The sequence below is a fragment of the Callospermophilus lateralis genome, unplaced genomic scaffold (genome assembly GCF_048772815.1).
Source record: "Callospermophilus lateralis isolate mCalLat2 unplaced genomic scaffold, mCalLat2.hap1 Scaffold_63, whole genome shotgun sequence".
NCBI classification, from domain to species: domain Eukaryota; kingdom Metazoa; phylum Chordata; class Mammalia; order Rodentia; family Sciuridae; genus Callospermophilus; species Callospermophilus lateralis.
Window position 1 is genome coordinate 18032039 of NW_027514713.1, and position 288358 is coordinate 18320396.

Genomic DNA, 288358 nt, shown 5'->3' on the forward strand with positions numbered 1-288358 from the left:
TCACAGGAGAACAAATCTAAGCTTTATAAAACAATGCTGAAGTTAAATAGTTATGACAGAAAGAAATAATTTTAGTACATAAATTACAATTTAATTTAATAGCTGATATATGTTTTTTTCAGTTTCTTAGATTACATGAATATCTTTCTAAAAAATGAGAGAATCGGTTTTGAAGTGCTTCAGAGTCATGAAATTGGATGACTATATACAAAAAGAGAATGAAAGTTAGTTGTTATGTAGACACAGTGCAAAGGGGATTTGGGAGGCAACTGTTTTTCCAATGTATTTCTGGGAGAAAGTGGTGTTTCTTTTTTACTTATGCATAATCTAGTTTATTTAAAACTTAATGTAACGGTTCTACATTTCCTAGTGGAACATTAGTTTGCCATATCATGCTAGCCTGAATAGAAGAGTGTTTTTTAAACTCTCTCATCACGATACAAAGATATGTCTCCATAATCACTGTAGAATGCCTTCAAAGGTGAAGGGAGAAGAAGAGGAAAAAACTACTAGAGAGGAAGAGTGATCAAATTATTTTATGTGCATCTGTGAATATGTCATAACTGCTTCCTCTATTATATATAGTCTAATGCACCAGTAAAAATTTTTGTTTAGAATAATTTTCTTTAAAAATAGAACATAAAGACAGCAATGGGAATTCTGTCAGTCAAAATCATTTGTTTTCACATCAAATGTGTAAAGGCATTAGACACCACCTTATTGTTATCACTACAACATACTTACTATGTTCAGTAATATATTTTAGATCCTATTTGGGGAATTAGTAAGAGAAGAGTTTTATAAAAAGACCTTAAGTGTGAAACTGCTTTTTCCCCACTTCTGCCCCACTATGAAACTCTCACCCTATACACTGACATTCTTTGGTGGGAAAAAAATGGCATCACCCATTTTCTGTGGTTTACGGCCAAAAGCCCAGACTGACTTAGTAACAGTCACACATTTAAAATACCCTGTGATGACTCTGTCATTAGTTTACATTTGCCTCAAGAAAAGTATGAAATTTCTTAGCCAAAAATTAAAATATCCAAATCAACTGGATTTTTGTCAGGTTACTCAGCCTATCTCATCTCACTTGCTTTACTGCCACTTTGCTCTAGATTCTAGTGACACTGGACCACTGTGATTCCACAAGTGTTCTTTCTCATCTCGGTGTCTGCATGCACCTCTTCCCTTTCTCTCACGATTTCTCCTTTTACTTCAGGTGTTAACTCATGTATCACTTCCTTTGAAGGACCTCGAACACTGACACAAATTTGGGACAGAAGTCCCTTCTAAGTGTTCCAGTAGTATCCTGTTTTATCCTTGTCCTAATGCCAATGACTCTGTATGGAAATTTCCTGGTTGTCTGCTTTTGAAGCTATGATATATGACTGTTGAGAGGTGTCCATTATCATCTCCATGTTGTCATCCCAGTTCTTGCCAGAATACCCTAGCATATGGTTGTCAAATTTATGCATAAGGGGTGGAAAACCCAAAGCTCTGATACTCAGTCATAATGACAACTGTGTATGAAAATATGGCAGACTGCATTCCATAGTGATTTTGTATTGTGGAGATATCTATTTTTCTTCTTATAAACAATGAAAAGTTCTAAACTTCTTCACTGATTTATACTTATAAAATGTTTGAGAAAAAATATAATTCTTTTTCTCTTCACTTGCTGCAGAATTTGAATCCTGACCATGGGAGCTTCTGCCTTAAGAATTATTAATAAGACAAGACAAGATCTACTTTTGAAACATCATAAGGATATACAGAGATTTTAAGAAAAAAAATAATGAAAGCTAATATTGTGTTTTTCAGACTGTTAATATAATATTTAAATTATTTATGAAATGTGATGTAAATACTTTATTGAAATGGATGTGTGTAACATATATGATGAAATTATCAAAATATGAAAATTATTTATATCTATAAGAAAATTTGAATTGCAAGTGCAAATCAGTTTTTATGGAGATGTGTTTTTCAGACTATCTATATTAGCATTTAAGCTCAATTCAGCAACCAAGTCAACACTAATTTGGTAGATCTAAATATCACATTAATGATGGATTATTTATATTATATCACTGAATATGGGTCCAGAGAATTAGGCAACATTATTTTTACATGCTGGTTACTATATTCACTAATGGATTAATGTATTGCAATTATTATACTGCCATCTTTAAATTTATATTTGAGGCACTGACTTAATAATTTTTCTAATAAAAATATTTGCTTAGTGCTCTATCTATATATTTTTTTTCTTTTCTGTTTGTTTATACAATCTTGGGAAATAATAGTAAACTTACAGGTTCTAATATAAAGTACTTTTGTCTGCTGAAGCATTTTAAATTGAATTGCTTACATATGCTATCATTTATGATATTTTTAGTATTTTGTACAAGTCAGAACATGCTAGATAACTACAATTCAACATTCATTCATTATGAATATATTTTTCAAATATTAACAGGTAACAGCATAGTTGTTAATTATATCAGTTTCATTATGAAGGTTATATTGTTATCTAGCATGTCCTGACTTTTAGGAAATACTAAACCTATCATGAAAGATGGCATATGTTAACAATTCATTTTAAAGTGCTTCAGTGGGAAAAAGTACTTTGCATTAGAACCTGCAACTTCACTAGTATTTTCCAAGATTGTATAGAGAAAAAAAGCAAAAAAAAAAAAAAAAACACATTAAGCAAATGCTGTTTCTCAAATCAACACTTATACATTCTATCATTATGCCTTCGACCACTTAATTCTCAGATTATTTTCATGTTTTTCTAGTAGCCTAATATTGTTCTTTATAAAAAAAATTCATTCATAGGCATGAAATGAACTTAATTGTTTTATTTTATAGATGCCTTCTGATTTAAATATTCCTTAGTCTTTTTTTAACCTTCACGACCTTGAATTTTTCAGGGGGAAAGCTTGTAGAATGTGCTTAAAATGGATTCTCTTGTTTCTTTATGATTGGAGATAGATTACATGTTTTTGGCAAGAGTACCACAGAAATCAATTCTATGATTTTCACTTTGAATCACATCATGTGACCTATAATATCCTCATTACTGCTGATGTTAATATTGGTCATTAATGTGGTATTTGCAGGATTTTACTTTGTAATTATTATTTGTGTGAAGATAGTTTGAGACTATAAATATAATTGTGTATTATTCACCACTAAATTTGTTCATTTATTATACCTATACAGATTCATGGTTTATTGTATTGTTTTTGCTGTTACTTGTTAATGTTTAAAAAATTTATTTTTCTTTCATAAATGTTCTATTTTGATAATCTCAGATTTATAGAAGATTTAAAACAGTAGTGAAAGGAATTCATAAGAAACATTCCCCAAATGTTATTCTTCATTTCTAGATAAGTCTAGGTACATAACAGTTTTTATCTCTGAACCATTTGCAAGATGCACACAATGTCTTTTTATTTGTAAATCAAAAAACTCACATTTTCTAAAAATGAGAAATTATCTCTGTAACTATGGTGCAATGATCAAAATAGGTAAACTATATTGTGAATATCTACTCTACAAATCTTATTCAAAAATTGACAGTTATTTTAACTATTGTCTTTGAACCAAAATAAATCCAATTTGGGGAAATTTTAATATCAATTATTCACTGTGTCCAGTGGTCTTGTTTCTTCTTCTTTTTTTTTTGTTGTTGTTTGTTATGTTTTTTTTTAATCTGGGATGATTTCTGGGCATTTCTGGGCTATTCATGATATCTTTGATTTTGATTTTTGAATGGTGTATTTCAGTAGTAGTTCTATAGATGTTTCTTCATTTATAATTAAATGTTAATTTTTATAACCAGTGGATAAATGCTCAAAATATTTGACTCTCAAATTAACCTGAATGCTGCTGGTAGATTGCACACAGGGATCCCTGTTCCACCAATATGTCAATATATTTGGTGATATTAAAATTAATACCAATGGAATTTGCAAAATATTTCTTTAGAGGAGCACATGATGAAGACTTTAGGCTTTGTGGACCAGAAGTTCTCTGGTCATAGCCTAAAATCTGCAATATATAATAATTGAATGCCTGATGGCATTCCAATAAAACTATATTTTCAGGGTAAGTGGGTGAGGCTCAGTGGTAGAGTACGTGTATAGCACATATGAAGCCTGAGGACAAATCTCAGCATGGCAAAAGAAAACAACAACAGAAACACTTTATTTGCCAAGCTACATTCTGGATTTAGTCTTGATTTGGTGGCCCAATGTTCCTCTAATGCTGTGAAACTTCAGTGGTGACCTGCGTGCATGTCTTTTCTTTTGTATGCAGGACACACTTCATATGCACCACATCATTCTTCTACAGACTTTCTGTACAATTCAGTTTATGAAATAAGAATATTTTCTGAATTTGCTCTCAGGTTTTGTTATTGAATTCACCATTTCAATATTAATAAGTTCTTTGCATATCTGCCCTTGAAACTTATTCTGTTATCTTTTTAAAAATATTATTAATTGTTGATAAACTTTTATTTTATTTATTTATTTATATGTGGTGTTGAGTATCAAAAACAGTGCCTCAACCATGCTAGAAAAATTCTCTTAACACTGAAAAACAACCCCAGTCCTGTGTTATCATTAAAAATAAGAAAATTAATACTCAGTTTATCTAATAAATCAGGAAGAAATTTTCAAGGTGACTGTAGATTAAATTTTTATGAATTTATTATTTAATACATTTTTAGCATTTTTCGTGTTACATATGTAATTTTTAAAATGTTCAGAGTTTTACATATGATCATTATGAATTGAAAAATACAGTTAAAGAACAAAGATTGGTTCTTCTCGTGGTTCCAGTGGGGAGAGAAGGAGGAAGCAGGGAGCGGGGCGGCTGGGGGGGGACCCGCCACGGCTGCTGCCACCGCCGCCACCACCGCCTCTGTGCTCGTGGCGTGGGAAAGGAGGTGTGAGTCCCGGGCGCGAGCCGGCGGCGGCGCCGCTGCGGGAGGGTCGGCGGCGGGAAGGCGATGGCGGATATAGATAAACTCAACATCGACAGCATCATCCAACGGCTGCTGGAAGTGAGAGGGTCCAAGCCAGGTAAGAATGTCCAGCTACAGGAGAATGAAGTCAGAGAACTGTGCTTGAAGTCTCGTGAGATCTTTCTCAGTCAGCCTATCCTACTAGAACTTGAAGCACCACTCAAGATATGTGGTGATATCCATGGGCAGTACTATGATCTGCTTCGACTTTTTGAATACGGTGGTTTCCCGCCAGAAAGCAACTATCTGTTCCTTGGGGACTATGTGGACAGGGGGAAGCAGTCACTGGAGACTATCTGCCTCTTACTGGCCTACAAAATCAAATATCCTGAGAATTTTTTTCTTCTCAGAGGAAACCATGAATGTGCCAGCATCAATAGAATTTACGGATTTTATGATGAGTGTAAAAGAAGATACAACATTAAACTATAGAAAACTTTCACAGACTGTTTTAACTGTTTACCGATAGCAGCCATCGTGGATGAGAAAATATTCTGCTGTCATGGAGGTTTATCACCAGATCTTCAATCTGTGGAGCAGATTCGGCGAATTATGCGACCAACTGATGTACCAGATCAAGGTCTTCTTTGTGATCTTTTGTGGTCTGACCCCGATAAAGATGTCTTAGGCTGGGGTGAAAATGACAGAGGAGTGTCCTTCACATTTGGTGCAGAAGTGGTTGCAAAATTTCTCCATAAGCATGATTTGGATCTTATTTGTAGAGCCCATCAGGTGGTTGAAGATGGATATGAATTTTTTGCAAAGAGGCAGTTGGTCACTCTGTTTTCTGCACCCAATTATTGTGGAGAGTTTGACAATGCAGGTGCCATGATGAGTGTGGATGAAACACTAATGTGTTCCTTTCAGATTTTAAAGCCTGCAGAGAAAAAGAAGCCGAATGCCACAAGACCTGTAACACCTCCAAGGGGTATGATCACAAAGCAAGCAAAGAAATAGATGTCATTTTGACACTGCCTAGTTGGGACTTGTAACATAGAGTATATAACCTTCATTTTTAAAGCTGTAATGTGTACTGGTCAGCCTGCTCAGATAGATCTGTGTTTGTGGGGGCCCTTCCTTCCATTTTTGAGTTAATGAATGGCATTTGCTGGTTATAACAGCAAATGAAAGACACTCCACTCCCAAGAAAAGGTGTTTAGTTTTTTTGTTTTTTTTTTAATATTCCTTTTGCAAACAACTTTAATGATGGTGTTAAAGCTGTACACCCCAGGACAGTTATCCTGTCTACGGGGTAAGTGTACAATTGATCTTTTTTAAATTCAGTACAACCCATGAATAATGTAAATGCTCATTTTCCTTAGGATATAAAGAGAGCCCTAGGGTGCTCTGAATCTGTACATGTTATTGTCATAAAATGCATACAAAACCACTGTGTTGATACAAACCACTGTGAACATTTTTTTATTTTAAAATTTTGTTTCAAAGGGATTGCTTTTTCCTCTCATTGTCTTATCATGTACAAACTAGTTTTTATAGCTATCAACAGTAGGAGTAACTATCTCAACCTTGCCAGCATCACTGGTATGATGTATATTTAATTAAAGCACACTTCCCCTACCGTATACTTAAAATGATGATTAAAGCCATTCTTTTTTTAAAAAAAAAAAAGAACAAAGATTATTCTCCATTATTCCACTTAGATACAATGTCTTTCAAAAGGAGGGTCTGCAAACACTAAAATCAGTTTTTAATTATTTTATTTTATTTGATTGATTGATTGATTGATTGAAGATATTCCAATCTAATCCAGAATATGCTCTACCTTGAGCCATATCCCAAGTCTTCCATTCATTTGTGAATCTCACTCTTGTGTTTTTCTCTTCCTGCATAACTAAGAATTACTTTTACCAAAGTTACCATTGAATTTTACTTTTAACACATCTATACTTAATTTCATGCACTTAATTTTACAATTACTCATTCATCAATGGAACATTTCCATTTCTAATAACAAGAACTCCCAAGTGGCTGAAGGGAGTTTAGACTCCACAAAAACAGCTATACAAGTGATTCCTCTTTCCCACAACCACACTTTACTCTTTACATGTGGAGTGCCCTTATTGACTTGCTCCCAGCAAAAAGGATAGGGCAGAAGTGTTGGTAAGTGTTGGTACATGAGCTGAAGACTGTGCCACAAATGTAGCCTCCCCACTTTCGTCACTTAGTGTGTTAGTCATCTTTCTGTTGCTATGACAAAATACATGAAAAAAAGAACAAACTTAAAAGGGAGAAAGGTTTATTTTGGCTCATGGTTTCAGAGATTTCAGTCCATGTTTGCTGACCCATTGATTTTGGGCCTATGGCAAGGCAGTACATCATGGTGAAAGTGTGTAGTAGAGGAAATGGCTCATGTTATGGCAAGGGGGAAGCAAAAAGAGAGAGAAAGGGGGTGGGGTCCTGCAAGGACACACCCTCAATGATCTAACTTCCTTCCACTAGACCCCACCTACTAAAGGTTCTACCAACCCCCAATAACACAATAGGCTGGGGACCAAGCATTTAACATATAGGTCTTTGGGGGACATTTAAGATTTAAAACATAACACTCTGCCTTTGAGAAGCCACACTGTGAATAGCCCTGAATAGGGGCCCAAATAGCAAGAAATTGAAATGTCCTGCCAACAGTCAGGCAAATGAGCTTGGAAGAAAATCCTCTGCTCAATCCAGAGGCTACAGCTCCAGATGCCAGGTTCACTGAAACCTCAGCAGAGACCTTGAGCCAAAACTACCCCGCTAAGTGGTCCGTATATTCCTAACCCTCAGAAACTTTGTAAGATCATTTAAACTGAATTTGGGAGTAATTTGTTAATACAGTAATTAATAATAGGCACACATTCTGTGATTCCATCTAAACAAGCTCTCAGGAAGACAAATCTTATCTAGCTGTCACCCGGAATGCTGACCGGGGGTGGAACATGACTGGGCAGGGGCCAATGAAACTTCTGGAGTTCACAGAGGTATTCTCCATCTTGTTTGTGCAGGTAGTTATACATTTGTCACACATTGAATTGTGCACTAAAAATGAATGTATTAGTGTACATTTTACCTTTGTAAATTGGTTTTAGGAAAAGTGGGTAAATGATGAAGAAGTGGGGGTCATTGGGCTAAAAAGCGAGATGGTAAAGGCAAGAAGAGAAATGGGACAGTGTCTTAAGAATGTATCTGGGTCAGGAATTTTATTTGTTCATTTCTTAGGATAAAAGGGGCTTGAATATGTTTGAAGGCAGTGGATGAGGAGTTTACGTCTTTTAAAGATGTAAAAGAGAATGTTCAAATTATAAAGTAAAATTCTGGAGGAACTGAAATGACATGAGACTGGAGGGTAAGATAGTGTAATACTTCCTGGAGAAGATGGCTAAAGCGATTTAAGGCACTTAGATATTTCCAATGTTCTCTGTTCAGTAGAAGATCTGTTTACACACCAAGTGCTAGAGGCTATTTGAGTTGAGGTAGTTTTTGTGCAAATTGACACTGCAAAGTCAATTACTTTTGGATTTTCTGTGAAGGTGTTTAGTGATTATTCTATCAATATTAAGACAGTGACTCCCTGGAAGTGCTTTGAACAAGCAAGGACCCCTGTCAGGGTTGTACTTTAAGAAAATCATTAAGTTTCAGAGGGAAATACAGACAGTTGGGAGATATTAGAAGCAAAGAAGCTGGCTTTACCATAATCATTTAGTCAAAACTGGATGAATGGACCCAAGAACTGCAGGAAAGGGAAACTGGACTCAATCTGTGGTGAAATTAAAAGGCAAAATGCTAGAGATGACTGAGTGGAATTGAGAGAAGGGGAAAGCCAGAAATGGAGCAGGTGGGGGAAAAAGAACTCACTTTTGGAACTGAGGCTGTGGTTTAGCAGGCTGTACAAGTCAAGAGGTGGGAACATAGGTTGACACTTCCTAGGAGTGATCTGATCTGGTTGGTGTGGGATTTGGGAAGTATATATTTTCTATTCTTTGTTTAAAATTTTTTTAGTTGTGGATGGACACAATACCTTTATTTTACTTGTTTATTGAACCCAGTGCCTCACACATGCTAGGCAAGTGCTCTGCCACTGAGCCACAACCCCAGTCCCTACATTTCTATTCTTGACTAAGGAATTAAAACCTTTTGAAATGAATAGCGGTGTGAGTGTTCTATTCCTAAATGTCATAGACTCGGTTTCTCAAACAATAGACATTTATTTATTAATTACAGAAGATTGGGAAGTCCAAAATCAAGGTGCTGTAGGTTTGTTTCTTGGCCTGGGTCTTCTCCTTGCTTGCAGACAGTTACATTTTTGCTGTACCCTCTCATGACAGAGAAAAAAACTCTTGTGTCTCTTCTTCTTCTTATCAAGTCACCAATCCCATCATATATGGGGGTCCACCATAATAATCTCATCTAAATCAAATCACCTACCCAAGGCCCCAACTCAATACCATCACATTGGGGATTAGTGTTTGGACACATGATTTTTGAGGGGATACAAACATTCAGTTCATTACAGTGGGGTGAATGTTAAATGATGCTTCAGAATATCTGTCCTATTATTGCTGAAAAATTAGTTGAAGAGACTTGGGCAGTGTTTCTTAAATTGTATCCCTTGTGCAATATGATGAATTAATGCATTTTCTGAGAGCAATTGATTTCATGGTCAAAGAAATTTGAGAAATATAGGATTAAACAAAGCTAAATAGCTTTATTCTTTATATTCTCCAAACCCTAATATATAATGCTACTGTGCACGGTGAAGCCTCAAGAGGAAAGGAATATACAGTAAAGTATTTCTTCTACTTATTACAACATGCAAAGCTTTTTCTAATGAAAAGTTTCAGGAACAAATGTTCCAAAGAAAGTACCTTAGGAAAAGTCTGGGTTAAACTGTGAAGAAAGTGCAGTTGCCTGCAGATATGGATTTATCTTCTTTAATAATTAAAATTCTATACTTTTAGGAAAAACATAATGTATTAAAGGTGAAAACAAATTTTTAAAAAATTTGCCCAGGAAAACCTGAGTTTAGGCCTCACATTATTTATTGGAGTTCATTTCCATTAAATGGTGTTTAGGGCTTAAAAAACATGGTGTTTCTCTAACTCAATCTTCAGAAACCTACCATTATAAATAATTGGGGATAAGTATGAGAGCAGCTGAATAAACTGGAAAAGGCTGTGTATAAAGAGAAGAGCAATAGGAGGAAATGTGCAGTACTTCAGCCAGCCCATAAATCTCTGCAGAGGCCGAGAAACAGTCCCCATCTTCTTTAAACTGTTACTTATATTTAGAGTAAATCCCAAACCAAAACCCAACCAAATCAAAATAATGTCACCCCAAAAAATGATTCTGACTTTTGTTTATTTTTATTTTGGGGGGTTATTAAGAGGGAATCTCTAGATCCTTTTCTTACCCTAAAATTAAATTCCTTGGACTCCAGACTGAGAAGTACAGCAATAACTTTGTCTGAGGTCAGGGTGGTCCATTAATCCCAAGGCTTTTGTGATTCTCTTCCTTCCATCAACCCTTCAGCCCTAACCCTTCTACCACTGGAAATATAATGGCTTTAGAAGGTTAATGTGGTCCCATGGGCAGATTTAAATAAACCTATTGCTGGAAGGATTGTTATAGAGAAAAGCAAGGGTTTCAGAAATTAAATAAATTGTTCAATCAATAAATGGTACATCTGGAGTACATTAATTGAAGGATGGGGAGCCTCTGGGGGCAAAAGGCTGGGTGGCTGCCATTTCTATTGAGGAGGTTAACACAAGACCATATGCACTCTTTATTGGAGATTCTCTATTATAATCGCGGCAAGGTGCATGGTTCCCTGAATTTCTCTAACACTGACTTTTTCTGCAAATAATATCCTAGATTGTTTCATTGTCTTTAAAAGGGGAAATGGAGGAAGGAGTTAATGTAGGCAGAGCACTTGTACTGTGACAGACAACACACTGAAGGGTATGCCCAGGTTGTTTTATGTATTTGTTGTAGGGTGACTATCCTACAACTGATCCCTTCAAACGAAGAATTTTGAATATCCAAGATTCAGGAATAACCCTGATTGCTTCTAATACCCAGGTCTTTCTGTTTCATATGGAAAGAACTTCAATCAGAGAGGTTAGGCACTCATAAATCAGTACAACTGTTCTGGGATTCTACTTGTAACTGAGATCCCTATTTGTAACTTAAATTCCCTAAAAATGTTTATTATTGCCTGATCTGGTGCTACACTTTGGATCTTAAATTTTCCCCAAAGCCTCATGTGTTCAAGGCTTAGACCTCAGCTTGGTGCTGTTGGGAGGTGGTAGAAACTTTAAGAGGTCTTAGGGCATTGGGTTAGTCAGCTTTTTGTCACCGAGCCCAAAATACCTGACAAGAACAACTTAAAAGAAGGAAAAGTTTATTTTGGATTTATGGTTTTAGAGATCTGAGTTCATGGTTAGCTGGCTCAATTGTTCTAGGCCTGAGGTGAGGCAGAATGTGATAGTGGAAGGGCATGACAGAGGAAAACTGTTTAGCTCATGGCAGCTGGGAAGGGGGGGGGAAGAGAGAGAGAGAGAGAGAGAGAGAGAAGGGTACACCCTATATGATCTATTTCCTTCAGCCATACCCCACCTGCTGATAGTTACTATCCAGTAGTCCATTCAAATTATTAATCCATCAAATGGATTAATCCACTGATGAGGTCACAGCTCTCATAATCCAATATTTTCACCTCTGAACAATGTATGTTGCCTAACACATGAGTTCTACAGAGGAAATTTTTAGATCCAAGCCATAACACTCATTGAGGGCCTGCCTTTGTGGAACCTTGGTCTCTTTCTCTCTTTTGTGTCCTGACTGTGAGGTGAGCTGATCTCCACAGGCCTGAAAGCAATGGGGCTAACAGATCATGGACTGAAACTTCTAAAACTATGAGTCAAAATAACTTTATCTCTATATAAGTTGATTATCTTGGGTATTTGTTACAGTGACAGAAAGCTGACTAATGTGGCTGGTTAATAATGATAAATGTCATTCACTGTACATATTCCCTGTCAATCAGTATATAATTCTAACCTACTTTTTAAATTTTGTGCCTGCAGAGTTTCTGAAATGCATTATAGGAATGTATTCTGGACATGGATCTGTTGATTAAGTGGCTCTTTATCAAGCACCCACTTTGTAGGTAGTCTAAGTGCTCACAGTTCTAAGTAGAGTGAGAGGGTATGTGAGAGGGCCAGAGTAAGGGAAGATCTAGTGCATGCACTATTCTAAATTAGATTTGGTGACTTTGCCTTAGTTTTCTATTCTTGGGAGATAAACTGCACCAATCAGTAGCTATGAGATTTGGAGCGAGTTATTAATCTCTCTAAGCCTATGTTATATTAAAGGGGGATAATAGTGCCAGCCTAAGGGGTATTGTAAAGAATAAATGAGATAAAAATCCATCAACTACTGGGTATGTAGCTCAAGTGGTAGAGCCTGTGCTTAGTGAGTGCAATGCCCTGGATTTGTCCCTGGTACCATTTAAAAAAGAAAGAAAATTAAACAACCTGACTTTTGTTGTCAGGTACAGTAGCCACTACCCTTTTAAGCACTTGAAATGTGGCTAGGGATGGAGATGTGTCAGTGGTAGAGCACTTGCTGCCTGCCAACATGAAAGCTTGCTAGTCTGAATTGAGAAGAGATGTAAATATAGTACATACTCTGGATTATTTTAAAAACTTAGTGTAATAAAAAGAAAGCAAAATACCTCATTAATGAATTTTTATTTTATTTTTTTTTAAAGAGAGAGTGAGAGAGGAGAGAGAGAGAGAATTTTTTTTAAATATTTATTTTTTAGTTATCGGCGGATACAACATCTTTGTTTGTATGTGGTGCTGAGGCTCGAACCTGGGCCACACGCATGCCAGGCGAGCGCGCTACCGCTTGAGCCACATCCCCAGCCCATTTAATGAATTTTTATATTGAGTATACATCAAAATTATAACATTTGGGATACATATCCATATATAAAAATATATGTGGATACATATATGTACATATATCCATATACACATATACATGGTTAAGTAGGATATTATTGAACATAATTTCACCTGTTTTTGTGCTGAAATGTGGTTGTATTTAAAGGCACTTACACATTTCAACACTTTTAAAAATAAAATTTTGCCTATCTGTTTCCCTCGATATTGTAAGCTACTTTAGGACAGGAACCTTGTTTTTCACATGTAACCCCAGGACCAAACCTAATTCCTGGCACACAGTAAAGTTGTTTTTTTTTTTTTTTTTTTTTTTTGAGTACCAGGGATTGAACTCTCAAGCGCACTTGACCACCGGGCCACACCCCCAGCCCTATTTTGTATTTTATTTAGAGACAGGATCTCACTGAGTTACTTAGTGCCTCACTTTTTGCTGAGTCTGGCTTTGAACTCGCAATCCTCCTGTCTCTGCCTCCCAAGCCACTGTGGTGTGTGCCACCGTGTCCAGCCACAGTAAACTTTTGACAGCTATTTGCTAATTGAAAAAAGAGGCAGATGCTCATGGATGGTGTATCAGTTAAAATTCTTGTGAATGTGAGTAACAATAACTTTTGCTATTGGCTTTATTGGCTTATATAATTGAAATATCTACATTTTGTTCCATCTTTAGGAAGTACTGGACTCAACAGTTCAAGAAGAGTCACTAAGACATTGTTTTCTTCATGTTTCCTACTTTTCCACTGTGCTGGCTCTATCCTAAGAAGTTCTTTCCTCATGGTGATAAGATGGCTATCAGACATATCCTTCTTAATCCTGTCAAGGCAAAGACTCCAGTCAATGAAAACATTGATAATTCAAAGAAAGGGTAAAATTTGCTCCCATTGCCCCTGGTTGACATATTTAGGATCATGTGACCAACCCTGAACTAATTTCTATTGCCTGTGGATAGGATGCATTGATTGGCTCAAATTTGGGTCCTATGGTAAGACCATGGACTGTGGTAGAGCTGGCTTCACACCAAACAAGGGGCTCAGAGAATTTCCCAAAGCAACATCAGGATACTATTTCTATCACAAAGCAATAAAATGTCCACTGCTGCACAAGAAGAACCCTGGGACAAGTTTGTTCCAGTGCTTCCTTTGCAAAACTAGACATATTAGGAACCATGGGTCTCCACAGAAGTTTCTGTTCTTCTAATCATGCTTCCAATTTTTTTTCTTTCCTTTGTTATTTCCAGGGTCTCTATAAAATGGGATTTATCCTTGTTATATTAAATCAATTAGAAAGATACTGGAGAGACACAAAATCCTATGATAGCTTGATAAGGCCTTGACCTCTTTTCTGGCTTGTAAGCTTAAGGGAAGTGAGAAAATTATTAAACCTGAAATCTCTTTCTGTGAAATGGGACATTCTCTGAAGAGATTTGGTGCACCTTAGAAAAACAAATCTTCAGTATCAGGGACATTCAGTTTGAGGGCACCTCATGGGAGTTCTTTTTGTACAAATTCATTCATGTGAAACTTATTATTGAGTCCTCACTGTGTACTAGGTGCAGAAGATGGAGGAGTAAACAAAATAACAGGGAGATTACATTATAATGGGGGACAGAACCAAAATACACATACAAAATAAATAAGATACTTTTAGATTGGAAAAAATGCTATGAAAAAAATTGAGTAATATTAAAGAGAACTAGGTGACAGTGGACCTCTTTATTATTGATTTCATTATTTTCTTCTTGCTTAGCATGCAATATTAACATGTAATAATTAACACATAATAATTGTATACCTTTGTGGTGTGCTGTGTGATAATTTTTAATACATGTATATAATATGTAATGATCAACACAGAATAATGAGCATTTCCATTTCCTTACCATTTCCTTTATGTTTGGCACATTTGATCTCCTCTCTTCTTGTTTTTCTCAAATATATAACAAACTATTGTGAACTACAATTACCCTACTGTGCTACAGAACATTATGACTTATTGTTCCTATCTTTCTATATTTTGGGACAGAAATAACCACCCTTTATTTTCTTGCCCTTCCCAGCCTCCAGTAATCATTCGTCTACTTTATTCTACTTGAGGTCACATATGAAAGAGAACATGCAGTATTTGTTTTTCTGTGTTTGGCTTATTTCACTTACTATAGTGACTCCCATTTCCATCCATTTTGCAAAAAATGACAGGATTTTATTCTTCTTATGGCTGAATTATATTCCATTGTTTTTTTTCTAATCATCTATTAGTTAACATCTCAGTTTATTCTATATCTTGACTATTATGAATAGTGCTACAATAAACATGGGTATACAGGTATCTCTTTGACATGTTAATCTCATTTCCTTTGAATACATACCCATAAGTGGGACAGTTAGATCATATGGGATTCTATTTTTTAAATATATTTTTAATATCTTTATTTTGTTGTTTATTTTTATGTGGTGCTGAGGATCGAACCCAGCGCCTTACATGTGTGAGATAAGCACTCTGCCACTGAGCCACAACCCCAGCCCTGGGATTCTATTTTTAGTTTTAGCTTTTTTTCAATATGGGTGCTTGAACCCCAGCAGTGCTTTACAATTGAGCTATATTCCCAGCCCTTTTAATTTTTTTATATTATGTCAAAGTCTTGCTAAGTTGCTCAGGCTGGCCTTGAACTTGCAATTCTCTTACCTTTAACTCCTGAGTGGCTGGGATTGCAGGTGTGTGCCAAACATCCTACTGCTTTTTAGTTTTTTGGGGGAGCCTCCATACTCTTTTCCATAATTGCGGTACAATTACATGTGAGAGTGGGTTACTCTAGATAGGTTGGTCAGGCAAGTGGAGTCGTAGCAGGATCTAGTTGCTACAAGGAAGACATGTTTTAGACAATAGTCACGTGTATTGGAAAGAATTTCGAGGACTGTACTTATGACTCATTGTTATGTAAAATGTTTATTGTGATGTTGGTTTCTGTTCTATGGACAGTATAAAGCATTCCAACAAAGGATTTCAATATAGATTTTAATTTTTTTTAAACCCATGTAGTTAATTACTAAATATAATAGTCTTGTCATGACACTGATTCAATGTCTTTCTAAAAGCGTACTGCATAAAGTTCTTCTATTTAAAATAATCTTGGTGAAGTTCCCCAACACGGGAAATTAAAATTTCTTGAGGGTGATTCCAGGTTCCATTGGAAATTTATGTGTAACCAGTTTAGGTGGAAAAGCTGTTGTCTTCAGAAACTTCGGTATAGTTGACCATTGAAAGGGTCATCCAAGCAAAGTTATGGAATTACTTGGTTATAAAAATGATTGCTGGGGGCTGGGATTGTGGCTCAGCGATAGAGCCTAGCACAGGCGGGTCCCAGGTTTGATTCTCAGCACCACATAAAAATAAAAGCATTGTGTTGTGTCCATCTACAAAAAATAATAAAAAAGATTCTCTCTCTCTCTCTCTCTCTCTCTCTCTCTCTCTCTCTCTCTCTCAAAAATATTTAAAAAATGATTGCTGGGCTGAGGATGTAGCTCAATGTTACAGCTCACACTTCCCATGTGAGTGGCCCTGGATTTGATGCCCAGCACTGTCAAAAAGATACACACACACACACACAAAGAAGATTATTGGCACATTCTATGTGATATACTATGCAATATATCTAAATTGAATAATAGTACAAGATAAAATTTTTTATTGGACTAAAACTTGTGAATCATCCACTATTATGTGCAATCAACACATAACTTTTCATGGAAAAATGAGAAAAGATAGCCAATATTCAGAGGAATATCTGAATGATAGCCATGCAGATAACTATTTAGGACTTCCCAGAGGATAGAAGGGCTCAGCTGTCTGGAAAATTTAGAGTAGACTCTGTCTCTCAGATTGGGATCCCAAATGAGCAGTTTCAGTACCAGTTGGGAACTTTTTAGAAATAGAGAATCCCACAACCTTAGACCTATTGAGTCTGAATCTACTTTTAACTAAATTTCCAGATATTTCATAGGTACAGTAAATTTGGAAAGTGCTGAACTTTCAATCCTTTCTGCAGCTCCTGAGAAAGGTATAAATATCCCACTAAGAGTGGGGAGTAGGGAATGGAATTTTCAGACAGTCACTAGAAAAATGACATGGTAACATTTACTGCTGCCTCAGCTAACATTAAGGTCCAAATGACTTTCTGGGTGAGCCCCCTTGTGAGGTTCTTCATGGAAGAGCAACCTGCTCATGGTGAACTCTTTTGTGGCAGGGTCAGGACTAGAATGCAGGAGGATTTTCTCTTTGTGCCAACTATTGAATATTTTCAAGGAGGGTTTTTAAAAAATTTTTTTTAGTCATACATGACAGCAGAATGTATTTTGACATATAATACATACATGGAATGTACATACATCAATCATAATGTCTATTCTATTCTGCTGCCCATCCTATCCCCCCTACTCCTCCCCTACTCTCCCATCCTTTCTCTCTATCCAATCTAATGTGCCACTTTCTTTTTCTCATTACAACATCATATATGTATTCTGTATAACAATGAGGTTCTCCTTCCATCTTCTGTGCAACTCCCCTTCTCCCTCTTTTCCCCTCCCACCTCTCTTCCCTATTTGGTGGTAGTCTTCTTCTCATGCTCTTCCTCCCTATCCCTTTTTGAGTCACCCCCCCTTATATCAGAGAAGACATTCGACATTTGTTTTTTAGGGATTGGCTTACTTCACTTAGCATAATCTGCTCTAATGCCATCCATTTGCCTGCAAATGCCATGATCTTTTTATTTTTTAGTGCTGAGTAATATTCCATTGTGTATAAATGGCACATTTTTTAATCCATTCATCTATTGAAGGGCATCAAGGAGGGTTTTGAGTGAATATAGAAGAAGTTAAGCAGCATGATAAGGTGATTTGGAAAAAATTTTTTACATGAAGAACCAGGGTTAGCCTTGGTTTTTATCATTTTTGTGAAGGTGAACTGAGAAAATAACACATAAGAATCAGGTTTACTGACAGAAAAGCAAATTTAAGCTCAATAGTAGAAGCAGTTCTAAGATTTAGAACCCTTTAAAGATGGGAGTGCCTGATACAAGTATTAGGTTTTCATAATATTCTCTCAGAAGTTTGGTTGCTGATAGTGAGCTTATCTGGATAGAGGTTTCCCAAATGACAGTCATTTGCATCTTTGCAAAATTTTTTTCCATGTCCTGTAGGATTTTTAAAAGCTGACGTTAAAAATACTTGTTTAAAATATGTAAATTGCACTAATCTTAAGCTGCTTTTGAATTTTTCATATGTATATACTTTTTTTTTTTACCACTCAGATCAAAATGCAGAACCACCACCCCAAGGGGTCCTTTGTTGCTCCTTTCCAGCCAATAGCCTTCTTCCCCTAGGTAACCATGGTTTTTTCATCAATCTCTACAAATTGGTCTTGCACGTTCTTGAACTGCATATAGTCTCCGTTTTTCACTTAACATTTTTAAGTACTTTTTTTTTTTAAACTAGGGATTGAACCCAGGGGCTCTGTACCGTTGAGCTACAAACCCAGATATTTTATTTTATTTTTTTGAGACAGGGTCTCCCTAAGTTGCTTAGGGCTTTGCTAAATTGCTGAGGTTGACCTCGAATTTATGGCCCCCTGCCTTAGTCTCTGAAGTCGCTGGGATTATTAGGAGTGCGCCATTGCACCGGGGTAGGGTCCTTTTTTTTCTTTCTCTCTTTCTTTCTTCTTCTTCTTCTTTTTTTTTTTTTAAAAAACAACTTTCTATTGACCTAAGAAATGACAAAGGGTAAACAGTGGTTGGACATGACAGTCATTCCCACCCTCCTCTGCAATACTTATTAAAACACACACAGAGTGAAAACGTTTCTTCGTATTCCAATATAATATCCTGGACCACCATTGGAACTTGGACCATATTTTGCTTCTCAGAAGCCACCAGATGATTTCTGAGGTCCTTTGCATTTGTAAGCCTAAAATTTTGTGGTGATCGAGTAGCCAAAAATTCACAATGCATAGTGACAGTCCTGATCTCTCCATTGCGCCGTCTATCCAAGTTAACACTTGTTGAGTACCTAGCATGAGTCTCTTACACGGGACAACTGGAAGACCCCACTTCCTCAATGGAGTTAGGGGGAGAATAGAAGAAAAAATCGTTTGAGTGTGTGTGGTAAGTGCTACAGCTCAAGTAAGCGCCAAGCACACTGTGGAAGGGCGGTTTCCGGAGATGGGGTGGAGAGAAGGTGAGTGGGCATTTTAACCAGAGGCAGCTGCTGGCTACCCGACTTTGATCACTTTGCTTCGGAGCAGAAGCGGCGGTCAACCTCAGCCTCCCTTAGCAACCAGAGCACACTGCCCAGAAAGACTTCTATTGGCCTCACGGAGTTTGATGGGCAGCTCTACCATGCAATCCCAGCTCTTGGCCCTGGTTTCCGCGCTTACTCACAGGAGGGCTCCTAGGTTTTATGGCCCTCCTCTAGTGCCCCGCCCAAAGCCCGGTGGCTTGCGGCGCATGCGTGGGTAGCTGGTTGTGTGCTGGGCCAGCGCGGAGCCGAAGCGGCCGTGGTGAAGTGCCTGGGCTCCGTCGAAACCGCTGTGTCGGCTCCTCGCCTAGTAGCCGTCGCCGCAGAGCGGCCTTCTGTTGTCTTTCTCCGCGGGGAAGGTGCAGAGCTGCTCCGGCTCGGCCCGGGAGCCGCACGGTGAGAGGGCAATTTAGTTGATGGAGTTGGGGGAAGTTTTGTGGTTTGAGGAGGGGTCGGGGCGAGGAGCGCGGAGCGCAGGCCCCTCCCCCTGCGGCAGCTCCTCGGGGCGGGGGCAGGGGCCCGGGCCGGAGGCGCCGGGCGGGGATGAATGGGCGGCGGGCACTTCCGCGGCCCCGCTCTGTGAACCCCTCCTCCGGTATTGTCTGTGTTCGGGCTGAGGCGCGCCTCCGGCTCCCGCTGTTCCCCTCTGGGCTGCCGCTGCGCCTGGGTGGGGGGCGCGGCACCTCTCCCTACCGCGGTTGTCTGGTGGCGCCTGCGCCCCCCGCGAGGCTTTGGACCCTCGCCCGGGGCTCCGCGCCACGGGGGCGTCCTTCTCCTCCCGGGCGGGCAACCGCTCCTTGGGTCTCGCCTGTCGGGCGGAGTGCGCTGCCTTGAACAAGTGCTGCGAGCGCTAGGGAGCGGCTCCCCCGGGCCGGTGCTGTCTCTAAATAAACACTTCAGCCGCGACCGCCTGGGGGGGCTTTTCTGCGCCTTCTCCGGGGGCGTGGCCCTACTGACCCGTGCGTCTTCTCCGGACACCAGAGGTCAGGGGGGACCGGTGCGGTCCACACGCGCTCCGGGAACCGTGCATTCAGCTAGCCTTGCCACAGAGCTCAAGTGCAGCTACACTTTGAGACCAAAAGAAACAGTTTTTTTTTTTTTTGGTAAATATGGCTCAGGGACAGTTAAAAAATTTTTTTTGTTGTTTGCTAAGCCAACCAGTAAGGAGTTTTAAAAACTCATGGGGAATTTTTTTTTTCCATTAAGAAAGAGTAGACACTTTTTTAAAAAAATAATTAACAGAATAGTTCCGACGTATTGTTTCTAGATCCTACTGTGTACTCAGAAATGCACAAAGTTGGATTGTGCAATATTTTGGTGTTCGTTCTTTGCTCTTGTACTCAGTAATGAAGTTATTTTGAGAGTTTATTGCCTCAGGCAAATATGAAGTGCTTAGCATTGGACCTTCTTTGGTTACTACCCCCACTCCGTTTTATTTTCAGAAGAAGCAGTTTATTCAGTTTTTATAAGCCATTGGACTGTCCAGATCAGGATAAATAATGCAGTGCTTGAAAGGTCATTATTTGCAAATTTGTGAAGGAGTTATGATCATTTGAGATAAATCAGTGTTACTGTTCAGTATTGTGTGAGTTTAAAGGGGCTCTTACATGCATTCACAGATGAATGAATATGATGAGAGCATGTTAGAAAAGCTTGCTTATATTTTTCAGGATAAAGGAAGTTTTAAGGTTTTCCATGGAGACTCTCTAAGACTGCAAAGAACTGAAGTTGGGAATCCTGTCTCTGCCTTCTCATCTTTCTAGCCCCGTCTGCAGTTTGTATTACATGTTTTGATTAGCTGAAACATATACTTTTACAACCAGTGTCACTTTAAAGCTGGTTAAATTCACAGCCCTTTTAGAGATATATTGTGATTTGAAAATCACACTCTGTTATGATGACTCTTCTGGATTTAGTAGTTGTCTTTACACAAGTTTGGACTATTTTAATCTCTAGTAGCAGATGAGAGATTATCTTTGGAAAGAGGCTATGAAATGAAATTTAACTTTTGGTAAAACAGATAGTGATTTTTATGTTGGAAGAATAAGCATAGTAGCATTTTAACAGTATAGTCATGTTCTGCTTAATGTTGAGGATATTGAAGAGTTATAACACAATAGTGGTTGTACTATGAAGCCTTGGTGTGTAGCAGACTGTTTTATGTAGTTTTGTGTAAATGCACTCTGTGATATTTCCAGGATGACAAGAGAGCCAGCATATTTCCAGTGTTAAACAAAACATGACCACAATTGTTATTTTAAAGAATACAAGGATATTGAATAGATGTCTTGGTCATCTCAGATGATTTCCATTTGTATCACTTTCAGAAGTTTTGTTATTGTGTGGAAAAACAGGAGAACAAGTAAAGAGCTTAGGATATGGGTATGATTTGTAGAATATTGTATACAGTTTTAAAACATAAATAAGTTCATATTTGGGGGAGTAGTTTTGCCTTTATTGATTTTTTTTTTCTTTTTTCATCAGTGAGCACTCATTTGGTTGAGTTTGCCCTCTTCTAGCCTTTATACTTTTTTGCAAATTTGTTAAGATCTTCTTCAGGTTTTTTAAAAGCAGCTTTTGTATTTTCAGTATACAGATCTTACACATATTTTATTAAATATATCCTTAAATATTTGGATGATATTATATCATGTTTTTTGATGATATTATAAACATCTGAAATTTCAAGTTTCTTTTGTTTGTTTTAGCAACTAGGAGAAATACAATTATTTGTTTATTGACCTTGTAGTCTGCCATCTTGCTTTATAAAACACTTTCTCTGTTAGCCTTTTGGAAGATTCCTATTGTCTGCAGATGAGAGGCAGCATTAATTCTCTCTATCCCCACACCATCTGTATACCTTTATTTCTTTTTCTTACCTAACTGTACTTGCTAGGACTGCCAGGACTGTGTTGATTAGCATGGGTGAGAACTCACATTCTGGTTAAGTTGCCTGTCTTAATGGTAAGCATTCAGATTTTTTACCTTTTTGTATGATTTTAATGGATTCTGTTTATCAGGTTGAGAAATTTTCTATTCCTAGTTTGCTGAGAGGTTTTATCATGGATTAATGGTGTTTTATAAATGAGTTTTCTGCAATAATGTAGTTGTATGCTTTTTCTTTCAAATTTTTTTCTCAGGTGAATTATATACTATTATATTCAGAATTGTATTATTTTCAGAAGTTAAATCATCATTGCATTTCTGGAGTAAATTTCATTTGGCCAATTTGTATTATTATTTTTTTATATTCCTGGATATGAATTGGTAATATTATTAAGGATTTTTGTGTCTATTTTTGTGAGTGATTTGGCTTGTATTTTTCTTAATGTTTTTATGTAGTTTTGATGTCAGGATAAGTTGGTTTCATAAGATGAACTGGAAAATGCAGCTCTCCCACCCCCATTTTTTGATAGTGTAAGTATGGTATCATTTTCCCCCTTGAAATTTTTGGTGCATGCCATTATAATGCTATCTGGGACTTGAGTTTCTTTGTGAGAAAACAAAAAATTCAAGTTTTAAGTAGATAAGAGGGTGATTTTGTTTGATGTATAGAGGCATCTTATAATAATAATTTTGACTGTTCCCTAAATAGGATGTTGAGCAACTTTCACATGCCTTTAGTCATTCATTTATCTTCTTCAAATGTTTGCCCATTTTTAATTGGGATGTCTTCTTTTTAAGTTGGAAGTGTTCTTTATAAATTCTAGATATATATTCATTATCAGATACATGCAGATATTATTTGCAGCTTGTCAAAGGTAAAATAACTCTTATGCAAATACAAAGTAACCTCATGTTAAAATTCTAAAACATATCTGGTAATTTTTTATTGTGTGCTGCACATTGTAGATGATGAGACCACTATTTTTTTCCCTCCCCTCTTCTGGATAATGTTAAACTTTGTTCCGAGTTATTTTTACTTTTGTTCATTTTGGACACAATTTAGTTCCATCTTGCTTAGTTCTTTCAGGCTTCCATATTGACTTTTTCCTGGAAATTTTATGAATTCTCTCCCTCAAGTACAAGTTGGGAATCTGTTAAAGATTTGGGCAAAGTTTATACACGATCATAAGAATGATATCTTTTTACTTGAATTCTAACTATTGCATCATGTGATCTGGGGAATGCCCTTAGTTGAAAAACAATATAAAAGTGGGACACTGAGGCAGTAGAATTGCAAGTTCACAGCCACCCTCAGCAACAGCAAGGCACTAAAAAACTCAGTGAGACTCTGTCTCTAAATAAAACACAAAATAGAGCTGAGTATGTGGCTTCGTGGTTGAGTGCCCCTGAGTTCAGTCCCTGGCTTTAAAAAAAAAGTGTTTTATCAGTAACATTCAGCTTTCTGTCAGCTTTTGTCTTTTTTTAGTGCTTTCAAATAGTCACTTTTGTATATTGTCCAGAGTTTACAATCTGTATTCTGCTTTTACTTCCTTGTTGACTTTTTAAAATAGTGGAAGTCTTTTTTTTTTTAAGTCTTAAAATCATTACTTACCCATTCTCCTGGATTTGATATTCATATTGGTTTTCTTTCTTTTTTTTTCCTTTGCTCAGTATTTGTGAGCTATCTCTGGTCCCTCTTAGAAATACATATCAATTAGAGAATATTTTCCAAACCTTTAAGCTTTTTCATTGTTACCACCAGTTAGCTTTTTATAGTACATATCTTAGGAAGCCTAACTCAAAAGTTTCACATTTTTAAAAATGAAAGGTTGATTTGTTTAGTAAGATTTAAAATGTTATCTTTGCTTATAGTTATGATTTGATTATAGCTATTGAAAGGCAGATCTTGCCTTAGGGGTTATTAAGTACAGCTAATACAGATTACTTACTAGGGGAGATTTTGGTTGCTTTTAAGTTGCAGGCCTGCCTGAGAGTGTTAGCCCACATCTGAATGCCGAAAAGATTATCTTGAAGATTTCATAACTAAGTTTTTAAGATTCTCAATTCTGTGGTATTTTTTCTTTTGGACCAAGTGGGGCAGCATTCATTGGGTGAGTGCATTCTTTTTTTTCTTACTCTGACTTAGTTTAGCCATCAAAGTCTATAATGGAAGGACATGTCATATTGGTCTTTAGTCTACCCATCTTGTTTCTTTAAAAAATATTTAAAAAAAATATTTTTTGTACTTATCGATGGACCTTTATTTTGTTTGTATGCATTGCTGAGAATCGAACTCATTGCCTCACACATGCTAGGCAAGTACACCACTGAGCTACAACCCCAGCCCTGCTTTATTTTTTAGTTGTCTTTTCACCTTAATGGCAGATTTCCAGGCTGATACTTATCTGTTTGAAAAGCCAGTGTGTTTTTTAAGTATTGAAATGGTAGGATAGTATAATACTTATTTGTACCTAAAGTTTATAAAATTCAATGCAGTACTGACAGAAACATCACAATTAGAATGGAAAAGACTGCCTATTTATTTTCTTGAGTTTGGGCATTGGTTTTGAAGCTTGACTATTTTTTAAAATAATATTTTTATAGAATTTAGGGAAAACATTCTCAGAAATTTCTGTTGCTTATAACAGCAGTTAAATTTTGGGGATAACAGATTTCACATGGTTGATGTAAATTTATTTTGTGTAGGAGAAATTCCATTTCTAGCTAATTCTGAGGCTTATAAACATTTCCATTTGAATATAGATAAGAACATGTTGGCCTATTGAGTTGCTTTATTTGTTGGGTAATTAGCAGCTGACTCTTTCTATAGTTCATTACCTACCACTGTTGCAAAACAGAATACAACACATCTATAAATTGGTCCACAGTGATGTGCTTTGAAGAGATAAAATAGATGAGTTAGTCTGCAAAGAAGCTTTAAACAGGCATATGTTACTGCCTTCCTCTTCTCACGTTATTCTTTTACTTAGTGAAATTTTCCTTCCTCCAACATGCATTTTCTATTTGAGTGAATAATTATTATACTGGGAATTGAACTCAAGGGTGCTCTACCACTGAACTACACCCCCAGCTCTGTTTTTTTTTTATTTTTTTTTTAGTGAGACCCTGTCTCATTAAGTTTTCTAGGCTGACCTATAACTTTGAATCCTCCTGCCTCACCCTCCCCAATCACTGGAATTCCAGGCATGTACCATCACACCCAGAAAATTTCTTTGTTTTCATCTTTTCTATATTTAGTTCCCAGCTCACAAAAATTACCTTGCCTCATTTGTTTATATACCTGTGGCACTGGGTTAAGAGCATGGATTTTGGTGTCAGATCTGGGTTCACACTCTAGCTGTCACTGTTACCACCTGTGTGACCTCACATGGGTTAGTGTTTTAATCATGAATCCCTTTATTTGTAAAATGGATTAATGTCAGGATTAGTATGGTACCTGGAATTATAGAGTAAGTAAACTTTATAGGTTTCAGCAATAATGATGATGTGGTATTTCTTCCTAATTTATAAGATATAAGCTGTTAAAACTACAGAATTAATACTCTTTAGAAGAACAAATGAGAAGACTATCAGAATGAAATCAGATGAAGTGAAATTTATCTGTCAGTGAGGTCCATTTTAAATGAGTATGAATTCTACAAGCCAATAAGCACATGTGTTTACCACCAGGTATATTTTGGTTATATTTGAGAGAGAAAGATGAGAGACGGAGGAATATTTTAAAAAATGCTCCTGCTTGAGTTTAAGAAATAGACTTCAGATGCCAGAAGAAGCATGTAACATGATGATTAGATCAGTTGGTATAATTGAAGCTAGTTGATAATCCTTTCATTCTGTTCTCCAAACATTTACAGTGTTTCTATTTCCGTACAAACATGTGAACTTAAAAATGCCAGGTCCTTCCATAGAAACTTCATGTGTCAAATTGGGGAGGGAGAAGCCACAGAGTAAGGAGAATGTGGAATAGAATCAGTAGTCAATCTTCACCTTTCATCTTTGTTTAGGTTCTTCCTGTGATGGGTAATTGGGGTGCTTTTGTTTTAGAAAGTGGCTCTGCCCACATTTGGGGAATAATGGAGCATAGAGAAGGAAAAGGGAATCAAGAATATAATTTTTAAACTGAAAAAAATTGACTTTTGAGCTTTTACTTCATCGGGCAGGGACTGAAAATCTGCTGAATTGTGGTTTGTAATCATTGCTACTCCCTGCTGATGGAGAGCCAGCCACAAAGACAACTGTTCCTAACTCTGTTTGATAGTTAAAAACAATTTTTTTCATCTTAAATTGCCTAAAGACAGAATTGATTTTACCGAGGTTCTAACCTTAAGCTCTCAAACTAGTGTTGAGTAGGCTGTATTTCTTAAAAGATTCTGCTGTGACAACCAATAAGAAGTAAGGATTTAATTTGTTTACCATGACCATCTTTTTCTTGTTGGTTATCCTGTGTCAGGTTTGCTTGGTGTCAGTGAAAGACAGTCTACAGAACACCTGTTCTGGGTCACCACTATACTAAACTGCTGCACCAATGGCATCTAATTTGACCTACAGCAGGCTCTCTGAGGCAAGTGATTATTAAACCTGCTTAATACAGAAGAAGAGAGGGGCTGGGATTGTGGCTCAGTGATAGAGCGCTTGTCTAGCCCATGTGAGGCTCTGGGTTTGATCCTCAGCACCACATTAAAAATAAACAAACAAACAAATAAAATAAAGTTACTTAAAAAAAAAAATACAGAGGAAGAGAGCCTTCAGTTAGCACAGGGTTATGCTTCAGCTTCTTCCTCTTCCGTGCAGTGCCCTCTTACTATGACCAAAGCAGTCTGTCAGTTCTTTACTTGGCGTGGGATGTTTTGTTAATTCTGTTTTGCATGTGTCCAGGTTTTTGGAGCAGCTTAAGTTCTTTGGTCTTTTAGATCTATCTGAATTTTGTTTGCATCTGACCATGACTTGTCTAGTACAGAAACAACTGTTTGTTCTAATTAGTTGTATATGACAGTGGAATGCACTTTGACACATCATACATAAATGGAGTCTAATTTCTCATTCTTCTGTTTTTGCATGATTTAGAATCACACTGGTCGTATATATATATATATATATATATATATATATATATATATATATATACACATTATATGTAATAATGTCTAATTTATTCTGCTATTCTTCCTACTCCCTCACCTTCCTTCACTCCCCTCTATCCAATCCAAAGTACCTCTTTTCTTCCCTAGTCCCATCCACCCCAATTGTGAATTAGCATCTGCATATTAGAGAGAACATTTGGCCTTTTTTTTTTTTTTGGATTGGCTTATTTCTCTTAGCATGATATTCTCCTGCTTCATCCATTTACCAGTAAATGCTGTGATTTCTTTTTTCTTTAAGGCAGAGTGATATTTCATTGTGTATATAATATATATCACATTTTCTTTATCTGTTCATCTGTTGGAGAACACCTAGTTTGGTTCCATAGTTTAACTATTCGGAGTTAATTGATCTGTTATAAACATGGATGTGGCTACATCACTGTAGTATGCTGATTTGCATTCTTTATATCTTTCTTACCCCTTCTAGACTGAGCTGCTTTGCTGATGGCCTGGGTTCTTTGAACACATACATAATCCATCTACTTTTCACTCTCTCATTTCTGGACCCAGTTAGAGAAACCTACAAAAACATTGGTTTTATATTTAGGACAGTACATTCTAAAATCTATACTCTTTTTTTCCCTAATTAATTTACTTTTTGATTGGAAAGGTTTTTAGGTGAGGTAGCCAGTTGTGCTCCTTGTGTGCTCATTATGATCAAATTGTTATCACTTGGGACCAATAATTAACACTATTATAGCATTGATTTTTATGGAACAACAATATTTTTTCAGTTTGTATTTTTTTTTTAAATGAAAGGGTATTGTACAGTAGATGCCTGGCTGTTTCTCTTGTGATATTTTTGTGTATTTACCACATATATTAAATATTTGAAGTTTCATGTGCATACTAATAGATCCTGTTTCCACACTTATTAGAAATAACAATTTATGATTTTGTGTTTCTACTATACAAGGCACATTTGTTTCCACACACAGCTAGAATTGCTAAAATATTTTAAAGGACTAGATTTGCATTTTTTATGACAACTTTTAATTAATTTTAGTTCAGTGGGGAGATTAATTTTCTGTTCATGCACTGTATGGTAAATCATTAACATGTCTAGTCCATTAAGAGTTTCTTTTTTTTAATATTTATTTTTTAGTTTTAGGTGGATACAATATCTTTATTTTATTTTTATGTGGTGCTGAAGATTGAACTCAGTGCCTCATGCATGCTACATGAGCACTCTACCACTGAGCCAAGGACCCCAGCCCCCATTAGAAGTTTCTTTTAAGAGGAGTTCAGGACCGGAAGGGCTCTTGACGGACGCCGTCCCTCCTCCGCTCGGCCTGAGCGCCCGGCCCGACCCCGGCCATGGGGTGCTGCTACAGCAGCGAAAACGAGGATTCGGACCAGGACCGAGAGGAGCGGAAGCTGCTATTGGACCCTAGTAGCCCCCCTACCAAAGCCCTCAATGGAGCTGAGCCCAACTACCACAGCCTGCCTTCTGCTCGCACAGATGAGCAGGCCCTGCTCTCTTCCATCCTTGCAAAAACAGCTAGCAACATCATCGATGTGTCTGCTGCAGACTCCCAGGGCATGGAGCAGCATGAGTACATGGACCGGGCAAGGCAGTACAGCACACGCTTGGCTGTGCTGAGCAGCAGCCTGACCCATTGGAAGAAGCTGCCACCGCTGCCGTCTCTTACCGGCCAGCCCCACCAAGTGCTGGCCAGCGAGCCTATCCCCTTCTCTGACTTGCAGCAGGTCTCCAGGATAGCTGCTTATGCCTACAGTGCACTTTCTCAGATCCGTGTGGACGCAAAAGAGGAGCTGGTTGTACAGTTTGGGATCCCATGAAGAGAGGGGTCTTTGGACAGCTCTTCTCTCTTCACCTGTCTCCATCCCACCTCCCATGGCCCCCAGCCTCACTTCGGCTTATACAGTACCCTAACCTGCTACTAATCACTGAGAAGAACGTGGAGGAGGAGAAGAGCGAGGCTAGAAGCCTGAGCAAGTGAGGATGGAGCAAGGGAGGGTAGAACCATTCAGGACTGGCCTTCAAAGCCCTGGCTGGGGTGGAAGCCAAGAGGACAGGGACTGGAAGGTCTTCACAGTCATTGGAAGGTGGAGATACCACTGTGGGAGTGAACACCAAGGGACCTAGGGGGAGGTCCTTCCCACCCTTTCTCTTGGCCTCAGATTCACTCCTGTCCCCCTTTCTCTGACTTGGTGCTCCCATGCACCTCACTAGGGTTTGTGCCCAGGGTCTGGATGAGCTTGAATTTGAATGAATTGAGTTTGTATTTCCAGCACCCTGGGTTTTTACATGTTTGGTCTTTTTTTCTTTTTGTTTGTCACCCTCGATAAAGGAAGTGTATTCAAAAAAAAAAAAAAAAAGAGGAGTTCAGAAAATTTGAAATTCAGAAATAACTACTGAAATTTCTCTTAAATCTGTTATTACTAAATTCAGCACTGTAATATTATCTGAGTTAAACCTGATAACTTTTTAATAATTTGATGAAAATCATGCCTTAAATCATTCTTAAATAATTTTCTGTGAATTAATGAATTTATGAGAATTTGCAAAGCATGCTTTGCTTTTTTAGCCTAGAAAATGACTTTGAACTCAGAGATAAACTAATCTTCCACTTCTTTATCTTAGCATTGTCAAACAGTTATGTTTGTTTTATGAAGGCATTGAAAGTGAATTGTCTTTATTAATATCCTAACAGGATTAACCTCAGTTTTTTAAATTACCGTGTTAAAAATACATAGGCGCTGGCCATGGTTGGGACATGCCTATGAACCAGGAGGCTGAAGTGGGAGGATTGACGTTTTCTTCTCCATATAGATCTTTGCAAAACACTAGAAACCATTTTTGCAGGAAACCACAGGCCTGTGTTAGCACTTAACTCAAACTTAGTGAGGCCCTAAGAAAGTTAATAAGACCCTGTCTCCAAATAAAAAATATAAAGGGCTGTGGGTGTGGTTCAGTGGCAAATACCCCTGGGTTCAGTCCCTTAGTACCAAAACAAACAAAAAATGCATAGGTATTTCTACTTCTACTGTGGACTGTTATGAATGCAGATTCAGGTTCATTTATTACTCCCCTACATGTTACTTGGAGGAGAGATTTGTGAGGAATACCTTTCTACCATGTAGTTAGAGGTTGGGAACACTTCTGTGTGGATGAGGCTGTAGCTCAGTGGCAGAGTGCTTGCACTAAGTGAGGCACTAAGTTTGATCCTTAGCACCACATAAAAATAAACAAAACAAGGGCCAGGCACAGTGGTGCGTGCCTGTTATCCCAGCAACTCGGGAGGCTGAGGTAGGAGGATTTCAAGTTCAAAGTCTGTCCCAGAATCTTATTGAGGCCATAGGCAACTCAGCGAAACCCTGTCTATAAATAAAATATAAAAAAGGGCTGGAGATGTGACTCAGTAGTTTAGTGCTCCAGGGTTCAGTTTTCGGTATCCCCCCTCAAAAAAAAAAAAAAAAAAGGAACAAACAAACAAAAGGCATGCTGTCCATCTACAAATACAAAAAAAATTCAAACAAAATGCATCAAATATTAATAAAAAAACCCATTTTGGTTATTTCAGAATACTCATAAATTTTTTGTATTTAAGTAGTCAAAATTTCTATTAAAAAATATTAATGTTGTCACAAGTTCTATACTGACATGGCATCTTGATTTTTAGAAGTGGAGATGATGATTTTCTTGTGCATTTACATGGCTTATCCTAGTTCATTAAAAGTCTTTAACAGGGGACTTTTCTTTTTCTGTGTAGCATTTTCACCTAATTAGGACATTTATAATTCTATTTTAAGTTTTTATTAAAACTTTGCAACTTTGAGATGTTCCCTTCTCAAAATGCCATTCCTCTTGTTTTTCAGCATTGTGTTCTCAAAAAACTTATTATTGTATAACATTGAAGGCAGTATTTATCCTTAAGACCTGAGTACCATTTTCATAATTTAAAGACCTACCTTGACCACTTGCAGCATTTTGTTTCTAAGCTCTTCTGTTAGCTACTTGTGGAATTCATTTGATATTTCTTTTGTCATATAATTTGTTCAAGAAGGTGGGCTATGTGTCCCTGTGAAATCACTTCTAATAGAATAGCCACAGCAGGCCCTGGGATTTGTCCAGGTAAGCTCATCCAGCTCAGTAATGTCTGTTGCATTTGTATGTGTGCCCACTTGCCTATATTTAGTCTTTCCAGGTGGTTTATAATTGGTTTAGCCCATTGGGCTGCTTGCTTTTTCGATTAGAGAGGATGGAGGAAGAATAAAGGCTTGAATTTGGCAGTCTTTTTACCGGATATCTATTTTAACCCCTGTAGAAGTTAATTTACATACAGCCCAGCTGGTATGAATTTTTCTAAATTTAAAGTTTATTCTTATTGCCATAGGGATAAGAGTGTCAGCACTTTTTGAATTTATGGTTTTGCTCTTCCTTGTCTGGACCTCCAGGCAGCTTGTAGTTCCGTTTCCTTTGGATAACAGGATAAAGCTGGCGGCAAAATTCTCACCTGTGGAATGCCACTGGGAGTTTTCTTCTCCATATAGATCTTTGCAAAACACTAGAAACCATTTTTTTTCAGGAAACCACAGGCCTGTGTTAGCACCAAAGGAGAATTGAAATAACATGTGCATGTTCCTCTTCCCAGAGGTAGCAACCATCATGTGAGAACCCAAGTATAGTATTAAATAACCCTTTGCCCCCCTCTTTGCTTCGAGGTTGTCCTCTGAATCTGCTCCCTGTTACCTCTCTGGCAGATTAAACAAATTGCTTAAGGCTGGATTTCTTAACACTTGGCAGGATCCATACTGTCTTTAATGAGCTATTAGATGAACCTTTTGGGACTAGATTAACCTTAGATATTTTGGTTTTGGTAGGTTGATTTTTATAGCTGTATGTATTGATCCCTTTCCATAAACTATGGCACAGAAATCTAATTAATTTCTGTCTCTGATGTTCATACCAAACATGTTTTTCTTTAGTATTTTTTTTTGTGTGTGTGGGAGGGTCCAGCGTGGTGCCAGATATTGTGGCATGAATGGTATTGGTGCAAAGAGAAAAAACCAGACGGTATGTCACTGCTGATTGTGTGGGTTAAAATATTAGCAGTAATAGGTAGGAGGCCTTCACATGTGCAAAGGTAGGACTGGACTGAGAGCATGATGCTCACAGATGGTGTGTACAGAGTCTGAAGGAAAAGGAATGCAAAGAAGACCACAGAGATAATTGCGAGGGCCAGGGGACGGGAGGGCGGGGCGGGGCTTGAACATAGTTCAGACATACCAGAGGGAAGCAAGAAAAGTGTGGGTGGCTTCTGAGAGCTCAGCAATGATAAAAATCGTGTTTAATAGAACACCAGATATGTTGGGGTCTCTTTTTCCCTCAGCAATATCTTTTGTTTAGAATTCAAGATCAGCACAGGTGATTAAGAGGGTCTACAAGATGTGGGAGTTGATTGTGGTGTGAAGTTAGTGTTGAAATGGTTTTCAGTGATTCACATTAATTATTAGGAACAGGAACTTAATTTTATGATTTTATTGCCTACAATTGTGTTAGACATTTACACATATCTTTTATTCTTATTTATCCCCATTTAGGAGATAAGGAAAGTAAAGCTTGGCAATTAAGCCACTTGTCCAAGATAACAATAGTCAGTAAGTACCAGTACCAGAGTTATAATTCAAATCCAACTCTGTTTGTCTCCATCTCTGAATTATATTGGTAGTCTCATTTTAATCTTTACATTCTTCTTTCAGGGCTTGTTTAAAAAATTCTTAAACAATAAAAGGTTGTTTCCAATCTAGATGAGGACTTTGCAGTTTTTTTCTTCTTTTAATATCTTCATCAAAGTGGCTTATTGGTGCTTGGTGTAAAATAAATTTATTTAGTCGTTTTAATAGAGGCAATGTAGTGTGCTTATTAGTTGCTGTGCTGGCCATGTGTGTCTGTGGTTGCAGTATTTAAGCTTATGCAATGCTCCAGCTGTTGGAAGTTCTAAGAAAACTAAAGGTGGATCAGATATGTCCCCCAAGCCAATTACATTTTAGTTTTATACTTTTCCCTTCTTGAGTCATGGCAGGTTATAATTTTAGTACCATGCCATAGAAATCCCTAAAGAAAAGGATTGGTACCTCAGAAGAACACTTTTAAAAGATTGCTTACTTCAGTGTAGGCAGAGAGGGTGCTATAGAAAACAAGAATAACATTTGGGGAAGGTTGAGTCAGAGGTGCCTAGGGAGCATGGAGAGATTTTCTCAGGGTGATAAGGCTCTGGCACCCAGTCTACAAGCAGAGGCAAGTAAGCTGGCAGTGATTCTTCCCTGGGGAAGCAAGATGATCAGGACTGATGCTGAGACAGACCCCTCTTGATTATAAGTTTTGTGGCTGATGGGATTTGGTTAGGGACTGGGACGAAGACTCTAATGCAGATTCATCTGGAAGCCAGCTGTTGGTTTGCTGTACCTCAGGGGAGCCATGGTAGGGTTCTGGATTGGTTGTGACCAACAACAGATTCTGGGCTGTGTCTGGGCTTGAGTGTAGGTTATGTGATTATAAACATCCAATGCTACTTTTTGTGAATCTTTCAACAAGCAATTGTAAATAACAGAAATTTGAACTGAGCTTAAAAAGGGTGGTGATGGTGGTGGGAGAGGGGCAGAAATTTTTTGATGCCATTTCTCTTGAATGGCTATAATTTCTTTACTGTAGAGACATGTCATGGTAATGGTTTTATTTTCTTCCCTCTCTCTTCCTTGGTTTCTAAGGCCATGCAGCTTTGAGGTATATAAATTGACATAAGTTCCTCTCTTGACTCCATACCTATCATCTTCTGCTTGCACTTTTCACTAGTCTGTATTGTTGTGAAGAACTCATTGTGCGGGCTGGGGATGTGGCTCAAGCACAAAGATTTTGTGTCCATCGAGAACTAAAAAATAAATATTAAAAAAAATTCTCTCTCTCTCTCTAAAAAAAAAAAAAAAAGAACTCATTGTGCTATCATGTGTTGTGCTTGCTGTTCCTTTGACTCTATGCTCCTCCTAATTCTACCTGGTGAAACTCCTTCACAGTTGCCTCCTCCAGTAATTTCTGCCTGGGCTCCCACCTTACTGATCTTTTATTATTGTTCTAATTATACTTTTTTTTTTTAGATAGGGAGAGAGAGAGAGAGAGAGAGAGAGAGAGAGAGAGAGAGAGAGAGAGAGAGAATCTTAATATTTTATTTTTTAGTTATCGGCGGACACAACATCTTTGTATGTGGTGCTGAGGATCGAACCCGGGCCGCACGCATGCCAGGCGAGTGTGCTACCACTTGAGCCACATCCCCAGCCCCTAATTATACTCTTAATTTAAATCTGTTTACATATATAAGTCCTGTATTAAATCAGCAGGAGCCATATATGATTTCTCTCTGAAACTGCATAACTAGTTTCTAGGGGCTCAGAAAAATGAAAAAATTATCAACCATTATTGAGTCTTTGTGTTCCAGACATTGAGTTTTATAAACATAAGAAAAGGAGGCAGTACCCACTGCAAACACTATGCTATATTTTTTGGGCTTTTTAAATTAATTTTTAAAAAATTTATATATGACAGCAGAATGTATTACAATTCTTATTACACTTATAGAGCACATTTTTTATATCCCCCATTGTATACAAAGTATATTCACACCAATTCATGTCTTCATACATGTACTTATGGTAATGATTACCATCACATTCCACCATCATTTCTAGCCCCATGTCCTTTTCCCTTTCCCTTACACTCCTCTGCCCTATCTAGAGTTCATCTATCCCTCCTGTGTTCCCCTTCCCTACCCCACTATGAATCAGCCTCCTTATATCAGAGAAAACATTCAGCATTTGTTTTTTTGGGATTAGCCAACTTCACTTAGCATTATCTCCTCCAACTCCATCCATGTACTTGCAAATGCCACGATTTTATTCTCTTTTATTGCTGAGTAATATTCCATTGTGTATAAATCCACATTTTTTTATCCATTTGTCTACTGAAAGACATCTAGGTTGATTCCACAGTTTAGCTATTGTGAATTGTGGTGCTATAAACATTGATATGGCTGTGTCCCTGTAGTATGCTGTTTTTAGGTCCTTTGGGTATAGACAGAGGAGAGGGATAACTGGGTCAAATGGGGTTTCATTCTCAGTTTTCCAAGGAATCTCTATTCTGCTTTCCATATTGGCTGCACCAATTTGCAGTCCCACCAGCAATGTATGAGTGTACCTTTTTCCACACATCCTCGCCAACACTTATTGTTGTTTGTATTCATATGCTATATTCTTCCATGTGAATTTCAAAGTAAACTCTAAAAAACTCTGAGTTTTGATTCTTTTAAATTTAATTTTTAAAATCATTTTTATATTGAAAGAATTCTAACTTTTTAAAATTTCATAATATTTACTTTGGGTGTATGTGTGTTTGCCCTAAATTCATTATCGTTTTGCCTATTGTATAATTTAGCATTGATTAAAGAATAAATTAGATGAGTTAATGTGGGAGTTAGTGTTTTTGTTTGCTGTTTTGATTTTTGTTTTAATTTGCTATGTTCATTTGTTTTCCAGTGGAGTAGTATTACCCTATTGAACCCTATTTCCTTTCTGTCCTCTCTATCTGCTATGGCTCCCCCATTTGTCTTTGCTTTTTTTTTTTTTTTTTTTTTTTGGTGGTAGTAAGTCTTGTATCATGTGATAGTTGGGCAGAGCAACGCTATCTGCCAAATGAAAATAAGACACATGTTGTGGGCCTCAATATCATAAGTTTCCCAAAGTGTAGGCCAGAGTAGAAACATCATCAGATCTAGTCTGATTTGGTCTCTATGGTGGTGGGGGCAAGAATCTGCATTACTTAACAAGGCCTTCAACTTATACTCAAGTACACTAAGGTTCAAGAATCACTGTTTAAGGCTAACTTCACAATTATTAATTAGCATAGCTACAGCAGAAGAAAAGCATTCATGAGTGCTGTCAGACTTCTTCAGTATCTCATTCAGGAAATATATTTGATACATGTGGTATTTATATTTTTTATGTAGAACCTGGCATCTTCAACAGGAAAAGTCTGTTTACTCTGTGTGCCCTGCTTCTTTCTTCTTTGTTCAGAATGCCTCTCTCCTTCTCCAGCCTCCCTAACTTCCTCAACCAGTATATAACAAGCTTATAGCCTCCAGCACCTATTCCTTAGAATTGAAGGAAAGACTCTTTGGATCCTGTTATTTTCCTCAAGAACTGAAAATTGACTCTTGTTACAAGAATCTAGAGCATACTGTGTCATTGACTGTTAACCCAGTCTTAGCAAGGTTCCTGGCCAGGAAGATTTATTTGAAACATATTCTGCCATGGAAATACTTGGAAGGTAAAAATCTTCTGTGTACACTTGGGTGAGACTCAAACAGCTATACCCTTCCTGTTGGGACTGGGGCAGATGTGAGGGGTGATTTGCACACACCCCTCTTTGTGTGTGTATGTGTTATGAAGCTTCTCTATTGTGAATGATAAAAACCATGTCAATTGAGTTGACAAGTTTATCAGACTGGGACAGCTGGTCCTTAAGAAATGAGATATCACTCAGCTAAACAGGCACTAGAAAGTTAATAGTTTAATTACCTGATATGATATTGGCCCCCCTGCCCAGCTTTTAAGAGACATTTCATTATAGGTGAAGCACCTGTTAAAGGATTCTGTAGTCTATTTGATTTCAGTTTTGCACTTTTAGGAAACTATGTCTTTTTAATCATATCCATATTAGTTGTGGTATGTTGAATGACAGGGAACTTAAAACAGATGCTCTGTGTATGTTTCTTACTGTTTTGCAAAAGTAATATCTGTTTGTTGTTTGAATAGTTACAGTTAAGAAACTGATAATTTAGGAATGAAATTTCCCTGCACTGCCCAGAGATACATACACTTAAGAATTCAGTATTTGTTACCCCACATTCTTTTTTTGTGGTTGTGTCAAAAAGATATCTCTGAGTACCTGAAGGGTTTCATTTAGTCATTTATGGTTTTTAGGTGTCTTTCATGGTTTATCTCTGTTGACATTCAAAAACTACAAGAAAAAGAAATGGTGGCTTCTCTGTGCTTGGCAGTGTGTTTTAAGTGCTGGACTTGGATTGTGTTTTTGATTCTTCCACCAACACTGTAGTGTAGGCAGGAATAATTAGGCTGTTTCTGTAAATAAGGAGGCTGAGTTTTAGACAAGTCAAGTGACTTGCTCAAAGTCACACCATGAATCTGGATTAATCTGATTCTTGTCTAGAGAATGTTGTGCAGCACCCTATAATTTTCCTGTATTGAGGAGTGTTTTTTAGCTGACAGCATCATTGAGACATAACAAAGCTGTTGAATATGGATGTAATCCTTCTTGAGCTTAAGAGCTATTTTGTTAGTTTTTAACTAAGGGTTGGTATACTGTCACTGGCTGGCTGACTTCAGCATGTTGCCTCTTTTTGTAAGTAGTTTTATCAGAATGCAGCTATATCCATTTTTTTAAAAAAATATGTTGAAACAGAGACAACCTGCAAAGCCTAAAATATTTGTTCATCCTGCCTTTTACAGTGATGGCTGACTACTGCCATAGACACCAAATTTAATTTAGGTGTAGCTTCCTTTGTAACTTTTAAGATTTTGCATTCATTTGCTTAGGCACATTGGTTGGAGGTGCTTTCTGTCTCCCTTTCTCTCTGAATCAGGTCATACTGCCATATCACTTCATGCCTGAGTTTCTGTGTAGTCTTGTGGTGATTGAGTTTCTGCATACTCCTTTGTGAACAGCATGAATTTCAAAAATTCTAAAACTTGTGCTATTGTTTATCTTTTAAGCATTGTATGCCCATCTTTGGTTCATTCTGATGAAGGTGTCCTCACTGTACTCTATGAAGAAAAGACTGACCATAGTTTATATCAAAATGCAGGAACACTTGTACCCACAACCTTTGCTTCTCTAAAGTACCTTAAGAGATTTATGTGTGAGTGTTAGGGGACAACATCAATTTATATAATTGAGACAGTTGCATTAAAATTGGGAGAGTATTATTTTGACATAAAGTGATTTTGTCACTTTTATATGACACTGAACTATGAAATTTTGTTTTTCAACATTTTAAAGTGAAAAATGTGGAAACAATAAAAACAGAGGCTGGGGCTATAGCTCAGTGGTAGACTGCTTGCCTTCCACATGTGAGGAACTGAGTTCAATCTTTAGCACCACATAAAAGTAAATAAATATATTGTGTGTATCTACAACTTATTTTTTTAAAGAATAAAAACAATTATTATGCTTCTGTTTATTTCACACTCCTTACATTTATGACTGCTCAAAACTCTAGCTGATTTTACTGTTCAGTGGTAGGTTTGTTGATCGTACTTAACACCATGTCGTGTAGTCTTTTAATTTTGATATTTCTTCTTAGTCTTTCAAATGCTAGGCAATCTTTATTGTCAGTATTTCTCATATATTGGTTGTAACATGAAAACAGTCCTATTGGACTTGTGAATTTGCTTCAAGTCATTCATTGCTTTCTAGGTAAGAAAGAAATTGTAGGTTTTTTTTCCTAACATTCTGTCTTAAAACCATTGAATGGACAGAGTACATTTCTTTAGTTTTCTTTTTGGGAAGGCTTGATCAGAACTGGCAATGTGGAGAAAAAAATGTATTGGTATCACACAGTGTTTGAATTTAGGCTCTCCTGTTTACTTTTTGCTCTTTGTGTTAAATATGTTTAATTTTTGAAAAGACTCCCCCACCAGTGAAATGAGAAAAGTGATCTTTTTTTTTATGGAGAATGAATACAATATCATATATAAAACACAATGAAGTTTAGTTCTCTCTTTCCCCTCATGTGTCATCATTGAAGAAGTCTAAAAACCAATCTGTTCCTGGAGCCTTCTGGTCATTACTTTTATTACTTTTGACAGATATATTCTTTTCAGTAGCCTGTGTTGCCAACAACACAATGACCTGGCTCTTTGACCAGTCGGAGAGGACAGACACTTTGTCATCCCTCTTTAATCCTCTTATCAGAGCAACTTGTTATGGGTTATGGCTTTGAAATACATTTGAATAAACACATAGTTCAAGCAGTTCAGATGGCATCAGCTCTTCATTAGAGCCCTCTGAGCTCTCTCATCTCTCAGTTCACATCTGTATGCAGTGGGAGCCCCTCAGATAGTTGATGTTGTGGTCCTTACACAGTATTATAAGTTTCCTTATCAAATTATGACGCATAAGAGGGCTGAAAAGTCATTAGTTTGTACCCAAAGATTTCTATAATTCTTGTGGGTTACCAATGTGTTAATTTTCATATCAGTTTCTTCTGCTTGCGATGGCAGGAACACTTCTTAAGTTATTCAAGACCCATTAATTTATAAATTTATAGGTTCTTTAAATCCCATATCTCAGCGAGTCTGAACAGGACCGGGAAATCTGATTAAAGGCCAAAGAGCACAGTGAGTTAATTTTAAATTAAATGGATATTTAATACATTGAGCAATTACTCAAGCCTGCCATTTTTTCATCAGTGTTTGTTATTTGAATCTGAAATACACTTTAAATTTTCCACTAAAAGAGTTAGTTACTATTACATTTCTTAAAGTTGGTTTTTAGTGTAGATTTCTTTAGGCGTACTGAAAGGAAAGAGTGCCCTCAAGATCAGCTTATAGTCACATTCAGGATGTTTATCATTCTGAAATCCTACATGCTATTCTTAATATTCAGAAATGTGTTATACAATATTGGGAATCTTCTGTAAAGTTCTTCAAGATTTTTGTGAGCATTCATTTAATGACAAATAATTAAGGAATTCAGCTATTAATTTTGAGGAAGCTGAGTTTTTAGGTTAAAGGCAAGCTGCATCTTCTCTGAGAAGATGTCAGTGAGCAAAAGAGCTCTTTTGCTGCTTCCTTTCCCTTTCCCCAAACTCCTTAGTGGGACTAGGGGGATATCTTGGGTAGAGCAGCATTTTGTGAGTTTGGTGGGTTATACAGAAGCACAAGTGAACATTTAATGGTTTTGCTTTGATAAATGCTTTAAATATCTGATCAATGGTTTTCTGTGACAATGAAGCCTTTGTCTTTCTTCTTCAATTAGAAAATCATTCTCCCCACTTGAAAAGTGGCTGGAATACAAGGAATTCTGTAATCCTTGAGCCTCCTTTTTCCCAAATCTCTAAGGAAAGCTGAACACACACAATGCACGCGCGCACACACACACACACTCACACACACACACAGTAACCTCAGACATAGGATTGTACTCTTAGAGCTGTGGGTGATTTTTATATTTTTGGTGACCATTTCCAATTTGATTCTCATTAATTTCTTCAATTTCTGTTTCAGTGTCCTGGGTCATGAAACTTAATCCACAACAAGCTCCATTATATGTGAGTAAATGTGATTTCTTTTCATTTTGTACTTATCTATGTTGTTCATTATTTGTAATAAACTCATACTCTTGTGATAGAGATTACAAAACAATTTTTTATGCATCAGGAATTGAGTTTGATTTAGTAAATACTAAATTGACTAGTACACGATGAAACTGAGCTGAGAACAAATAATACCTATAAGACTTGTGAGGTAATCTAGTCAGGGTGATAAGATGTACCTATGAAACAAATTGCCCTGCAAATGGTACTGTACTGTGGCTTCTTTCTTTTATTGCTGTGCATTTCTGTAAAATTTAAATGGAGATTTTTCCCATTCCCATTGTGAGTTACCTTGTGTTGCAGCTAGGTGGCACCCTGTCATTGGCAAGAGTGTTGTTTACCTTAAGATTGGGTGAAAGCTGACACACCATTCTTCTTGAAGAGAGTGAATTATAGGATGAAATGGATAAATTAACAGATTGAGGCTGGACAAGGAGTGGAAGTGCATTGACTTCATTGGGGGGCTGGAAAGGTGCTTGTTAGGGAGGAGCCATCTAGAGCTACTGACAGAGTTGTGAGAGGCCAGAGGATGTTGGGTTGCTATGTTCTGGAGAGGGTGAGAAAAGTTTGTGATTTGAGTCAGGCCTTGAGTCAGGACCAATTAGTTGATTGAAACATCTCCTTAATTTGTTTAGGACAAAAGGGAGATGGGCAATAAGGGTGGTGTTAGTTGAGTGGTGGTAGGGTAAACAGTAGAAACTCTTGTCCAGCTGAATTTCTGTTGGGGAATCATGTGGGATAACTATAGAGTGTTGAAGCTTAGTTCCAAAGGAAGACAAAGGTGAGGGAATTTTGTTTTTTGACCACCAAGGAGTCATTGATGATGTATATTTTAAAACTCTGTTCATTATGTATTTAATTATTTTTAACCATTGCTGTTTACAGTAGTTATTTTTTTCCAACATGAGTCATTCATATAATTCTTATGCATAGTTGATTTTGTTAATTTTAACATATAAAGAAAAATACATGATCTTAGAAAATATTTTATGTATTTATTTCCTGATTACTTGGGAATGATATATGTTCATCAGTTAGTTTTCGTGTGAATTGAATGCCTTAGATTTTTCTAGAGCATCTTCGTTGATTCACATATCATATATTCTCCCTTTCAAAAGTATGATTAATTGGTTTTTTATATACAGGTAGAGAATCCCTTGTCTGAAATACTTGGGACCAGAAGTGTTTCATGTTTTGAATTTTTTCTGATTTTGAAATATCTGTGTATATATAATGAGCTATCTTAGGACCAAAGTCTAAACATGAAATCTATTTGTTTTATGTACATATTCGACACACAACCCCAAATTAATTTTAAATAATTTTGTGTGACATTTTCAGGTGTGGAGTTTTCTACTGTGGCATCATATTGGTGCTCAAAAAGTTTTGTGTTTTGGAAAAGCATTTTGGATTTTATTAGATTAGGGATGCTCAGTCTACATTTCCGTTTGTGCCATTATGATAATTATGTAACTTTAGGACATTTTTATCATCCCTAAAGAAATGTCATACTCATTAGCAGTTCACTTCCCACTCCTCCCAGTGCTTGGCAACCACTTATTTACTTATCTTTATTGATTTATCTATTCTACAAACTTCATGTAGTTGGAGTCAACTATATGTGACCTTTTGTGACTGTCTTTTTAACAGCATGCTTTCAAGTTTTAACTATTTTAGAGCTTGTGTTGATATTTTTTATTGATGAAAAATCTGATGTGTATCTATCTATACCACATTTTGTTTATCCATTCTAGTTATTGTTCAATCAAGTCCTTTCCACTTTTTATTGTTATGAATAGTGTTGTTGTATAGGAATACGTTTTTATTTTTCTTGGGTATACACACTAAGAGTAAAATTGTTTAGTTATATGATAACTCTGTTTAGTATATTGAGAAATTGCCGAACTGTTTTCCATGGTGGCTATTGTATTTTACATTCTCATCAGCAGTGCATGAGACTTTCCATTTCTATCTTTGCCAATGTTTTCATTGTCTGACTTTTGGATTGTAGCCCTGTTGGTGGGTGTGGAGTGATATCTTATTGTAGTTTTGATTTGCATTACCCAAATGGCTAATGATTTTGATCACTTTTTTCATGTGCTTGCTGGTCATTTATATATCTTTAAAGAAATATGTATTCAGATTCCTTGCCCATTTAAAAATTGGATTGTCTTTTATTATTGAGTTGTAAGGATTCTTTGTATAGTCTGGGCTCAAGTTCCTTATCTGGTTTGTGATTTGCAAAATGTGCTGTTCTATGGGCTGAATTTTATTTTCTTAGTGATGTTCTTTGAAGTTCAAAAAGTTTCCATTTTGCCTAGGGCTGTAGCTCAGTGGTAGAGCACCGGCCTTGCACATGTGAGGCACTGGGTTCGATCCTCAGCACCACATAAATAAATATATTGTGTCCATCTAGAACTAAAAAAACAATGTAAAAAAATTTCATTTTGATAATGCCCAGATTATTTTTTTATTTATCACTTATACTTTTGGTATCCTATCTAAGAGTTCTTTGCAGAAACCAAGTTCACAGAGATTGACTCCTGTGTCTTCATCTAGGAATTTTATAGTCTGCATCTTAATTCCTAGAAACTGAATGTATTTACCTTGTGCTGTAAAAGGATCTTCTAATTGATTAAATTATGGATCTTAAGATGGAAGATTATCCTGATGATTCATTGTAATCATTGGGATTCTTATAAGTAAAAGAGGGTGTGAAGAGAATTGGGGTCAGTTTCAGAGATTTGAAGATGTCACACTGCTGAATTTGAAGGTGAAGAAAGGAACCATGAGCCCAGGAATTACAGCCTCTAGAAACTGGAAAAAGCAGACAACACTTTTTCTCTCTAGAAACTTCAGAAGGAACATAGCCCTGCTAATAGTCCAGTAAAAGTCATTTTAGCCATCTGACTTTCAGAATTGTACAATATCTATGTGAGTTCTTTAAAGCTACTGAGTTGGTGGTGTGGTGTTTTTTGTAACAGTAACAGAAAACTATTCTGTAGTAGTTTGGGAAAAATTATTGGTGGGAAGCAACCTTGCTTCCCTAGCAGAATAAAATTTGTATAAGCTTAACAAGGTTTACATTGGTTTCTATGACTAATTTTAGAAAACACAGACTCAAATCACAATTTTACCACCAGTGAGCTATGCCTTTTATCACAACACATTCAGACCTCATCTCCTCATCTCTAAGATGGAATGGGGCTGAAGCAGATAATATCGAAGGTTTTTATTAACTCTGTGTGTTGAAGTGAACTGAACAGACTTTACTGAAGAATCGCTTAAACTTCAGGTTTCAAATACATTTATTATTAGTAATAAGTAGGGTAGTTTGTTATCCTTCTTTTAAAAAGGGAAGTGACAGTGTATTGTGAAGAAAAATACTAGTTAAAGGTGAGTTTGTTGAACTGGAGGTACAGTTCTCTGCACCTGTAAAACCAGACAATGATCAAAGGAATGGCAAGATTATGTTGAAGTTTTTCTTTTAGTTCATATTTGGGATCAACTAGGGATGAGCATCATTGGTAGGAGAGAGAAAACTGCTACTAAATATGAAAAACACATAATCCTGAGAACTTATTTCTACAAGTTAAGAAAAAAATAGGCTGGATTCCAAATAAATATTTTAATCAGTCTTTAAATAAAGATGCATCCGGAATAAGTTGCAGTTGTAAGAAAGTTTCTATACTGTGCAGGTGGAAGTATGTACTGTTGAATTTAAATGAAATTCCTTTAATGACTTTTTTTTTAGTGAAATGTTCACAGTGGGATGGCTTAGAACTTTTTTTCTGGGTTGGGGGATGTACTAGGAATTGAACCCAGGGACATTTAACCACTGAGTCATATCCCCAGCCCCTTTAAAAACTATTTTATTAGATACAGGGTCTCACTGAGTTGCTAAGTGCCTCATTAAGTTGCTGGGACTGGCTTTGAACTTGCAAACTAGCATGTGTGCCACCATGCCTGGCTGGCTTAGAACGTTTGACAACCAGGAGTGCAAACATGACTATGCCTTTGTTTCTTGTCTTATCAGTTCTTATTCCTTGAGTACAGCCTTTGTGTTAGGCAGTGTATAGTTACATTACTAGGTCAGGTATTTCTAACAGCCTCCACAGAAATATTGATTATTGCCAGGTGGATTTATAAGGTTCCATTGGGTGGTGGTGGTAAAACCTCTGAAAAGCTTAGTAATACCCCTTTTTGTGTGATGGTGTCCATAGGTTAATGAGTTGAAAATGGAAAGACAGTGGCAGATGAAAGAAATATTTTTAAAAAAGGACTGAACACTTCATTAGAAATGGGGAGTGAAAGAGAAGACAGATTGAATGACAGTTGACAGAAAATTTTGAATGAGTGACAGCTGATGCCATTATCAGGCATAGGGAGGCAGTGATGAACTTGTTCTTTAAACAAAGAACACATGAGTATCCTCTTGATAGCAAGAGATTTGGGCTTGGAATTGTGGGGCAAGGATGTTGGGTTTAAAGTAGGGATAGTACACATCATCTCTAAAAATTGGTACTTCTTACTGTGAGAATAAATAAGCTCTTTAAGATAAAAGAGTAGATGGAATTATAATTAGTGAAGAATGGGAAAGAAGGAAAAGTTAAGTCAGGAGAAGAGGAATTCCAGAAACTTTAGTTGCGTTTGAGCCTTTAATATTTTATTCCTAAGAGTCAATTAATCTCACTCACGTGTAAGGATTAGATGTGAATTTTGGGCTGGAGCTGGGGAATTCTGACATTCAGATGTCCTCTTTATACCAAGTCCTGTTCTGGATGGATGGATTTACCCATGAACAAAACATACAGTCCCTTCTCTTATGGTACTTGCATTACAGTGTGCAGGGGCAGATGACTTAGAAAACCTAACAGGAATAAAAGGTCTATGAAAATAAATAAAACCAGAGGATGTGATGGTGGCTAGAACTATTTTGTTTTAGGTGGATGGTGAGGGGAGGCTTCTGAGGGGAGGGACATGCCGTATAAGGTGAAACCTGAGTGACTGGGAGGAGCTATCATTGTGAAAAAGTTGGCATTATTCTGCCTCAAGGGAATAAAATGCAAAAGCTCTAAAGTGAGTACCAACTTGATGTGTTTGAAGGACAGAAAGAATAGTGTCTGGGTCTTAGTGAGGACAAAGGCGGGCTGGGCCTGTTTTCTCCTCCAGAATGAAGTTGGAGACTTAGGAGATAAGGGAAAAGTTATGTCTTATAGAATTTCACAGACGGTTGACTCTAACTTGGGTCCTCCTTTTTTTTACATTTGGTGTATGCTTCGAAAGCTTTAGTGGCCCTAGCGGCTTGGGGTTAAGTCAGACCTCTTAGAGATATCATTTATCCTAATGTGTATCTGCTGGGCTGTCTGGATTCTTGAGGAACAATAGTTTTAGATCTCTTTAGTAATTTTTAAGCTCCATGTTTCAGATATAAGTAGACATCGTTTAAATGAGAAATATCTTTTAGTGGAGATGGCTTTCACTTACCTGAGTTTGATTTTAAAAAAAAGTCGACTTTGTTTTTATATTCTTCCTTTGCTAAAAGTATATTTTTGGGGAGGAAAACTCCGCCATATTTTTATAATTTTCTATTGGTCCATTTCACTAATTTGCTCTTGGTTTTCCCTGAATACTTTACCTAATGGTATGTAAACTTTTTTTGCATCTCTATAATCTTTCAGGAGACAACCTGTAATAACAAGAGCTCATATTTGAATAGTATCTAATAGTTTAAAAAGCTCATTTTCATGCTTTATGTCATTTGGGTTTCACAGTAAAGTTGTGAAGGTAGAGGAAGCTGTGTTGTGTTTTGAGGAAACATAAGCTCAAGATGGCTCAGTTAATAAATGACAAGGGGGGCGGGTCTAACCAAAATTGGACCTCTCAAATCTATTTTCCAAACTGTCTTACTGTAAGTTCACAGCAGTTCCATAAAAAATGAAAATGTTAATATCATTTTAGACTTTTTTCTTGTAAGTACCTCAGATTTAATCTTCCATGTTACCTGTTTTTAAAAATCTTAAAAACTTACTTGAAATAAGTTTAGGCTTACAGATAAATGGTAAGAAGAACATAATTTTATCTCTAATCATCCCAGTAACATTTATTGATATTTGCTTATCATTATCTATATTATGTATTTTTATGTTTTTGAGTCATTTGAAAGTTGTATACATTATACACCATTCCCTGTGTTTCAACTTTTATTTTCTAAGAACTAGGGCCTCTTTCACAATCCGTACAGTTAACAAAAACTGGAATTGTAATACTGATGTCATACTCTTGTGGAAGCCTATCTCTGAATTTCTGTATCCCAGTAATATCCTTTATAAAACATCTTTTACATCCAACCCAATCCAGAATTTAATCCAGAATTACACATTGTATTTATATCTCTATAGTTTCTTAATCAGTAACAATTCCTCTCTTTAGACTCTTAATCCATAATAATTTCTGTTTTTCTTTGTCTTTCATGATATAGACACTTGTGAAGAATATAAGCAAGTTATTCTGTAGGAGTTTGGGTTTGCGTGATTTTTTTTCCCTGGTTTTGGCAAAAGTACTGCATAAATTATGTCCTCATTGGTGTATAACCTGAGGACACTTAACATTCTTTTTAAAAATACCTTTATTTTACTCATTTATTTTTATGAGGTTCTAAGGGTTGAATCTAGTGCCTCATGTGCTAGGCAAGTGCTTGACCACTGACCTACAACCCCTGCTCCAACACTTAACATATTCTTGTCTAATTATTGGAGATGTTGACTTTGGTCAATTGGTTGAGTACATAAATTTATCTGTTTGAGAGGAATTGGATATTTTAAGGAGATGGTGTGAGTGCTCATTTTGCCCCTCTAATGTTTTCTCTAGTTTGGAAGCACCTTTTACATACTGGATTATCCTAAAATGGGACACTCTGGTTCTCTGTAAGTTATGTCTTTGAAAATAGGTAAAAGGGCTAACTTCAGCAGAGAGCTCATAATGAGTAATGAATTGCTTGAGATTTGAGCAAAACATTGTCTCTACCTTTGTAGCTATACATGGTTTATAAACAAATGTAATTCCCATCTGAACTATCACAACTGTATTTAATATAGATGTAGTGAGCATTCAGTAAGCATTGATATGGTGAGTGAATGAAAAGCAGGATAGATAAAGCTAATATTTTAGTCAATTCACTTTTGGTTAGAACAGTTCCCTTTCAAATTGCTCACTTGTTCTTGGCTTTTATTTATTAATTTACCCTGTGTATGCCCAGAATTTCAGTGATGTCACCGTTGTGATTGAAGATGTTGCTAACAAGGAAAAGTGATTGAAGATGTTGCTAATAAGGAAACACTTAGTTGAAAAACATGCTAGAAACTGTGCCTGTATCTTGACTCCTGAGTCATTATTAACATTAGTCCTTATGGGACTTGGGATCTGAACTACTTGTTTGCAGTAAACCATGTGACTGCTAATATATTTTATGAACAGTATATATATCCTTTGGCTCTAAAATGTTAGGATAGTGTTTTCCCCAAGGAGAGAAGGGATGAGGAGTGCTGTCTGATAAAAGAAAAATTCAGGTACATGAAGGAAAGGTTGGTAGTTAGAAAACAAACTAAATAGGACCTGCCACTACTCCCACACACTAAGCACTTCCGGACCTAGTAACCACACTAGCAGCAGTAAATATATCCTCCCCTAGACTAACAGCTGAAAAGGAAGGAAGATTTTTAGACTTCCAAAGGAGGAGGAAAGGGATTTGATGTCTCTTATGATAGGTTAAAGGTACAAGGAGACAGTAGTTCTCAAGAATTAGAGAAGATTTGGATGAATCCCATACTTTCTATACTAGTGAGTCACTTCTGTCCTACCACCACTTTGCACCCAAGTGAATGTCCTACAGTCAACTCTACAAGTGGGAATGGACTTTCTGAGAGAGGTCAGCCTGGGTGAAAAATTTGATGAGTCATAGGTGTCACTTTGTTTTGGAGATGGGTGAGCCTAATTTTCTGGAAGATTGGGGAAAGTGAGCAACAAGGAGATTGAAGGATTGGTTTATAGTTCCAAAGGGGCTATGATTATAAGGTTAGGTGGCAGAACTTGCGGATAATTAGTCTGCCCAATGTGCAGGAGTTAGGCCAAGACAACTAAAGAATTGGTCTGAATTTAAGATTCAGACTATATGCACAGAGTAGTTACAGTGTAAGTTATGGAATAAATGGCCCAAGAGGAAAAAGTGTAGCATGGTGAAGAAGGGAGTAATGTTTGAAAAGAGAGCTCCTTGTTGTACTGGACAGGTAAGGATTAGAATGTCTTTGTAAGCTGTAGACAGACACATAGAATAGTTTGTGATTATTATTTGAAATTACTCTTAAGTGGGAGAAATAGAATAAAATATGTATTGTAATTTTTGACTTAGGGAAGTCAGTAATAGTTATAAAATATATGATTGGATATTTCATATTTATACTTAGAACTTCCTCAAGAGGATGGTGAATTGTTAGCTCTGGACCAGTGAGAATCATGTCAAGATCATGGAACAGGAAGGCATTTCTCATATGAAATGCAACTTCTGCACAGGTTCTTTGATGCCTTTTCTGTATTAGAATAATATTCTTTACTGGTTTTCAAAGTGTTGCAGTGGTCTACAGATACCTTGTGGTTAATGTCACATGCAACTTTGAGCACTCTAGAGGAGATTACTGGGCCTAACACTGACCCTAATGGTTTATATTAGACATCTATGATCCCCTAACCAAAATGACTATAAGAACACATTGAAAGAGGAAACATTTGGGGTGCATTTCTCAGATTCTTCAATTAGAAACTTGCTTTTTTATGTCTATAAAGAATATTTTTTCTACATTAACTTATGTCTATGCCTCCCTCAGGAAAACCAAAGGCATTTTCCCCCTGCAAAGTCATCTTTTAAAAGTACTTTAATTTGATAAGACATGCAGATGCAAGATATAAATTTTGTTCTGAGACATGTTCCAATGTAATATATGGACTAATAGTCATTACCTGCCATATGTTTGGGATAAAACCCATGTTTATTAGATTTTCAAGGGGAAGAGCCATTTCAATTACAAAACAAATTTCCAGAACCTCAACAGAGCTGGCTTATTATGTTCCTCTTCCTTTCTTCTTTTTTCTCTTAGTACTGAATATTTTTGCATGTTACAGCTTTTGGAAGGAGGCAAAAATTTCCTGACAATAGAGGAACATCGTAAGAAAAAAAATTCTGGCACTAGATTTATTTAAAAAGCACAAAACAAAACCATTTCTAATGAATGATTTTAACTGTAGCTGTTAGAATATGGATCAATCTTTATGGTGTTATTGTTCTCTGTTTTCTAAGGGAATGAAAAAGTATAATAAGATACTTGTATTTCCTGGGAACCTATTTTTGGCAATGTACTATAGCCAGCAACTTAATACACATTGCTTGTTTTAATCTAACAGCAAACAAAGGGCTTGGTTAATATTTCCACTTTACATCCAGAGAAATGAAGATTGAGAGGGTGCCACTAGCAGCTGCAGTGGTGGTAGGATTCAGATGTTGTGAATGGCTAAAAATCCCATTTAAAAAGGAAAATCAGAAAGGCATATCTCTTACACTTGCATTTAGATCTTGGAAAACAGTTTTTTTTTTATTTTATTTTTTTTATTTCTTGATACCACACTGGATTCTTGTCCACTCTGGACTTAAGGTTTCCAGCCTCAGGTAAGACTTAGACTTTGTGTGGTAGATTAATGTGGTCTGCTCATGCTAATTAAAGCAAACCTCAGAACTCAGATGATACTAGAAGATAAGTGTGCCAGTGCAGATATTTGCTCAGAGGGAGGAGGCTGTAAAACTTTAATCAGTTAAAGAAAAAAAATGTTCCTCAGTAAGTACAGTTTGCATTAGTTAGTGTTTTAAAAGAACTGTAGAACTTAGGTTGCCTGAGCTTAATGTTCTCAGTTTCCTGATTGTAGAGAAGAGGACCAGTTTAGTCATCTCACAGTTTTATCATTGTTCTTGGGAAATGTATTTTTTCTGTAGCTGTAGTTGAAATAATCTGTGATTCTCATTTGGCTGTTTGTTTGCATTGTGGGACTACAAAGTGCATTATCAGCCTTCTGATCTCTTAAATGGATTACCAACCTGGGTTAACAATACATTTCTCATGGGTCTACTCCAATATTTTGTGGACTGGTGGCCCTGTCCAGCCAAATCTAAGACCTGTATTTAAACAACGACACTTTGTCACTAGTGCCAGCAGAAATAAGGAAGTCAAGTGTTCCTCAATCTGGCTTTTGATAGTTTCACAGAGCAAGAATTGCAGAAGGAATTTTGTTGGATGTCTTAATCAGTTTCGGAAACTTGCTTTCAAGTTAATGTGCTTTACATTTGTAAATAGTATTTTCTTTTCTTTTTGATACAGGGGATTGAACCCAAGGGCTATTAACCAGAGTCACAACCCTAATGCCTTTTTATGTTTCATTTTGAGAGGGTCTTGCTAAGTTACATAGGGCCTCACCACATTACTGAGGCTGGCTCTAAACTAGTGATTCTTTTGCTTTAGCCTCCTGAGCCACTGGGATTATAAGGTGTGTGCCATCATGTCCAGCTGTAAGTAGTATTTTCTTACTTTTCCTTGTCACTTGCAGAACAGACAAAGTATGTAGGTCAGAGACTTTTCAGAGCATGTTTACAGCATAATTTTTATAATAATTTGATGTTTTCTAAGCTTTTTAGTGAAAAAAAAGACTTGCTGTCTAATGAAGATTGAAATGTAATGTTCTGTACCTTTAGTTTATTCAGAACAAGTCTTTATGAAGTACCAATTAGGTGAATTAGAGAAAATTGAAGAAATTAAGAAGATACTAAAGAAAAATATTTTTTCATTGGGGAGGCAGGGGCTCTGATGAGTAGTTAATGACAGTGCCAGCAATACTTGTTCAAGTGCTACACAAACTATGCAGGTAGTGAAGCTCATAGAAGGCAGAGGAATGATATATTGACAGAATTGATTGGGAAGCCTTTGGGAAGGATGGTGCTCTGCCAGCCTAGCCAGATAGGCTGTAGAGAGATGGAAGAGCAGAGCCAGAAAAGGAAACACAGTCTTTTGAGTTAGATGTAGACATAGTGTTATAGGGTTGCTTAGGGACCTGGCTTTACTGGAGGATACCTGGTGATGAGATTATGTTGAGCTGCTACATTCAATATGGTGGTCACTAGCTACACATGGCTGTTTAATTAAAATGAAGTAAAATTAAAAATTCAGTCCCTTAATTGCAAAGGGCTCAGTTGCCACATGTGGCTCTGTTGTGTGCATCTTGAGGGCAGGGACTTTCTTATGGTTTAGATGTGAGTCCCCTGCTCCCAATCTCTTTGTGAGTCAATGTAAAAAGTTTAGAGGTGAAATGATTGGATTATGAGAGGATTCATCTAATCAGTGCATTAATCTCCTGGTAGGGATTAATTTGGTGGTAATTATAGTAGGTAGGGTGTGGCTGGAGGAGATGGGTCCCTGGAGGCATGCCTTTGGGTTGAGCAGAGGTCTGTCTCACTTCCTGGTATGACGTCCTGAGCTGCTTTCCTCTATTATACCCTTCTGCCATAATTTTCTGCCTCACCTCAAACCCAGAGAAATAGAGCCAGCTGTCTATGGAATGAGACCTCTGAAACCATGAGTCCCAAAATAAATTTTTTCTCCTTTAAAACTGTTCTTGTCAGGTCTTTTGGTCATAGCAATGAAAAAATTGATTAAAACAGACTTCAGGATTGAATTATTTTTATTGCTTTTTTTTCATTTAAGTTTGTATCACAGTACCTTGTAGGTACTTAACTATTTTTAATAGGCACTTAACTATTTTTAATTAAGCAGTCCCAATTAGAACTAAATTTCATCTTCAGTAAGTGGTTTGCCCCATGTGTGGATGCTTATAAATTTCTGATTAGCCAAAGATGAGGTCTTTCTTTGTTTGTGGGCTTTTGACCCCCAAAGGGAAGACTTTTTTGGCTCATCACTCCAGAAATGAAAGGACAGTACGTTGTGACCAGAAACCAGCGACAGAGTGCCACTTTGCTTTGACATCTGCTCTGACGTTTTAGGAGACTGTGCTAGTGAAACAGACTGACATTCCATTAAAAAATTTGAATTTTAGTCAAAATAGTCTAATTCTTTTGTATTATGTGTGGGTTATTTACTTGGAATTCTCTGTGTGTGCTTCTTATGATACTAATCTTGTTTTACTGGTTTGATAAATCTATAAATTAGAAATTAGTTTCTTATTTTACTCAAAGGGAAATTGAAATGGTGAGACTTAATAGTTTAACGTTCTAGTATGCTTATTATAAGGTTAAAGATTTTCTTTGCCCTCTTTGAAATTTTGCTCTACCACATAAGATCAGCCTGTTAGCTTAGACTCATGAAGTTATACTTCAGAAGTATAAGTTACCGAAGTTATACTTTGGAAGTCCAAAATTAGCTCCATTCATATAGAATGTGGAGAATGCATTTACATCATCAGGGGCATAGAAATTAATATTTTCTGAAAGGTGTACAAATTTACTTATTGATGAGTGGGCTGGTGATGCACATTTTTAGTACTTTTTCTCATTTGTACACATTTCTGCTCCAGAGATTATTGTTTCCTTTGTATCCTTTTATGTGAGAACATAACTTAGGGTACTTACCCTTAAGTATAAAAGGTATCCACTTAATACTCTCAGAATTTTGTTTGTTTGTTTACTCTTTTAAGCTGTAGGCTCTTGTGCATCCTTGGAGCCCATCACAAAACTCTGGATTAACAGCTGACCCCATGTGATGTACAAAGCATCTGGCAGCTAGGGTGGCATTTTCAGCTCTCTCTCTCTTTGTTTTGTCCACAGAAGGAAATGTGAGTTTTATCTTACTGCTCAGGTGATGGTACATTCCTTTTTTGGTTCATAAGACCCACCAATCTGGTTGTAGGCTTATTTCCTACCATTTCTGTCATCATCTTGAATTTGTTAAAGACAATCTCCAACTACTGTTAGGAACACAGAATTGAGATCAATCTCAACTTACTGTAGGAACACAGAATCCTTAGTCACCTCTGGCATTCGTAATTTCTACTTTGAGTAGAACTTACTAGGTTTTGCTGACTGCCTAGTTTGTTCTATTCTGTATGGTTAAGGATCCCAGGCAGCGTTATATTAAGAACCTATTACCACAGATATTTTTATAGCAAATGTCTTTTCTCCACAAATCCCCATTTTCCAGATCTCTGTGAAATATAATTTATTTTTGCCACATCTGGTATATTCATATGTTGTCCATGTCTTAATAAATCTCAGAATTAAAAATGGTTTCTTTCCTTGACTATAGGAAAAAAATGGGTATTTTGAGAAATGATATTCTGAGATTTCAGCCCCAGTTCTTATGTTGAGTATTGATTATGGTTGTATTGATTTTTCAGTTGCCATAATGTATGTATGTGCCTGTGTATGTAATAGAAGGTGGCAGAAATATATTTTGTATTAAAATGATAATCATAAGTGTCTCCATATATTTAATACATGATAATACTTATCCACTATGCCATATGTTCTTCCATGTTCTCATTTAATCATACTCACAACCTCATGACATAACTTTTTCCTATATTTTCAAGATGGACAATTTTAGAGAACTTACATCATCTGCTGAGGTCTTGCAACCTACTAAGAGACAGAGCTAGAATTTAAACCAGAAGCCTAGGTTCCTAATGATGTAGTGCTATTATGTGTCTTTTTTTTTTAAATAAGAGGAAAGATTTATTTTGGCTCATGGTTTCAGAGATTTCAGTCTCTGATCAGCTCTATTTCTTTGGGCCTGTGGCGAGGCAGAGTATCATGGAAGAATAGTGTTGTAGAGGAAATCGGCTCAGCTCAAGGAAGTCAGAATTAGGGAAAGAAATAGAGTGTGTGTGCGCCTAAGCACTGTCTTATTCTTAACCCTGATGGTGTGAGAAGGAAGTGGGCTATTGCTCAGGATTTGTAAAATAAGGACTTTGATGGTATTATTTAGGCAGAACAAGGTGTTGAAAAGTGGAATCAGTTGGGAGGAAGAGCAACCATTTAGGCCAGATGCTAGACCTTTGTGATAACTGGCACATGGATTGTACTGCTGTAGGATCACTGGTTCTCAAACTGGAGCATGCATTGGAATCATGTGGAGGGTTATTAAAACACAGTTTGTTGGGCTGCACCCCCAGAATTTATGATTTACTATGTTTAAGGCAGAGCTAAGAATTTATATTTCTAGTAAGTTCCCAGGAGACACTACTGGTTCGGGACCACACTTAGAGAAATCATGCAGAGAAAAGTGCAAGGACCTAGGCTTTAAATTTCTGCAGTACTTCTAAAACCAGTTGTAGGAGCCTTGATTCTTCATCTGAAAAGTTTTAACAGAGTAGTACCCATACTGCAGGGTTTTTGTGAGGATTAAACTGGATGTTAAAAAGAAGAACAATGCTCATCTTTATTATATACTTACTACGTATCAGGTACTTTGGGCAGTGCTTCACAGGTATCATTCGATTTTCAGCAGTTACTCACACATAAAGATCCTAGTACATTGCAGTTGCTTGGTTAATATTCCTGTCCTTAAGAAAGCCTGGAAATGTATAATGTACCTTATATAGATTTTCACAAAGCTTAAAAAATTTCAACTTTCAAAGGGAAACTTCAAAAAACTGCATTATTTATTTAAAACATTTTTTCTTATCATCTTAGATAAGAAAATTGTTATTATCTGAAATGATAGAATTGCCTTCTTTACTACCTTTTTTAAGTACTATGTATTGCTTAATGCCCATATTGTTATAAAGTAGAAAGAGTAACCAGTTTTAAGAAAACACTATACATTTTCTTTTTTTTTAATATATATTTTTTAGAAGTAGTTGGACATAATACCTTTATTTTGTTTATTATGTGGTGCTGAGGATTGAACCCAGGGCCTCTCACATGCTAGATGAGCGCTCTACTGCTGAGCCATAATCCCAGGCCCTATACATTTTCTTTTAAAACTAATGTGATAAGTTATTTACTGTTCCTGTATTCTCTTTTGAGTATAGGGTATAGTTTTTTTTCAGAAGATTTTCATAAAGCCAGTTTGCCATCCATTTAAAAATTCTTTTACCCATAATTAAGTAAAACCGAAATATATTAAAATTTGTCATTCCTTATTTGGCTGTATTTGAAAAATGGTACATTTTATTAAAAGAGATTATAAAGAGAGGTATAAAGAAGGAGCTTCTGAAATATAGGTTAATCTAGGATGGAAGGGAATATACTGTATACTGGGTACTCGCCATACCTTGTTACAATGCTAATAACTTTATATAGGTGTTAGGGGATTAAATGCTGTGTAAAACAAACATTTTATTGTTTTGTTAGTTTTTAATTTACTTATTTTTGCAGTAGTACTTGTTAAATCAAGGGCCTCATGCTAGGCAAGCTCTCTACCACTGAGCCAGACCCCATCTCTGTGTAAAACATTTAAAACAGTGTTGGCACATTGTAACCATGTGATGAGTAAGTCATTTTGTTTTATGCATTTCAAATATGACTGTCTGTAATAGATAAAATTTTTACCCTCATAGAATTTATAGTCTAGCAGGTTCCCAAAAGAATTTGAAGTACTTGCTTAAAAATTCAGATTCATGTTATTTCAAAGCCTGTGGTTTTCTTCCAGTATTAGACCAATCCCACCAAGCAATGCCTCCTTGTTCTGTATTTGTAATTCCTTCCATAATTTTGATGTAGTTGGCTGTTTCCCACTTTCCAACTTTGAGTGTCTTTTTTTCCCATACTAATAATAGTATGTTGTATCCTAATGTAGAAATGATATCTGAAGAGAGGTGATTATATATGGCCTGCTTGGTTCCTACTTAAGCATTTTCCATTGCCCAAATCTGATAGGCTCAAAGAATTGGAGGAACCTTGATCTACATGCAGTGGGTCAGGCATAGTATATGTTAAGTCGGGTAAGTAGACTTTTCACCTGAGGAAGGAACCCAGATTTCTACTCAAGATAGAGAGAATTGTGTTGTTTCATGCTTTGCTATCTTGTTCTAACAGGTAGGGGGAAGCATGGCCAACCAATGAGACAAGTAATAAAAGTGAGGCTTAAATATATGTCCTTGCTGGGTGCAGTGGTGCTGACCTGTAATTCCAGTAGCTTGAGAGGGTGAGGCAGGAAGATTGCAAGTTTGAGGCCAGCCTGGGTAACTTACCAAGACTCTATCTCAAAATAAAAAGGGTTGGAAATATAGTTTGGTGGTAAAGCACTGGCAGCAGCATTCAATCCCCAGTATGTGGATTGAAACCTACCTCTCTCAAATCCCCCAAAACAAAAATGTATGACCTTGAACTGTCAGCTGCTTGATATGATTGTAGCACAGGGTTTGGGTTTTATGAGGGAGATGAAGCTGGAGAGGTAAGCAGGGACTAGGCTAGATTATGGAATATCCTTGTACACTACAAATAGAAGGAGCAGGCTTAGGAGTTAGGATTTTATCCTCTTGACCACCCAAGAGTTTCAGGGGAGTGACTTGATAAAGGTTTTGGAGACTCTTCTGTGCTTTGTAGCACATACATTTTATACCAAATATCCTAGAAGCTGCAGCCCACCCAACTTTATTGATGACTTTAGAGGAAAACCAAGAGAACCAAGAATGATACATAATCAAGGAAGCTGGTAAGTAACTATGAGAGATGGGTGAGAACAGATGTCAGAGCGATATAGTGTGTAATGACAGAATATGTCTCCTTTTCAGTCAGTGAACAAATATCAGAGAATAAGCTTCTAACATCTGCTTTCTGGGAGGGGAGACAAGGAAGAAGGTAGGAATGGGGAGCCAAGAGAGGTTAATGTTATCTAATAATTTCCAGCCTTTCACTAAAAATTTTAGCAAAAATTAATAAAAATCCTATGTTGTCTGCATTTCAACCAAATATCTGGTCCTGTCACAAAAGGTTGAGTGTCTCTTTTTTAATGCTGACTTAATTATTCTAACAGTTCCACGGAGTTGTGAAACAGTGGTGAGGGGGAGAGACTGGAGTTTTTTTTTTTTTTTTTTTTTTTTTTTTTTTTTTTTTTTAAAGCCACCAGGAAAACCAGCATTCTCCAAAGCTAATTTAGCTTTGCTAAACTGAGGCAGAGTTGTATATTGAAACTAAAAGACCTTACATATTCTATACTCTTAGAACTTTAAACAAATCTCTTCTTTTAAAGAAGCATTTTTAATTGAGGGACCATACATTACATGATTTTTAAACTTTTTGAATTTGATTTCTTTTCCATCTGAAAAAGTTGTTCCTTGTTAGGGAGAAAATTTTCTTACTAAATAGAGACTTCAACAGAAATCTGTTGAGCACCATCTGCTGGCTTTGTCATAATGGACCAAATATATGCTTCCTGGAAATGTTAGAATTTGCCTATATATTAGTGATGCAAAGTTATGATCCTGGAAGTATATGAATTGTGTTTTTTATTATTTTCATTTAAAATAATACCATTATGTGTTAGTACTGAGCAGAGGGATGCTCTGGGCTTTTATTTTCAATCCTGTATATATATTATATTTTATAGGGATTTCATTGGCCAGTATCTTTTACTGGCAAAAGATTAGCTTGTTTGAAATAAAAAGTAACTTTAAACATCAAGTAAATTTGTTTAATATTGTCTAACAGTGAAATCAACCTAAGTCTGTATCTGGAATGACTTTAGTTTGTGGTAAAAGTCAGTAAGTTTCCAAGTCAATTCCTATTTATGCAGCATGAGGTACTTTGAGACATTTTCTAAGAAAAGCTGTGTAAAAGGGCTTTGCCTGCCAGTTTAGAGTGGGCAGGGAGTGTATCTGAAAAAAAAAAAAAAAATATATATATATATATATATATATATATATATATATATATATATATATATATATATATATTAATCTCTAAGAGATGGGTAAAGCCCATAGGTTAAATAAAAGGGGTGATTCTATTATGTTCTCTTCTTGTCTGTAGTCCTTTTGACTCTTAGTTATGTTTTAAGTGACCTTTTTTGTTTCTTTTGTACCAGGGATTGAACTCAGAGGCACTAACCACTGAGCAATATCCCCAGCCCTGTTTTGTATTTTATTTAGAGACAGGATCTTACTGAGTTACTAAGTGCTTTGCTAAATTGCTGAGGCTGGCTTTGAACTGACGATCCTCCTGCCTCAGCCTGCTGAGCCACTGGGATTACAGATGCACTGCTTAAGTGACCTTTTAAAGGACTGAGCTACAAATTTGTTACACTTAGCATTAGATTATACATCTTTTGATTTTTCGTCCAGTCATCTTATCTAAGATTCATTGAAGAGAGAGAAGCAGATTGTTTACAGAAAGACTGTAGTTAATAATTCATTCAGCCAGAGTTTATTGAGTCTTAAAACAACCAGACACTTTTTTAGGCACTGATATAGCACTGAATGAAACAAATATGGTCGCTGCCCTCAGGAAGTTTACAGAATAGAAAGAGCTGGGTGAGTTCATATATGCTCATGTATGTATAATATATTAAATACATTTATACACATGAATAAATCTGTGTGCCAGATAGTAAAAGATGCTATGGGAAAAAGTAAAGCTTAGCAAGATAAAAGTTAAGAGTTCTTACTTCATTTGGTATAATCAAGGAAGACCTCATTGATAAGGAGATTTTTGAAAAATAGTGAAGATTAATGTTAAATAAACAACAGTCGTTTATTTTATTTGATCTTCACCAACTATGTATAGAAGTTCACAGGACAGATAATGTTAATCCTTTCGTGGCTCCCCTTGATCTAGAGCATCAAGGCAGAAGTCCTTGTTCTGGTCCTGTCTTTTGCTTATGTGTTCCCTTTGGTCAAGCCATGGCACATAACTCCTCGAATATGCTGTATTTATTCACTTCTATGCCCTTTCATATTTTTTCACCTCCTTTCCGTAACTTATCCTTTATTTCCCTAGTCAGCTTCTATATGGTTTTTTTTGAAATTCACCTTAAGTTTTAACCTCTCTGGGTAACCTTTTTAATCTTACCCTGGCTGATTTTATTTTGTCTTGTTCTTTCTTTTGTTATGCCTTAGCACTATAAAAAAATTATATATATATATTTTATATTCTTTTAGTTATACATGGACACAATATCTTTATTTTATTTATTTATTTTTATGTGGTGCTGAGAATCAAACCCAAGGTCTCACACATGTGAGGCGAGCACTCTACCGCTGAGCCACAACCCCACCCCTTAATATTTATTTTTTAGTTATAGGTGAGCTCAATATATTTTTATGTGGTGCTGAGGATCGAACTCAGTGCCTCAAACATGGTAGGTGAGTGCTTTACCTTTGAGCCACAACCTCAGCCCTGCCATAGCACTTTTGAAATGCTGTTGTTTGTAGCATTTCTTATGTGACTGTACCTGTGAATTTGCACGAGTTTCTCTTACTTGAATCTTGGGTCATAATCTGTTTTTTTTTGTTGATGTCTTTTGTGGGTTAGGCTAGTGTGTGAATCTCTGGAATATACCTGCAAATTTATTTTTCTTTTGGTCTGTGTTTCTTTCAAGGAAGAAGGATTAGAGTTTTTATCTGATCCAAGCAATACAGTATATTGAAACTTTGGGCTGGGAGTGTAGCTTAGTTGCACAGCATTTGCCTAGCATTCGTAAGGCCCTAAGATCAATCCCCAGTAATGTCCCCTGTCCTCCCCTCAGATAAGTTTATTATTAGGACAGAGGCTTGTATACTACAACTTGTGAGCCACTGGCCCACTGCCTATTTTTGGAAATAAGGTTTTATTGTAACATAGCTATACTTATTTCTCTATGTATGTCTACGGCTGGCTTTTGGACTATGAAAAGCAGAATAGAGTAATTGCAACAGTGATCACATATTTGACAGAAACTAAAATATTTACCATTTGTGTCTTTACAGATGAAATTTGGCAGCTGCTGTATTAAATACATGGAGGAGACCTTACTCTCACTTTTTTTTTTTTGGTAGCCTTTGTGTAGGTAAAACAATACAGTATGTCTTAGTGAGTCCTTAGGATTAAAAAGTAAACGTGATGCCATATGACACACAAAACAACTATTTACTCCTTCCTTGGGCCCAGAAACTACAGTGAAGGCAGGACAAGTCACCTAACTTCTGACTTTCCCTTTACCCTAGCACAAAGGACCTGGTATTCTTCTGGTGAATCGGTTTGGATTTCACCAAAGCCTAATGACAGGTGATGGTCTTGTGGCCAAGAATGCAAGCTCTGGAAACAGGTGTCATCAGCCTGCTTCCTCTAGAACTCGGGTCCCCCAAACAGCAGCAAGTTGGAACAGGGTGTGGTAGTAGTCTACTTCCATTCACTGAGAGTTTCAGACTCCTTATATTTTTGGGGTATAAATGGGCATTTGCTATCAGAGAGACTTTGAGTATACATCTAAGACTCGTCCAGGAGGAAATGGCAGGAGAATAAGTGGTCAGGGAACCTGGGATTGGGACTTAGTTATCTTGGAGGTGGAGGCACTTCCTTTATTAGTCTGTAGGGTTTTGCTTTGTCCAGTTGGTATCTTATTATCTTTAGAAATGGATTATATCATTACTCCAAGCATTTCAAGCAGGAACAAGCTGGGAGAAATAGAGATTGATCCTTTCTGTTCATCAGACACTTGATGAAGACTTAGGTAAGGGTTGGAGAGGTGATTTTCCAAGCCTTCTAAGAGAGATGTTGGCACTGCATCACCTCTCAATTCTGTCTACTTTTTGTGTTTTGTCTGAACCACTTTGGCTAGCTTCCTCAATCATCTTCCTGTTTCTGTGATTTCCCTACTGTGGTCAATTCCGTACAGAGGAACCATACTAATTTTTAAAATTTCTCATTTTAAGTTTTTAAAAAATGTCACTCTTTTTTTCCCTCCAACCCACCAGTGTTTTAGCATCACACTTAAAACACACACACACACACACACACACACACAGACACACACACACACACACACCCCAGTGGTTTAACATCACACTAAAAATCCACACTTGATCCTCACACCCCATATCAGTTATTCACATTATTTACTTGCTCCTGCTGACCTACCTTCTTTTTTATTCCTTGAACATGCTGAATCTGTACTTGCCTTCCCTTGAACACTTTTTTCCTCAAGCTCAAATATGATTCCCTGAGAGGAGTCCTTTATTGAAAATTACCATCTGCCGTAGCTGCTTTCTTTTTTATCAGTCATTTAATTCTTTAGTAAGGTATTGAGGTAAGCATGCTTGCTGTTCTGCCTTATGGCACAGAGAACTTAAATAAGTTGAACAAAAAAATGATGTGTCATACTGTGATTCAAGCCCAGGCAGGCTTGTATCAGAGCCTATCTTCTTAACACCATGGTATGTTAACAAGTTATAAACCAAATTTTAAAAGGTAGAAAACACATTGACTTAAGGTGCTATTATTGACTTAAGGTGCTATTACTGGACTGCTCCAAGCACAACTGTGGCAGCATTGTTACCCATAAACTGAGGTACTTTGTTCTTGCCTAGGGTCTTCTCTTACAGCAAGGCCTCCACTCTTACAAGTGGTGAACTCTCTTATATTGGTCTGCGATCGTATCCCTTTGTCTTTCCTATGGAAATTCTCCCCTTTCCCCTCCCTGTCTTCTGCTGGTCTGTTCTTAGCAGTGTTCTGGTTAAAAGCACTGATTCCTAGTGTTTGCCAATTTCATCTGTGCAAATACTCCCAGATGATTGATTTCAAGGCTGGCAGTCTCGTGTTACTAAAGATTGAATTGGCAAGAGATGTTTGCTTGGGAAGACATGTGTAGTAGCACACCATTATACAGAATTTCTATCAGAGTTTCTATCACAAACTTCAACACAGATAAAAGGAAGATATAGATTAAAAAGTGATGATTTTTAGTATTTGTGAAATTTTATTCTTAATATAATTAACTTAATTGTAAACTTATATATTTAAATTTTATTAATGGCTGTGTTTAACAGTTGGCTTGTAGAATTCCTGAAAGTTTAACAGCTTTCATGCATCTGTACATGTCAGCTCCATATACCACTATAGGCATCTTTTTGCTGACTAGGCCTACCTTCAAAACCTGATGATTGGCACTGTTTTACTATCCAAGATGACAGTGCTAGCCCTTCTTTTACCATTCTCCCACAACACTTCCTTTCCTATTCTCCTGACCTTATTTATCATATTTCCTGTTTCAAATCCCCATCTCTTCCCCTCCCATTGTTTTCTTAAGAAGTTAATTTCCCCAATTATAGGTAGTATCCTGGGGAATAGAGTCATCCAGCAAGATCTTATGTGGAGAGGAAATCTTTAATCAAGAAAAGGAAGATATTTTGTTAGAATTGCTGGTTAGAAATCTAAGTGAAAAAAATTAAACTTAATAATCACATAAAGGTAATTACAGTGCTATTAATGCAGTAGATATACTATATAAATGAATTTAGGATGGGGAAACAGACCAGTGATTACCATTTGGAATAATTTTTATAGTCCTTTTATAAAAAGCTATTTGTTATTGATTTTAGTTATACATAACATTGAGTCCATTTTGATAATTCTTATACAAGCATGGAATATATCTTATTTTAATTAGATATAATTAATTAGATATAATCAGTCTTTTGGATGTATATGATTTTAAGAGTCACTGAGGTATATTCATATATGAACATAGGAAAGTTTTGTCAGATTCATTCTACTGTCTTTCCTTTTCCTATTACCCCCTTCCTTTCACTCCCCTTTAATCCAGTGAACTTCTATTCTCTCTCCTCCCTTTATTGTGGGTTAGCTTCTGCATATCAGAGAAAACATTGGAATGTTCAGACCTTTGGTTTTTGGGGATTGGCTTACTTCACTTAGCATGATTGTCTTCAGCCACATCCATTTATCAGCAAATATAATAAAGTCATTCTTCTTTATGGCTGAGTAACATTCCAGTGTGTGTGTGTGTGTGTGTGTGTGTGTGTGTGTGTGTGTGAATGAGAGAGAGAGAGAATATGAAAAAGGTGTAGGGCTTCTACAATGAAAACCACAGAATAATAAAAGAATTAAAAGAAGACCATACAAGATGGCAACATCTCCCATGTTCTTGGATAGGCAGAATTAATATTGTCAAAATGCCCTGTACAGATTTAATGTAATTCCTATTAAAATTTCAATGACATCTTTCACAAAAATAGAAAAGGCAATCATACAATTCATTTGGAAAAATAAGAGGTCCAGAATAACCAAGGCAGTCTTTAGTGAGAAAGTGAAGCAGGAGGCATCACAATACTACAGAGTTACACTAACAAAAATGGCATGGTATTGGCATAAAAACAGGCAGGAAGACCAATGGAACAGAAGAAAAGACACAGAGACAAACCCATATAAATACAGTTATCTCAAATAGACAAAGGCAACATATGTTGGAGAAAAGATAGCCTCTTCAACAAATGGTGCTGGGAAAACTGGAAATACATATGTAGTAGAATGAAACTGAACCCTATCTCTCACCTTGCACAAAACTCAATTCAAAGTAGATCAAACACCTAGGCATTAGACCAGAAACTCTACAACTACTAGAAGAAAACATAGGCCCAAGATTCCAACATGTCACTGTCAGTTTGTGAATTCTTAAATAGACTTCTAACAAACAAAAATTAAAATTAAAAGTCAATAAATGGGATGGCATCAAAAATAAACAGCCTCTTCACAGCAAAGGAAAGAATCAAGAGCATGAACAGAGAGCCTACAGAATGAGAAAAAAAAAATCTCTGCCATCTGTACCTTAGCTAGGGTGTTAATTTCTTTTTTTAAATTTTTTTTAATTTTTATTTTATTATTTATTTATTTATTTATTTATTTTTATTGGTTGTTCAAAACCCTACAAAGCTCTTGACATATCATATTTCATACATTAGCATTCATTAGCTTCAAGTGAGTTATGAACTCCCTTTTTTACCCCAAGTACAGATTGCAGAATCACATGCAGAATCACATCCACATTTTTACATAATACCATAATAGTAACTGTAGTATTCTGCTACCTTTCCTATCCTCTACTATCCCCCCTCCCCTCCCCTCCCATCTTCTCTCTCTACCCCTTCTACTGTAATTCATTTCTCACCTTGTTTATTTTCCCAATCCACTTACAACCTCTTATATGTAATTTAGTATAACAATGAGGGTCTCCCTCCGTTTCCATGCAATTCCCCTTTTCTCTCCCTTTCCCTCCCACCTCATGTCTCTGTTTAATGTTAATCTTTTCTTCCGGCTCTTCCTCCCTGCTTTATTCTTAGTTGCTCTCATTATATCAAAGATGACATTTGGTATTTGTTTTTTAGGGATTGGCTAGCTTCACTAAGCATAATCTGCTCTAGTGCCATCCATTTCCCTGCAAATTCCAAGATTTTGTCATTTTTTAGTGCTGCGTAATACTCCATGGTGTATAGATGCCACATTTTTTTAATCCATTCATCCATTGAAGGGCATCTGGGTTGGTTCCACAATCTAGCTATTGTAAATTGTGCTGCTATGAACATCAATGTGGCAGTATCCCTGTAATACGCTCTTTTAAGGTCTTCAGGGAATAGTCCGAGAAGGGCAATAGCTGGGTCAAATGGTGGTTCCATTCCCAGTTTTCCCAGGAATCTCCATACTGCTTTCCAAATTGGCCGCACCAATTTGCAGCCCCACCAGCAATGTACAAGAGAACCCTTTTCCCCACATCCTCGCCAGCACTTGTTGTTTGATTTCATAATGGCTGCCAATCTTACTGGAGTGAGATGGTATCTTAGGGTGGTTTTGATTTGCATTTCTCTGACTGCTAGAGATGATGAGCATTTTTTCATGTACTTGTTGATTGATTGTTTGTCCTCCTCTGAGAAGTTTCTGTTCAGGTCCTTGGCCCATTTGTTGATTGGGTTATTTGTTATCTTATTGTCTAATTTTTTGAGTTCTTTGTATATTCTGGATATTAGGGCTCTATCTGACATGTGAGGAGTAAATATTTGTTCCCATGATGTAGGCTCCCTATTTACTTCTCTTATTGTTTCTCTTGCTGTGAAAAAACTTTTTAGTTTAAGTAAGTCCCATTTGTTGATTCTTGCTATTAACTCTTGTGCTATGGGTGTCCTATTAAGGAATTTGGAGCCCGACCCCACTATATGTAGATCGTAGCCAACTTTTTCTTCTATCAGACGCAGAGTCTCTGATTTGATATCAAGGTCTTTGATCCATTTTGAGTTAACTTTTGTGCATGGTGAGAGGAGGGGGTTCAGTTTCATTTTGTTGCATATGGATTTCTAGTTTTCCCAACACCATTTGTTGAAGATGCTATCCTTCCTCCATTGCATGTTTTTAGCCCCTTTATCAAATATAAGATAGTTGTAACTTTGTGGATTTGTCTGTGTCCTCTATTCTGTACCATTGGTCCACCTGCCTGTTTTGGTACCAGTACCATGCTGTCTTTGTTACTATTGCTCTGTAATATAGTTTGAAATCCGGTATCGCTATACCGCCTGATTCGCACTTCCTGCTTAGAATTGCTTTTGCTATTCTGGGTCTTTTATTTTTCCATATGAATTTCATGATTGCTTTATCTATTTCTACAAGCAATGCCTTTGGGATTTTGATTGGCATTGCAGTAAACCTATATAGAACTTTTGGTAATATCGCCATTTTGATGATGTTAGTTCTGCCTATCCATGAACAGGGTATATTTTTCCATCTTCTAAGATCTTCTTCTACTTCTCTCTTTAGGGTTCTGTAGTTTTCATTGTATAAATCTTTCACCTCTTTTATTAGGTTGATTCCCAAGTATTTTATTTTCTTTGAGGATATTGTGAATGGAGTGGTTTTCCTCATTTCCATTTCAGAAGTTTTGTTGCTGATATACAGGAATGCCTTTGATTTATGCATGTTGATTTTATATCCTGCTACTTTGCTGAATTTATTTATTAGTTCTAGTAGTTTTTTTGTAGACCCTTTTGGGTCCTCTAGGTATAAAATCATGTCATCCGCAAATAATGATAATTTAAGTTCCTCTTTTCCAATTTTTATGCCTTTAATTTCTTTCGTCTGTCTAATTGCTCTGGCCAGTGTTTCGAGAACTATATTGAATAGAAGTGGTGATAGAGGGCATCCCTGTCTTGTTCCAGATTTTAGAGGGAATGCCTTCAATTTTTCTCCATTCAGAATGATGCTAGCCTGAGGCTTAGCATAGATAGGTTTTACAATGTCAAGGTAATTTCCTGTTATCCCTAGTTTTTCTAATGTTTTGAACATGAAGGGATGCTGTACTTTGTCGAATGCTTTTTCTGCGTCTATCGAGATGATCATATGGTTCTTATCTTTAAGTCTATTGATGTGGTGAATAACATTTATTGATTTCCGTATATTGAACCATCCTTGCATCCCAGGGATGAATCCTACTTGATCATGGTGCACAATTTTTTTGATGTGCCTTCGTATCCGATTCGCCAGAATTTTATTGAGGATTTTTGCATCTAGGTTCATCAGGGATATTGGTCTGTAGTTTTCTTTCTTTGAGGTGTCTTTGTCTGGTTTCAGAATCAACGTGATATTGGCCTCATAGAATGAATTTGGAAGAGCTCCCTCTTTTTCTATTTCCTGAAATAACTTGAAAAGTATTGGTATTAATTCTTCTTTAAAAGTTTTGTAAAACTCTGCTGTATACCCATCCAGTCCTGGGCTTTTCTTGGTGGGTAGTCTCTTGATTGCTTCTTCAATTTCAACCATTGATATTGGTCTGTTCAAATTGTGTGTATCCTCCTGACTCAGTCTGGGCAAATCATATGTCTTAAGAAATTTATCGATGTCTTCACTATCTTCTATTTTATTGGAATATATGTTTTCAAAATAATTTCTAATTGTCTTCTGTATTTCTGTAGCATCTGTTGTGATATTGCCTTTTTCATCCCGTATGTTAGTAATTTGAGTTCTCTCTCTTCTTCTCTTCGTTAGCATGGCTAAGGGTCTGTCAATCTTGTTTATTTTTTCGAAGAACCAACTTTTAGTTTTGTTGATTTTTTCAATAGTTTCTTTTGTTTCAATTTCGTTGATTTCCGCTCTGATTTTAATTATTTCTTGCCTTCTGCTGCATTTGCTGTTGTTTTGTTCTTCCTTTTCTAGGGCTTTGAGATGAAGTGTGAGCTCATTTATTTGTTGGTTTTTCTTTTTTTTTTGAGGAATGACCTCCAGGCGATGAATTTCCCTCTTAAAACTGCTTTCATTGTGTCCCATAGATTCCGATAAGTTGTGTCTGTATTTTCATTTATCTCTAAGAATTTTTTTATTTCCTCCTTTATGTCTTCTGTGACCCCTTGATCATTCAGTAACATATTGATAATTTTCCATGTGATATAGGATTTTCCCATCCTTCTTTTATCATTGATTTCCAGTTTCATTCCATTATGATCAGATAAAATGCATGGTATTATCTCCACCCCTTTATATTTACTGAGGTTTGCCCTATGGCATAATATATGGTCTATTTTTGAGAAGGATCCATGTGCTGCTGAGAAAAAAGTATATCCACTTGATGATGGTTGATATATTCTATATATGTCAGTTAAGTCTAGGTTATTGATTGTGTTATTTAGATCTATAGTTTCTTTATTCAACTTTTGTTTGGAGGATCTGTCCAATGGTGAGAGAAGTGTGTTGAAGTCACCCATAATTATTGTGTTGTGGTCTATTTGATTCTTGAACTTGAGGAGAATTTGTTTTATGAACGTCGCAGCACCATTATTTGGTGCATAAATATTGATAATTGTTATGTCTTGTTGGTGAATGGTTCCTTTTAACAGTATATAATGCCCTTCCTTATCCCTTTGGATTAACTTAGTCTTGAAGTCGATTTTGTTCGATATGAGGATGGCCACACCTGCTTGTTTGCGAGGACCGTGTGCGTGGTATATTTTTTCCCCAACCTTTCACCTTCAGCCTGTGTATGCCTTTTCCAGTCAGCTGTGTCTCCTGGAGGCAGCATATTGTTGGATTTGTTTTTTTAATCCATGTTACCAGTCTATGTCGCTTTATTGGAGAGTTTAAACCATTAATGTTTAGAGTTACTATTGCTATATGGTTTGTACTTCCATCCATGTTTGATTATTTGTCTCTCTCTCTTTTTTTTTTAAATTTAGTTTATTTCTCCATGATTAGCTTTCCCCCCTCCGTCAGTCTTTACTGGGGCACTTCCCACTGTTGGCTTTGGTTATTGTTTCTCATTTCTTCCTCGTGTAGTGTTTTGCTCAAGATGCTTTGCAATGCTGGTTTTCTGGCTGCAAATTCTTTTAGCTTTTGTTTATCATGAAAGATTTTTATTTCGTTGTCGTACCTGAAGCTTAATTTTGCTGGATACAGAATTCTTGGTTGGCATCCATTGTCTTTCAGTGTTTGAAATACGTTGTTCCAGGATCTTCTCGCTTTCAGTGTCTGTGATGAAAAATCCGTTGTTAACCTTATTGGTTTACCCCTGAATGTAATCTGCCTCCTTTCTCTTGTAGCTTTTAATATTTTCTCTTTGTTCTGTATATTGGATATCTTCATAACAATTTGTCTTGGCGTTGGTCTACTTTGATTTTGTATGCTCGGTGTTCTGTATGCATCTACAATTTGTATATCTGTTTCCTTTTTTATTTCTGGAAAGTTTTCTGTAATTATTTCATGTAGTAGATTACACATTCCCTTGGTTTGAATCTCTGTGCCTTCCTCTATCCCGATGACTCTTAAATTTGGTTTTTTAATGTTATCACATATCTCTTGGATGCTTCTCTCGTGATTTTTAACCAGCCTATCAGAGTTGGCTAGACTCTTTTCAAGATGATATATTTTGTCTTCATTATCTGATGTTCTGGCTTCTACTTGCTCCACTCTATTAGTGGTGCTCTCGTTTGAGTTTCTAATTTGGCTTATAAGTTTCTTCATTTCTAAGATTATTGTCTGATTCTTTTTTATAATCTCTATCTCCTGATAAAGATGCTTAACTTCTTCTTTTATCTGTTTTTGTAATTCGTTCTCAATGTGTTCTTTCGCTGCTTGAATTTGCTGTCTCATATCCTCTTTAAGGTTCCATTCCATCTGTCTAAGTTATTCCTTGAGTTCTTTGTATGACCATTTTTCTGATGAATCTATATCCTCCTGGATATTTAGGCCTTCCTGCATTGTTTGTACTCCTTTCCTTCCTTGCTTTTTCATATTGCTTCTTGTTCTGTTTGACTACTGAGTTGCTGATTACTCCTATAAATTTATTTGCTGCTTGGGAGGAAAGGTATTATAGGTGGAGGGAATAAGTCACCAAAGAGAATGAGAGTAAGCACGCAGAATTCAAGGAAGGGGGAATATGAGAATTGAAAAGAAATGCAAAGACAGAAGAAAAGAAGAGAGAGAGAAAGGAAACAGAAAATTAAAAAGAATTAAAAAGAAATCATAATCGCAATAATAAAAATGAAAATTAGTATTAAAAATAAAATAAAATGAATTAAAAAAATTTGGGGAAAACAACAACAACAAAAACAAAACAAAACCAATAAAAAAAAAAAAGAAAAAATTTTTAATACATGCAGTCTTAGAGTTCGATTCACTATTCTTCCAGTAGGTGGAGCTGTGCCCACCGGGCCACGCTTGTTCACAGCGCCGAGCCGGCAGGGGGGAGGGGGTGGTCGTTTGCAGTGCCGAACCGCCTCTGCGCTAGTCTGGCTGGGGCCCAAGCAGGCTGTGGCCGTTTGTAAGTACGCTGCAAAGTGTGGGCAGCGGGAGTTCGGCGTTGGCCGGCGGGATCCTCGCTGCTGAGATTCACTGGCTGAGATTCACTCGTCTGGGACAAAGTGACCCCTCTAATAGACTTACTAATTCCCGGCAGGTCTCCTTTCAGCGGAATTTTGCTAGAAGTCCCTCAGCAGGACGCATGCAGGTGAATTAATGGGCCTCTCTGCTACCGTAACTGCGGAGGCATTGAAAATGCTGCCTCCTTGCCAGCAGCCATGTTGGGTCCCCCTGGGGTGTTAATTTCTAAACAAACAATTCATAAAAAACTTAACACCAAAAACAGCAACTACAACAAAACACAAAACTACCCATCAATAAATCGGCAAACTAAAAAGACACTTCCAAAAAGAATATGAACAGTCAACAAATGTATTATAAAAGTGTTCAACATTTCTAGCAGGTGTTGAATTAGAGAACTGCAAATTAAAGCAATGCTGAAATTATCAAGAATATAAGCAAAAATAAACATTGGCGAGGAAGTTGGGAAAAGGGTACACTCACTCAGACATTGCTGGTGGGACAGAAATTGGTGCAACCATTGTGGTAAACAGTATAGAGATTCCTCAAAACACAGAATGGAATCATCTTTTGATCCAGATATCCCACTCCTCAGTATATATCCAAAGAATTTAAAATCAGCATTCTATAGTGATGCAGCCACATCAATGTTTATGTATAGAAGTACAATTCACAATAGCTAAACTATGGGGCCAACCTAGGTGCCCTTCAACAGATGAATGGATGAAGAAAATCTCTCTCTCTGACATTTCCTCTGCTCTGCTGTTAATGGAGACAGTTCTTGAAGCATTTTGGGTTGTTTGGGATTGTTTGTTCCCTTTTTTATATTTTTTTGTGTGTCTACCCATTTATCAGTATGAATCTGAAGTGGCAGAGTTTTCTACCCCATGAATTTACAGTGTCTCTCTAGGTTTTCAGTACCTCACAGATTAGGGGAAGGAAAATAATGTCAACAACCTATGCAAACAACATACAGCATTAAACTAAATACTTAGTTTCTACTGTGACTTCTACAATGTTAATTAGCACAAGAAACAAATAGTATGGTGAGCAGTTGCCACCAGGAAGAACAGCAAGTTATGTATTATGTGTGGCATAAAAACCAAAGAAGTGACTATGACTATGACTTCCGTAGCATTAATAATTGCTACATCATTAGTGATGGGAGCAGGCATTATATGAACCAATTAGTGCTAAAAGATGTTAAGAATAGAGTTCAGTGCGAGGGAAGAATTTTAGGTAGGTATAAAAGAATTTGAAGTTTCAAAAGGTGAACAGGGAAAATGCAAAAGAGATATAGGATGTGATGGTTATGAGGGAGGAGGAGAGAAAATAGAAGTAAAACCTTAAAGGAAAAGTGAAAGAGCATGATCAAATTTGGCTATTTGCAAGAGCAGTAGAAACAAGGGAAACAGACAAGTGAAAAATAATACAAAATGAAACCAAAATATACTAATCAAAACCCCTAACCCTCAAAAGACAGAGCAAGGAAAATGGCTACCTTCAAGAAATGATAGATAGGAGAAAAAAGAAACAGGTCCCAGACATCACCAGTAAGGTCACAGAAAGTCTCTCAGAAAGATGTGAAAAGGAAATCCTCCAATTAGAAAAGGAATATAAAGTCTTAGAATTCAAGGTGAGAAATCTAAGTTAAAAAAAATTACAATTAGAAATTTAAGTAATCCCTCCCCTTTGAAGATCCAGTTGGTTAAATACACTCAATTGCTGTGGCCCATTGTAGTGCAAAAGTAGCCATGTGCAAATGAATAAGCACTTAATAAATAAAATTTAATAAAATAGGCATATAAACAAAACTATGAACACTGAAATTCAAATTTATATAATTTTTATATTAAAGGTTTCATTTGATTTTTGTTTTTTGTGGGCCATTTAAAATGTGAAAACCTTCCTTGTGAGCCCTACAAAACAAGTGGGAGGCAATATATGGCCCATGGATCATTTTTTTCCAACTTGTGTGGAAAAGGAATGAAACTTTTGAACTTTGGTTTGCATTTTTTCAGGATATAATGATATTTCAATGCCTTGAGAAATTGATTCTTCTTTTGTGCTGTAAACATTTTAATTTGTTGTGTCATGCAAATGATATTAAACATTTTACAAGCTTGAGCTTTTCACAACTGTTTCCAAGAGGAGAACTTACATGTAAGAGAGTATAATTCTGTCAACTGATCTAAGTTAGTGATAATTCTGTTTTACTATACTCCTTGTGTTAGGATACTTTTGGAACTCTTCAGTAATCATGTCAATAACTAAATTTGAGGCATCATAAGTTACAGCTTATTTATGATTGTGGTTTATTCTGACTTCTTACATGTTGTGTTTTTACAAATTTGAACTCTTAAGAGATCCCAGCACTTTGGGAAATAGTTTGAACTCTGTTTTCTGAATTGACCTACTGGAGCACATCTATTAATAGACTCAGTCCTGTGTTTGACTTTATAGATTTCTCTGAGGCTTAATGAGATCTGACCACAGGGTGGCATGTTTCTCTTACAAACTTCATTGTTAAAATGGAAAGGAAAGGGGTTTTAATTAATGAAAAGTCTTTCCTCTAATTTTGGTGTTTAAATGACCGGGTTTTCTCTAAATTGTTTTTTCCCCCTGTAGTTCATTATGAAGATTTGCATAATATTAAATTACAGTGCCTTAAACCTTGATGCTTTAAAATCTCCTTACCTTGTGGTTACAACACAAATTATGTAATGTTTATAATTGAGAGAATAGTGATTAGAACTGTTTTTCATAGAATATATTGGATTTAGCCATTGACCCCAGGTTTAAAAATCAGTCTATAAAAACTGCTAAAAGAATATAACGAAAGTATCTTGCCTTTTAGTTGTGAAGGCATGGGCATAAGTTATTGGCATAAGATTTTTATCTGATTACAGAGTCTTCATGGAGGGATGAATGAAAAAGAGCTTGGATGCCAGATGGTCAGGAGACACAAAATAGTTAGAAAAGTGACCTTTTATTCTGTTAGATTAAGGTGAGAGCTGAATCTCTTCCAAAAGTTTTCATACATGAGCTATAAGGAGAGAAGGATCATCTCTGTGTAGTTTTTAAGGGAAGTGAGTTTAGTGGAGCTAATTAAAGTCTTTGTAGGTGGGACTTCAGTGCAGATTTATCTGGAGTCTAGGCACATGCTCTTTGTATGCTGGTATTTCCAGTTGGGTTCATTATTCGTTGGAGAATGTGTGGACCTGGTGATGATCCTTGAGGTGTAGAGTTTAGAGAATTATTTCTGAAACTAGAAAATGGGCCAAAAGTATTCTGTGAGGGTATCACTATTTAATATACCACTCCATCTTCTTTGTCTAATTTTTTTAAATCTCATTGCGAACCTACATACCAAGTAAATACACTGCTAATAATTTACATGTTTATCTAATCACCTCCACCAAAATGTAAGCTCAAAGAAGTTAGAGATCTTATTTTCAGGCTCATTTTGTATTCCAATGCCTAAATATTGCCTGGCAGGTAAGTGCTTAGTATGTGTTTGTTGTTATAACCTACCAGAATTGGGGTATAGTTTCACAGTTGAGATGATATATGTAATTTTCCTTAACTACAATATTTTATGAAGATAGGCTTCCAAGAGGAGCTTTGCTAACGCAAATTTGCTATATCTTTTCCTTTCCTAGGGTGATTGTGTTGTTACAGTACTGCTTGCTGAAGAGGACAAAGTTGAAGATGATGTAGTTTTTTACCTGGTATTTTCGGGTTCTACCCTCCATCACTGTACAAGTACCCGGAAGGTCAGTTCTGATACTTTGGAGACCATTGCTCCTGGTAAATATTTGGGATCTTTTTTAGCCTTTACTAGTTCTTGAATATTTTTGTTCTATGTTCTTTACTATAGAATAATATTAAGAGTGAACCAGAGTGATTCAGATTTTTAAATACATAGGTGCTCTATTTTGTTAATCTTGTTTGTTCCAAAGAAGTGTGAACCTAATTAGAAATAAATGAAATAAAGTGTTATTATTTGAAAAATAAAAATCAGGATCAGCAAAAATATTAATTTATTGTAATGTTGAAATTTTGGAAATACTAAAACGTGGTAGAAGATATGAATTCTCATGGGCATACAGATTTTATTCTGAATTTCATGGTGGTAAAACTAAAAAATAAAACACAAGCAGTTATGCATTTCTCATATCTAGGATGAAAAAACCTGCAAAACTTTTATGAAGCCAAATTTGCCCCAAATTCATAAGTTATGGTTCATTGTGGAATGAAAGCTTAATCACTATTGTATTTTTAAATTTAATAGAATTAAAAGATGTTTACTTAATAAAAATTTTTATGAAGTTATGAGGACAATGCTACTTCTAACAGAAAGGGGTGATCCGGTAATGCTTATCTCTTGGCCTGTTCTAGCCTTTGAAGATATATTGATTTGTATTTGGAGATGAGCTTCTATCCTCAGTTGACCTTGCTTTAAAGTTAACAATAAACCAGTTTTCATCAGAATTCAGAAGAGTGTATAGTTAGAGGGAACCTCTAAAAATGCCAACAGCTTAACTATTACCATCTAGAGAATGATTAGACTGTCAATCTTTTTTATGAGTTCCACTTTGTTGGTGTAGGTGTTGTAAGGTTAATTTGTTTGTGAAGCACTTTGAATATCTGTTTTTTGCCAGTATTGGATCAGGTTGCCCATTTTCATTCCAGTGACATTTCATATAAATTATCTTTATGTCTGATACCTACCAAATTCTGAAAATTATGCCACAATTAAGAACTAAGATTATGACTACTGAAAGTTTTATTTACCTTCTTGCATTGCAAAAGTTATTTTGAAAAATATGGGATATAAGATTTGAGACAGGAATTTTTCTCCCAAACTGTTAGGGATAAGAAATAAAAAATAGTGGTCAGCATAGATACTGATTCCCCGCCCCCCAGGAGTATTAGGTATTTTTTATAATTTAGACTGCCAGTCATCTTGTTTGCTGCGATGTGCATTATATTGGAAAAGGTATATCTGGAACTTGAGGTCTGCTGTCTAGCAGGTACCATTCATTACCATTGCTAAAAATGTATTATATGTTGGTGATAGGGAGAAACTGGGTAGAATCAGTCTGTGACTGGGCTCTTAGAAAGGAATGGAGGTAATTTTTATTAACTAATTATTTCTGAATTAGAAAAACTTTAAAGTTAAAGGTGTGTGTCTTTATATGTATATATGTGTACGTATGTACCTAGAAAGGAGCATCTTAATTAGATAGTAGAATAATATGAGTAGTTAGGGAAGGGCAAGTAGGACAGGGATACAATCCTGGGTTTTAGCCATGATAATAATAAACCTCAGCAGAGTCCAGTACTTTGATGGAGAGGGATGTGCTTGGAATCTTCCTTAGAAGGGTCCTTAAATTAGGAAGGTAGCAGGCGATTACTTTTCTTGGAAACATAAACCAACTGAACTTATAATGACAGCTGGGGTTCTAAATTTATTCTATATCCTTGTAGCATTTTTTCCAGGATAACTTTCTGAACTTTAGTTTCCATTTCTTCCCTTGACTTTGGTTCTGATACCTCTTTATATGTCTCAGTACCCCCCTTTCCAAACCACACTCCTCTTGAGTGTCCATTTGTACCTGCTGACTGTGGGTGCCCTGCACTGCCATCCCAAGCCAATCAAAATGAGTATTGTGTACTCTCCTCTGCAGAATAGAGTTTTTGTCTGAATCAACAGAAATTATTCCTGACCCATTCACTTCTTCAGGCCTGTAGTAATGCCATCTCTTTCATTTTCTACTTATCAGCGTTCTTCTTATCCCCTTCCCACATTCTCTATCATTCTTGCCAGCCATGCCCCCCCATTCCCCTGAATATTCTGCTACCTACCCACATTCAGTCAGGTAGCTTAATCACAACAGATGTGAAGAAAAGATTAGAGTCCTTGAAGACTCTACTTGTGGAAGGCCAGGGAACTCTTTAGCATGTGAGCCTCTGCTGATTAATATTTGATATTTGATTTGTAAGGATATCAGCGAGACCCCTAGTTGGTGCACTAGAAGCCAACTATTTAAGCAAAGGAGATTGACAACTGAATCTTTCTGCTCTAGTCATCATGTATAAGTTTTCTGTGTTCTTTTCAGCTACTGACATTTGGAATAATTTGGTAATTTGTTGTGAAAGGATAGAGATAAGTGTGTTTTGGGGGTTAACTTAGTTTTCCCTCCCTTTTGTCTCTTTGCTTCTTCCCACTTGTTTGGTTTTCCTTTTCTTTCTTTCTTTTTCTGTGGATTAAACCCAGGAGCTCATACCCAGCCCTTTTTATTTTGAGACAGGGTCTAAGTTACCCTTCTAGGCTTGCAGGCCTCCTGCATCAACTTCTGAGTAGCTGAGATTTACAGGTGTGCATCTCCATGGATGGCTTCAGTTTTTAATTTCTTGTTTAATCATGGAATTAATTTTTTAGGCTAGAATTAAACTGCCTTAAGTCTGCTTTTGTACTTCTTAAACTTGTGCCTTCCCTTGCTCCATGTTCTTGCTCATCACGTCTCATTGAGGCTTCTTGTCTACCTTATAACAATATACAACTGCCTTCTCTCAGAATTCCATGTTCCCCTTTCCTGCTTTATGTTTTTTCATTGTACTTATCAACTTCTAACACATAATATATTTCGCTTATTTATTTTATTTTCTGCCTGCTTCTACTAAGGTTTAGTTAGGTTTATGAGGGGAATAATTTTCTTTCTTTCAGTGGTACGCGCTAAGAAGGCTTCTTCTAGGAATTCCTGCCACTTGATGGGATAACGTTTCTGCTGTGTTGTAATCATTCTAGTTCTCAGAAGCTGATCCTTTGGAAAGGTGAATGTACATATATATATCCCCCTTCTCCCTAATTTTGGGGAGAGGGGCAGAAATGATTCTCAAATTAAACACTTAGCTTGGAGCAGAAGTCTGTGTCCTCTTTCTGAAGCTAACTGATAATTTCTTTGCATCAGTTAAGCTGTATTGATAGCCTCAGGTTTTCTGTATACTGAGGGCAGTGTCAGTGTCAGATTAATCAAGATTCTTCATGGAAAGTCTACACAATAGTGTGTGCATTGTAGTTACTGGATAAATGTACGATGTCTTTTTGCTGCAGCTGCTTCTAATCAGGATGTCTCTCTCTATCCTTCTGCAAGGATTAGACTTGCAATTCCTAATTATTTGGGCTGATTGTGTATGAAAAGAAAAAGAACTTTGTGCCTTATTCTTGTTTTTTTACATCATGCTTCATCCACATTGCTGGCTCTAATTTTTTAGTTCTCTGGTATGTTTTACTGAAGTGTTTACTGTTAGTGTTTTGAAATGTTTTAGTTTCTAAAACCCGGTGATTGATTGACCTTCAAAAGACAGCTACTTCTTGATTTTCATCTGTAAACTTTTATCAAATATTGTCTGAAAATAGGTTGAAATACTAGACATTCTAAGTTTTCTTCTAAAACAAAACTTTGAATCCAGATATTACAATTATATCCCCAATGTATGTTTTCTAACTTTTTTATGTTTTCTAATAAGAACTTTCCATTTGAATAGAGACTGTAGAGAAGTGGTAAAGGTTTTTTTTTTTTTGTAATTCTTATTTTTTTTTATAGTTGTAGATGGACAGAATGTCTTCATTTTGTTTATTTTTATGTGGTGCTAAAGATCAAGCCCAGTGCCTCAAACATGCTAGGCAGACACTCTGCCACTGAGCTACAGCCCCAACCCCGGTAAAAGCATTTTTAAAGTAACCCTTTCTTGCTTGCCTACCATAGATGGCTCTAGATGTGATTCAGTCCCCCCCCTAAAAAAGTATGGTAAAAGTAGTAACATATTTAGGGACAGGTGAGTAGAGACATGAACTTCCTACTTTTTTTGCGTTTGAATTGTTTGAATTGAAGCATACTACTTATATAATATATAGTGATTTTTAATAAATTTTGAACACTGAAAAGAATACTTTCTTTTTTTGAAAATAAATGCTTCATTGCATTAATTAACACTAGACACAGACTGAATTTTATAATAAAATATTATTTCCAAAATACTTGTGAGATGGCTGGTTCAAGAATATAATTTGCTATGAAATACAGCTTAAAATGGAAAAACATTTCTAATAATAAAAGACGTTAATTTTGTAATTAAAGAAAACATAAAACACCTGTTATTGTCTCCAAATAGTAAACGGATCCAACCTTAAATCACACTTTATTTAATTAATGATTTTCCTCTCAAGATGAAGCTAAGGTAGTTTTTTTTGAAGCCAGTATAGGATTGGTAAATAGTGTAAAGAAATCTGAGTATCCTTAGAAGGTAATTCTTAGGGGGAATATAGAGTACTATTTTATTATATTCACTTTTATCCATGAAACTGAATTTAGACAAAGCATTGTTTTCAAATGCAAAATGGAGCAGGATTTTTAGTTGATTCTCCACACTGTTTTGTCAAACATGCTGGTATAGAATGTTTTATAAAATGAAATCTTTTTTCACCTTGTCAATTACTTTTAGAATTCACAGCAAGCATTCTTGTTTGACAGAAAAACTTCAAACCTTCATTGACCCCAAAATTAGACTCAACACTTCCATATTTTTCTTTCTCTTTCAAAAGGGAAGGTACTATACAAAGAAATTTGTCATGAAAAGGAAAAACAAAAACATTTATCACAATCAGAAGTCTTCTGGATTTAATGAAAAATTGCAGCCTAGATCTCAACAACTGGACCTATAGTTAGTTATAGCATGATGTGTTTTTTATTTCATGTGAACCAAGATTCTTTTTCTAGCAGCGGATGTGCAGAGATAACCAAATTAGATAACATATTTAAAAATAAGTTGTAAGTTTTTAATTGGCCCAATCAGAGAATTCTGATTTCTTCTCCACTATCAAAGCAATCATTTATTTTTTGCTGGACATTTTATAAGAGTCTCCCTATTCTGAACTACTGCTGTAAGGCTACTGGACAGCTCTGAGTTTATATTTTAAAATACTTAAATTGTTATCTTTAAGTTTGTCAATACATGTAGTGCTTGTACTGCAAAAACAACAACAAACCTGAGAACTACTCAGGAAAGATATCTGTTTTCTACTGTTCTAGTTATAATGTTATGAAGAAGTTATACATTTTATCACTTTGGAACTGTGAACATGGAACTGGAATATTGGGGCATGCATTACAACAGGATTGATATCCCCCAGGGAGTATAAATTGAATCTTGGGGCTACAAAAATATAATCTTACTCTTTACATATAAAATAAAGATAGACATAATACAAATATGTGTATATCAATGGTATTAAAATTTCATGAGGTGTGAAGTGGAGAAAAATGTCTAAAAAGGCTACTTGGAGGGATAATAATGAAAAAAAAATGGTTGAGAAGTCTGCCTTAGAGGTATGTAGGATGGAATATAGAAGATCACATTTTTACCATTAATTAGCTCCTTCCTTTTCCAAAATGCACATGATGCAATTCCTTCCCATGCTTGCTTCCCCCAACCCCCCACTCCCTGCTCAAATACTCCTCTGCATACAGAGATGTTTTGAAAATATACCAAATTTGTACATCTGCAAATAGAACACCAAAAACTAGCAGTGGGTACATACTTTTTCATGCAATCCCAGTTTCTGAAAGAGTGTGGCTCTGAAGAATGAACATTTTCTTTAACTCTGTTATATCTACTTGAAAGATAGAAAAGACTAGATTTTTAAATACTTTGATGCCAAACTGAGTAGTAAAGACATTATTTTATATTTTCCACCTCTGACTACTAATTTCTTAGAAGATGACATCTGTGTGAGACTGGGCTTGTCTGGCCGAGCAAACACTTTCAGGGTTCTTCTTTGGATAACTGGTAAAACAAAGTCCCAATTGTTTCATTCTGAAAAGAGAGGGCCCGGATGGGATATGTTCCACTTTTAGCTTAATAGGAAATGAAGTAATTCTTGGGCCGTGCTTTAGTTTTGTGTATCTGTAGCAGTGTTTTGTTTCCATGGATGCAGATGCTCCTTATAGTGATAAGAAGCCTGCAGGACAGCTCTCTCCTGAACACACACCTCTGACTTAGGAATTTAGGAAAGAAGTGGATTAAATTATTCTAAGAGGACCTTTGCTTTACATTGCTGCTCCTCACCTACGTGCTTCTTGTATTTTTGTTTATTTTTCTCCTTTCCTTTATTTTTTCAGTTCTACTGTTGTGCCAAAGGCATCAATTGGCTCCAAAGCTTTGTTGGGCCACGGTGATTGAGAAGCTCTTCTTAAAGTTTTAGGGATCCGTTTTTCTTGAGTTCCCCGAACAGGAACATTTTAATAGCTAATAGTAACACCAGTTTTAGATGCCTGCTTTATATCCAGTGCTTTGTGCATGGCTGCTTTTCATATTTGTAACAATCCTTGGGTTGGTGGTATTCTCATTTTAGGTATAAAGGAACAGGCTTCAGGGTTGAACAGCTTTCTCATGATAACCAAAGCAGTTTGGGGTTCAAACCTAATATTGTTTGACTCTTCAGTCAATAGTCAGTATTCTTCAGGATCCCTTTCAGTTCACTCATCTGGGAACAGGTCTCTTCTACCTCAGAAATCTGTGAACAGGCTTGATAGTAGGATAAATTTAGAAAGGATTTTAAAAGATGAAAATATTAGGTGGTCTGGGGATTGAATGTGTGTGTGTACTTAGTAGTACATGTATGCTCATCTCTTACTGCTGTTTTGGCAGAATTTGTTAGCAGGTGGTCCATCAAATTTAAATTATGATCATTAATGTTTGGGTCTTTAACAATTTATCTTTCTTCGTCAACTCTCTTAATTCCTTTAGGGCTACTTCCTTCATGAGTTCAATAAAAATTTCCAAACTTCCTTTAAAAAAAAAGTACTGTGGTTTTTTTTTCCTTATTAACAGGAAATTGAGTGGAAGGAAAAACACCATGGAACTAGCAAAAATCTTGCTACTACTCTTTAGTGTTTTTATAAAAGAAGTTAAATTGTATTTATTATATCAAATTAGATATGAGTTTTCCATTGGATGTCTTTATAGTGTAGCTGTAGAGATTGTTAATACCCTGTATTCATCATGTAAAAAGGCAGCCATAAGACTAATAGTCACCAATAAATAGTCATGCCTCTAGAGCTAATTTACAGTAGTAAAAAGTTTTATGTATGCTTATGTAGTGACTTTAGTTTTCTTAGGTTTACATTATAAAACTTTTAATGTAAAAAATTCTGATTTCTTTCCCTATATGCTTTATCCAAAAGTTTATACAAATTAAAAACTAATCTTTAGATCCTCTTGAGCCTAATAGAAAATATCAGTATGAGACAGTAGCACGTCAACCTTGTGTAACATTAGGTTGAGAAAGTTTGTTCTTGATCAGTAGTAACTCTTCCAGTTACTCTTCAATGAAGAGTTGTCCATCAAACCCTCAGTTCTCTGCTCTTCTGTTAACCCACAGTTTTTTTTTTTTTAAATAAGCCTGTAATAGACCAAACAAACTTCAGATTTATGGCATGTTTAACTTACAGTGATTTAAGTTCTCCTTCAGATTGTTAAGTTCATCTGACAGGAAAATATTAGGCTAACAATTGGATGACATCTGTTTCATGGTCTTTTAGTGGCCTAAAAGACCATGAAACAACTCAGCTTAATTGAGTTTACAGAGAAATTGTCTCTTTCTCATTTGGTGTAGCTGATTTATTTATTTATTTATTTATTTTTTGAGCCATTCCATTGAACTTTTAAGGATCTAACTTATAGGTAGGTACTTTTTATTAGAGGTCATTTTACCCAAAGTAGAGTAGCTTGACAAATTCATAAATATATAAAATACATAAATAAATACATAAAACATTCAGCACAGTATATGCCAGTCTTATTTTAAGCAACTATTAGGTACCCTGTTTTGGGAGATGGGAGAACTAGGCACAGGGGTGCTTTACCACTGTGGTACATTCGCAGCCCTTTCTTATGTTTTATTTAGAGACAGGGTCTCCTATGTTGCATAGGACTCTGCTAAATTGCTGAGGCTGGCTATGAACTCTCACTCTTCTTCTGCCTCAGCCTCCAGATCTGCTGGAATTACAGGCATGTGCCACTGCACCTGGTTTAGGCAGTCATTCTAAAGTATGGAAATTGCAGTAGTGTTCTTTGCAATAGCCTTCATTGTTACCCTGAAGGGCATGCTTTTATACTTTTTAAAAAGGCATTTCACTCCACCACACTTTTAAAATTTCACTTGTTCTCAAGTTGAGTTATTAATGACAGGTATGATTTATGAGGTAAAATAGTTTCTGGAGAGACAATTGAATTACTTGTGTCTCTGTCTTGAATTTTTAATTTCTTTCATTTCAAAACATGACATTGATGTCAAATATAACCTTTCTTTTCCCCCATAATCTCTTAAGATACTTTACCAGTGTGTACTGTTTGCTTAGGTGAAATATGAGGAACCCCAAAACACCAGTGTTATAAGAAAAGAAAAAATAAAGAACATTTCAGATAAGGAGGGAAGGATTAATAGCATAATCTGATTGTTGTACCTAATATTTGAGCTACTAGGTATCTACTCAAAATGATGTTTGAGAACTGTTTTCAGTATTTTTAAAGCTTTAAGAAGAAACAGGATTTTCTGATAAATACAGAAAACAAGATGAACAAGGAAGGAAGGCATACTAGGAACTATTTTTAAATGGATGAAAGCAGGAGGAGTAATAGGCAACATCATTTTTTTATTTCTCCATGCCAAATAGTAAAGTCATAGTTCTTTGTATTCTAATTCTTGAAAATCCCTTTGTGTGCATTATGTAGTGAAGACCCAAAGAAATTAAGAGACTTGTATAACATCCTGTAGCTAGGAAATAACAACCCTGAAGTTTGAATACAGAAATCTCCAACTCTGTCATTACACCTTATATCAAACTAACAAAAATGGACAGTGACACCAAGGATCAGAACTTTAGAAATTTTTATACTTCTGTTGAACATTGAAAAGGCTGCTTAACACTTGAAATGTGTGCCAAAATACTGTAATTGGGAATATGAGGTTGTATGGTGTACCATTGTCTGCTTTCATTGCTGGTTTATCTTGTGCCCTGAAATTCCTTCTTCTGCTGTGAAAAACACAATAGACATTTTGGTTTGTATTTCATGCAAGCATTATGAGTGTGTCTTATAGAAGCAAGGGTAGAATTAGAGGTACTGTTGCCCTTACAAAACAAATTCACTTGCCTTGATCCAAACAACTGACTTTTAATAGTGGAACTATATAGAGACTTCATGCTTTGAGGCCCGTGCCAGAAATGCTTTGTTATATGCCTGTACCCTTGTCAATTTTATTTGTATATATGTTTGTAATGAAATGAATTCAGCACAGTTGTTTGTTTATTGTTGTTTATTTTTAGTGGTGCTGTGAATTGAACCCAGGGCCTTATACATACTAGGCAAGCAATCTACCAATGAGCTACACCCCAGCCCTGTTTCTTCTTTAAATTAAAAATAAATTAATGATTCAAAACAGAATCTTATAATTATATTAATAAGGATAGTATAAGGCATTTTATAGTTTTCTCTGTGGAATTGACTTCAAGAAGTTTGAGGGTGTTTCCTCCACTCATTACAAACGTTAAAGTACCATTAAAGGGGTTGTAGCAACTGGGTATTTCTTCCCACATAATCTGTAATTAGTGTAAGGTATAATCTATTAAAGAGCAATTTTTAATAAATCTTGCTACTATTGGAAACCAGGCTAAAGCCATCTTTCTTAACACATTCTTATTATTTGGTTGTTAGCATAATATTAACTATTTTAAGATCCTAAACTTCTCTTTAAGAATATCTTTAGGGAGGAATCCTGTGGTTTCCATTTGCCCAATTTGTAACCTCTTATGAGAAGGAAAGAGAAATTTGTTATATTCCTGTATTATTGGGGAGCTGTATAAACCAAAATTTTGCTATAGAGCCTTCCTTAATAACAGTCAGGTTAGAAATATGATGTGATATTTGCCAGGTTAAACCTACACCTGCGAGATTGTGTTTATATATTAACCAGAGTTTACTTGCTTGCAGGGAGAATGCTAGAGAGCCAGACTCCTGGAGCAGTTTATCCTATGAAATCCCTTATGGAGATTGTTCTGTGAGGCATCATCGAGAATTGGACATCTATACATTGACCTCTGAGTCTGAATCACATCATGAACCTCCGTTTCCTGGAGAGACTTGCTCTGGACATATTTTTAAACTTATGAACATCCAACAGCAACTGATGGTAAGGAAGGTTTTCATTTGCAGGTTTATGTATGCTCCTGTGTGTGTCCCTGCCTATCCCAGTGAAGCTTGCTGTTAAAACATAAAATGCTTCCACCAAAGCCATGAAACCTGTAAAGCAACGTTTGTGGCATTAGATGATATCACTTAAGATACAGAATTAGCATTAGGGTTGTAGCAGTAAGGGGCTGAGTGTTTTAAATTGACTTCTGCCAGATTTATAAACACACATTGTAGATGTAGAAGTAAACAACAACTAGAACTAAATTTTCCTGGCATAAAAGGAAATTTGTCTGTGTTTGGTTTAATTTTATAGAACTAAATGAGGGAAAACAGTTTCTGAGATTGTCGCTAAAGAACACGAACCCAGTTTGCTCATCAGTGAAGCCTTTTCCCAGCTGTTTTAGTGAGTAATTGTAGTATTGCTATATTTAAATTGATAGTTACATGGTTAAAAAGATCACTAAAAAAATTTTTAAATTTTATAATCCATTCAGTCCTTCAAGATAAAGTTGTTACCAGACATAAAAACATTACAGACTCCCTGGTAGCATTTATTATGAGTAGTATAGGCGTCATATGGGTACATTTCTCTTGACCACAACATTTGAAAGACTAAGTTTAATTTTCCATGTTGTTTATTTTAGAGCTGATTGGATTTGGATACAGTTTGTTAATAATTTCATTTAAGGTCATTTGGGTTCAGTTCAATGGCAGAAGCTTCTTTGAGAGCAGACATGATTTCTGAGACCAGCAGGCTAAAAGATTCCATAGTAGGGTTGAATAATGTGCCTGCCTCTGTCTTTTTGAATTGTTTGTTCCAAAGCACTAATTTTATTTTCCTTTGAAGAGACTATTAGAAAATCAGTTTTTTCCCCCTTAGAACTCTTCTTACTAGGTGAATGATTGTCCACTTGAAAATAGCAACTAATAGATGTCAAAGCTACCAGAAAGGTATGGTTGGCAGAAAATATGAGCAGTTAAAATTGTGGAGAATGCATGTATTAGGAGCTTCCAAAATTCTTCAGGTAACATTACTTATTTCTGCAGATCTCTATTTTGTAATGTTTATTAAATGTTGTGACCTGCTTTCATAGATTTTAGGAGACTGTTGCTTTCAGTCTGAATGTTATCAAGTTAATTTTGAATACTCTTAAATGTAGCCTGCAAGCTTTTAGTGAAAATCCTTTTTTTTTCTTTTGTGGTGTTTTCTAATAGAGATACTTTAATGAGGATGACACATTTTACTCTTTTATATGTAAATTTTTACAGTAGACTCAGGAATTAGGAAGAGTCTCATGATATAGTGTGCAGCATATTTACTGAATGACTAGATGATTGAGAGGACATATGACAGTAGGTATGCATGAGATCATTGTAGTTGTTCAAATAATAACAAATGATAACAAATCACATATTTTAAAATTATTTTAATGTATCATGCAAATAGTATTCCTATAACAATTGCTGAAGTCAGGATATAAATTTACTAAAGACTCCTGTGTAATTTTTTCCCCTCCATTTTTCCTAAGACTGGTCTGTATACACATGGGAGTTTTACATAATTATAACAGATTAAGGTATATAATTTTTCCCCACATTGTATTGTAAATGTTATTTTCTGCTTATACTGTGGTCTTCATAGTTAACATTTATATAATTGTGTAGTATTCCTTCCATCAGGGTGATGAACCATGATTATCTTAACCATTCCTTTGTGGGTTCTACTGCTTACATTAAAAAAATACTTTAAAGTTGCAAAAAATAGTTTTGAGATTACTTGTAATATCTCAAGTCCTAGTACCCTCTGAGAGTAATTAAGTTAGACATTAGTGCTGTATGTTCTCATATAAGTCAGTATTGACATCAAAATGTCAAAGAATACCTACCATGCCACTTTTTTGTTTTCTTAATTCTCCTGGAATTTGAACCCAGGGCCCCATGCATGCTAGGCAGTCGTTCTTCCCCTGAGCTGTATCCTCAGTCATGTCACTGCTCTTGACATTATGAACCAATATGTAAAAAAGTTAAACTAGATTGGTTGGGCTTCTTTGGGAGATTAAAGGATTCTTTGTAACTCATCAGTGAGTGTTTAGGATACATAGGCATCTGATTGCATCTTGTGGTTAAAAACAGTTTATGAAACTGGTTAGGATTTATTTATACTTGAATATATGAGACAGGATTAAAGTAGACACTTCCCCTTTAATGAATATATTAAAAAGCATCTTTTGAAGGTGCTCACAGTGCTTTTTAAAACTCTTTTATTTGTTCTAATTAGTTATATATAACAGTAGAATGCATTTTGACACATTGTACACAAATGGAGCACAAATTCTCATTCCTCTGGCTATACATGTACTGATACAGAGTCACGTCAGTAGTATAGGCCAGTAGTATAGTCATGCGTGTATATAGGGTAATAATGTTGTCTCTTTCCACCATCTGTCCCACCCTCATACCCCTCCCTTTTCCTCCCTCACTCCCCTCTGCCCAATCCAAAGTTCCCTCATTCTTTTCTTATCCCCCCCCACCAATTGTGGATCAGTATCTGCTTATGAGAGAAAACATTTGCCCTTTGCTTTTTTTGGGTTTGGCTTATTTCATTTAGCATGATATTCTCCAGCTCCATCTATTTACCTGCAAATGCTATAATTTCATTCTTCTTTAAGGCTGTGTAATATTCCATATCACATATTCTTTATCCATTCATCCCATGAAGGGCATCTATGTTGGTTCCATAGCTTAGCTATTGTGAATTGAGCTGCTACATTGATGTGGCTGTGTCACTGCAGTATGCTAATTTAAAGTTCTTTGATTATATGCCAACGAATGGGATAACTGGGTCAAATGGTGGTTTCATTCCAAGTTTTCTGAGGCATCTCCATACTGCTTTCTATAGTGGTGCACCAATTTGCAGTCCCACCAGTAATATATGAGTGTACCTTTCCCCCCATATCCTCATTAACACTGTTGATTGTATTCTTAATAATTTCCATTCTGACTGGAGTGAGATGAAATCTTAGAGTAGTTTTGATTTGCATTTCTCTAATTGCTAGAGATGGTGAACATTTTTCCATGTTTGTTGGTAGATTGTATTTCTTCTTGGCTCACAGTGCTTTTTTAAAACAAGATTTTTGAGCCTTAGTTTTAATCGACTTTCTAGCATATTTTTCTATATAGAAAAGAATCAGTGAGTATTTCCTAAGTCATTTTTTACACACCAGTGGAGAGAGGAAAATAATAGCTAAAATGAGAGATAATTAGGGCTGGGGTTGTGGCTCAGCGATAGAGCACTCGCCTGGCACGTGGGAGGCCCTGGGTTCGATCCTCAGCACAACATAAAAAAAATAAAGATATTAAAAAAAAGAGAGAGAGATAATTAATTTGTATTTGCTTAGATCACCGTATCATGTGACCTTGGAAGGGCCAAGAGGGCAGTGAGTTATGTTTAGTAGAGTTGGGCTTATAAGTATCAGTGACATCTTCTCTCGAACAGCTTTTTTAAAAAGTTATCTTTGATTTCCTCCTAGAAAACAAACCTCAAGCAGATGGACAATCTTACGCCCTTAATGATGACAGCACAGGATCCTTCCAGTGTGCCCAGTGTCCCAGAGACAGATGGCCAGTTCCTTCTCAGTCCACCTGAGCCAGCAGCTTTCTCCTCCTCCTAAAGAGACTGTGAGCACTGTATGCTGCCAGGGGAGCCCTGTTGGACCGATTGAGAATTCCTGTGATTTTTCAAGTGTAGTTGAGGGAGAGAAGACAGACCAATCTTACAGTAAAAAAAATAAAGGCGTGGCGAGAAAAGGGGAAGAGGTGGAACCGGCACCTATTATGGACTCTGGGACTGTGTCCAATCAAGACAGCTACATTCAGAGCATGCCTGACTGTAGAGTAAAGGGCACAGCTGGCCTGCTATCCTGTGGAAACCAAAATGAAGAAACTGGAACAAAGTCTTGTAGAATGGGCACAGACGAGGAGTCTTTGAGCATTGGAGGCAGTGTGCTGCAGGGTGATGTGGTCACAGAGTTAGGCACAGCCCAGCATTTCTCAGGGGGTGAACTAGCAGACAGTTCAACAACAGAAAGCAGCGCCTCACAAGGTGCAGGGGAAGTGGAACATAGCCTCATGAACATAGCTCCTGCCACACAGAATAATATGCCTCAAGCAGTAGAAAGTATACAGGAAAGATTTGAGAAGTCGAATATCAACACAACTGGAGCCACTGACGTACCAGTCATAAGTGAGCCTGTGGATAAAATCAGTGTTCCAAACTGTGTCTTTGCCACAAGTGCCCCGAGTAGTGACAGACCTGAGTCTTCATTTGGATTTAGTCTTGGAGAAACCCCCATTGAAAAAACAGCAGAAACTGAAACTTCTGGAAATTGTGAGGAAAGTGCTGATGCTCTAGATCAGAATTCTCTGATAATCCCAACTGCTACAAATAACAAGATTTTAGATGAATTAGAGCCGAGCACTTCCTTAGCAGACAGATGTGAAGCAGTGTTACCTTTGGATTTAATCTTTTCTGAGATAGAAAAAGATGTAATGCCAAACCAGGGATCAGAAATGAATTCATCTCATACTCAAAGCCAAAACAGAAAACTACTGGCTTATTGTGCCACTGGAGATGATAAACTCTGCTCTGACTCAGAATGTCAACAGAACACAGTGACTTCTAGTGGTGAATTGATTGCAAAACATTGCAGTGACTTGGTTAGACCTGAAAACACCATGAAAGGGCAACCCAAAACACAAGACCCATCCACTGCCATCTGCCTTGAAGACCAACAAGTAAATACAATCACTTCAGAATGTGTAGATTTGTGTCCTCTCAAAGTTTTGAATAAAAAAGGTCAGGGAAAAGATTCAAAACTAGATACGCTTTTAACAAATGTTCTTGAGGTAGTTTCACCTCTGTATCCAATTGTGCCTAAAACTGAGAAAGAACTGGTTCCAGACCAGGCGGTGCCATCTGACAGCACTTTCTCTCTGGCAGCCAGTCCAGGCAGTGAATCAGTAACCAAAGATGACGCACTTTCTCTTGTCCCCTCCCAGAAAGAAAATGGAACAGCAACTCCTGAACCACACAGGGCTTCAGCTTGTAGAGATGGCCTGGCTGGAGGAGATTTGAATGATCCTGATGAACAGTTGCCAGGAGACAGGGCAGTAGGCCTGTTCTTGCCCTCTGCTGCTGTGGAGCTTCAGCTAAGCATGGGGAATACCAGCCCTGGAAGACATGATGGGGAGCCTGAAGGTCCTGGCCCCTCATCAGCTCCTGAAGTTCTGACTAACTCTTCTCTACTGAGTGTGGGTAAGGCCACTTTGACTTCTGATTCAGTTTTTATTGAAGAAGGCAAAAATCTGGTGGTTCCAGAAAGTTCTATAGTGCAGAGACAAGATGACAAGGACAAAGCAGTGCCTTGTTCCTCCATTAAGGGAGACAAGCTTTCTTCAGGAACATTTCAGGAAGAGCAGAGAACACTACCTCCCAGACAAGAGACTCCAGAATTCTGTGAAAAACCTACGTTGGTGGCCTGTGCTGAGGACAAAGCACTTCTGCCCAGCAGTTCACTGGGCACACCCTCTGCTTGTCTTAAGACAGAAACTAAACATAACAAGGAAGTGGCCCTACAAGTCTCCCTGGTGACTGAAGGTGGGGCTGCACAGAGCCTGGTGCCACCAGGAGCAAATCTGGCTACAGACTCAAGGCAGGAAGCCTTGAATGCAGAACAGAACAGCTCACCTCTGTTGTCTGGTTTTCTGCCAGATGAATCTGAGGCTCTTGACTGCACTCCACCTTTTGCTCTGGATGTGGGAGTTGATAATACTGAATCCCAGGGAAAAACCAGTGTTCATGAGTTGAGTGGAAATGTGATGGTGGATGTTGCAATGGTTAATGCTCTCCGAGGTACTGCTGGGCCCAGAAGAAAGGACAGATCACCCAACATGCAAAACATCCCAATTTCAGAAGTTTTATTGAGCCAGGAGAAGAATGTGATCCAGAGTTTGCCAGGAGATTTACTAAACAAAGGTATGACTGGACTACAGGGAGCTACAAACCTGGGAATGGTACCTCCTGATTGGAAGACAGGGAAGCAGGAGAGACCAGACCATGGCTATTCTATGGGTGACTCCAAAGAGTCACAAATGGATGATGGAGCACTACAGCTTATTGCTAAGGAGCTCCCCACACAGACAGGGCTCTCAGATCTCGATGACAAGGCTCCCACTGGCATGAGAGAAGTCACACAAATCTTGGCTCCAGGCAGGGAAAGGAGTGATCGCATGGTCTCTGTTGAAGCTGCACATGTCCCTGAGGGAGCAGACTTGCTAGAGGCGACTGCCTGCCGTATAGTGGAAGCTGTCATTGAAGGAGTCAAAGCCTCAGGAGTGCTGATTCCTGAGGGGGAAATCAGTCAGTTATCACCATCTGGTCCTGATCTGGGCCCTAGGACAGAACAGCTGACTGGGAACCCTGCAGGATGTTTTGCTGGAAGGGAGGAGCCAGAGATTGGTCAGCCTGAGCTAGCAACAGGTAAGCAAAGCAAAATACAAAATTAATATTTCAAGAAGCAGATTTCCTTAGAGTCTCTTGGACATGCTGTTTGAAGGTCTTTCTTGCTCATTGAGTAGATTGCCAAGTGAATAGACACCACCATCAAGAGACGCATGTCGTCTTGGGGTTGGACAGATTTTGCTTCCTGTATTATAGACTCACAGCTTGATTACTTAAGCCTGTAAGTGCTCTGTCACACTGGAGCAGTTGCAACTTTCCAAACTGGAAGATGGTGCCTAGATCACAAGTACTGTAAAAAGATGAAGGAATTTAGCAGATGTTTTTATTCACACGGCCTAGTTCTTTTCTTTGGAACCATAGAAAACAGTGCTGTAAAGGATGTGTTTTATTTACAAGCCTGAAACTCTTCCTCTTTATCATTCTGTCTGTATTCTGAGAAAATTTAGAGTCAGGGTAGTTTTATGAACAGCTGTAAATAAGTATCATTTTAAACCCAGCACCCAAAATGGTGGTATGAGGTCAGTGGTTTGACTGAGGAGACTCCCTCCTTTTCCTGCCTGAGGAGTAAAACTCCAGTTCCATTGCTTATTACTTCTGAGCAGAGTCTGAGAATTCAGGACCCTGCACAGCGCAGAGGATAGGATGCAGGATTTCCGCCCAAGCCCAGTCTGCTGAGCTGCTGTCACCAGGCAGACCTTGTGTCTGCTTATCTTGGTGAAGCAGCTGCACCGAGCAGATTGCTCATACAGCAGCCTGTTCCATCTATGGGTAACCACGTCCAGAGACAGCAAAGAGAAATCACTGTTGCTCAGTGGAAATAAACTATCTGAATAAAACTTCTTATTGGGGGTTGAGACTGAAGCTGAAACTGGAGTCTGTCTTGGTCTTGACTTCTGAAGTCTTTAAAGGTCAGTTGGATGCACATTCTTATACTACCATCTGCTACCATCGATAGACAGAAGACCTATCTCCATGCCTGCCCCTATGCTTTTGTAGGTAAGAGATAGCTTGTTTATCTTTATTATTTGATTGTTTTTGTTCTGTTTTTTCCCCTTTTTCAATTTTGACAAGCTTTTATAGTATAGTTCGTGTTAGGAGTATGGGGTGTGGTGTGGTGAGAAACGGAGCAAAAACAGTTGATTAAGAAGAAGTGCAATTTAAACACAATTGTTAATTTCCCTGGTAAAGAACTTTTAGCCATTTTGCACCCTCCACCCTGTCCCAGCTGGGGGATTTAAGTAATCGGAAGTAGAATTTTTGGTGACTAAAGGTTTTTAGATTTATTAATGCTTTAAATTATTAGTGATAGAAATTTGTTGATTGCTGTCTCAGAATTTAAATGAGAAGGTCTCTACTGTTTTAAATAAGGCACAACAACAAGTCTATTTTGGGGCTCCTGGCAGGTTGGCATTTCAGAAGAATGGGAGTGGCTGTAATTTGATGCCTGGCTATGTTCATTTAATTTGGGTGCTGTGTCCTTGGCCACATGGGTGGAATTATTTCTTCTTCTGACTCCATGGTCAGAATTTAACCTGAACAACTTTGTACTATGTAGGGTTTGTGTCTGTAGTGCTCTACGAGAAAAGGTGAAAATGGAGAATTTCAAACTTTAATAGTACATAAGTGTAGTGAATACACTAGGAAGTGTTTTAAGATTGTAAACTCTTTAAGAAGGAAGAAAGCACAAATCAAAATTTAATAAATAAATAAAAGGAAATTAAAAAGGAAAGAAAATAGGAAATTTCAACAGTGTATGTGGTCTTGGGGTTGGTGTATTTTATGTATGTGAATTATTTGTCCTGTTTCCAAAAGGTGTCTTCATAGGTTTACTGTTCTCATGATCTCAAACTACAGGGAAAAGTATCCAGTGATAAAGAAATCAGTGACTTCTTCAGAAACCAGGGCTGGGAAAAGTCCCTGGTCACAATACCCTTAGAAAAAGCACCTGAGTCTGATCTCAGAGCCAAAGGGTATTTCCTAGGAAATTTTCATTTCACTTGTAAATTTAACTATGTAGTTTTACCAGAGAGGAAACATTGGTTTAGCTGCCGATTTGGAAAGAGCCAGATAGAATAAAGGGGATGTGATCTCTCACCCATCCAAAGCATTGATTGCAGTGCTTAGGAAGTTGGTGATGCATGACTGAACCATGCCAGTCCCACAGAGTTACCAATACCCCACATCTCTGTAATCACTGTTTACCATTGGAACTGGTTGCTATGTGCCAAGATACATATTTTCTGTTTTGGGGTATAGGAAAGTAAGGTTGTGCCAAGAATACCATCCCCAGATGAATAAAAAAAAATCAACACCTATTCCTCCAATTACTCTCACTTAGAAATATTTTGATAAAGGGGTATTTCTAAGGGCATTGCTCAGTGAGATTTTTTTTAACTTTATAGTTTATAAAACTTAGATTTTGATACTCTGGGCAAAGAAACTTCTTAATCCATTTTTAAGTTGGTAGTAAGATTATATAATTATAAAGGCAAGGACAGAAAAAAGGAGATTTATAAATGTTCATTTATAGGAATCTAACCTTCCCAAATCAAAAGAGAACTTTGGACATGTTGCATGTACTTCTAGAATAAAATCCTAATTAGTATAATTTATTCTTTGGCAAAAGAAACAAGCTTTGTGTTTTTTGGTATTTGTAGGGAGCATTTTTATTTGTCAGAGTACTGGTATCATGAGATCAATGAAGACCACAGCACATTTTTCACGTGAAAATGAGATGACAGTTCTGTTTGCATTTAGAATACTGAGACAAATTTGTTCAGTCATTTTTCCCTTTATACAAGTGTCAGAAGCCCAGATTTACCTCCAGCATCATTTTTATCACTTCCTTCCTGTATTTGTTTGGCCAAGTAACAAAAGCATTACTGTTCAGTCTGTTGGTGTGACCAGCAAGAAGACAACTACATAATACTAGAGAAAACATGTATAAAGGTTTTTTCTTAATAAAATGAATTGCTGGTCTTTTTTTTTTAAATATTTTGATTTTGGAGAAAATAAAGAGTTAAAATTAAAAGTAATTTTCTGGATTAGTTCAGTTTTAGTTATTACAGTGATAGGGTGGATCGGGAGTGTGTGTAGTACAGGTTTAGAATAAGTCAGACTTGTTCCAGAGGGTTTGTCTCATTCTCAGTACAAATCCCTCTTACTATTTTAAAAAAATATATTTTTGGTATGGTCAGAATGGACTATTTATAGCTGTTAATCTGTTCCCTTACGGTTTATGAATTGACTTTTCCACATGGAAGTCAGCACCATACTCACAGATTTGTCATGAAAAGTCAGGGGTGAAATGGACATTCAGTAGACACTGAACCAGCTCTTGCCTTAGCTCCAAACCCATACAAAGGCTAGAGAAAACCACACAACCATGTGATAAGAGTAGCTCACTCAGCATGGGGTCAGAGTGACACCAGCTCCTGACAGCAAAAGAATACTTTTCCATTTAAGGCAAAACAAACAAAACATGAAACCTGGAGCTTGTTGTGTAAATAGTAAGTCCCAAGAATGATTTTTTTCAAATGCACTCACTTTGTAACCCTCCTTTTCTCTTCAGAAATGCCAGACAGGAAAGCTGAAGATGAAGTGGATTTTCTAAGTAAGACCAGAGCTAGTTCAGTGTCTGAAGAGGTGGCTGTAGGGAATGGAGCTACCACACCTAGGATGAAACAAGGCCCAAAGACCCAGGTGGTAAGTGGCATCAGTAAGTGTATAAGCACAGTGTATGTTTATTAGTTTGGTCTTCTGTGTCTGATTTATGGCTGTGGTTTTTGTTTGGGGCATAGGGGCACAACAGTATCCCTGCCCCCTTTTTCTCTAATTCTGATATAGAAATTTGGTTGTTGTTGCAGCTAAGCTTTCATAAAAACTGTGTACCACACAACAAAGGTTCAGATGGGCCTGCCTACATGAATATCTTGGAGAGTACAGTGAAATACATTTCCTCCATGAACACAAGACTAACTTTTGTCATAACGCTTAAAGTGGTCAGACAATAAGAATTACCACAAAAGGGGAATCTGTAAACCTGTCTTAAACCTGACTCCTCTTTTAGTAGCAGCAAAAGTGAGGTTTTTGTTTTATAGCTGTCTAAAATATGAAGTGTTATCATTTTTAGCAAAGAAAAAAGTGTAGTTTTTTTTTTCCATAACACTTTTATTGAGATACCATAAAAACCCACCCAGTCAAATAAAGGGCATATTCAAATAAACTGCACAGTTAAGTAGCTTTTAATATAGACTTATGCAGCTGCCACCACTAATGTTCTAACTTGACAATATTATCCTCACTCCATAAAGAAAGTCCATGCCCGTTAGCAGTCCACCCTTGCTGCTCTTCCCTCCCATCATCTTCTGGCAGTCACTTATCCACTTTCTGTTTCTACAGATATACCCATTCTGGAACTTCATATAAAAGAATTACCCAATATGTGGTCTTTTGTGACTTACTTTGTTCATTCAGTGTGGTATTCTCAAGGTTCATCCATGTTGCAGCATCAATCATTATTTCAGTTCTTTTTAATTGTCAGTCTGTTGTATGAATTACCACATCTTATTGTGTATTTGAATTGTTTCCACTTTCTGGCTATTAGAAATGTCACTGTGAATATTTTTAGTACAAATTTATGTGGACATATGTTTTCATGTACCTAATAGTGGAATTGCTAGGTCATATAGTAATTCTATACTTAATATTCATTAGATTTTTAAAAACATTTTTCCTTCAAAATCTTGAGATAATTTTTCTCTGGTTTAAGGCTACTAACTTTTAAAATGAGATCTTAAATTTGTTAGGGGAAAATAGTACTCTTTACTTTTAAGATTCCATGCTGGTCAAAGAAAAACCTATAGAAAGTTGTAAACCAAGCTAATGGGCTAAATTATACTGCCCCTTGGAAAGTTAGTATTCCTCTGCTAGATTTAACAGTGCGCTGTTTTTGCTCTTCAGGGAGCTAACTTGAGTTTTGTTTCTTTAAAGTTACCCCAGTAAGTAAACAGAACTTTACTATAAAAACTTTCATTTGTATAACCTGATAAATAAGCCTAATTTTATTGGAGTACAGTGGTAGGAGGGTGCTGACTGTTCTAACTGGCCCCTAATTTTTCCAGATAATATTCATGACTAATGCCTGGGTGGCTACTTGTATAGCAGGCATTTTTCAGATAAATGTTGCTTTTGCTCCTGGGGAAAAAAAGAACACACCCAGCATGGGTACATATGTCTTTTGTTACTGAAACCCCTCAGAATGGGAAGGAACAAACCCACATCCTCAAATTCAAATGCCTCTGTTTCTTAGTTCTCCATCCTGATGTAGTGGTTAGTGTCATCTAGCGCCATCTGATGCTTGGCTATAAAGCCACTGCTCTCAGATGAGGGACAGCTCTTTCCTAAGTGTGTATTGTCTATTTTAAAGAAGAAGCTTTATTATTTAAAACTGATAACTTTTAAAACAAAGGAACTTTTAAAAAGTTCTTAAGATATTCTTCTTCTTTTAAAGTCCTTTCTCTCCCAGTCCCTTTCCTCTTTTGGTTTTTCCTCTAGTTTAGAAGATGAGAGAGAATTCCTCTGGTAGGTCAGCATGCTACATTACAGATAAAAGAGTAGACCCTAGGAGAGTCATCTGACTAGTTCAAAGTCAGACCCAGCTGGAAGGAGAATTTGGGGTTTAATTTCTAACCTAGAACTTACATAACAAGGCACATTCCTCCCTAACTCTTTACCCTGGGCTCTGTCATTGTTGGACACATGTTAAGGAGCCTTGGAATCCTCTTATTTTTTTCTTGCTAAGAGATCTTTCTTTCCCTTATGCTTTGTGTCTGCTTCCACTTGGTGTAGCTGGAGAAAGCAAATGCCAATAGGATTTTCAAGTCTAAATGCTGCAGTTTTTTTTTGTTCCATCAGCATTGTTACAGTAATGTGAAATCTGCCTCACTTCTCGTCATTGCCTCACTCCCTGTCAGTCTGCCAAACTTTCCCTATTAGCTATGAATTGAAGGATAAAGTTTGGATACAAACTTTAATTTTTCCATTGCCTTATTTTCTCTCTTTTCTGATGAAACTCTTCATATATTTATTATGTAGTTTTCACTGAGTCAGAAAAGAGCAGAGGTCTGTAGTCCTTCTTTGTTAAGGGCAGAAAGTAAATAGGACATTCAGTCTACATCATCACTAGTCACCTTTGCTTTTACAAAAGGAGCCATCACAGTATATAAATGAATGAGCCTGACTATGCTTCAGTAAAACCTTATTTGTGGATGCTGCAGTGAGACTCTGTTCTTACAATGTTTAAATGTCATGGAAGAGTTTTCTTCTGAATTTTTTCCAGTCACTTAAAAATGTCGAATCTACTTAGTTTTTTTTTTTTTTTAAATGGACAGGCAGTGGGCCTTTTACTTGCAGTAGTAGCATGTGAGTTCCTGACCCGCAAAATACTTGTATATACATGGATGAAAAAAGAAAGCAAGCAGATTTCTTCTATTCCTGTTCTTTTTAAAAATATATTTTTGTGGTGAAACTTCTAGTTACTAAGCTGTAAGTTTGGAGCGAGGGTTCCAGTTCTGTCTTTTCTCAACCAGCTTTTTGACATAAAGTCTGTAGAGCTTAATTTCTGTTATTAATTTCTGTTATTAATTTCTGTTATTTGCTCTTCTATAAGACAAATACTCTTGTCAACCTTTATTTAGCTCTGTATAGTGATCTAAGAAAAACTTCTTAAATCTTGCTAGAACTCATAAATGTTTGGGCATATGAATCCTGAAGCATTGGTTATCTATGGTGGTGTGAGCATGTATATAGTGAAGTTGGCAGAAAGGGCAAAGGATAAAATATTCCAAAAGTAAATTTAATATTGGTGTCTGAGACGCAGTTTCCAAAGACAAAATTTTAAAATAATATACATTGTTTTACACAGAATTTTAGAATAAATACATGAGTTCGATGTGCATTTTTGAAGATTGCCTTAACAAAAATCAGCATAATTTTACATGTTACTCTGTGTATATTATTTTCTGCCTAACCCTTTGAAAATAAATAAACCAGCATAATTTCCAAAATTTTTATTGTTAAAATAAAAGGGACAGAACAAAGTAAGATTTCCCCCCTCTATGTAACATGAGAGAGATATCAGTAACTTCTCCATCCTGTGTTCTGTGCAAACCTCTTCATCTAGAATATTCACTATTTTCTCCACTAAATTCTCTAATCTGTTTAGACAGAGTTCAGTAATATTTGTCAGCAATTGCACATTCACTCACTTTATACTTCAGAGAACAGAACATTGAATTGTAACTATCCTACAGTCTTATTATGGATACTTTAACTCATTTATATATTCGTATGTTTACATTTATACTGTCCAGCTTCATTGTTTAAGGTACTTAATTCATACCCGGCATTACCTACTGTGGGTTTGTGTAATTTGGGCTTTTCTTTGTTGACTGTACTTCGTTGCTGATTTGCAACCAGAATTTCTATTTCATTTGTTCTGTAGCATTTTCACTTGCCATTTCCAAGATTTTTCTTTGCTCTTCATGCCTCTCTGAACTGCAAAGGAGCTTTGTTCTTGCTCTTTTGATTAATTCTTCTAACATTTCATTTCACAGTTTTTCAAGTCCTTGTGGTTAATACAAAGAATTTTAGAAATCTTAAGCAATCTAAAACATAGTTTATTATGAAATTCTTAGAAATACTTAAATTTTCATAACTCCTCTTAACAACTATGTTAATACCTATCATAATATTTATAAGTTCAGTAATGCAAGCAATTCATCCCAATATCTTCCAAAGGAGAGTGACTAAAATGCTTTTAAAAGACAAAGTCAATAGTAGAAGAGGAATTCAATAATAAGATATCCTAAATTAAACATAGAGAGGACACAAACTGAGGAAAATTCTGAAAATTCAACAAAAATGAAGTAAACATTCCATTTTATTTCAACTGTCTTTATTTTAAAAGTGAATGTCTAAACATACAGTAAAATGTAAGAGTTGTCAGACTGGATAAAATAACACCTTATCGTATGCTACCCAGGAGAAATGTATTATAAGACAGGTTTAAAAAAAAGGATGGACAGATATTGTCAACTGATTTTTTACAAAGGTACAAGAAATATTCAATAGAGAAAGGATAGTCTTTCTCTACAAAATTTGTTCAAACAATTGAATTTCCACAGGGGAAAATATGAACCTTGAAACATTTCAAAACTTAAAAAAAATGACTCAAAATAAAAGACCTAAATGTAAATGATAAAAATCATAAGATTTCTTGAAAAGTCAAAGGGGAAACTGTGCACAACCTAGGATTTTCACACCGATTTCTTTTTTTAGATACAACATGAAAGGGGCATCATACAAAACAGAAATAAATTAGAAGTCAGACTATCTAAATTCCAATATTTGCTCTGTGGAAGATGCTAAGAAAAGACAAAACTCACTGTGAGATTAAATATGTATAAATTACAGATGCAATAAACAATGCTAAAATTTAACAATAAGAAAACTCCAGTGATATGAGTCATATTGACATCAGATTGATATTCTGTGCCTCCAGATATGATGTGCTGAGAAGGATAAGTGACATATTTTATTGTGGTATTCTTCCAAAAATAAACCAACAGCCCCAGTCTAATCATAAAGATAACATCAGACAATTCTAAACTGAAAGATATTTATTCAAATTAATTCTCACATAGTCCATGTTATGGTCACCAAGGGAAAAAAAAAACAACAGAAATCCTCACACACCCCAGGAGACTAAAGTGCACAGGATGACAAACTGCAATGTGGTATTTTATGTTGGATTCTGGAATGAGGTGCTGACTTTATAGAAAGTTCTGCATTCTGTTTAATAGATTACAAATGTCCGTTGCTCCATTCTGACAAATGTACTATGGTCTTTGAGGTTAGAACCCTCTTCTCCATGCCTATAACTTTTCTGTAAAGCTATTACAATTTTAAAATATTATTTACTCAAAAAACCCCCACAATTTCATTTGTTTTCCCTATAAGCAAGAGCCATTAAGCACATATGCTAGTGTGACAGTTTAAATGTAAAGTCAAGGATAATATATGAAAGAAAATAAATATAAGAGCAATGAGGATGTTGGGCGGGGGCAAACAAACTGATATATTGAGAAAAGATATGAAATAAAACAAATAGAAATTGCTAAAGTTTTAGTCTTTTCCATTTTGGAAGAATGGAGGCACTGTTGTCAGAAATGTTTTGGGGTTTTTTTTTGTGTTGTTGTTTTTTTTTTTCCAAAGGATGAGGTAGAAATTTGAAAAGAAAACTGCTTTCTTCCGTTTTGTAGGTGGAAAGTGAGCTGAAGTGCAGGAGGGCATCTGAGTCTAAAGGTCAGTGAAGTGGTTATGGAGGTGTAACTGTCAGAAGATAGATTCAGACAAGAGAAGGTAATATGGTAAAAGCACATAGAAAGAGTCACTGGCATCCAAAGAGCAAACTGCCAATAGAGAGAATTTTGGGGGAAAAAAGTTAATGAAAGCATGAGTGAGAGAGGGAAGAAAGGAAGTTCTAAAGACAGAACTTTTAGAAAAATCTACAGTAAGAATTCAGGAAGAAGAGGAAAAATAACAGGAAGAGTAAAGGAGTAGGAAGCTAGGGGAAAAACAAGGAGAGGTACAAGCACATGAAGAGCAGAGAAGGTAGCTGGAATTAGAAGTGTTGGGTATTGTCAAGTACTAAAGAAAAAAGCATCTATGTTCAGTGAGTGAGCACCGATAGATCCATACATTAAGAGGTCATTGATTACTAAAGGTGATACATGTCAATAGATCAGTGAGGGGAACACAAGTAGAGAAAGTAGAAAATATAGCTCATTCTATTATTTTTTTCCCTTCCAACACTTTAAATATGTCATCTGACTGAATGTCATCCGTGTTTCCTCCTGAGAAGTAAGTTGTTAATCATATGGAGGATGTCTTGTATGGGACATTCAAATCTTTTTATCTTTGGCTTTTACGGTTTGATCACAGTATGTATCCATGTATTTCTCTCTTGAGTTTATCTTATTTGGAGTATTTTGAGCTTTGTGGATGAGTAGATGCACATATTTCTTCTACTTTGGCATGCTTGAAATATTTAATTCTTAAATATGCCTCTTTATTCTCATTCTGGAACTCCCATAATATACTGGTTGGTATGCTTGACATGGTTATTTAGGCTTGATGGTTACTTAGGCTAGGGAGGCTCTATTAGTTTGCTTCATTCTTTATTTCTTTCTTCTTCTCAGTCTGGATGATTTTAATTCAGACATCTTCTTCACTTGGTTGATTCTTTCTTCTGCCTACTCAGATCTGTTATTGAGTTCCTCTAGAGACCTTTTTATTTCAGTTATTATATTTTTCTGCTGTAGAATTTTTATTTGGTTCTTTTTTGAAATTTCTATTTCTTTATTGTCTATTTGTTTGGAAATCATTTTTTAAATTTACCTTTAGCTTTTTGAGTATATATTAAATAGTTGCTTGAAAATCTTCTAGAAAGTTCAGTGTTTGAGGAGCTGGGGTTGTGGCTCAATGGTAGAGCGCTTGTCTAGCGCATGTGAGGCCCTGGTTTGATCCTCAGCACCACATAAAAATAAATAAATAATACAAATACAATGTGTCCCACTACAACTAAACAAACATAAATATTAAAAAAAAAAGGAAAGTCTAGGTTTAAAATTCCTTAAGTGCACCCTCAGTATGAGGCAGTATTTATTTATTTATCAGTCTTCTCTGTTTGCATGGCTCGGTTCATCCATATGTTCTGTTTTGATTGAACTGAGTATTCTGATTATTTCAATATGGCACCTTTGGAAAGGAGATGCTCACTCTTCCTGAGAGCTTGATTTAAAAAAAAAAATGAAGCAGAGGGTTCTAATCTCCGAGAGCTTAAAGTTTGTCAGAATGGAACAATGAACATTTGTGATATATTATTAACCACTCTGTTGAGTGACTTTTCTAAACTATTTTTGTTGTCACATGTGGCCATTAAAATGTCCATTCCATTAGGGAAGTAATAAGACAGTAACTTGGCAGAGATTTCCTTATATGCCAAATTTTAACATCTTCTTTCTTCATTAACATAGAATTTGCTGTGATTTTTTTTTTAAAAAATGAGATTCAGGAATTCTGAAATATTGATTCTGAAGATGTTTGCCAGTTTCATGATTGATGCAGCTGAGGGATGGATCTTGGAGCTCCCTGCTTTATTAGTGACCCCATTACTTATTTCCTAAGAAACAATGAAGATATGGTCTTCTTTCCTCCTCTGAGGATTTATTTGGTAAAGTACCTCACCCTTTGAAGAACTCAACAGCAAACATTGGTCTAGGGTCTATACTTTTTTTTATGCTGTGAAAATCTAATTGTATAAAACAGGAAGGTATGTAATTCAATTTCCTCCAAAACTGGAGAGCTAAAAATAAACTGTGGACCTCATGAAATAATTATATTTACACATTGTATTTATTAAATGAGCAGTTTATGAACAAATAGTGTATGTACTCTGCACTAAGCAACTGGAGAGATACAACTACCCTAGACTTCTCAAAGATGTAAAACTCTAATTAGTATGATATACATAATATATTTAGATGCCATTTCTAAGACATCCATTTCTAACCGAGCACCTTTAAAATTGAAACTGGCGTTCATGATCTGGGTTCCAGAAGCAGAAGGCAGCACTCAAGTATTCTTTCCTGCTTGTGCTTGCCCATCATGTTTATTTGCTGTTCTTTTGCTTTCCATTAGTTAGATGGGAACTCTTGGTTGAAACATATACTCTCTCTGTCATCATAGCAATATTTATATAGATCTTACATCCTATTTACATGTTTATTGTTCTTTCATGGCCCTTGATAGCAAATGTAGCTCAATTTGTGACCCTTGTTTTATACATTATATGCTATATTTGTATACATAGCAACACAGCAGCCTAGCTCTTATTTTTAGGAGACCCAACATTAAGGCTTTTTTAAGTGGATTTTTTAACATTGATTTATTTTGTATCTGTCATTTTTCTTTTGCTGAATTGGTATGTCAAATTTCACTTTAGAAATTCCAGTCATGCTTTTTGCCTTCTCTGGATATAGAAAGGAGCAGACAGAAATGCAATATAAATTCATTATGCTGGAATCTATGTGCATGGATAATAGTTCTAACAGCTTGAATAAAAACTCCATGAAATTTATACTTGGATTTATAAATATAGAGAGGTTGAAGCAATACCATAGATTTACAATTGTCAAAGTTTATCTCTGGACCAATTATCTATACACATGTATATATCTCACACAAATAAAAGCAATGGAGGAAATTCAGATATCAATTGATCAATCTGTATTGAATTCATTTCTTGTTTCTTTGTTATGCACACAGCTTATAGCTGTAACTTTATTTACTGATGTGGATCACTGTACAATCAGTATGGCTGGGGCAATGTTTATCTGTCATAAAATCTACCTGGAACACACAAATAGATGTTGGTGTTTATCCTCTTCTTCCCGCCCTTGCCAGCTGCTTTACTCGCCTTTCCTCAGGCTGCTCCCTCTTTTTCTTTACCCAGCTCTTCCTCCACCTCCCACAGCCGGTTTCTTTCCAACGCCCCCACCCCTTTGGTCGGATGTTTTGTTAACACTCAGGACCACCAGTGCCAGTGTGTGTCTGTCCACCGTTCCCCTGGAAAAGTGAATTCTCATTCCCGCTTTTGTTATCTGATGAGTACCCCACCAAAACCCAGTGCCTACTCCCCTAGCTTGGGAGGCCGAATGCCACGATGGTAGACAGAATTCAGGGAGACAACAGGACACTGGATCGGAGGACCCCAGTAAAGTTTTGGACGTTCAGGACTTGCCATCTCAAGCCCCCAAACTTGGTCAGCCTGGCAACTGACCCAAGTCCCCAAGGAGTGCACAGTAACAGGGGCGATCTCTCTCTCTCTCTCTCTCTCTCTCTCCCTCTCTGATTCCGAGCGTCCCTAATCTTCCAGAGCCGCTCCACTGAGGATGCAGATCCTTCTTCTGGACCAGGCCTGAGCCTCTTCTCAGGCTCCACCAGGGCACACAGCCTGAGCCCCACCCAAACCCGGGCTGGAGAGGGGCGCACTTGCTTCTAGATGCGCGATGGTGATACTAGATCAAAGGATGGAGCCGCCCAGGTTCCTAAGTGTCTGCCGGGGGACGAGGGGTGGGTAAAACTGATAGCTCTCCTCAAACCCGGGCCCTTCTCACAGGATGGATACCCCCAAGGCGCCATCCAGTAGCCGGGAAGCCTTTATGAGCCGTCTCCTTTAAGAAGCGCTAGTACGTGTGATTCGGGCTGTGTATGCCTTGTGTTCGTGTGTGTGTGTGTGTGTGTGTGTGTGTGTGTGTGTGTGTGTGTAAGCGCACGCGCCTGGGGCCCTGAGAGCCGGGCAGACCCCGGGAAGGAGGAGTTATGTAGATTACGGATGAACATTCTGGAGGGGAGCGAGGAGAGGAGGGAAGGAGAACCAGAGGCTAGATAGCGAGGAGCGGCGGAGGCCCTTCCCGCAGGAGCTGGGGGCGGCGGCGGCGGCGGTGGAGAAGGAGGAGGAGGTGGAGGACGCATGGACTGGAGGCGGAGGCGGCGGCTGCTGCTGTGGCTGCGACTGGGAGCTTTGAGTCGGAACCGCCGGTGAACTTGGGCGCCAGGATCCGGGTGACGGACCCCCGAGGATGGTGAACGCGAGCTGCTGCTGACCCTGCCTCTGCCGCTCCTTCTTCCGGCTGCTGAGCGCCTGGACCCCCTTTCTCCTCCCCTTGCCCGGCTGTGGGTGAACCTGCAGGCTCCTAACCCACCCGGAGGACTTTTTTTTGAAAGGAAACGAGGGAGGGAGGGAGAGGGAAAGAGGGAGAAAAAGAAGGGGAGCTCGTCCATCCATTGAAGCACAGTTCACTATGATCTTACTCACAATCAGCACTGGAAGACGGTCGGATTTCGTGCATCTTTCGGGGGTGTTTTTCTTGCAAACCTTGATTTGGATTTTATGTGCTACATTCTGCGGAACGGAGCAGTATTTCAATGTGGAGGTAAGAGTACAAGGGCTTCTTCCTCTTCCCCTGCCTGGACTGATCCTAGAAACATTTCCTTCACTCTTTGGATCCTTGTAGCTCAGAGCAGCCAGGTCTCAACACATTGTTTCCCTTGTAGCCGCTGAAACACTTGTTGAGTTTCCCTGTGCCTTAGGTGATGGATGCATGTGAGACCTAGAATCCGTTATCCCCAGCAGCACAAAGCACCATGCTGCGCGCTCAAAGACACAATTGTATCTGGTCCATGCTTCTTACCCGGGGAAGAGGTGAAGCCCTACTTATAGCAAACGTGTGGCTTAACCAGGAAGCTTGAGTTTATGATGGATAAACAGCTCGGGAAACAAAATTGATTGCTTGGCATCCTGTGCTGCCTTGGTATTGTTCCTGAAACCTTCCTCCCCGTGGTTGGTGCCTAACAAAGGAGGTTAAAAATAAAAGAATCTAAAGGAGAACGTGGGAATACTTGATATGTTTAATAACATTACTTTGTGATAAAACACTTGAGTAGACAGAGTCTTTTTCTCATTTAGACAAAACTTAATACACTGTTACTAGATCTGGCTGCACAGAGGACGTGAAATCCATCTCTTTTGAAGTGTCTTCTCTCCCCCTCCCCCGCCGATTGAAAATAAACGTGGCCCCATGTAATAGTTCTGAGGTGTGTTTTAAATTTTATTTCACACTCTCATGGCAAAAACGGAGAGGTCTTAGACTGTCATCTGTTTTACTGTGATAGCTTTGGGAACAGAAGGCACAAAGCAAAAGGGAACTTAAGGATAAGGACTTGTCAGACCTCTGCCAAAGTACTCTTCCTGTCATCAACTCAGCACTAAAGCCAGCCAGCAACGTGCAATAAATCATTGGGAACGTGAACACACCTGGGCTGTGACACAAATTTATTACATGTTCGGTAGGATGCAAAGCCAGCAAGGGGGTTTTAGTAAAATTTCCTCCTTTTGATTAGATCTGATACCTTCTGACTTTCCAAAGAATTATGGTTAAATCTACAAGAAATAATGTGATTTTCCCTTATATTGTTGATATAATAAAGCTTCCTGTCATTTTGTTGGAAGCATGTGTTTACACAATAGCAGGACCTGTTGCACAGTATTTGAACATGCTTTATGTAACCGATTTATACACAAAGTGTGCATAATAAATGCCAGGTGTGGAGGCACATTCTGAATATAACTATGTTTATATAAACTGTTCTTGGGACTCCACATAATAAGTGATAGTACAGAAACAAACTATTTTAAAGAGTAATAGTCATTATACATTAGTTAAATTTGCAGATGTTAAACATCAGTATATTCCACAAAAATACAAATTTGAAAACTAAGATTTTAACCCTTTGAGAAACTGTGTTTTTGTTTTGTTTTGTATAAAAAAGAGAGAGAGAGAAAGAGAAATGGAAAAGGGCTGAAAGTCTAAACTTTTCTTGATGACACATTTGAACTTTTGGAGTTGTGTGATACAAATGGATTTTTGTACCTAATATTTAAACCAAGAGTTTAATGTTGAAGTGAAATAATTAGTTCATAGAATGGAGGAATGAGAATGGTGATTTGTTATTTATAATTTATAAACAGAAGGGCCTATTGTCAGATTGGTGGTGCTGGAGATGGTGGTGAGGTGGGGCGTGGGAGAGGTGGTTACAACTTAAGTGCTAGGTTGTGTCTTGCTCACTATGGGAATGAAAGGAGAGATGGATGTCTACCTGCCCTGGCAAAGTCTTTGATTTGCTTTTGAGATTGGAATAACATCATTGTCTTAATTATTATTAAGTTTCCTTAGTGAGGCTAAACATATATTGAGTTTCTTTGTATTGTAATCCTCAATCAGATATTATTATACAAAAAAGTTATGTTACTAAAAATGATGATTTTTAATTCCAGCTATATCTTCCTTTTCAAGGTGCATGTGAAAAAAAAATGGTCCATGGAGAAGAGTTATTTTTCCATTTTAAAGTATTTCTGTTATTTCACCCATGCTTTTTACAAACCAAAGATTTAAGGAATGACAGATAAGATTCATGTGCCCTCTGGGACCTTAAAAAGCTTACTTGACACAAAGGGAGTATTCTAATGATTTATGGGTGATTATGTTGCATAGTTTGTATTATTCCCAAGTAGTTTTTTAAGCTCTTGGGCCCTTCCTTGGTTGGATTGATAAGCTTTTGTGTGTATTTTGATAACTTTTTTTTCCATTATTAAAATAGCTACTAGAAATATCCAAATATTATAAAGAACATAGGATGACAGGAAGTTTTCTGATATGAGTTTCTGCCTGATTCACTTTTATTAGATGTTTCTTTTTTACAAGAATGGTATCTTTCTCCAGTTGGGTTATATGAGTAACATTTGTCTGTGGGGTATCTGATTCTGTAAACCATGAAGAGGTAGAATTTGGAATGACAGTCTCAAATCGAACCACCTGGTTGAAGTCTCGCCCTCTACTGACACCAACACAGACTAACGGGTACTCCTGCTCAGGGACTACCAGCATCTCAAACATCCTGAGTGGGCATGGGATAGGGAAATCGATATGCTTAATTAACATAAATTTCTGCATTGGTTCAACCCATTCTAATAGAACAATGCTAGTCTGAAGTGCCCCGCATAGGTATTTATGGCCGGTGTAAGGATTTCTCACAACACAACACTTCTGACACCACTTGGTTTCAGGGATTTTTGCTGATACAGCAAATTTCCTTGGCAGTATTCTATGAGGGAGTTTGTGTGCTGGAATAGCAACAGGTAACTTTTGCATTTGTCTTGCATAATCAAAAAGCCCTGGTAAATTATGGGAATAAAGCTGAGAAGCTTTACCAGATATTGATAGCAAGCAATTGTTCATCACATACAACCATGTACACCTTCGAGGGAATAGCTGCTCCATTGATGTCTCATGAAGCTCATTAAGATTAAGGGTGTAAGTCCCTTCTTTGGCACCAAATATCAAATATTGATCTCGTGTATCTGGGTTTATCCAGGATGTTGCACAGTGAATTTTCAAGGGACACCCATTAAAAACCTTTGAAAAACATGCACCCATATGTACTTTAGGTGTTGGCGGAAGACCATTGCTAATAGGCTTTGGCACATCTTTCTTCTCTTTCCTGGAAAGGTTTGTGCCTCGATGTTCATTCTGTTGCTGATATAAAGATCCATCTCGTTCACCATTTAACTGGAAGGAGCCCACTCCATTTCCTAAAGCAACAGGCTTTTGTGGCGGTAATCGGGGAGGTGGTGGTCTTGGTGGAACATGGGATGGTTTTGCTGGGCTCCCTGACATGGGACATCTCTTGATTGTTCCTTGATTATCTTCCTCAATAGAATGGGTTTCCTGTGGTATGAAGATGGACTTAGGCTTTGGTGGCAGAGGTGGTGGAACTTTTGCTTTCATGGTTGAATGTTTGGATTCATCATCATCCCCCTCATCATCTTCTAAGTGTGCCACATGTCCTCGCTGATGCAATTCTTCTTCAACAGACTTCAGAAGACTCTTGTTTCCACCTAAAAAGTAACTACCTTGGTGTCTGTGTCCATATTCTAATTGTAGATCAAGTTCATGATGTGGTTCTGTCTCCTTCCTTAAGGGTGGATCAAATTTCACTTGGCCAAAGTGTATCTCTGAACGTGTTTTTTCTTCTCTTACATTTCTACTAGTTGATTTCTATGTGGTACAGCAACAAGAGGCTCAGGATCATCATCATCAAAATCATGGTAAGTGGACTGATCTGGATTATTTACTTTATCCAATAGCTCTATTGCTAAAGATTGTATCAAAGGCTGTGTGACAAAAGGGTGCTGCAGTAACTTTTCAGCAGTTGGTCTTTTTTTTGGATTTTTTGGTAAGTGCCATTTTCACAAAATGATGGAAACTATTTGACCACTTCAATTTATCCTTTAATTTAGGGGGCTGAAAATTGCTTTTTGTCATTAGAAATAATGCTCTCATTGGGTGCAGGTCGAACATAGGAGGCTGAAGCTCAGCGAGTTCTATGGCAGTGATCCCTACGGCCCAGAGGTCACAGAGCTGATTATATCCCCCTTTCCTCTCCACAGCTGCAACTTCTGGAGCCATCCAATATGGTGTACCAATGAAAGACTTCCGTTTGGCATTGTAGCTGTTATCCGTGCAGATACTCCAAAATCAGCCAGTTTCACATGACCATTATCCGTTAATAGAATGTTAGCTCCCTTAATATCTCTGTGCATTTTTCCTTTACTGTGAAGATAATATAATCTCTGTAGTGTTTCTCTGATTACATATGCAATCTGCAGTTCTGTGAGAGGGCCAGTTACATGATAAATATCCTGTAAAGAACCACCTCCACAAAATTCCATGCAAATCCATAGTTTATCTCGCCTGAGATAGCTTCCAAAATAAGCAACAATATTTGGGTGTTTACAGTCTTTCATCATAATAATTTCTTGCTGCACAACTGCAAAATCTTCTCCTGGTTCCAATTTTATTACTTTAATTACTGCTAATTCACCGGTGTTAACATTCCGCGCCTTGTAGAAGTTGCCATAGGTGCCGCTGCCAATGCGCTGAATCAGCTCGAAGTCTTCCTGTGGCTTCCGGCGGGACAGATGGAAGCCCGGGTTCATGGCAGGCCCCAGGTGCCCCCCGCCTCCCTCCCGGGCAAGGGAGGGGGGGCGCTCAGGGGGCCACACGGAGAGTGGTCGCCGCAGCTGGCCCCCTGCTCCCCTGGCGGTCACAATCGCCCGGCTCCACGCTGCGGCTGCCCCTGACATATTATTGTCAGCTATAATATTATTATATATTATATAATATTATATTAATATAATAATATTATTATATAATATTATTGTATAGTATTATTATATATTATTATATCATATTATTGTCATATATAATCAGACTAGGGGCGCAGGCTGTCGGCCTGTGCTCCGAGCGCGGGAAGGAGGGCCCGCGGTGGCCCGGCGGCGCGACCAGCTCGGGAGCGGGCGTGCAGCGGGCATGCGGCCCACTCCGCAGCTCCGCGCCGGGCCCTGCTTCGCCCGCGAGCCCGGAGCTCGCGCCCTGCGCACTCCCCGGCTGGCTCGCGCAGGGCCCTCCCGCGCCCTCCCGTGGCCGGGGGCGGGGGAGGCGCGCAGCCGGCTTCCCAAGCTCCGCGGGCGCACCCGGGAGTGCGTGCGCGGGTCTCGGCCCCTTCCTCGGCTGGCGGCTGGGGGCGGCGCGGTGGGGCCCGCGGCTCCGAGGGGCGGCGCTGGGCGGGCTGCACTTGGCGCCAGGCTAGGGCCATCCCCACCCCCACAGCGGTGCCGGCGGGGCGGGGCCGCGGGCGCACCTGCCAGGCAACGCGGAGTTCGAGGCGCCTGTGCGCTGTGACGTGTCTTGACTCCCGCCTCATTCTGTGTTTAGGTGTTTAGGTGCTGTACTCGTGTGGACGAGGACGATTTGCCAGTGATTGCAGCATCTGACTGGTTTTGTTTGGGTGGGGAGGCAGCTCCCGGCTGGGCCCCGCGGCCTGGGTCGCGGAGCTAGCCATCCCACCTCGGTCTGAACCAATTTTTCCTTTCTACCCCTGTCCCCCTCCATGTTCTTTCCCTGCCTACCCCGCAGAAGCCATGGAGGACGAAGAAAGAAGGAGAAAGATAGAAGCTGGTAAAGCGAAGGTAGGAGAGCCGGGAACGCCAGGCCAGAGGTGGGAGGCGGTGGCTGGGAAAGGGTGGGAGGAGGCCTGGGGAAAGAGTTTGCGGCAGCCAGGTGCGCTGCCCTCAGAGGGAGGTACTGCAGGGTCTGGGTTTCCTCCCCTCCCTCCTGTCCCTTTTCCTAGGACGTGTAAAGCCCGGTGCTGCTACCTAGCTGATGAGACTTCGATGGTGACTGAATGGTGTGGCTCTTTTCTCACAACTGCCCCAATAAAACACCTCTCTCTCTCTCTTTTCTTTAAACCGTATTGATAATTAGGTGGTAATTAATAGCCTTTAAACCTTCAGCCCTTCACTTTTAAAGGGAGTTTTATGGGTGGTGCAGGCATTGTGTTTTCCAGGGCAGGGATTTAGAGCTTTCCTTTTATTCAGTGGGGAATTTGTGCGCTGATCATCAGCTTGTCTTCTTTAGGTGGCACCCTGGCACTCGAGGACGTGTGTGAGATTGGCCTGTGACAGCTGCCTCAGCAGTGGCCTGAGTGTGCCACAAGTGCCAGCTGTGAACTTGGCTTTAGGGACGTTTTTAAAAGTGTGTCTTTGTACGTTCCTGTTTGGAGGTCTTTGTCATGGCAGTTGGTTTTGTATCCTGTGGATTGGACATTCTGAAGACGGAAAGATTCCACAGAACAAAGCTTTAAAATTCCTGCTTTAAATAATTTGTTTTACGTGTGTGTGTGTAGTGAAGTTCTGATTTTATGTGTGTGTGCGTGTGTATATGTATGGAAATTGTAACGCAAACATTTGAAAATTGTATTATGCATAGATATCCTTCTTGGGGCATCATGAAAAATTTAATGTAGACAACCTATAAATTGAATAGCATTTTTTTTTAAAATTACATATTTGAGCAGCTCTTTAGGCTTGCCTGAAAGGCCCCCTTCCTCCCTACAATGAGTTACTTTTTATAGGTGATATTCTTTTTAGAGCTAATGGATAACAATCATACTTGAAACACAATTAACTATTTTTCCTCTCTTCCTTTCTTTCTTCATTCTTCCACATAAACAAAGGAAACCAGGTCAATAATTTCAGTAATCAATGAAAGAAAGGCCTTACTGCAGAGATGCAGTAGTAGATGTTCATCAGAAGTGTGTTAAAGGAATGTGTAGGTTAACCAGCTTTGCATTTCTAAAATATAATTGACTTTTTTATAATCCCCCCCTTTTAATGTTAAGACTTAAATGCTTGTATGTAAACAGGTAGATTTTGTTTTTTACTTTAGGATATATAAATGAAGGAACATTGGCATTTTCAGAAGCCCAAAATTGCTTACAGTTGTGCAACCCAAGGGACTAAGCAAGGGACTAAGCAAACACTCTGCATCTAAGGAATTGAAAGTAATTTTGTGTACCTTTTCAAAAGCATGGAAGTTCTGGTTAGATATCTTATTTGTTACCTAAGAATGTTTACTGCCTTCTGCCAAATGTATCTTTCTTAAATGTATGTAAAGCAGTTCTACTAAACATAGTTAATTTTGAACAGTCACATTTCATAATAATTAAATTTCTTGCTCTAAGTAGATTTGGCAAAGTAGAATTTTGATTTCTTTATGTATATATTTCTTTATTTTTCAAAAGTCTACATATGGGGTAAAAATCTTTTTAATTTTTATTGTAGTTTATTTTCCCCTAGAAATGAACCCAGTTTCCAGTAAGAGATCCTTGAGGCCTTTAAGGCAACATATGTTTGCTGTAACATTAGCTATCTGGTAAAAAATACTTTACTGAGGTCATGATTCCTCAGCCATGTAAGTGCAATGGAATATTATACAATCATTAAAAGAATTAAGGCTGAGAGGGACATGGTAAATAGAGTGAAAACAAAATTATCAGAAATAGTTTAGATGTTGCAGTGGTTTACACCTGTAATCCCAGCTACTCAGGAGGCTGAGGCAAGATCCTGTCTGAGGGGAAAAAAAAGGGGGGAGCTTACATTATAGCTCAAAGGTAGAGCACTACTGCCCTTTATCTCCACTACTGCAAGAACAAAACTAAACAAAGTATGTACGTTATTTCATTTGTATAAACATGTGCTTTTAGAATGGGATTGAAAAACTATTATAAATATAGTTATTCTTGGGCTAGGATATAGCTTAATGGTAGAGCACAAGTTCCTAGGTTTAGTCCCCAACACCAAACAAACTTTATAAAGCAGTTCTACTAAACATAGTTAACTTTGAACAGACACATAATCAGCAAACTTAGATCAAGAGGTGGAAATAGAGAAATGGCAACAGTCTCTGCTTTCCAAAGTAGGAGAGACAGATGCTCCTGGGTAATAAGTACAGTGAGAGGTTGGATTTTGGATCTTACCCCCCCAACAACATTTTGTTAAAATATTTAAAATGCTACTGACTCATTTTCTAGAATATTTTATAAGGAAAACTCTCAATATCAATTAAATGCAACCTAGCATAGTGCTTTTCAAATAGCAGGTATTCAATAAGTGTTTGCTTCTCTCCAGCTGTGCATGCTGGCAAGATGAGCTGGTCAAAAGAGCTGGCGGCAACATTAAAGTAAGGAAACAGCTAAGAATCATGCAACCCATGGACACCAGTTTCTCAGGTGGAGGGTGGGCCTGCTCTGCCACCTCAAGGGTCCTCTTCCACGCTGGAAGGCAAGAGGGCAAGAGAGCGAGTGCACTTGGAACCCATCTGTTTATTAGGGAAAAGACATTTGATAGAATGTTCCACCCCAATAAGGCAGGGGATAGTGTTTCAGCAGGGGTTGCCCAATCCTGTTGGGTACTGCTCAAGCCCAGAGCGGAGGCTCTTCCTTGATGAGTGGGGGTAAAGGCCACTTGCTTGGTATAACACATGGTGTGGCGTATGTTGCCAGTCCAATATCCCCTTTACTCAAGGCTTTTGGAGAGGCTTAGCTCATGCACAGGGCAGTCCCTGACATTTGCTTCTTGAATGAATGAGCAGAATGACAGAATAAGTTCTTAATGAGTGTAGTGTTACCAGCTAGGTTGGAATTTAATAAGAGTAATCCAAAATTTTCTTAATTAGAAGTCTCTTATTGCTGGTATCAGAAACCACCTAAAATGATCATTTCCCAAAATTTATTCAGAGACTTGGTTCTCCAAGTATCTCATTTATTCATAAGACTTAAGTGTTAACATTTGATAATAGTTTTACAACATACAACTTTTTAATCTTTTTCTAGGTAATTGGTCTTCTGTTTCTTTCTCTCTAGATTTCTCTAAATTTCCTTTTTCAAGACCTTTTAATAAATGATCATTTTAAAATTCTCATGTATACAGTATAGTATAATTTAAAATTTTTTTTTAGTTGTAAATGGACACAGTACCTTTATTTTATTTATTTATTTTTATGTGGTGCTGAGGATTGAAACCAGAGCCGCACATGTTGCTAGACAAGTGCTCCACCATTGAGCCACAACCTCAACCCCTACAGTATAGAAGTGTACTTTGTAAAGTATTTTATATTAACCCAAATCTGCAGTAATAGGAGAATGAGTTATTTTATGTAGCCATTAAAATAATTCTACAAACACTTTTCAAGTTGGGAAAATGCCCACAGAAAATGTCAGGTTAAAAAAAAAAAGGTACGTGTAAGTATTTATATATGAAGACATCTGAAAAAACATGCACCAAGATGTCAGTTGTGGTTATCTCTGGGTAGTGGGTTATAGGTATTTTAATTTTTTTATACTTTATTTTACAAATTCTCTACAACATTATTCTTTTATGATCAGGCACAATGTTCAGGTATCATTTTTTTTTTCTTTTTTCTTTTTTTATTTGGTGGGGTTCTTTTTTTTTTTTTTGTCTTTTTTGGAACTGGGGGTCGAACCCAGGGCTTTGCAAATGCAAGGCAGACCCTTTGCCACTGAGCTACATCCCAGCCCCAGGTATCATTTTTAAGAAAAAGGTATTACATGCAGTATGATAAACAGGTTAATGTTGTATGACTCTCATACAGAACAAGAATATGAAATGCAAAATAACTAGGTCTCCTACATTAGGAGGTCTTTGTCATGGCAGTTGGTTTTGTATCCTGTGGATTGGACGTTCTGAAGACGGAAAGATTCCACAGAACAAAGCTTTAGAATTCCTGCTTTAAATAATTTGTTTTACGTGTGTGTGTGTGTGTGTGTGTGTGTGTGTAGTGAAGTTCTGATTTTATGTGTGTGTGCGTGTGTATATGTATGGAAATTGTAACTGTAATTCTTACTCCAGTACCACTTGTATTATGTAGTCAGAATTCTATATTATTGGACATTTATGGATCGCCTTTTTGTTTTTGTCATTCTTATCCATTTTCCTTGCTGTCAGTTTTTTGGTTTTTCCTATGAACTTGCTTGTCCAACTTTGTATTTTCTCATTTGCCTTTTTCCCTAACTTGCTGCTTTAGATTTGTTGTAACAAAAGAACCCAGAAACTGAGGTTAATGGAATGATTTGTAAGAATGAAGGGCTAATGGAACTTAGTAGAAAGGATTTTGCAGCAATTTAGTTTTTCTGATGCTAGGTAGTTCTTTGGTTTGCTGTTGGGTCCTCAACTATCTCCTCAGTATTGATGTTGCAAGAAGCCCAATACTTGGAGATGTTAACTACATTATTAAATATTTTCAGAGCTGGGCTTGACCTCATTTACAAGTTCCTGACAGAGATGGTCCCACATAGGCTATCCTTATAGTGAATCAACCAAACTATTTCAACTCCATTTTAAATGACTTCATTTTTTCCAAGTAAAATTATTTATGATTATATAAATAAAGTAGTTAATTATTAGTGAACAAAATTAAAGGACAGTTGTGTATTTAGAATGAAATTAGTCCTATAAATCACTTTTGCTATATTTTTAAAAAGTTCTTCAAATGTATTAGAATTCAGCAAAACCAAAATATTATACTTCTATAGCATTTTATATAATTGTCATTATTTATTGAATAATTAAAATTTTTACTACATTCAGTAACTTGGAATTATATGAGTTTTTTTTTTTTTGTTGTTGTTGTTTAACAAGCATTTTTAGTTTGTAGAGTAATGCCAGTGTTGTGTACAATGTTCTGTGTAAGCTCTCTTATTAGGTGATTGATAGGATTTTTCAATTACTGTGCTGCTCTGATAGGCAAGCTAGTTATGGTATAAAATTGTTCCTTGCATTTTCAGATATTCTGCTCCACAGTGAAGAAAGCTATTCTCCTTCTCTGATTTCTTTTAAACTTTCTAGTTTTTTATACTTGTGACAGATCTTACTTAATTTTCAAAGTTACATTTGATAACAGTTTTACAACGTACAATTTTTTAAGCTTTTTCTGGATATAGCAATTTGATGCATCCATCAGAGACTGGTGCGTTCCTGTGATTTAAAACTAATTCATGACTTTTGGGCTTTGCTGAAATAAAAGAAATCATGGTGTTGAGAGGAAAGAATAGACATAACAGGCTTCTTGAAATGTATGACAAAGAAATTTCTCTAAGGCAGGAAAACAGAGCATCAATAAAATCCAATGAAGAGATAATTTTGTTTGAGAACAATTTTTATCCCACTCCTGTTCTCATCTAGTCCCTTGGATGTGTCTTTTATTTTACTTTCTCTTTTCACTTTTCAGTTTTATTGACAGAACACCACAGACATCCTTACTGAATGATAACCCACAGCAATGAGGAAACAAAAAAGATAGAATTCATCCAAAGGATTGGACTATTACAAGAGTGGGACAAAAATTTTTCAAACAAAAACATTTCTTATTTTTGTTAAATAAAAAGGTTTGTAGAAAGAGCTAAACTATGACTATTAAACATTTAATTTAGGCTGCTGATGATTGAAATGTGAATTAATTTCTTCTAATATGACAAATAGAAAAAAGTTCTGGTAAATTGTGAAACATTAGTGATAAGGGACATTATTTTTATTTCTTAGTAAGATTTTTATAAAATTAAAATTAGGCATTCTATTTAATTGGTTAGCATCCGTTTAATTGGGATCCAGGCATGGTGATGCATGCCTGTAATCCAGTGATTCAGGAGACTGAGGAAGGAAGATCACAAGTTCTAGGCCAATCTCAGCAATTTAGTGAGACCCTAGGCCACGTAGTGAGACCCTGTCTCAAAATAATAAATAAAAAGGGCCACGTGCAGTGGTGTTTACATGTTTGGCTGTTTTCACTTAGTGTAATGTTTTGAGGTTCAGCCATGGTGTAGCATGTGTCCATGCCTCATTCCCTTTTATGACTGAATAATATTCCAGTGTGTGTATATACAGCAATGTGTTCACACTTTAATCCATTGATCGGCATTTAGATTGTTTCTATGTATTGTCTATTGTGAATAGTGCTGCTTTGAACATTTGTATACAAGCATTTGAATACCTGTTTTCATTTCTCTTGGGCATATATTTAGGATTAAGAATTCTGGGTCTTATAGTAATTCCATTTAACATTTTGAAGAATCTCCAAATTGCTTACCATAGTGGCTTTACCATTTTACTGTACCATTTCATTTTACATACCCACTGATAATGCATGATAATTCTAGTTTCTCTGTATCTCAACAAATTTGTTTTCTTTTTTTAAAATCATAGCCATTCTAGTGGGCAAAAAGGGATTTCCCACTGTGGTTTTAATTCTTGTTTTCTTGATGACTAATGACACTGAGTGTCTTTTTTGTATGCTTTTTGGCCATTTGTAGATCTTCAGACTATTCAAGTCCTTTACCTATCTTGTAATTTGGTTGTTAGGAATTTGTTTTACATATTATATATATATATATATATATATATATATATATATATATATATATATATATATATATATATATGCATCAAGCAAGAGAGCATGTATGATCATGTACAAGAGAGGAGCAGACAGAAATACACATTTCCAGTGGGATATCTTCCATCTCTTTTTTTTTTTTCTTTTAAGCTTGTTTGGCTCACCAAAATTTAAACTGGAACTTCCTTTGAATAAGCTGTTGGTGAGTTGATTACAGCGTGATGGTGAAGTTTGAGTTTCTTTGTGGTGCAGTGAGTCATTCCATTCTTTGTCCAGCTGGTCAAATGGGCACCTGTTGGCCTTTTGGCTTGATCATTACCAATACATATCAGTTTTTTTGGGAAAAATGACTTAGTCTTCCATAACAAAAAGCCGTGTCATTTTTCTGTGTGAACACAATAGACATGTGTATGTACTCTACCTAGTAGAAAGGATTTCTATTGTCATATTGACTTCCCTTTTACTTTTTGTGGTAGTTTTCACCAAAATAGAACTTAGGATATTTAATGCCCATTTAGGTACACCTCCTAAAGCTTGGTTAATTTGTTCATGGGTTTTACACTGTTCAAAAGTGCTAAACGTTAAGACTGTTCATAAATTTAGCATTGTTCCAGGAGTAGTTTTTCCTAGGTTATTTATTTAAATCTATATTCTTTTGTTCTATGTAAAATTCCTTTATCTTACACGAACAATGTAATGCTTGTTTGCAGTTGCTTTCCTCTTTTGGGTTACTGTTTGCTCTGATTTTTATGTAATCTAAATTTTTTGTGTAATTATAAGATTTTTTTGTGTGTGTTGATGTGTTTCCCCTTTTAGAGATCATTTTTTAGAGCCTCAAGTTATTTTGATGATTTAGAACTACTCTATATATTATACAAAGTCCTATTTAAAAATTTGACTTTATAAATTGTATTGATTGATTAGATGTTCTGACTTACAGATTTCTGAAAAACTAACAAGATCTACAGTTTCTTTCTCTAGCCACTCCCTAACCCCTCAGCAACCCTGGGATTGAGCCCAGAGGCTCATGCATGCTAGGTCTTCTATTTCTTGATATTGCATATACTATAAAATTCCTTGTTGTTTTCTAAGGATTGTTCATTGTGGGGGCTCAGTAATTAGGTTTTATTTATTCCTCAGAGGTCTCAGTTTTATTCAAGTCGGTCTTTCTTTACTAGTTGTTTTCCCCAGGGAAGATAGAAAAAGGAACCAATTATAAATAAAATACTAGTTCAAGAATCAAATTTAATGTGTGAAAAGTGTGTGAGGGAGATGTGGGGGTTGTTGCCATAGGTGTGGTCAATGATCTCAGTTAACTTCCCGCATCATTGATATTTTATTGAGTGCATGTGTATATGTTGATTCCTTGAAAGTTGAATAAATTAGTAGATGCTCTAAAGATCAAGGTATTAGAAAAGTTGTAAAAACTGCATTAACAAATGTGCACTAGGAGGACATTTTTTAAATGAAATAATGGGTTTTAGCTAAAAGTCACAGAAATTCTATTTTCTACTAATAGATAAATATTTTTGGTGTGAAATCTTTTATATTTTTCAAACTAATGTTTACTTTTGACTTGCATAAATTCCTTTTTAGTGAACTACATGTCTGAGTATTTCTAATGACTTTCATTTTTCTGCTTCAAACAACCAATACCAATTTTTAAAATAAAATTTGACAGAAAAAGTTTAATTTGAGATTTATTTTTGTATATGATATTTATTTTTTTGTAAATTAAAAGGATGAAATAATATTTTATATAGGCCTCAAGATTTTAATTTTATGAAAGAAGAGTCTATACTTATTTTTTTCCTAGGATATGAACTTAAATTGTTTTAATGTTTTAGTTTTCTCTGTCTCACACACCATCATATTTTCTATGCACAGTAGTATCTATTTTGGGATGCATCTTGGGTGAAAAATCCTTTGAACATTATGGGATTATTTTTTTATACTCATAGCCAAATTCCAAACCTAATTTTTTTTTTTAAATTCAAAATCTGCTTCATTCTATTCCTATCTCACACTCTAAAAAAATCAGGCCTAACTCTCCTTTAATGTGCTTTTTTTTTTTTTTGACTCTGTTAATTTTCTCAAGTTGATTCTGTACATTGTCACTGTCTTGATCTTAAAATGTTCCTTTCATTTTGTTACTCAGGTATTTTCAGTCTTATTAATCTATTTAATGTTTATTTGACCTCCATGCAAGTCGGTGTAGATTCAGAGATAAAAAACCCACAGGCCTGCGCCTAATATTTTCACATTCTAATAGAGTAGAAAGTCAATCACAATACAGTAAGTGAAGTGCAGATAATCATTTATTTACTCATTTGATAAATACATTTGTGCACTTATTGCTTGTTATATCTTGTGCTAGACTGTAGAATGTGAAAGACATGGAATCTGCTAAATACAAGCTTCATTTAGTTAGTAGTAGGCAGAAACAAAAACAGATATTTATAAATTTAGGAGTGTAATATTATTCTGGCTCTATGAAAAACACAAGGGAGGAATATCTGATTCCATTTGGCAGTTAGAGAAGGCTTCTTGCATGGATAAACTCTGAATGAAGCCTTGAAGTTTTGAGAAAAACTTGGTGAAAAAGGAGAGAGGTGTGGGTAGAAACTTCAGGAAAATGAGACAGGAAGAGTAAAGCACTGAGGTGTGGAACAGTTTGACTTCCTTGGGGGAAGTTGTACAAGAGCTTGGTATTATTGGAGTATAAAGGTATAAGCAAGATAGGGCAAGAGATGAAGCTAAAGAAGGTAGGTCTGGGCTCTATCCTGAGGGTCTTGAATTTCATGTTAAGGAGATTTTTATCCTGAAGGTTGTGGGATATGTTGATGGGTTTTAAGACAATGAGTAATATGGTTACATATACATTCATTCATTTAAATTTTTGCATTTAAAAATTATTTTTAACTGATACTTAAAAAGATTGAGTTTCAGATTGATCCATTTTGCAGCTGTATCTAGGATAGACTTGATGGTAAAACTATTTAGAGGCTGTTGAACTACAATTGAGACAGTGAAATAGGAGTGAAAGTGTGGGGATAATCAAGAAATATAGAGAGGATAAAATCAGAATGTGATTGGTTGGTAAAAGAGAGAACATGGATAGAAGGTTGGTGTTATCACTAAGAGAAAAAGAAGAACAGTCTCAGTTGTTGACTTCAGGAAAGATTGGGAAATCAGTTTGGGATATTTTGTATTAGAAGTTCCTTATGAGACATCTGAGTGGAATTTTTCAAAAATTTTGTGGAGAAAAGTATAACCTATAGTGGCTAACCCAGATTGTTTGGGATCAAGTGTGACTTTGTCATTTAGTGGCTATATACTTAACCTCTCTGTAACTCAGTAACTCATCTGTAAATGTTGGTACTGGGGTTGATGTGAAGATTTAGCCTTTTAGTATAAAATACTTTAGAATTTTGTCAGGCTGTAAAAAGTCTTAAAGAATTATTAGCCATTCTTAAAATCATTGTCATGTTGGAATTTAGAAGATTAAAGCTATATAGCAGAAAACTAGAGTAGAGAAATATGCTGGGATCAGATAATGAGGGGCTGTATGTATCACTTAAAAGTAGTATGAATTTTAACCTAAATATAGCAGAAAACTTTTTTTTTTTTAAGTGTGATATATCTTAACCTCTGAAAGGGTTCTTTCCAAATAATTTATTATTTTTAGGTAGGTATGCTGCCACCAGGTGGTAGGTATGTGTTACTGTTGTACAAATGAAGCAATAAAACTATCATTTCTTTTAAATGAAGTATTGATTTGATTAAGATTGCTGAATATAAACAGTCTAATTCTGGTAGGACTTCTTTGTTTCAAAACAAAAACTAAGATTAGTTAAGATGAGGTAAGAGAGGGTTGTTGTAAAAATGCAGAGATTTCAGAGGAAGGACGGAGAAGTGTAGTAGGGCCTCAGAGAATCTGAAAAGCCATGGGAAATTGATGCCATTCTTGCCACCATTTCTTATCTCATTTCCATAGTTTTGTATATTAACTTCCTTTATTTACACATCAGTTTGTGTATGAACAAAAATTATAGGATGAATTTTCAAACCTATGCTATATAGTGGAATGGTTTCCCATTAAATACATTTTTTAAAATTTTTTTAAAAGGCAAAAAAAAACCTAATATATAAACAGTGGAAGCAAATCTCATAAAATAAACCACTATCCGGTGGTTCCCAAATTTTGCTGTACACTTGAAGCTCCTGGTAAGCTTTTTAAAAGTTCTTTTTACTGTTTAGAACACACCCCATGCCAAAATCAGAAAGTCTCACTATTTTAAAAAGATTTTCAAAGAGCAGAAAAGTTTAAAACCCATTGATAGAGCCACTTTGCATGATTTTGCAATACTTGAGTGATTATATATTATGATTTCTTATAAGCCAGGTACTTTACTTGGTGTGCTTCTATAAGGATTATTTAATGCCAGAAGGAAAACTGGCTGTATTGGATATAGAGAAAAGTGTCTTGGGCTGCAATTTATCTTGTAGGATGATCATGTGTACTGTAATTTAGAGGTCATTTTAGTGGTGTGGCTGTAATTACATGAGGATCAAATTATGCACTAATTTTAGAATCCTTCATACAAGATATCTCTTCTCTATAACCTTTCTGGACAGCTCTGCTACTTCCTTGTTCCCTACTTTCAAGAGAAGGATCTAATTGATTCACTCCTCTTATCAAAAGAGGGTGAAAACAGATGTCATGGATGGTAGAAGTTGTAAGTACTGGCCAGTTCCCTCAGAAGGAAGTTCTACATACTTTAAAAGTACTTCAGTATTTCACCTACAGAAGAATGCATGGTAAATATATATATAATATTAAAACAAGTGAAAAAAAGACCTCTACACCTATCACTTAGATTAAAAACATTCATGTACCAATGCATTAAAATCTTTATCTAATTCCACCCCTAGCACCTGAGCTAACTATAGTTCTGAATTTATCATCACCTTGCTTTTTATACCACATATGTGTACATAAACTATACTTAGTTTTCTGTTTTTGAACTTAGTGGTGTCATTATGTGAAGTCTTCAGTGATTTTCCTTTTGTTCAATATCATTAGAGCATTTTCACTCCTGTGATAGTATTCCCTTATAGAAATTTATCTCAGTGTCCATTCTCATCAGTGAGCATTTAGGTCATTTCCAGTTTTGTTACTGTTACAAATACTTCTACTGTGTTAGGTTTTGTCTGCAAGTGCCAAGGGTTTAGAGTTGGATAGAAATCATGAATCCTGTGTTCCCTTAGTCCTTGAGTACTAGAGAGTGTCTTTGAAAATGAGGTAGAAAGAGGGAGTGAAATCAAAAGCAACCTGGTGAGGCTGGGGTTGTAGCTCATTAGTACAGCAATTGGCTAGCAGGTATGAGGCACTGGGTTTATAAAAATAACTTAATAAAATGGGAATTGTGTTTATCTACAACTAAAAAATAAAAAAATGAAAAAAGCAAAACTTGTATTTGTTAATATTATCTACATGGTTTCATTATTTAAATCATCAAACAGACATCCCTGGGAACTATTGATGAACACTGGATACCCATTGACCATTAACATGGATCACTGAACTGAACAGAGGTAGCAGTTCCTTTATTTTTTTTCTATTTTTTTTTAGTTGTAGATGAACATAATATCTTTATTTATTTCCTGTGGTGCTGAGGATTAAACCCAGTGCCTCACAACGTGCAAGGCAAGTGCTCTACCACTGAGCCAACCCCAGCCCAGTTCTTATATTTTTGAGTTGATATTTCCTGCCAAAACTATATGCTTACCAGAAGGAATCACTTATAACCTAGACTTAAAAATTAATAAATAATAAAATAACCTGCATGACAGTGACAGTAGGTGGTATCTGATACCACCTACCTCTGCTTCATTTCACTGTCATGCAGGTTATTTTATTATTCTTTTGGATGTGATTTTTAGTAAGTATATAGTTTTATTATTCTTTAAGAAAATAGTTATTATTGGTGGTGGAATGGCAGTGGCGGGAGAAGACAGCCTGAGACATAAGCATACAAAGACTGAGTACACTATCCCAAGCAGCAATTGTAAATGATTTTCTTGCTAGACATTTTCTATCAAGCATCTGAAATGAAACTCTCACATTGATTTGGATTGCTCTAGAGCCAGGAGTACTGGATTCAGTTGACTTCAGGCTAAAAAGAAAACACTCTTGGTTTTCATCATAAACATAGGAACCAATGTGATAGTAAAATGAAATGAGACTCCAATATGAAACTGTAGCCACTGCTTTAGCATTTATCACTTTGTTCCTCACTCTGTCTTGGTATTCTAGTGCTAATATCATTGTATTGATTCATGGAAGAAACTAAAAAGATTGTTTCATGACCTAAGTTTTTTGTTGTATATGTTTATATGTGCATATTAGATACAGAGATCTCTCTGTACATGCATATATACTTACATGCATCTATATGTATAAAATAAGCAGATGTAAATGGAAAACATAGGCACCATAAAAAATAGTTATAGTAACATATGGAGCCATGATAATATTATCAGTGAATATTCCTTAAAGATATGTAGGGGTAGAAGGCAGTAAAGATCTTTCAAAGAAGAAAAAAATTACCTGTAGTCTCATAATCTACAAGTAATTATTTTTAATAATTTGTTTTAATTTTTAATAGTTTGTTTATATGCACAAATATATTTAAAAACTCCACTTAATTCATTTTATGCAGTTTTGTGCTCTTATTTTACCCAGTTTTATACTGAGAACATTTTCCCACATTAGAATTTTTTGAAAATATTTTTTGACAGCTGCATAACATTACATTGCATTAAGTAATTATAGCCATGTGTAGCCATGGACGTGAATATATCATCTTAGGGGTTTTTTGTTTGTTTGTTTTTGGTTAAAGAAACTATGTAGGAGTTCTGAAGTTCTGAGAAATAATGCCTATAATTAATGCCTAGAGGTGCCTCTTTCACAAAAAATCAGTTTTTAAAAATTTAGCAATTATTCAGAGCTTATATGCAGTCACTGTTCTAGACCTGGAGTGTATAATGATTGATTTTTATTAAAAATCCCCTCCTTTATGGAACTTTCTAGTAATTTGTTCTGAATGATACTTAATAACATGAGAATAAAATAATGTTTTGGTAATTTTATGTACTTAGATGTGATTTGTTCTGAACACTGAATCATTCCACTTTCTCTGTATCCTATACCATTTTTCAGTTGGGATTATTTAGTAATAGCTATATACTTTTTGTTGACTTGTATTTTCAAGCAACAGTTTAGAAATTTTCATAAGTAAAATGCTGGTTTCCTTAGAATTGCAGGTAAAGAAAGGAGAAAGGAAAGGAAATAATTGAAAAATTTTCTCAAAAAACCTCAAGACCTGGAGGAAATTTTAAATGATCCTTCTAATGCATCTCTTCATTATACAGTTGAAGAAACTGAATTCTCCTGATGTAAAGTGGCTTGTCCACTGTCACATAGCTAGTACTATATGACAGCTCAGCACTATATTATATGTAGTCCATATTGTTTTGAAATTCAAGAAATATTTGGGTTGTCTGTATACCCAGGCCATGAAGTACACAAAATTAAGATGATTCCTTAAGCTAAAGAATCTGTTTTCTTTTTAAACATGAAGGTGATCGAATTGAATGAGATTATAGGCTATAAATAGGTTTGGTTGCTCAATGATTTAAAGTCTTATGGTCTTTTCCATTCTTGATTTCCTTAGTTTTATTTAACACTATTTTTTTCTTACAGTTTTTTTTTTGTTTGTTTGTTTTTTTGAACGGGGGGTGTGTCTTGCTAATTCTGAGGCTGACCACAAACTCTTACATTCAAGAGGTCCTTCTGCATCATCCTCTCAAATAGCTGGGACTACAGGCATTCTCCTAGGCCTGGTTTGTACCTTTTTGTTATTTTGGAAAATATGATTCAGAGCATCCTAAAATGTTGCTTTTATCTTTGCTCTCATTTGCCCTTCTTCAGCTGGTTTTTAGGTTAGTCGTTATAATCTTTTTGTTTCCAAGGTTAGGCCACCAAAGTTTTTCTGTGGTAGTGTATATAGCTTCTTGTTTATCATCCATAAAGAAATATTAAAAAGGCTTAATGACAGCCCTGCAAAGAACAAATAGTCACCATAATTAGAATTATTTGGGATTTCTTCCATTTTCTACAGGAAAAACATAAAAATCACTTTTTATAGTTATTTTTAAATACTATAGAGATTACCAGATTACATATTTTTGTAACATTCTCTTTGAGGTATGTGCATTTTCACGTTTGTTTTTCCTCTCATCAAAAAACACTTGTCAGTTTGGCAATTTCATTTGTTCATGCTTTAAAATTAATGTTCTAGGATTGTGAAATACAATGAAAAAGAACCTAAAAATACATAGAAAGCAAATTAGTATAACGAAAGGTTGGATTTGGAGTCAGATACTCTAGTTCTGTTTTGTTTTGCCACTGATTATAATATTGATCAGGTAACATTGATTTTTTTTAAATATTTTTTTATTTCTACACAATACATTTATTTTGTTTATTTACTTTTATGGGTGCTGAGGGCCTCGCATGTGCTAGGTGAGCGCTCTACCGCTGAACCACAACCCAAGCCCCTAACAAATTGATTTTTATATATCAGCTTCTACATTTTTGTCGCAGTAAGATATTTTCTGACCTATCCCCACAGTCCCACAAATTGAATTTCCATTGTATGCTGTCTTTAATGCATATACTTTCTCTTCAAAGCACTTTTTATAACTTGAATGTACATATTTCTTTTTTGTTTAATATTATCTTTCTTACTGGATTGCAATTCATGAGAGTTCATATGTGTTATTTATCACTACATGCCCTGTCATAGCTCATGATAGGCAGTCAATAATTATTTGTTAAATAACTGAACTATATACTTACAACCAGACATAAATCCAATTTTTATGCTTTCCAGGCATAAAACTACAACACATCTCTTTCGGAAGTCCTTTTTAAAGAAAATCAGGACAATACAGTTTCCTATAACACAATACACCTCTTCTCTCTCTTCTTGCTGTCCATATATGTATATATGAACGATTGCCAGGCTTAAGAAATTGCTGTAACCCTTATTTCTCACTCCATTTAATAATAGAGTTTGGCATTATACTGTGAAGTTCTACGTTTGGGGCCATGTGTTTCACTGATGTCTAGCACAGTGCCTGGCATGTAGTAAATAGTCAATGTACACACAAAAACCTAAACAGACTTCAATTAGTCATTTATTTTTGAAGGAACATTATAAAAACTTGGCATGTTTTTATATGTAACATTTTGAAAATGTATTGTTTTATTGAGAATGATCATTTATAAAATTATAAATATTGAATTTAAGGAACTCAATATATTTATATTCAGTTGTTTATTCATGTTCTGGTCAAGATAAGACATTTACTTGTGATCTGGTCTACTTTTGAAAGATAAATATGTGAACATAATATCTTTCCAGTACATCTTGCAACTATTTCTGTGACTACATATGTTAACACTTTTATAATTGGCTTCCAAATGACAAACACAGATGGCTGTAGTCTGAATTTTCAGCATGTTTTAGAATAAATGTTTTCTCAGTAATTTAAAGTGCATCATTTCAGTATCAGATGGTTATCTAATTGATTCAGATTTTTTTGCTTATCTGCTAGCTTGCCATTTTTCAAATTTAAAATAAAACTAAATAGCTATAAATAATTGAATACATGATACAATCTTATCCCTTTCACATTTTTATAAAACAGTAGTCTTTCCAGAAAGCTATTATGGATATTATTTTTTATGAGAAACTTTTTGTTCTGTTTTGGTTTTCTTGGTGGAGGAGGGAGGTTATAGTGAGAAGGATTGTTTTTATGTTCTTATTCATTTATTAGCCATTTTTGTAGTTGGTCTATTTAATAGTTACAGTAATTCCAATCATATATTTCCTTTTTTTAAGGAACAAAGAAATTCACTTAGTCTCATTCTTTTATCTTTCACTTCTTAAGAGTGATTCAAGTAATTTGAAAATTGTTCATTTTAATTTTGAAACCATGGAACATTTTAATAAAGTAGAATTAGGTATGCCTTTTATATGATCTTGCTTAGTGTGGTGACTTTTCAATAAAAGATAAATTATCCTTTTAAAAAATTCAACATAGGGGCTGGGGATGTGGCTCAAGTGGTAGCACACTCGCCTGGCATGCACGTGGCCCGGGTTCAATCCTCAACACCACATACAAACAAAGATGTTGTGTCTGCTGATAACTAAAAATAAATATTAAAATTCTCTCTCTCTCTCTCTCTCTCTCTCTCTCTCTCTCTCTCTCTCTCTTTCTCTCTCTTTCTCTCTGTCTCTCTTTCTTTTTGCCACAGTCCGGCTACAGCAAACTAGCTGGGGGATGACGAACAACTTGTGTACGTTGATACAGCAGGAATGGGAGCCGTTTATTGTAGGACAGGAGCGGTATTTATACATTCCACACAGCTTATCTAATTAACATAAACTAGATATGGCAGTCAACCAATCAGGAATCTCCACATTTAATGGCTCACTGGTGTTATTTCACAAACTACTCCCTCTGGCAAAATGCCAGGCGCCCATCCAGACTTGTTTACAGACTCTAACATCTTTTTAAAAAATAGATAAAAAATTCAACATATATTTATTTAATATTGCTCTAGGTTTTTAATATATAGAAGTAGGGAGGAAAAAAAGTCCTTGCTCTCATGGGGTTTACCTTCTGGTTAATTTTTCTGAAAAAATAATATGACTCACATAATGAGTAGTATAGGCCTAGAACAGTATCTTTAATTATGTTTGTAGAAGTGATTCATTCTAAATACTATAATGGAACTATTTCTACTTTTTATTCCATATCTGTGTGCTTCTTTTTGCATTTAGTAACAGATATTCGTATTTTGAAGTTTTTTTTTGTTGTTGTTGTTATTTTGTTGTTGTTGTTGTTTAAATCAAACTTTCCATTCTTTATTTATCTATCTTTCATTTTGTGCTGATGGTTGAACCTGGGCCCTGTGTGCTTGCTAGGCAAGCACTCTACCACTGAGCCACATCCCCAGATCTAAGTCATTCTTTCTATAATGCAAAGATAATATTTTTTTCCTTTGTTATATATTTGACATTTGAATAAATATTAGATATAAATTATTGATATAATCTAACACTTGGAATTTTAAGCAAAATCTTCATCTTTGCCTTGATGAATTTTGATGACTAAATATATTCTGATGCAGAAACGTGATATTTCAAGAAGTTTCTGAAATTGAGTATAAATATTATAAATGTCATTATTAGTATTTATTTTTTGGCAATGCATTCTCTCTAAGGGATGCTTTTAAATAATGCTCCTGGATTTCTGATTCTATTTATAGATAAAGTATTTGCCAATATTCTAGTTAGTTTATTTTTAAGAATGATCTGCTATGCTCTAAGTAGTTCAAGTACATTCCAGCAGCTTAATAATGTGAAAATAGAGGCAACTGGTCGTGCACCTGTTCCTCAACACACTGCGTAGTTACTAAATAACTGGGAAAAATGTTAAATGTGATATATTTTTATACTCTGTAAGTATAATCATGAGCTATTTCTGACTTATGAATTAAATATCTTTATTAAGGGAATAGAACTTGTTTATATGCTTTTCTTCATCTACAGCAGATAATTTAAGTATAAAATGTTATTTATAAATAATGTATTTGCCACATATTTGATAGTAACATTAGCAAGATTGCTTTAGTACTTTAGATAATAAGAAATTTATTTGCTGTCTTTGTAAGTGGTCTGGTTAATAGTTTGGGTAATTCTAGGCATATATTTCCTCTTTTTAAGGCAGAAAGGAACTTACATGTGGTCTTCTTTTTTCTCCTCTTAAGAGTGATTCCGGAGCTCAAATTAACTTTAAGTCTTTGTCAGTAGTTGCTTTATATAAAAATCAGAAAACTTACTGTATTTAAAAAAATACAGTAATAGCTCAGCAATACATCCTTTGCCTAGCATATACAAGGCTGTGGGTTTGATCCTCAGTACTACATAAAAAATAAATAAAATAAAGGTATAGTGTCCATCAAAAAAAATTCTTAAGAATAAATAAATAAAATGTAAGTGAGCAATAGGAAAAATACCTGTAATCTGAACTCCAAATGTAAACAAAAGTTGTTAAGGTTGTAGTTTTCCAGAATTTACCTATGTCTATGAATATAATGATGTTTAAATTCATACTGGATATAATCATTGAAAGCTATGAGCCTGAGACTTGCCTTATCTTTTAAAAAATGAAGTGTAATTTTCCTTTCATGAAAAGAAATAGATATGCTACAATACTACTTTATACTTGCTATTATATCACAAAGTCTTTAATAGCAAATGCTTGCATTGGCATTTTTAATATAAGTTCACCATAATTAGTTCTAGTGTTACCTGGTATATAATGTGTACTTCTGATTTTAGGTGGTAAGAAAATATTTTAGGGCTTAAAAAACTTTGGATAGTATAGTAAGAAAGTTTTTACCTTTTTCAGTTTTCTTTCTACTTATGATAATGAAAATCTGTTTGATGCTTGTCTCTCTTTAACAGTCTTTTACTTTGTCCATTTTTTTTCATAGCCTTCAGCAACCTCTTACTAAAATTTCAATAATAGATTTATCATTTCTTTTATTTTCAACTTATCTCTTAAAAGAAATAACAAGTGATATTAACTTTCAATTAATGCCAGAGATTACATCTCCTTTTAAAATAAATTTAAAGAAAATACACTGTTTAAAATATGTTAAGTAAATGATAATGTATCGTTGACTAGGGTTTGGTACAAATTCTGATGATGACAGACAAATGATAAAAGGTAGAAAACACTGCTGTTTAAAATTTTAAGTTACTTGTAAGTTTTTCCCACTATAAATATGGTTGCAGTGAGCATTTGTATAGCTAATAGGCTAATTATCTTTTTTGTATAAAAGATAATTTTAGACAATATCTTTTGTATAAATAGTAGAACAGAACAAGTATGTTTGGAGCTCCTTGTTTTTGTGTGTATTTTCATATAATCTTAAATCTAGAGATTATACTGTGAATCCTCTATTCCCCTATTCTAGTTATAGAATAGTTATTCCCCTAACTCAGCTAATTTCCTCTTCTTTAGACTTGACATGTTCATTTCTTACCCCTCAATATTTAATAAGTTCATTCACAAAGTACCTAGTTTTACAATCTTTACAACCTGAATATTCAATCCAATAGTTATTCTGAAACTGTGAAGTCATCTATATTATTATCATCGTTTTACTTTGGTGATAGTTTAATTTTTTAAAGAAAGTGATCCCAAAGAAAAATTATCATTGATGTTAATGATACTTTTTTCCTGTAGCTTGCCCAGTTTCGACAAAGAAGAGCTCGATTGGATGGACAAAACCCTCATAAGAAGCCAAAAAAGAAGAAAACCTCAAGCAGTAAAAATGATGTTCATGGCTTGAATATTGATCAATCAAAGAGTGAGGAGATGTTCATAAATAGTTCTCAGGGTGTTGGATCAGCCGCAATGCCTGAATCCACAATAATGAGAACTCTAAACAATGAAGAAATGCTTAAGCATGAGCAGGTCTTTTGTGTTGATGTAAGTATTCATCCAGATTTTAAAACATTCTACCTCTAACTAGAAAGTAGTGGCAGTGAAAAGTCATTAACATCCACCTGAGGGAAGCTTGACAAAGTCATTGACTTTTTAGCATCAAAAACTGATGATTCTTTTAAAGAACTTGAACTTTTCTGATGGCATGTTAAGGATTTACTTTTATTTAAAAGAGTTACATCAATTAGAGGAATGGTGTCTTTGATGCTTTTGGCTTACAGATGACATCTACTATATATGTAAAAGTTCTTGGTACTTTTGTATTTATAACAATGCCTTGTGATAAATTTTATATGCATTATTATAAGTCATTATAATTCATAATGAAATGAAATTTTTAAAGATTTGGATAATTTTTACTCGTTTTTTAATAGTATTTTTGTGAATTTTCTATCATTGTTACTAACAGCAATGTCTTAGTAAAGCAGATTTTTTTTTTTTGTAAAGTATGATATTTAGCAGGGGAAAAATGTCATAATTGTAATCATGTTTTACTTTTGTTGTAGCCAGAAAGTGAGATTTCAACCACACCAGATGATTGCACTTCGGAGGTAAGACTAACATATCCCAATTAAAAATGTCATAAATAAAATTGATATTTTTTTGAAATTATTGATTGTTTGTGCTTTATTTCTTATAAATTTATATGCTTCTGTATATATTTAATATAATTTAAGGTAACATAATATAATATAAATAGATTGAAAAACTGAAAATTATATTTTACTGCTGTATCTTTTTCCAGTGGTTAGCTAAAGTCTTAACTGTTTGAATTGCTTAATCCTTAATTATATAGCAGCCCTAATTTGGTTTTTAGAAAAGTGAGTCTGCATTTCTAGGATCCATGACCATTTTAAGATAGCCATTTAGCACAGTAAAAATTTTATAATTTGTATGATTTTTATAGTAATGCTTTTTACAAATGTTTGAATACTAGTGTGTGTGTGTGTGTGTGTGTGTGTGTGTGTGTATACACACACACATACATTTATATATATAAATGTTTATTGGAATTAATGTTGCTGTAGTGTTGTGCGTGTGTGTGTGTGTGCATGTGTGTTACTGGGCATTGAACTCAGGGCCTTGTACATGCTAGGAAAGCACTTTGTCACCAAGCTACATTCCCAGCCATTTTTAAGTTTTTTTTAAGATAGATTCTCACTAAGTTGCCCAGGCTGTCTTTGAACTTGTGATCCTCCTGTCTCAGCTTCCTGAGAAGATGGGATTAACGGTGTGCATCACCATGCCTGACAATGATGATTTTTATTTTAGGTGATAAACTATAAAATAGGCATTGGTCTCTTAAGAAATACCTGCCTTCTTTATATGTTTGCAATAAGTATCACTTTGTTATCTTATTCTTTTTAGATATGATTGTCATTTCTTTGCTCCCAGATTTAGAGTACATGGAAAATTATTCTTTACTCTGAATGTTTAAGCAACTTAGTATATTTCATAAGTTTGAATTTATTGTAGGCTTCTAATAGAAAAACTATGTCCTTTTTTTAAGAGAGAGAGAGAGAGAGAGAGAGAGAGAGAGAGAGAGAGAGAGAGAATGAATATGATTTTTTTTTGTAGATGGACACAACATGATGCCTTTATTTTATTATTATTTTTTAATGTGGTGCTGAAAATCAAACCCAGGTCCTACCCATGCTAGGCAAGCACTCTACCGCTGAGCCACAATCCCAGCTCGAAAAACTATGTTCTTAAATTAACATATTACAGTTTTTATTTTTGTTGTTTGAGTGTGGGTGTGTGTTTGTTACTGGGGATTGAACCCAGGGGCGCTCTACCACTGAGCTACATTCCCAGCTGTTTTTATTTGAAACTGACTTGCTAAGTTGCTCAGGCTAGCCTTGTACTTGCAAACCAGAATTATCTCAACTTTATCCATGGTGTGGTTCTCTGAGGACCTGCCTCTGAACATCTGCCAAGAAAATGCTCCAGCAGAGCAAAATCTTGAAAGTCATTCACAAAGACATTTTTAAAATTTGCCTTGAGCTTTTTTCTGAGCTGGCACAAAATAAAGAAAACTACAGGGAAAAAAGTCAGAGGCATTCTCTTAAAATCTCTAAAACCTGGAAGCTCTGAGGACTCCCAATAACTACTGATGCCTTTCTGAGCTGTTTGACTATCATACCTCCCAGTCTGGAGGTAAGATCACTTTTCTGTCAAAAATGTCTTTTGCCTGAAGGAGACTCAGGTCTCATCACTGATGAGAGCAAAGATCAGATATCAACTCTGCTTTTGTGGAGTGGAGAAACAGGGCTTTCAGGTTGTATATTGATGAGTATTGTATGCTGTAGCTTGGGGAATTTGGTGGGAAGGCCTGCAACTAACTAAAGATGAGGATGAGAAGAATGAAATGGAGGAGAGTGAGGTGAAGTTTGAGAACTCTTCTGCAAACTTATGAAAAAAATCTTAGATAAGAAGTTGAGAATCTTAGTTATGAAGGTTTTGACAATCCTCCAGTAGGCTGTCTTCAACCTGCTGCATTGTGACTAGCACTCAGGGCTGAACAGCGAACTCAGAGCAGATCATAACAGTCCAGGCACTTCAAGACAACTACAATCGGCAACATGATGGCCAGAAAGTACTTGGAGATAGATCCTAACCAACTCATTGTGGGGCATTATAAATATGTTTAAACTGAATTAGAGGAGAACTAACTGAATATTTGCTATAGAGGTATTAGATATAACTATTATACTGGATAAATAATTTATGTAATACTGATAACATGATATTTGACATGATCTTTGATGATATTTACAAATATTCATTTTATTACACTGTTACTTCAAAATAGAAATTTTAGTGTGTACTACAATCAGAATGTGTCATTTCTGAGTCATGAAAAAGTAATTGAAATTTACAAGTATTATAATTTGAAAATTATCACAAGTGACTTTATATCTAGAATTAGTATTCCTACATTCTTGTGGTTTTTCACCAATTACAATAATGTGTTAACAAAAGTTGTTTTTTTGCCTTCCATTTAGCTTTATTTCTCAGAGATTATTCTTAGAATAAAAGTAGAGCAATCAAACTGATTTTTTAAAAGTCTCTTAGTTAGGACCCTCCCCCCCCTTTTTTTTATTTGGCAGTTGTGGGTATTGGGCCTTGCACATGCTAGGCAGATGCTCTACAACTGGGCTACATCTTCAGTCCTAGGATTTTTACTTTTTAATGTGTCATGCCTCATACAGACTTAATCCTAACATTCTGACTAGACATTCTGACTAGTCTGTCCTACATATTTCAATGTTAACAATTTCATTCTCCTGGGTTCTATTAACATAGAATTGTGAAGGCTTAAGATATGGGCAGGAATGTGGGCAGGAATGAAGTTGGTTTTTGTACTCTTAGTGGTAAAAAGGCAACTAAATGATTAATTGATAAGAAATTAATTTCCCACTCCTTAAACCCTATGTACATATTCTATCATCCTCCTTTCTCTTACTACAAAATATCTGTTCTACAGACAAGTGGTGATATGTTAAAGAAAGCCCCCACATCTGTCTGGATTGGCATGACTAGCAGTAGTACTATCCCCAGAGGAAAGTTCTTAGGGGAGTGTTCTTTACCTCTTTATTTCCCTTTGCTTGCTTACTAGCCTTTAATTAAATTTATACCAGTAAATGGTTTTATTTGAAAATAAATAAGGCTTAATTTAAAAAATATTTTTAGCTAATTTTAAGGAAGCATTTTGTAAAAGAAGATCTAGTAACTTGAAGCTTTTAGTTATCTTTCTAAAGACTAAATAGGAACTGCACTTAGAACTTCAGTTAACTTAAATGAAAGTGTCTTTTGCATTGTAAGAACTTAGATGTTTGAGGAATGATTGACATTTGATATGCCTCTTAGATACTTCAGTTAAATATAATTACCATATTTGTTTTGCTATTAAGGCATTTTTCCTAGATGTAAAAGATACACAGTTAGTAGAAATATTATTGTTAGGTAAATAAAATTTGGTCTATCATAATATATCAGGAAATTGTTTTTATACAGGTAAATGATTGCTGTAATGTGGTGAAAACAGGAAAGCCTACCAATTTATTAATGGTACAGTTTTCTTTGTACTTCTTCAGTGTGTCTATTTAAAAATTCTACAAAGTCTTATCATGTGTATTTTTGCAGAAATTTAACCTGCAGTTACACCCTACTTTTTTTTAACCCTGGTATGGTTTTATGTTAATTAGATTCTCAATTATAACTAGACTGACAACTGGATACATTCCATTTATCTTTAGTTGGAACTATAATCTAATTGCATTAAACAAAAGGGAGGAATTTAAGGTATGAATACAGGCTTGTTTATAGAACTTAAGGGCAGAAATAGAATCAGAACTCTGAGAGAAATTGAAACTAGAGTTTGAAAAGTCATCAAGAATCCAGGAAGAACTTTCAGTCCACATTTTTCTCTGCCTGTCTGCCTGTCTTATTTCTCCTATTTTCTCAGCTTTATAATGTGAAAGGTAAATTCTTTGGCTCTTTACCCAAAGTGCACATGACCTATCAGCATGTTGACAGCATGGAAACATGTTGACTGAGATTGTAAGCCTATGAAGTGAGCATAGTTTCCAGAGAACCCCTGTGGGCTGAGGGTACAATAAAGTGTCACTTCAAAATTTAATATTTTAAATATTTTCTTTCTATTTTCAAGTTACAGGCTAGTGAAACTCTACGAAACAGCACTCACAGTAACACAGCTGCAGATTTACTGCAAGCCAAACAACAGATTCTCACTCATCAACAACAGGTTGAAGAACAAGACCATCTATTAGAAGATTATCAAAAAAAGAAAGAAGACTTCAAAATGCAAATTAATTTCTTACAGGAGAAAATTAAAGTATATGAAATGGTATGTGTATCTTAAGGAAGTCAACCTACTTGTAGCAGCTTTGTAATTAACTTTAAAGTTTTTAATGAAGGTGTTTATCTTTTTTTATGCATATGCACCCAAAATTTCATAATTCAGACAAACTCTTTGAGTATATAAAATAATATATTTCAAAAACATTGAGAATTTCGTAGTAATAGTTTTAAAGATGATACTACTCATTACTCTGCTCCTTAAAAGTGATCTGCCTATGCTAAACTAAAGTCTCAGGTGAATCTATTTTTATAACTAGGATCTTTATCCTTTTTCCTCCAACTAAATGTATTTCTTCTTATTTTAGCCATGATTATAAAATTCTGAACAAGAAATTTTGTAAATTTAAATTAGAAAAAAATGTGGTTGATTCTTTTTATTCACTTGAGTTATATTCCAGTTTGGGGGAATTATTTAGTCAATAAGTGCTCCTGGTAGGAAATGTATCACATGGATTGTAATCTTTAATCTTAAAAGCAATTCATGCTAGCAGATTCCATTTTTTTGTTTGTTTTTTTGAGAAGTTAAAGTTTAGATGTGATTATCCTGAAGCTGCCCCATTAACAGGTGCCAGAGTTGAAATTCTGAGCTCCTTGCACTACATTGCACTCTGATCCTTGCCATCTCTGTCCTCTTTTTTGCTCTGTGAGAGCTGAAACAAGGCAGTGTGATCACCGTGTTTGAATGTAGCTGAACATGATTTTACAGTAACTCAAAATTTCTTGCCATCACTCTGTGTGTGTCTACAAATGTCTATGAAAGCACCATTGGTATGGATTTGTGGGTTTCAAATAAATTTGAGCAAGTAGGCAAATACAGAATCTGGGAATAATGAAGATGGAGAATACATATAATACAGCATATTTTATAAATTTAGCAGATTCTACAGGAAGTTGAGAAATTACCAAGACAAGAATATTGTTTGGATAACAAAAGCATTAACTAGCACTTATTAAGTACTTACTCTATAACAGGCAGTATTCAAAGCCTCTTACACATATTAATGCATTGAATCATCATTACAACCCCATGAGATAAGGGTACTTTTATCATTTACAAATGATGGTACCAAGACAATGCAAGATGAAGGAAATAATCCAGGTGCAGAAGTGATGTATTGATAGAGCCAAATTTCAAAGCTCAGTTATCTGACTCCAGAGACTCCTCTTTGAAAAATAGGAAATGTACAAATTAAAATTATGAGAAGGGCATGCTTTTCAACTAAGGTAATTTAAAGATTATGCAAGTGTTTACAGAATACCTATTCTGTAGTAACCCTTGCAAAAGATATATGACGGACCTTAAGATGTCCCCTTTCTTCACTGAACCCATGGAGAGGTGTGGCATGTACACAAGTTACCACAAAATAAAAAGTAAGTGCAGGTAACAAGTGTTATGAATGTTTTGACGAGGTCTGATTTATGAGGAAAAGATTCAGGGTAGACATCAGCAGGGAGGTAATATTTGAGATAGATCTATAAATTGGAATAATGTGTTATTTATATTTTGTTTACCCATAAATTGGCATAATATATGGAACATAATATATGGAACAGCTATTCAATACCTATTTGGTAATAATTGTTTATGAATTCATGACAAATAGAGATAGGCAGGATATTCTTTGCGGGGTGTGGAGTGGGCATAAAGACCCAGGCTGAAATGTTGAAAATGTATAGGGAGCAAAAAGTAATTTACTTAGAAAGCAATAGGCTTTGGAAGTGTCTTTCTGGAGGGTAAGAGTAGAAAGACAATCGAGGCCTAAGTTGAAAGTGCCCGGATCTAGGATTTTATTATTTCTTATTGTCACTAGGCAGTATAATTTCAGATAATCTAAAATTTCTGTAATTCATTTTAGTAATGAAAATAAACTGTTTATTTGAATGTTAGCAATAATACTTTTATTGTTCTTATTATTATATTTTAATTTCTCAGTTTTCAAAAAATTTAATCCCTTTGAGAAGTAGTTCTGTCAGAGCAGCTGAAGTAATTATATTGATAGTCAAAGGATCATTATCCTAATCCTCCAAACCTCCTGTGTTATAGTAGTCACAAACAGGAAGTATATTATTCCCCACTCTTTCAGGTGTAGTTCTAAAAATAGAGGTTTCCTTGACTGAAGGGCTCTCAGTTTTGTAACATAGAACAAGTGATTTAAAACCATGTAATTTGAAAAAAGCTAAACAAAGAAAACTGTGAATTTGTGGTGTTTAATAGTTGAATGAAGAATTATGGTTATCATATTAGGTGTTGGACAGTATTGAATTAAGTTATTTTCTTTTATGAGGAGTGTTCCTTTCATCTTATAGAAAATCAGGAAATAAAATTATAACAGATTTTTATATCAATGTTAACATTTTTCAAAACTAGTTATTATTTAACAGTTTAGCTAAAATTGACCATCATGAACTGATTTTACTTTTTTAAAAAATTTGTTAGTTGTAGATGGACAAGATATCTTTATGTATTCATTTATTTTTATGTGGTGCTGAGAATTGAACCCAGTGCCTCATGTGTGTGAGGCAAACACTCTACCTCTGAGACCCAGCCTCAGTCCTGATTTTACATTTTATATAGGTTCCAAATGATTTATAAATTTCTTTCTAGTATATGAATATATTTGTATAAAGCTCAGTAAAAATAAAATGCCTTAATTATTTTATTTTAACCTCAAACACATTCTGGGAGATAGAGGAAATTTATCTTTATTGTACAGATAGAAATACCAGGATTAATAGATTACACTAATTTACTAATGTTGCATTCTAGTGTAGAAATTAAGAAGGCTCAGCACTTGATAATAGCATATGATGTAATTGGAAAAGGAATATGTGACACTCAGACAACAGCTCATAGTCTCACTCAAGAGGCTGCACAAGATAACCTTGGTTTATGTAGTGCAAAATTTGGCCTTTATTTGTTAGGCTCAGAAGTCATATTTTTTTTTTCTTGAGCTATATCAGAGGTTAATTAGTTCAAGAGGTTAATGTTTAAGTCTAAATATAAGACTGTGAATTTACAATGAGAAATAATTATCACAAACTTCAGATTTTAAGCTCATTGGATTTTATATTCTTTCTATGGACAGATGAATTTTAAAAGCCAGGTAATAATTTAAAAAGTTGTTTATTAAGTATTAGATGAAAGGGTGTTGGAGGAATCAGATGTTCAGTGGCATGAGGTTGAGATAACTTGTTACATCCATCTCAGAGTAGTAATGTTCATGTCTGTACACTAAACTTCTTAAATGCTCCTTGCTGTAACTCCCAATATTGTTTTCTGCATTCAGTATGGTTTTTCGAAAGGGATCAGACTTCTCAAAGGTTGATGGTGTGTTGGTCTTCTTCCAAGAACTATACTCAATTGATCAATGCCTACATTTTCTTTGTACATTCATTCAAGGCACCCAGAAGTCCTTGTTTGGCAAGGACTCGTGTCTCCTTAACATAACTTTACTTCCTTACCTATATTTTCATCAGTTATATGGATTTCGCTTATTTCCTTGGCTTTGGGACTATAGCTCTTCACTGTTTAATGAATATGCGTTAATATGTCTTGTCTTAGCCTAATCTCCAGTTCCAAAGATAGGAACTGGGGAAAATTATCTGATGGTCTTTTATCTTTCTGTTTGAACTGTGGGTCTAAGCCCAAGTTGGTATGCTGTAAATATACAGTAGTGGTCTTAGGTGTCACTTGATGTTCAGTCACTTAAGCATTGCATATCCCTAAATTTCTGATTCACTTAAAACCCCAGGAATGAAGTTAAGGAAGACTTAAAGGAATCCACTTTAGTTCTTGTTGTTGTTCTCATTTTATAGCACTTGTCCATGAAATACCTTCAAATCACTAGAATCCAGGGGAGGACCGGTATTTATTTATTTTTTGTTTCTTATGAGAATCCAGGGGAGGACCGGTTTTTATATTTTTGTGTCTTCTGAGAGTGTCTAGATAGTATGTAGTACTATAACTAGCCATCAGAAATACTTATATTTAGAATATTGACCAGTTAATAAGAAAAATGAAAATGTGATAGTTTATATAGATATTTTAATCAGACTGGATTTTGTTTTGTTTTGCTTTTTTGGTGGTGCTAGAGATCAAACCCAAGGCCTCACACATGCTAGGCAAATTAGATTGCATTTTTAAATTTAAATATTTAATCACAGCACAATGTAAGATAAATTTCTTCCCAAGAAGGGTAAAACTGTTATATTGTTTGCTCATATGTACTGTCAGGTAGATAAGTCCTAGGTCTTCTTGTACTGGGAAAAATTGGGGGGGGGGGCAGGCCCAACAGTTGTTTTTTATAGAATTTTATAAAAAGGAGACACCCATAAGAAGTTGCCAGAAGCTAAAAATGTCATTCTTATATTTTCATTTTCTTTTCTTTCTAAAGGAACAAGATGAAGTAGAAAAGTCAAATAAAAAAGAATTACAAGAAAAGGAGGCGATCATCCAGGCATTAAATATAAGAATAATAGAAGAAGAAAAAAAGAATCTTGAGCTAAAGGATCAAGTCACAGCCACTGAAAAATTAATGAGAGAATTACAAGAACAAATTGCAAGTATGAAATTAGAGCTGGCTAATTCTAAGCAAAAAGAAAGACAATGTTCTGAAGAAATAAAACAATTAATGGGTACAGTTGAAGACCTTCAGAAAAGACGTCATTACACAGATAGCCAGTTTGAATCTGATGTGGTACAGAAAATGGTGGAAAAAGAAATGCAGAAAAGATTAGAACAACTCCGAGCAGAGATGGATGAAATGTATGGGCAGCAGATAGTACAGATGAAACAAGAGTTAATAAAGCAACACATGTCACAAATAGAGGAACTTAAAGCACAACATAAGGAAGAAATTGAGAGTGTCTTAAAATCACATTTAAATATTACAATTAATGAAGATCAAATAAAGTTAATGAACGTGGCAATAAATGAACTGAATATGAAATTACAAGATGCTAATGCGCAAAAGGAAAAACTCCAAGAAGAACTAGGAATAATTTCAGGAGAAAAATCTACTCTGCAGAGACAACTTGATGACCTTTTTGAAGAATTGAACTTTTTAAGGGACCAAATTCAGAGAGCTAGAATGATAATAGCTGAACAAGAAAGTCAACTGAATGAAGCACATAAGTCCCTTAGTACAGTGGAAGCTTTAAAAGCTGAGATAGTTCTGGCATCTGAATCTAGGAAAGAACTAGAGTTAAAACATGAAGCAGAAGTTACAGATTACAAGATAAAACTTGAAATGTTGGAAAAAGGAAAAAATGCTGCATTAGACAGAATGGCTGAATCACAAGAAGCTGAATTAGAGAGGCTGAGAACACAGCTCCTATTTAGTCATGAAGAAGAACTTTCGAAACTAAAAGATGATTTCGAAGTTGAACATCGAATAAATATTGAAAAACTTAAAGATAGCTTAGGCATTCACTATAAACAGAAGTTAGATGGCTTACAAAACGAAATGAGTCAAAAGATGGAAACAATGCAATTTGAAAAAGATAATTTGATAACTAAGCAGAATCAGTTGGTTTTGGAAATTTCAAAACTAAAAGATTTACAGAAGTCCATCATGGATTCAAAATCAGAAGAAATGACCCTTCAGATGCATGAACTCCAAAAGGAAATTGAAATATTAAGACAAGAAAAAAAAGAAAAAGGTACGCTTGAACAAGAAGTTCAGGAATTACAACTTAAAATTGAATTATTGGAGAAACAAATAAAGGAAAAAGAGGATGACCTTAAAGAAAAATTTTCACAACTTGAAGCAGAAAATAACATTCTTAAAAATGAGAATAAAGCTTTTGAGGACATGTTGAAAATTTATGTTCCTGCTGAACAAGAAGAAAAATTGATTTTCATTGACTCCAGCAAGTCCATATCCAAAGATTGCAGCTGGCAAAAACAAATGGAAATGCTTACAAAAGAGAATGAGGCCCTCAAGCAACAGTGTATTCAGCTAAATGAAGAAATTGAAAAGCAAAGAAGTACATTTTCATTTGCTGAAAAAAATTTTGAAGCTAACTATCAAGAGTTACAGGAGGAGTATACTTGCCTTCTCAAGGTAAAAGATGATTTAGAAGACAGTAAAAACAAACAAGAATTAGAGTATAAAAGTAAACTTAAAGCACTTAATGGAGAGCTTCATTTACAAAGAATAAATCCAGCTATAATCAAAGTGAAAAGTGCCATGCTTGATACTGACAAAGCTTTTGTTGCAGAGCCATTAGAAATCTGTGAAGTTGTTGAGAAAGATACAACAGAACTTATGGAAAAACTTGAGGTAACCAAGCGAGAAAAGCTAGAATTGTCAGAGAAACTGTCTGATCTCTCTGAACAATTAAAACAGAAACATGGTGAGGTTAATTTTCTCAGTGAAGAAGTCAAATCTTTAAAGCAAGAAAAAGAGAAAATTCTATTGAGGTTTCAAGAGCTAGAACTCCTAATTAACCATCATAGAGCAGAAAATATAAACATATGTGATGTTCATTTAAGTTCTTTACAAGATGAAATAGTAACTATTATAAACAAGGATTCTCAAGGATCATTATCTAATGTAGGTGAAGATTTTGGAGAAGAATCAAAAACAGTAGTGGAAGAGAAAATTTCTTTTGAAAATGTGGCTATTAGAAGAGAAAGCAAGCAAGAACAGTTATTTTCACCATCAGTAACAAATGAGTCCTCACCTGGGACAGATCAATCAAGTGAAAACGATAAACTCCATCAGGAACTTTATGTACTTAAATCAGAACAGGTATATTTACTTATTTACATATGGTATAACACAGTGAAAATGTATATTTCATGCTAAAAAGAGTTTTCACCTTCTTAAAACAAATTTATAAAAGAAAATGAAAGTGAATCATGTAATTCTCATTTGGATCTATCATTTATCATTTAATTTTCCTATTTTTTTTCTTAAACTGCTTTTCTTTTAGCTAATCTACTATATATTCTGCTCAGGAAATAAAGCACTATTTTCTTTGTAAAGACAATAATTTAAATAATATTGTTTAGAATCTCAACTTTACAAAAGTTATTGATTTTATAACTTAGTATTTTGTTGCAATTTCAAAGACTTTTAGAGTTTTTATTTCATACTGGTCTTTTTCAAGGTTCCACAATTGTAAACAAACTCTTGAGTGTTTTAGAACCTTATGCAGTTGTTCAATAGTTATAAATTCTTTTTCCTTTTTGCAAGAAAAACACTTAAGCCCTAGAGTTTTTTGAGTCTTATACCTGAGGAGGAAAAAAAATAGTATTAATTCTCTGTACAGCTAAAGAAATAAAACACATAAAATAATAGGTTATTTCCTTTTATGTCAGCTATTCATATTAGAAATAACAGAAAAGTCTGATGTGTATCTTCAGTATGATAATGCTAAATAAACTTTTTATAATTAAAAACATCTTTTAGCTGTAGATGGACATTTTACCTTTATTTTATTTATTTATAATATGGTGCTGAGAATTTAACCCAGTGCTTCACACATGCTAGTCAAGCTCTCTACCACTGAGCCACAACTGTAGCCTGCTAAATAAACTTATGTGTTTCTAAAACTTAGGTAATAAATATCTTTTGCAGATATAAGAGTTTAGTGTTGAAAGAGAGAAGAAGTTAAGGAGTATATATTTCAGTGAGGAAAGACAGGTAATAAATGTGAAAATAAGACAGAAATATTTTTAACAGTCTATGAAGAAATAAAACATGGTATTGTGATAAAATAAAACAGGGAAGCTCACAAAAGAAATTGAGAATGATGGGTGGAGGTGGGTGGTGGTCTGGAGCTTGGAGGAATTAACACTTGAACTGAGATTCGAATGAGAGGGAAGAGGCTACATTATAAAAATTAGAGCAGTTGTACCATGAGTAAATTTGAGGAACCGAATTGAAGGCCTATGTAGTTGAGTTTGAGAAGAATTTGAAGAAGAAGAAACTCAATCATAGGGAGCCCCTTATAGACTTTGTAAGTTTAGATTTTTATCCCTAAGTACAATAGGAAGTCATCCGAAAGTTTTCTGTTTTTATTTCTAATGACATGTTCATGTTGATGATCTTATCAAATGTGGTCATACTTTAAGTTTTTAATAACTTGAATAGACCCAAGAAATTCAAATTGCTTAACTACTATTGCTATGTTAAATATTGCAAATTGTTTTTAAAACTATAAATGGTGGTGATTACTCCTAAAAAATGTCAGACATAATTTAAATTTTATTAAAAAGCATTATTCGAAGAAGACCTGAATTTGAAGTACATTTGTCAAATTGGTGAAATTTTCTTAATAGGAATTTTGTTTCTGTATTGAAGATACTTGCAATGGTGTTTACTCTCTCCTTGAAATTAACTAAACAAAGTGAAGAAAAGCAAGTCTGTAAATTGCTCCCATTTATCATTACTAAAATAAACCCCATCATTGATACAGAGGGGGGAGTAAGGTATGTATGCAGGTGGAGGGAAGCTCACAGAAGAAATTGAGCGGTGACTTACATAGTGATCCTGTTTACTTGTCTGAAATACTGCAGAGGCAACAAAATACTCCTACTCTCAGTATTAAACTTAGTAATTAGAGCAGATATATCTCACTGAAACCAAAATAAATGTGGCTGTTAAGAATTTTTAACTGGCCAGCTGCAGTGGCAAACGCCTATAATCCCAGCTGAGGGAGGCTGAGGCAGGAGGCTAGTGAGTTCAAAGCCATCCTCAGCAACAGTGAGGCTGTAAGCAACTCAGTGAGACCGTCTCTCTAAATAAACTACAAAATAAGGATGAGATGTGGTTCAGTGGTCGAGTGCCCTGAGTTCAATCCCCAGTACCAAAAAAGAAAAAAGAAAAAGAAAAAAAATAATTTTTTAACTGAAAAGAAAGAAATGAATAGTTTTGGAGTATAATTCCAGATTATCAAAGAGTCTTTTCAACATTGGGGTGCAAGAAATAAGGAGTGGCAGGAACATTATAGATATTGGCTAGTTATTGATGCTGAGAGAAGCCATAAATTCAAGTGTGTGTGTTTACAATTGGAGGTAATTATTGGTATTGGAGGAGATACTGAGCTTAGAAACATCTACTGGAGCTTAGAAACCTCAAGAGGAACCATAATATCAGTTCTGTGAGTGAAGAGACACTACTGTATAGGCTATATAGACAGCTACTATATCCCTAGTACCTAGAATAATGTTTTGCACATGATCAGCAGTTAATAATGTTTTATGAATGGATGAATGAGGGGTGAATAGGGGAAATAAACAAAGCTGCTTTATCAAGAATCAGCTGTGAATCAGGATAGGCCTTCATGTTAGAATGAAAATCAGAATAGCTTTTGTCGCTTGCTATTTAGCATTGTTCTATAAGCCCTAACCATTCCAAAGATAAAAAGATACATGGCATAAATAGAAGTAGATAATTCACAGGTGTAATTAAGAAATTGAGAAAAATAATCTAAGCAAAAAATCCAAAAAACCTAATGTAAAATAAATGTCAAAATTAGCCAAAAATATGTAAGACCAATATAAATAAAATTAGAATACTTTAATGAAAAATATTTGAATAAATGAAAGTCTCATTTCTGAGTGGGCAATTTTTTATATTATAGAATGTCAGTTATCTCTAGATTTATCCAACTTAAAAAGTTACAGAAATTTGACTTAATTGGTTTATAGTTCATCTGGAAGAGTAAATGCACAAGGAGAGACATGAATATTTTTTTAAAAAAAGTAGAATGTATGTAACATGATGTGTAAAAAATAATTTTTAGGTTTAAATATTATCAATTTAATAAATGAGATATTGAAATGAGTTAAGTATTCAACAGCATAGAAAAGTGTCAAGAATATCTACATTCAAAGGAAGTAGAAGGAAGGAAATAAAGAGCAAAAAATAAGAGAACTTGTAATAAACAAGTGGGGAAATTTTTAAGAACTTTGGAGGTTTATTATTTGAAAAGTTTATTTACAGGTATTAGATCTCCAAAAATATGACCAAGGGGGGAAAAACACATAAGCAAAATTAAGAATGAAATAAGGACATAAGTACAGGTACCACAAGAAATTTTAAAAGTCATAAATAATGCTACAAATAATCTCTGCCAATAGATTTGAAAATATAAGCAAACTCTAAATGGTGTTCTGGAAGAATATAAACTACCAGAACTAATGCAAATAGAAATGAATAAGTTCAAATAACCATTAAATAGAAATGAAAAAGTCAATAATCATTAAAGAGTTGAAGTAGTGGTCAGAAGTTTTCCCTTTTGCCTCATCTCAAACCAAAATGCTAGACTTAAGACCATTTTACAAGTAATTCTTATTAACTCTCCAAGAACAAAAGTGTAATTGTCCACTAAAGTAGGATTAAAGAGAGAATGGAAGAAGAAAGGAAAGAAGAAAAACCACTTAGTTCACCTTAGAAGGCCAATATTAATATGAAGTCCTGATAAGAATTGTAAAGAAAATAAAATTGTAGAGTAATCTAACTTGTAAGTGTAGTTGCAGAAATTCCAAATAAAATATTAGCAAGTTATACCAAGAGTGGACAAATAGTTAAACATTTGAAAAAAAAAATCTGTGACTGTAATCTCTACATTTTTATGTAGCAAGACAAAATCCATGATTATTTTAGTGCATATCAGAAAAAAATACATAAAAAATTTGACAACCCATTTATAAGTTAAAAAAAAGCTTTAGGAAATCAGGAATAGCAGGGAAATTTTCTAGTCATGATGCTGATTTTCATCAAAATGTTGACAGATTATATTTCTGATGGTGAAATTTAGAAGCATTTCCATTAGAATCAAGTATAGGACTAGGATACATACCCATTGTCAACATTACTATTGCAACATGGTTTTGTAGTTCTTAGTGAATGCTTCTCCAGTTCTTGCAATATGACAAGAATAGGAAATGAGAAAAAATATGAACAGATCAGGCAAAACTTTAAAACCAAGATAATAAGATGTTTTGAGTTTTTGTTAAGAAAATTATAAAATATTGAAGGACACAAAGACCTGACTGTGTGCTAATACATATCATATCCATAATGGAAAGATACAAAGAAAAATATCAGTTCTCTCCTAATTAATAATTCTAGTCAAAATTACAATAAGGTTTCTTAATGAATGTGGAATACTGATTCTAAAATTGATATAGAAGAGTAAATAGCCAAGAATACTCAAGACAATCTTAAAAGTATGTATTTGTTATCAAAACTTATTACAAAATCATTATAAACAATATGGTTTAATGTCAGGATGGTTAAGTAGATCAGTAGAATATAATGAAAAGCCCAGAACAGATCTGTATCTTGTAAAAATTTAGCAAGAAGGCCCTACAAATCAATGAATCACTTAGTGAATCTCTACTACATTCCAGGCACTGTTCAAGTCATTCATAATTTAACAGTGAATAAAAATGATCAAGGAAGAATAAAGTTTACTTTTTAGGGTTTAAATGAACATTAGAAAATACAGACAAATATTTCTGGTGGTCTTAAGTGCTATGAATAAAATTACAGTATGATAAGAAGAATAAGATCTCCCTAAGTGTAGGGCTTTTTTTGCATAGGGTAGGTCAAGGAAGACTACTTTGATGAGATGATATTTGAGCAGAGACAGAGGAAATAAAAAAATAAACCAAATTAGCAGAAGAAGCTTAGAGTATTCAAAATTGTTTGGGAGGAAAAAAAAACAAAATTGTTTTGAGCACAATTGACTTTTGATACTAGAGGTTAGAAGTTAGGGAATTAGATCATTGTCCCTTTAGGGAAAAAAATCAGGTTGGTTAAAAATGTACACATAAGAAGAAAATAGAATCTTAAGATAGGGAAAACTTTTAATAAAGACAAAGCATGGGAAAAGATTTAAAAATTTTATTGTATCTTTTAAAAACAATAATGTAAAATAGATTTGAGGACTGGGACTAGATATTTGCCATGAATGTAAGTTGCAAACAAAAGCTATCAAGAATATAGAAAGAACAATTAATGTAACAAGAGGTCCAAAAACAAAATAATAATGGGAAAAAGATGTGAAAGACATGTGCCTGAATAGGAAATCAAAGTATCTAATAAACATGAAAATATTCTTTCAACCTTACTATTCAGTGTAAAAATAAAATACCATTTTATACCCATTAGGTTGGTGAAGTTAGTCTGATATAAAGAATGGTGAGGATGTGAGTATATAAGTACTCAACCTTCTGGTAGCATTGTAAATTAGTACTGTTATATAAAAATAATTTGATCAAATCTAGCACAGTTAAAAATGCACTATCTGTGACCTAGCAGTTATATTTCTAAGTAGTTCTCAAAGTGGGGTTCCTGACCAGAAGCACAGCATTACTTGGTAATGGGTTAGAATTCATAGCTCTTTGACCTCTCCTGAAACAGAAACTGTGGAGATGGGGTTAGGTTTCTAAAGTAACCTGTTTTAATAAGCATTCCAAGTGATTCTGATGCATGTTACATTTAAGAACCACTAATTAGAAAGAAATTAGCACATTTATCCAAAAATTAGGAATAAACCAATTTATCTCCTGAAAGGAAATGGAAAAATTTTGGTATAGTCATAATACCACAGTTAAAATGAATTAACCTGTTGCCTACATGCTGTTAATTTTTTGTTTGTTTGTGGTACTGGACATTAAACCCCCCGTTACCTACATGGAATAATACCAGAGTCATATTGAATGAGAAAATAAACTTGTAAAATTAATATCATTTGTGTAAGTCCATAAAAATACAAAATATACAGTGCATTGAGAATGCAAAATGTATTGTAATGAAAAGTGATAATGTAAGAATTGGACTGGATTTGTACCAAACTATGATAATGGTTGCCTGTGAGAAAGGAGTGATGAGAACATAGAAGTGTATGGGGAATACAGGGAATGAAAAAAATAGAGAAAATGTTATAGTACTTGTTAATTTGGGTTTTGAGTTTATTGCTTGCATTTTTCCATATTTAAAATAGTATTTTAAATCCAGGCATGGTGGTGCGTGCCTGTAATTCCAGCTATTTGGGAGGCTAAGGCAGAGGAGGGTTCTAAGTTCAAGACCAACCTTGGCAACTTGTTGAGACCTTGCCTCAAAAAGGGCTGGGGTTGGGATTGTGGGTCAGTGGCAGAGCGTTTGTCTCACATATGTGAAGCACTGGGTTCAATCCTCAGCACCACATAAAAATGAAAATATTGAAAAAAAGGGGCTGGAAATGTCGCTCACAGGTAGAGAGAACCCCTGGGTTCAATTCCCAGTGCCATGAAAATAAAATATTATTTGAAAATAAAAATGAAAGATAAGGAAGAGCCAAGACAACATGAGAGAAATTGGTATGAAAATTTGTTCTGGTCTCCTTGGCTAACTACTCTTACACAGCTGTAGCCGATCTATTGCTGTTAGTCCTCTTAGGGTTTTTAATTGGACCCTGAATCTTTAACTGTTTATTTAATAAGATATATAAAACAAAAAATACATTCTGTAAAACTGATGGTCCTCCATACTCACTACAGTAGCTGTAAACCAATGATGATTAATTAATGATTTGATTAGTTCCATAAAACCAGTGGAGAATGTTATAGGACAGGCTATATAAGCAATGACCAAACAGACTTCATTTTACCCTGAGACTCCATATTACGTAAGAAGAGCTTCTCCCATAGGAAAGCCCCATCACTCTACCACATTACTAATTGCCTAGCATAGCCTACTTACAATACAAAATAGCAATTCTTACACAATGTAAAATTGTTCTCTTTGGTTCCCATTTTCCTTGGGCAGTGTACCTTTCTGGGGAATAATTGATTAGATGTTAGTAGCCATTCTTTAATTTATATTCAACTAGGGTCACTTTGATCCATTTCTCTTTTGATTATGATTATGAAAAAATCCCAGGAGAAATGAATGAGATGAAAATTTGATTAAGACATTGCACTGTTTCGCTTATGGCTTTATTCTGCTTCTGTACTACTTCTTGCTTGCTTGCTTGCTGGTTGCCAAGTCAATCTGGATGTGGTTTTCGCCTTTAAACATCCTAAAATGTTGAGGCTCTAGGCTGTTTCCTGCAGAGGCAACTTGTTTCTGTAGGGAGCAGTCCCGTACAGTCAGAATAAAGACTCTCCAATATGGACAAATCATAAGCTATACCAAATATCAAAATTTGCTCTAAAATTGAGGTAATGATACTACTCTCCTTGAAAAAAGAAGTAGCTCAGTATAACTGAACGAAGAATGAAGAAAAAAATGTCATTTGTTCTCTTATGAAGTTTTAAACTATAATTTATTTCTCCTCTTATTTTAGTATATGCAAAAAGCAAATTATTTTATAGTAAATTATTTTAAATTTTTCTAATATACACTTTCAGAATGATTTAAGGCTACAGATGGAAGCTCAGTGCATATCCCTTTCACTGGTTTATTCAGCTCACGTGGATCAGGTTTGTGAATATATGGAAAATGAAAAAGATAAAGCTCTTTGCAATATTAAAGAGGAGCTTATTTCTGCTCAAGAGGAAAAGATCAAGGAACTTCAGAAAATGTACCAGTTAGAACTACAGAATGTAAAAACACAAGAAATAGGTAAATAGTTTCTGACTTATAATTACCATGAAGCATCACTTAGAGTCCACCATTTCATAATTCTGTCCTTAGAACTCACAGGGGAAGGTGACTTGTGTATCTAAGCCCTAGTCTTATTTGTTCATATAATCATTGGATATTCATTTAAGTGCTAGAGAAAACTAAAATTACTGAGTCATTTTCCCATAGGAAATTGTAATCCATTGGGAAAGCATATATAAAATACACTGAAAATTTCTGAAATGTAAAGAATGGAGGGAGAAAAAAGAGTCTTGTCTTTCCTGGGGAGATGAGTAGCGTGGGGGTATGGGTAGGAGTAACTGGGTTGGAAATTTGGGGAAGGCTATGGAGTCTTAAGCATTGAGCTCTATCTAAGATTGCATCCATTTGGGAGAACTGGGAGTTCAGGTTGTGTTAGCTAGATAAAACTGGAGAGATTGGAAGGAGCTTGATTAGGAAAGGTTTTATGTACTCTGATGAAACATGCTTATGTTTTATGCTATTGGTGATAAGACCTACAGCAGGATTTTAAATAGTGGGAGTAACAATAAGATTTTTATTTTAAGTTGATACCATTAGGATCAGTTGGAAGGGATGAAATTATTGATGGGAAGACCAGCCAGATTGAATTGAGTATGAGAGAAAGTTAAGTTCAACACTTAGAGTTAGGTTCTAGTTTGTTGTTAATGTTAGCAGAAATTAAGAATGATACCCAAGTTTCTAGCTTAAGAAACTAGAGTATGGTTCTAGTCATAGAAAGGAACCAATTTGTGAAAAAAACAATAATTCAGTTTTAAATATATTGAGTTAAGAATAGAATACTTATTGACTTTGAAAAAATATATAGGAGTTAGTTGAAAATAGAAGTCTGAAACCCGGGACAAAAATTTAATTATGAGGTAAAGATTTATAATCAGCATGAATGTCAAGGACAAGAGGTCAAGGACAAGAATGAGTTATCAGGGGAAACTAGAGAATGAGTTAAAAGACCAAGATGGAATAATGGGAAGTAACAATGTTAAGGGACCATACAATGAACCATAAACAATTAGTCACAGTTAATGTTTTTATTTCATGATTATTTGGCCAGTTAACTAGACTTTTTGTGTTCAAGGTATCTCTAGGCCTTCACTTTTGCTTTTAGGAATGAGTTTTATTATTGGAATTGCTTTGGTGAACAGAATAGAATTTCAAGCATATCAGATAATACCATGCTTTTTCACTTCAGGGGTTCTTTGAATATAGTAATATTTTAAGTTTGTATTTTTTTAAATTGATATCTTCTTGAGGTAGTCTGTCCACTATTTCCCAAATTGCATGTTAACTAATGGCTCATTTAATTGGCAAAAAAGTTAGTTTAGTGATTAATTATCAGCATTTTTTAAGAAATAAAAATAAAAGAGGAAAGTGAAAGGTGTTAACTACTCTCCTCTGGTCCCTTTTCAACCCTTCTTTTGTTTCATGTTTCTGAATTGTTTTAAAGATATAAAATTGTTGAATTTAGAGATACTATACCATAAAAATAGGAGAAATGATCTTGAATCACACTGTTTTCATCAGTCAGAATGAGTCAAATTAAAACCTGAGTTTCACTCAAAACATTTTTCAAAGAATAAATATTTTTATACATTGAAATAAAATGATTGTTATTTCACTGAGAAGTTTGTATTGAAATGTGTATTGTCTTCTCTTCCTGTTATCTTCTCTGAAAGATACCAAAAAAATTAAACAACTTGAAGAACAAATTCAAGAATTAGAAAACTTCATATGCTTTTTGCGCAAACAATTGAAAGAAACTGAAGAAAATCATAGGGCAGAAATTTATTCTCTACAGGAGAAGCTTCAAGCCATTAGTGAGGCCATGGTGGACCCAAGGTATCTATTTACTTAAAACTTCATTCAGCAGTATTTGTAGCTTAGTAACAATGATAGTATCATCTGGAATGGTTATTTTAAGAATAAAATATAACTTTAACAAAGAGATAGGATGTAACATTTTTAAGAAATAAGAGCAGGATATAATTCTGTATCTTTGAAATGTGTGAAATAAATGTTGGTATAAACCAAAGACATTTTATTATAGGAATTTTACTTATACTTTTATGAAGATGTTATTATTAATCTATTTTCTGAATTAAAATAAGTCAGGTAGTAGATATTTACTTGTTTATTCTATGCCTAGGCTTTGATATGTTGATGTGGTGAATACTTAAATAATCTAAGTATGATCATTCCACTATGACTTGAATATACTCCATTTGATTGTCTAATGCTCAAATTCATCATGTCCCAAATAGAACCCTGATCTATGAGGAGAGAAGAAATGATCTTCATTTACCACTATGTATGTTTTCTTGGATCAGGATCTTCTAAAATTTTCTCCTTCTGTAGCCATCTTCATCCATCCTGACTCCTTTCTGTCATAACTCTCTGCCATTCTATGAAAAAATCTTGGTTTTTTTTAACCTTCAAAGTACATCAAAATTGTGCCACTCCTTACTGCTCCACTGGTCCCTGCCATTGTTGTGTGTTTCACCTGGATTACTTAACTTCTGTTTACAGTCTGTTCTCTATATAGTCAACACAAGTGCCAGAACCTTTGCTTTTATATTTTCAGTTACATCATGTTACTCTAATCCTCTTCTGCTCTTTACAGTCTCACTAGACCTGAGGACCATGACATCTTTGACTTTCATTTCCTACTGACTTTCTTATCACTTACTGTTCTCAAACCATATAATCCCATGGGGTTGGGGTTGGAGCTCAGCGGTAAAGCGCTTGCCTGGCTTGTGTGAGGTCCTGGGTTTGATTCTCAGCACCACATATAAATAAATTAAGTAAAGGTCCATTGACAACTAAAAACAATTTTAAAAGATTAAAAAAAAAAAACCTCATACATCCCCACTGTGATCCTCAAATATATCACATATCAGTACGCTTCTGCTTTAGGGATTCATTGGCTTTTTCTTCTACCTAGAATGATTATTCTCCAGGTATTTGTATGCCCACACCCTCATCTCTTTTGGATCTTTACTTAGATGTCATGTTCTTACATAAATTAAAATCGTCCCCAAAGAGTCTGTTGCTTACTTTTCTACTTCATTTTTTCTTAAAATTATTTGTTTTATATGTACGCATACATTATAATCATTGTGTGTGTGCATGTATATGTGTATATAAATAATGTATGTATGTAATTTATGTATCCAAATGTATATAAATTTAGAGGAAGTATTGTTTCATTTTGTTTGTCTTCAATTAAGGAATTTAAGCCTTTTTAAAAAACATTTTTATTAGATGTTATTTTATTTATTTATTTATTTACATGCAGTGCTAAGAATTGAACCCAGTGCCTCATACACACTAGGCAAGTACTTTACCACTGAGCCACAACCCCAGCCTAGGAATTTAAGCTTATCTTTGTCTATTTAAGTCACTGATATATTCTAAATCCACATGATTTCTAAATACTAATCTTACCTTATTGTTATAAGATTAGACATTTTAAGAAAACATTGTTACAAAGTAGTGAATGCTTATATGACAATACAGAATTTAGACATACATACCAAAAGATATGTGGGTAGATAAAATTAAAATTAAACTGATTGTAAGTTAAAATTAAACTAACTGTAAGTTAAGAACCTTCTCTTTACTGTTGCCACACTTCATTTCCAATATAAGCAATCATTGTTACTTTTGATATGTATTCTTTCAGACATTTTCCTATTTATATAGACATATATGTTAAAACAGGTTTTTAATGCAAGTGAGAATTTACAAGCTTTTTTAACTCAGTAATATATCTTAGATATATATTTATATACATACATACATACACACACACACACACACACATATATATATATATATATATATATATATATATATATATATATATATATATATATATTTGTATCAGGATTGAATTCAGGGGCTCTTTACCACCAAGCCACATCCTCACCCCTCTTCTTTTTTTTCAGAACTACTGTTTTTATTTAAAATAACTCATGTTCAGATCTACCACATACCAGTTGGGTAATGTTAGACAAATCAAATTTAATGAACTATTATTTCTATATATGTAGTTTCAATAACTAATTATTTTTTTTTTAGTTCTAACAATTTTTTTTTCTTCTAACTAGTTATCTAAGACAGTAGGATGCATTTTGACATATTATACATAAATGAATTATAACTTCTCATTCTTTGGTTGTGCATGATGTAGAATATGTGATGTAATCATATATGTACCTAGGGTAATAATATCTGATTCATTCTACTATCCTTTCTTCCCTCATAACCCTCCCCTCCCCTCATTGCCCTTTGTCTAATCCAAAATATGTTTATTCTTCCCTACCCCCCACCCCATTGTGAATTAGTATCTGCATATCAGACAAAATATTCAGTCTTTGGTTCTTTGGGATTGGCTTATTTAGCTTAGCATGATATTCTCCAGGTCCATCCATTTGCCACCAAATGCCATAATTTCATTCTTATTTAAGGCTGAGTAATACTCCATTGGGAAGATATATATCACACTTTCTTTATCCATTCATCTGTTGAAGGACACCTGGGTTGGTTCTGTAGTTTAGCTATTGTGAATTTAGCTGCTATAAACATGATGTGGCTGCATCACTGTATTATGCTGATTTAAAGCCCTTTGAGTATAAACCTAGGAGTGGGATAACTGGGTCAAATCGTGGTTCCATTCCACGTTTTCTTCGGAATCTCCATGCTGCTTTCTATAGTAGTTGCATCAATTTGCAGTCCCACCAGCAATGTATGAGTGTACTTTTACCCCCACATGCTTGCCAACATTTATTGTTGCATATTTTTTCTTTTTCTTTTTTTTGTGGTGCTGAGTATTGAACTAGGGCCTTGGGCATGTGAGGCAAGCAGTCTACCAACTGAGCTATGTCCCTAGGCCTGTTGCTCATATTCTTGATAGTTGCCATTCTAACTGGAGTGAGATAGAATCTCATTGTAGTTTTGATTTGCATTTCTCTAATTGCTAGAGATGTTGAATGCATTTTCACATATTTGTTGATCGATTGTATGTCTTGTGAAGTGTCTGTTCAGTTCCTTAGCCCATTTATTGATTGGTTTGTTTTTCTGGTGTTTTTATTGTTTTTTATTTATTTTTTTTTTAGTTGTTGATGAATCTTTATTTTTAAAATTTATTTATATGTGGTGCTGAGAATCAAACCCTAGGTCCCTCACACATGCCAGGCAAGCACTCTACCACTGAGCCACAACCCCAGCACCTGGTGTTAAGTTTCTTGAGTTTTTTATATATCCTGGGGGTTAATGCTCTGAGGTGTATGTGTGGTAAAGGTTTTCTCCCATTCTGTAGGCACTCTCTTCATATTATTGATTGTTTGATGTGAAGAACCATTTTAGTTTGAATCTTTTTATTGATTCTTGCTTATAGTTCTCGTGCTCTAGAAATCTTGTTAAGGAGGTCAGTTCCTAAGCTGAGATGGTAGAGTTAGGACCTACTTTTTCTTCTGTTAAATGCATGGTCTCTGTTCTAGTGCCTAAATCCTTGATGCACTTTGAATTGAATTTTGTGCAAGATTAGAGATAGAGGTTTAATTTCATTTTGCTTCATGTGGATTTTCAGTTTTCCCAGCACCATTTGTTGAATAGGCTATCTTTTCTCCAGTGAGTATTTTTGTCACCTTTGTCTAGTATGAGATAACTGTATTTATATGGGTTTGTCTCTATGTCTTCTATTCTGTATCATTGGTCTATGTGTCTGTTTTGGTGCCAGTGTCATCCCATTGTTTTTTGTTGTTGCTGTTATGGCTCTGTAGTATAATTTAAGTTCTGGTATTATGATGCCTCTTGCTTCACTTTTCTTCCTAAGGATTGCTTTGGCTATTCTGGGTCTCTTTTTTCCAAATGAATTTCATGATTGCTTTTTCTAGTTCTACAAAGAATGTCATTGGAATTTTAATAGGAATTGCATTAAATCTATATAATGCTTTTGGTAGTATGGCCATTTTGACAATGTTAATTCTGCCTATCCAAGAACATGGGAGATATTTCCATCTTCTAAGGTCTTCAATTTTTTTCTTTAATGTTCTGTAGTTTTCACTGTAGAGGTCTTTCACCTCTTTTGTTAGATTGATTCCAAATATTCTATTTTATTTTTTGACGCTATTGTGAATGGGGTAGTTTTTCTAATTTCTTTTTCAGTGGCTTTATCACTGATATATAGGAATGCATTTGATGTATGGTTGTTAATTTTATATCCTGCTACTTTGCTGAATTTCATTCATTAATTCTAGAAGTTTTCTGGTGGATTTTTTAGGTCTTCTAAATATAGAATCATATTGTCAGCAAATAGTAATAATTTGAGTTCTTTTTCTATTTGTATCCCTTTAATTTCTTTCTTCTGTCTACTTGCCCTGGCTACTTTCCAGGATTATATCGAATACAAGTGGTAAAAAAAAAAAAAAAAAAAAAAAAAAAGGTATTCTTGTCTTTCTACAGTTCGTAGATGGAATGCCTTCAGTTTTTCTCCATTTAGAATGATTTTGGTCTTGGGTTTAGCATGTATAGCTTTTACAGTGTTGAGATTTGTTTCTACTATCCCTAGTTTTTCTAGTGTTTTAAACATGAAAGGGTGCTTTATTTTGTCAAATGCTTTTTGTGCTCCAATTGAAATGATCATATGATTCTTCTTGAAGTCTATTGATGTGATGAATTACATTTATTTATTTCTGTATGTTGAACCAACCTTGAATCCCACTTGAATATGATGCACTATTGTTTTAGTCAGCTTTTTTGTTTCTGTTACTAAAAGATCTGACCAGAACAATTTTAAGAGAGGAAAAGGGCTCATGGTGTTATTTGAGGGCTCATGGTGTTTAGACATCTTAGTCCATAGAAGGCCAGCTCCATCCCTTGGGCTTTGAGGTAAGGCAGAACATCTGGAAGAAGAGTGTAACAGAGGGAAGGAGTTCACATAGTGATCAGGAAACAGAGAAAGAGACTTCACTCTCCAGATTCAAAATATATACCCCATATAGAGACTCCACTCTCCAGATAAAAAATGTATACTCCATAGCCATCCCCCCAATCCCCATCTCCTCCAGCCATACCCTGCCACTTCATTTAATTCCTATCAGGGGATTAATTCACTGATTAGGTTAGTCATTTCTCTTCTGAATATTCTTGCATTGTCTTATGTGAACTTTTGGGGGATACCTCACAACCAAACCATAACAACTATATTTTTAATGTTTTTATATATGAGTTGCCAGAATTGTATACAGAATTTTTGCATCTATGTTCATTAGGGATATTGGTCTGAAGTTATCTTTCCTTGATGTGTCTTTGTCTGATTTTGATATCAGGTGATACTAGCTTCATAGAATGAGTTTGGAAGAGTTTCCTCCTTTTCTGTTTCATGAAATAGTTTGAGGCTTATTGGTGTTAATTCGTCAAAGGTGTTGTAGAACTGGGTAAGAATCTGTTTTGTCCTGAGCGTTACTTAAATGGTTGGCTTTTGATGACTTCTATTTTATTGCTTGAAATTGATATGTTTAAATTGTGTATGTCCTCCTAATTCCATTTGCTTAGCTCATTTGTCTCTAGAAATTTGTTGATGTCCTTAAATTTTTCATTTGTATTGGAGTATAAATTTTCAAAATAGCTTCTGATTCTCTACTGTATTTCAACAGTATTTGTTGTAATATTTTTTGTGATTATGAATTTTAGTGATTTGAGTTTTCTGTCTTCATTAGCACGATTGAGTTTATCAATTTTATTTATTTTTTCAAAGACACAACTTTTTGTTTTGTTAATTTTTTAATTGTTCCAATTATTTCAATTTCATTTATTTCAGCTCTGATTTTAATTATTTCCTGTCTTCTATTACTTTTGGTGTTGATTTGTTTTTCTTTTTCTAGGGCTTTGAGATCTTATGTTAGGTCATATACTCATTGACTTTCCATTCTTTTAATGAATTTAGCTTAATAGTGTCCCAGAGATTTTGACAAGTTGTATCAGTTCTCATTTATCTCTGGTAAGTATTTTAAAAATTTCATCCCTGACTTCTTCTTCTTATATCCATTGGTTAGTCAATAGCATATTATTTAGTCTCTAGGTGTTGGAGTTTTTATTTTTGATTGTATCAATGATTTCTAATTTCATTCCATTATGATCTGATAGAATGCAGGGTATAATCTCTTTTTTTATTTCATAATTGTTGCTTTGTGGCATATTTTAGAGAAGAGTCTGTGTGCTGCTGAGAAGAACATGTATTCGTTGATGGATATAATACTCTTTATATGTCTCTAAAGTACAAATTATTGACTATATTATTAAGTTCTATAGTTTTTTTGTTTAGTTTTTTTTTTTGACGATCTATCCAGTAGTGAGAAAGGTTTGTTAAAGTCACTCAGTATTATTGTATTATGGTCTATTTAATTCTTGAAATTGAGGCAGGGTTTGTTTGATATATGTAGATGCTCCATTGTTTGGGGCATAAATCTTTAACGTATTATGTCTTGTTGATGTATAATTCCCTTAAGCAGTATGAGATGTCTTCTTTGTCCCTTCTGATTAACTTTTGGCTTGAAGTACATTTTATCTGACATGGGGATAGAAACCCGTTTGTTTACTCAATCCATGTGAGTGAGATGTTTTTTCCCATCCTTTCATTTTTACTCTGTGGATGTCTTTGCTTATGAGGTGAGTCTCTTGGAGACAACAGATTTTTGGGTTTTGTTTTTTAATCCAATCTGCCAATCTATGTCTTTTGGGTTTATTAGTTTAGACCATTAACATTATTTTTGAGATATGATTTGTGTTCCCAGTCATTTTAGTTTATTTCTACTTTTTACTTTGAATTAATTTCTCCTTTGATTGATTATTCCTTTTGTATGGCTCCTCCCTTTGTTGATTTTGACTTTTTTTTCCATCTTCATGGAATATTTTGTTGAAAATGTTTTATACCACAGATTTTCTAGTTATGAATTCTTTTAACTTTTGTTTATTATGGAAGGTTTTTATTTCATCTTTAAATCTGAAGTTTTATTTTATTAGATATAAAATTCTTGGTTGGCATCCATATTCTTCAGAACTAGGTATATATTATTCCAGGACCTCCTGGCTTTGAGGGTCTGGGTTGAAAAATCACCTGAGATCCTAATTAGTTTCCCTCTATATATAATTTGATATTTTTTCTCTCATAGCCTTTAAAATTCAATCCTTATTTTCTATATTTGACCTTTTTCTTTATGATGTGTCTTGATGTGGGTCTGTTGTGATCTTGTACATTTGAGGTCCTCTTGTATTTGATTTTCCATTTCATTCTTCAGATTTTGGAAACTTTTTCATATTATTTCATTGAAAAACTGGGCATTCCTTTGGTTTGTATCTCTATGCCTTCACCTATCCCGATAAATCTTAATTTGGTCTTTTCTTGTTATTTCATTATTCTTGGAAGTTCTGTTCATGGTTTCTTACCATCTTCCCTGTGTAGTCAACTTTATTTTCAAAATTATATATTTTGTCTTCATTGCCCAAGGTTCTATCTTCCATTGAATTTTTAATTGGTTTATTGATTGTTTCATTTTGAGGATTTCTGGGGTTGTTGTTGTTGTTGTTGTTGTCATTTTCTGAGAATCTCTGCCTCTGCAATGATCTTTTACATCCTCAAATTTATCTCTGATTTTATTCCCTATATCATTCTTTATGTACCAGGTCAGTCTAATATGTACTTTCTAAATTCCTTTTCTACATTTCTTTTACTGTGTTGTCTATGGGTTTAATTATTAGATCATCTTGGTTTGTTTGGGCCACTTTGTTCCATTGTTTTCTCATGTTGTTCTTATGTCTGTCCTTCTAGCAGTGTGGATTTCAGGCAGTACAGTTTCTACCCTGTAGATTCATAGTGTCCCTGAAGATTTCTAGTACCTCACCTTTAAGGAAGAGACAAATAATAACTGCACCAAATACAAACAATATACAGCCTTAAACCAAATAGCTCCTATTAAGGCATCCACAGTTTTGTTCCATTAAACTGAAATGATGTGTTCAATTATTATCTACAATATAAACAGTAAGTTTGCAAAAAAAGTTTACAGTTTCCATTGGTGGACAAAGAGAGAACAAAAGTCATGTAGGGTGTGATGTTTATGAGAAAGGATCAGAAAAGATAGAAGTTAAAAAATTATAGGAAGAATGAAGGGAGGACTTAATAGAGGTTGGGTGTTAGCAAGAGAAAAGTGAGAAAGAGAATCCAATGAAACAGACAAATGAGAGGGGAAAATGTATATATATATATATATATATATATATATATATATATATATATATATATAATTTTTAAAAGAAAAAATAAACAACAAAACTGTAATGTACTATTCAGATATCCCAGTCCTCAATAAAATGATCCATGAAAAATACTTGCTTTCAAAAATGGTAGACAAGTGAGAAAAGAAAAAAAAAAAGGAATCTGGATGAAAAATTGAACACTTTTTTCCATTGCAGTTCAAGTTTCTCAGCTTCTCTTCTGAGCAGTTAGGTATGTTGTCTGCAATTTGATGCTAGCTCTACCCTCAGGGTAATTAGGGTTGCTAGGGTGAGAGTGTTAGTCCTGGAAGCGGAACTACTAGAGCCAAGGTGTAGGCTTAGGTACGTTCCAATCTCTTCACTGTGTGCCTATTGGTCTGAAGATTTTAAGTCATCACACCTCCAAGGCTCAGCAATTGTCTGTCCACATTGGAAGACCGTTCCTCGGGAATCTCCTTTAGGTTCTACACATGTGATGTAGGAATCTGTTCTTATCCCACTACTTTGCCTGCAGACCCCATGAACCCTGGTCATCATTTGGTCTCCAAACTTGATCTCTTCCTTTGCCTGTTCTTTCAAATTCACAGTCAGGCACTTCTCTTCCAGCCAGTACTGCAAGCAGCTGATTGGATGGGGAGGGGAAAGCCAGGTGGGTTTCCTTGATCAGTATTCTCCTGTGTAAATGTCCCTCCATGCTTGATTTTCTCCTGGTCACTTTGGAACACTCTCTATCACACAGCATGGGTTTGCCTTGCACATTTTTGGGGCCAGATTTCGATCTGCCAATAATTGACTCACCTTGCTACAGGCCCCCCAGCCATTGCTTCACAAGGGTTCTTTCTGCTGCCCTCCATGCATGCCGCCAAGAAAGCTGGTGGCTTCCCTCCTGTACACAGATGCTGTGCAGCACAGCTTACTGGGTTTTTTTGTTTGTTTGTTTGTTGTTTTTTGAGCAGTATCTCTGAGCTCTTAAGCTCTCCATACCGCAAAACACCTCTGTTTTCCTAGGAATGGGGGTTCCTTTATTGCTTTACTACATTCACATAGGGATTATTCTGGTTTGTATTTCCAGCTATTTTACAACTCTGGAGCCTGGGGATCTTTCCCCCTTATTTTATTATACAAGATCTCTTGAGTCCATGATATGTTTTAAGTATCCAGTATTAAATTCCAGTTAAGTCCTTCCTAGTTCTGGACCATTCACCCATCTTGTTGAAAAAAGTGACCTTTTTGCTTTTCTTGGTTCACTCCACAGATCTGTCAGGGAAGCAAATACTTTATTCAGCCATCTTCCTGCATTTCCAACCCCCCCCCCCTTTTTTTTGAAAGAGAGTCTCACTAAATTGCTAAGGCTCATCCTGAATTTTTGATCCTCCTGCCTCAACCTCCCAAATTTCTGGAGTTGCAAGCACGCACCACTGTACCTGGCTCTTTTAATATATTTAATCCAATATAATCTATTCTATATTATTATATGTTTTGTGTCTGTGTAATTTAGATATCCATGTAATATGAATAATATGTATCATATATCTTAGGTATATAAGTAGTGTGTATTATCAGTGTATATAGCATGTTATATTATGTACACTGTTGCTATATAAGCATATCTAAGATGTTATTTTTAAAAGACTTACTAAAAATGTTTTTTTACATAATAAATTTTTTATCATACATTTATACTGACATAATATTCATTGTTACTTTTAAATGGAAAACTTAGTCAAAAATGTTTTAAGTTACAATACTTGTAACCCTGGGGGAACTATCATTTTTGTCTCCCCACTGCCTCAGTACACGTTATGCATGGTAGAAACTTTGAATAAAACACACAACACTAATTTTTTATACTTTTTTTATTTATATTTAGCTTCTCTGTTGATTCAGTGGTAATTAAAGAATCTGATGTACAGAAATCAGTAGTACATCCTGGAAGTTGTCTACAAGAGAATATTGATCATGCAATAGAGGTATGTTTTTTTAATCTTCATTTTTAAACAGTTATGTACACTGATACTTTTTCTTACTATCAATTTTATGTCTTCAGTTTTGTAATTATGTAGTAAATATTGGCTAAGATTAAGCATAAAGCATGAGGATAATACCTTATGTAAAAGATCCAGAATGTCTATAGAAATATTTTTATAGCATAGGAAAAACACAGAGAAAGTTAAATTTGAGAATTTTCCTCCCCTGTTACAGTTTAAATTTTTTCTTTGTAACATTTCTTTATGAACTGTGTAACAAATCAGCTTCAGTACCATGGCCAACATAGTCTTCTCTTCCCCTTATGGAAGCAGAGGGTATCTTCAGAATGGTGTATAGGATTCCCTAAAATCCAAGGTGCTAGGGCTGGAATAATGGATCAGGCCATCTTCCAACAGAAGTAATGATAGAAAAATGCTTTTTTTTACTGTGCTTGCCACTGAACCACTCTTTGCCTGTCCTCAACATTGTATTATTCAAAACTTTTTTCAAACCCCCAACTGCATCTTCATCTTCACTCAATAATTCTAAATTCTAGTAAAAATTAAAATCACTGACTATTGCCCTTTCTCATTCTGGATATTAAGAAGAGATATGAGGCACACTCATCCCTTATTAAATGTCTGTTGGATGAAATTCAAATAATTGGTAAAAAAACAAATACTTTCATGTTGACAGTATATCTACATTTCTAAAAGAAGATTTATTTTTTTAATTGATAAAAATAATTTTTATGTGGAAAATTGTGTTCTTTTAATAAATACCAAGAAGAAAATTTGCTCATGATTTCATTATCAAACATAGCCACTTGTTAACATTTTACTTAAAATAAATATACATTTATACATATGTCTTATTAATTATATTTAAGTATCCTTAACCCACCCTAGAATTTATGCTAATAATTACAGATATGTATTTACATTTCTTTCTTTGCATCTTTAAGTTTATAGTAAGTGTAATTATTTCGTAGGATTATTAGATTAAATGTTTTTAGTTAAAAGATAACTGAAATTTTTTTTTATTTGAAAGTGTCCAAAAATAGTGATATTTTTGGAATATTGAGTACATCCTTAAAATTAATGGTATAAAATCAGTGTAAATTGTCATATTTCACCCTTTAATTTAGTTTTCTAATGAATGTGGAATGAAACAAGAAACAAATATGGTTAAATTGTTGGAAAAACAATACCAAGAAAGATTAGAAGAAGAAATAGCTAAGGTAAGTTTATAGTTTATCTGCAAGATTTTCTTGGTTTGTAGATTTTCTTGATCTTTGAACTGTCAAAAAAAAAGCATGGATTTTGTTGATGGTATGTACTTTTTTTTATTTGTAAGTTTCATATATAGTCCATCAAACAGTTGTGTAACAGCATCAACTATAATTGCTGCTTCATAGAATGTTTTGTGGTGCTTTTCATTGAAAAGAACATTTTTTTCTTGATATAGAATAGCAATTACAATTTTTCAGAATGCCACAAGTTTTTATGTATGTGTTACAATGTAAATACTTACCTTGTGAAGGAGTTTGGTATTCTAAAAATGAGGGAAAAGTTATGAAGAGAAAAAGTAGTTGTATTACCCTGATAAATTATTGTAATGTTAGATAATAACTACAGATACTGATGGAAGATTGTCACAGAACATTATCACTCATGGCCAAGTGAATTTTCTTGGAAGGAAGAAATATAAAGACTTTTATTTTTTTTATTTTTGTACTGAGTATTTATTGGTGTTATAGTTAGAAAAGTTTTGCTTGTTTTATTTTAAAAGGCAGGCAGTAAAACACTTTGATGTTAAATTTATTGAAAAATAGCCTATCTCTGTATCACTTTATCAGAGGATTTATTTTTATTTTTAAAAGTATGACGCCAGGCTTTTTTCTAATTCATATAATTTTGAGTAATGACCCACTTTTTAAATCCAGCTGGTATTTATAAATCTAATCCTTTTTTGTTTGTTTGATTCATTTCTTTAGGTCATTGTGTCAATGAGCGTTGCATTTGCTCAACAAACTGAACTATCTAGACTATCAAAGGGAAAAGAAAATATTATGTCATCAAAACAAGCACTTACTTTCTGTCAGCAAAATGAAAAACATTATTTTAATGAAATGAAATTATCTCAGGATCAAATTGATCTTCAGACCTCTGATGCATTGGACATGAAATTTAAAGAAGAATTTAAGTCACTTAGTAAAGAGTTAGGAGAAGATGGAGAAGTTCTATTACCAAACAGTGATCATCTTGATGATATAGTAGAATCAGAGGTCCACCAAATAATTATTTCAGAAGAAATTTTCTCCAAAGACAAAACATTTATAGCTAGCGAATCTGTAAGTATGCTTCTTTGAATACAAAAGAGAAAAACTTATAATAATGTCTTCAGTTTAAAACAGTAGCAATATGCTGATTAATAGAGAATGAAAGTATGAAGTCCAGTCTTGACTTTAATGTATTTTATTAATTATAAGGTATTTGATTAAGTGAAACAATATTGGTGTGAAGTATAAAATAAGTCAGGTCATAGTATTCTTGGTTGTCTTATGGACACAGTACATGTTAAGTTCTCATTGTAAATTATACCTGTGTTAATTTTATTTAAACTAATTGAAGACTAATTATATTATAACTAGGTAATACCTGTGGCCAAATGATTTGCTCAATTAAATGTAAGAACATAAAAGGAAATTGCTATGAATTCAAGAAGACAATTCAAATTATCTTATTATCTATATACTAATTCTTTTTTTTTTTTTTGTTAGTTGAGGATCTGTTACCCCAATGAATTGCAGCCTTTATTAGAAAACAATAAATTCTACTTCTTTTAAAATTATCTGAATTTCAAATTTATTTTATATGTTCACAATAGATATATCTTGTTCAGAGGAGTATTCAAATAAAACTGTCAGCTTTTTATGTAATGCAAAACTTGTGAAATGTTTATGAATACTAATTTAGCTGTTGCTGTTCAAGGCAGACTGATTTTAATTAGTATTTTAAGGGATTGAAGTATTCATAGAACCTATTGACTTGTCATGAGTGTGAGAAACTCATAAATGTAAAGCATTTATTTCCAAATAAAATTTATTATAGTTTTTCTTTGAATAAGCAGTTTTCTATAATACTGTGATGACCAATGAATAAAAATTAAATAGGCAGAATTCCTTCTATTTTGTGAACTTAATTTTTAAAAATATTTTTCTAGTTGTATATGGACATAATACCTTTATTTTATTTGTTTATTTTTATGTGGTTCCCAGGATTGAACCCAGTGCCTCATGCATGCTAGGCAAGCGCTTTACTACTGAGGCATGACCCTGGCCCTATAAACTTTGTGTGTGTGTGTGTGTGTGTGTGTGTGTATTGTTGTTGTTTATATTATTTCCCCATTATAAAATATCAAGAGATATAAAGGAGTTATAACTTCATTAAGAGAAGGGGCTGGAGATGTAGCTTGGTGGTAGAGCACTTGCCCAGCCTGTGTGAGGCCCTGGGATCAATCTCTAGTATGGGTGGGAAAAAAAGTGGATGGGGTGGAGGTTGGAGGGGGTGGATAAAGAATCTTGAGTATTTTGTTTTTCTCTGTTAGAATTAGATTTTAGCTAAACTATCTGGTAAGTAGCTGTTTCCTTTTGGAAAATAACATATATGGTGGTAATAAAGTAACTTCATGTTGTTTTGGAATTATAAATAAGAAAAATACTTTTTTAAAAAAAGTGATTTATGGGCTGGGGTTGTGGCTCAGTGGTAGAGTGCTTGCCTTGAATGGGTGAGGCACTAGGTTTGATCCTCAGCATCACATAAAATAAATGAAAAAAGGTATTATGTTCATCTACAACTAAAAAATTTTTTTTTAAAAAAGTGATTTATGCTTTTGTTTAATAATAAAACTAAAACTCATATGCTTTATGTTGTTAATAGAATTGTTTTCATATACAGTTCAAGTATCAATGCTGACTAATTGCCACAAAATATGTTATGATTGAGTTTTTTGCTTGTGTTTTTTCCCATCAAAGATTCATGGTAAGATGTTGACATCAAGCATGGATGCTTCTAGACAAATGATGTCAAATGAAGAACAGTTGGAAGATATGAGGCAAGAACTTGTACGACAGTATGAAGAACATCAACAGGCCACAGAACTGTTGAGGCAGGCACACATGAGACACATGGAGCAGCTACAAGAAGAGATTAAGATACTTAATAGACAGTTAGCCCAGGTATGGAACTTTAGAGTCTCTTTTCTCCTCAATTGAAATAATGGTATTTTTTATGTGGCTTTTTTTTTAAGTCAAAATTATGTTTCCTAGATACAAATAAATTACAAATACTTAACATCAGGAAGTTCCTGGGATCAACTTTAGACCTTATTAGGCACACCTAACTCAGCTGATATAATGTGCATTATCATTTTATTTAACTGCCTTTCAGGCACTGGAAATGTGACTACAATATAAATTTAAAAATTCTGTTGACCATACATAGCTAAAGCACTTTGAGAGTTTTGGAAATATTATACTGAGGTACTTGAGTATACAGTTGCTGTCATTCACTTTTTCTATGTTCATTTATAGTTCTGTGAGTCTACCAATTACCATCTCCAAGGTTTATCTATATCTATCTTTAATCCATCTTTTTAATCATGAATGGAAATTTTCTGAAGTAATCTGTTTCTAGAACTCTCTCCAAGGACACATCTCTTGTTGATTAGAGAAATTCAAATTTATATAACATTCTTTTCTAAATTTAAATATCTCATGGTATTTGGGAGCTATATTCTTGTCAACTGCTATATAAAATATACTCACAAAATTATTGCAGAAAAGCAAGACATATTTACATGAAAGTTCTTATGAAAACAAATTTATTGAATTTAATTTTGAAAACTAAAACATGTATTTTTTAAATATAAAATAATAGGGAAATTGATATTTGAGAATAAAATATATCATTTGAAAAATCAGTTTTGCTTTTCTTCATTGCATTTTGTGAATTTATTCTTCTAAAATTTCAATGCAAAAATTGACAGAGAAAATATTACTCGAACTATACAAATTCTTGAATATTAAAGTTTAAATAACTTTTTTTCTAAAGTTGGAAATTTTGCATTGAACTTCATATGTGCCTTTTAATCCCTAATAATGAAATATGAATCATAAGGTAAAATCAAGGTCTCTTGGTCCCAAGGGGTTAAAAGAAATCTGCTTGATGTTTCTGCTTTTTACCTCTATCGCAATCAATATTCTTCCATGACTTTTTTTCTTATTTAGAGATCCTCATTAAATAACGAAAACCTGGTTTCAGAAAGAGAAAGGGTGCTTTTAAAAGAGTTGGAAGCACTAAAGCAGCTGTCTTTAGCTGGAAGAGAGAAGCTGTGTTATGAGCTGCGCAGCAGCAGTATGCAAACACACATAGTATTGACTTTGGTGCATTTAAGAACAGTAGATCAACAATGAAGTAGGATTTGTTTGTCTTTATTGTTGGTGGGAGACGTATTTTTATAGTTACTAAGCTTAACATATTGGTGATCACTTAGATGTAAGGTAGGTGGAGTCAAAATGCCTTGCTTTCTGTTTAAGATAATTTGAATCTGGCATTGCTGTAGGAGAAACTGTTGTACCAAGGAGCAACCTTTATTGACAACCCTTATTGTCACACTATATAGAGTATATTAGTTTGAAGCCATTAAAACATTTTTCATCTCTACACTTGAATGTTTTATCCTTTTTTTTGATACTGCTGATCTCTTGATAAATTGTAGTTAAATATTATTTCAAGCACTTTCTGTTTCACATCATACCAGTATAGAAGAATGATATGCTGTTTTTAAGATGACAGGTTTTCTTTCTGTCTTGTCCTCTCTGCCGTTGCACAAACTTAAACAGAATGAAAATGAAAACCAAAGGGAAATTGAGGAAGAGACATTGAAAGAAAAGGAAATGGACAGAAAACCTGAAGATGTACCTCCTGATAGTCTGTCCAGTGAAAGGTATACAAAATGTGTATTTTTTTCAGTGCAAAGTCAATTAAAATGGTTGTTCAAATGTAATAAACTTTATTCATCCTTATTTTTATCTTGTACATGTGTATTTTCTTAAAAATACTATCTTGTGTATGAAACGTGTCATATATTTCTATGTGTGAAACATGTCCATATATGTGTAATATATAAAAGATTATCAATTTTTAGACATTAAATTACAAATTTTTAAATCTTTTTATGTAATAAAAATTTTAATTGGCTATTGATCATAAACTTGACTTTAAATGTTTAGAATTGTTTTAACATCAAACCTTTCTTGATTAATTTTATTCTTCTTAATGCTGTTTTGTAACCTAAAAAACTAAAAACAGTTCTACCTGTGAGCTTTATTTCTTTTTTTCCTCCTTCAGTGTAAGGGCATGGATTCAGTGTAAGCTATTCTCTGATTTGTTTATGTTGAGAAAAAAAATTACTGCATTTGTAAATATTCAACATTTAGTTTCTTTCATGCTTTCATGGCATAACAGGTGAGAACTTTTAATACATATCCTAGTTTTATAAAGTAATAAATTAATGGCCCAATGTTAACAAAACGTTCCGTACTTTCATTTTGTAGATGTTAATATTAAAATGTACAAAACTATACTATAATTATCCCACATTAATATTAAGCACAGTATCTAAAATTTATTTTGTTCAAATGGAAATAATTTTTTAAATTTTAATTAGAACTAATATCTACTAACTTTTTCCTCCTTTTCCAATTTCTATGACTGTCAACCCTTTTGTGTCCTCCTAACCTAGTTCCTCATCTTGCATGGAGGAATTTGGCCCCTAAGATTTTGGCTTCCCCATTGGATCATCAATATGGAACATAGTCAGTATGGAACTCAAATAAAAAAGACAGTGTATGAAAATTAGAGTTACCATGCCAATATAAAATAAACATCTTGCTCATCTTTATTTCTTTTAACCATTATATCAGTTTTAATCACATTATCCAACTCCTGGGATTTAGGACTTGAACAAAACTTCTATAAATAAAAGTTAAGGAATTAAAACCCTTACTTCCCACTAACTAAATTATTTGGGGTTTTATGTTTAAACATTCTTGATTATGTAAGCAGAGAATTTGATCTAGGTACAAAAATAGAACTCTCTTTTTCACTTGACAAATACTAAAGGAAAACTTCTCCATTTATTACCTGATCTTAAAATAGGTCTGTCATGTGCATGTGAAACAGATACCCTTTCAACCAGATTGTCGGTAATGTGTCAAACAACATGTGAGGTTGAGAAAGAAGTCTCTTAGGCCAGGGGACCTTACTATGAAAGTTTCTTATTATATCTTACATGTATTAAATATAAAGCTTATAACCATAGTATCTCTGTTGAATTAAACTGTTGAGTGAGTTGTTTAGTTATTCATAAAATTAATCATATAATCTTTTGAATCACCATTTATGGAAGCACATTTTTTTCACATGGTAAAATGTTCATGTTAAGCTAAAAAGAAAGCTTTCTAATCACATTGTCCAGTATGATCAGTTTTTGTTTTTAAAATGTATATATTTTAGAGTGAAGCAGAGGAGGAAAAAAGTCTAGAAATATAGGCATTAACATGTTCATAGTGCTAAGATATTTTGAAGGCTGATTAACAATATTTTCTCATTTTAAAATTAGGATGTATTTCTTATCTCTATAAAGGCAAGCTATTATTTCTACTTAGTTGAAAATATGTTTTTTTTCCTACTGGTTGAGTGCAATGTGTGTAACTAGAGATATTTTTGTCTTTGGAGCAGGTATAATAACAGCCTATGATATTTCCTGTGGTGTTGACTGAGTAGTTTCACTGAAAGCCTTTTTTAAAGCAGGTCTTTGCCAGTTCTTGTAATTTAAACATCTAGTTTATCACCAAGAAATTATACAAATACTACCACTTTTTTTCTAGTTGGATTCTTAATTATTAAAATATTGTTGTCTGACACATAAAAAGATAAACCTTATATGTATATAAACATGATCCGTATAACCAATGCAATAATGTAGATATTGGTATTACCACACTTTTTGAAACTCAAGTTTTATGTCTTCTTAAAGTTTTCTTCCAATTTATTACTATCTTAAAAATATTATTATTTGATTTCTTTCAGGTCAATAAAATGCACCTTTAAAAATGTTATAAATTTGTGTTCTAAACAAATCACTTTAAAAAAATAAATTAAGAGTAAGAAGCACTTCATTGTAGGTGTTATTGTGTAATTTTAATAGAGCATATCTATATGATATTTTTCACCAAACACATATTTTGCATTGTATTTTTGGTGAGATAGTAGTAAAGGCTTTATACGGTAAAAAGATTAAATATTTTAATAAATAAATATTTTAAGATTAAATGTTTTATAAAGAGATTAAATATTTTAATAAATTTTTTTTTTATCTGTATAGGTTTGCATTCCAGAAAACTAACAACAGACTTCTGAAGATCCTCTTAGAAGTTGTAAAGACTACTATTGTTGTTGAAGAAACTATTGGCCACCATGTTCTTGGGATTTTAGATAGATCTAGTAAAGGCGAGGCATCTGTAAAGTCAGGTATCCATGAGGAACACATAAGAGGTAATACTAGTTTCATATGCTTGTGAAATAATCATATTCAAATCATCTTGCTGAGTTCAAGGCACTTTTTCTGTGTGTAGAAAATATAGGAGAGAGAATATTCAAGTATTTTTCAACAAATGCACCTCCAAACACAAAGCCCCTCTGTTCAAAGCACTATATGTATTATTGTATAGCATTTGCAAGTGAATGTTTTAGAGTTGCCATTATATACCTTGGTATGCCTACACAAACCAGAAGACTCTTTCATTTCTCCACTTATAAAGGAAAAGTTCCACATCACCACCCTGTAAATCAGGAAAGCTTAAAATAAAGAACTTGTAGGAATCCAGCACCAGTTTTCATTGAGATAGTTAGAAGAATGTGATAATAAGAAACCAAAGACTATCCTCTGTTAGGTCCTTTCTTACTTTTGGAAAAGTGGTTTGACAGTTTTTGTCCTGTTATGAGATGGCTTTTTTCCTAATTTTGTCATTTTCCTGTAGCTGTGTGGTTTGGGCTCTTCTTTTAATTTCTTTTTTTTATTTTTTTAAAATTTTAATTTGTTATATATGACAGCAGAATGTTTTACTATTTATATTACACATATAGAACACAATTTTTTTATATCTGTGATTGTACACTCTTATTTTAAATTTTTACCATCCCATTGCTGACCTCCAATCTGTCTTGTTTTCTCTGTTTCTTTTTCCTTGCTGGAGAAGATATCAGGAAATCAAAGAGGGGAAAGGTTAGGTGCTTCCAGAGAAATAGGCCCTGGATTCTTAAATTAGAAGGTCAAGCCTATAGTTCACTATCATTTCACATCCAACCACTTCTGCCCAGGTAGAAGGAAATATTCTGAAATGCCAGAGCTTTACAATTTTTGGAACACTCTAGTTTTTAAGCTTCAAGGGGGAAAATGTAAAGTATTCTAATTACAGAAGGTTTGCTTAAGTTCTAGTTAGCCAGCAGTACATTTTAACTATAGAGAAAAGATTGATTTGGAATTTAAAATAAATTTGAATTAAAGACACTTCAGGTGAGTTCAAAAATAATATTCAATGCCATTTTTAGTAAAATACAAGATGAAATAATCCTGACTTTTAAACCCTTCCTTCCACTCTTTTCAAACTAGGTAGATATATTTTTCAAATTAACTTACTTTTGGTTAAGTTCTCAATGAAGACTATTATGTCTATATATGGATCTTGATGTATTAAGAAGAATTAGGTAATGTTTGAAAATACCTAAAACTTATAAAAGTGACTACCAAAAAATTTTTAAGGTAATTAACTGGTTTCACTTAATCATCTAGGGAGGAATTTTGCTGTTCTGTTGGTAAGAACTGTACTAGATTGACTTCCATATTCAAAAGACACTAAGGAATGTTCTGTACATTGCAAACATATTTTTTTGCCTTTTTGTTAGCATTTTTCATAGATACTTCTTAAAATGGCTACTGAATATTCAGCAAACAACAGCAACTACTTAAGGAGCAGTATGCTGAGTTATAAAGACAAATTGATAATTGAGATCAAGCAAACACAGAGGATAATGTTCATGTTCATTTTCTTGGAGAAAGCAAATCCTCTATCCACTGTCTATATCCATAGATAGTGTCTATTTTAACATACCTAGCAATAGTTTGTTAATTATAAGCAACTTTGTTCAATTCTATAAACACTTATTCAGTAATTTCTGTATCCTCTGTTTTATAGTAGTTCATAGTCTAGGAAACACTGAGATTACTGTTCAAGGGAAGATTATATCATACTTAATATTTTACTTACAACCATTTTGTACATATATGAATTGATTATGATTATTATTATTGATTTTTATTATTATTGATCTTTAAAAATGTTAACTGTTGAAATCAACTGTTGATTCAGAAAACATTAGAAGAAAAATTCAAAGTTAAGAAATACATTGTGTAAAATATTGTGGCACAGATAATTTTGCGGGTTCATTTAATTAACTCAATCTTTTTTTTTTAATTTTTATTGTTGGTTGTTCAAAACATTACATAGTTCTTGATATATCATATTTCACACTTTGATTCAAGTGGGATATGAACTCCCATTTTTACCCCATATACAGATTGCAGAATCACATCAGTTGCACAACCATTGATTTACATATTGCCATTCTGGTGTCTGTTGTATTCTGCTGCCTTTCCTATCCTCTACTATTCCCCCTCCCCCCTCCCCTCCCCTCTTCTCTCTCTACTCCCTCTACTGTAATTCATTTCTCCCCCTTATATTTTTCCCCCTTTCCCTTCACTTCCTCTTGTGTGTAATTTTGTATACCCCTGAGGGTCTCCTTCCATTTACATGCAATTTCCCTTCTCTCTCCCTTTCCCTCCCACCTCTCATCCCTGTTTAATGTTAATCTTCTTCTCATGCTCTTCGTCTAATTAACTCAATCTTAATTTTTGTATTTACAAATCATTCTTTGGTTTGATTTGGTACCAAGAATTGAACCCAGAGACACTTAACCACTAATGTGTAACTCAGTCCTTTTTATCTTAAGTTGTGTAGAGCCTGGTTTAAGTTGCTAAGGCTGCTCTTAAACTTCCCATACTTCTCCTGTCCAAGTTGCTGGTATTATAGGCATGTACCACCATTCCTGGCTATGTTACTTTTACTAATAAAATTAAGTATCATTGGGGTATACTTACCTAGTTTGCATCTTTAAGGATATAGTGAATTAATAGAGTTTATGATTAGAAACATTTATTTTATGAAAATACTGGCTTTAAATATTGACAATATGCCCCATATGTAAGAAGTTCTTTTGACATTTCTTCACATTCTTAATGGAAGCATTTCTGTAAAAACTAAAATGCACCATTGAAAGATTTATGTTATTTACCATAACAAAAAAAAATTAAAGCTTAATCTGATTGTGAATCAACTTTTGCTTTTTTTTTTTTTTTTTTTAAGTATCACTTGTGATGTAGTTTCAGCCTTCAAGCCTGAACTTGTTTAGGCTTTAAACATGTATGAACTTGTTAACACTTGAAAATAATAAATGATTGTGCTAATATTCACTTCCTTGTAAAAGCAAACTAGTTTATGAAATTGAAAGGAAATTTTGGCCAAATGTCAAATCACTTGAACCTGAGTGGATATTAGATCAGTTCATAAAAATGAGTTCCCTAGGTTGTTAAAAGAAAATTTCCTTTAGGTTTGCAGTGTGATAGTTTAGGGGTAGAATGCTCATCTTTTCTGTAGGAGTCCATGGATTGAAGTTTGTTTGCTTCAGCTTATTTTTGAAGCAGTGGGAAGTTATAGAAAGAATACTGGATTAGTAATGAGAAAGCCTCATTTTTTTTTCTGCCTTAATGTGACTTTGGACAAATTTCGTTGTCTCCACTCCATATCTTTTAGTATAGTTTTCATCTGTCAGACACTTGGGTCAAGCTTGATTCACATGATTTCCAATTGGAACCATAAAGGTCTTCAGTGAGTCACTGAGGCTGGGAAGACACTATGATATTGCTCACCCTCCTTTAACCTGAAAAACTTACCATTATGCATCAGGAAATGAATGGTATAATTCATAAAGTATATGACTAAAAGACTTGAATAGCTATTATTTGCTGTGTTTACAACATACATCTGAGTGGTTGGTTCACCACTCAAGTGATTCTGTTCACCAAATTGCCTGTTCTTGATTTCTGTTGGCATGTTATAAAATAGCCCTTCTTTTTTTGTCCTCAGATTTTTTCCCCCAGACTAGTCATTATGGATAATTATAATTTTGCTGTCTTTCTCTTTTGTTTCATTGGAACAAACAAATTTGTTTCTTTAATGGAACATATTCAGATTATTTCAGATAATTTCTATCTTCAATTTTTTGTGTGTGTGTGTGTGTGCGCGCGTGTGTGCACGCACACTTGGAATTGAACCTAGGACCTCACTCAGGCCAGGCAAGCACAAGCACTCTACTACTGAGCTACATCTCCAGCCCTGAAAAATACATAAAGCTGATTGACATCTTTATCTTTTCTAGGTGCTTTATTGCCTGTTTTTGTTGTTGTTGTTGTTGTTACCATTCCAAAAAAAACTAACACTCAGTGATCATTTATAAATGGCTTTGTTTCACCTTGTGCTTGTGTTTTAGATTTATTCCCATGTGTACACAGAATCTTCAGTCTTTTTCTCACCATTGATTGCTTCTCTGTACCACAAAGTGTCATATTGTACCATAAAATTTCATTTTATATTCATAAAAATAACTATTTGTTTATTTTAACTTACACACACACATACTACAAGGTAAACTTCAGTATACTTCATAAGAGAATAAGCAAGAAGAGACTGGGCTGGGGATATAGCTCAGTTCTTGCCTAGCACCTGTGAGGCTCTGGGTTCAATCCTCAGCACTGCAGAAAAAATTTATATATAAAATGAAGGTATAAAAAATTAAAAAGAATAGACTAACTCTTGCTTTAACTGACTTTAGTTTCTGTTCTTATAGTAACAACACTTCCTTCTGAGGAGAACAGTGACTTTTCAGTCATTAAATTCATAGCATAATCCGTGACTGTTTGTCTTTCTAGGCAAAAAACTTCACTAAAGTCTTTTCCTTTTTGAAATGTTCTCTTCTAGAACATCCCTTTCCTGTCTACCTCATATTTCTTATATGGCTTCTTTTGTTAGCTAATGATATACAGAGGCTCCAACTTTGTTTCCTCCTTTCACTAAATATCACTCCTAAAACAGATGTAACCACTTTCAGTGTTTAAACTCTTACCTTTTTACAGATGACCCCTAATTCTGCAGACCCAAATTTCTAACAGTTTATGTATCTCCACATATTCCATTAATACTCCTCTGTTCAGTTGCAAAGCTTATCATCTGCCTATGTCAACCAGATTTTCTTATGTAAGATGTAACAATAATGTTGATAGTATGGTAACAGTGTCTGTAGTTAAATTAGCACTGCTCATCATCCTAATTTCTTCCCAGTATACTTTTTACAAAAATACCAAGCTACAAAATTATCTGTTTCTTTTAATCTGTAGCCAGAGCAGGTAATGTTCAAATATGTAATGCTTAAAAGTCAGGTTATTCCAAACAAATTAGGAGCACTTATTCTATTCTTCCATACCCCACTGCAGGATAGAGGTTTTTTTTTTTTTTCCTTATGTATATATGTGTGTTGTTTCATTATACTGTAAAGTCCTTCACAATAGGAACCAGATTTTGTCTCCTTAGTGTCCCCATTTCTTAGCAAACTCTATATGCTTGTCATTTGATAAATATCTATTAAAAGTTATCTTAAAAAGTTTTTATCAGGTTGGGAGTATAGCTCAACAATACAGTACATGCTTATTATGTGCAAGACCCTGGATTTTATCCCTAGTATCCCCCCCAAAAAAACCCAAATTTTTATTAAAGAAAAATTACTAAATAACCCAAATCTTAAATTCTGCAATTTTACAATGCTGTTATTAAAACACATGTACTTTGAAAAATGATTTCAATTTGACTTGATTTTAAAAATTTAAAGTGAAATTATTGTTATTAATGTATGCCTTTAACATTTTGTTATTCTAGTTATAGACAGATCCATACCCTCCTATTCTGGAAGTGATATGCCAAGAACTGATAATAGCATGTGTTCAAAAGTAACTGAGGAAGGAACAGAATTATCGCAGCACCTTATAAGGATTGGTTTTGCTGGAACTGAAATAGATCCTGAAAATGAAGAATTAATGCTGAATATTAGTTCTCGACTACAAGCAGCAGTTGAAAAAATGCTGGAAGCTCTAAGTGAAACTAGTAGTCAGGTAAACTCCTTAATTATTACTACCTTCTGAATATTGCATAAGGCATAAATGAGTAAATATTTCTCTCTACTGTCCCACAGAAATTTATTTAGGCTTCTCTTTAATAATTGGCTGTATTTGTGATAACCAATATTAGTTTTAGTAGTCCTGTTTTTGGTGGTGAAGGTAATGTAATGATGAGCTCTTCCAGTTCGAAAACTCATTGATGTTTTAATATCCAGATTTTCTAGATTGTTACACATTACTTTTTTTATATTAAAAGAGATTTTAACTTCACTATTGTGTGAAATGTTCCATTAAAATGTTATTTAATACTATAAGGAATCTCTAAAACTATATGTTGTAGTGGAAATGTCTAAAACTATATGTTGTAGTATGTCATAACATACCATTATTGTATTACATATCAAACTTGCAATTCCTTCACTTGATTTTTACATTCTTTTTATAAATATGAGTAGATTAATTCACCATACAAGTTATCTCTTGGTAGAAAATTAGTTTGAGCAGTTTTTCTTTTAAAATATTGTTCTTTACAGGCTGGGGATGTGGCTCAAGAGGTAGCATGCTCGCCTGGCATGCGTGCAGCCCGGATTCGATCCTCAGCACCACATACAAAGATGTTGTGTCTGACGAAAACTAAAAAATAAATATTAAAATTCTCAAAAAAAATATTGTTCTTTAAATATTAAGTTTGAGAAGTTGAAAGAATGTCTTTGAGCTCTTGTTCTGATGACTGGCTTTTCTTTGGTACTTTTTTCTCTAATTATTTAATATGGCATGTTTCTGCAATAGCAGTGACTATTAGATATAGTAACTATGACAAATATATATTTTGCATTTTAATACCTGATTCATTTCTATTAGGGTTAAATTATTGACTTAAGCTGTTTCTTCAATTGTTGACATTTAAACTGATTCATTTATTCCCTATTAGTTGGTTAACTTCTCATATCAATCTACCGTCCCACCCCCTGATACTTTTAATATGCTTCTGGGATTCAATGAGGAAGGAATTATCAATATAACATACATTTCTGTTGAAATATTTGTTCTTTGAATGGTCTTCATATATGACACCCAGAATTTTCTCCAGGTATTCTTTTCTGTTTGGAAACAAACTAAACCTTTTTTTTCTGTGTTAGAATATGAATTATACCTTGAAAAGACTCTTGAGATACCACATATTGTAAAGGGAATTCACTAACTGGTCAGGGAAATTCATCATAATGTATTTCCTGTTATATGGCTCAGTGGTAGAGCACTTGCCCAGTATATGCAAGGCCCTAAGTTCTATCCCCAGCACTGGGGGAAAGGATGGGGAATAAATAGTTAGATAAATATATCTTCTGGTTTGCACCTTGATTGGCCAAACTAAAGCAAACATATGCCTTATGTAGTTCCCAAAAATTCTTTTTTGTTTTCATAGATTAATTCTGAGGCCTGTAGTTAAATAGCAGATGAAATTTCTAACCTTGGGCAATTCTTGTTTCTCTAGAGCTTTCTTTTTTAGCATGTACAGAATGATTAAAGCTTCTATTTCAGTAACTCAAAAATTTACTTGAGCATCACAGAGAACCAAAGACATAATATTCTTGAAGGCTCAAATGCTTGTTATTTGCCAAGAGTAGGAAAAATGAGTTATTTAAAAAAAAATCAGTGGTGGTCCTATATTCAAAGTTCTGAAGAGTTATTTTATTTTTCATTATCAACATCCTAAGTGCTTGTAAGGAAATGAAATGGTACCCGTAAAATTCAGCTTCGTTTGTATTATTAAGACATTAATTTTACACTCTTGGATCAGAGAATTTTATAGTCACCTTTCCTTTAGCCCAAAGTTGAGCAGACTATTTAAACTCAAACATTGACATTGTAAATGTTGTGTTGAAATGTGAAATTCCATAGTTATCATTAAAAAAATACACATTTTACCAAGATTTACTACATTTTTAGTCTTTTATAATTAGCCTAAGTCCTGCATTCTCTCTCTTTTAGAATGCTTATCCATAAACCACTTCTAGAGTATGCGGGTCCACTGAGTCAGCTAAGTCAGTACTTAAAGCTTGAATGCATATGCATCTTAATTATCCCTTTTATTCTATGAAAGATGTATAGAATAGATAATTCTGTATTAAATTCTTCTTTTTGTTTTGTTTATGCTTATTTCAGTCATATTAGTGTTTATATTCTATGATTTGTACTTTTTCTACCAGGAAAACAACTGGTAATACTTTTTCTTTCTTTTTTTAATAACCTTATTTTATTTATCTATTTATTTTTTAATGTGGTGCTGAGGATGGAACCCAGTGCATCACACATGCTAGGCAAGTGTTCTACCCCTGAGCTACAATTGCAGCCCTACTTTTTTTTTTAATATTTATTTATTTATTTTTAGTTTTTGGCAGACACAACATCTTTGTTTGTATGTGGTGCTGAGGATCGAATCCGGGCTGCACACATGCCAGGCGAGCGTGCTACCACTTAAGCCACATCGCCAGCCCCTACTTTTTCTTTCTTGAAAATAAATTTTAAGTATTTAAATTTTGTGGAAGGACCCAAATAAGTAATGTGTCATACCAAAAATATTTTTGAATCTTTGTGATTCCATGGTCATCAGTCCTTTCTTTTCAAACAAACTTAACCTATGACTAAAGAGAGATAATAGGTTTAATAAATGTTGTTTCTTCAATTACTATTGTTTTTATTATTGTTCAATTTCAGGAGCAAGCCATTGACAGAGAACATGAGAGAGATGTGTTCCAACAAGAAATACAGAAGTTAGAACAACAACTTAAGGTTGTGCCTCGAATCCAGCCTGTTGGTGAACATCAAACTAGAGAGGTAAGAACTTTATTGGTATTGCCTATTTGTATCTTGAGTGTGAAGTAAGAGTTACATTATGAAAAACTTAAAAGTGAATAAGGTATAAATCTTAAAAATCAGGACATTGAATGTTACTTAAATGTGAGGAGGTCATAAACCCTAAAAAATGTTTGTATTGGACTAGGAGTTATAGTTCATGTGTAGAACACTTGCCTAGTGTACCTGAAGCCCTGGATTTGGATTTGATGCCAGCACCATAAAAAACAAAACATAAAAATGTTGTACTGAAATTTGGAATTATTTCCATCTTTATACATTTTCTAGTATTAAATAAACTTCTCTGCCTAATTCTCTACTCCCATCCCAACATAACTGATAATTCTCTGTAGTCACTCTTTACTAATTATTTCCCTTTCTCTTCTCTTTTACAGTCCACTACAATGAAGTTTCCAACATCTTTTTCTTGGAATTTTATACCCCTTAGTATATTTAAACTGTTCCTATGAAGGTTACCCAAAGCCTCTTGGCTGTATCTAGTAATCACCTCTCTGTCTTCAATACTACTCAACCATTTGGAGACACTCATTACAGTCTTCTATAAGTATCTCCTTCTCTTGACTGCTGTGACACACCTACTGTAGAGTATGGTCTCTCTCCTCCAGTGTTTATTTGTCTTCTGCCTACCCAAAATAAATGAGGGGTGCCTCATGACTTAGTCAGTCTTAGAGTCCTCATTCTTCCATTTTTACATTTTCTTCCCAGTCATCTGTAAATTGCCCCACAGTTGTTTCTTTATTCCTAACATCTCTGTTGAACTCTGTACTTGAATTTTCAACTGCCTACACTGTCTCCATGTAGATGTCTCATTTTAACATATCCAGGAATCATATTCTTGGTTCCTGATTAGCCTTTATCAAAAAGACAAAAATAAAATTATCCCTTCTTCATCTCAATAAATGTTGTCTTCTAAATCATCTTCTTTGCTAAATTCTAGAATTCTTCCTCAGTCCCACTCCTTCTCATCCCTGATCCCAAACCACTAATGGATCAGATTTATACTACATCTTTTTATTCTTTTCACCTTTATTCATTTCCCTGTGTCTTAGTTGCCTATATGTGTGAGGTAGCCTCCTGACCAGTCTCCCTGCTTCTACTCTGTCACTCCCACTGTCCATTTTCCTCATACAGAAAACTCTACATTTATTAAACAAATGCTACATGGGAAATATTATACATATTTATATGTATATCACTTATATATATATTTCTAAAGATGGCTTGTCCTGGTTATAAAGAGATTGTGCTTGAGATAATGCAATTCCAGTGTGGATCATGGCTATGCTATGTAGTAGATGTCTGACAGTAACTATGCTACTTAACCTTTCAAATCTATTTATTCATTTCTAAAATAAAGACAGTAATAGCTCCCACTGCATAGCAGTATTAGTGTGGCCCTTAGTTAACACTTAAATTCAACTACTATTATTTCTGAAAATAATTTTATTGCTGAAAATTATCTACAATTTCTAAGAAGTTTACTTGATTCATTTCTCTTAAAATTACCTCAATGAAGTATAAAATGCCTATAAGTTCATTGTAATGAAATGTTAAATCTGCTAGAGTAGCAGAGAAGTCATCATTCCCCTTGTTTGTAGTCATTGCCCTTATTTCTAACAAATGTATTTTTAGATTTTGAATAACAGTGACTTATTCATTGAAACTCAAAAGATAATTCAAGATCTAGAACTTTGACTGCCATTTTCTACTATATAATTTTTTAAAAAATATTTGAAAGTTGACCTATCTCGTTCATGAAACTTTAAGATATGTTTGAATTTCCTCAGGAACATTGTGACCCATTTGTTCTCTGCTTACCCTGCCAGAACTAATCCCAGCTTCTGATTTTCTGAAGACCCAAAAATTCCAACTGTGAATACATATTATAATATGCCATTTCTTTGTACCTGTTTTATAGCCTTTTCTCATGAACTTAATCCAAAAGTCAACCTATTATTCTCAGTAGCTTTATTACTGTTAAAATTTAATCCTATAATTATAATTAAGCTTGCATTTTTTTTAATGTTCTGAATAATGATTGTCATTTTGTATAATTGCTTCCAAGTGTTTCACTGAATAAAGGTAGTATTCTTTTATTTCTTACCATCACTTATCTTTTTAGGAACCTCCTCTACCTCTTGATCAGAACTAATTTCATAAATTATCTTATTAATCCTTCCTGTATTCTTCTATCACAGAGCCATTGAATTGAAGGCACTTGCATATCAGTCTTCAGGGATAAGTTCTGGGATGTGTCATCATTTATTTTGGATGCAGGAGAATTATTAAGACACTAAATGTACAGCTCTCTCTTTCCACCCATCCTCATCTCTATTCTGGGATGGTGTAATGTATTGGTTGAAAGTGCTTTGTAAATAACTATTATCAAAAGGTGATTCATGAAAGATTTTTTTTTCAGGTTATCTTACTTCACATTCTGAGACCAAGTCAGTAAGTACTCTACAAAATTTGCCATCTTTAAGGTCATAGGTCTTAGTACAATTATACCATTACTAGATAATTCAACATTATTCCCCTCTTCCTAGCTAAAGTCTTAGTCTTAAGAGAATGAAATTTTTCTAAAAAGCGTTGAGCAAAAGCAATATTTGTTGTTCACTAGTGCTGCCTAGTTCTTATCAGCTTGGGAAATATCAACCTTTGTTTGAGATAATAGTTGCTATTCTTATAAAAAATGAAATTAATATAGCATTTCAAAATGTTTTTTGAAAAAAATGATTTTTGAGATGAATTGAAAGTTATGAACTTTTCAAATTTTTAGATTTTTTTGTTTATTATATTTTCAGGTTGAACAATTAACAAAAGATCTAAAAGAAAAAACAGACAAGTGCAGTGAGCTGCTTCTATCAAAAGAACAGCTGCAGAGAGATGCACAAGAGAGGAATGAAGAAATTGAAAAGCTAGAGTTCAGAGTGAGAGAACTGGAACAAGCCTTACTTGTTAGCACAGACAATTTTCAAAAGGTGTGACATTTTGAATTAACTTTATTAAGTGTTTTAATGAAGAAAAGTTTGATACACAAACATCAGAGCTTGAATAAGAAAGCTTGAGGATGGGGGCAGATGGGAAAGAGCCTTCATTTTTATCTGAGAAATGCATTTTAAGTGTCAAAAGTTCCTGTTTGACTCTATGAAAGTATTCAAGACTGAATATCTATAACTTTTTGATATTCACTAATGTAGTTTGTCCTCCTAACTGGTCAGAGAGAATTGCTACTTATCCAAAAGGAAACATACACACACACACACACACACACACACACACACACACACACACATACACACACACACACATTGAATAATCAATATTTAATGTCTGAAAATTTGAGAACATTCTTATATATTTAAAGGTAGAGGACCAGAAACAATTTGGAGCCTTAGAAGCTAAAGCAGAATTGTCTCTAGAAGTGCAACTGCAAGCTGAGCGAGATGCTATTGACAGAAAAGAGAAAGAGGTAAGGACTTTTTTTGTGTGTGTGTGTGTGTGTATTAGATGTAGATGGGCAAATATCTTTGTTTTATTTACTTACATGGTTCTGAGGATTGAACCCAGTGCCTCACACATACTAGGCAAGCACTCTACCACTTTATTTTTAAATGACAAAATATGTTTTGAGTTATTTTAAAGTCAGTTACCTTGAAAACATCATTTGAACAAAATGAAGTTTGTGGTCTAAAACCAAAGTATAGACTTTCTCAATTCAGTGCCTAGATTGATCTTCAAGACAATAAACATGTGAACTGATAAGCTTATGAAGGAAGTTTATTCCAGGTTGAGAAGATAACTAGTGTGAGCACTTTGAAGCAAGAAGAAATTTAGAGAGCGAGGAAGGACAATTTAGCAGGTATGGGCTGAGTGAAGAGGACAGTGGAGAAATGTAGTAGTTAGGACAAAAGGCAGCATCTTTTTTCTCCTGTTCGTGCTATGGGCATTGAGTTTTTGCTCCCCTCTACTGTGAATTTGGGTTTGCTTGCTTTCCTTTTTCTTTTTAAACTTTTCCCTGAGAATTGATAGTGTTGTTTTACAACATATGAAGCTTGTGCTTAAAAGATTAATAATGAAATAGGAATGGGAATTTAGCTCAATGTGGGTTTGAATCTGCAGCACCACAAAATAATAATAACAAGAAAGTAACTATAAAGTTATCCTGTGTTGCCCTTCTCCCTCCTTCTTAATGAGAAGGATTCAATTAGGCATGGTGCATGCCTGTAGTCCCTGCTTCTCAGGACGCTGAGGCAGGAGAATGAATCACTTGAGCCAAGGAGGTTAAGGTCAGCCTAGACAACATAATAATACCCCTGTGAGAACAAGAAAAGAAAATTTACCTTTAGAACTATAGTAATCATAACTTTTATTGTCTACTAATAGTTTTCCTAAAACATATAATACTCAACATTGTATAGTAGTAAATAATTTTAAATGTTTAAAATGTTTTTAATTATGTTTTTGTCCCTTTCCATAGAATTTTTCTCAGAACATTTAAATTTATTTTAACAAATACTTATTTTCCTTAAATATCATAGAAGTATTTGTTAATAAGTACTTGGAAATCTGTTTACAAAACTAATTTAGACATCAGCCAAAATGACGGTTCAGCGAATGTGTAGTTCAAAGAAGAAAAAAGGAATCCATAGAAATTACTATAGTTGAAATGATCCATGAGAAGGATCGTTTTCCCATTTTTATGTAACATCTGAGAAGTTCTTGTTTATTAGGTTTGGAGTTTTCATTGAAGGCAGTGAGAACATTTATTTTTGTGTAACTATTTCTGTATATTTGAAAGGAATTAATACTTAATGATTTATCTTAAATACTGAATAATCTCCTCCCCCAAAAAATGAACCTTCACAACTGGATCTAAAAGTAGTGGTAGTTGATTAAGGAATCTTGATGTAGCTTACTAGTTGTTTCTCTTCATTTGTGTGTGTGTTCTGGGGGTCAAAGGGCATCACACAAGCATTCCATCACTGAGTTATTTTCTTAGCCCTAATTCTATACATACATACATACACACACACACACACACACACACACACACACACATACACGCACACACAGGTTTTTTTGTTTTTGTTTTTGTATTTTGAGATGGAAGCCATTAAGTATAGTGCCAGGCTGGCTATAAACTCCAAATTACATGGTTCAAGCAATCCTCTCACATCAGCTTCCTGAGTAGCTGGGACTACATTCATGTGCCACCATGCCCTATTATTTTTATTATCTTTTGAACGTAATATATATCTACTAACACCTTAATTTCCTGAATTAAGTTTCTAATACACATCTACCTTTTACTCAGGATTATAGCACTAGTAGTTCAGAACTATAAGAAACCATAGAGAGCATCTGTTAACTGACTTTCAGTTTTTACAGATAGAGACCCAGAGCCAAAGATGTTGAGTGAATATATACAGATTAAAATAGCAGCTGACCTTCATTTACTTGCTTTAAATAACTATAATGAGTATTCTATCAGAACTCCCTCCCTTACCTATAACTGAATAATGAATGTAGAATTAAAACATATGTCTTTTAATGAAAATAACTTAAGCATTCTATCCTGAAAACTAGGCAAATGTTTTCAGATGTCCTATTGAGTATAAACATAAAGATATCCTTATGTATCATTATAGTTGAGATATTCAAATACTCCCAAAACCTAGATTTGAATAAAACATTTTTTTGAAAGTTCATTAAACTACGTAGAAATGTGGGATGAATAAAAAGAAGAAAACAGCTTCTTATAGGAGAAGGAAATATTGTGGAGACAATAGTTATTTTGAGAAAAGGATTCCTTCAATAAGTTTTAGCTCTCTGTAGAATTAATGAGCTCTAGTTTACAGATAGCAATAGTAAATAATAGTTAACTTTGCTGAGGGCTGAGTCTAGAAAGTATATTAAATGCCTTATCCCATTAACCCTTAACAGTCTCGCTGGGAATAGGTTCTGTTCTAAAATATCCTAATTTGCCAATGTGTGAGCTGATCCTTAAGAGAGGTTAGTACTTAGTACAGACAGAAAGAACTGAATCTGGAACCCTATGATGCTATACTGCCAGAACACTGAATATATTTTGCTTGTTAGTGAAAAATGTTAAAGACTGTCATTCAACATTTATTATTAAACTGTTTCTGCATGTAAAGCACTTTTGTTCAGTTGTGAAATCAACACCAGACTTCAAGGAATATGCTCTCTAATTAGTGGAACATATAAGTTTTTTAAACATTTTTTTAAAGTTGTTGATGGACCTTTATTTTATTTTTTGATTTTATGTGGTGCTGAGAATCGAATGCAGTGGCTCACACATGCCAGGCAAACATTTGCTCTACCACTGAGCCACAACCCCAGCCCCTATACTTTTTTTATGAGAAAAAAAAAACACTTAAAAATAAAATAAAATAAAACTCAAATAGGTACAAATTAGTGTCATCCAAATAGTCTATATATCAATTGGTTTAAACCTTTCTAATGTTCTTCTGGTTTGGGTGTTGCTATAAGACAGCCTGAAACTAAAGTCTGCTTGAATAACAAGAATGTTCCATAGTGTCATTTGGAGAAATTAAGGTCTGATGTGATGTCTCAAGTTCAGCTACTTAAAATAAAAATGTTAGTACTTTAAACCAGTCCTTCTCTGCATATGAATCAGCTGGGGATCTTGTTAAAGTGCAGGTCTTTTTTTTTATCTTTTTTTTTTTTAATTTTTAGTTGTAGAGAAACTAAATACCTTTTTTTTCCTAATGTGGTGCTGAAGATCAAACCCTGTGCTCATGCATGCTAGGCAAGTGCTCTACCACTGAGCCACAACCTCAGCTCCCAAAATGCAGGATTTTGAGTGCAGCATAAGATTCTGTGCATCAAACGTGCTCTCACATGATACCTATTCTGCTGCTCCAGAGACTACACTTTGAGTAGCAGGGCTTTTAAGACATAGAGCTAAGACTTTGACTATTAAGTGATGTCACAAGGAAAAAAAAGGTCATGTGAGGTGGGGCAGCAATTTTGAACTTAAATAACTATGTGTATGTTGATTTTATAATACCTTGTCATTAAAATTTGAAGAATAGGTGTAACTACTGTCAGATAACTTTGAAGAAGATACAGTCATCACAATTTTCAATAAACTAACCTGGAAATTATATATGTACAATCACTAAACGTGTTTTAGTGTCTACAGAATTTAATATCAGTGTTACAAAAAATTTTAAATAGAGGTCTTAGACATTAGTTATTAGAAACAAGATAAATTATAGTTTAGGATTGGAACTCCCCAGGTTCAAAAGGTGGTTTCACCACATAGTAGACATGTGACCTCAGGACAAGTTACTCCTTGCTGTAACTCCCTTCCTTACTTCTGAAATGGGGTTAATCATAGAATAGAGCTCCTAAGGTTGTAACTGGCTTTTTAAAAAATAACAATATATAAAGCACTTTGTACCCATGCCTAGCAGTAATTCTCTATAAATAATAGCCATTATTTAGTATTGATACCATTTCTGTTTAAGAAATATTAGGCTGATTTTTTTTTCCTTGCTGACTTCTCTTTTTAGGCTGATTTTTAAGACCTTGCCTTGCCTGTGCTAGAATGATTCTAATTATGTGATGTATCAGTATATAAGCAACATATGCCCCTTTTCAACTTTAAGGCACTAAATGATTTAAAGTTGGCTCTGAGCCAGTTACTACTAAACACTACTTCTGCATCTTAGGTTGCTGTTAATGCAACATTTTTGATCATCAAGTAAATATATGTTTATAAATTCATTTATTAAATATTAAGTAGCTGTGAAGCAGTGAGCTAAAGTGACTGCTAATGTCCTCAATCAAACCCATATTTTTAAATAGAGCAATAATTAGCTCTTAATATTCATCATCAGGTTCATTTTTTTTGTATAACCATCAAAGAGGATTATTTTACTTTTATTACTAATAATCCATCTTCAAAAATTAAATTTCTGTTTTCCTATAAGTAAGAGCTCCCTGATTTTCTACTAAAATTATTTTGTTTAACTTACTCTGCAATTCAGACCTAAGGATCTCTTGACCTTATTGTGTATCTCTGCTTCCATCTGCTTAATCAAACCACAAAGCAGCCAGGGCATTCAATGGATTATAATTAGATATCTGTGGGACTATATTAAGTTAGTTTTATTTGATAATAGAATAACTGAATTAATTCTACAATTTTTCTAAGATTTTCAATAGCAACTGACTTAATTCTAACTGAATTTAACAAAAGAGTTAGCATGTGGACTACTCCTTTCTGTGACTCTTTCTGCTTATGGTAGAAAATGTTTCCTGGTGTCCTTCTTTAAGGTGTCTTCTGCTTGGGCAAGATGGTTTAAGAATGTGCAGGTGACAGGCACGGTGGCACACACCTATAATCCCACAACTCAGAAGTCTGAGGCAGGAAGATTGCAAGTTTGAGGTCAGCCTCAGCAACTTAGCAAGACCCTAAGCTACTTACTAAGCATGACTGTATCTAAAAACTATAAAATGAAAAAAAAAAAGGCTGGGGATGTGGTTCCATGGTAAAGCTCCCTTGGGTTCAGTCCCCAGTGCCAAAACAAAAACAAAATAAACAAACCAAAAAACAAAATAAAAAAAAAGAATGTGCAGTGTGAGCATGTCTAGGAACCATACAGGTATGGCTGGCTTAGAAAACCACTTTCGTTTATTCTTATGAATTAAGCATATGTATTTTGTAAAGCAAATACAACATTCTTTTTTTTTTAATTTCTTTTTTAGTTGTAGTTGGACACAATATGTTTATTTATTTTTATGTGGTACTGAGGATCAAACCTAGTGCCTCACATGTGCACAACAGGTGTTTTACCACTGAGCTACAGCCCCAGCCCCAACATTCTTAATTCTATCTCGACAAACATCTGTATAAAGTTTTTTTTCTTTACTTTTCATAATTTTGATATTAAAGATAACAAACTTAGAAGAACAACTAGAGCAATTTAGAGATGAGCTTGAAAATAAAAATGAAGAAGTTCAGCAACTACATATGCAATTGGAAATACAGAAAAAGGAATCCACTACCCGTCTACAGGAACTTGAACAAGAAAATAACTTATTCAAGGTAACTATTTTAGAAAAAAATTTTTTTCTATAAAGAGATAATAAGTTTTGCTCCTATGTAGTTATAATAAACATTTACTAAGTCCAGATCTAAATAATACTCACTCGAAGAACACTAGCAAGCAAATAGATTTGCATGGAACTTATTTTCTGTTTATAATTAAATTTTTGAGATCTTTTATTATTAAAATATTTCAAGAATTATTGATCTACATTATGTCTAATTTTTTTTACTTGTACATTGTAGGAAATGTATTTTTTATAAGACTTAATTGAAACAATGTTGTGAAAAATGCCAGACATGAATACATCCAACTATGATAGTTATTTTTGTCACTAGGATGAAATGGAGAAATTGAGATTTGCCATAATGGATCCTGAGGCTATCTCTACTCATGACCAGCATATGCTATTTGGGAAATTTGCTCAAATAATACAGGAAAAAGAGGTAAAAATTGATCGATTAAATGAGCAAATTAGAGACTTTCATCAACAACTTAGACTTACAACAGATAACAAGGTATACTCATTTAAAATTGGTTATTATCTGAAATCTAATAGTTAAATAGAGTAATTAGCTTTGGATGCCATCTGTTATAGACTTAATTCAGTATTTTATCCTTTCCAATAAAATGTACTAATGTTGACATTTTCCTATTAGAGAATCAAATACTAAAAGCATAAGCCACTTATGTGTAATAGAACTTCCAGAATGATGTTCTAAATAAGGTCTTTGTTTGATGTGATAAGGGAGGTGTTGGTCTATATTGAAAGTAACATAATGTGTCTGACAAGCTATACAGCTTTTGTGCCTGATCATCTTTAAGTTTTTACCCTAAAATAAAACAAAATTTTAAAATATGAATACATTTTCTGTGTTTCCCTTTTTTGAATTAACTAATAGGATTTTGAAGAAAAAAATGAACTGATAAGGGATCTTGAAGCCCAAATAGAATGTCTAAAGAGTCATCAAGAACGTTTGAAGAAAAATAGAGAAGAAGAAACAGACAAGCTCAATGAAGTTATTGAAAAACTTCAGGAGGAATTGTCATATATTAAACAGAATATGTTGTTGGATACCAATTCCCCCTCAGAACAAGAGGACAGCTTGAAACATCAGTTGGAAAAGGTTATAGCTGAAAAGCTGGCTTTGGAACAGCAAGTAGAAATCACTAATGAAGAAATGGCCTTCACAAAAAATGTACTTAAAGAAACCAATTTTAAAATGGATCAGCTAACACAAGAATTAGTCAACTTGAAGAGAGAACATGACCATAAGGAAAAAATCCAAAGTATACCAGATGAAAGTGTTAGCATGACTATAGATGATCTCAGCAAAGACCAACCCAAACTGGAAGTAATCCATATTGAAGATGTTCTTAAACCCCCTGAGAACAAGATGTATCTCAGATCTTTTGAAGAAAGCACTGAAGTTTCCAGAAATTTGGAAACAAAACTGCTACAGCTTGAGAGCTCTGTTAGCACAAAGGACTTAGAACTTATCCAGTGTTATAAACAAATAGAAGACATAAAAGAACAAGGCCAATCTGAAACAGAAATGCTTCAGAAGAAGATCGTAAACCTACAGAAAGTACTTGAGGAGAAAGTAGCTGCTGCTCTTGTAAGTCAAGTCCAACTTGAGGCAGTTCAGGAATATGTGAAATTCTATCAAGATAAAGGAATAGCTTCATCAGAACTTGAAAAGGAAAATATGCAGAATTTAAATCAAATAACAGAAAACAAGATGGAGTCAGATATGTCTGCATTAACCTTGAGAATATCAGACTTAGAAAGACAAGTGATTGAAATGCATACTACTTTGATTTCAGAAAAAGAACAAGTAGAAACTGCAGAGAAAAATGCTTTGGAAAAAGAAAAGAAGCTGATAGAACTGCAGAAGTTATTGGAGGACAGTAAGAAAAAACTAGAAGGAAAAGAAAGGAAAAGAAGCCCTCATGGAGATTTTGTTCTCAAGGTTAGCTTTATATTTGAATTTTTCACATAAATACCCTAAGAAACTCTTTTTTTTCCTTTGCTTATTAAGCTGATTGGTAATTTACTAAGTCAAACAGTTCTGCTGACACCTACCAATTTATACATAATGGGATTTTATTAAAAAAATCATACTGTTCTTAAAGAACTTTAGACAAACTAAAGAGTTTGAGCAAAAAGTGCTACATGCATTGTGCAACACTCAGAAACAGAAGAGATTCGAACAGCTTCACTGTGCAACAGTGGGTGGATTTAGAGGCAGAACTCACAAATAAAATTCAGAAATTGCTTGATTGGTCATGGCTAGACCTTGTTTGGATGTGATTTGATTGGTTGATTGCCTATGATTGGCTGAAACATAGTTGCCTATTATCATTGGCTGAGACTTAGTAGTTAATTATACTCTGTTCATTTGTTTCCCTACCAAGTTATATTGCAGTTTCTTACACAGAAACTCAAGGTATAGAGACCAGATTAAATTTAACACTATAGGGTCATTTTATTATCATTAGAATAATGGGCCCTAATTATGTTTTGTGATCTTCAAACATCTTTATTCAATCAGGGTTGTCATTAATTAGAACAGTTCAAATAAATATGGAAACATTAAATTTAGCAAATGTCCTCCAAAATTTCTGTGGATATTTTCCCCCTTAATGTACCTCTACTAAGTATGTTATGTCATCATCTCTTTTAAGTACCATAGTGCACCCTATAATCATCAACACCACAGTAATGTATATTCATAAGTATTCTATACATTCTAATCTTGCACCAAAGACAGTTTATTAATAGATGATTTTAAATTAATACCAGCACAATTTTTTTTTTTGGTTGGGGAAGAGCTTTATAAAATGGTCATACCACACTTTTGCAAAAACAATTTTGGCATAAAATCTGTGAAAGTTATGTAGGTGAGATACAATTATAAAAATATCAAAATATATTCATATTGAATTAACATATGAGTAACAAGTTATTAGCTTGGCAAATTTTATGCCTCATAATATATTTTATTCTTCTTAGGGAAAATTTGTAACTGACCTAAGTCTACTTACATAAAGATCAGAAATTTCAGTTATTTCTTAGTGTATGACAGACATGACAAATTCCCTCACTTAATAAACTTACAATTTCAAGTACCAGAAGTTCAGTCTTATCTGCCCCAGAAGATTGATACATTGGGATTTTATGTCTACTTAATTTATATTGGCAAAGGATAATAATTTCATTCACTATACTTTTTCTTCCTAGCTCATTGGAATTGCATATTACTGTAGGTAATAATTATTAAAATATTAATATAACTTTCTAGGTATAACTTACAATAATTATCTTTGAGCTCATATCTTTTGAGGAAAGTAATATAAATATGAAACTTTTGAGTGGCACAAAGAATATTTTTATCAATAATTTATAAATGTTATATGTATTAATGGCATGATTTGTCTTTCATTCCTAGAAAATCTTTCTTATTTCCTTAAGAATACAAAATGATGGTTCTTAAAATGTTTCACTGTTTGTTGAAAGAGCATTTATCACTAAAACCCCTAGGCAGTCAGTCTTGGAAAAGCTTCATTAGAATGTGTAAATGCTTTGAATTTAGCTCTTTTTTTTAAATGATGTATTTCTTATGTTTTCTACTGTATCCAGACAACTACTGAGTTAATAAATGCCAGTGGAGAAAGTGGATTTTTTGAAGAACTTGAGGCTCTTAGAATCCAGTTAGTGGCTACCAAAGAAGAACTTGCCACTTTCAAAGAAACGACAGAAAAACTTCAAAAAGAGCTTTTGGTAAGACAAGTAACATAACTCCTAATTCATTCATTTCTACCCATCTTAATTCCCTTTCAAATTGTCCTATAGAAACAAGTCCAGAGCCATAACTTAAAAACTAAATTTACAAGTCTTTTTTGAAAAATTCATTGTTATAAATCTATTCACCATCTCTTTGCTTGTTTTGCTAGGAATCTTTATATTAGAAGAATGCTTTTAATCTCTAGTCTTTTAGCAAAGGAAGCGAAAAACTGCTGTTAAAGAGAACTTAAATCCCCTGGGAAACAAAAGTAAAGGCTAATAAAATTATTTCAATTTTGTAGTAACCTGTGACCATACATACATGCGAAAGTATATATGTATTACAGTTTCCAAAGTGTTTTTCCTATTATTCTGAGGCAAGTGAACATATAAATGAAATTATACTCTTTCCCTCTCCACTGTAAGTTCTTCATTTGATGTGCAAGATTTTCAACTTAATTCATCTGTGTTTTAGGTAAAAGAGACAAACATGGCATCTCTTCAGAGAGATTTAAGCCAAGTTAAGAATCAACTTGTCGGGTAGAGAGGGAAGAGGAGAGGGAAGGGGAGGGGGGATAGTAGGGGATAGGAAAGGTAGCAGAATACAACAGTCATTAATATGGTATTATGTAAAAATGTGGATGTGTAACCGATGTGATTCTGCAACTTGTATTTGGGGTAAAAATGGGAGCTGATAACCCACTTGAATCAAATGTATGGAAGATGATATGCCATGAGCTTTGTAATGTTTTGAACAACCAAAAAAAAAGAATCAACTTGTCGAGGAAAAAAAGAAATTATCCCACTTCTTAATAAAAGAGGATAAGTCTGAAGTACCAACAAACAGAAACATCTGTTTAGAGCCACTTCCTATTGTAGTAGGTAAAAACACTGCATCCCAAACGGACCAAATACTCAAGGTCAACATGAGCAACCAGACTCCACAAATTCTTGTTAAAAATGCAGGAATTCAAATTGATATACAGACTAGCTGTTCCTTAGAAAAAGTCTCTGAAATAATTAGGCAACTTACTGAAAGAATTGAACACATACAAGAACTTCATGCCACTGAAATTTTGGATATGGAATCCAGACATATTTCAGAAACTGAAACTTTAAAGAAGGAACATTATGTTGCTGTTGAGTTACTGACAGAGGAGTGTGGTACATTGAAGGCAGTGATACAGTGTCTGAGACCTAAAGAGGTATTTATTTTGTTGTTGTCATGTGGGGGGAGTTTCCACTGTTGTCAACAATCTGTTTTTAAGCAAAAATTTTAAAAGAAATTTGAGAAATATCTCTTCTTTATACTATTAGAATTTAAGTCTCCCCATTGTATTAGATAATAGAGTTCTTATGTAAGTTTGCAACTTGTTATGGTTCCTTAAATAATAACTATCTCTTCTTACTATGGTAATATCTATAAGGAAAAAATTATAGACTTGTTATAAATCATAGTTTCATTTCAAGTATGCTTAGATTGAGTTTTTTTTCTTTTTCTTTCCCCCTTTTTTTTTCTTTTTACAGCATTATAACAGCAAAATAGTTCGTTGGGTTCTGTTTTTATTAAAACAAAAATATTTATGTATGTTGTTTCTTTTTTCTAATTAGGGATCCTTGATTCCTGAACTAATGTATTCTAATGCTTACAAAACTAGAGAAATATATTCCAGTGGTAAGTTATATAAAATTCTGGAATGTTTATAGTATTTGATTAAAACGTGTTATTTTTGTTTGAAGAGGGTATGTTTTTTATTTTTGTTTGTTTGTTTGTTTAACAACAAATGATTGTTTTCTTTATTTTAGATTCTGCATCAGACTGGAGTCAGGGAGTTTATCTTACACAAAATCAGGGATTTGACACAGCATCAGAAGGACGAGGAGAAGAAGGTGAAAATATAACAGAATCATTTCCAAAGAAAATAAAGGTACTGAAAGATAAATATTACTGAAACATAATATATTTTAGTAAACTTACCCAGTATAATTTCTATGTTGAACATAGAAGTTTATTTAAAGTTATATACTCGATCTCTGAAAAAAACTGTATAGCAAGAAAGATCGAAGGAAGGGGGAGAGAGAGGGAGAAAATATGCTGCCCTCCACTCCCTCCTTTCTTCCAGAATTAGTGACCAGATCTTTTGGTCAATTCTCTGTTAACTAGATATTGAGGAAAAAGGATGTTGGAAGTAGCATCCCTGGTTGCTCAAACAATGTCTAGTACAGTCCACCCCATCAAATAGAAGCAAAAGGTAGCACTCACCTCATGCTTCAAATGAAAACAGGCTAAAATAAATGACTTAAAAGAAAAAAAAATCCATGAGAATCTATTTCATTTTATTTCCATATTCCACAAATAATAATATATTGTATTTCATTTTATTTCCATAGTCCACAAATAATAAAATACAATATATTAAATAATTATGTTATGAAGATTTAAAAAAATAATTTTTATTATTGCTGATTTTGTTTGCCAAAATTATTAAAGCAGTCTCAAGGAATGGAAGTTTTTCCCACGGTATTTCTTTTGGTCGAATCAATGGCTAATCATTAAATCTAGGAAGAGTACATTAGCTAAACTGAAGGAACTTAGAGGTGAAATCTATGGAAATCATAGACCATCTGCTGCAATTGACTTAGCTCTCCACAGGAAGAAGGCATTTAGTAAAGGTGCCTGGAGTTTCTTTTCTGCGGTTGCTTTTCTAAATCTATTTTGCTTCATAATTCTATATTGCTTAATATTTCTCCTTGTAGCTCTCATTTTTTCAGCATTTGGAGAAGTTGTCATAACTTTGGCTTTTGGATTTTGGTTTCTAGGGATTACTGAGAGCTGTTCATAATGAGGGCTTGCAGGTGCTTTCTCTCACTGAGTCACCATATGGTGAAAGAGAAGACCATTCTATTCAACAGATTTCAGAATTTTGGCTAGAAGAGAGAAGATCTTATCTTAATATCATCTCATCTCTTAAGGATTTAATTACCAAAATACAAGTGCAAAGGGAATCTGAGGTACCCAAAGAATATTATATTCTTTGTAGCATTGTTATTTTTAATGACAATAATGAACTTTGTAAATTAAATTCTTTTTTATATGAATTTTCACATAAATTATTGTCTGTATTTTCAGACTCAAAAATACATACATTTTTTTAAATACCTATTTTGGATAGTAGAATGTTTTAAAAACATGTTTATTTGAAACCTAACTTTTGTTATTTGTACTCTGCTAGGTTAATGATAATTCTCAATCTCATGAGAGCCTCCCGGACTGGTGAGGGGAATTTCTACTTGCTCTCCAACATGTTTTCTTAAAGGAGCACAATGTTTTGCTAGCTGCTTTTCAGGTTGAACTGACAGCTCTAGGCACTAAAGATGCAGTTGGATTATTAAAGTGTTTGGAACAGTGAATACAAGAACAAGTATCAAAACAAAATTTTATTTTAAAGAATACTATTTTTAATAGTAATAAAAAAATCAGTTGCTGATTTGTTTTAGAGTCTTAATTTAAGTATGAAGATAAGCATTTTTAACAGGGGCCACTAAGAGTATTTAGGAGAAGAACATTACCTTTTGTCTTATTTTAGAAAGTAAGAAAAACATAAAATTAATAAGATAGTCCTCAAACTTGGAAATTTAGAAAGAGCTGTAAAACCTAAAGAAAAGAGAAGGAATAAGATACAGTCACTTCTCATTATTTTTAGTAGTTATATTTTATAAACCTACAAGGAGTCATTGCTCCTGTGGGAAATACAGAAATATGTTACTGCAAGCCTCAATCACAATATTTTCATCAACCAGTCAATACATGATCTTATTTTCTGTGTGGTTGTGTTTAAAGAAATCTTATATGGGGAGGGGAGAAGAAATGTATCTCAGTGGTAGAATGCTTGCCAAGCATACTCTTGGCCCTGGGCTCAGTACTCAGTGCCATTAAAAAAAGAAAAAAGGTACCTTCTGTGTTGTATATTATTTATTAATGTTTAACACGGCCAAGAGCAATCATACAGAAGCTTATCTAACACACTTTTCTCCTTAAAGCACGTCACAGATTTCTTGCAATTAGGAACACCAAGCCCTTCACTTGTGGGCCATTTAAAACCATTAAATCACAAATAAAAAGCACAATATGGAAAAACAAGTTACTAAACAGGACATTTGTGTACAATATGAGAGCTAAAATACAAAGATAGAGTATGCCCTTGTTTAACTTAGCCAGGAACATGTGCATGAGGAAATTTAATTTTTTGCTACTCTAACTATGTCTGACAAAGCAATACAAGTATTGGTTTGAGGGTTACAAAAACTTTTTATCAAGTAGACAAATCTAAAAACACAGGATCCATTAATAATGAGGATTAACTATAATAAAGTAAAAAACAATAATGAAATGTACATTACAATATAGAGGATAAATCATTAAAAATTGGTTCCTTGAAAATGCTAATAAGAAAATCTTTTCTGGAGAATTCATTATGATTTTTAAATGTTATAAATGAATATGAGATCATAATTAAACATGTAACAAATAAAATAACAAAATATTATAAATTATTTTATTTATACAAATAAGAAAATTGAGGTGAAATTTAAAAAAAATCACTTATCAGAATTCATGCTGGAAGAAACAGAATACCTGAAAAGACCTACAACAGCATCAAATCAGTAGTTAAAAATAGACAGAAGAAGCTTATTATCTGAAATTGAAGTACCACATGCTCAAATTAAAGACAAGAAAATGACCTTGAAAAGAGAACAAGAAAATGATAAACCAAACCTAGGTATGTTACAAAACAGACTCATATAATTATACAAATGGGTGAAAATATTTTACTTTACATTATAATTACTCAGTTAAAACATTTCCTTTCAGTGGTATTGATTTCTCATTTTCATAACATTAATTATAGTAATTACTGCAGTGGCTAGAGAGGATTGTCAAATTGATTTTAAACAACTGTATCTAATTTTAAATACAGTAGCCTTACCTTGACCAAGTTAAACAAATTAATTTTATGGTCTCTTTTTGTTTGTTTGTTTGTTTTAATTGGTTATACATGACAGTAGAGTGCATTTATGCACTTTGATATATCATGCATAGATGGGATATAATTTCTCATTTTTCTGAGTATACATGTTGAAGAATCATATTGGTCATGTAGTCACATATATACATACAGTAATAATATCTGTTTCATTCTACTATCTTTCCTATCCCCACATTCCCTCCCCTCTTCTCCCATCACTTCCCTCTACCTAATCTAAGGTAATCATATTCTTCCCTACTATCCCCCACCTTATGTGAATTAGCATTCACAAATTAGAGAAAACATTTGGCCTTTAGTTTTATGGGATTGGCTTATTTTGCTTACCATGATATTCTCCTACTCCAACCATTTTCTGGCAAATGCCATAGTTTTACTATCCTTTAAAGCTCTGAGTAATATTCCATTGAGTATATATACACACTTTCTTTATCCATTCATCTGTTGATTGATACCTAGGTTGGTTCCATAGATAAGCTATTGTGAATTGAGCTGCTATAAACATTGATACAGCTGCATCACTATACTGTGCTGATTTTAAGTCCTTTGGGTATATAAACCAAGGAATTGGATAGCTGGGTTAAAGGGTGGTTCCATTCCCAGTTTTCTGAGGAATCTCCATACTGCTTTCCATAGTGGTTGCACCAATTTGCAGTCCCTCCAGCAATGTATGAGTATGCCTGTTCCACCACATCCTCGACAACATTTGTTGTTGCCTCTATTCTTGATGATTGATTGCCATTCTGACAGGAGTGAGATGAAATCTTAGAGTAATTTTGATTTGCATTTCTCTAATTGCTAGAGATGTTGAACTCTCTTAAAGCTGTACATTAAGAAAGGTGTTTTATATACTAGAGGATAACTACCTAAAGGAAAAGGAAATCCATAATTAAAGTAGCCATTTCTTTTTTAATCCCTCTTTTTAAAAATTTAACTATAACAACATACAGAAAAGTGAACAATTCAACTCTTCAGTATGACATTATTTTTTTTTATTTTTTTAATATTTATTTTTTAGTTGTAGTTGGACTTAATACCTTTTTTAAATTTATTTATTTTTATGTGACGCTGACGATTGAACCCAGGGCCTCGCACATGCTAGACGAGCACTCTACTGCTGAGCCACAACTCCAGCCCCAGTATTACATTATTATATGAATGTCTGTGGAGGAGACATTGTTTGTGTTAAGAAGTAGAACATTGCCCACATCCTAAAGGCCCCCTCTAAAAATCAGGTTATCCTGATTTTTCTTTAGTTTTATTACTAATTTATATATTCCAAAATCATATATGTTTAAAGTGTTTCTATTTTTGAACTTTATATTTTATGTCTTGCTTCTGTCACCTTCCTGAATTATCCCAACTTACTGCATTTATCTATAGTTCATTTTTGTTACCATATAGAATTCTCTTGTTTGAATATTCAACAACTTATATTTCATTCTGTGGTTGATTAGATTTGGATTGTTTCTACTTTTTAGCTATTAGAATTATTGCTGTTGTGGACACTGTTGCAAAGTGTTTCTGATGCAATTGTACTTATGTCTTTCTAGGAGTGAAATTGCTGGGTCATAGAATTCATATCTTTAAATTTATTAGAGAACCCCAAACTATTTTAAAGAGTAGTTTTGTTAGGGGCTCACAGGTAGAGTGCTCACCTAGCACATTGGAGGCCCTGGATTTGATCCTCAGCACCACATAAAAATAAATAAAATAAAGATATTGTGTCCAGCTACAACTAAAAACTAAATATTTTTTTTTTAAAAAAGCAGTTTTGTCAATTTGTGCATGCACTAGCAGTATATGAGAGTTGTGTTATATACAACTTTGCCAACTTTCCGGTATTGTTAGACCTTTGCTGCCAATCCGTTTGGCATGCAGTACATAATTGTAGTTTTAATTGATTTTAATTATTCAAGTGACTTAGTGCTTTTTCATATGATTATCAACTGTTTGGATTATTGTTTTTGTGATATGCTTGCTTGGATCTTTTCCCCACTTTTTGATAAAAGTCTATTTAATTTAACTCTAAATGGAAATCATTATTAAATTCTCATCGTATCTATTGAGGACACATGCATCTTTATTAACTGTTTCATGTAGTGATGATAGAAAAACCTGTGCTTTTGCCAATTTAAAATCATGACACAAGCTCAAAATTTGTCATTGAAAAGCTGAATCATGTTAAAATTCTTCAGAGTAAACAGGTATAATAAGTTAAATTAAACATATCCCTGTAGACAAAGGCTTAATTGAAAAATTTTAGAGGTTATTAATATTGTTTATATAGAATGCTATTGAAGTCTTAATGAGTATCTCTGTAGATTCATGTTTATATGTATAAATTATTGACCTCTACCCCTAAGAATCACATCTTGAGTCACATAAATCCTAAAATAATGACTATTTAACACCCAAGTAAATATGTCTACAGACCTTTTCAATGTCCATATGTACATAAGTATATTTTTTGTCATAAAAACAGGATCCTGATGCATATTTTGTAACCTGTTTTTACTTAACATGTATAAGATTTTAGTTCGGTGACTGAACTCAACCACTGAGCCCTATCTCCAAATTTAAAAAAAAAATAAAAAAGGCCTTGGGATGTAGCTAAGTGATTTAGCTTCTGTGAGTTCAATCTCTGGTACCAATGATGGAGGTGAGAGCAAAAAAAAAAAAAATTATATTTCTCTTTACTTTAAAAAATTCAATATAGGGTTATTTGGTTAAATTGGAAACTTTAAAAAGATTTCAGGATTTTGAAATTGCTCTCAAGAAAGTTTGTATTCCACCAATGAGGCATTTTTCACTGCCCTGAAACATGTTTTTATTCCTTTATAATTTTTATTCTGATGTTTAGGATCAAACCTAGATTTTTGTGTGACTAGCATGATGGGCTACTGCTGAGATAGTCCCTCAGCTACACGTTTATCATTAACATTTATTAAAAATTTAAATTAAAACTGACTATAAATTATTTTATTCAAATTCACTCTCATTCATAAATTGAATTTGTTCAGACTTTTATATTGAAAGGACATATACTTTTTAATGTTTTTTAAGTATACATGACAGTAGACTATATGTTGACATAAGGTTATTTTTTGTTATAACTAGTATTCCATTTGTGTGTGTGTGCATACATTTTTTAAAGAGAAAGAGAGAGAATTTTTAATATTTATTTTTTAGTTCTTGATGGACACAACATCTTTGTTTGTATGTGATGCTCAGGATCGAACCCAGGCCTCACTCATGCCAGGCAAGCACTCTAACGCTTGAGCCACATCCCCAGCCCCGCTTACAATTATCTTTATCCATTCATCTGTTAAAGGACGTTACTCTCCATTATTGGATTAAATATTAGGTAATTTCTTGTTCAAAAGTGAATTTAATGTTGTTTGTAAGATGCATAATAATTAACAAGGTAAGTTGAAAGTGTTACCATAAAAGAAACATAAAAAGTCTAATAATAGGTATTAGATTTCTTATCCCAGTTTGGGGTTATAGTAATACAAAAAATACATTTTTATATCTATATTTTATTTATATATGGTGCTAAGGATCCAACCAAGCACCTCACCCATGCTAGGAAAGTGCTGTACCACTGAGCTACAGCCCCAGCCCCAAAAGATACATATTGAAAGAAGATTTTCTGAATATGCTATTATAATGTAAGTCAATTGTAGGTATACCTGAAATATTTTATGAAGATAAATCATATTACTACTGAATTCATAAGTTTATATATAAACAGTAAGTTTGTAAAACTTATTTAACTTGAAATTATTATTTTTTAACTGAGGAGGATATGTGATAGTGCCAAAATAATCACCTTAAACTTGTCAATTTCCTGAATCATTTGAAAATTCCTTTTCTGTAGTATCAAAAAGATTTGTTAATAACTGAAACTTATCAAACAACAAAACACTCTTTTATTATTGACTTTCAATTATGTATGATTTAGACAAGATTAAAAGAGAAATTATAAATGTTAAACTATAAAAGCTTCATCGAACATTCAGCTTTTATTAGTATGCTAAATTTGCATACAAAGAGCCAGAACATAAAAAGACATTTTTGTTTTCTGGCAAAAATCAATTATTCTTGAGAATAAAAACTGTATTTAAAGTGGGAGTTGGGGAAATAAAGATGGCTGCAATCATGCCAACAATTGTCATCTATTTTTTTTTTGTTCCACTGTTTTTTAAATCTTATAATATTTCTAAAATATCTTGCCATTACTTTTTCTGGAAGCATATTTTTCTTGATTTTATATTAGCACAATATTTAAAAATGTACATTATTTATTATTTGAAAAAGATAATTAAGTCTTATGACATTACTCAGTAAAAAACATTTTTAAATAGGACAGTCAATTTATGAATTTAGAACACAGAAATCTACTTTACATGGGTGTATTGGTTGTAATTATTTAAATAAAATTATATATCTAGCAATATCACTGTTCTTTAATGTAACAGAATTTAAAAAAAATTTTTTTTTGTAATTTCATTGAAACAGTGAAAAGCAAACTTAGAGAAATATAAATTGTTGCAAATACAATTTGACTAGAGAATAACTAATTTCAAACTGATTCAAGATAAAACTAACAAAAATGAAACAACAAACTCCAGAAACAGGAAAAAAGGGATTATTTTATGTAAATTGTTAATCTAGGTTTTTCACAAATCATTTATGTCCAACATCTAAAAGTTAGAGCAGTAAGTAAATAATCTTATTATATGCTATTAATACTAAATCTGATTTAAGAATAAATACTGTTTCAGAGGTGCCTATGGAATCTCCAATTCTTTCCTTTTATAAGTTTTTTCAATGGCATTGTAGGTGCATATGTCTAAAAAAATACATTTTAACCGTTTTAAATATGTCTTAAAAAATAAGAAACTGGAAATTACCAGTGATCTGTATAAAGCAATATCAACTAAAATGCACAGAATCATTTTTAAAAGTTAAAATTAGAAGATGAGATGTAGCTCTGTGGCAGCACTGAGTCCAATCTCGAGCATAAAAATATGGGAAATAGTAAATTGTGCAGTGCTACTAGCATGATATTTGGCTTAAAACTTGCCGAAGTCAGTAACAGCGACTTGAAATCTAAATACTAGTATCCACATGATTTTCTTTAGTTCACCAGTTCAAGCTTAGTTCTTCATTCAGAATTTGCAAAAACTAATGGTGATATCTTTTCTTCATGGGATTTGGATTTTTATTTTCATAAAATTTGGATGAGGTTAGATGTTTGTGTTCTTTATTCAAATTAAGTTTGACTCATTTTTTTTAAAAAAGCAAAACCTTAAAAACTACATTATGCTTCAAAAATTCTCCAATAAACTGGCTTAATTTTAAATGTCCTTAGAGTTCTCAGGTAGGTAAATAGATTAGAAACATCAAAGATATGCCACTGAACCACAATAATGTAATAAATTTTGTTTAGATCACATAAACAGTGTTAAAAAAAATCAAACAAAGGATTTCTTTTTAAAAAATGAAGGATTCACTGTCTGAGAATACCATAGTAGGGGCACAAGATCGGCAGGACTTTCAGACAGAAAATAGATGCAACTACACAACAGCCTAACTGGATACAAAGTCATCTTCTCAGCTTGCAGATGGTGTTTGTCTTTTTTGGAATCACTGCTGATATTGACTGGAACTTTCTGTTAGTTACAGGTCATTCTTCTAGCTAGAATTTCAGCACTCTTAATAGCAAAATAAATTACAAATGGTGGTTAATTTTAAATTAGCCCTGAGACAGGGAGAGCCAGAGAAGGAGCAAGTGTGCACAAAAGTAGTGAAACAACATTAAGCTCTTATGAAATTGTAAACAAAAACCCAGGACCATTTACTTAAAGGAAGTAAGAGCCTATGGAGCTTCTGGTAAAGTGGTATAAGGCCCATGGGCATGCAAAACAGCGTCGCACTAGAAAAGGACAGGATGTGTACACCTGAATTCATCACATGCCTCATCCGCAGCTAAATCTTGCTGGTTCTTTGTGAGACCACATGACAAAGCAACAGCTCTGTTGCTGGTGAAGCTTCATGTTGGAGAAGTCACCACCATTTTCCTGAGGCTGTGGTCACTCCTCCCGGTTTTGCCAAGTTTAAATATTTGTTTACTCTCTCAGGGGCCTATGTGGCAGCTGGCCTTCCATATCTTAGCTGCAACATATTATAAAAAAATTCCATCAGTACTAAAAAATGTACATTTCTCCTTGTCATTACTGCTTAACCTGTTACTTGTTATATATATTGTACTGGGTATTTTAAGTAATCTACACATGTTTTAATGTATGCAGGAGTGTATGCAAAGATTTCATGGAACTACTATGCCATTTTCTATGAATAGCTTAAGCATCCCTGTGGTTTTGATGTTTATGGGGGTCCCGGAACCCATTCAAGCTGGAAGTTAAAAGCCAGGTTTCTCCTGATGCTGACTCTCTGTACAAGGTTTGGTAAAGTAGGGTTCCAGTAACACCTCCTAAATCTGCCTCTAGTATACTCATTGGCTAAGAGGAAATAATACCAGCTAGTTAGTTTAAACTTTTTCAGAGATTTAATGTTGATTAAATGAATCATTCTAGTTAACAAGTTGGATATTAAGAGTATTAAAACTAATCCCATTTGGTAAATTATAGTAATGTAATTCCATTCTAAAGTTAAATTCAAATTATTATGAATAAATTATTTTTTATAAAATTTTAAAGGAAATACTGAAAGATAATTTTCATTGACAAGTTATAGAGGACATGGAGAGTTGTAAAAACAAAAACATTTCTAGAATAGGTAAAAATCCAGAAACAGCTGAGTTAAGGCTGATTGAACTTCCATGGAAAGGACAGTTTGTCACAAGAGGAGGTGGGAATGGGCTACCTAATTAGACCAATTACACAATTGTGCCCTTCAACAGATAGATGGATGAAGAAATTGTGGTACATATACACAATGGAATATTTCTCAGTCTAAAAGAAGAGAAAAATTATGGCATTTGCCAGTATATGGATGAAACTGGAGAATATGGTGCTAAGTTAAATAAGCCAATCTCAAAAAAAAAAAAAAAAACAAAGATCTAATGTTCTCTCTGATATGTTAAAGCAGCCTCCAAATAAGCAAGGTGAGGGAAGGAGTGAAGGTTTACCTGATTGGACTGGGGAGTGAGTAGAAGGATTTGGAAATAGAAATGGAAAATACAGTAGAATGAATCAGACACAACGTCTCTAACGTTAAAACATAAACTGGGGGGAAGCAAGACTCATCACCGGGAACCAATGGTATCAATTGTTTCTTGAAAACAATCTTGACTGAATGGGTCACATATAGATGGAAACGTGTTTAAAAAAGATAATGTTTTATTGTAACATTTGATCTTTGAATATTTTTCTAAAATATTGTACAATATTGCAGCTCAGAATTGGCTTATTAGAGATAAAATAATTATCAGAAACACTAGCAATTCATATTATAGGAACAAAAGAATTACATGGGATAATTAGTAAGAAAACATACAGGTCCCCTCTGTTCACATAGTTAGCTCTCACAAGACATGGAGATTATTAATCTACTATCTGACTGTGTATTATGCTTGTCAAAATCTTGTTATATGTAAGTCCCAAGGCACCCACCCCCTTGCACCCTTGGAACTTTGTATGCTAAAAACCTCTTTCCTGAAGATCTGGAGTGTTGATATGTACCCTGTGCTAAGAGAGACAAATGTTAATCAGGTCTCTTGGTGTACACACACACAACCTTGCTTTAATTTGATTTAAAATTAAAGTTGGTGGTCTTTTCTTTGTGTTAGCATTCAACAATAATGATCATTCATTACAGAGAGGATTTTAATTTTATAGGTTATAATTAGGTTTTTTAATCATTGGGACTTCTGGATGTTTGAATAATCAGTGGTAGTTGTGGAGTTTAAACCCTTTAACTAAGGAGGGAAGTTTTTAAAATATTGAAATTTATTGTTACTTGGAGAGATGGAAGCCCAGATTTCAAGAGATGAGGACTAAAATTTTGTTCTTTGTTACTCTTTCTCTGAGATACCTTGTTTCCTAGAGTTTCAGTATTTACTGTGTCCCTGTTAAAGACCAATTTTCTAGGGGAAAAGTTAAATTCCAGAGCTCCGTATTTAGGATTGCTCCCTTCTTTCTGGGTTTTTAGTTGTTGAAAATGGATATACTGGTATGTGAATACCTGGCTTGTTTCCCCCCATTCTCAGCTGCACCAACTCTCCAATTTGCTTCAGGGGGTGTTTTGTATGATTATTATTTTCAGTAACTCTTCACTTTCCTTTTTAATTTCTGCATAAAATAATACTTTAAGTCATGGCTGATTTTTCTCATACACATGCTTCTTATATTTTTTATACAGTGAATTACTGGTAACTGACACTCTCAGGTAATTCTGGATTTTATTATGTACATTTATTAAACAAAATTAAATAATCCAAACTACGGCTAGGGATATATCTCAGCTTCATAGAGTGCTTGCCTCACATACAGAAGGCCTTGGGTTCTATACACAGCAACCGCCCCCAAAATTAAAAAAAAAAAAATCCAAACTAATATATAATTCAAGATATGTGTCTCTTCTTTTACATGATTTATGTGAAGTAATAACACATATTTAAGTATACACTCACACACACACACACACACATATATACACATATACATATGTGTTGTATGTGTGTATATATACACAAAGAGACACATATCCAATCACAAACACACATACATACACAATGATGGGAAGGCCCTAGTATCATGGCACATACCTTGTGGGTGCTCAACAAATGGAAGAGATAATTAGTATGGATCACGGTCATCATCTTCACCATTGCTGTGTGCAGGAACACACAGAGAATGATGTTATAGGATTGCAGATATTTTCAGCATCTAGCAATTCCTCCTCCTTCACACCACTTGGTGTCCCCAGAAATCACTGTTCTGACTCTCACATCTGAGTCAAGACAGCTGCCCCAGTGTATAATCTCCTGGGTTCAGCAATCCCATTGGGCAGTACCCTTTGGGAAAGATGCAGAGAAGCTAACGGGGACACCTGCAGCCTCACCAGACACATTAGCTGGAAACTAGGCCCCAGTGTCCTTGGCCCAATGTTTTTATTGAGCCAAAATAACATCCTCTGTGTCCTCAGAGGCTCTGAGAGTTAGGCAGATGCCTGGAAGGGCAGGAGGAAGAATGAAAGCTCCAGTAATAAGTCATCAGGTCGCCTCACTGAGCACTGTGAGGAAAGAGCCCAGTGTCCTCAGAGCGTGGCTCTGCTGTCTTTGCAGGACCTGAGCTGACTTCCCCTTGATACAGTTTTGGGGTTTCACAAAAGACACAAGACTGGGAAGCTAGCAGAAGCCTCAGAAGGCATTTGGTTCAAAGCCCTTATTTGCAGATGAGGAAGCTGAGGTTCATTGCAGTAAGCCATGTCCCTGCACAAGAGTAGGGTCAAGGTGCCCCTGAAACCCTCCTCCTTCTGACTCCAACTCAGGGTTTGCATCTATCCTCTAACCTGCTATAGAAGAATCAGAGACAACCAGGCCAAGCCCTGGTGCTGTTGTTATCTTCCTGAGGGAGTCAAGCCTGCAGAAGCTACCTATCCATTCCTCCCTTTAATCATCTAAAAAATGGAATCAAACAGCTGAACACCATATAATATGCCTACAACCCCAGCATATGGGAGGATAAGAAAGAAGAATCACAAGTTCAAGGCCAAGCTGCACAACTTTCCAAGATCCTGTCACTAAAATGATATGGGCTGGGGTGTAGCTAAGTGGTAGAGCACACCTAGGTTATGCAGCATTTAGGAAGGAAGAAAGAAAGGAAGGAAGGAAAGGGAAGGGGAATGGAGGGGAGGGAAGGGAAAGGGAGGGTAGGAGTGATTTTGAATTGACCCCTATCTGCCTTCTGTGTGCCAGGTGCTCATTAGATGTTCTGCATGGATTAGTTCATTCCATCCTCCCAATGGTCTTTTCAGGCTGATGCTAGTTAACCCTCACTTCAGAGAAAGGGAAAAGGAGACAGGGGCTCATTGAGCAACTCAGAATAGGCACCCTGGATCCTTGGCCAGTGCTTTTCCTCCTTCTTAGTGCAATCAGAAGACCCCAGGTCCCCAGGGCATTAAAGCTGTTTATCCCAGGGCATGTTGGGCTGTGCAATGTGCATTGGTTATCAGTAAAATGAATATTTAAAGAATATGAATTATGGAGGTAGGGCCAGGATCTAGATCCTGTTAACTAGGAGGCTTCCTAGAAGTGGCTTTCAGTGGGGGGCTTTGAACATGGGGTTGGGGAGCTTTGGTTATGATGGCAGAGGCCCACTGATAGCATATAAGAGATAAAGTCGCTTAGGACAGTGCCAAAGAATTGACCTGCCTGAAAAGCCAGTAACAACCCACCATCTTCTCCCCCCCACACACACACTGAGAAATCTGTACATTAAGAAATGTCCAGAGTCACTGGGGTTTTAGCTCAGTGGTAGAGCACTTGTCTAGCATGTGTGAGGCCCTGGGTTCAATACTTACAATAACATAAAATTTAAAAAATAAAAATTAAAGTCATTGTGTCTATCTACAACCAAAGGAAAATATATTTTAAAAAATGTCCAGGGTCCAGGGCACTCTCTTTTGAAGACAGACCCAAGGGCAAGCCTCTGACTGAGCAAAAAATTTGAGGAGGAGGATTCAGGAACCTTCCAACTTAAGAAAAGATTCATGTGGTCCCAGGTCAGTCTTCAGTCATCTAGCAAAAGGCTAGAATTCAGTTCAACCAATATTTTCCAAGTTTTGTTATACTTGTCATTTTAATATATATACACTCTAATATGTACTTGAAAAATAACACCACATCCACAATTAAGTGAATATAATTACTGTTTTTAAGATGAATCTAAAAGAAGTAGATTTGTCCTTTGGTATCCACAGAGGACTGGTTCCAGGACCCCCATAGATACCCAAACCCATGCATGCTTAGGGCAATAATATTGGAATAGTAAGTGCATATAACCCACATGTTTTCTCCTGTCTACTCTGAATTATCTATAGTTTAGTTATAAAACCTAATACAGGGCTGGGGTTGTGGTTCAGAGGTAGAGCACTTTCCTAGCATGCATGATACACTGGATTCGATCCTCAGCACCACATAAAAATAAAATAAAATATTGTGTCCACCTAAAACCAAAAAATAATTTTTTAGGAAACCAGAATACAATGTAAATAGTATATAAATAGTTGTTAGACTGTATTTTTTAGAGAATAGTAACAAGCAAAATATAATAAAATAAAAGTTTACCCATTCCATGTCAATGCATTTTTCCCCATGGTTGAATTCTGGATGCAGAACCAAAGTATATAAAGCACTGACTACATTTCCCTTTTTAATAAGTAGAAAATGTTAACTCATAATACCAGGATTCCGGGTGTAATATATATTTTTGTCTTTGTCCTAGCTCCTAAAACCCATGTACTTCCCCAAGTAATGAAAGACAAAAGGGCATCTTTTCTTATAATAGCTGGATTTTGGTCCCCAGTTCCTCAAACAGTGCCAGAGAGAGGAAGCGCCTTTTAACCACACAGTTTAAATAAGGCGATTTGGGAAGAGCCCCTGGATAGCTGCAGAATAGAGGTTAGTTGCAGGGAAACCAACCCTGTGAATAGATAATTGGAATTATCAGCATCACCTCTCAACTCTGGAGAGGAAACAGGTACTGGGGGTTGAATTATTCAATAAGGACCAATGATAAAATCAATAATAGCTAAGTAATGAAGACTACATAAAACCCCAAAAGGATGGGAATTCACAAAGCTTCTGAAGAGATTCAGGCATTGAGCAGGTAGACACCCTGAGAGAACATGGGAGCTCCCTGCATACTCCTTTGCATGTGTTCCGTGGAGCTGCCTCTAAGTTGTAACATTTATAGTAAACCAGTTCATTTAGTTAAATGTTTCTCTTAGTTGTAAACACTGTTCTAGCAAATGATCAAATGGGAACCCCATTTTTTGAGAGAGAGAGAGAGAGAGAGAGAGAGAGAGAGAATTTAAAAATTTTTATTTTTTATTTTTTTTAGTTTTCAATGGAGACAACATATTTTTTTTTAATTTTATTTTATGTGGTGTTGAGGATCGAAGAGTTCAAAAGTACTAATGGGAAAATAAGCAAGCAAGAATTCCCAGAAATATGAAAAGCAACAAGGGGAAACTAGTTTTAAAAGATATTAAAACTTTTATAAAACCAATAATGTGATACTGGTATATGAAGAAAAAGACTAATAGAATACAAACCCCAGAGACACCCCAATACCTCCAAAAGTTAACAATACTGTAACAGATTCAAAGAAGGGCTCTAAAAGCAACAGGTGAAAATAACAGACACACAGAAAAAGATAAAGTTGAACCTATGCATCATTCTGAACACCAGAATAAATCCTAATTTGAACATTTAAATGTAAATGTGATACCATAAAAGTACTAAAAGAAACCATGGGCAAATTCTAAAAATCTTGGAGGCCTTTCAGTGACTTAAACTCCAGATGCCTGGGCTGGGGCTTTAGCTCAGTGGTAGAGTGCTTGCCTAGCACTTGTGAGGCTTTGGGTTTGATCCTCAGCACCACATAGAAATAAAGAAATATTTTTAAAAATCAAGATACCAAAATGATTAATATAAACTGTAAAATTTAAAGAAAAAGAAAAGTAAGACTTTTGTATACCAAAATATGTGAAGGTAAATAAAAAAAAAGTGAAAATCTGGGGAAAACTAGAATTGATATCACACAGGGCTAATCTCTCCAATTTACAAATTTCTAGAAATTGATAATGGGAAAAAGCAACCCAAAACAAAAATGTGAAAAACCCATTAACAGAGAGTTCACAAGAAAAAAAATACAATTAGTTTTTAAGCATAATATGCTCAGCCTTATTAATAATGATAGAAATCCACATTAAATTACTCTATACTGATAATTCTCATTTATCAAACTGTTAACAAATTCAAGGGTTGTACACAGTACATTGGAAAAAAGTCCCAGAAAAAAAGGAACTCTCTGATACACTGAGATCTGCCCTCTTGTATCTGTGGTATTCAGATTGGATTCAACAATCATAGGTGAAAATATTTTTTAAAAAATTGTCATACTGAAAACATACCAACTTTTTGTTGTCACTAGTATCTAAACAATACAGTGTAATGACTATTTACATGGCATTTATATTGTATTAGGTCTTCTAAGTAATCTAAAGATGATTTAAAAGTATGTGGAGAAAGTGCATAGGTTATATGCAAATACTATGCTTTTTATGTAAGAGACTTAAGCATCATTGTATTTCAGCATCCACAAAGGGGTCCTCAGACCAATCCTCTATGAATAATGAGGAGCAACTGTACTTGTGGAAGTTTGAAATGGTGCAAAACCTAAGAAAGGAAGCATTTAACTAAATTATAAATGCATTGTCCACTGGCACAGGAATGTATCCACTTCTAGGAATGTATCCCCCAGATGTACTTGCACATGTATAAAATGATATGTATACAAGCTGTTTCACCATAGTATCGTCTGTGATAAACCTAGAAACAACCCAAACATTCTTATTCTATGTGCAATTCAGAAGAAAAATTGCCATGTGGTTACAACATGCCAATTTTAAGATTCCATCATCTCAGATGTGCATCTTAAAAATCAATCAAATGCCTTAATTATAAACCACAGAATTGTATGGTAAATTATTTGTTTTTCTTCTAATTAACTCGTATGTCTCTCAAATGTAAAACTCCAAAATGGCATGCATGTTTTTTCCATTTGACAACATTTCCTCCATGCTTAGAAACTGGAATATTTTCAATAACTTTATAACTCGTTATTTATTTAGTTTACTTAGGAATATGTGAATATGAAAAAAAAGTAATGGTTTTTAACAGTATTTTTAACCGTACTGACCTCTTTTACTCTGGGACATTTTACTTGCTCAAAATAAAAAAAGTAATTATTTTCAATTTGGCTGACTTCTCAGGTCAAAGAGATTCAATACATCTCTACACAATTGAAAATATATTCTCTTCCAAGAAGTCTTTACTTACATGTTTGTTTCCATAGCACCTTTCAATAGTAATAAGCAACAAACACCTTACAAGATTTTTAAAAAGTCAAAATGAACATTCTTTTTAGAGTTAAACAAGTTGAAGAAATTTTTGTTACACTGTAGCTAGCTTGAGCTAAACGCTATTTTAATTTTCCTCTATCATAACTAGTAGTGTTTCAAATGAAAAGATAAATTGTAATGAGTCATATCATGAGTTCTGGTGTATGTACATTTATCTACATTTTCCATATTTGGTAATATGAACACCAGTAAGTAGAAAGGGTTATTTTAAAAGTGATTACATCTGGGCATGGTGCTGCTTGCTTGTTAATCCCAACAATTTGGGAGGCTGAAGCAGGAGGATCACAAGTTTGAGACTGCCATTTCAAGAAGTGGAGAAAGGGCTGGAACCCAGTGGTAGAGTGCCTCTGGGTTCAACTCCTAGTAAGTAACCCACCCCCCCCAAACTGATGACATGAATGAATATTCTACTCAACTCAGAACTGCTATTGTACACACCACTGTCACTTCCCAACTCTGTTCTCACATCAAACTGCTAAAATGATATTAGTGTTTAGATGTCAACATTTCTAATGTGAATTCCCATTAAACACAGACAAACACAACCTTGCCTTCCAAGATTCTAGAATAATTGACAAAGGTGTCACTAATCAAGATCATGGCCTTTTTTATTTGTCAGACACATCAGAAAAAAAAATTCCAAGAAAAATGTTGTTTTTCATCCCTTTCTTATTAAAATATTGTAGATAATGGATATGTTCTTAATAGTATTCTCAAAGAGGCAGAACAGTCCTTAAGGAAAATTTTTAGTTATCAAAGATATTGAGGAACACCAATTTAGTGTTTGGGGGCATTTAGTGTTTGGGGGTCAGGATCTAGGCTTCAAACAATGCTTGGGTGGGATGGATCTGTATCATCAAGATTCATCCTGGTCACAAGAATTTTGATTTTAAAATGGTTTAATCAAGCCCACTTTAAATGACCATTACTTTAAGACACAACTTTTAAAAGTTTTTATAGGAAACTCCACCCCTTGCCTCTAATTATGTAAGACAAATGAGTAAGGGGTGCTTCAGGAGAATAAGGAAACTGTCTGAAAACTAGTGCTCATTTTTTCAAACTACACATTAACTCAACATAAATATAAAATTATAGTGAGTATACATAGACTAGTATATATGCTAACAGTATGAGATGGCACATAAATCCCCCCCCCAATGAATTCAAAAATTTCAATCTTGTTAATATTTTACTTGTTATTCCTGGCAACTGAAGGGATCCATGGAAGGGTCATAGTAGAGCCTGTGGGTAGACTGAGGCAGTCTGTAATTGACCTTGGAGTGTCATCCCTAGTTCAATCTAGCCTCTCATTTTTATTAGTTTAAATAAGGTTGTCCTAACACTAAGTGTCCCAACACTAGTTTCTATCTTCAACTCCCTCTTGGATTTTTTTGTTTGAACTGGATCCTAGTACTTTTTCTTTCTTTTTTTAACCAACTCAAACTTCTTCATTAGCAGCAGGTGCAAGCACTCAACACATTCTGTCTTTCACCACAGCTGAAGTTTCTGGTTATAAGTGAGACTGAAATGTATGTCATATATTGTCCTCCCTTTATTTTTCTTCTACATGTAAGTGAAAGTATCACACCCACTTTCACTTTTGTTTGTAGGCAGGTTCTATTGTGTACAAATCTCATTGCTCAGTAGCCAAGTGGGCTTAATAAACGTTCAATACCAAGGAGAGGAGCCTTGGTTCTGTGGTTGACAACCAACTGTTCCAGACTGGAATCCCGTGCTTCAAGGATAATCAAACTTTCCTTTGCCTGAGGCAAGGCTTGGGCTCCAGTATTTCACTTTCCTTCTGTGAGTGACCCCACCCCTGTAGTACAAAGGTCACTCTAAGCCCACCTCTGCTTTCTCACACAGGGCCAAATGATAGTTCAGGGGTGGAAGTGAAAGGAAAGTGACCACAACACTCGGAGTGACCAAGAGATCTTTATTGCAATAGTGCAAAAGAGAAGGAGAGAGAAAGAGAGAGCAAGGGAGAGTGAAGCAAGAGATGAAGACAGAACAAGAGACAGGGGGCCCCCAGCAGTAGGGAGTTTTTAAAGCTAAATTGTAATGGGGTCTCTGGGTCTGCAAGCTGCCTTGTTAGCGGACAATGATTGGATTACATAGTAGGTTGCTAAGGATGTCCTCTTCTGCCTTCAGGAAGATGGGGCAGGGGTCAGATGTGGGTTTCTGTTGCACCAGATAGGTGGGGGTCCAGTGTTCAGACTTGATATAATCAGGTTATAAAGGATCAGACGGGGGGTTTGAGTGCATGTGTTATCCTGCAGCTAACATCCACTCAGCCTGCCCTACAGACAACTTGGTTCAGCCTGTCTTGAACCTAACATTCCTCCCATTTGTTTTTCTAAATGACATGGCGAAATCATAAAATCCTCTGGCTACATCCTGCTTAATGGTGGGCAGCGCGGGACCTAAGAGGGAAAGTGGAGGAATGTTCAGGGACAGGTCTGGGAACACTAGGCAGCCAGAAATAACACCCAGTGGCTATAAACAGCTATTTTGGCAGGGGTAGAGTCCATAAAAGTTCCTTGAAACCACAAGTCATCAATGGAATCAAATCAGTCCTGGGCAGAGGAGATCCTTGGTATCAGCCATTGGTCCTGTCATAGGGACTCTAGGAAGTATCAGAGGTAGCTTGGTTGAATCCAGTAATGTTAAGGGTGACAGCCCAATTTCAGCCAGTGGAAGGGCAATTGCCATGACCCATTAACTGAGAGTGGGTGATGTAATTCTGGTGCCATGTCACTTAGATGTTAAAGCACCATCTGTGGTTGGGATAGAAACTTGAAAGAAATTTAATGATTAGTAAAAGAAGAACAGGATTGGTGAGAAATTTTTATTTTGGTGGGCGTGGTGAAAGTCCAGGACTGGATATTTGGAACAGGTGCCTTTTTAAGGTGGGAGACATGGTACCAGGGAGAATGTCTAAAAGCTTGGTCACCATTGGGGTAGTAAGTATGACTGTATGGGGTCCCATCCAGCTAGTTTGCAACGACTGAGAATGCAGATCCTGAAGTAAGACTGAGTCACCCAGTGGAAGAGGGTCCAATTCAGTTTGTGGTTGTGCTGGGACTGAGGCAATGAATGTTGCAGGAAGGCACTGGTCTGCTTGTTTCCTGAGAAGTGGGGGCTGGACTTTTGTCTGACTAGGTGGAGGTGAGAAGTCTGAACCTGGGAATGCTCTGCTTGATGAGGATGGAGGTGACGGTGTCAGCAGTTTCCCTGGATGTAGGGAAATCTTCTATCCAACCTGAAAAAGTATCAACCAAAGTAAGAAGATAGTGAAGCTTTTTGTGCCTAGGCATGTGAGTGAAGTTGATCTGCCAGTCTTCGTCTGGCTGGTGGCTCCTCATCTGATGTGTGGGGAGTTTAGGTTTGATGCTTCCTTGTGGGGATGCTGTAGAACAGACAGACCAAGCAGAGTGAACCTGCCAGAGAGCAGATCTCATTTCTAGGAAGTGAAAGAGAGGTTATAAAATCTGGAAAAGAGGTTATGAAGGGTGTTAGGTGGGGGCAGAGTCTCTGGAGCTAGTGTTATGCTCAAACGTGGGACCCCCAAAAGACCATCAGAGACCCAAGATAGATGTAAGCAGCAAAAAGGTGTTTATTGGGAGTTAGCTCAGTCCTCCGCATGCACACAGCAACTGGTGAGGCTGAGAGGGCCCGAGCCCAGGTTTTGCAACAGTTTTGTACATTCTTTGGAGAAGGCAGGGACCCCCACATACATCATAGCATCTCTTAGCAAATCATCACACACTGCAGGAAAATCAAATAACAACTCTAAAACATGATTAGAACATTCACTGGTGGGAACAAGTTGGGTTGAAGTGATTGGTTACAAATATTCATTTGAACTGATTGGTTTAAGCCAAGAGGGGTATTCATGCTGAATTACATGGTTTCCCAATACCATAAACTACTGGGAAGGTCATCTGTCATCCCAGGTAATTCCCTGTCTTATGCTGATTGGTGGCTGCTAGGGGGTTACTATGGGTCTCCACCCAGCCTGACTGAGTCAGGGACACCCTCCTGTTATTTGTAGATAAACCACTTAGCAGGATGTGAATGTGCCTAGGAGTGCTCTGTGGGTCTTTCCAAGGACAAAGGTCATGTCTCTTCCTTGGACAGGCTTTGCTCTGAGGTAGAGGCTGGTTTTTCACTAGAAGAATTGGTAATGAGTCATAGGTCTCTGTTTTGGGCATCAGGGGCTGGTAGTCTTAAAGAAGTAGTTGATTGACTGGCTGGTTGGTGAATTTGTGTATCTGATCTTGCAGGAACTTCTGTAGGCAATTTAACATACAGAGTTCTATTAGGAGAAATATAAAGAGGACTAATAGGGGTCCTGTGAGGGGGAGGAGCCAAGGCCACACTTGACAGAACATTCCCCATGGAGGTATCCATGGAAGGGCGATGTCTTTCTCTTTTTATAGCTAAGGTTTTCTTTTAGCTTTCCTGCATTTCTGTCAGTGTTTCTGTCCTTTGTTCTGTTATCTTTCAGTGATGGAATGTAGGTGGGAAGGCCTGAAGAGTGGGGCACGTGTGGGCCAAAGGTAGCCTTGTGAATCCAGCAAAAAGAGCTGACCAGATTCCCTCTAAGAGTGGAGGAATGTAAGAAAAAGTTCTCATATCTGTTGAGAATTAACCTCTGAACTATTTAACCAAACATTGGCTTATCCTGTCCTTGGATAAGGTGTATCCAGAAAAGATTTGAGAAAATTGGGAGGCTATTCTTTTAAATTACATCAGGAGGGGGCTTGTTTCTGCTGCAGAGCTCAGAGGGTTCTGTGTGAGAAATCACATCACCTTCAGCACACTCACAGACAGAATTGAGTGCTTTCTTCTGACTGGGAGTTCAGGAATTCACAGGTTTAGATAGGTGTTATATAGATATACAGATAAATAGATATAGATAGATAAATAATATATAGATATATAGATAGGTAGATAGGTATATAGATAGATAGATGTGTAGAGAGATTGATATATAGATATAGCTATAGATAAAGCAAGATATATTCTAAAATAAAGTGCATGCATGGCAGGTTGTCTGACCTGAGCCAGGGCTGTAGCAAGGATGGTTATGGAAGAAGAAATGGTTTGTGTCACCATCACACAGAAGTTTCTAATGGTTCTTCTGCAAGGACATTACCTCTTATTTTTCCAGAGACCCTGTGTCAAGACTTCCAGAGTGTTGGGGACCTCCAAGGACATGCTTCCTGTCCCAGCCCCCACTTTGAGTGCAGAATTTCTTCTTTCTTGGCAGGATGAGCCAGAAAGAATTCTAGACAGTTAGGGCTGGCCAGCCAGCTTCCACTGGCAGATCAAAGTCATTGCAAATCCACCAGGCCTTGGACAGAAAAGTTGGGGTCTTGGCTTCGGATGCTGCCATTTGACCCACCTTCTCTCCTGTTCTTTTTCTTACCACCAAAAGATAGGATCAGGTTCTATCTCCCTTTCTATGACACAGTTAGGCCCTCTTCCAGTCCCACCCAGGCTGAATGGGAGGTGTCATGAACACTAGAGGTAGTAGGAAGTGTTCCATGAATGCCTTCTGAAACCCCAATACTAACCTCTTTTTTTTATTAGTTGTTCAAAACATTACAAAGCTCTTGACATATCATATTTTATACATTTGATTCAAGTGGGTTATGAACTCCATTTTTACCACGTATATAGATTGCAGAATCACATCGGTTACACATCCATGTTTATACATACTGCCATACTAGTTTCTGTTGTATTCTGCTGCCTTTCCTATCTCGTACTATCCCCCCATCGCCTTCCCTCTCCTCTCATCTTCTCTCTCTACTCCATCCACTGTAATTCTCATCTCTCTCTTTTTTCCCCTTTCCCCTCACTTCCTCTTATATGTAATTTTGTATAACAATGAGGGTCTCTTTCTATTTCCATGTAATTTCCCTCTCTCTCCCATTCCCTCCCACCTCTCATCCCTGTTTAATGGTAATCTTCTTCTCATTCTCTTCCTCCCTGCTCTGTTTTGAGTTGCCCTCCTTATATGAAAGAAGACATTTGGCATTTGTTTTTTAGGAATTGGCTAGCTTCACTTAGCATAATCTGCTCTGATGCCATCCATTTCCCTGCAAATGCCATGATTTTGTTATTTTTTAGCGCTGAGAAGTACTCCATTGTGTGTAAATGCCACATTTTTTTAAATCCATTCATCTATTGAAGGGCATCTAGGTTGGTTCCACAATCTAGATATTGTGCTGCTATGAACATCGATGTAGCTGTATCACTATAGTACGCTCTTTTTAGGCCTTTGGGGAATAGTCCAAGAAGGGGAAATAGCTGGGTCAAATGGTGGTTCCAGTCCCAGCATTCCAAGGAATCTCCATACTGCTTTCCAAATTGGCCACACCAATTTACAGTCCCACCAGCAATGTACAAGTGTACCCTTTTCCCCACATCCTCGCCAACACTTGTTGTTTGACTTCGTAAAGGCTGCCATTCTTACTGGAGTGAGATGGTATCTTATGGTGATTTTAATTTGCATTTCTGTGATTGCTAGAGATGGTGAGTACTTTTTCGTGTATTTGTTGATTAATTGTATATCCTCCTCTGAGAAGTGTCTGTTCAGGTCCTTGGCCCATTTGTTGATTGGGTTATTTGTTTTTTTATTGTTTAATATTTTGAGTTGCTTGTATACTCTGGATATTAGAGCTCTATCTGAAGTGTGAGGAGTAAAAATTTGTTCCCAGGATGTAGGCTCCCTATTTACCGCTCTTATTGTTTCTCTTGCTGAGAAAAAAACTTTTAGTGTGAGTTTATCCCATTTGTTGATTCTTGTTTTTAACTCTTCTGCTATAGGTGTCCTATTAAAAAATTTGGAGCCCGACCACGCATGATGTAGATTAGTGCCAACATTTTCTTCTATCAGATGCAGAGTCTCTGGTTTGATATCAAGCTCCTTGATCCATTTTGAGTTAACTTTTGTACATGTCGAGAGAAAGGGATTCAGTTTCATTTTGTTGCATATGTATTTCCAGTTTTCCCAGCACCATTTGTTGAAGATGCTATACTTTCCCTATTGCATGCTTTAGCACCTTTGTCAAATATAAGGTAGTTGTAATTTTGTGGATTGGTCTCTGTGTCCTCTATTCTGTTCCCTTCGTCCACCCACCTGTTTTGGTACCAGTACCATGGCCACTGAGTTTAGTAATGACAACTGGGGGTTTGCAATCCACCGCCTCTAAGCTGCTGGACCCTAGAGACATAGCCTGTGGTCTCCCTGGAGGTTGAACAGCTACAGAAACCTGCAATTTATATGAGCTTGTGACTGTGGCCTCGGAGCCTCCTATTAACAGAAAGAGCCAAAGAAAAGCCTCTAGTTTCTTGTCTATGTCTCTTTTTTGGGGGTGAGGGGTGCCAGGATTGAACTTCTGGAGCCTTTGATTCTTGAGCCTCTCCCCAGTCCTATTTTGTATTTTATTTAGAGATAGGGTCTCTCTGAGTTGCTCAGGGACTCACTTTGGTTGAGCCTGGTTTTGAACTGACATCCTCCTGCCTCAGCCTCTGGAGTCCCTGAGATCACAGGTGTGGGCCACTGTGCCCAGCAGACTTTTCTCTCTCACCTTCTCTCTCACCATCCAGAACAGTGCATGGAGGGTGCTGGCGCCCAGGGTTGGTTGGATTAGTCTGTGAATCATTTGGTCCAGGGACTGCATTTTTTCCCCACTGAAACACAGTAATAGTGACCATTTGTAACCTCTGTGCTGCAGGCATGTGATGTCATAGAAGGGATAATCAAAACAAGAAGATGGCAGGAAGAGCCCTGCTGTGGGCGGGAACCCTGGGAACTGGAAAAGTCCTTGTGTTCTCCTTGATTTCTGCTGTGCAAGAGGACGATCCTCACTTTGAAGCCAAATGGAATTCACATCTTAACTAGTCTTTTTTTAGCGACATAAGTCACATGTGTGTTTAAGAAGGGAATATGATCTCAAATTTTTACTTCTAGAATGAAAATCATCCTGGCCAGAGGGGAAGAAAAGTCCTCTGAGAGGTCTGGTCACTGGGATCGTCTTTGAACTCTTTCAAGTCTTCTTTTCTTGGAAAATCCATCTCTTTTCTTTTCTTTTTTTTTTAACCAGTGATTGAACTTGGAGGCACTCAGCCACTGAGCCACATCCTTTTTTTGTATTTTATTTAGAGCCAAGGTCTTGCTAAAGTTGCTGAGGGCCTTGCTAAGTTGCTGAGGCTGGCCTCCAACTCGTGATCCTCCTGCCTTAGCCTCCTGAGTGGTAGGATTATAGGTTTGCACCACCATGCCCAGCTGAAAATCCATTTCTATTGGTCCAGGGCCTCATAAAAAATTGTGATGGGCTGTGGTTCATTGGTAGAGCACTCATCTTGCACATGCGGGACCCTGAGTTTGATCCCAGCACCACATAAAAATAAATAAGTGAAATAAAGGTATTGTGTCCAACTACAACTAAAAAATAAATATTTAAAAAAATTAAAGCAAAGATATTATGTCCATGCACAATTAAAAAATATTAAAAAAAATCTTCTGTGGCACATTATTGGAGGGGGAAAAATGAGTCAGCCAGTATTTTTTTGAATGCAAACTTTGCCCACCACTATTTTGGCTACGTGCATGATTTACAATAACAGAAACGCACTTTTGATCTTTAAGGGCTTCTAGTGTTTTTCAGGCAGAGAAACAGGAAGTCTCCTGATGGCATAAAATGGCTCAGTTGAGTGCTGAGCTTCAAACTGCTGACTGATTTTAAATGCTGGAATTGGGCAGAGGGTTTGATAATTCCCCTTCAGAGTTGGGCTTTCCAGGGGACAAAAGAGGACATATGGTGGAGCTTGTTGGGATCTGCAAGGGGATCAACCAGATCCTCAGGCTTCCCAGAGCTCCTGGTCTGGACATGGCTTGTTCTCTTGAAGGGCCTCTTGGCATAGGAGAGTAGGAGCCTGCGCTCTTGTATGTAAGGAAGAGGGCTCTCACCAGGTGTGGTGGTCCCTGCCTGTCATCTCAGTGACTCTGGAGGCTGAGACAGGAGGATCACATGTTGGAGGCCAGCCTCAGCAGTTTCACCAAGCTCTAAGTGACTTAATGTGACCCTGTTAAAAAATAAACAACATAAAGTTCTGGGCTACATCTTGGTGGGTATTGATTGATCAGCTGGGAGGCCTGGGGAAGGCCACTTGACCTTTCAGAAGCAGAAACACAATCAGCTGTGAAAAAAACTTGAATTTTAAGTTTGAAGTTGTACATATGGAGTTGCCAGGGTGTGTTGTGTGGTGACTGATGGTGGATGAAGAAGTCCTATGTCTGGGGGAAGTTTTTTGAGGCTGGAATGCCATACAGTGTGCACTTACAAGAACATTAGCTTGTCCAAGTCGTCTTCCATTTTTTTGGGGGGGGGGAGTTACCAAGAATTGAACCCCAAGAATTGAACCCAGAAGCTGTCAAACCCTGAGTCCTATCTTCAGTCCTTTTTGCATTTTATTTAGAGACAGAGTCTCACTTAGTTGCTTAGGGCTTTGCTTTTGCTGAGGCTGGCCTCCAACTCGCGATTCTCTTGCCTCAGCCACCCGAGCTCCTGGGATGACAGGCCTATGCCACAGCACCAGCATGATAGCTGTTTCCTTCAGTGCTGTTTTACTCAGTGTTATTTAGTACTTTTTGTCTTCCAGTGTTGCTCTTAAGAAGTCTGATTTGCAGGGTTGGGACCTTTCTTTCTGGATGTTTTGGAGGTATTTTTGGATAGGGCGCCCTCCCCTGATTTCCCTTTCTTGATGTCCACAGGGCTTTCTGAGTCTCACTGTTTGGTGTTGTTGGTGTGGACAGTCACCAGCTTTGAACCCCTTAGCTGTGGGCTGTTCCCATTCTCTGTGTGGTCTTTCTGGAAGTCCAGCTAGGTGAGATTAGCTCTGAAGTGATTTTCAACCTGGGTCAGTTTTGCCCCCCAGGAGATATTTGGCAGCATCTGGAGAGTTGTCTCTTTTAGTTTTCAAAATGTGATGGTGGGACTCCTAGCATCTAGTGTTAGAGGTGAGTGATGCTGCCAAGCAACCTTCACTTCAAGGCTGTGCCCCCAAAACAGAGGCAAGACTGAGAAACCCTTTTTTTGGGTGAGGGCTACTAAGGATCAAACCCAGGGGCACTAAACACCCGAGCCTCATCCCCAACCCTTTTTGTATTTTATTTAGAGACAGGGTTTTGCTGAATTGCTCAGGGCCTTTCTAAGTTGCTGAGGCTGGCCTCCAACTAGCCATACTACCACCTCAGCCTCCCAAGCTGCTGGGATGACAGGTGTGCACCCCCACACCCAGCTCTCAGTTTCTTAATCCATAAAATATAAGTTATCAGGCTGGGATTGTGGCTCAGTGTTAGAGGGCTTGCAGAGCATGGGCAGGACCCAGGTTTGATCCTCAGCACCACTTAAAGATAAAGGCATTGTGTTGTGTCCATCTACACCTAAATAAGTTATATCAGTTCAGTCACCTATATCAGTTCAATATTTATTGTTAAGGGGAGGGGTGCTTAACTTTATAATGGCTTGATTTTTGAGAATTTTTTAAGATTTAAGTTCTTTCCCTAATTTAGGGCTGGAACAAAATTAAACTTGTTTCGAAGAAAAAAACTTAAAAATAAATATGAATAATGCAACCCTGTTCAAAAATAAACAACATAAAGTTCTGGGAGGTGTCTTGTTGGGTAGTGATTGATCAGCTGGGAGGCCTGATTATATTAAAATATTAAAAAAATACAAGTTAGACTTTCAAGATGACAGGCTATGAAAAGATCAGTGAGATATAAAGAGCTCCATAGGAAAGGGTTGGTATATTTGCCTTTCTTCCATGAGTTTCTTTTTTATAATATAGGTTTTTAGTTGTAATTTGACAGAATACCTTTGTTTTATTTATTTATTATTATGTGGCATGGAGGAAGAAACCCAGGGCCCTGCACATGCTAGGCGAGTGCTCCACCACTGAGCCCCATTTCCAGCCCAGCCCCTTCCATGAGCTTTTAATTGGAGAAAGCTGGACAGAAAAGGAGCCATTCTTAAACAAGTATTGTTTCTATTTGAGTGGAAGGGTAATGGTCACCCCTTCAGTATTAGGTGGAAGGAGGCAGGGATTCTGTTCAGTGGCTAGTGGTCACTGTCTTTGACACTGAAAACTGAGAATGGGGAGTTGGGGGCTGTGAAAGAACAGGGAAGAGTCAGGCACAGTGGCTCACACCTGTAAACCCAGCAACATGGGAGGCTGAGGCAGGACGATCTCAAGGTGGAGGCCAGCCTCAGCAGCTCAGTGAGACCCTGTCTCTAAATTTAAAAAAAGCTGGGCCTGAGGCTCAGTGGTGGAACAACTGCCTGGCACATACCAGGCTCTGGGTTCCATTCCCAGAAACATCAAAATAATACAGATGGGCACTGTCGCCTGTGGCCTCCCCTGGGCCTCATGGTGTTGGAATCACATCCCTCTGTGTTCTGTTCTAGACATTTTCCCTTTGCTATTAGAACACATGCTTTGGGCTTGCCAACTCAGGTGCCTAAGCATTTGGGCAGCGAGGTAAGCAAAGTGACTTACTCAAGCCGAAGGATGTGGTGCCCTTTCACTAAAAGAGGGCCACTGTGTCCAGACCTGGTTTCTCAAAACAAAAACAAAAACAAAAACAAAAACAAATAGCTGGATTTTAACAGGAAAGTTCCTAGGGTTCAAAAAATGGCAAGAGCCATGCACAGTGGAACATGCCTTTAATCCCAGTGGCTGGCTTGGGTTGCTGAGGCAGGAGGATAGTGAGTTTCAGGCCAGCCTCAGCAGAAGCGAGGCCCTCAGAAACTCAGGGAGACCCTGTTTCTAAATAAAATACACAATAGGGCTGGGGATGGGGCTCAGGGTTTGAGGGCCCCTGTGTTCAATCCCCCCCCACAGAAGCCAAGTTTAAAGGCACATCTAAGACTACGGAGTCCCAATCAAACCATCCTGTGGGCAGCTTGTTGGCTCCTTGTAATCTAAACAGTATTTTAGTTTGCCAGATGAGGCTGTCCAGCATTAGCACTATTGTGTGCTCAAGACCATCCTAGAAAACATGGAGAAGATCAGAACTAGAACCATCCTCTGCCCCATGGGCTAGTGGATTCGCTGATCATCCCCCAAATCGGCTGCTCAGAGCTGAAACCAAAAGGGCATTGAAAAGAGGAGCCTTCCCTGGGCCATCTTTGAAGCAGTAGCTTCAATTGGCCTTGTTCCAGCAGCTTGGGAGGTTGAGGCAGGAGGATCTAATGTTGGAGGTCAGCCTCAGCAACTTAGTGAGGCCCTCAGCATCTCAGGAGGCTCTGCTTGGCCTACACACATGGGGTCTGACCTCATTCTTATTTCAGAGATGAGGGAGAATGAAATGGCACTCAGAGGCCATGGCATTTCCCAGTCCTGAACCCACTTGAGAGCATTTGCTTTCCAAAACTTGGTATTTGATGAGGTGTCTGTTTCACCAGGTTCTCTTTAGCATCTGCCAACCAAAGTTATGTTACTGAGCATCAATTTATAGTTGACCACAGGGCACCATCAGGGGGAGCTTGTGCAGACCACGCCACCACTTACAGATTTGGCCTTATGTATTATCCACTATTTTCTGGCCTTTTAACATAAAATAAAGGTCATGTAATAAATCCTTCCTGATTTGTTAGTGTTATTTATTTATTTATTTATTTTGGTCCCAGGGATTGAACCAAGGGGCACTTAACACCTGAGCCCCATTCCCCAAACTTTTATATTTTATTTAGAGATAGGGTATCACTGAGTTGCCCAGGGTCTTGATAAGTGGCTGAGACTGGCCTCCACCTTTCCATCCTTCTGCCTCAGCCTCCTGAGTCTCAGGGATCACAAGTGTGCAATACCATGTTCAGCCTCTTGAATAAATATTTTTATAGATGAGTTTTAAATATGTTTTCAAGACTGTAAAAAGAAAACCTTTCCTTTCTTGCCTCTGTAGACAGCCCTTTCTCTGGTGATTGCTCAGGAGCTGGGGAGTAAGGTGCCTTTCTGCTCCTTGGTGGGGAGCAAAGTTTACTCCATGGAGGTCAAGAAGACAGAGGTGCTGATGGAGAACTTCCGCAGGGCTATTAGTGAGTATCTCGTCAGTGTGATAGATGGCTGTTTCTTCTCCGGTGCTTTGAATCCTTTCATCTTAAAAATGCTCATGTTCTTTTGGTGCTGTTGACAAGACAGGCAAGAGTAGCTAGCCATCCAAGCAGCTTAGGAGGATGAGGTAAAAGGAACACAATTTGGAGGCCAGCCTCAGCAACTTATTGAGGTCCTGAGCAACTCAGGCAGCAACTCGGCCTCTAAATAAAATATAAAAAGGGCTGGGGACAGGGCTCAATGGTCGAAGGCCCCTGGATTCCATCCCTGGTACCCAAATAAATAATAAATAAATAAAAAGACTAAGAAGTCTACTTGGGGAACTTTTGATTTAATGCTGAAGGAAAGAAAATGCAGTAGGAGGGTGCAGCATTTGGAAGTGTGGAGACATCATGGGATCCTGTTTTACCCCCCACAGCCACCTGGTACCCCCATGGCTGGCACTCTATCTTCCTGCTGTGCCTCTTTGTGGGACTGGCTCTGCCTTTGATCTTCCCCAGCAGGTCCCTGTAAACACTCAACTATGGGGCGTTTCTCTCTCTCTCTCTCTCTCTCTCTCTCTCTCTCTCTCTCTCTCTCTCTCCCCCCCCCCCCTCTCTCTATCTCCCTTTTGAGACCATGGCTGCTGAGCCACCCCTAGCCCCTGTGTGACACTAATGCTGAACTGAAGAGTTCTAATTCTGAACTTGTGTCTAGAAGCTAAGCTTTGTGTCACATTGAATTTAGGCTTTTTATTTTTATTTTTTGGTACCAGGGATTGAACCCAGGGGCACTTCACCCCTGAGCCCTGTCCCCAGCCCTTTTTATATTTAATTTAGAGACAGCTTCTCGCCAAGTTTCCGAGGCTGGCCTCCAACTCTCAATCCTCCTGCCTCAGCCTCCTGAGTTGCTGGGATTATACATGTATACAACTGGGTTTTACGTTTAAAGTTTTTCTCTCTATTGTTTTTTTCTTCACATCTTCTTTTCTTTTCCCTTTTCATGTCCTATTTTTCAGGATCTCAGTATGTTTCCCAGGCAATCCTGGAACTCCTGGGTTCAAACCATCCTCTTGCCTCAGTATGCTGAGTAACTATGGCTACAGATGTGTGCTACGGTGCCTGGATTATTTTTCCTTATTTAAACATGTGCCAGTGATTTTATTCAACTCATAAGTTAAACATATGAACCATATTCCAACAGCTCAGAAGGCTGAGGCAGCAGGATAGCAAGTTGGAGGTCAGCCTCAGAAACTTAGCCAGACCCTGAGCAACTAAGTGAGATCTTGTCTCTAAATAAAATATGAAAGGGGCTGGGGATGGTGCTCAAGGGTTGAGGGCCCCTGAATTCCATTCCTGGTACAAAAAGGAACCAAGAAAAATATGTGACCAGTAAGATATTACTACCTTTCAAATACCTGAATATTAATATTTTAAGAACTTAAATTTGAAAAACACCATTTTTCTGGGATGGGTCAGGGGCTCAGTTGTAGAGCACCCACCTAACATGTGTGAGGCCCTGGGTTGCATCCTCAGGAAATAAAGAAATTATGTCCATCTACAACTTAAAAAAAAATTTAAAACCCCCATTTTTGTGAAACAAAAACCTGATAAAACTGGTCTTCTCACAGTTGCTTGTATTTCAATGGCTCAGTGGGAACTGAATTTTGCTTTAAAATTTGAAAAAGTAGAGGTCACCAGGCACATTTGATGGGAGTGGCCCCTGGAGTGGGGTGGTGGGGGACACAGCAGTGCTTTTGGTGGCAGCAGGTGAGGAGAAATTTCTAGATCCTGCCACAGAATAAAAGGGGAAGCTGTGGTCTCCCCTCAGACAGAAGCCTGCGTTTCCCACATCTTTAAATTCCTGCAAAGCTGCAGAGAGAGGGAGAGAGGGTCATCTGTCCCCGTCTGTGCCACTTCCTTGATGTGATAAAGTCCATGTCAGGGACTTAGAAACCTGAGACAGCAGATGAAACCCGTGTCCTTTGTGCTGTCTTGGCCAGAGACAGCGCCCACAGCCTCTCTCTTGGCCAAAAGCTGGGCCCATGGTCCACTGGGCCTTCCCCTGTCTACTTGTCACCACCAAGAAACTGCTAGACAAATATGAGTGGCTGAGAAATGGGGATGCCTTCTTTCCTCTCCTGGAGGAATTTCATATCACTGTCCCCTCACAGTGAGTATGGGCAGGCATTCCATTTGGAGGAATTTCCTCTTTGCAAAATAGAAATGGTTCTATTTAAAAAAAATCAAAGTAGGCTTAAAAGCCCAGAATTTTCCAAGCTTGATAGAGTTTTCTGTTACCTTCATGTTGTCTGGAAAATTTCTTTCTTTTTTTTTTTTTTGTACCAGGGATTGAACCCAGGGGCCCTCGACCCCTGAGCACCATCCCCAGCCTTATTTTGCATTGATTTAGAGACAGAGTCTCCCTGAGTTGCTCAGGGCCTCAGTGTTGTGGAGGCTGGCCTCTAACCCATGATCCTCCAGCCTCAGCCTCTGCAGCTACTTGGTCTCGAGGTGTGCACAGCTGCTTCGGGATTTGTTTGGGAAGTTTGTTTTGGGGTTCAGGAGCTGTGAATTCGGTTCATCAAACACAGAATGTGGCTTCCCTGTTGGATGTTTTCCACAAGTCCCACTTATAGGCTCTCAGGTGGATCACAGGCAGAGGAGATCTGACCCTAGCTTCCAGTCTTGAGTGTCCTTGTCCTGGTTGGGTTTCTGGAGAAGAGAAGGCAAGGGATGGGGTGATAAGATAATGCCCCCCTTGAACTGAGGGAAGTGGCCTGAGTGTCTGATTATGTGGCTGTGTGTCTCTGCCTTTGGGATATTTCCATATCAGCTCACAGGGATCCTGATGGCCACCTGCCAGCAGAAGTCTTCTGTGGCCTCCCCATTTGTCAGGAGAACAGCAACCCTTTTTTTTTTTTTTTTGAGGAGAGGCACCAGGGATTGAACCTGGGGAACCTAACCACAGAGCCACCTCCCAGCCCTGTTTTGAATTTATTTGGAGACAGGGTTTCCCTGAATTGATCATGGCCTCACTGAGTTGCTGAGGCTGGCCTCCAGCTTACTATCCTCCTGCCTCGGCCTCCTGAGCTGGAATGACAGGCCTGTGTCACCGCTCCCAGAAGAGTTGCTCTCCACCCATGATGGTGTCACTAGGTTGTACTTAAAGGTGACTTGTCAGTTCTTGTGCTGTGGAAGTTTGAGGTAAGAAGGGTGTTGGTGAGGAGGAGATGTATGTGAACAGAAGGATGGTCCTGCTTCTCACCATGTACCCATCAGCCATTCTTCCAGGGCTGTGGATAAAGGAGGCCAAGGAGGTCTACGAGGGGAAGGTGATGGAACTGACGTCATATGAGACCGAGAACCCCATGGGCGGCTATGGCAAGACCATCAGCCACGTGATCATAGGGCTCAAGACAGCCAAGGGCACCAAGCAGCTCAAGGGAAGTCTGTCCTGAGCCCTGTTCTCAGCACTGTGGCACAGGCAGGTGGTGTGACCTCTGTGTCCCCCTTTACTTGGCCTCTGCACTGTTGATGCTATATGGGACACTCAGGATAACACCGTGTAGTATAACGGGACACCTCGTAAGGGCTAGGACATAGGTCCCTTCATGAGGTAGGTCTTTCTTTTTTCATTGCTTCTGTGAGTTGTGTGGTTAAGTCAAGAAATTGCTAATGCCATCTTATCCCCCAAATGACAGCCATTGGCCAGCCAGGCACAGTAGAGCATGCCTGTCATCCCAGCCACTCAGGAGGCTGAGGCAGGAGGATCACATGGTGGAGCCCAGCCTCATCAACTTAGTCAAGGCCCTGAGTGGGTCAGTGAGAGCCTGTCTCTAAATAAAATACAAAATGGGGCTGGGGATGTGGCTCAGGTATAAGTCACCCCTGGGTTCAAATCCCCAAACTGCCCCCTCACCTCCCAAAAAAGTCAAAGTGGACATAATTTTGTTTTCTTTTTTCTTTCTTTTTCATAATGTTTTTACTCATCCACTGTGTTATGATTGACTCACACTAGCTCTGTACCTGTCCCCTGCTGCATGGCCAGGTCTCTTGCTGTGGGCTTAGAGAGGTATTTTACCTGTGGCTCATCACAGCTGTGTGCCCGTGTGCGCAGGTGCCAAGAATCTCATTTCCCTGTTTTCCAGATCAAGTCTTCAGGCTCAGAAAGAGGCTCCACATCATCCTGTGCCCAGTGCTGGCTGAAGGCCAGGGTGACTGCAAGTCCTCTGGTCCTGGGTAACACCTGTGCATCCTCTGAGCTCTCTGGGGCTCAGTTTCTCATCTCTAGACCACTATTTATCCCCCATAGAATCTCTCCATCTTTCCCTCTTTTATAACTTGGTGATTCTTTGATTCTATGAGGTAGTTTCTTGGTCACAGCTTTATGGAGATCATGAAAATGTCACTTCTTTCAAGGGCTATTTTTCTGTTTCCTAATGGGGCCTTCATCTCAGCAGCTTGGCTCCACAACCTGTCTTTATCTCTTTAATCCCTCATCACATCCTGTCCATTCTGGATTAATGAGGTTCTGAGAAGGTGGCCCCTTCTCAAGAATAACACCTTGAGAAAGTTCTTCTGGAAAATCAACCGAATAAAAGTGCCTGAGATGAAAAGAAAAATTGTCCTCTTCCCTGTAGGAGAGAGGACACAGAAACACAGTGGAAATTTGAGCCATCCATCACTCTGCTTCGACCAGCTTCTCAAAGAAATGAGCCTAACAGAGAAGAGGAAAATTGTCTTCCAAAACAAAGGTAGTACCTACCTCTGATCCCAGCAGCTTGGGAGGCTGAGGCAGGAGGATTGCGAGTTCAAAGCCAGCCTCAGCCAAAGCGAGGCCCTAAGCAACTCAGGGAGACCCTGACTCTAAATAAAATGCCAGGGCTGGGGATGGGGCTTGGTGGTTGAGGGCCCCTGAGCCCAATCCCTGGTACCCCCAGTCCCCCCAAAACCCATGTCCTTCTGGGCTGTTTTTCCACATGGATGACATACTGGCACAGAAGGACCTCAGGTGTGTTGTGTGGAGTTGTGAAGTGTCTGAGTTTGAAGAAGGCTTATGAAGTTTTTTTGCCTAGGGACTCCCCAACCTTGCTCCTTTTCGCACAGTGCCCCAAAGAGGCCAAAGAGGCCAGGTCCTGGTGAGCTCCTGGCAGCTCTGTTGGTGCAGTTGTGAACATGATCCACCCATTTTAAGTTTGTGTAGTGCACAGGATTTTGAGGCATGACATTGTTTACACTCCCCATCTTAATTTTAGAATATTGTCACGACCTTCCAAGGGACCTCATTCCCATGAATGGCCACCTGATGTCTCTCCCCTTGACCTTTGGCCACCACATACTGACTTTGTTTCTGAATTAGCCTTTTGGGGGCCCCCTCCTGCTGAGAGAGCCCTACAGTGGGTGTTAGTCTGTGTCATGTCCCCCGCACCCACCTTTGACTCTGGACTCTGTCTGGGAAAGAGCTCAGGTGTGTTTCCACAGGGTGGTCCTCTGTAGCAGCTGCTCTGGAAGCTCAGCCTCAGGACCTGTCTGCCAGCCTGGTCCTGCAGAGGCTGCTGTCCTTGCCCAGTGCACACCCCTGGGGAAGAGCAAGGCTCCATAGAGCACCATCACCCTGAGATGTGTGTGCACAGCCCCGGGGGCCAGAGGGTGCTAGGATTTGCTTTTTTGTTGTCCTGGGGCTCCTACCCAGGGCCCTGGTCATAGTGAACTAGCACTCTGCCACTGAGCTGTGCCCCAGCCCCAGGGCCTACCTATGTGGTCTAGACTGGCCTCCACCTTGGTGATCCTCCTTCCTCACCCTCCTGACCCAGACAGTTTGGGGGAATTCCAACTTATGTTTCCCCTTCTGAGCTGGACTTCTCTGTGGGTACTTCTGAGTGCTGTCACATAGAGGAGGAGACCGAGGCCTAGAGAGCCGGGATCATGGGCCACATCAAATGCAGCCTCAGGTGGCTAAGCAGGAAGCTCTGGTGTCCGTAACCCAAGGACTGGAGCTGTAGTGGTGATCCTGGAAGGTGCCATGGAGCATGGCCAAGGACATATATCCCCTCTAAGGGCACCTGAGTCCCTGTGAGAATGTTCCTTCCACTTTGCAACCCCTGAAGGCAAGGCAAGGAAGAGTAATGGTGACTTTCTCTTGTCCCCTGCAGGTAGACATGGTCACCCTCAGGTTCACCTCATGGTGTGCTAAGCCCCCAGTCCAGGCTCTTGTGCCCTGCCAAATACCCTCATACCCACACACTCCTAGGGTCACTGGCTACTTCAAGTGTCTGTCTATCTCTCTGTCTCTCTCTCGTGTTTAGTCCTGTGAACTGAACCCGTCGTGCTTAAGCAGGGAGCCAGAAGCCTGTCCTTTTTATTTTGATTTGTATTGTTTTGAGAGTAAGTCTCCCATTTCTAAGTTTCTGAGACTGGCCTCCAACTTGGCGATCCTCCTGCCTCAGCCTCCAAGTCCCTGGAATGACAGGTGTGCACTTCTGTGCCTGGCCTCTCAGGTCTCTTCTGGAAAGGTGCCTTCCCTCGGGGTCAGGAGAAACTGGAACATGCATCAGGGTTGTCTGAGTCCCCCTTTGTCTGAATTGGTTTGGTTTTAGCTGAACTTCAGCATTTTTTAAAGTCTGCAGAAGGAGCGGGTGGAGGCCAGTGACGTCATCTACATGGAGGCCAACATTGGGGCTGAGAAGGTATGCTCCCCGGGGACAGTGTTACACATGAGGGTCTGCCAGGGTGACAACTGGGTAACTAGGGTGTCACTTTGCTCATTAGTGGTGGGTGGGGGAAGGTCAGCAGCTGTCCCTTTACCTAAGTCACCTTGGCTTTTCTGTCTTCCTCTCCTCATGACTTAAGCAGGCAGAGTGTGCAAGATGCAAACCCTGTCGGGGACAGGGACCAGACAGCCTTCGTCCCTTCCCACTGCACCAGGCAGCGTCTTCCATCTTCCTTTATCTCCCTGGTGTCCCTCCCTGAATTCTGAGCCTTGGGACTGCACCTGGTGGCGCCTCCTCTATCTGCTGCTGCTTTCCACGGTGGCTGCACCTCCCTGGCTCATGGGTGAGCCTCAGACCTCATGTCACCCATAAATCACCAGCTAGAAGAGCCCGGGCTCCCGGCTCCAGTGAGTCCCCTAGATGCTCCTGTATCAGGAGTGAAAAGAAATGGGAGAGAATCTTCCAGAAAGTCTCAGGTTTTGCCTGGGTGGGTCTGGGAGCCCAGCATGGCACCAGGCTGAGGGGCGCAGGTGGAGGGCGCTGTAGGGGGCCCTCGGTGGGCAGCGGGGAACTTTCTGTCTCTGAGCTCTCTGTGGTCTGGGTGTCCCATGGTCTGCTGGCAGAGGCAGGGCAGGTGCGACTCCTAGGCCATGGAGTTTGCCCTGGATGCCGAGGAGGATATGCCCTGCCCAAAGGCGATGTGCACAAGAAAAAGGAGGTTATCTAGGATGGGACATGTTGTGGCCCATGCCAGGCACCAGGGACAGGCCCTGCTTGTCCAGTGCATGCCCAAGGCCCTGGGAACTAGTGGTCAGGGCTGTGATGTCCTTCTGGAGGCCCTCTGGGAAGCTCAGCAATGAGCACGACATGAGCTTTGGCCCCTTTGGCCCAGTGACCAGATGCCGCCACAGCTGATCTTTGAGCCTTGTCTGCCCCTGACTGCCTGCCAGCCTGCTGGGGGCTGCTCTCCACCCCAGGCTGGGGATTCCTGGCGGGAGTTTTCACAGGGCTTCAGACAGCCTTACGGAGGCTTCAGCCTCTGCAGAACCCAAGCTCCCAGTCCTCCAGCTCCCAGATGGCACTGCTCTGGGGCCCGCTGGATAGAGTCAGGTTTGCTCTTCATTCTGAAGGGGGCCTCCTCTTCCCCACCAGGAATGGGCTTTCTGCTGGGAATCTGGTTTGGCTTTTTGTCCCTTGGAGCTTTGCCCAGGAGAGGCCAGAGACTCTAGGGATTGGAGTTTCTTTTTACCTGGACGGAGGGTTTTTTTTTTGTACTGAAGCTTAAACCCCAGGGGTGCTTACCCATGGAGCCCCATCCAAAGTCCTTTTTAAATTTTATTTAGAGACAGGGTCTTGCTGAGTTGCTCAGGACCTCACAAAGTTTCTGAGGCTGGTCTCCAACTTATGGTCCTCCTGTCTCAGCCTCCCAAATTGCCAGGATTTTTAAAGACAGGTGCCACCACCCACTACTCTGCTTGATCCTTGCAGGTCAGGGAAAACCTCGAGGGGATTCCTCTGAGTTCAGGAACCCCTCATCCTTCCCAGGGGAGCTGTGCTGGGCCTGTCCACCTCAGGTTTCCAAGTTGAGTGACATCCGGGTCCCACAGGAGGCAGGAGGATGGGCTTTGGTAGCTGCCTTAGAAAGTCCTCTCTCCTAAGGGGGGACAAGACTTCCTGTCCATGATGAGCCAGTTGATGAAGCCAAAGAAGACAGAGATCACAGGGAGGACACGTGGTGAAGCCTGAGCCCAGAGCCAAGTTGAGGCCCTGCCTCTGAACTGCTCCCAGCTCTGAGCAACCCCACTGCATGGCCCTGAGTCTTCACTCCCTTTAGAATCCATGGCCATACTGTGAGCTCTGGCCCTGCTGAGGTCAGCATCTGCTTCCTTTGAGGTCCCAGAAAGGTGCCCACTTTGACACCAGGCAGTGGGTCTCCCTTGCTCCTTTGTAGATTTATTTTTTTTTTATGCTGGTGACTGAACTTGGGGGCCCTCGACCACTGAGTCCCGTCTCAACACTTTTATTTTTTATTTAGAGATAGGGCCTGGCTGAGTTGCTTAGGCCCTTACTAGGTTACTAAGACTGACCTCCAACTTGTGATCCTCCTGCCTCAGCCTCCTCGGCTGCTGGGATGACAGATGGGTGCCACCATGCCCGGCTCCTCCCCAATTTTATGTCCTTTTCTGGCCCATTACCACTTAACTTCCTGAAAACATAAGTTCAACATGAATCTACTGTTTGCCTTGAGGCCTCACAGCAGCCTAAGCACCTCCATGAGTGGCCAAGAGCAGATCTGTCTCTGAATTCGGTTTTGACAGCCCTGCATCATGGCTCTGGATGAGGACAGGCCTCAAATCTCCGTTCTTTGGGAACAGCTCCATCCTGATGACAGGAGCACTGGTTTGGAAGGTGAGGACTGGGACCTGAGGTGAGTCTGCTGTTCTGCAGGGGATGATGGTTCTGGGGCTGAGGCTGGGCCTGCTCTGACCCTCCTTGCTCAAGTTTCCTGGGGAGAGGATTCCAACTGCACTTGATGGAAAGTTAATGAACCTGAGCATTGTCACACAGGGCCCCCACAAGGGCTTCTTGACTAAGTGCAGCAGAGGAGAATTTGCATATGAAAGCACATCTCCCTGGGGCTCCCAAGTGGGGTGTCTTGGCATCAGGCTTCGGGCTAGAAGGGGCAGCTCCTGGATACTTCACCCCACACAGCTCCTTGGAAGGTTTTTTGTGGCATTTGGGGGCAATCATGCCTGTTTTCTTTTTTTTTTTAGATGAGGGTACAGGGATTCAACTCAGGGAATGTTGACGCCTGAGCACCATCCCCAGCCCTATTCTGTATTGTATTCAGAGACAGGGTCTCAACTGAGTTGCTCAAGGTCTTACTAAGTTGCTGAGGCTGGCCTCTAATTTGAGATCCTCCTGCCTCAACCTCCCAGGCTGCTGAGGTTATAGGCATGTGCCACCACACCTGGCATGATTCTTGTTTTCAAATGATGACACCAAACCTGGAATGGGTCCAGAACCAGCCTGGGGTCAGAGAGCCAGTAGGAGAACCAGGCTGCAGGGTTGGGTCTGGAGGGAATTGAGGTGTGGAGTAGAGAGCAGGTGACATTTCCCCCACTGGTTGGGACCCTGTCCGAGGCGAGATCAACAAGGTGGTGAACAAGTACATCAACCTGGGTGTGTCTTAGCTGGTTCCGAGCTCTAGAATCTTCCATTGCCCCCATCATGATCTTTGCCTCCAACCTAGGCAACCGTGTTATCAGGTAGGTGCTGCCAACTGTCCCTGCTCCCTGGGTCCGTCCCCACCCATGACATCAAAAGTCAGGATGGGATGAAGGGAGTACATGTTGCCCCTGGGAGGAGACAGCAGAGGGACTGAAGGCTGCAGCTGCCCTGTCCCTGATGGTCAGGGTCTCCACAGGCCTCTGAGACTCAACATTCCTGTGGGTAGCAAAGGCCTGAGGAGATAGGGTCGCTTTGGTGACCTGAGTGTCTGCTCCCTCACACTGGCTCCCAGAGATCAGCAGAGCTGGCTCCATCTTTAATGAGGACACTGAATGACATCGCACATTGTCCCTTGTCATAGGTGCGAACACAGACGCTGGGCTTAGAAGAAAAATCTCTATTTGGGGGATAAGAACCCAAGGCCTGTGGAGGGCCTCAGAGCTGAGAGGATCATACCAGATGAAGTCACTGGCTCCACCCAGTGTTCCCACTGTGAGAAAGACCCTGGGCTGCTGTCCCAAGGTTGCACTGAAGGGAGGGAGCAGCGACCTCCCTCGGTCCTAGGCCTCAGGAAAGCAGAGCCAGGGAAGGAGGGCAGCAGCCACCCCTCTCCCCGCTCACCCATTGATCAGCATGGTGCCTTGTTCCCTCCCAAGGGTGATTCACAAAACTGCCACCTCCCACTTAGAGGACATGACTGGGCTGCCGGGTACAGAGGGCCTCTGTCGCCCTCATCACCATGGTAGGCCGTGATCAATAGGCGATGCCATAAGATGGACCAGTGGGCCCCCACCAATTGTCCACTCTGTCCCCTCTATCACCATCACCATTACGCCGGCTCCTGCACCAGGCTCACATAAGGACCAGAGGGACCTCAGCAGGGATGGGGGCAGGAGTGCAGTGACAACCAGGGAGGTTTCCCGACATCACCCCTGCCTGCAACAGACAGCCTCTAGGGCCACCATCATTGTCCCTTGGGGACCCCTTTCCAACTGTCCCAGTCATTGGAGAACCCCAGAACTGAGCTGGGTGCCTGTCATCCCCCGCTGAAGGCTGAGGCTGGAGGATGGCAAATTTGAGGCCAGCCTCTGAACTTAGCAAGACCCTGTCTTAAAAGTCAAAATGGGCTGGGATGTGCATTTGAGGCCAGCGCCCTTGGGTTCAGTTCAGTTCCAAAACCAGGGGCCAATCCCACACCCAAGGCACCTGCGCTCGGCAGCCTAGGGGCAGCTCAGGCCTCCAGCCGCCTGCACTCTTCAATCTAAGAACTCAGGATGTGGTGGCGATGGCAAAAAGCTGCCAGGGTCCCAGGGCTCCCGCGCACCCCACCTGACTCCGACACATTCCTCCAGCGACCAGGGAGACCCCTGAGGTGACCTGTCCCCTGGGCAGCATCCCTGAAAACCAGCGGCTCCAGTCGCCCAGAGCCCAGCGCAAACGGCAGGGGGCCATGGAGTTCGAGGGCGGCCTTCAGTGGCAGCGCCAGGAGGGGGACAGCCACACACTCCCTAGAGGAGCCCACCTGCGAGCAGGGACGAGGTGCAGACTTTGGCCAGGTCGTCTGGTCCTCACAAGACCTGAAATGGAGATGCGCTGTCACCTCCTCGCAGTTCCTGGGGGCTCCGCTGTCGCCTCAAAGTGAAGCATGGCCAGTAACCAGGAGGCTGCAGCATCCCCTCAGGACACACTTGCACAGTGCAGTCCTGGCTCCGCCTACATCCCCGCCCATGCCCCCCCCCAGGGACGTAGCCTCGCTCCCCCTGCCCCTGCACTGCCTAAGCCCCGTCCACCTACCCCCTGGAACATAGCCACGCTCCCGTTTCTGCACTACCCATTCCCAGCCCCTGGGTCTGGCCACTTCTCCTGCGCAGACCACTCCTTATCCCTGGGGCGTGGCCCAGCTCACCCAGCTTTTTTGTCGCCTGCTCCCCATCAGGAGAGGAGCAGATCTTGGGGAGGCGCCCAAGGGGGAGACATCTGGGAAAGCTAAGCCTGCAGTAGTTGTTCGCTGGCATAGGGGAGGGGGACTGCTTGGAAATCCTGAAGGAGCCTGGTGCAGTGGGGTGTGTCTGTCATCCCAGTGCCTCAGGAGGCTGAGGCAGGAGGCTCGCCAGGTGGAGGAGATCCTCAGCAATTCATCCAGGCCCTGTCTCTAAAAGGCTGGGACAGTCGGCGGGTAGGCACTCCTGGGTTCAGTCCCTAGGACCACAACCCAGGAAGGCAGAGAGGGGTTCTCAGTGGAAGTTGCCCCACAGTGCCCATCCTCGGACTCTGGTCCCTGACCACAAGCTCCCCAGGCCTCCTCTCTGGAGACCCCCAAACCAGATCAAGGTGTCTGTCTGACATTGGCTTTGAGACTTAGCAAGTGCAAGGCTGAAAACTCGCTATTGAGTCCGAGACCCACCATAAGGCGCTCCCTGTCATCCCATCAACCTCTGCACTGTCCATGCCACTTCCAATTTCCTGCATTTTGGAACTGCAAATGCAATATTTTAGTCCCTGAAAACTTCAGGATACATGTCATCACCCAGTGTTCAGCATATTCTTTTTAATTGGTAGTGACTGGAGATTTAGCCAGGGGTGGCAGATCACAGAACCACATCCCAGCCCTATTATTTGAGACAGGGTTTTTCTAAGTTGCTGAGGCTGGCCTTGAACTTGCAATTCTCCTTCCTCAGCCTCCCAAGTCACTGGGATTAAAGGCTCTCGCCATGGGGCTGGGGTTAAGAATGCTCTTGTCCAAGTCTTTGTAGGCACAATTCTTTTTAGAATTGAGCAGAGAGGTGCATGTGTCATTTTTTTTAGCCCCCCGTTTTCTCCTGACCTGCATTAGAAATGAGGAAAGCATGCCCTGACTAGGACGAGCCAAGAGAGGCTAAGGTCAACTGGCTGCCCACACCCAGCCCTCCATCGCTGGAGGACAATCAGACGTGCCAGGGAGACCAGTCAAAGCAGGAACTCATTTAATGAGTAAGTACACACAGCTAATATATTGCACAGGAGCCAATCAGGATAAAGGTCAGAGGGGTGGAGTGAGTTCACATGTCCACCCATCCCATGGTCTGTAAGAGAAGGCACGAGATGTCCATGGGAGCGAAAGATTCCTGGACCTTCCTGGAGGTGGTCTGTTTTTTCCGTCACTACCCAGAGCACTGCCTCCTGGCTGATTGCCAGGCACCATCCCAGTCACGTGTGCAGCCCCAAGACAGGAAGCATGCTTCAAGTCATGCCCTACAGGCATGCACATGTACTGGCCTCATGGAAACTACTAGACCTTTCCTGATTTTGGACTATTTGCTTCTCATTCAGGCTTTAATGCTTCTAGAATGGACAGATGGGTGATGTGGCCCCAGAAGTTTTGGGGCAAGGAGTGAGGTGGGTTTGGACGTAGTTAGGACACCCCTGTGAGCCTCCAAGGAGACACATCAGTGGGTGTGGTGGGTGCTGAAGCTCGGGTCAGTGTTTGATGGCCCTTGGATTATGGCCCTTGGATGGTGCTACATGCTCAGGCACCGGCCCTCATCAGGAAGATTTGCGCTTCCCTGGGCCACCCACCCGGAGGCTGGGACTGGAGGCTCATGCGAATTATGCTCCTGAGGACCAGGCCAGGCCAGAGTGCAGGTGGGGGTCAGCGGTGGAGGGAGAGATAGGAAGGAAACGAAGGGAATGGGAGCCAGTGGTGGCTGTTGATGCCACCAGGACCCCTCATTCCAGGCTTCCAGCAGGTTCCTGCAGGCAGGGGCCTGGGGTAGGCAGAGCCTGGATCTTGGTCTCCCAGCTGCCTCCTGGCCTCCTACTGCTCTGGGCCTTACTTTCTTCACCTGTAAAATGGGGACGAGCTGCTTCCTCAGAGCCTTCATGATTGAAAAGGGACCTCATGGAGGAAGTGGTGAGCAGAGTCTGCCCCAAGGGGCAAGAGCCACATGGCCACCGAAATCGGTGGCAGACACTAGGGGGGTTTGAACGCAGGGCCTGAGCCCAAGTCCATCCCCCCACAAAATCTACTTTCTGTCTAACCCTGGGCTCCATCTGGTCTGCTCTGAGGCAGGTTGGAGGTGGCCCCAGGCACAGCCCCAAGTCCCAAGGGTAGAGAAAAAAGGCCCAGCCCTTCCTGGGGCAGGAGGTTCCTGACTTGGGGTCTTGGTTTTTCCCTGTATCAGGGACTGAACCCCAGGGCTGCTGGACCACGGAGGCCCATCCCAGCCCTTTTATATTTAGACACAGGGACTCGTGAGTTGCTGAGGCCTCACAAAATTGTTGAGTCTGGCCTCCAACTCATGATCCTCCTGCCTCAGCCTCCAGAGTCATTGGGATGCAGGCATATGCACAAAGGGACGCTACCAGCAGGAGGAAGGCCAGGCTGTAGGCCAGCACATCTCTGAGGATGAGCCTAAGCAGAAACGAGACCTGAACCAGCAGTTTGTAAAAGTTGCCTTTATTTATCATTTATTTATTATATCTCAGCTATGCCATTTTTGCGTCCACAGTGCCAGTCCCCTGGAAGCTGGGTCAGTCCCTGCCCACCTACCCACTCTGATCACTGCCCACAGGCTGGAAGCCCAGGCCACATGGGGCCAGCATGAATGCAAGCTCCTCTGAGGTCTGGCACTCTCGAGCCATAGCCCAGAATCCAGGGACTGGGCCTGCCTGCCAGAAGCCATGGAGTCCCCAGGGGTGGCCTTGGAGGCCCTACCCTCTAACGGGAGCAGGAGAGGTATGGTGGAGGCCCCTGTGGGCTGGGTGGTGGCTGGTGATCAGGCTGCCCTGCTGGGGACTGGATCTAGACAAGGCCACATGGGAGAAAGGCAGGGCCAGGGCCCCTCTGGTTCTTGTCTCAGGTCTCTGGGGACAGTGTGTGCCACGTTTATTGATCTATGACAGGGCCCATGCAGAATTGGGGCACCCTCCCAAAGGAGCCTGCAGCTGAGTTTGAGAGGGGCTGCTGAGAATTCCAGAAAAGTCCTCAGCTTCATGGTCTACGTCACCTGTCACCAGAGACATCATTGTCTTTCTGTCTCAGACACCAGAGCATCTTCCCAGGGAAACCAAGCCCCTGACCCTGTGCTCAGGCCCTGAGCCTGAACCTTCCCTCCTGGCCTCCAAGTGCAGTGGAGGCTAAATGTGGTGGTGGCCGAGAGAGCTGGTGGCATCTTGCTGTCCCCTTACTTGCATTTGGTCCCTAAGTACAGACAGAACATTCTAGAAACACAGGGAGAAACAGAAGATGTCCCTTCCCAGGGGAGGGGGGCAGCTAAGCAGTGAGGACACTGCATGGACTTGAATCTGGACAAGTGGACATGGTGGGGTGGTCCCCTGAGGGCACCAAGCTTGGCCAGGCGAGGGTGGAGGTAGCAACCCCAGGCCTCCCCCGGAAGAGGACAAAGCTGCCTGGCCACAAGGTGGCCATGAGGTGGCAGGGATGGCAGTCCTGGCTCTGCCCCAGCATGAGGCCCATCTGGACACTTGGTGGGAGAGCAGCTGCCCACGGCTGGGCAGGGAGCTGTGTCGTCCTGGGCCCAGAGGACCCAATGCCCCCCACAAGAACAGTCTGCACCCAGAGAGTGCCATGGCTGGTGACAATGGAGACATGCTGGTGACGCTGTCCATGTCCCTAGAGGAAATTCGACCAGACACCCGACCAACCTAAGGCCACACACAGAGACTTTGTGCTTTTAACCAGAGTCAAAAAGCCACCTTTGTGGGAACCAGTGACGCCATGGTGGCTGCACACATCACTGAGGGGCGGGGGAGTGGTGGCCAAAACCAAAGTCAGACAGAAAATGGGGACAGTGCTTCCCATTCCTGTCATGGTTGCAGCTGCCAAAGCCAGAAGGAGAAGAGAGGCCCCGCTGAGGGTGGCCGCCCCATGGTGGAGAGGAGGGGCAGATGTCAGCCAGACGATGGTGTCCCCAAGCACCACAGCACCGCTGCCCCCGGCCACCACTGCCTTCCGAGGCACTGCCCGGTGTCCTCACTGGTCCTCAGGTAGGCGTAGCTCTCAGAAGAGCAGGGTGCCTATGCTGCCTACCTCGCTCGGCTCCTTGATGAAGATCTCAAAGGACTGGGAGATGTTGGTGACTGCCAACAGGATCCCCGACACCCAGGAAGGCAGCCAGGACCGAGAGGCCCCAAGGCACAGGCCTCCAGAGGCCACCGCCATGGGGATGTACCTGGGGGAGGGCAGGTGGTCAGTCCTGGGCCACCACAGAGCCCTCAAGCTGGCCACCAGGCTTGCCTATGACTCAGCCCAGAACCTCTGGAGGCCCCAGCACCTCCCTGAAGCATCATCTACTAACTCCCCTTGCACCCCACTAATGCTACATGACTGAATCCCTGCTATGGGACTGTGACTAGTCCAAACTGAAAGACTGCCGGGTGCAGTGGTCCACACCTCTCATCCCAGTAACTCGAATGGCTGAGGCAGGAGGATCACAAGGTGGAGGCCAGCCTCAGCTACTTTACAAAGCCCTAAGCAGCTCAGTGAAACCCTGTCTCTAAATAAAATATAAAAAGGGCTGTGGACGGGAATCAGTGGTCAAGTGACTCTGGGTTTGGTCCTCAGTAAGGTGGCTGGGGACTGGGCACGAAACTCAAATGCTTAAGATGTCTCTCGAAATGGCCACTGTCCCTACCAAGGATTGGAAAGCAACCTAGAATTTGCAACTGTGGCTTTTCCCTTGGTTGCTTCTTTCAGGAAAGGTCAAGAAGTGAGAACCCACAGGACAACCTGGGCTGCCACCTGACTTTGTAGACACAGTCCTTCTCACTGTGGTTGCTGCCGAGTGGCAGAGGAAGAGCTAAGAAAATGGCAGAGGGTACCCGGGAGGCCAGGGGCAGCCCTCAATCCAGGACGAGGCAGCTGCAGCGGATGCTCCTCCTGCCCTGGGCACCTGCACCCTGGGGCCTCTCCAACCCTCCTCTCCACCCCAAGGTGACAGCCACACAGGCCACCTGGCCATTGCCCAGCTGCTCTCTGGCCTCCTCTCTGCCATAGCCTTGTCTGCTGGAACTGACCTCCCCACTTCAAACACCACCAGCCCTCTGTGGCTCTCCTGGCCTCTTAGCCACATCCACCATCTGTCTTTTTTCAGTCTTGGGAATTGAAACCAGGGATGCTCCACCCCTGAGCCCCATCCCCAGTCCCTTTTTTGTATTTTATTTAGAGATATGGGTCTCACTGAGTTTCTTAGGGCCTTACTAGGTTGCTAAGGTTTGCCTCCACCTTGCCATCCTCCTGCCTTGGCCTCCAGGCGTGCCACAGAGTCTAGCACTTCCAGTTCACGTCTATCTGGAGCCCCACTCTATGCTCAAAACCTGGGCATATGCTCCTGGATGCCTAAGGCAACATCTCACCAGCATGAGCAGAGGTGAGTCTCTCCTGCTGCCAGTACTATCCCTACAGAGCCCCATGCTGGGTCACCAGGCTGCATGCTCCTGGATCCCTGCTGAGGGTGGCAGGCATCTTTTTCCATGTCTCCCAGTATCCAGCACTTAGCAGGTTCCATGAATATCCAATGACACAGGGACCTTGCCTACCCTGTTATCCAAGAATGAGACTCATGGGCACGGGAGACCCCAATACCCACTGGTGTTCGAGGCCCGGGAGCCACATATGCTGACTGGGGGTGCGTACTGCACTCGTTGGTTGAGATCATGCACCATGGATGTCTCCCGGTGGCCCCCGCATCACCATCTGCTTCTCCTTTAGCTGCTTGGCCACCTGCATGATGCCCAAAGCAGAGGATGGGCTTAGAGGTGGGTTCAGAGGGAAAGATCTCAAGCTGCTCTTTCTGCAGCTCTATGTCTTTACACGGACTTTAAAAATGCCCTAAGGGCCAGGGGTGCACCACTGTCATTCCAGCATCTTAGGAGACTGAGGCAGGAGGATCACAAGTTGGAGTCCATCCTCAGCCACTTAGCAAGGCCCTTAGCAGCTCAGTGAGACCCTGTCTCCAGATGAAATCTAACAAGTGCTGGGAGGTGGCTCAGGGATTAAGTGTCCCTGGGCCAACACGGTGCCGTAAAGAGAAGACCAGACAAGGTGTGATTTTCCACTCTAGCTTCAGGTTCTCAGACCTGCTGCTGATGGCTGAGCTCTATCCATCTGTCCTTAATGCTCTGAACTGTCTCACCATGGTGGGTGGCCCATCTGCGTGTCACAAACCACCACTGGACAAAGCAACAAGCCGAGTGACACTTTAAGAATGTCCTCTTTAGAGAGGAGTCCGAGATCTCGACCCAGGTCTTAGAGTAGAAGGTGCAGGAGCCCAGCATGAACACGAGGTACACTACCACATGGACAGGGTCCTCCAACACAGAGCCAAAGGACTCCGGTGGAGACAGGTAGTAACACATGCCACCAACTGGGTAGGCATGGGTGGGGCCTCCAGAAGACATGTCTTGGGAAGAAGGAACAGAAAGTCTGGGACGCTGCGTATACTAAACCTGAGCTTCGAGATGAACCCAGAGCAGATGGAAGACTGTGATTGCAGCCAGGCACAATGACACACACCTGTCACCCCTAAGATCAGGAGCCTGAGGCAGGAGGATGGCAAGTTGGAGGCCAGCCTTGGCAACTTAGAAAGGCCCTAAGCAGCTCAGTGAGACCCTGACTCTAAATAGGGCTGGAACAGGGTTCAGGGGTCAAGGGCCGCTGGGTTCTGTCCCTGTTACAAAAAAAGTCCTGCAAAGAAATTGGGAAACGACACAGGGGAGGAGATCTATGGGTGAGACACTTGCTCAGGAGCAAGACGCACAGATGCTGAGCAGTGCCACTTGCTCTGTGGCCAGGAGAGGCTCCTTGGGAACATCTGATTGACAGACCAGGTACCCAACAGGGTGACAAGCAGGTGTATGCTGAAGCAGGCTGACAGCATCTGGGAGATGATGTAGAGGTGGGGACCAGGGTGGAGAGCAGGACAATTGGGACATGGAAGGTGAAGAAGAGCTCGATGGGGTAGGTGTGGTACTGGCCCTGGTAGCACGCAGTCTTGATGGGCAGGTCCACCCAGCAGCCCCAAGGACAGAGAACAGGGCGCCCTTCACTGCCTTGCTGCCCCTTGTGGTCCAGAGACACAAGAGGTGGTACCAGCTCTTGGGAACTGACTTCTGATAGTGCTGTAGAGCACCTGCCCCTTCCCTCACTCCCACTGTGCTTGGGGGCACACTCAGAAAATAAACAAACAGAAAAACTGGTTTCAAAATGTACAAAAGTCCACTCTATGGCCATTCATATCTAAACAGAAAAAAAAAACAATTATACTGAAGCCAGAGACAGTGGCACAGGCCTGTCATCACCATCAACCATCAACTCTGGAGGCTGAGGCAGGAGGACTGCAAATTGGAGGCCAGCCTCAGCAACTCAGCAAGACTGTCTCTAAATAAAATATAAAAAGGGCTGGGGACAGGGCTCAGGGGTGAAGTGCTCCTGGGTTCCATCCCTGTCACCAAAAAATAAAGAACAAGAAATGCAGACTTCCTGTGCTCACGCTGGACACACCTGGAAATGGATGACCACAGCAAAGACAAAGATGGAGGTGATGAGGTTCCTGAGGTCAGGGAGATTCTGGCGGTAGAAAGCCTCTCTAAGGGCTCGGACTTTGTCTGTGCACATGGCCCAGAGATGGAACAGTGTAAAGATGGCACCCTCCAATTCCATGCCTGTTGGCAGAGGAGGACACAAACGTGAAGGGAAGAACAAGGGGCTGGACTCCGCTGGGTCTTAGGCCTCCTCCTAGCCAAAGCAGAGGCAGGAGAACAGAATCATCCAGGAGACTCAGCCAGGAGACTCACGGCACCCACAGTCATGGGGTCATGGTCTGGAATTTTTTGGCACCAGGTGTGGAACCCAGGGGCCCTCAGCCACTGAACCTCACACCCAGCCTATTTGTATTTCATTCACAGACAGCATCTTGCTGAGTTCCTGAGGCCTTGTTGTTGCTGACGCTGGCCTCCAAGTTGAGATCCTCCTGCCTAAGCCTCAGCAATAGGCAGAAAGGGGCCTGGCCTGAGGAACAGGCAACAGACCAGCCAGGGACACTGCAGCACAGGGCGCCAAGGTCCGGGCACTTCAGAAATGGCCTGAGCCTGACTTTTGGATAAAAGCTCAGTGGGAAAAACTGTCACCATGACCCCTGCTGTCAGGTCGGTACTTCCCTTGATGTAGAGTCTGTGGGCAGAGTGGCTAATGGCTGGGGACTCAGATGTCCCAGTCTCTCCCTGGGACAGCATTTTCCTGTCACCCCAGAGTTGGGACAGGAGGACTCTCATCACCTTCTAGATGGCCACTCAGATGGGCCATCTGTCCTGAAGACCACATGGACGGGATGTCTGTGACAGAAATATTTTCCTAGCTTTCCCTGGCCCCTGGCATCCCCATGGTGGTCTTCTGACAGCCCCTCTCCCTACTGCCTCTGGCTGTGTGGGACAACCACTGATGTCCCTGTGGTTGAGAATCTGGAGACATAAAAGCTTGAGCATTTTGTAAAGGAGGAAGTTCTGCAATCCCAGGGAGAGAAGACAGGGACTTGTCCTGGCTCCTCTTGCCACCAGTGACCTCTCTGAACTTCCCTCACTTGCTCCGCTGAGCCAGGTGCTAACCCTCAGACACACCAGCTCATCTCTGCCCCAGGCCTTTGCACCTGCCAGGTTCTCTAGATGGACCTGTAACACTCTTCCCCAGTCATCCCATCTTCCTTCCCTGCTCTAATCTGACCAGGGGCCCTGGGATGACACTGATCCTCACATGTCTTATGTTATAACCCTTTGTATTCTTAGCACCCACAGAAGCGCCTGGTTCTTAACAGCACCTGCCTCACAAGTGTCTGGAATGAAAGCTGGGTGACAGCAATGGCAGAGTGAGGGCCTTAGGAGCTTTTTGAATGTTTCATGTGGTAATTTTTTGCAAGTCACTACCCGCTGATCTGTGGGAACTGGGTTGTTTCATGTGCTAGTGTCTCCCAAGCACAAGAGCCATGTCCTGTCAGTATTGTCCACTTCCCTCCCAGCCTGGACTGTCCTCCACCTCATGGAAGAGGTGGAGGACATGTTGCAAGCTGAGCTGTGGTGGAACTCCTGGTAACAGGTGGCCCTTACAGCTTCAAGCTACCTGTGTCTGCTCCACCCTCTTCTTGCCCGTCCTGGGGGTGTCCCCATAGCTCCACCATTTTGGCTCCTTTCAGCACAACTCAAAGCCCCCTAGGTAGCCACTCTGCCCCACCCAGGTCCCAGAAGTGGCTAAGGGCAGCCACCTCCACGTCTAGGTTCTCTGTGGCCTTTATCTCTCACTAAGTCCTAAGGCCCTCACTCTGATGTCACACTGGCTGGCTCAGGCTGGATGGCTGTGCCACTTCCCCAGCCATTTTCTCAGCCTGTCTCCCAGGGACAGCAAACCATTCCTTTCAAAACTGTCCCCTCACTCACCATCCTGCTCCAGAGCAAAGTGATCCTCTGACTGGCTGACACAGCCCATGCCTTCGCTGACTGGCCCCCAGTGGCCACCACGGCTCCCAATCCTTTCAAAACAGGCACCCGCAAAGCCAGAAGATCTTGGAAGACACCCCGACTCCTACCCAGCTGGGTATCCATGGCTGGGGCCCAGCTGATTTGCACCCCCAGATACTGAATTCACCTTAGATTTTCTGAAATTCAAGGAAGAGTCAGGTGTCACTTTTCCTACTCTTCTGTAAGTGTCCCTGACCCTCCTTCCCAAGGTCCAGTCTTTCCCATGGGATCCCTCAGGCACCCTTCAGGGACCCGTCTGCAGTTTCCTCAATTTGATGACGTGGCACTGGAGGCCAAGAACCAGCTCCACAGTCAATTCCAAGAAAACACTAAAATGCACACAAATATTTTCCATAAGAGACTTCCCAGCAAATAACAGATTCAGGTTCAGAGGCCAAAAGAAAAAGAAAAAAAAAGACAATTTCCCTCTCCTAAGAAGTCTCACATGTTTTGCAATTTTTATTTAATTAAGATTTGTAAGCCAGGTGTCCTGGTACATGCATGTAATCCCAGTGGATCTGGAGACTAAGGCAGGAGGATTGCAAATTGGAGACTAACCTCAGTCAAATTGGGGCTCTAAGCAACTCAGTGAGACCCTGTCTCAGAATAAAATAAAAAAAGGGTCAAGGACAGGGCTCAGGGGTTAACTGTCCCTGAGTTAAATCCCAAGTGCCTTCCACCCCAAATTGGCAATACTGCAGATTGAACCCAGTCATTCTACCCATGACTGTTTTGAGACAGGGTCTCATTTATTTGCCAAGGCTGTCCATGAACTTGTAATCATTGAACTAACTGCTCCTTGCCTGAACAAGTGTTTTGGTGTAGCAATTTCATTTTTAGAATCTTATTCACTAAGAACGATTGCTAAAATATGTGCAGATGATTGTCTGAGGATATTTACTTCGATGCTACCTGTGACTGAGAAAGGACTGAAATGTCCATCAGAAGACAATTGGCTAAAATCAACACTCCTTTATCCTTGCAGTGCAGGTTCCTGCTAAGAAATATAAGGCAGGATTACTCTGTGGCATGTTAACTGTCCTTAAAATATTCTTAAAAGAGGTGAAAGTTTAGATATCATTTTGAATGTAAGTATTATTTTTATTGTTATTGTTGTTGTTGTTGTTATTATTATTATTATTATTATTATTATTATTATTATTTGGTACTAGGAATTTAACCCAGGACAATTTAACCTCTGATCCCTTTCCCCAGCCCTTTTTATATTTTATTTAGAATCTCACTGAGTTGCTTAGGACCTCACTACGTTGCTGAGGCTGGCCTCCAACTTGTGATCCTCCTGCCTCAGCTTCCTGAGCTGCTGGGATGATTGGCTTGAGCCTCTCCACTCAGCTATATTTCTAAAACTTTGCACACTGAAAATTCAGAAGCAATGTTTCTGAAATAAAAATTTTTCCCCAGAGGAATACTCTGCATGCATGAGGCACCTGCAGAGGTGCCCCCACGGGAGGCAGGGCCCTTACCTTGGTCAGTGTTGATGGTGGTGGGGTTGAAGGCCTTCCCCAGGATGTTTTCACAGATGTTGCTTGAAATGGAGAGGGAGAAGCCAGAGCCCACGTCATGCCCTTTCTAAAGAAGCTCATCTGAAAGGAGGACAAGCAAGCCCACCACAAAGAACTGAAAAATTCAAATAAATAAATTAATAAAAGTGGACTCTGCATTACTGGCCCCAGGGCCCTGGTTCCTTGTATCTTCAATGACTGGGCTCTCTGCCATGAAGGCCAAATAAGAGATCTTTCTCAATCTGCCTCACAGGTATTCAGAAGCCAAAGCCTGAGTCTTTCAATTCTCTATTTTTTTGTAAATCTATTTTTTAGTTGGAGGTGGACACAACATTTTTATTTTATTTTTATGGGTGCTGAGGATACAGCCCAAGGCCTCATGCATGCCAGGTGAGCCTCTACCACTGAGCCCCAGCCTCAGCCCCTACAATTTTTGATTGTTTCTTACTTGTTTTGGGGTTTGCAGGTGGACAGCTTGCCTTTATTGTTTTCAATATTTCTCATTGTAGATGGACACAGTGTCTTTATTTGATTGATTTCTTTTTGGGCGATGCCCAGCCTCCAACCCGGGGCCTCACCCTGCTCAGGCCAGTGCTTAGCCCTGAGCCCAGTCCTGAGCCTAGCCTGGCCCCAGCCCTGGCTGAGTACTGATGAGGAGGAAGAGGGACAGCAGAGTCACTCAGGAAGCGGGGTGCGAGAGGGGGTTCACCTGAGTGGTGATCAGCAGGCAAATCCCAGCACCCATCTCTGAGGGGTCCCTGTCCATTCCCGTCATCACATCCATGATGGACTGTCAGATGGTGACGATCATTCCGAACACTAGAATCCCAAGAAAACCCTGAGCAGAGTGTGGCAGGAACACTGATGACAAATACTGACACTGCCCCCCAGGGACCTTGGTGAGGAGTGTCCAACTGTCACACATCAAAGCGCATGAGAACTCAGAGTTTTTCTAGTGAAAGCACCTTTGGACTTTTTTGTTGCTTTAGGGATTGAACCCAGGGCCTTGCGGATGGTAGGCAAGTGCTCTACTACACCTCAGCCCAGTTATCCTAAATTCTTTTTTTAAAAAATGATCTTGAATTTTTAAGATGGAAAAACATTTTAAAAAATTGTCAAGGGTAAGGAGAAAACTTCTGGGGCTGTAGCTCAGTGGTAGATGCACTGAGTTCCATTTCCTGGTCTGTAAAAAATTAATACTAAAAACAAAGAGAGAAAGAGAAAAACACCAAATATGGGCTTTAGAAAAATAATGCAATTTTTTTTTGGTTTGTTTGTTTTGCTTTTGGTACCGGGGATGGAACTCAGGGGCACTCACCCACTGAGCCCCATCCCCAGCCCTATTTTGTGTTTTATTTAGAGACAGGGTCTCACTGAGCTGCTTAGCGCCTCGCTGTTGCTGAGGCTGGCTTTGAACTTACAATCTTCCTGAATCAGTCTCCTGATCTGCTGGGATTAGAGCCGTCACCACTGCCCTAAGCCAAGTATATGTTAAAATGTCCAAAATAAAAATTAGAAAAAGAAAACCACTTATTAGTGCTTTAGAAAATAATGCATTAATTTAAGGCATTGAATAATAAATGCATTACTTAATATTTAATAATGCATTACTTAATTCATTAATGATTAATGCATTAATACATAAATATATTTTACAATCTTGATTTGTGTCTGAAACTCACAAATTTAAGTTAGATGGATTTCTCACTCAATTATTTAACCTTCTAACTTAAGATCTCTAAGGCATGCTGTATGGAAGATGGTAGAGTAGAAAAATGTAAATATTGTTTTCTAAATAATACATTCCAATTAACAGAGGCTAGGCTTGTCTGACTCTGAGGCTGGCCCCCATTATTGAGTCTGCCTATCATTTGATATGGCCTATACTGAGACTGCAGAAGTATTATCTAAATTTCTTCCATATCACAAAACTAATCAATAGCAGAGCTGGACTGAGAGGATCACCTTTCTGCTCATTAAATCCTTTTAAGTACAGAAGAAAAATAGCACTTGCTAAATAACTACCATGTACTAGGCACTATGAGAGTGATTATTCAATTTAATCCTCTTCTTTTTTTAGTACTGAGGACTGAGCGGAAGTGCTTCACCCCAAGACCCATCCCCAGCCATTTTTTAATTTTATTTAGAGACAGGGTCTCACTAATTTGCTTAGGGCCTCGCTAAGTTGCTGAGGCTGGCCTCCAACTGGCAATCCTCCTGCCTCAGCCTCCAGAGCTTCTGCAATTACAGGCATACTCCACAGCACCTGGCTTTGATTTAATTTTTATGTCAGCTCTGAAGTAGATGTCACCTCCTTCGTGAGGTTCAGAAATCATGGCTGGTGAAGGGTTGCCCTCCATGTCCTGATCCTTCAAGTCCATCCTCTGGGCATTCCTGCCTTCCCCTTCCCTTCCTGGCCTTCCCCCATACCCAGCACCTCCCAGAAGTGCTCTCTCACTAACAGGCCATGGAGCATCTACACTGTCAGCAGGCCAAGCACACAGGCCAAACTGGGCTGTTTTAATGCCCGCAATTTTAGAGCCAATTCAAATTCTCAACTAGACACCAGAACTGTACCCATTATCTTTCTTACACTTCTGGGCTCTTTTGAAGAGGGCTTGGTCTTTTGGGGTGTCAACCATTTCAATCATCTTGGCTGACGCATGATGAAGCCCAAGGTGACCATTGCAGAGATACCCAGCTCCTTGAGTGTGCCTAAGGAAAGGGGCAGCCACAAAGCCCCTGTGAGCTCAGGAAAGCAAGACATCGTTTAATAAAATGAACCTACAGAATTGCATGTGACCCCTTCTCCACATTGGATGGGCTTCAGGATGCTGGCAGCAATTATAGAATAACTCCCCAAAACCAAATATTAGAACAAACTGAGTTGAGCCTGCCAGACCCCATGTCATTCTGTTTGGAAATTCACATACCCCTCAACAGCCTGCTGCATTCCCATCCCCATGGACAGATCCATTCTGGCTGGACAGAGGTCAGAGAGGCCCATCCTTCATCAGTTCATAAAACTAGAAAACATACCAATCATTTCCTGAGTCTGCATACGGGGCTGGCACAATTGGATCTAGTGGAGAATCAACCTTCCCTTTCCATCATGTTCAGATGAGCTCTGATTCTGAGTGTCTGGAACCTCATTGGAACCCCATTTTTAAACTGTGTCCATCAAATGCACCATCAACATACACAAGAAAATCATTTCCAGACCCACAGCTGACTTGCTAGAGTCATCCCTCCACTTTCACTCATGGTTTTTATCCATATATTTCACCTGTAGATATGAAAAAGATGCAGCTGCAAAACCACTGGAAAGTTTTTGAGAATGTTCTAGGTGGACTCGCCATCTCATTTCAGAGATTTCAAACACTCTAGTTTTTTCAAGTTTTCAGAAATTTTCAACCTGAGACTTATCTTACTCTTCCAGGTTTTGTATTGCATTCAAATCCAACTCCAAAGAAGATGATGTTTCCCAGGCTGAATACACCATTGATTAAGCTGTTCGAGGTGGCACATGAAGATTTTCCAGGCCATGCAGCTGCCCATTCTCTGAGCTTCACAGTAAGTCTGTCATTCAACTAAATGGTTCAGGTCCAGCAGAGAAGAGGCAGAGTGAATCTGAGCCTCCCTCTGTTGGAGGCCAGAATCCCACACATCCAGTAGAAAGGGTCTGCAGAATCTGAGGCCATAATACCAAACAGAAGATCTGAAAACAAGCAGAAACCAAAGGAGTGGCACGTGTGTCCCCTCTCTCTCCCCTGCCCCAATGCCAGCACAGGAGATTGGATTGACCTGATAGCAGATTAAGAAGATGAAGAAGGGGATGGCCATCCACAGTACCTTCTCCTTCAACTGGATCTGCAGAAGAGCCAGAATCAGAAGACATGAAGTTTCGCAGTAAGTCAATAAAAATGATCCTGAAGACCCTTTCCTCTGATCACCAAGGAAGGCCAAGGAGGGCTTGGGCCACAGCTCCATGGGGAAGCACATGCCTAGCATGCATGATGCTCTGGGTTCAGTCTCCAGCAGACAACCTTCCCCCAAAAAGAGAAGAAGCCAAACCATGCACCAAGCAGAGTCCTAAAAGGTGAGTCTCATGCTTTCTATGTACAAAGCCAATGCAAAGATGTCTGTAGGTGTCACGTCTAGGAATCCTCATTATATAGCATCATGATCTTCCTACTGCTTAAGTGAGTTCAATGGCAAAGGTGTACTTTTAACCATTGACATGAACAGTTTAGATCCTCAAGGTGAGGCAAGAGGAAGGTGAGTTCAAAGCCAGCCTCAGCAAAAGTGAGGCACTGAGCCACTCTATGGGAACCTGTCTCTCCATAAAAAACAAACTAGGGCTGGAGACATCTCTCAGTGAGTGGTTGCTTCTGAGTTCAATCCTAGGGATGGATTAAAAATAAATAAATAAATAAATAAATTCTTTATGTTGTTGATATTTTTTAAAATAATATTTTAGTCTTTATTTTATATACCTCTTCTCTGATGTTTAGTATTTTTTCTTCTACTAGTATTGGGTCTGGCATGTTCTTGATTTTCTACCTCCTTGAAGGGGAAGTCTTGGTTGTTTTCTTTTTGATGTAGGTATGTACTGATTTAATCTTTTTAAAATTGCCTCTGCTCTATGCTATAGGGTTTTTTATTTTGTGTTTCTATCATTATTTTTCTCAAGAATTTTTAAAAATTTCCATTCTATTTATTCATTGGCTCTTGGCTATTTGAGAGCTGCTTGTTACATTTGCAGACATGCAGGATGTTTCTAAAGTTCCTCCTGTTGTAAGTTTACAGTTTTATTACATTGTATTCAGAAAAAAAGTTTTTTCAAATGATTTTTAGCTTCTAAAATTTGTTAAGGTTTGTTTTATGGCTTAATCGATTGTCTGTTCTGGAGAATGTTGTTGGTAATGTTGCAAAGAATTTGTCTTCCTTTGTTTTATGTTGGAAAGTTCTGTTAAGTCTATTTGCTCTGCAGTGTACTTTAAATCCTGTGTAAAGAAAGATGAAGAGACAGAAGCAAGGTGCAGAGGCAGAATGACAGGATGGTAGAAAGTCTCCTTGTCCAAGCTGCTAGCTTTACTTATATTAGTAGGTCACATTAGGGCACTGACATCAGTAGTACTCTATTATTCATTGTGCCATTAAGCTACAGATTTAACAACATTATGCAGCTTCTTCAATAGTTACCTACTAAGGTTGCAATGTGCAATGTTAGGAGATTTGTGTGGCTCTCAAGTAAATCCATTGTTTCAAGTTTCTATTATGTGCACAGCTTCAGGTGCAGCAGAGCTTGGCAAAACACTGTGGTTGTCTAAAAAGAGAGTCCCCCCACCAGGAGCAAAGTGCCTAAGGTCAAGGTCGAGGCTGATAACATTCTAGCAAAGAGCTTCCTCATGCAAGGCATTGCCACAATAGCTAGGTATTGCACATGTATTAGTTATCTTGCTGGTTTCTGAAAGAAACTGCAGAATATTCCTAACATAGGAAACAGGGTGTCTGTTACCTCCTGGGAGTTTGCTCACCAGAGGAATGCTGTCCGTATATTTCTATGGTCAAAACACTTACAATCCTGTGTCTCTTTTTTTTTTTTTAAGAGAGAGTGAGAGAGGGGAGAGAGAGAGAGAGAGAGAGAGAGAGAGAGAGAGAGAGAGAGAGAGAGAGAGAGAGAATTTTTAATATTTATTTTTTAGTTATCGGCGGATACAACATCTTTGTTTGTATGTGGTGCTGAGGATCAAACCCAGGCCGCACGCATGCCAGGCGAGCGCGCTACTGCTTGAGCCACATCCCCAGCCTCTGTGTCTCTTTTTTAATGTTTTTGGATGAAAGATCTATCCATTTTTCAAACTCTGTTATTAGAAGTCCTCTATTAATATACATTGAAGTCTCTTTCTCCCTTTAGATGAAGTAGTGTCTGTCTTATGTCTATGTGTTGTAGTATTATCTGATTTTATATTTATACTTAGGATAGTTTCTTGCTTAATTAAAGTTATTTGTCTTTATATAATGACTTTAGTCTACTTTTACTTTTGGTATTAAGGTCTAATTTTTTGTGATATAAGAAATGCTACTTCTAGTTTTTATTTCCATTTTCTTGAGATATCTTTCTATTATTCTTCACTTTTATCATATGTGCTTTTAGAAGTGAAATGAGATTCTTCTAGGCAAAATATAGATTTTTTTGTTCTATGTATTATAGAACTTTATGTTTTTTTTACTGGAAAATTTACCCCATTAAGGGGGTTCTTGACAAGTGAATATATACTAGTGCCATTTTGGTTATTGTTAACTACTTGTGCTGTGTGACAATTCTTCCTCTCTTACTGTCTTCTATTTTTGTTATCTTGTAATATATAGATTTGTACCACAACTCTTTGAGAGTTGAAAATTAAATGAATATGTAAATCTAATTGATATAGCATGTGCAGAATCAAATAATTAAAAGGTCTGAAGAGGCTTAGGATTTTTTTTACCTGTGACAATGTCTACCCTCCTGACAAATACTATTTTCTCTTTTATGTTTGCTTTTTCTTTGCTTATTATTATTATTATCATTTTATTAATCTTTATACATCTTAATACTATGCTTTAAAGAAATATGCATTTATTTAAAAATATGTTATAAGTAAATAACAGTGGTTATTTAGGGATCAGAACACTAACCTATAAATCAGTTGAAATAAGAAAAATCTGATTTTATAGCTTTATATATCAAAATATTAACATTAAATTAAGAAGAAATGAACATTTTGGTTATTCGGGTAACTGGATATGATTAAACAGTTAAAAGAAAATTTTCATAATTTGATTGAATTCCAACTGCATTAAAAACTAAAGTCAGCTGTGTGTGGTGGTGCACACCTGTAATCACAGCACTACAGGTGGCTAAGGCAGGAGAATCACTGGTATTAAGGTGTAATTTTTGTGATATAAGAATAGCTACTTCTGTTTAATTTTTGTTTCCATTTGCTTGAGATAGCTTTCTCTTATTCTTCACTTTTGTCCTATGTGTTTCTTTTGGAGGTGAATTGAAATTCTTCTAGGTAAAATATAGATGGATTTTATTCTATCAAAAATCAGTACCTTGTGGTGGTTGATGCTTTTTGAATTGCAAGGATCTCACATTTGATTTATTGGTTCCTCTTAAGTAGAAGTGAATGGTGGACTTGAGATCTCTTGGAATCCTAGCATACATAGCAGGAGCTCATGGCTACAGGGTGTGATGATCACCCCCAACTCTCTGTCCAGCCAGCTGTCTCTGAACAGCATTGACTTAGATGAGCCATTTGGAATGGGAATCATACTGGGGGTGCTGGGATTTTGATTTCTCCATAGGTAGCTTACAATTTTTATAATGAGCACCAATCCTTAGAAATAAAAATAGTAAAGACTTTTGAGGAGAAATGTCCACTAGGTGTCCTTCTAGCTGTGGGGCCTGCAGTAGTGTGGAGAAGGGAGGGGGTACCTTTCCAGCCTGCCAGGGGCCAGGTGCTGGCTGGACCAGGTGGGTGACAGAAGGGAGCTTCTCTGCTTACTCTCAGGGGAGATTAGGCAACGCCAGTTGGCCTCAGGTGTTCTGGAGCCCTCTGGTGGAGGGGAGAAGAGAACATCTGTGGCCACAACCTGGCATGTCAGCATCATCTAGTGGGTATATTAGGGACAGTCACCCATGATTCCCTTCTGCAAAATAAAAAATCAAATCAGATTAAAAAAAATTTGTCACCTTGACCACTGGAATTTAGAAATGAGTTCTCTGGGCTCTGCAGTGAGCCAGTCAAGCATGAGGGCACTTGCTGTGTGCTTTGAAGCTGGTGTGCAGCATGGTGGGCCCAGGAAAAGGCAGAGCCATTGTGATTATTTACAAGTCACACCTATTCTAGCTGGTCTGAACCTGTGCCACCCATTAGGAAGCATTCTGAATGCCACCACTGTTCTTGTTTATTTCCTCTTTAAGCAAATATAAAAAGAAAATAGCATTAGCATTTCCCATATGTGAATTATGTGGCATTTGTGTAGGTGTGTGCCTGTGTTTTGCCTTTACAATAACTGGAAACACAACACTGCAGAGTCCATGTGACCCTTTTGCAGATGGGACAACCCAGGCAGACCTGCTGAAGGCACAGTTTCAGCAGAGAGTGAGTCAGACAGGAACTGATCAGCTTGTCTTAGTGTGAGCAAAGACATCTCCCTGGTCCCCAACTGTGGGTAAGGGCTCTCCCCCCCAGGGCCAGTGCAGAGACTGGCAAGGCAATTTGTTGGCAAGAATTCTCTGTCATTTCCAAACAGAAATAGAATGCTTGTGGAAGGCTTCTGGAAGCCACAGTGCCAATGGACAGCTCCCACGGCCACAGCTCCATGCCGTGATAAACAGCCTAGTTCACCTGCCAACAGTCAAATGGGTCTTTTGGTTTTTAAGAAAGCCACTGTATTCAGACTGGCTCTCCTGAAGATTCAGCACCTTAAAGGTGGTGTCAAACAGAACCTTGAGTCCCTCACATAATCGCTCCTAAAGTTGTCACTCAGGCCCCATCGCCCACAAAACTGAATGCTCCCAGGGTAGAAGCCCTTGATGAATGTGCTGCATGATGGTCGTTTTGTGGGTGGGTCATAAATATTACTGCTACTGACATAGCCCTGGGAACACGTCCTCGCATCTGTGCACAATAATATTTATGACACACTATAGCCACATGCTAGAAAGATGCTCAGCTGGGCACTGGTGTTGCACCTATGTGGCACCCACGTGGCACCCACGTGGCACCCACTCTGCTGCAAGTGTGAACACCAGCTGCACAAGCTTATGGCTCCACCAACAAGAGTAGTTATTTCTGGCCATGTGTAAAGTGAGCTCACTGAACACACATTGTCCTTGACAGTTTGAAATGGCTCCTTTTACCTGTGAATAGGTGTGAGTTTGATGACGATATTGGATGAAAATAATAAAAACTAAATATTAGCTGCATGCAATATGCAGGTCAGTTTACAAAGACTGCCTGTAATGTCTCAATCCTCATGAAACTCCAGTAAATGACTGGGGTCCTGAGCGTGATCACAGCTGACACCACTGTCCTAGTTCCACAGCACTTTCCAAAAGCAGATGGCTACACCATGAGTGCCGCTGAGTGAAGATCAGCCAGGTGGGGGTGCTCATGGCCACTATTTGCAAATCACACAGCAGGTCATGGCCTTGTGTGGTGTCAAGACACTCAGCCTGCACCAGCAGGGAGGAAACAGGACAATGAGGTTGGTTACAGAGAGTGCACCTCACCTAAGCTTCAGGCAGCCACCCATGGGGGCAGCACCCAGCTCTGTCTACTGGCCTCTGCTCCAGTCACCAAGAAACTGATAGCCCCCTGGGGACAGTGGTAATGTTGTAAAAGACTGTCCAGGCTGACCTGCATCTTGATCACAGGCCACATACTGTCACTCAGCCCTTCATTCACAGCCATGAAGTTGTTGGCAGCTCTTCCACCCAATTCTGCTCTGTCCCCACCCTGGGACCTGACACAGTAAGTGACATCTCAATTAGCCCAGCACCTGAGTTTTGTGGCCCAATAAAAGACAATATCACCACTGGTCAAAGAGGGCTGGAGTGCTTTTGGCAAAGTCTCGTTTCCTGATGAGAAATGCTGAGAGTCAAGAACAATGTTCCCTAACAGCAACAGGACAGCAGTCTTCTCCTCACCCACTCCTCACACATTATTACAAGGTGGTAAAATTAAAGTTCAGCCAAAGATACTCTGTGTTGCAAATCCTCAATTCCACCAGCATCACCGTCCAAGCACTCATAGACTCTGAAAATGATCATGGCTGAATTTTAATACAACTTTATGTACAAACCAGGCACAAGGCTGGATTCAGCCTGTGCTCTGCACTTGCCCAGCCCTGTTCTCCACTCCTGCTCTGGTCCCAGGTCCTGACAGGTAAACACATCTTGCTTCCCAGCAACTCTCAAAACTGATGCCTTCCCAAGAAGAGAGCATGAAACTCTCTGCTTAATTCTACCCTTGTAAGTGTCAGGAGGCTTTGGCACCAATAGGAAATTGAGAGCTGGAGATAAAGCATGCAACAAAGGGCAAGGACTTGAGTGAAGATATTCCCCAACTGTGGCCCAAGCTAGATTGAGTGGGAGAATCTGCAGGAGAGCTCCCGGGGAGAGGCACTGCAATGATGCCTCATCTCTCCCTGAAATACACACCAGCCCCCTCTGTTCCTTAGCAGCTGCTTTCCTACAAAGTCTTGACTCCACCACACCAAAATGTGGAACACTGCTGACAGGATCACAGAATTTTCAAAACCTTAATGCCCTGGAACTCGGATTCAAGCATGGGGTCCATTCATTCATTCAACAACCATCAACTGTGCCAGACCTTTCTATGGGTGTCACGGAGACAGGGGTGGATAAAACTGACCAGGATCTCATCTTCTGGGGAGAGAGTCAGTAGATGACTCCAGCAATGGCCAGGGGTGACATCTGTGAGGATCATAAAATAGGAAGAAATGGACAGAAACAGAAGGGCAGGGAGGGGCTGAGGGCTGCACAAACCAGTGTGGTCAGAGAAGGTGCCTCTCTAACAGCCAAGGTGCAGGAGAGGAACCAACCCGGGGAGAGGCAGGGAACATGTGTTCCAGGCAAAGAGCACATGTTAGGATCTCAAGATGGGGGAAATAAAGGTAGATTAATTAATGAATAGGGTTTTCATCTGTAATTGGCTCAACTCTGGTATCCAACTTGAGTGACAAATGATCCAAAGTAGCCACAGATTTCCCCAGAACACCCCAGAACACCTGTGTGTGAGGTCCCGGCAGGAAGTTCAACTCAGTGCAGAATGTACCTGATCATTTCCAGGACAGAATAGCATGGAGTGCATGGGCCTCCGATAGACCCACAGCACCCTCCTTTTCATGAACTGGAATATCATCCATGACTCCATCCTCAAGTGTGGTCCCTGGGCCTTGGTTTTGGACAGAGTTTCAGCCAAACACAGGGAAAGAAAACCAGCCACCTTCTGACCCATGAAGCAAAACCACAGGCAGTTTAGTGGGCTCTAGAATCCTGTCCAAGTTTATCTGGGCAGTTGCCAACAAGATTCTTTTGGTCCACCTGTACTTCAAAGTTTGCCAATCCCAGGCCACCTGAGGAGTCTCAAAGAAAAGCCAATTGATGAGGGTCTGGTAAATGGGCACACAGAACTCTGTTCCAACACACACGCAACCATACATTTCAATAAAACTATCTTCCCTCAGCACAACACTTGGTCCTGACATGCACAAAGACAGAGACAACAAAGGACAAGGGCTCCCCAGGAAACCATTCCACAGTCTCCAAAAATGAAAAAGGATTTACACAGTAGACGTACATAGTTTCCAGGAGGCACTATAGAAAACAGGTAAATGAAATGCAATTTTTTTATTAGTTGTTCAAAACATTACAAAGCTCTTGACATATCATATTTCATACATTTGATTCAAGTGGGTTATGAACTCCTATTTTTACCCCAGATACAGATTGCAGAATCACATCAGTTACACATCCACGTTTTTACTCAGTGCCATACTAGTTCTGCTTGAAATGCAATTTAAGAATATTTTTCTTGTTTAAACAACATGTTCCAAGTGCATGGGAGAGAAAAGATGACATTCAAAAAAAACTTCTCTGTACCTCTTCTCCTAACGCCATAATTGCACACCATTGCAAGAGGGACAATGCCCACAAAGGTCATCTGGCTGATAAAGATTTCAGAAATGACCAGCTCACTCATGAAGTCCTTGATTGGGTACACCACTTGCCAGCTGGTTTGCTGGGTCCCAGACAGACTACTGCTATTGTCGATGCCAAAGTCCACTTATAGGATCTCATAGACTGAGCCATTTGCTCTGGAAAACAAACACCTATTAAAGTTCAGTTTGAAGCACATAACTCAGCATAATGTCAAGAATACAGTAAATGGCTCTTTCCTCTTTGTCAACCAAGGAAACAATTGCCACCTTCGACCCACACATGTCAGTGTTCACAGAACCTGGCCCACAGCTGCCTGTCTGTGGAACCATCTAAGGATGAGCTTTCAGGATCCTCTGTGGACACAAGACTGCTCCTTACTGAATGAGAAGCTGCAATGGATTCCTTCCCAGAATATGGTGCCAGTTCCCTCCCCTGTCCAGCCAAGGAGGGTGGTGCCAGTTTCTCAGTGAAGCCCACATCAACCAACTCTGCAAAGGCCCATTGACCAAAGATCAGGCTAACAAGTTCTGGAGATGAGAATGCAGGCCTGTTTTTGGAGGGGCCCCTGTTGTCTACGTCCATATGCTAGATGGCCGCTGGCACTGTAGGAGCTGCTGCTACTGAGGATTCCATCTAGTGGGACACAGAGCTGCAGGATGGGGACACATGTAGGGACCCATTGACAAGCATTTTCAGAGCCTTGGGCAGTGGTCCAAGCACAGCTCTGGAGTCAATGGCTTTGACCACAAACTGGCTGTGGGACATTAAGCGTTGGATCTCCACTCAAACAGCTGTCAAGTGGGAAAAATAAGAGGTGTCCACTACAAGGACTCAGGTTTCTAATTTTTGAAATGTTGTTCCCCTGAAAGAATTTAAAAATGATTTCTGGCTCCTGATATATATATATATATATATATATATATATATATATATATATATATATATATATATATATATGATTTTATATAAGTCTGTCTATATATGTGTTTGTGTGTTTGTGATTTTAACAAAATCTTTTCATAAAATAAGGTATAGATGACCAAATCACACAAGATGTTCCTGAGAGACAGACTAAACTTTCCCTGTGTTCTTTCACTTTTCAGTTAACCCTTTAATAGAAGAAGAGGAGAAGCTATCACCAAACGGCGGTGAGGAGAGGCAGCTGCACTGGCTAGTTGCAGAGATGCTGCATGGCCTGGTGAGGACTGGCTGGCAGCTGCTTCTTCTCAGCTCAGGAGTGAAATGTAAGCTCAATGGGAGACACAGTCTGATTCATGCCCCATGACCCATGATGTGCTGGCTGTCTTAATCAGCACTGTGTTTTGGTTCCATGGCCAATGGTTGAATATTAACAAAACACAACTGGGTTTGACAAATTGATTGACAGGGTGGCCCTCCCCTGTTTCATTAGTGCTTGCTTCCATTTGGATCTGGGTGATCCCCAGAGGCCAGGTTTTGATGGAGTTCCTAGTCTGGTGTTGATGGAGGGGGGAATCTTTGGGGACTTTGAAGAAGGCTCTAGATCATGGGCCTTGAGGGAGTCTGCAGGAAGCCAGCTCCCTTCTCTTTTTGTTCAGGGAAAGCATGAGGGGACATTTTCTCTACCCCACGCTACCTGCCACAGGGTGCTAACTCACCACAAGCCCCCAAACCTGATCACAGTCTAAATCCTCAAAAAGTATACGCCAACAAACCCCTTCTCTCTACAAGTTGATGTCTCAAGTGTTTGTTCCAGTAATGGAAGCCAGTGAACTGTCACCATGTCGTCTGGACCACAACAGCAAAGAAAAATCCCAGAAGGGAGCTGGGAATGGATTCCAGATTTCCAAACAACGTCACATTTCCCAGCTCACGTTGCACCAGGGCAACAGCATGGGGAGGGCCTGTCCTCTGCAGAAAGCCTGGGCTTTGCTTCCCCTCTTCCCTGTGGACAACAGAGCCTTCCTCTTCCCCACCAACAGTGCTCAGAAGAGAAGGGCTTTGAACTATGGGTCATGGTGGCTCACCTCCTGTGGTCTAGGTCCAACAGCCAGACAAGGCAGGGAAACACTTGCCCCCACTGGCCAAAGGCACGTGGCATCCATGCAGAGAGCCATGTCCTCTGTCTTGTTCCCTTGGCTTCAGCTTATCTGTTCTGAACGTTTCCAATATGCTTCTTTTTCTAATCTTTTCTTTTTTGGTAACACAACCCTTTGTCTTCTGGTTTCATCTTTATTACTCTCATTCCCTCAGAATGAGTATTCATTACAATATTTTAATATTGCACTGCCCTCCTAGCTGTGTGCATCAGGGCTCCCCACACAACACGTGTAATTCTTATCACAGGATTTCAGGCAGTTTGTACATTATATTCTATTAAAAACTCAGTTCCACTCAAGGTTGTCACAACCCAGGGATCACAGCTTCCTGCCAGATGATGTGCTGAGATACATTCACACATTCCTGTTAGCAGCAAGTTTCCTCCACAGGCCTGTGTTTCACACCTCATTTGATATAAAAATGCAATAGAAGGCATACAAAGAAGCAGTTATTTATTTACATTATGGAATGGATTCTAGGGGGATTCTAGATAAGCATAAATTATCACACCACAGCCACAATCTCTGGCCTTCTTCAGCCCTGGGGAGGAGGGTGAGGCCAGGAGCTGTCAATCTTTCTCATACTTCTAAGAACTACAGACTCTGCTCTTAAAAAAACAACAGAGACAACCATCTACAAGAATTTGTGTGGTTCTCTGCACCAGAAAGAGATTACTATTTGACCAAACATTTCAACAAAATTCCCTCTGAATGGAACCTGGACACCATCACCTTCCCAGTGTCCCAGGATGCAGGGACAGATGGCACCCACAGCATGCTCTGTGGGTATGAGGACCCCTGACACTGTGGTGACTGTCTGGCTTACTCTCACTCAAGTCCCCATCAGAGTACATGCCCCCCCCCAGATTCCCTCCCACCTTCCATCCCAGGCCTTCAGCTGAGGCTGATGGGAACCCCTGACTTCAAGGAGGGCTATGGCAGTTGCTTAGGGGATCACATGTCATAGTTATATCCCCAGGGCCAGGGATGACCAGGACCTGTGCTGGGCCTGTCTTGGAAGAAAAGCTTCTATCAGAGTGACCACTTCAGCAGATGGATGCAGATGTAGTCATTTTCCACCATCCTCCTCCAGGATGGAGAGCACCTGAGAGGAATACAACCATGGGAAGATGGAGATAGGCTCTGAAAAAAAGGTTGGAGCCCCAATCCAACACTCCTGGTGTCTGTCCACCATGAACTCAACCTGTCTGAAGACATTCATTGTTACAGGACCAAATGGACAAAACCACCTGATAAACCAAGCACCTGAGAGGAACTTTTCCACCAGGAATATGCACAGCAGTGCTGTGTGTTATGGTTTGGGTCTGGAAATTACCCCAAAGACTCATACACCTAAAGGCTTAGTTCCCAGTGCAGCAATGTCCAGAGGTTTCGCTCATAGGAAATGACTCCATCCCCAGGTCCTGACCTCCTCAGTGGAATAATGCAGCAGATGGATTGAAGATGGGAATGGCTAATTGGGAGTGAGACCCCGTTGGAGGGAGGTTATCACTAGGCATGTGGCCTGAGAAGTTTCATCTCATCCCCAGCTCCTGCCTTCCCCACTCCCAAGGCCTGGGACTGAGCAGCTCTCCTCACCACACCCTCCAGCCATGATGTTCTGCCTCACCTCAGGAACAGAGCTATCTATTTAACCAGCCAGGAACTGAAGCCTCTGAAATGGTCAGACAAAGCTTTCCTCAGAGCTGTAGGGGTCAGGTATCCTGGTCACAGTAATGAAAAGCTGCATCACACACTGTGCAAAACAGAATAAAGTCACAGCCCTTGACAGACACCAACTCTGAAGAGTACTATCGGCTACTCTCCCCTCTTCATTCCCTGATGGCAGAGACCATCTCCCACTACAAAGCCCAAAATATTACCCAGCAGGTACTTCCCAAGAGTACCTGCTTCTTGGGGAAAGGCGGAGATCCTACAGCTTACTAATGAGCTCTGAAGGGAAGAGTCCCCTGGAGACTGACTGTAGAAGAAGACACTTAGGACAAGTCCCATTCCTTTTCAACCCCTGAACAGTTCTGGGTGAGTTTTCAATGCTTGGAAGAGCTGCAGCCATCTTGTGACCATGAGTAGATAAGGTGAAGGATGGTGGTCAGTTCTCTGGCTAGAATGGAGTAGAAGGACAGAAACACTGAGCAGACATGTGGTACCAGTGTGTCACAAATAACAGGATCAACCAGCTATGAATTGCTTGTGACAGGAGATGACCAAATTCTTTTGTAGCAGCCATCTGTGGGCAGATGATCTATTACTTGCAGCTGAATCCCCTGAGCTAATATTAACCATTCAGGAATTTGGTGTGCTCAAGGCTTGGGGTGCTCAGAATTTTGGTATGTTCAAGATTTGGGGATGCTCTGGACTTGGGGTGCCCAGCATTTGGGGGTGCTCAGCAGATAGAGATAGAGTTTGAGGCTGCTGGAATGAGTTTGAAGGGAGAGGTGTCCAGATAACCCAGACAGTGGTTCCTAATAGGCTTCTAACCAGCACTCATCTAAGCCCCTCTTGCCCCTGAAAGAGCAGGCAGAGAGAAACTGCAGCTGATGCTGTCAGGGTCACAAGGAAGAGGCTGCCACACCATGCCACTCCAGGGAACAGGCTGTCCCCACCACCCAAAACTCCTGTGCCCTTGGTCCTTAAAGAGTCTAATAGAGAATAAAGAAAAGAGAAAAGACTATGACAATGCAGGGTGACAGAGCAGTTTCCCCAGGGGCTCGTGTTTCCAGATGAGGAGCTGGTGCCTCACCCAGGGTGAGGCCTGAGCTGCAATGTTGTCTGCACAGCTGTCGTAGTCATTAACCTGAATAACCTTGCTCCACAAGATGAAGATGCTTGCTCCACACATGGGAGGGGGCAGGGGCCGAGACTTCAGGCAATGGATCCTGTCACCTACCAGGTGTCCTGATGCAACATCATCAGTGAGGACCTCTCTCTGCAGCACAGCTGAGCACAGCCCACATAACTGAGGCTCCATCCCCACCTGAAGAAGAGAGGCCGCCAGCCAGCAGCACTTGGGACCTAGCTTAAGACCAAAGATATGCACTAGTCCCCAGGTGTAACATCAGAGCAATGACTATTTAGGTCGTAAGGAACAATGACCAAAAGCCAGAGCTTCCCTTTGTTTGCCATAAAATGTCCACTTTCCTCTCACCTCTTATGTCAGTTCTGCTTTTCCCACTACCTTCATCAACCCTTAGTTAAAAACAATAATAACAACAATAATAAAGATGATCTGAAACTAGATATTAAACCCTGCACCATGATAAATGTGAACTCAATGGCTCTGGACACCATCCACCTCATTAGGCCTTTGTGCATGAAGAGCAAAAGAACCAAGCTCTGCCCCATGTGTCCTGCACCACAGACCTTCAGAACCGGGCTACTGGGCTGGGAAGAGCACATATCCTCAGTGGAGCTGCATCAGTCTAAATGCCACATCCAGCCCTGGATTCCCACACAATCCCCAGCCCCTCGACTGCCTTAGGCCTTGAGCCTCTCAGCATTCACCTGCCCTGGGTGTCTGGTGGCCCACGCAGGCGAAGGTAGTCATCATCTGGGTGTTGCTGTGGTCCACTGCCCACTGCTAGTTCTCAAGGCTGTGATCTTCACACCTGCTGCCACCTTAATTCTGTGAGGTAGGAAACAACATGTATAAGAAAACATGTATAAGAAAACATACCAGGTTGACACTGCAGGCCAACATGACCCCATAGTGTGGGCATACTGTCCTCCCCCCAGGAGACAGGAAGAACACTGTGAGTTGCAGATTAAAAAATTATGAAAAAAATGTTCAACATCTCTAGCAATTAGAGAAACATAAATTAAATCTACACTGATAGTTCATCTTACTCCAGTCATAACATTAATTGTCACAAATACAAATAATAATAAATGTTGGGAAGGATGTGGAAAAAAGGCACACTCATACATTTCTGGTGGGACTGCAAATGGGTGTAATCACTCTGGAAAGAATTATGGAAATTAATAAGAAAACTTGGAATGCAACCATTGGACCTAGTCATCCCACTCCTCAGCTTATACACAAAGGACTTAAAATCAACACACTACAGGGACACAGTCACATCAATGTTTATAGCAGCTTAATTCACATTAGCTCAGCTATGGAAACAACCAGGTGCCCTTGACCAAATGAATGGATAAAGAAACTGTGTTGTGTATACCCAATAGAATATTACTCAACCATAAAGAAGAATGAAATTATGGAATTTGCTGGAAAGTGGATGGAACTAGATACTATCATGTTGTGTGAAATAATCCAATCCCCCCCAAAAAAGGCTGAATGTTCTCTCTGATATGAAGATACTAACACAAAATAAGGCAGGGGGAGGGAAGAACAGACACAATTTAGATTAAACAAAGGGGAATAAAGCAAAGGGATGGTGATGAGAATAGGTAAGACAGTAAATGAAATGGACATGACCTTTTTATGTTCAAATGTAAATACATTACTGGTGTATCACTACATCATGTACAACCACAAAAATGGGAAGTTACACTCCATGTATATATAATATTCCAAAATACATACTACTGTCATTAGTAACTAAGAAAAAAAATGATATTAAAAAATATTAAGAGAAATGACTTTCCCAGATAATTAGTGCACCTCTAAGTAGTGAGGGGCAAACACTTGTGCAGCATAGTCATTTAATTATTCAACAGTTATCTTTACCTTATTTGTATAGTAAAATGCATGCCATAGCAGAAAACCTAAGGTGGCAACTTAAAGTGGAAATGAGATATGAGATATGGGAACAAATGAAGAGGCATGATGAAGAAGGATGCAGAAACACTGAAGTTCCACCACTACAGTTGATAACATTAAGAGACATGCACATATATCTATATGCATACAGATTTTTTGAAAATGATATGAATTAATACTTACATGGAGGTTTAGGAAAGATTTTAATCACCATGGAAGTTAATTGACTTTTACATGTTTCATGGCAGGGGGTAGAAACAACGTAAGCAGGCATATTTAAAGCTTCAACTCATACATAATATCTATTTACATTCCAAAACAATGCATATGAGCACTGCCATTCAGAGACACAGAAAGTCACATGACTAAGGGTCAGGATGCACAATAATCGCATAGGGGAGAAAGTGGATATCTAGGAATAGAAATACAACCTACCAAAGACAGCTATCCATGTCCTATAATTGAGAAGATATAGCACACTCTGTTTCCATTTACCTTCAGAGATCATATCTATGGGCCATGCAAATGGAGAAAACACTTTGCCTGTGGACTTCCCAAGCGAATGAGATTACTTTGGAACCTCAATCATGAAGGATGACTCTTGATCTCTGGAGTCATTGCTGCTGAGATGCAGATAGTTGGGTGATCTCCATGTTCATTTCCTCCAATGTGTTTTGGTCCTTTGCAATATCCTAGAAATTCAAATTTGTGTTTAGTTTCTTATTTTTAAAAAACATGGTTTCATTTAGTTTTCATAACCAGCTACCAATGACCTCACTATGAATTACAATGCATCATGGGCCTTTCAGAAGAACTCTCAGATCTTTTAAGACTTCTGATGTTGAAGATTATTTTTCTTGCCATTTTTGAGCAGTTTGGGGTATCAAAATTGGGAACATCCTTTGCTTAATGTTATAACTGTACCTAGCAATAGAGATATATATGCAATAGGCATGTTTATTTTTCAAACCTAATACCCAGTCTTTATCACGTTAGAGTATAAGATGGCTTTGGATTCTTATCAACTCAGAAAAAGCAGAAGGTCAGAGACAGTTCTTTGGATTTCAGCGTAGGCTGAATCATGAGGCACACTGAGGCTTCCTGTAATTTTATTATTGAGATAACATGCTCCCTATGTAAAAATTTGTCAGAAAAACTAAATTCCAGCACTAGTAAACTCAAAAGCTTCAGGAAATAGTTAGAAAAACCCTTATAACTAACCAATTTAAAAAGACCAAGTGGTTTTATCTGTTTTGTTCACACATAACCTGATCTTAGAACTTGAGCCAGTAGAAGACACTCTATATATAGATACAGAAGGAAAGAGAACATAGAAGTTGGGAGATAGTTGGGGAGGAATGGGCATTGGGCAGCCAGGGCAATGTGGGAGACCACAATGTGTGGATCCTGTTTGCAATCAGGTCTTAGCGTTTCTGGCTTAATATTTTCAAAGTATTCCTTCTCTTTTCCATCACGTGTCTTGGTTTAATTGATTTCTGTTCTTTCCTGACTTTTTTTTTTTGCATTACATATTCAGTTACATAAATATAGAACCTCATTGGTTGTTAACTCCTGAAGTAATTGAATACTATCAACTCCCTTGGCAAGCTCACTGAGGCTTACCTGATATCGTTCTAGGAATGTACTAGTTTCCTACTGTGTTGAAAATAGTATAATTTTCTTATACTTTCTTTATACAGCAATTATATATGAGTATGTGTTCTCTCTCTGTGGTTGTGCAAACTTCTTTGTTGTTTCTAATGGGGAAACAATGGCATCAAGACTACCTTCTTGCTTTGTTCCACATGATTGTGCTCATTATTTATTTGCAGGAAGCTTACATGACAAGGGACCTTTTCAGAAACTCTGTCCCTTTTCTGTTTTGAACAACTGAATAGAAGAAATGAAAAGGTACAGAGTAGATGTAGATAAACTTGTGTTATTTATGTTATGATATTTTTCTAGATGATGTGTAAAATATCATAAGTCAAAATCTTGTCATAGTCAATGATATTATTCAAGAAAACTTGAACTGAAAAAGTGTAAGTAAGACCCAGGATATAATGGGGGAGGATCTAATGAGTTTTATTATTACCATTCTGCAATTTGTAGGCTGATGCTCATTTTTAATAAATTTTGCTAATCTAATAGAGAAACTGTCCTTCTCATATTCACATAGGAAGTAACTAAAGTGAGAAACATCATTACATTTTTAGTTAGCCTAAGACACTCTTAGACTTGTTTATTCTCCCTGCTAAACACAGTACTTACCCAGAGGTTTAACCATTATTCTAGGTGATAATTCAGAGTCCCAGCATATTTTCTATGAGCAGCACCTATTGAAAGGTGTCTGCATATTATAGTTTTTCTATGACATGCACAAACCATCTCATGGCTCTGGCATTTAGTTCACTGATTTTTTCCTTGGATTTAGATTTTTTCCAGGACTTTCTTGTGTAACATATTTAGGAGACAAGGAGAAAAGAGCCCGTTTTCAGCAAGATGTAAAACAGGAGTCACACTTTCATGTGCTGCTATCTATGAGACATTCATTTGTTTCTCTATAGCAAGAGTTATTAACCTGTGTCCTTAGATGTTGTAGAATTCACTGAAATAATATTTAAATTTTTTGAGAGAACATATTTTACTAGGAGGACAGTCTACTTCAACACAGTCTCAAAAAGAGACTGTGACCAAAGTAAAGGATCATTATGCTTCAAGTTAGCTAGATATATCTCCCTCTCTTTCCTGGTAAACCAAAGGGGAAGCTTCCTAGGAAACTGACACTTTCACTGCATCTTTGTTGATGAACAGAAGGTGGCAGGCAGGCAGGGGAGCGGGTTTCATGTACAGAGCCATCATGTCTGATAACTAGAGAATAGGAATGGAGGATGCTTAATTCCAGACTCATTTTATATTCTTGTTTAAGCTAAGACTGGGTAACATTAAGAACTTCCACTTAACCATAATGCCCTTCTGTTTGTATGATAGTGCTACTTATAGAATTCATGCTTAGAACATTTTTTTTATTTAGTAAACAAGCTAAAAACTTTGATCCTGTGATTTAAGAAAGTTAATAAGAACTAAATAACTAGCTTATTAATATTGGAATTTATCAATACCTCTCTTTTTATTTTACAGTTTTTTAAAGTTTTTTGGTATGAGGGATTGAACCCAGGTTGCTTATCCACAGAGCCAAAACCCCAGCCATTTTTATTTTTTATTTTAATGAAGTATTTCACTAAGATGCTTAGGGCCTCACTAAGTTGCTGAGGTTGGCTTTGAACCTGTCATTTTCCTGCTTCAGTCATGCAAAACTGTTAGGATTTCAGGTATGCACTACAACACCCTGCAATGCCACTTTTTAAATGTGTCTTCCTAAAATTTTCAGATTTGCTTGAAATATGCACCATTTCTAATGTTGTGAGTATATTGTACTCTGTCAGAATCTGTGGTAAATATGTTGAAGTCTTGTCTTACGTTTTTTGATACTTGCCACTTTCCTGATGTATCTGGTCTGTCTTCTTTTGATCCTGATTATGCATAAGCAGGCATGATGGGAGTTCAGTGTTCTAACTTCTATTCATTAGTCATGTGTCCTTGGGTTAGTTAATTTCCATGAACTTCAGTGTTTTCCTCTGAAAATGAGGATAATTATCTCCATTAAAGAAAGATAATTACCTTTCTAACTTTGGATGACTGTTGTGAGAACTGAGGTGAAATATGCATATTTAGTGTTTAGTAGACTCCTAGATTTTTAATTTTGTTTTCTTTTTGTTTTATTTTGGTACTAGGGATTGAACCCAGGAGTACTCTACCACTGAGTTACATCTTCAATCCTCTTTATTTTATTTTAAAAATTTGAGACAGGATCTCTCTAAGTTGCCAAGTATGGCCTTGAATTTGCAATTCTCCTACCTCAGCTCCCATAGTCTCTGGGGTTATAGGTGGGTGCCACTGAATTCTGTCTAGACACTAGCTTTATTACATTGTAACTTGCATAGACACCTTTCAGGACTGTTGTTTTGCAATTTTACTGTAATATAGCAGCCTTTTCCTGGGAATAACAAAGTAGCAAGCATTGCTATAAAATTAACTTATGTAAAAGGAAGTTTGAATTATCCTTTCAATTAAACTATTTAAACTATATTTTGGTATTGGGAATTGAACTCATGGGCAATTTACCACTGAGTTGCATGCCCATCCCTTTTCATTGTTTATGTTGAGGCAGTCTCACTAAGTTGTTCAGGTTGGCCTTGAATTTGCAATCCTCAAGCCTCCCAAGTATCTGTCATTATAGGTGTACATCATCATCTCCTGTATGCATCTTTTTTTTTTAAATATTTTTACCTGTAGAAGGACACAATGCCTTTATTTTATTTATTTTTTTTGTGGTGCTGAGGATTGAACTCAATGCCTCACACATGCTAGGCAAATGTTCTGCCACTGAGCCACAAACCCAGCCTCACTTTATTTATCATTAGTATTCAGAAGTTTTTGTTCTCAAAGTGCCTTATCAATATTTGAAATATTATTTCCTCATCCAGATTGTTTTGAATGGGTTTCTGTTTTACTCTTATTTTGAAGTATTAAAGACTAGGTGCTAGATTTTATGATTTCATCTGTATTTTTTTTACTTAATTTACAATTAAATGAACATACTTTTCTTAAGAAAAATATAATATGCTTTTCCTCATTTTCACTCTTTGTACTTCATTTCACTTTATGTCATGTCACATTAATTTTATGTTATTTTATTTTATGGTGCTGGACATTGAACCTAGGGCGTCCCACATGGTAGGCGACTACTCTACTATTTGGTTATTCCCCTAGCTGTTTTTAACATTATTATTATTATTTTTTATTTCTGGGGAATGGGTACTATGGATTGAACTCAGGGGTACAAAACCAGTCCTCTTTTGTGTTTTTGTATTTTTGTGAGTAAGGGTCTCACTGATATGCTTAGCATCTCACTTTTGTAAGCCTGGCATTGAACTCACAATTCTCAAGCCTCAACTTTTAGAGCTGCTAGAATTAGACATGGTCCTCCATGCCCAGCCTTTTATTCTTTTTTAAAATTTTTATTTATTTACTTTTTAGGTGCAGATGAACACAACACAATGCCTTAATTTTTTTTTATGTGGGCTGAGGATAGAACCTGGGTCCCACCTGTGCCAGGTGAGTGCTCAACCACTGAGCCACAATCCCAGCCCAGCTTTTTTTCTTAATATCCAACTTAACTCTTTTCAAGTCACTTTAGGGAAAGTAAATATTGTGAGAGTTACTGGTATAACCAGGACAGTACATCATGGAGCTACCCCATGAGGGATAAGATGCATAAAGATATCCATGATACAAGTTAATATATGGCAAATCTCAAAAGATAATTAAACTGGGATATAAATGTTGTTGTGTACTTTACATAAATTATCCCATTTAAGTTTCATGAAAATGTCAGTAGGCAGATATTATCATTCATTTTACAAGTGAGGAAACTAACAGATTAGGTATCCCAGTAAGGCAGAGCAGATATTTGTGCAGACCCAGCACTTGGTGCTATGGATCTTCTTTTCAAGAGAGATTCTCTAAGTATCTAGAAACACTGGAATGTCACCTTGTTCATCAAAAATACATTTTTATATCTCAATCTGTTCTGAAGAAATTTATGGGTGGATATTAAAATGATAGTAATGAAGGGACATTTATAATGTTGACTCATAGTTAGAATCCCAGCAAAATACGTGTATTCTTTCAGTATGCTTGTTAAGGTCATACTTTTTCATTAGTGTATTGTACATTCAGAAAATAGCAGGGAAATGTGATTAAAATCTATGAACTAAAGAGATATGTGAGAGACATTTAAAACTGCATGTTACCACTATGAAAAATTAGGAATCTTGGACACGAGACGATAGACTTGTGAAATCATTGAATCAAGAGGATCAGGAATTCCCTTGTTGGACTCTCCATTTTGTATTGGAATTTCCTGTACCTTTTTCACTCCAGAAAACACTCTTTAATTTCTTTTGATGAGTGATTCAATCCATTTTTGTTCATGGAACCAAAATTCACCTCACTTAGCATTTTTCAGTGCAAGTAAGCATTTTTTACATGTTTGTGTATATATAAGCCTGGATCTAGTCCTTCCAAAGAAATAGGACCAAATCTGTTTTCAATGGCCTATACTATGGATATGCATGATTTTATGTCGTAACTATCGTCCAAATTCATTGGCACCCTATCTTCCTGTAATAGTTAAATGCATTCCCTACTTATGCTGCTCAGTTCTCTCCTTAGACTTCCTGCCCTATCTTTGGATTTCCAGATCACTCTTCACATTCACCATTCTCATTTGATAAATGGATGAAATTACAGAAGATAATGCTAAGTGAAGTTAGCCAATCCAAAAAACAAAACAAAACAAAACAAATTCAGAATGTTTTCAGAATTTGACTACAGGCACTCTGAGTTTTCTCTGTAGCCTCAGAGTAAGAAGCTTTCCTGTTTGCAGGATAGCCTCTACAAAGATATTTCTTTTAATTTTTCAATAACTGTCTTTCCTTACTCACTAGTTTGCTTGACACACATAATTTTACAAGCACAAAAATAATGTAGTGGGATTCCATAATGTTTACAAATAAAATTAAAAATTAAGAAGGTTATAATTTCCACTTTATTAACTTTTTCATGATTTTTACATTGTAAAAGAAGATATTTTTATAGTTATTGTGTAAGTATTTGTGTAGCATAATATTTCTCAGTTTATTGTCTATTATATTGTATTTAGTTATTTAAGGGTTTCTGGTATTTGAAGTAATGCACCTAGAATACAAACATTTTTTTTTATATATGATGGAGTTTTTTCTTTCTTTATTTATTCATATATGACAGCAGAATATATTACATTTTTATTACACATATAGAGAACAATTTTTCATATCTGTGGTTGTATATATAGTATATTCACACCAATTCATGTCTTAGAACCTGTACTTTGAATAATAATGATCATCACATTCCACATCATTAATAACCCCATGCTCTCTCTCTTCCCCTCAAACCCCTCTGCCCTATCTAGAGTTTGTCTATTAATCCCATGCTCCCTTGCCCTATCCCACTATGAATCAGCCTCCTTATATCAAAAATAACATTCAGAATTTTTTTTGGATGGGCTACCTTCACTTAAAGTTATCTTTTGTAACTCCATCCACTTACCTGCAAATGCCATGATTTATTCTCTTTTATTGCTGAGTAATATCCCATTGTGTATATATGCCACATTTTCTTTATCCATTCATCTAGTAAAGGGCATCTAGGTTAGTTCCAGAGTTGGGCTATAGTGAAATGTGCTGCTATAGATATTGATGTGGCTGTGTCCCTGTAGTATGCTGGTTTTATATCTTTTTTGTATAGACAAAGGAGAGAATAGCTGGGCCAAATGGTGATTTCCCATTTTTTAAAAAAATCTCCATACTGCTTTCAATACTGTCTGCACCAATCTGTAGCCCCACCAGAAGTGTTCGAATGTATTTTTCCCCACATCCTGGCAGCACGTATTATTGTTTGTCTTCATAGTAGCTGCCATTCTGAATGAAGTGAGATATCTTAGAGTAGTTTTGATTTGTTAGAGATTATTAACATTCTTTTTATATATTTGTGGATTTATTTTGTATTCTTTTCTGATTAGTGACTGTTCAGTCCTTGGCCTATTTATTGATTTGGTTATTTTTGTTTTTTGGTGCTTGAATTTTACAGTTTTTTATATACCGTAGAGATTAGTTCTCTATCTGATATGTGAGGAGTAAAAAATTTGCTACCAGGATGTAGGCTCTCTATACACCTCACAGATTGTTTTTCTGTTTGTGTGTTTGTTCATTTGGTGAGGAAGAGACATTTTGGTTGAATCCATTCCATTTATTGATTCTTGGTTTTAATTATTTCTTAATCGTTTCTCAGACCTACATGTATTGTAGAATTTAGAAGGTGTGAGTAAGAATACTGTGAAGTGAAGTTTGTAGTTCAGGTAGAAAATGACCAGTGGCAGCATCGGGTTGCTTGCCTCACCTAATTTTCAGTAACAGAATGTGTTGTGTCCTAGATAAATTTAGCAGCTGCTTCCTGTCCATCGTGAACTGTCACTCTGGTCAGAGCCATGCATTTTGATTGGGTTGAGCAAGAATTGTTTTGAGAAGGTAGAATTTCCACAGACTTAAATGTGGACTTTTGTAAGAGAGAACAGCTTGCTCTTGCTTGTGTGTGCACAATGGCCTTCTAGAATTCAGCCCTGGTGGCAATATTTAATCTTGTTGTGAATGTGGCCAATAATGTTTGAAGGTACACCAGTAAATTCTGAGATCACTGTGGTTCCATATGTAGTGTGACTTCAGGGCAGGAATCAGATAAATGGATCTGGAATCAAGGCTGAAGCCCTAGATATCTGAAAAAATACACAGTGAGGTATGTTTCTGAGACTTATTTTGTGTGGGCCAAGTGTAAAAGATAACCAGAGCAGGTTGAATGTAAATAATACTAAATTTCTTATAATAAAATTTTGGCTTACCAGTTACAATAAGGTAAAAGCTTCTCATACATGGGGTCTATACAACAATCATATTCCAAAATTATTAATTTTTTTGATATTACCTATAATTCATGAAGAAGTAAGTTCACAAAAACATATGGCTAAAAACAAGCTATGGGAACATAGTACACTCTCAAATATAGAAATACATTTTTCCAATTTAATTCAACATGTAACATGATAAAATATATTATATGAACAACTTTTATGTCCCCAAACATGACTGAATGACATGCAAGCTCAATTGGGTTTACATACAAGAACATACAAAAAAAATGTACAGATTTAAGCAAGAGACTACTAGTGGATATAGTATGGCTAAAGAAGAGGGGAAAATTATATATAATCAGTTTGAGTAAATTGCAGTAAGAGAATAAACCATTTTGAGCAAGGACAAACTTTGAAAGAAAAAAGAGTCATAAATAGAGTTAGCAATGATTATTAAAACCCATTTGTATGCTGTGTGATACACTCTGAAATATTTTTGCAGGTTTTATCTTAGTCAAATTGGGAAAAAAAAATCCAGAAAGTTAAAAAAAAAGAAACAAAAGAAATGTATTGATCCTCTTCTTTTAGAAAGCATTGCTCCTCTGGTATTAGAAGCAAATGAAGGGATATAAAGAGGTTTATTGAGCTAGCTAAGGTCACTTTACTAGTTACAGAAACTATCAAAAATAGAACCCAGGTTCCCAAAATCTCAGTATAGTGTATTTCAGCCTTGCTGGCTGCACAGGGAATTTTTGCTTAACAAAGAAATTCTTCTTTTCTGTACAACTTAAAGAACATTGATGTTTTTAGCCAGTCTTTTCCATTAATAACAATGATGTCAGTTTCTTTGTCTTTGGCCAAAAAATTACATGATCCCCGAGGACTTCTGGTTCATCCTCCATCTATCCTGCCACAACATCCCCCCAGTAAAGATCATAATAATATTTTGGCTGCTCCGTAAAAACACTTTCTTCTATTAATCTTAAGATCAAACATATACTTCAGAGAAAAATATGATGCATGTTACAACTTAGTTTTACTCAGAAAAATAAGATTTTTTTTCGGAAAGGATATATTTCAAATGCTTTATCTTTGGAGTGCATTATAAAAATAAGAGGTAACTATAATGTGTATTATGACCTTAGGCTATGGGTTTTAAAATAACATTAAAATAATTTTTAAAAATAGGTCATGTTTATTTTCAATACAATTTTTAACATAGCAAACATCCAAATCAAATTGCACAGCAATAAGCACTAGAGGAAACGAGAAAAAACATCTTTAGTTTGGTTTTTCATCACAGCCTTTCAATACCTGCTGTTGATTACTTTTGGGTTCCACTTATAATTGACAGACAATTGATTTTCACATAGAAAGTTGGTGAAATGGAGGACAAAATCTCTTGCATTTTCTTCCTAGGCAATTCCTCCTACTTTGAACAAATGAACCCCAAATAAAAATATTTTTACTTTACATTCTAATTATGTTAGTTCTTAATGTATTTAGCACCTGCCCACATATGTGCATAAACACACAAAATTTGCTTTCTTCTGGATGAGTATCTCAAGCCCAAAGAGGTATGATGTGAATCAAGAGAGCTGTTTTGCATTCAAATACAAACCTGAGTTTGTACTTGGACATGTTTCAGCTTTTGAAGATCTTCATATCTCTTTCTACACTGCTATTATAATTGATTTTGACTTATGTTAATAAAAGTAGCTTAAAGAGTAAATACATAATTTAAAGTCCATTCACTAGTAAAAATACACATAACTCTTACTCTAGTTGAAGACTCAAACTGCTGCTGGCAAAACCTAAATTTGTTTAATGATCAGCCTCTTTATTTATGGTTTTCTAACAGTTTTGATCAAGTAAATTCAAATCACTTCTGATTAATGGGTGCCATCAAGATCTAGCCATAAATGCCACTTTGCTCTATAATTAGTAGCAAGTGGGCAGTGCATCACATTTATATCAGAATATTCACATAGAGTCTTTGCTATGATTTAAGAAGTCACCATTCCTTTTGCTTACTGAGCAAAATCACTCCACATATTTCAGTTCCAATGTAAATAGCAAAAAAAAAATAGTCTAAGTACCATGGGGAATATAAAAAATACAAGATACATCTTCTGAACAAAAAAAAATATGAGATTCAAAAAAACTGAGCCCTTTACCATCTGATCTACAAAAGATCCTTAAAAATGTAATCATAGATGTCATACTCATTGTCATAAATGAGAGGCTTGGGACTCAAAGACATTTAATCACTCACTAAAGATAACTCAGTGAATGCAGAACAGAACTTTTTCCAATTTTTTTTTAGAACTCCTGGTAATGCACTGCAGTCTCTCCCCAGTAATTATTTTGAGAAATAAGACACAGAATTTGTTCTAGTCTGTGTTATACTTTTATACAAAAATTCCTGAGGCAGGCCAATGCATAAAAAGGAAAAAATGCATAAAAATATTATCTGAGTACATAGTTATGAAGATTTAAGAACACTTTCCCAGCATCTTCTTGGCTTCTGTGAGGCCCCCTTCACCTGCATCACACATTAGAAGGTATGATTGTGACAGCCAATTCAAGAGGGAGAGAGAAGATAAAGAGACAGGAAGCAGACAAATTGGGGACAATTGCTCTTTTTGTAGCATCATGCTTTAATAAAAATTAACTTGAGTACCATGAGAGCTACATTAGTCCTTTCTAAGGGAATTTTCCCAAATTACCTAACCACCATCTACTAGTGAACTCTTTATAAGTTCCACTATTTACAAACTCTCTTACAATGCAAACCAAGCTCCCAGCACATGATCCTTTGAACAACGTATTCAAATCATAATGGAAGTAATATAATAGAGACACATTGTACAAATGAGACATAGAAGGCCATTACTTAGTGGTCATGAAGATACTAGATAGTTCAATAAAAATACTTGAGAACCTGAAAAATATTTTAGTGGAGACTGTTTTAGAGATCCTAGGCAATTTAATTAAACTTCTTTTTAAAGGATGGATAGATTTGAATAAGACAGGAATAATGGGCTAGTTGTATTAAAAGATTTAAATAGTTAGTGAAAAAACTCAAAGGATATTTAGGAAATCATACCTAGGTACATAAAGAAAATGCTGGGAGTTTTTTGAATATGCTCTATGGAGACCTCAAAAGTATCCTGGTTAAAATCTGGTGACCCTCATAATGAGCAAATATTCATATGAAAAATGAAGTGGACATCATTTCCAATAGCTTCCTACTCAGAATATCTGCTTTTAATGGCTACATGATTGTTAGTGATTCTCAGTATTAGTTGTCTTTAAATTTCTGTTTTTTGATCAGTATATAGCTACTACATCATCTCTTGGCCAGATCAATAAGTTTTTGGAAGTTTTATATGTTAATTTATACAGTACCAGACATATGATTGTTTGTAGATTGTCATGAATATTTTACAGTTTGTTCTGAGGTTTGTGAGAGGATCAACAAGCATAAAACTTTGCTATGGTAAATTAGCCAGGTTGTAGGTGGAAAGAAAGGAGAGAAAAATGACAAAGTCTCCATCTATAATAAGATACGCTGATTCAACAAATGACATTTTAATGAGGTCTAGTTTGGGTGTATGGAAGCAACATTTCATATAGAGTATAACATAAAGATTAGCAAATATTGTGTTAAAGATTTCTTGAGTACATCCAGATTTATCTTAGTAATTTGTACATTTGGAAACTACTGTTACATGGAAACAAACCTAATTTTTTCAATAAACCTGAAATAACTTTTTAGTACAGCATAACAGAATATTTGTGGAATTATCTACTAAATTATTTCCATTTGACATCTCAAACCACAATAAATTAACCTTACATATTTTAACATCAAAGGGGTAATTAAGTCAAAATATAATTGATATGTCATTGCAGTAAAGAGTGAAATAAGACCCAGAAACAACAGATTATAGTCAAAATTATTATTATTTAAAATACCAGTGCACAATTTATCTTTTCTTTATTAAATTTTCATTTAATAGAACCCTCATTTGATGTAGCTGTCCCTCTCCTTGATCTATACCTAAAGGACTTAAAAACAGCATACTACACAGACACAGACACATCAATGTTTACAGCAGCACAATTCATAATAGCTAAATTATGGAACCCACACAGATGCCCTTCATTAAATGAATGAATTTTAAAAACTGTTGCATGTACACACAATAAAATATTTCTCAGCAATAAAGGAGAATAAAATCATGGCATTTGCAGGTAAATGGATAGAATTAGAGAATATAATGCTAAGTTAGAAAATCCCATATAACCAAAGGCCAAATGTTTTCTTTGATATAAGGAGGCTGATTCACAGTGGAATAGGGAGAGGGAGATGAAAGGAATAGATGAATACTAGATAGGGCAAAGGTGTTAGAGGGGAAGGGTAGATGCATGGTGTTAGAAATGATGTTGGAACATGATGATCATTATTATCCAAAGTAGATGTATGAAGACATGAATTAGTGTGAATATACTTTGTATCCAACCAGAGATGTAAAAAATTGTTATCTATACGTGTAATAATAATTACAATGCATTTCACTGTCACGTATAAAAAAATCCATTTTAGCTGTTAGTATGATATCTGTCTTCATTTATCTAACATGATAAATAGCACTATTTTTTCATATGAATTTCTGTAATATATTGCAAATATCTTTGCATACCCCAAATACTTAGCAAATTTTTATATATAATAGTCACTATAAGAAGAGTAGTTACTTCTGAAATCTACAATGCTCTTCTGAAATGAAGTCTTGCAGTTTCTTGAAATATCTGAAATAATTAGGATGCACTTCATGCCAATTAGCCTATAGTAAATGCCTGATAATTTAAAAAATAATAATGAATGAAGAAAGAATAAGTGCTTTAAATAATCTGTAAAATGTGGTATGTGGCATTTTTTTGGTTTTGCCTATAACTCATTGAATATTGTAACAATTTTACTATGTGGGCAAAATATGACCCACTTATAATAGATAATAAGTAAATTCTGAAATGTTAGTAATTCACCAAACATATTTTCAAAAACAAGCACTTTGACATGTGTGTTTTTTTTAAAAATACTATATTGCAAATGAATGGATTTCAGTAAATGAATAGTTACAAATACATACTAGCTTATGATGCCTTATCACTCATTGTTAATGAAATCTTAAGCTATAAAAAATTTTGTTAGTGTACATCGTATTGTGATTTAATAGAATTTTGATAAAATATACATTAATAATGCTGAAGTCTCTCATTGAGCCTATATCAGTGTATAAAACAAACAAGTCATATGTGATTTTCTCAATTCTAAGTATCCTATCTTTTGAAAACTATATGGACAATGCAAATTAAAGTCAGCATGCTGATACTAGTAGCAGCAGCAGAAGCACAAAAAAAGATGGAAACAACATACTGGGAGATTTTGTCATTATCGTTATAATTTTCCCAACATCATTTAAAAGTACCTAACACAATATGGATAGCGAATTTAAGAAGTAATCTATTCTCATGCTGAATGTGCATGATGCCATTATATAAAATGGAAACAACTGAAATGCATCAGAAATGTATTATTAAACATTATTTGAAAATGCCATTGATTGATCTGTATCTCACCATGTTTGTCCCTAGCAAATACCATCTCAGTGTGCAAGACATATGGGAAAAAAGAAAAAGAAATCAAGTAAAGTCCATATAAAAATAACAAACATTATTCATAAAAAATATCAATGTCGGGCTGGGGATGTGGCTCGAGTGGTAGCGCGCTCACCTGGCATGCATGTGGCCCGGGTTCGATTCTCAGCACCACGTACAAACAAAGATGTTGTGTCCACCGATAATTAAAAAATAAATATTAAAATTCTCTCTCTCTCTCTCTCTCTCTCTCTCTCTCTCTCTCTCTCTCTCTCTCTCTCCCTCTCTCACTCTCTCTTAAAAAAATCAATGTCTTTTTGAAACAATATGACAATAAAATGTTCCCTGTAACATAAAGGAAAACAACCATTCTGGGATATTACATATTTTTAGTCTTTGAATATGCCAAGTGTTCTTTGGCAAACTGCCACATATATCATTTTTGTCTCACAGCTGTAAATTATGTCTAGTTTATTCTACATTTCTATCTAGTTAATAATAATTTATTGAAAAATTATTTGTTCATGAGCTGACTAGTGAAATATTTGAAGAAATACAGATCTCAGAATTGTAGAAGAAAGCAATACATAATGATTAGAAGCATATTTAATACTCTCAGTGTGTTTTCTTAGATTCCACTTTTCACATCAAATAGTGCCTGCTAATGGGGCTGACTATGAAATGTCTTAGAAAGGGCCATTACAGCAATCAGAAGCAGAAGTTGATATAACTGTTTAGAGAATATGTTTACATGTAAATTAATTAAAGTATTATCAGTTGTTTTGAATATTTTGTGTATTAAATATTTTTATATGTGTATATGCAAGTGAATACCATGAGTTCAAACATTTTTAAACTGACATATAGAATTTTAATAGTGAAATGTGCAATGATAGTGAAGATTTTTTTTTAATTTACTATTTGAACTCAAATTGTTCTCTCTGTAATTTATATGTAAATATTCAAAGTTATTCAATGTTGAACTTCTAGTGGTATCTTCTCATTTCTCTTTCCTGGAGTGTGCCTTTAAAATATAAATATTTTATAAGAGAAAAAATGCAGAGAAGATAAATTATAAAAATCTGAAAAATACTATAGAATTTTGGTGAATAATAAGCACTGAATATCTTAATATTAAATAATTGAACCACTTGCATCAAAATAATTCTTTAAATAATATTTTTGAACAAAAATGTATTTATGATATTTTCCCCAAATCTGAGTGTCTTACTAAAAGAGGCAGTGCTGTAACAGTTTTATATTTTAAAACAAAAGGTGAACAGACCACCCACAGGAATCACAAAACCTTTCACCGAGAAGTGTTAATTTTACTTGTTTTTTTTTTACTACACACATAAAATGACATTTTGTGAAATATGTGGTTTAATTGTCCTATAAAATTAACAATTTTGTGTATCAATACATTTTTAACAAAGGAAATATTTTAATTATTTGCCTTTACTTTAAGTTTAATTGAAGTGCATATTAGACTAAATCACTATTCAACATTTTTGAGAGAATTAAACATTTCCTACACACTATAATCTTGATTTTTATTATAATTTTCTGCATTTTCAACTTATTTGTAATTTCATGTAATATTCAAAAAGGATAAGTTAACACTAAGATTGGAATAAATTCTTTTACAATTTCATGTTTATAGGCTATTAAAAATAACCAATAATCAACTTAAGTAAAAAAACCAAATTATTTACTATATTTATTATGAAGCTGTTTTGTTTTTTAATTGAAATGCCCTCCAAAAAACTTATGTGTTGAAGACATTGTACAATGAAACAGTTTTCTGGGGGTGAGGATGTGGATTGCGAGGCTCTGACCTCATCAATGGTTTTATCCATTGCAGGTTCATCCATTGAGTATTCATAGCTAAATAAACTATTGGAACATAGTTGAAACTGTAGGAGGCATGTCATTGTTGAAGTTGGTGGGCCTTTGAGGGTACATCTTATATATTTTGCTTTTTTGATGCTACAAGGTGAGTGGTTTTCCTGTGCCACATTCTTCTGACATGATGTTCTGCCTCAACTTACAACAAAGAAATGCAGTTTTAGGACCATGAACTATAACCTCTGAAATCAATAGCCAAAATAATTTTTTTCTCCTTTAACTAGTTTCTCTGTTATTTTGATGCAGTGACATGGCTTTGAATAGCTAATACTCTGCTCATTTTCATAAGGTTTGAATTAAGCATTATGAAACCTGAAATTACCTAGAATTTTTAAAATGAACTTTTGTCATCAAGGAAAAGTTACTGAATTTTATGTGCTTCTACTGAATAATCATGTAATTGGAAAAGTACATAAACATTTTTCTATAATCTTCACTAAAATATTCTCTATTAGTACACATATTTACTTATTTATTTACTTATTTATATTTTTGTACGATGGGTTGAATTCAGGAGCACTTGATTAAAGGTTTTAATCACATTACTTTTTGTAAAACAGAGCTTTATACATACCAGAGAAAACATTAATTTGAAACAATAAGACATAATGACATTAAACAGAAGTATTGCAAGTTCAAGAGAAGCCTCAGCAACTCTGTGAGATTCTTTCTCAAAAATGGTTCCATCTGTTTCACTGAAAAAAAATGTTGAGGATCTAGTTTGGTGATAGTGCCCCCCTGAGTTCAATCTCCAGTGTTAGAAAGAAATGAATTAAAAATAAATGAAAAAAAATAACCAATTAGTTGAACATGTATGTTTTCGAGATAACGTATTAAAGGTGTTTTTTTTTTTTTTAAATTTAGGTGGAACAAACAAAAGGAGAATGTTATTTTGTACTAACCATATTATTATACAACTCATAGGATTTATTTTGGTAATTTTTAAATTACTGAAAAATTGAAATACTAGTTTAATTATTTTTATTTCTGTGTGTTAATAACTAGTTAGAAACTAGTTGTATCTAGTGTATAGTGGGCATGGCTTGGCCACCATTCTTTGAAAATATCAATAATTTAATCATAAATATGGCTTAAGAATCCTAATCTGGGGGTTTAATGAAGCTGGGGTGTGAGTGGCAAATACCGAAGTATGAAAATAATAACAAGGACTTTGGAAAATGCTTTTTCCTCTCTCTTTCTCTGATTGATATGGGAATCTATCTATGTCTACCCATTTATTTTGAAACATGTTTTATTGGAGATTGAAAAGACAATTTTATATTATAGCTTTTTATATGACAAAGGAGAATGTCAACTTGTCCTCTATGAAGGACCCAAAGATGTGTGTTCTCTCAAGTCAAGTAATCAAGATTTGAATCATTTGCTCTATGGAGACTGAGGCAATTTACTTATTTTTATTTTGTGTTTCTTTTTCTCTATCTAAAGGTAGCAGTAAATATAGCAGCTTGTTTACAGTATTTGCCATTAGTTTTAAATAAATGATGTGAAGACAGCTGACGTGTAGACAGTGCCCAACAAAAATGGCAGTGACTCTTGCCACTGTCATTCATCTTGTGGTCCTTTGTCGTCATATTATAACAGTGCTGTAGGATGAAAGAGATTTAATCCCTCAGAATATCATTGATTCTCTGTGATCTAAATTGTGATAGCTAATCTTTCTGGGTTTGGTTTGTCATAAATTAGTTTTTGATGAATGGTTGGTTTCTTTCCTGCACATGGTTGAAAAAAATTTATGCATTGTTCATACACTGTTGGGTGACATTCTTGGAACACATCCAACAGCAGCTATTTGAAATATTATTACTAACAGCCTTCCAAATTGTCTCCATGACACCTATCTTCTGTAGCTTTTCCTATTATTTAAATTTACATCAGAATTTTCCTTCTAAAAATGAATTTACTCTTGTCACATTACTTCAGATGTACCTTTAGGATAAAAATACAAACCAAAAGAAGCTAACATAAATATAATGAATTCCTTTTGTTATTCAATAAGCTAAACATATTATACAAGTTTTAGTCCTTCCATTGATTCTTCAGTATAGGTGATTGTTTTCCCAATTTTTACTGCTGAAGTGACTGGCAGAAGTAAGATGAATCATGTTCTAGTGGCATCATCTTCTCTTTTATATTGAGACTTAATGAAGAATCTGTCAGTGATTTTCTCCTCCTTGCAACTTAGAAATTAATATGCTTTTATGCACTGAAAATAAATACTAAAAATAAAAGAATTGTCATGGTACACATCTTTTTTAATGGAATAATATAATAAAAATCATAAATATCAGCAGTCAGATATAAGGTAAAATTCTTTTTAATATCTGCATCAGTATTTCTGGGAATAATTTTAAAAAGTGATCTAAGGTATTTGAAAAAAAACTACAACACTTCACTGAAATAAATAATACTGTTCTTGTTTTGGGAAAAAATAAACAATCAGAATATTTTGAATTAAAAAAATAAGTTACAAAGTTAAGCTATAAAGGATAATACTTAAATAGTTTAAATTTAACAAAAACATTTGTATAAGATGCATAAGTATGATCAATATAAACATTATACATATACATTATACATTATACATATACATTATACATTATACATTTTTATTTCCATGTATACATTGAGATACATGGAAAATAAAAATGAGTAGTTCTACAAAATATTTAACTGTATCATAATACTATAGTAAAACATTATAGTGTGGACATAAGGTTGCAGATCTATTATATGAGAATAACGATGGAGAACTAGAAAATTTCTAATTCTTTTGAAAATGAATCTGAAAAATTAATTGTAGAACTTGAAATTTTTATACTATTAATTCTATTTCTAGAAATCTTGCCAGAAGTTACAGAAAAAAAATGTGTGACATTTTATGGATGATCACATGCATTGTAAGTTAAACAGCAGAACACATTGCATGTTCATGTTTTATAGGTGTGACATTAAGCACCTTGCAGCAGAGGAACAAGCTGTAGGTAAATTCTTCTCTGTGACATTATCACCTGCATCTTTAGAACTGCATGAGCATCTCAATAAAGTTTAGAATCAATGCACCATTAATGAAGCCTGACAGTAATTTTTATGTAATTTTTCATCTGCCATCTTTAGAAATGTAATTAATACATAATTTTTCTAAAATAATATAACATTAGCATTTCAACTATTTTGCAGAAATATGATTCCTTTATCATCACAGTGAAAACTTTAATAAACTTTGTATATTCTTAAAACATTTATTATAAATATTATGCTAATTCATTATTAATAAGAAATCAGTCTAGTTTATATTTCCTCCTAAAAATGGCATTTTAAACAAAAATTGCATATGTATACCTACTTCCATTTTATTTTGAGATGTGCATCTGTAAGAAAAGTGGGGTTTTTTTTGAAAAGTAAAAAAAATACTTTTTGGATAGCTACAAAGTATGTTATGCAATTTTCAAAGAACACTGTGAACCATATACACATTAAATACATTTAATTATATATATATATATACATACATACATACATACATGTATGCAATATAAAGCAATATTTTGTTGTTTTAGGACAGAAGTATTTAGGGAGATATTTCAGATTTTGTTACACTAAATTCTAAACCAGCAAGCTGAAATGGATATATTTCTCTCATACATACAACATAATACATACATACAACATAAATGAATAGAAATAAAGAAAACTATGATTTTTAAATTAATTTAACAACTACCTGTTGTTTTAAAAATAGTCAGGTTCTAAAATTGGAATTCAAATTCATATCTATGTATGTTTTCAAATATTTGAGCTCTTTTAATTTTTGCATGAGTACAAAATAACAATGAAAATACCTAAATCCACACTCTACAAGACCAAATTTTCACAATAACTAATAACTATTCTGTCCCGATTCCATGGTAACTCCTGGCAATTACTAAATGTGTTTCTAGTAGTAGTAGTAGTAATAGTAGGTAAATGTTAATGTTTTTAACCACCAAAATTATTTTTTTATCAATTTATAATCTCTTTATGGTTTATTTATTATTATTTCTGCCCACGTGTGGTTAAGAGTTATGTGACAGAATAGATATGAATGGGACTATGTAATTTTCCTTGAAATTACATAACAAAATACCATAAACTGTGTAGCTAACAATAGACATTTATTCTCTCAAAATTCTAGCAGTCAGAATCTGAAATCACAGTGTGAACAAGGCTGTGCTCCTTCTGAGACTCTAGATAAAATCCATATTTTTCTCTTCCTAGCTTTGGTGATAACTCTTAATCCTCAGCTTTCAGCTGACTCACTCCTATCTTCTTCTGTTCTCACAGGTCCTTCCTTTCCCATTATCTTGTTATATATGTATGTCCTTCAAGCATATTAGTTAAGGGGCAAAGTTAATTCCCTCATTTTTACTTTGAGTGATTAAAAAAATGATTTTACCACCTTAGCCATTTTTTATAGACTGACAGACTAATTTTGTTCAAAGTATAAATTAAAAAAAAAACAACTTACAAGAGTAACAGGCTTATTGCATATTTTATTTTACAGTCCCACGCACTATTAGGTATCTAATTTTGTAATGCCATATGAACATTTTTATGTTGGATACATACATAGATTTTTTTGTATTAAAATATGCTGGCATTTTAAATCTATAATTTTCAGCTAGGAATGAATTAATTTAAAAGATACTTAAGAAAAATCAAATATTAATTCTATTAAAATAACATCTTAGTCATTTTAAGTGTGTAATAGAATAATATTAACAATTAACATTGTTGGAACAACCTAGGTGCCCATCAACAGATGAATCAATAAAAAATGTATGGTATATATACACAATGGAATATTACCCATCCTCAAGAAGAATGAAAATATGGCATTTGCTTGTTAATTGATAGAACTGAAGCTGTCATTCTAAGTGATATAAACCAGTC

At 37.1% G+C, this 288358-nt stretch overlaps 3 protein-coding genes and 3 pseudogenes across 3 annotated transcripts; 4 read left to right on the plus strand and 2 right to left on the minus strand.

The window, feature by feature from the left end:
* The first annotated feature begins 4882 nt into the window (after window positions 1-4882).
* Window positions 4883-6320, plus strand: LOC143389457 (serine/threonine-protein phosphatase PP1-gamma catalytic subunit-like). The gene is given in 1 exon segment (XM_076842509.1): window positions 4883-6320. A coding segment is annotated over 1 exon segment (972 nt). The 5' UTR covers window positions 4883-5026; the 3' UTR covers window positions 5999-6320.
* A 22270-nt stretch (window positions 6321-28590) lies between these two features.
* On the plus strand, window positions 28591-29592 carry LOC143389551 (ragulator complex protein LAMTOR1 pseudogene; annotated as a pseudogene).
* A 42488-nt stretch (window positions 29593-72080) lies between these two features.
* LOC143389642 (A-kinase anchor protein 13-like) lies at window positions 72081-92067 on the plus strand. Its single transcript, XM_076842563.1, is given in 6 exon segments — window positions 72081-72206; window positions 74233-74346; window positions 84612-84827; window positions 88360-88497; window positions 88499-91367; window positions 91952-92067. Coding segments are annotated over 6 exon segments (3579 nt in total).
* Window positions 92068-92275: 208 nt separating this feature from the next.
* LOC143389641 (A-kinase anchor protein 9-like) lies at window positions 92276-225837 on the plus strand. Its single transcript, XM_077108363.1, is given in 31 exon segments — window positions 92276-92345; window positions 94921-95054; window positions 131237-131482; window positions 132004-132048; window positions 135515-135568; window positions 136170-136367; window positions 140776-143136; window positions 150735-150948; window positions 152646-152823; window positions 163130-163229; window positions 164375-164467; window positions 165224-165580; window positions 167264-167467; window positions 168518-168661; window positions 169133-169236; window positions 171679-171848; window positions 177398-177630; window positions 180352-180471; window positions 183315-183491; window positions 183878-183982; window positions 189461-189613; window positions 189953-190132; window positions 190517-191587; window positions 193258-193398; window positions 193877-193936; window positions 194172-194606; window positions 195013-195076; window positions 195208-195329; window positions 196222-196413; window positions 196635-196823; window positions 225610-225837. Coding segments are annotated over 30 exon segments (8070 nt in total). The 5' UTR covers window positions 92276-92345; window positions 94921-94922.
* On the minus strand, window positions 104803-110031 carry LOC143389566 (mitogen-activated protein kinase kinase kinase kinase 3 pseudogene; annotated as a pseudogene).
* Window positions 225838-241678: 15841 nt separating the features above from the next.
* Window positions 241679-252572, minus strand: LOC143389497 (protein transport protein Sec61 subunit alpha-like; annotated as a pseudogene).
* Window positions 252573-288358: the final 35786 nt, after the last annotated feature.